This window comes from Magallana gigas, chromosome 7 (genome assembly GCF_963853765.1).
Source record: "Magallana gigas chromosome 7, xbMagGiga1.1, whole genome shotgun sequence".
NCBI lineage: Eukaryota > Metazoa > Mollusca > Bivalvia > Ostreida > Ostreidae > Magallana > Magallana gigas.
In genome coordinates this window covers 13,017,949-13,222,948 of record NC_088859.1, presented here as the reverse complement: position 1 = coordinate 13,222,948, position 205,000 = coordinate 13,017,949, and the positions used below count along the sequence as shown (strand labels likewise).

General features: G+C 32.7%; 7 protein-coding genes, 2 long non-coding RNA genes and 1 other non-coding gene across 44 annotated transcripts in view; 3 read left to right on the top strand and 7 right to left on the bottom strand.

Annotated features, from left to right (window-relative positions):
- LOC105335110 (uncharacterized) overlaps nt 1-11,363 on the top strand; it is a 16,135-nt gene extending 4,772 nt beyond the window's left edge. For 5 of the 12 annotated variants that reach the window (XR_004598306.2, XR_004598307.2, XR_004598308.2 and 2 more), the window contains 6 exons: nt 2,536-2,732; nt 3,443-3,581; nt 4,909-5,046; nt 6,043-6,712; nt 8,927-8,987; nt 11,223-11,363. This is a non-coding gene — a long non-coding RNA (uncharacterized lncRNA). Of the gene's footprint in view, nt 1-2,535; nt 2,733-3,442; nt 3,582-4,430; nt 4,497-4,908; nt 5,047-6,042; nt 6,713-8,926; nt 8,988-11,222 lie in introns of all 12 variants that reach the window. The other 7 variants (XR_004598314.2, XR_004598312.2, XR_004598309.2 and 4 more) reach the window with 7 other exon arrangements.
- Nucleotides 1-28,869, bottom strand: part of LOC105335111 (single-stranded DNA-binding protein 2) — a 45,951-nt gene extending 17,082 nt beyond the window's left edge. For 11 of the 16 annotated variants that reach the window (XM_011438844.4, XM_011438855.4, XM_011438847.4 and 8 more), the window contains exons 1-11: nt 28,724-28,869; nt 27,490-27,569; nt 26,890-26,962; nt 20,257-20,318; nt 19,377-19,461; nt 15,041-15,082; nt 11,221-11,304; nt 10,756-10,824; nt 2,618-2,698; nt 1,846-1,900; nt 1,372-1,383 (exon numbers count right to left, since the gene is read on the bottom strand). In XM_011438844.4, the coding sequence (XP_011437146.1) occupies nt 1,372-1,383; nt 1,846-1,900; nt 2,618-2,698; nt 10,756-10,824; nt 11,221-11,304; nt 15,041-15,082; nt 19,377-19,461; nt 20,257-20,318; nt 26,890-26,962; nt 27,490-27,569; nt 28,724-28,726 (646 nt within the window). In that variant the 5' untranslated portion in view covers nt 28,727-28,869. The remainder of the gene's footprint in view (nt 1-1,371; nt 1,384-1,845; nt 1,901-2,617; nt 2,699-10,755; nt 10,825-11,220; nt 11,305-15,040; nt 15,083-19,376; nt 19,462-20,256; nt 20,319-26,889; nt 26,963-27,489; nt 27,570-28,723) is intronic. The other 5 variants (XM_011438848.4, XM_066066257.1, XM_034457327.2 and 2 more) reach the window with 4 other exon arrangements.
- Nucleotides 28,541-32,836, top strand: LOC105335109 (ubiquitin-like-conjugating enzyme ATG10). 3 transcript variants are annotated; one of them, XM_011438842.4, is made up of 6 exons: nt 28,541-28,690; nt 28,929-29,024; nt 30,465-30,606; nt 31,886-31,983; nt 32,182-32,273; nt 32,639-32,836. In XM_011438842.4, the coding sequence occupies exons 1-6, from the start codon at nt 28,586-28,588 to the stop codon at nt 32,724-32,726; spliced, it is 621 nt and encodes a 206-aa protein (XP_011437144.3). In that variant the 5' UTR covers nt 28,541-28,585; the 3' UTR covers nt 32,727-32,836. The 3 variants fall into 3 exon arrangements, with proteins under 3 accessions (XP_011437144.3, XP_065922331.1, XP_065922330.1); XM_066066259.1 differs by having other exon boundaries at nt 28,678-28,816; XM_066066258.1 differs by lacking the exon at nt 28,541-28,690 and adding an exon at nt 28,740-28,787.
- A 6,064-nt stretch (nt 32,837-38,900) lies between these two features.
- LOC105335113 (uncharacterized) lies at nt 38,901-76,420 on the bottom strand. Of its 4 annotated transcripts, none has more exons than XM_066065061.1 (17): nt 76,303-76,420; nt 66,510-66,573; nt 65,090-66,015; nt 58,364-58,445; nt 56,867-56,902; nt 55,596-55,622; nt 54,163-55,073; nt 52,141-52,231; nt 50,816-50,869; nt 50,414-50,578; nt 49,048-49,236; nt 48,420-48,593; nt 46,332-46,520; nt 45,364-45,531; nt 43,352-43,510; nt 42,627-42,794; nt 38,901-39,959 (listed from the first exon to the last, which is right to left on the bottom strand). In XM_066065061.1, exons 1-17 carry the CDS (start codon nt 76,312-76,314, stop codon nt 39,658-39,660), a joined length of 3,717 nt encoding a protein of 1,238 aa, XP_065921133.1. In that variant the 5' UTR covers nt 76,315-76,420; the 3' UTR covers nt 38,901-39,657. The 4 variants fall into 4 exon arrangements, with proteins under 4 accessions (XP_065921133.1, XP_065921132.1, XP_065921135.1 ...); XM_066065060.1 differs by lacking the exon at nt 76,303-76,420 and adding an exon at nt 73,613-73,753; XM_066065063.1 differs by lacking the exons at nt 46,332-46,520; nt 76,303-76,420 and adding an exon at nt 73,613-73,753.
- LOC117692425 (uncharacterized) lies at nt 62,732-64,038 on the bottom strand. Its single transcript, XR_010707474.1, has 3 exons — nt 63,334-64,038; nt 63,055-63,187; nt 62,732-62,837 (listed from the first exon to the last, which is right to left on the bottom strand). It is a non-coding gene; the product is annotated as an uncharacterized protein (transcript).
- A 7,910-nt stretch (nt 76,421-84,330) lies between the features above and the next one.
- Nucleotides 84,331-118,601, bottom strand: LOC105336038 (uncharacterized). Of its 2 annotated transcripts, none has more exons than XM_066065058.1 (14): nt 118,501-118,601; nt 109,162-109,219; nt 107,987-109,032; nt 106,652-106,733; nt 102,935-102,964; nt 98,953-98,973; nt 96,366-97,363; nt 96,195-96,285; nt 95,074-95,127; nt 87,486-87,644; nt 87,136-87,324; nt 86,814-86,987; nt 86,104-86,271; nt 84,331-85,933 (listed from the first exon to the last, which is right to left on the bottom strand). In XM_066065058.1, exons 1-14 carry the CDS (start codon nt 118,531-118,533, stop codon nt 85,623-85,625), a joined length of 3,414 nt encoding a protein of 1,137 aa, XP_065921130.1. In that variant the 5' UTR covers nt 118,534-118,601; the 3' UTR covers nt 84,331-85,622. The 2 variants fall into 2 exon arrangements, with proteins under 2 accessions (XP_065921130.1, XP_065921131.1); XM_066065059.1 differs by having other exon boundaries at nt 107,987-108,816.
- LOC105336128 (uncharacterized) lies at nt 117,897-156,378 on the bottom strand. The gene is made up of 18 exons (XM_066065057.1): nt 156,179-156,378; nt 136,829-137,007; nt 135,489-136,534; nt 134,238-134,322; nt 133,744-133,767; nt 133,201-133,224; nt 131,094-132,136; nt 129,309-129,402; nt 128,881-128,949; nt 128,622-128,780; nt 127,603-127,791; nt 127,230-127,403; nt 125,797-125,985; nt 125,271-125,456; nt 124,705-124,878; nt 124,113-124,286; nt 123,578-123,745; nt 117,897-121,047 (listed from the first exon to the last, which is right to left on the bottom strand). The coding sequence occupies exons 2-18, from the start codon at nt 136,896-136,898 to the stop codon at nt 120,752-120,754; spliced, it is 4,164 nt and encodes a 1,387-aa protein (XP_065921129.1). The 5' UTR covers nt 136,899-137,007; nt 156,179-156,378; the 3' UTR covers nt 117,897-120,751.
- Nucleotides 156,379-177,543: 21,165 nt separating this feature from the next.
- LOC105336039 (uncharacterized) lies at nt 177,544-192,385 on the top strand. 2 transcript variants are annotated; one of them, XM_011440211.4, is made up of 10 exons: nt 177,544-177,687; nt 186,461-187,039; nt 188,397-188,462; nt 188,879-189,000; nt 189,400-189,574; nt 190,072-190,169; nt 190,283-190,390; nt 190,648-190,683; nt 191,695-191,796; nt 191,898-192,385. In XM_011440211.4, exons 1-10 carry the CDS (start codon nt 177,678-177,680, stop codon nt 192,198-192,200), a joined length of 1,599 nt encoding a protein of 532 aa, XP_011438513.3. In that variant the 5' UTR covers nt 177,544-177,677; the 3' UTR covers nt 192,201-192,385. The 2 variants fall into 2 exon arrangements, with proteins under 2 accessions (XP_011438513.3, XP_034313190.2); XM_034457299.2 differs by lacking the exons at nt 190,283-190,390; nt 190,648-190,683.
- LOC136269807 (uncharacterized) lies at nt 188,718-189,491 on the bottom strand. Its single transcript, XR_010707331.1, has 2 exons — nt 189,352-189,491; nt 188,718-189,028 (listed from the first exon to the last, which is right to left on the bottom strand). It is a non-coding gene; the product is annotated as an uncharacterized lncRNA (long non-coding RNA).
- A 7,991-nt stretch (nt 192,386-200,376) lies between the features above and the next one.
- Nucleotides 200,377-205,000, bottom strand: part of LOC105336040 (SERPINE1 mRNA-binding protein 1) — a 6,940-nt gene continuing 2,316 nt past the window's right edge. For both annotated transcript variants that reach the window (XM_011440212.4, XM_011440213.4), the window contains exons 5-7: nt 203,995-204,072; nt 202,296-202,521; nt 200,377-201,760 (exon numbers count right to left, since the gene is read on the bottom strand). In XM_011440212.4, coding sequence (XP_011438514.1) covers nt 201,536-201,760; nt 202,296-202,521; nt 203,995-204,072 — 529 coding nt within the window. In that variant the 3' untranslated portion in view covers nt 200,377-201,535. The remainder of the gene's footprint in view (nt 201,761-202,295; nt 202,522-203,994; nt 204,073-205,000) is intronic.

The window sequence follows — 205,000 nt, the reverse complement described above, 5'->3', positions numbered from 1 at the left end:
ATTCTATCTCTGAATACTGGACCAAAAGTACTGCCATAAGGGATGCTCAAAGATTCTATCAAAACTAACAGACTGATTTTAATGGTAGAAGGATATAGTAGGTGGTGGGAAAATGCATCAAACTTTTCCTATCCTGTCCAAGTCATTAACTAGCTATGAAGGAAACCAGCAGAATGCCCAAAAGGCTAGTACATAAATCTACACCCAGCAAAGATTGTATGCCAGGTAATCTTGCACCTTTCCATTGCCAATTATATTGGTGACTATAGATCAAACATTTGGATACATCTATATTGATTATAAGGCTTCCACTAGCTTCAGATTGTCATATAAAATTTGTAATAAGAATTTCACAAACATCATAATCATCAGGCCTTTATCTTTCTGGCTAATCTGCAGGCAGATTGCCATCCAAGAACGATTTTCATCCTCGTTGACAGGACTGCGGAGGTAATTTCCGTTTCACACTTCCCAGAATTTTTTCCCAAGTAATAACTTTTAACAGTAATTAGTGATGCAAACTTTCACTTTTTTGTCCAAGTTTTGATTGTTGTTTGCCAATGGAAAAAAACACCAATTTTCAATTCCAATTACCTGGATGAAACATTCAACAGATCAATTTCTCTTTGCTTTCCTTTCATTTTTGCCAAATTTAAATGAACTGCAGAGATCTATTTTCAAATGTCTTTACCACATATTGTTATATTTTGGTATGTAGCATTTGTAGCCATGCTTTGAAGATGGGTGGGGATTTGTACCTTTGGTTATGCTAATGGCATTGCAAACTGTTTGCCACTAATTAAATTCCTGGGATTAATGGCAAGGGAGTTGTAATTCTGTCCAATTTGTTATGCAATGGTGTAGCATGTTAGCTATACACTTTGTTATTCAAAGGTAAAAACATCCCCCCAAACAAGGGAAGTCCTGGTGGAAATCACATGGAACACTTCTTCATTAACAGTTCTCTTGCAATATCAGTAAAAAACTTTTTCAAGCCCCCATGATCAATAGGCCTGCAATTATTCTACTGACAGAGCCATTTCAAGCTTGAATTGTCCTGATGCCATGTCAAATAGGTGCACCACATTACAGAGAAACCAATTTTTGGTTTTGCAACTTCCAAAGAAAAAAATCCTGGGTGATCAATGCCATTTGGAATCATCTAGAGGGGTTGTGTGCATGGTTAGAGTGAAGATACTAATGTCTTTAAGGGAGAGGTTTAGTGAAATATTGGATACAAGATAATTCCATACACATCAATCTCTGGGTAAATTCACCAGAACACTTGGGAAAGAATATCGTGAAAATAAATAGGAAGGGAAAAATAATATCAAAAATTCTTTAAAACCTTACAGAATACAACGGACTTACCAGCAAAATCTGCTGCATTAAAAAAGAGAGAAAAAATATAACGTGTTATTGCCTTATTATTTAGTCAATACTTTTAACATTAAATGACATACACACACAAAAATATTGTACCACATTCATTACAGAAAGCAACACAAAAAACAAAATCTTGTTACGAGTCAATCAAATCCTGAGACTGTTGTTTGTGCACTACATACACTAAAATATTTCTTTTTTTCCTCTTTCTTTATTCCGCACTAAATTTTTATTGCAGTTTTCAAAGCACAACCTCACATGAATTTTTTATGATAAAAGTTCTTTGAACCACAGTGGGTATCATTATCATTTATTTAACCCTTAAGGTCATAAAAAAATCTCCTTATTTCAAACTACTAAGCTGAGTTACACAGGGCAGACTGTCTTTTGAAGGAACTGTTTATTTGTGAGAGACTTTTTGGGATGAATGTGGTAAGTGAATTTTTCTTTTGTACTGACCTGGTCTGGGTTCCATGCTGTTAGGCATTATGGGGCCTGAACCACTTCCTGGTGTCTGGAAAATCAAACACAAAGTTGTTACCCATTTTCATGAAAGTTGCTTCAATCAATTAAACAGGTTTTTTTTTAATTCCATCTCATAAGGTTAATTTAAATTCTAGTCTTTTCCCAATTACTTGAAAGAGACCAGCAAAAAGACCATCTATCTCAAAAATCAATTTGTGGTTTGCCAGGTATGAAACTGCCTATTTCGTACACTGGTTTTTTAAGAAAAATATTCCCCTCATAAAAAATAATCATAAATATTAAATTGTATTTACATCTTTATATTTTAAACATACAAGAGACATCTGTACCACAAAAAAGTGGTTGCCTCATCCTAAAGGCATGGCAAAAACTAGAGTGACACCGGTATCACACTTTTTTTGTTGAGCCTCCCTCCTACAGTTATTGGTACTGAACCTTGCTGCGTTATCGGTGATGGATTATTGCCGAGTATACGTGACATCATGACTGTTGAAAAACCCCAACCCATTTTCCCCAGGAAGTCTTCAGCAGGCATTTTGGAATTCAAAAATCATTTATCTTCCCAGATTTACTAATTTAAAGATTTGCCCTTACAATTTACATAACATCTCTCTTTGAAAACATAAACTGATAATATAAACATTCCATTTCTTGTTGAGATAGAGAGATGTGAAAGAGTTCTTTGTGGACGATAGGGAGATAGAAGGAAAAGCTCATCTGTCAGTGCCATTGACTAAAAACTTACATTGAAATCAACTTGATTGGGTGGCATTCGAACAGGCCCTGGGCCCCTTGGCCCACCCGGGTATCTTGGAGACATGAAAGCCTGAAAGGAAAAGAAATAGACAATGCAGACGGCTGTAAGTACACTATGAAATTCTTGATAATTTAAAAATAATCATGCAAATTTTTATTTTTCATTCAATTAAAATTGAACAATCAAGTAAACATGTAATTTATAAAAATAGATAAATTAAGCAATTAATGAAAAATGATAATGATTTCCTGTAAACTAAAAGACACTGTGGTTTCTCGTTTTTTAAATCTATGATGCAACATCTTTGATTGGTGAGCTTAATTATAAAATCTTCATTGTCATCATATTTAATACAAGTTAGACTTTTTAAGTATGCAAATACTATTTCCTTGTAATCATAATAAAATTGCTATTTCATTTTCAAAACCAGAACAAGTCTTCTCAGACTGGTTTTTCTGGCTTTCTCTGAATTCTTAATGCAAAAGTCAACCCGCAAAATCTTACTTTACATGAAAGACAGTTTACGACAATTAGACTGCATGTATTGAATAATTATTTTCTTGCCCGAGAGAATTTATGATAACGACTACCTTACATGAGTTTTAATTCATGTAAATAACCATTCATTTACATTTTAATATCAAAAAACAAAACCCTGCATTGTCTTATGAAGGCAGTTTAGGAGCAAATTCATCAAACCACCTTCAGAACACAGGAAGGTTAAGGAAGAAAAATGATCAAACCCGCTATAGTCTTCCCTTTGTATATTATTCTTGTGTGATCTCTGGAAAGCTTGTGTTGCTTTATCTATAGGGATTAGCTGGACCTCTTGGTGCATTGCAGATTAAAATCTTGCAGCATATGTGACTCTGGTGCAAGCCAAAGATGAAATTTTGCCATCTGTATGTTAGAGGAACACAAAACTGGCAAATCCATTAGCTGGATCTGGAAGGTGAGTTTTTTGTACTTCTCATTTTTTTTGTGCCATTTTGTCCTTTAGGCATTTTTTTTCATTTGCAGCAGAAAATGATACTTGTTCCCTGACAAAATTACCTTTTTCCCCTCTGCATCACAACTGGCTATTATGTAACACTTAAAAGCATCAGCTATCTCCACAACAAGGACAACCTGAGGATTGTTTTTGAATTCCCGGCTATAAAGTGGTGCAGAATTTCTTTTATCAAATGTGATTACGTTTCCATTCAGAAACTTGTCCGCCAGAAGCCCATCTATGCATGGCAGACAGGCGACAGTGTATTCAACCATGTTTCGACAGATGTCTTAAATTATTTCCTTGTTTACATAAAGGGATAGTTCTTAAATATTTTTTTTTAATTATAATATGAATATCATAGGGGAAGGACGGTGCTCTGCATGAGAACAAGTTACGCCTAATCTACAATCCAATGGAGAATTTTTACAATTTGGTGTGCTGGATTTTGCAGTTGAGAGACCAATAACTTTCTAAAGTCTCTTCTTATCCTCTGAAAATTATGACTGAATAATAGTCTTTGAAAACTCTCTAGTTTCCTCTTTTCCATTAAAACCTCACAGGAAAGATACTAAGCAAAGATAGAAAGGGGGTTCTTTTCATTGTGTTAAGACAAGCAGAAGATAACATTCATCAAATCTGAGCCAAAGCAATCAGTTCTCAAATTAGATTTTTAAAATGCAGACACATTACTGCAGAATCAAATCTTTGACTATATTCAAATCACATATTCTGTTGTCACACAGTGTTTATCAAATAATTCTCCCTTTAGGAGATAAACCCTCATTTTCAACAACACTTCAATTTTAGCACACACTGGGAAAGGAAATTGAAGAGAAGAATGAAAAAAGAGAGAATTTCCCATAATTATGACTGGTAAAAAAGCCTTGATATTGTTTGACAATGTAATTTAATAATCAAAGTGTTCATTCTATCTGCCCTTGGAAGTGTATAATGACATATGTTTGTATAGTTCTCTGTTGATAACATCTTTTAATAAAATCGACATTCAAGCTTCACTATTTAATCATGAAAAAACCCTTTAATATTCTGAATTACGCATTTACGAAAAGCTTAGAAATTTATGGATGTTCAGTAATGAAAATTTGATATGAATCTCTCAAGCTTACTCAAGTTAGACTAAGTTTCAATGCTAAATGTATCTTGTGTCGTAAACTATGCAATTACTGCCATTTACGAGAGAGGGGGTGAGAATGCTAGGGGAAACACAGCAGTTTAGTAGATATCTTCCTCCAGTTGGTTTCTATCACAAGTTTCTACCCAACAGTGTCCAATTTTCCAGCTGCACGAATGTTGTCCTTCAGAGGTCAGAGGTCGGATCTGTTTCCATGACAACCATGTTGCCTTCACCAATGATAGGAGACACAACTGCTGGAAACGATTTGGCTTCAATTTTGATTAAAAGGTAAGCATCTTTACTGTTTCAATTTATTTGCATTGAGTAACATGATAGAAAGGAAACCTTAAGAACTCTTAGTCAGATAAAAGGAGCAATTGCCCCTCTGTTTGTACTGCTGTGATAAATTGGTGTGTTTTGAGATCGCAGATGAGTTAGGGGGAATGGATTGGGGAGAGACTGTTCACAAATATATCATTTTCCATCCCTTTATTTGCTAATGCCTTCATGTCATAGGCATCAAGATAAGAGTAGACAACTTTTTAGTGACTTTCAAAACCCACTTCAGAGTGGCAAAGAGAGATAAACATTGTAGGACTCTTCCCATATATATATATATATACTGGAGCTGCAGGCAATAGTTATTGCAGCTGCTTCATTGAGACATAAATTTAATGGCAACCAAATCTTGAAAGCTAATAACTCCTTGCACAGCAGCCCATACTTTGTGTATTCATCTGGGTAAATTGATATTCTTGATGAGTTTGCTTCAAGATAGCAATAAGGATGCAAATCACTTCAAAAACCATTTGATTATAAGTTGCTACTTTGATAGTGGTCTAATAAAAAGAGGAGAATCTAAAGCCGAAACACAGACAATATAATCACAAGAATCATGCGAATCCGAAACTACTCCAAGAGGAAAAAACCTTTGGAAAATCCTTTGGGAATGGTCAATAATGTATATCTATATTGTATGGTTATATATTGGCTCTGGAATGGGGATATTTTGTGTATTTAGGCTTTAAATGGATTGTTAAAAAGGACTCACAATAACAAACAATAAGGAGCTTTTCTGTTTGCCAAAGTAGGCAACATCAAAGGACTGCACAGAAACTAATATATATTTAACAACAGGGCACCTTTGCTCTGCTACTTTGAGTCTTTTGATTCAGACCTATTTTGCAGTTAACTGCAGAACCTAGATGAAAACCCCCTTCTTTCTTTGATATCCTCTGTGCGAGTGTGTACAGTTTCATATCCTGTAGTCCTCTCGTTTTACAGGCTTGGAACAGAGAAGCCCCAGCGTGCCAAAGGATTAATTATGTTCTGCTTAGCTGACAAGGCTGACATGAATATTTCAGCAATTATCCACAAAACTGATCACAGAAGACAAAAGCCATTGAAGAGACAACCACGCATAGAGGACATATTTGGAGATGGGAAAACAACTCCTTTCTGTATTTTGGGGTGGGAAAGAGAGAGAGACACACAGATCAGACTAACTTCAACTGATCCCAATTCAGACCAGCGAGTGGCTCATCAACTTTATTGGCATGAAGGAGGCTCTGTTCCTATTCATCAGGACAACAGTGCTGGCCCCCTCATCAAATTCATCATGAAATTTAATGAAAAGTGCATTCCTTTGAGACAGCTAGCAGTGTGATCTCTCTACTTTTTGGAGTATGCGAACAAGAAATCAACTTCCTAATCATGCACCCTTTTCAAAGGAGAGAAACCACTCCTGGGTTTTATCTCTGAAGGCAGTTGGGGGAACACCTTGTCTTCTGAATTCAATTCTAGGAATATATATGTGCAATATGTCCTGCTACTTTTGGGGGGATTTTGTGATTATGCAATGGAAATCTAGCATGAAATTCAATGAGGAATTTAATTCAAGCCAGTACAAAGACTGATAATTTCAACAGCACTTCATCACTGAGGCTAAAAAGAGGTAAGATTTCCAATTAATATCCTGATATTTTGTGGTTTTTCTCAATTATAGCTATTGAAGGCCCTGCACCCTACTTGCAGACTAATAAATTATACCTAAATCCATTACATATATTGCTATGTAATGGATCAAAACAGAACCAGCATGAGAGAGGTAAATCTTCGTCAAAGCCATAAAGGAACCCATTCATCTAATGAAAAGGATCCAGCCATTATTAGTGATCATTCTTGGCTTGGCTGACAGTTATCTTTTTCATACCTAATATTTCATTGCTGCACCCCTGGATGTAGAATGATAATGTGATTTACTGAAGAAAAGCTTTTCTGTTGAAGCAAGAGATTTTCTACAGATGAGATTTTTGGTACATGCACATGTAAGAGAGATTCATTGTTCAGCTTTCCTCTACTTTTTTCATCATATCCAATATTCCTTCCCCATCTTCTTGATCTCAATATATTTTCAATCATTTTTTCCAGCTAACTGATTTCTTCAACTGACATTTCTAAGATAGGAAATTTTCTCTCCTCCCTCCTCAATCATGCAGCAATTCTAGAAATGCATCTCTCCTACCAATCAACTCTCCAAAGCTCTTATGTTTAAACCTCTTATAATTTCCTCTCCTTTTTCAATAAATGACAATAGGATATTCTTCATTGACAAATTGATTTTTGTTTGTCTTTTGAAGTTTGTTCAGCATTATCACCAACAATTGAGATTTCTTGCTAAAAAAAATTCATAACAAAATGCAGCATTTCATGAATGTCAGAAAACTTTGTGATAAAATCAAAAACCATCTAATCTGTTCATGTAATCCTTGCTGTATAAAACATGTGGAGATTTCCAATCAGGCCACTGTTAGCTCTAGTATCAAGTTCTCAATCCCTCTGAGAGATACAAACCATTTCTCCATACATTATGGCCCATAATTCACAAAACTGTCCACGTATCATAAAGCTCATTCTAAAAGCCACCCATACATGCCATATCCTGTACATAATTAATTTCCTAAAAGTCACAGGTATGTTAATGGTTTTAAGCTGGACTATAGACTATTACATTGCAAAAAACATTAAATATTACCCATCCTCTAATCAAAAGCATTTTTTTGTATCCAAGAAAATATGCAATAATTCATCTTTATTTCCTTAAAAAGAAATCAGAAACATCAAATATAAATCAAATACTTCTAAAGTTTAGCCATATTTCCTATTGCGTCGTAAATAATTCTCAATAAATAAATGACATTTCCCCCGCCAATCAATGTGATCCTTCGTTTTTCCCCCCCACTAAATATTCATGAGATTTTAATTGTAGTTACTGTTTTTCATCTCCCTAAAAGTAGTCAGTGTCAGTATGAAATGGGATAACTTTGAAAGCTACTGTCATTTTATATTCCATACATAAATTATATGGAGATAAAATTTTCATTCGCCTTTCTCTCCTCACAATCAGGCCTATGCTTTAACTCCTTGAGTTACTCCATGGCACTTTGAATAGAATATGGTCATTACAATTATGAAATTCAATCTGACTGTAATTTGGTAATCATGTATATCTTCCGGCCCAGTGCATACATATGAGCCAATTTTTGAAGATCTACCCAACACCATTCATCCATGTAAATGATATACCCTGACAAGCTAATTTCCTAGACTTAATACACCTCTATTTGATTGTCCAAGATAAACGTTCTGAATTTCAGGTAAACTCTTTTCGATGGGAGAGACATTGCCTTGTATGACCATTCCAGACTAGCCTTCAAGATCCCCTATGCATTATACCTTCCTTCCATACACAGGTTTACATGGTCTGTAAATTGTACCATTGATCACAAATCACTTAAGGGAAGAGGGTGCTGGAAATCTATCCATCTTTTATATTTACTGGCAGAGAATACTTCCCATGCAGTTCTTTTCTTGACATTGCCATTTCCAGAGAACAGAAGCAACTTTGCTTCAAAGAATGTATTTTCTGAAAAACGCAGTCCATCTTTCCCAATGGCTCGTGCTCTCACCATTATCCTTAGCTCTTTCTTTACCCAAGTGTTTTTCATTGAAGAAATCAACTTTAATTTTTACAAACACTACAACTTATTTTGTTAACCTCATCTCCAATCCTACATTTAATATTGTTTTTGATCCTCTTTTAATGGGTCATAAAACTACTAGTAATAATCCTGAAAAATGCATGATGACTTGTGTTCCTGTGTTTCAGGTAACAAAATTTGCCTTGGGACTTCAAATCAAAGAAAATCTGGGTCAGATCAAAGAACCTGGTAAGTCACCGCTTCAATTCATAACTGCAAGGTTCATAATCAAATCTCGCCTGTTATTTCAAAGGGATTAATATTCTCCCTCTTTTATTAGGGTGAGAAATAATTCCTCTTATCATATTGGAAATGATAGATTTTTTTTTCCATTTCACAAACCTAGTGAAAGAAGATATTACCAAGTCTCCTTTCCAAAGTGATTAGTAAGCTGTAGGGAAAATTGATTTGAAATTTCATTTTCTTCCCTATTAATCTTGTAACTTGCACTGCCTAATTATACATTCCTGGGAACCCTTGAAAATGCAATAGCACACATTGGTTTCCCATTCTTAATCTCTCACCAACCCAGAAAGTCTATCTTATTTCTCATGTTCAAAGCAATAATTTAAAGCAGCCTTCAATTGAGTTAGGCTAATGGACTTTCAAGACTAATTTCCTGCAATATATCCAACCCCCTTTTACATAGCTTTGTAGTCAAACCATACTACTCTCCAAATTCTATTTTCTACGAGTTTTACAAATTTCTGTCTTCAATTTGTCATTACCAAATACATCAGTGAAACACACTCTTGTGAAAATATTTACTCAAAACTTCTTCACCATTATTTTCAATTAATTGCTTTCGGTAAGGCCTGTGCAAACAAACTCAAATCCAATTATACTTTATTTTGAGTGTCTTTGAAGCCAAAACACCCACTGATAATTGGTATACATTTATTTTCTCAATGTCTCTCTTAGCCTAATCAACAAACAGTTCCAGAATTATGTCTGAACCAAAATGAAGGTTCTCTTTTCCCCTTCAGCACTTAACTTAAAAGGATGTTGCTAAACTAAATTTGATAGCTACAGCCTAGTCAAATTTACTTTCTATTCAATTCAATGTTAAATTACCCTTTTCTCTTCCAGATATTCAATTACTTTCCAAATCAATTTAGCAACTTCTCTAGTGTGCAGAAAAACAAGCTCATTATAAACACGATGACAGGTTATTTTTCTTTGTGACTTCGACAGGCAGCAGTTCCCAGTTACCTCATAAATATGTTCTCCTCTAACAAAACTGGTAATTTATAAACATCCTTCAAAGGATTTTTGCCAACCATGAAGAAACAAAACAAAGATTTGTTATAAGGTTCCTTTATTAAAAAAAAAAATCTCCTGCAAAAGAGAGACAACCCTTGTTTTTGTGAAGATGTAATTGAAGCCATATAGAGTTACTTCCCATTTGTTGTGATTAGTTTAGTAATGAGTATACAGACAACAAGGAGAATATCTTCAAACTGATTAGCAGAAGCCGGTAAGCAAAGTTATACAGTCAAACACAGGGTTAACACGACTAAATGAGATCAATTATCTAAAGGGTTAGAAGTCTCTCTTGGTTATTATGAAATCTATAGAAACAAAATTCTAGTTGAAAAACAGCTTTTCATTTTTTTGCCAACATGTAGATTAAGCTCACACATACAACAATTACTGAATCTGATTTGCTGGAAAAAGCATGATTTTTTTCTTTTTGATTTTAAAAGCATCTATTTTGAAAAAGAAATAAAAAAAGAAGAAGCAAGATTTCATTAATATTTTAAATCTTGAATGAAATAAATACACTCACACTAAAAATTATGAAATCAAATTAAAAAGTAAGAAATTATAAAACAAATTCAGTTGATCTAAACAAAATATCAAATCTTGATGGGAAATAAAAGAAAGGGAAAGCTACTGGACTAGATATAGATATAGAGAGCGGCACAACAACTGGTGTGGCGGTGAGTCTACTCACTTGATTCTGTCCCATCATGGGGTGGTTGGGAGGTGGCTGGGTATGGGGGGACTGTTGAGAAGCTCCAGGCTAGATAATATAAGGACTCCATCAGTTAGACACAACTTACACAGCCTCTGCCTCTTTCAAGGTGTGCTTAAAGTGCAGTTTCAGGTGCAATATGGTGCTCTTTTACATGTTCAGGTTTTCAAATCTTGATTTTTTTCCCCTTGCATGTTAGTATAAAACTCCAAATGCTGTTTTTCTATTCAACAGTCAATACTTGTTTAATACAGAAAATGAGAGGCGGTAATGTATGAACTGTTGGGTGTCTTATGGAAGGGAAGTAACTCTTACAGCCTTTGAAATGTACCGATAGGCCATGAGAGTTATCCTTCTTGTGACACAAGCTAAATATGACAATAATGCATGATATTGTGATGACAGTGATGCTTGATCCTGAACTGACAGTGTTTATGTACTTACAGGAAAAAACCCTGGTGGCATTGGCCCCCCAGACATTCCATCCTGAGGATTCATTTGACCTAATGGACTAGGTGCTGCTGCATTCTACAAAGACAAACAAAAAATATTCAACATTTTAGAATAACAATATTTAATACTTTTTATTTTGTATTTCAAAGTCATATGTAGTTCTTTTAGTGCATTTTACTATCTTAGATTGTGTGGGTGTGAGATATAAAACAATGAATTTCAAATGTTCCAGTGATCCTTCAATGGTACACTGTAAGGCAGTCTTATAATGCAATCACTTTGTGATTTATCATTATCAACCTTTTTACATAAATATATTTTTTCACCATTAAGACAACAGAAAACTTCCTACAGGTAATGACTGGTGCTATATTCTTATACAATGACTCAAGTACAAACAATAAAGTATTTCTATCTTAGAGAACTGTGTCTGTGTTTTCTGTGATTTAACAGGTCACTGATCCCCCTTCAGCAGTGTATAACTAATACATGTATTATGTAACTACCTAGATGTCTGGAGAGTCTTATCTACAAATAGATAGATCTCTCTCAGATTGTATTTCATTTCCGTTTTGGGAAGTCTTCTTTTGATTATAAATATCCTTTGATTATAAATAACCATTCTTAAATATTTCTCTTTTCTCCACTTTGTTCTCAATCTAAAGCTGATTTAGAAGGACAGATCTGGTAAGAAACCTGCAACTTTTGAACAGGTGATTGTTTAAAGTTCATCAAATATACATTGCTCCGCAGACTTCATATCTGTCGATACTATGACACTGTAACAGCCGTTGTTTAACCTTAACCAACTTCACTCCAAGACAAACCTCTGTCAATCATTTAATCAATAGATTTCACTTCCAAAAGAGGGGGAGGAAGTGTTCAGGAAACAACAGCCATGATTATTGATTGAGAGTGACCCGACCACAGCACATCGGGCACTCGCAGAATGTCAACATGTTTATGTGGTATCTTTCCTTATATCTCCATGGCAAAAAGATAGTTGTTTACAGCAGATAGAAAGAATCAATAGCAGATTTCAAACTGTCTTACATTAAAAAAAAAAAATTATGCTTCCAAATTTTTTTTTAATATTCACATATATTTTCCTTTTTAAGAAGATTATTGTAAATCCCTGCAAAAAGATTGGTAAATAGAGAATGATGGTTTACAGGATGGTGTGGCTTTCGAAAAAAAAAAAATGCTACATTGAATTCTGAGATTTGTCATTAAAAATCAATAGACTTCCCTAAACAAACAGACCAGGGTGGAATTTACACATAAGCGGCACACACATTGAATACAGTGGCTTGTCCCAGGACCCATCAACCAGTGTTTATCTATGTAAAGCTCAGTCGATGACTTTAAACTGACACTAAAATTATCATTGTGTACCTGTTCAAGGGCACTTTCTTTTCCCAAGACCCCTCTACCCTTTCCCTTTAAAAAAAAAATGAGCCTCAAAATGAGTTATCTCACTTTATACACACAAAATAACAAAAAAAGGCCACTTTGTGCAATCATTCTGTCAGGACTGATATGACATCTAGATGTAGCACATATCAAAAAATGACAAGAATAGATCTTTATATTTCTGTGACCTTTTCTCTTTAAAGATCAAGACCAAATAGACTGAAAAAGCAAGTAAGCACTCTGCTTGAAGACAGTCTTATAGTTCAATCTGTGCAGTTTGGTCCAAAAGACCCAAGAATAAAAAAACACTCTCTTATACTTCTCTATGTTGCAAAATCACTGGCAATGTTTACTTATTGACAATTCTGTTGTGTGGGGGCTTTGTGACAGGAATGCTCTGACCTACATAGGCAGACAGTAATGATTATGTAGCCTGACTTTAAAACCCTCCATTCCTCCTTTCAATAGGTGTTTGCCTATTGTAGCATCAATAGTGGGTAGTCACCCAACAACCCACGTAAAAATCACTGTCACCAACGCTTAGTTACATGGACAAGCTTTTTGGACCCACTAAATTTGAACTTGTCCCACTAAATAAGATAATTTCTTTTTTCAAAACGATCCTTTAGACCCTGTATGTACAAAAATCCATCTACATTTGTAACTGAATAAGACAAATTAAAAGATTTTTGGCACAGTTAAGGATACACTGCTTACTAAAGAGATTTCCTCCTCAACTTATCTACCTGATATAAGCACCTATCATTAAATAATGGACAACTGAAATACCCCCCCCCCCCTCAAAAAAAAATTTATTTTCAAACTGGAGCTTGTACAGTGAGACCTTGTTGTTTGTTTTTGCTGAGATTCTATTGACCTTGGCAATGAAGAACAACCATGTCATGAAATCTGATCTTACTACAAAGGAACTGAAAATGATAGGTGCCTAGCTTGTTTTCTTAACATATCCTTACTTGAAATATCAAGAAAAAGACACAGATAGAAAAAGACAGTGACCAAAGGTGACATTGACCTTTTATCCTTTTCAACAGAGTTTTCAATTTTGCAACAGGTTGACATTACATAAAATCAAGTCAAAGTTGAAAAGAAAGAACTTAGTTCATGCTGCAAGAGGCCCATGGGTCACATAGCTCACCTGGTCCATTAATGGTCACATTCAATGAATCTGAATCTGCATGTATAATATTAGGATACTTTTAAATTAGTATTAAAATAGTAGCAATGAATCCCCTGAAAAGATGAATTTTAAAGATTTTCCTCATATATATATTCCAAAGTAGAGGTTAGCATTCCTTAAGGACCCATCGGGGTCAGGGTTTAAGTAATTTAAAATCTACACTTTCAAAAGAATCATTCTTGTTAAAGGAATTTCTGATGCAATGGTTCTAAGGCAGACAGCAAACTTTCTCTATTTTCAGTTATATTTACCCTTTGAAGGGTGTGGCCCTTTATTAAACTATATTAATTCCCATTCACTGTAGGATGCTTTGTGCCTAATTAAGTTGAAATTGACCCAGTAGTTTTAAAGAAGTTGAAAAGTGGAATGTTTACAAATGGAAGGACAAAAATGCAACAGATAAACAGAAAAGCTTACTTAAACCTTCCGTCACTTTTTATTCTTAATACGATAAAAAATCTTAAAACAGAAGGAGAGGTACAAGTTATAATTGATAAACTGTGTCAGATTTGCAAAGGAAAAGGGCCAGTCTGTGGACCTCAATTAAACTGGATGAAGGAAAGTCATTAATTTAACTTCCAAAATCAAGGATTGCGGATGCAATCCCATTCACTTAACATACATTAAAATAGGTATTAACCTTTAGATTTTATACATATTTATCAAAAAGAATGTAATACTCAATGTCAGGACCTTCAATAAATGAAAAAGATTCCCTACATTCCCTACAGAAAACCTATACAAGATTGACACAATTAGAAGAAACATCCCACTGCAACACTGTCGGGAGAAAGCTGTCGGTAAGATGAGCATCCCACATTTCCTATGACCCCTGGACTGGTAATGTTGTCGAGAGATTTGCTTCATAAATCATTATTTTGATGATCTAGAACCTGTACACTGTATGTATAACAGCAATGGTTATCTTCCTGACCTTCAACCTTTCATGTCAAGGTCAAACTTACTCAAAGTAAAATTAGTGAATATGAAAATAATTATGTATGATTTGAACATTTTGAGAGGGGATTTTTAATCTGTTCTGCCTCAAAAACATTATGTGAAACACATGCCAGGGATCCTTGAAGTTTGTATGGGACTTAAAAGTGTGTGTGTGTGTGTGCGTCTGTGTGTAAGGGCATGCAAGTACTGACGAGGGTAGGGATCATAAATAAAGTTATTTTAATAAACATAGATACTTACGTGTGCTATACCATTCACTCCGTACCCTGAATTTACGAACCCCTGAAAAAAAGAAAAGAAAATAATCAGAAGACCTTCAAGGTAAAAATTAATTTAAGAATTTAGTTTAATACGACATCAAATTGTCAATAAATATATTGAAGAACCAGTGTATGCGAATAACTTATAAATTTTGGCTTAAATATCAGGCAAAATAATTTATTGTATATACATGGTAGCAAAAATAAACAAGGGCAACCAACTTAGTCATTTCATATAATTAAATTTCTAAGCATAAAGAATAAATGATTCATCACTCAGAGATGTTTTTTTAATGATGATGATGTCAGCTTTTTGTTGTGATTTAGCAATATTAGTACATGTAAATATTATAACCTTTGATACAACAAATCAAAATATCACAATAAGTTTCATTGTATAAATATGTACACATCTTCATTTGCTTTATTAACTTCTCATCAACAACATGTCAAGGCAGTTTATTCATATTCCAATTCCTAACCCCCTCCCCCCACAAAAGGATAAATTGGACAAAATTTTTAGACAATCATTGCACATGTACCAAAGTCTACACATACTTGTAAGCAATGTACTGGTATGGGTCAGTAAATATAATGTATGCAACAGTGCAGTGTTTTCAGGTTTTTCCCCCCAGACACCATTTTTTATTGCTTTTCTGCACAGTTACAGTTCATGAACTGCCCCCATCTCAAAATCACCACGCACTAGTAGGCACGCTACAACGTGACTTTACACATGCGTAGGCATCCCTCCAGCATTTAATTGTTGGTCTAAATTTCAACCTTCACATTTGTGAGGGGGGAAAATTACATATTCCTTCCAGTCTGAAAGTTCGGCAGCAAAAGCCTACGAGGGAAGGGTTTGGTTCTAAATATAAGACAATTCTTGCAAAGAAAACCAGGTATACAGTGTTGTGGATATAATTCATTGAGTTTAACATGAATACTGTAAACCCTCTGCAAAATCGTCTGCTTTCACCACCGCCAGAGAGAGAGAAGTCAACAATCCGTCTCAGGAAATCAATATTCCTCCCTTTAAACCTGACCTGAACTTACTGTCTGGTGATGAATATCTTGAATATTGTGAACAATTTCTTTAACTTTTAAAACTCTAATAAATTTTGCAGTGAATTTACTACCATAATATCAAGTTTTTTACCAAATGAACTAGAATCACCAAAGAACTCAATGTAGAAGAAAACATGCAGCATTGAAATGCATCGCTTCTCTCAAAGAGACTACCAATTCCATCATTTTTTTTTAATGATATAAACATTCAATTTAGACATATCTGACATATTTTCATGAAATTTGCTATATTAAAGAAAAAAATTAAGTAAATATTGATACCCCATATATAAAATAAACATAGTGCTCCGATGCAGGTGAAATAGAGAGCAATATTTATGTTCAAGAGAAGTCTAAACTGATTGATTGTTACGATTGTTAGAATTAGTTGATTTAAGTGACTCTTGACATTGGTTTCCACTTTTTTTTTTATAAAAACAATTCAAGGAAATTTTCCATAGATGATCAGGACATAAAATAAACACATGTACACGTATCATGTTGATTTCAGGATGATTCAATTTTCCTGCTTACAAAACCTGAAAATCAACAACACATGTGTGCTAGCTACCAATACAACTAAAACTGCTATCCATTAACTTTATATCACTCAAAACCTCCCCAAGATGGAACACAACCCAGTTACTGCCATACACACTTTCAGCAGGTTTACAGCTGTCTATTGATTTTTAGCCTTAGTCTCTGCTACCACTTTTTTCCTCAATCAAGAATACATCACCAACACTACAACCTGTAAATACTGCTACAAAGACAATATTGACGGTTTCAACATTTTTTTTTCCAAAGTCCACCTCAAAAATAAAATGTAATTTACGTCATTGTTCAGAAACCTAGGAGATTCCAATATAACTTTTTAACTTCTTCAGTTTCCAGAGCATCCCAAGTGAAACTTAAGAAAAGTAAACTATATCTTTTATCATATTCTAACTAGATTTCCTCTAGACTTGAAATCAAATGCATTTGAACAGAATTTGTATAATAGATGATGACTTGAGAAATAAGGTACCGGTACAAGAGAGATATATTTAAAGTAAGCTTATCAGTGTACACAGATTTAGTATGGGAGGTCAACCAATGCAAGTCTACACGTGCAACGAGATTTGAACCCAAACCAAACAATAGCAAACAAAACAAAATACTATCTTCATAAGGAATTTTTCATTGTGTTTTTCAGAGGGTTCTAAAGGAATTTTTTTTTCTTTGGGAGGGGTGGTAGGGGGGCAGAAGGAGTGATAAATGGTACTGGTCTCTTATTCCCATCAGCCTCCTCAGCTCATCAACTACTAACAACTGAAATCAAACAGCTATAACTCTCGTTCAGATGATGAGGAAGAATCTTGCCAGCCTCTCTTTCAGCAACTTTCCCCTTTGACCTTTCAGATCAGAAATTGACACAAATAAGATGGCAATTACTAGGTCACCAGAGAGGAAGTAGTTTCTTCTTCATGATGGTTGGCACTGATTCAACTTGTACTTATCTGCATGTGTAAAATGTTAAAATTCCTAATGCTGCTTCAAGCACATAGATGTCAAGGTCAAGACAAAGATGCTGCACAGCATCTAGTCAATAAGTTCTCGGCACTCGAAAATTGAAACTTTAGTTCATAATTCATTCCAACTACACAATCTAAACCTATCAACCATATATTCTGTATTATTGGAATCTTAAATATTTTTACTCAAATTGTGTCCATATTCACTTTTTCTATTCCTTTTCATTTGAAAAAAAAATCTCATGATTATTAAAACTAATTTGTCATATAATGCACATGACTTCTCCAATCAAAAGCTCTGAGCTTATCCGAACAATTACTCAACAAACCAACGCCTCCTTGACCCTGTACACTATTATGATCCAACTTTGAAAGTGAAATGTGGGGGAAAATGTTATGCAAAATTAGACCAATACTTAAGGTATCCACTTTAGTTTGATTTTTGCATAGTCCAAACATGTCCCTTCTGTAGATACTTATACCTTACACTAAGCTAGCTCACTTAAAAAGACTTCAATAAACTTGTTGAAGACACCAATTGCATTTTATGCTGCTATTTGACCTCAACAATTATGGTTGAAAAAGGCCTTTAACCTTATGCTATGAAAACCTAAAATAAAAACTAGGCAGATAGGCACATAATATTAAAATTGGAATCTGTGTCCAAAAATGGAAAACTTTTTACCCCAATTATGGTTAAATCACAAGTTACCTTGACATCAAACATAACTCGTTTCAAGGTCAGTCAATTTCATTACCAACCTTGACCTGCTCTATCAGGATACAGGAATTTGATATCTTCATATATACTTTTAATATATATATAAACTTGTATATCTATCATTATTACTATGACAATGCGACTAAACACTAATAGACAATTATCTTACACACATGCTGTTCCTTAAATTCTTTACATATTCATTAAAAAAAATCTTTATTTTTCTTTTGCACGATCTGCTGTGACCCTCGAGTCATCTTAACAAGCAATACCTCAGTATTAAAAACTCCTTTGACAGTATGTAAATGTCCCAAACCTCCCCTCCTTTTATTTCTATACATATGATGCAAAGCTTTGGTGTATACAACACTCATGCACACACTGAAAATTCTAGAATAATCAGGATCCTAACTTAATTTGCATGTGTTGGTGTTTACACCTTATTTGTGACATTAAAGTTCAGCTCTACTCTTTAGGTTCATCTAAAGTGAGGCAAAAGATTTTTCAAGTCAAAAGGTGATTTCAAGCTCAGAGAAACTTTCATTATCATAAAAAGGCCCGCACGATGTTTCCCTGTGAGGAATACTTAAAAACTGTCTGAAGTAAGCTGTGCAATACCTATTGTTGTGAATTCTCTTTATAAGCTACATAATACCTATTGTACTAGATTCTCTTCTTCTCAAATTTGTCTTTATAGACAGATTCAAATACAAACCATTTAACATCCACTGTTAATTGATATATGCAAATTTAACAGTGGTAACATTCCCTCAAGATACTGATGATGTAATGTTACATTCTTACATTATTATTGGTACATGTGCTTCTTTATTTTAGCATAAACAGATGTATAGGTTCAAGATGTATGAATATATATATATACAAGAGAATTTAACTGCCTTAACACTTTCTTTTTCCCCTCTATGAATCAATACTTATGAATATAAATATAAATGCTGTCGCATGCAAATTGCTGACGAGCCATTGGATGAATTTGGTACAATAATACTTGCATAATCATGAAATGCCTTGGCTTCACTAGAATGATCACAGTTTTCTCTCCGTTCTGGAGCCGCACAATATAAATCCCAAAATACACTGAAAAACAAAAGGCAGCCTCATTAGTATACATACTGTTTATAAAGTCTTACATTCTAAAAAAGTGGGAACTTGAAGTTCTCAAAGAAATTCAATTTCTAATATGATAATTCTTTGGCTTCACCATTATCAATTTAGTACTGATTTTATCCACAAAATAAAATATTTTATCAAAGTAAGAAATATGTCAACCATTTGTTTTAGTAAAGCCACTGTCCAAAAGTTTACATGCAGTAATTTTCTTGAAAATTGTTTTTACAAATTCCATGAAAATTGATGTCAACTCATATTGAAACCACAGTACAAGTTTTCAACTTATTCGATAGTATAAATGTAACTTTAGAAGGAAACTGAGAGGTGTGGAGCATCTTGTTATATTTCTTGGGGAACATTCCCCATGCCATCTTTCAAATATATAAAATATCTTTGTATGTCCCCACATGACTTGTTGTTTATAAACTTTATTTGGGTAGGTAGGAATGTTAATTTTTTTTTCAAAGGTTCAAACTATATCTCATAAAAGATGAACAAAAATTTGAGTACTCTTCTGTTAGGTGATTGGGAGAAGGCAAATGGTTGTTCAAGGAAAGTTCATTTTTTTTTCAAAAATACATAAATTTCAGTGTTCATTGAAATCCTAGATGGGTTTCCTTATATATCTATAATGGTCCATATTCACTGTATGCCTTGTTTATTTTTAGGGGTTTTTTTGGGGGGGGGGGGGGGGAGGGAAGTTTGGATGTGTGGGTTCTGGTATAATGTGTTTAGATACTTAGTGTAAGTTTGTAGACTTACCACCACCATGAATGTAAAAACCCAGGTGGTTCTCCTAATGTTATGTTCTTTTCCCATCGTATCTGAAAAAACAAAATTAATATTTTTAGTTTCAATTTCTAAAAATCATTCAAAACAGTTTCATAGAATCTTAATTGACTACGTACTTCTAAAATCCCAATATTCTCACAATATTTTACGTCATGTCTCATACCATTGGATAACTAACAGTCATCGTAATTCAAATTCCAAGCCTGGCTCTTGACATAGATATTTCCTCTTAACACCCAATTTATAGATGTACATGTAAAATTTTATATGTTTGAAATCCCGGATGTATCTCTAGCAAAGAGCAGCACACTGGCAGATAACAAATATCTACGACTACTTCCTGCTTACATGGACCCCGTTAAAAATGAACACTGATGGAGATGGTTTGCCCAGTCTAGGGCCAAAATCTCTGGACAATTTTCATTATTTAACCATTCTCATTTCTGTCTCTTGCATTTAAATCACACTTTAGAACTAGCCATGTCTTGTATCTTTTAATTTCTACGTTATTCCTATAAAAAAAAAATAATCACAGTTTATATGGGCCAACACATCTGTCTGTTGTGATTATGTTACTACCTTCCTCTGGCTCTTAAGTGTTGGTCACACTCTTGAAACATACAGCCATATCTTATATCTTTTAATTTCTACATCATTCTTATTAAAAAATCGCATGTAATTTATAAAATACATGCTAGTAGGACTTTTTATCATTTCTATAAGGCCTAAATATGGAGAACTCAGAGGAGTGGTTAAGGAAGGCTATTGCGTCTTGCACTCTTTGACGGACCTGTTTTACCGCTGGACTGTGACACGAGAGTCATCACCTGTACACAGAGGCTTGCACCGGATCAATAGCGAGGATACACTAGCGGGAACCTCGGTGTGTACAGACCCTAGTCAACATCCCGATCAATACATACCATCACAAAAGTTACCAGATTCAGCCACAATACTAAGATTGCTAGCATATATGCAGTCACATATTAAAAATTCATTTTTAAGAGTCCTAATAAGCCAATTTAAGGAAAGTACTATCTTCAGTATCTTGTGTTTTAAGAGAAATATTGATTTTTTCTCCATAAAGTGAGCCATGTACCTTATTACCTATCCTTTTCCTGTTTCTGCAACTTTCTTGCAATGAAATTGTTGCGGGCATTGATTTCAAAAGGATGTGCTGCAATATGTCTGGGAGTTTCCCCAGGCCAAATAAATGACAAAGTTTTCTGGGTCAAGGTCAAAAAGCATATTTTTCAAATTATTTGAAGAACTTTCTCAAGACAAAAACATCCTTTAACCATATTTTCAAACCAAAAATAAATTTTATATGAACCGATTCTTGAGGAATAAATTGCATAAGATGGACAATGAATAAGAAAGGAGATGAAGAATTAAGTTTTTCATAAATGTGTCCAATCCCATTGTAAAATATTGCAATAAAATATGTTCACACCACAAATGTAACCAATATTGTGAACTGAATTGTGAACAGAAATTCACAAAGACAAAGTGAGTAACTGCTTACTACCATAAGAACAATTATCTAACACATATCTTAAGCCTTTTTAATGCAGGAAATGAAATTATAGGTCAGACAATAATATCGATAAAAGAAGATCAGCATCCTGTGCCGTGACATTGGAGAGGGAAGAGGGAGAGTCACCCATAGAACATGGAAGGGGTGTGTAGTAAGCAGGTTTTTTATAATCACATTAAGACACACTTAATACAAGCATGTTACCTATAAAATTTCTTGATGTTGTTACACATGTGCATAGACTTGCAAACCAAGGTTTATAAGAGGTAATAAATAGAAAATAAAAATCTTAGATGCAAGAGCATCAACATGTTGCCTCATGATGGGGGAGTGACAAGAAAAATTCAACAGCATCCATATCAGACTGAATGTCCCAAGCTCTAGGAGTGGGGACACACTGAGGGTGTTGAGATTTATAATAGGGCCAGATGTTCCTACAGTGTACCTGCTACTGAAGTTGTAACTTTTATTGATTATTATCCACACGAAGAAATGACCTATTGGCATTCTTCCCCCTTAGTTCTAAAGTCCCAATCAATAACTAATGCTAGTCCAACAACAGCAAATGTTCATTAAAGAGTGTGTGCTAGAGTGAGTGTGCGAGCGTGTGCGTATGTGTATGTATTGTTAATGTTTTTTCAAGCAGACAAAGCACATGTAACCATGTGTGTCCCCTCCATATCTATGTTACACACACACACAATGTAGACATGTCCTTAGGCCTGTTCAGACAGCAATCCTAGCCAGTCAACCATGACACATTTTGCATGGGTGAAAGTGATGTGTTTGTTCAGTGTCATCAAACATGACGCACTTTTTTTTTTAACCAGCTCTAACTGATTTCCCTGTCTGATTGCCTCAGAATTTATTTTTTTTTATATTTAAAAATCATACATTCAGATAATAAAAATCAATCTGTTGTAAAATTTTCCTAAGTGAAGACCCACTACAACTTTCCCTATCAGGTGCTCCATACTAAGAATGGCATGAAACATGTATTCTTTTGACTGATAAGTCACTTTCTAATTTTCCCGAACTTTGGCTAGATAACAATGCAGAGGGGTATGCGGTTCCTGGAACTAGCTCACAGTTGAATCTGCGGCATTGAGGTGCATCAAGTGTGCCTGCGCTGAGGAGGCTTGGAAGTTTATACATATTATGTACACATACCTTTGTGACCTTTTTACCTTTCGGATCTTGTATGTATCGGTTAAAAAAAAAAATCCACATTTAGCTTGGGAAGAAACTTCCTCTCTCATTATTTCAAAAAATGTGTCTTTAATTCTACCTCATCTTAAAATCAATTCATACTAGTTCCTTTAAAAAAGTTTTTTTTATGACTATTGAATTCAAAAACATATATATTTTACTTTTCTATGGCCAACACATGTTTGTCTCGTATCTACATGTACCCCCTCCTCTAATACAGCAAACAATTAATTCTTCTCAAAACACACACATACTCAACAATCGCTAGAATCTTTATGATTACTAGAAAAACAGGATGTTGTGACCTTCTCCTGCTAAGAAAAGGAAGCAAGTCTACTACACTAAAAAGGAATTGGAATTTCCCTCAGTTTCATCCTCTTGCTAACAAACTATATATAAATATTTAAAAATCCCCCCCCCCCAAAAAAAAACTATCTTCAACTGGACATCTAAAGATCTAAAAATACTAAAGAAGATCTACTTGCATTTCCTGGTTCTGGGATTCGACTCTTCAAAAATGAGTGGAAAAAGGACTAGTTGGAGCTAATGGGTATTTCCATGTAACTACCAAAAAGGGAAACCCAATAATTTGCCGCAACTTTTGATTATAAACCATCCTGAATAAAAAAGAGGGTGATAGAAGCCTCCAAAAAGACTGTCCATGTCTGTCTTTTGGTGGTCATTATGGAGATGGAGGGTGTATGTTGTAAAGGAGGGTTGATGAATAAAACACGACCCAAAGGAAATTTCTTAAAATGTGAATAAAATAAAACAAAATTTAAATCCTCCCTAAGACCATCATGGTGGAAAATCCAAGAATGTTTACCAATAGCACTTTTGATGTCATTGCCTTAGATCCTGTACTTTAAAAAGTACTAACACAACATATGCAGCTCTACATGCTGTTTTAAGAATGGAATTGTAAATTACATACTTCATAACATCAATATTAAGAAATCTATTTAACATCTTTCAACTTCTGGACTTAAAAAAAAGAAGGAAAAAAAGGCCACTCCATATATGGGTCCAGCACAAAAATTGCAAGACTTCTTCAGATATATGCTTTCTCATTTCCTTCTTCAAAAGTCCCATTTACAATATACACTGCTAAATTATGAACTCATAATAAAAGACTAGACAGCTGAATGAATGAAAAGAACATTCCTGTCCCAAAACCACATCAAAGAGGGACCCAGGGAGCAATGAACACTGGGGGAGTTGGTGGTTGGCCAATGTTTCTTTGCAAAGTTCATTTATCCCATTCTGTCAGCTTAGAGTTTAGTTGATTAAAAATCATTTGAAACATTAAGCTTGCTCTCTCCTCTCTCTCTCTCTCTCTCTCTCTCTCTCTCTCTCTCTCTCTCTCTCTCTCTCTTAAAGCTAAGTTGCATCACACAGAACTGCACACAGAATTACCAAAATTAACTATTAACTTGCAATATATATTTTCTTAATGGACAAACAGTTCCAATAAGTAACAAGACCATTCCCAGGAATACTGTATGAATGACCTAGTGAAACCACAATATGTTGGAAACTGCAACATCATTATATATTATATATTATAACTAAAGCCCCACAACAGAAGTGAGACATATATAGTCTACTACCTGGAGAGAAGTATAAACAGGTACACAATATGTACAAACAGAACATGATAGAGTTGCATGTACATCTGTCCTCAAAGTTCTACAGAAGCAGAGCTTCGCCATCTGACAGGCATCTTGAGGGTAACAAAGCTGATGTAGATATATATTTAACAATGTAAGAATGAAAATATTTTGGAGGGGGTCTGATTTGCTCAAACTATTGGAACTTAGGATCCTCAACACCCCGTGCTTTCTACTTACTATGATAGTACATCACAACATGGCGATTTTAGCGCATTTTGAATCGGTTTATACTACCAAAATTTGTTGTTCATCTCTGTGGTGCAGTGGATGTTGCTTTGGTCTACCAACACACAGGTCCTGAGTTTGAATACTGCAGGGATTTTTATGTTCAGGAACAGTTGTAAAATTTAAAAAGTTGATTTTTCCCCAAAAAGTGAAATTTTTGGGTCATTTTCAAGTCAAACGCATGCTAAAAATCCATATCTTTAAGTATTTTAGAAGAATGGGCTTGTAGGCAGAACTTTTCCCAGGTGTATGGTGGACCCTTAATTCTACTACATTTATTAAACACTGGTATAAATCTTGCTGGGACAATGGTAGTATGGATCACTGGTAACTGATCTGGGGATCTCCTATTCTGAGGGGGTAGATATAGAATAGCAAGTCACAATCACACCTTTTTCTCCGTTTCTGATTTGTGTGATGATATTAATACAAAACTGTAAAAGTTTCAACAAATTTCTACATTCTATCACATGATAGAATCTTTGAGAGGGCACTGAGTAACTCATACAGACTTTCATGTATTTTGTAAAGCTATCAGATCCCTAACAAATTCAATAAATTGATAAAGAAAACTATCTTGTTAACCTTCATTTAACCAAGTTTGATGAAAGCAAGAACGAAATTGTATTAATTGGGCAATACATCAATATTAAATCATGAATATACTGGATACAGTGAAAATACTGAGAAAGTATGTAACACCTAGAAGTGAAATACCCAAACATTACTGATGTTTCCCTTGTAAAAAACATCTCTTTCTGAAGTTACCAAATCAAAGTTCATAAAGAAGTCTTTGTAATATCAAAATCATCCATCATTCCCAATAGGACTAACTTTAAAACAGATCAGTCATGGAATCAAGTAGCTAATTTAGAAAGACTGAGAATTTAGTTACTTAGTAAGGCTATCTCTTAGAAATTATTGATCATTCAATTTAATTACACCAGTCCTCAATTAACAACTATCACTGACATACTTTTCTTCAAATGTTCAATGCAACAACAATCCTTTTTGTACATCAAGCCCAAATAAACCAATCTTTAGGTATTTACCGATTGACAATCTGAAGCTTAGCGCTGAGCAAAATACAAAATTCAAATTATTATTCAACAATTTCAGCACACTATCTCATGAAATTTAAATCGTGATCCTCTAAATCTCTCCAAGTTTCAAGAACATTTAAATGTACTAAGCTTCAGCAGTTGAAACTATCAGGGATTCGTGTTGAATCTTATTTCATTATGAAGTCTCAAATCTTATTCCATAATTAACCGTAAGGCGCTGCCTGCCATTACTGCCCCATCTATATTTTAATCTTTGGATATATAATAATATTGGACAAGTATAATCAATGGTGCAACACTTGCATTATTTTATGAGTAAAGGAAATGAGTGGGTGGGTGGGTGGGGGGGGGGGGGGGGGGGGAATTTGTTATATTATGATCATAGGTCTTTGAATTCATCTTTGATATAAAATTATCCAACAACCCAACCGACACTTGTAAACTTTGCTATATAACGACTATGATGTCCGAATTACCAACATCTCTTTTCAATCTTAGGTGTATGTGACGACAACATCTTTCATTTTTATAATCTACCACGTTTCAGCATTTCATAATCCTTATTACATGTATTCCTAAGAAATAATCAATACTGACTGAATATAATTTATTTGATGTCCAAAACTTAACATTCTGTTATGGTGTTCAATTGTACTTTAAATCACATTTATTTTAATCAAAGTTTCTCTCTTGCACACATTTCCCCATACCTGTCAATTATTGATGTACAATTTGGAAAACTGTACACTACCGTAGAAACACCAACTTGATGCATTTAATCGCTTACTTCATCGAGTTGTTGAGTTAGGGACAAATCTCATTTCTACAGAGTTTAGTAACCTGTTTCAAAATTCACATTAATCTGACATGTGCTCTTGTAGATGTTGCCACTTACCTCCGATAGGAATGTCTGTGCACTTTTCTGTGCTCCGACGTGTAATAAATATTCATATACATAGAGGGCTAACCTGCAATATACACAGAAAAAAATGTAAACATCATCAGTATATTTCAGATTTGTGGATGGAAAATGTTCTATGAACAGTATTTCAAATCTGAATAGGTTAGAGAAAATATTAGTCGACAACAGAATCAACAGCTGATGGCTTAAGTTCATTTTAGGCCATGGTTTTAAAAAAGAAAGTACAAGTTGTTTTGGATGCAGAGCATGTTTCTCCTTTTATAACCATCTGTATTGATGAATAACGATGAACATGTTTACAATTATAGATAAACTGAAGGCTTGAACACATAAAGGAATTGGAAATTGGAGGTACATGACTATTGTTTTTAAGACCCACATGGTCTTCGATGCTAACACATGGGTATGTTTAATAACGGGAACAGCCATTTTGAATGGGGCATCACTTGTGCACAGGTGGAAAATACTCGCTTCGCGTCCTGTAAGCGCGAGGGAAAAACTGCAACGGCTAGAAATATTCTCTTAGATTGCACTTATATGGTCTAGAATGCTAAAAAAATAAAATCCACTTACTTTTCGCGAGCTTGGGCATCCGAGGGTACCGTGGATCCTTTCCCCTTCGAGTACATGCTGGGAGCTGAACTGTCACGCACCTGTCAACATATCAAGGACGACACTGACCCCGTCACTATAGCAACCACAAGTAGAACTGAAGAAAGGCGTTCTACGATTAGTTCGTTAATTATAGCAGAATCTGAGATCTAGAAACCAACTAACTGAGAAATGTGTGTGTTACAGCGACAAAGACCGGCTGGCAAGCGGCCAAATTTATCAAGTTATAGATATTTTCTCCAGCGAAGATGTAAACAAAAGAAAAAAACTTTGACCATTAAAGAGTTTCTATAGTAAAAAATTAAATTGGTTTATATTTTAAAGTATGTAAATCAATTTTGAAATCGTGGGAGGTTTTATAAACTAAAATGCATTTATTTCCCCATTATTAAAATATTTCCATGTTTATTGTCCCAGACTCAAGCAGAGCCGATGGATTCACGTTTCACTTTTAATTGTTGTTTAAATCAAAATTAGATTGAATGTAACTTTTTAATTAGGGCTATCAACAATAACATATTAAGTCAAATTTTTAGAAATTGCTTTTTATGAAATTTACTTTTTTTCAGGTAAAATTAATATCTTCAGATATGATCTTTATTAAATGAATAAAATATACTAATAAGTATTTTAATGTAAATTTATTTATAAAAATGAATATGAATGACACAAAATCATTTCACATGTTACAGCTTCAAATTCACTTTCCTGTCAACTTCGAAATATTTTCAAATAGTAGAGATATATCCTGACCTACTTTCCAGGCAGTTTTGCTCAATAAATATGGGGATCTAGAAACTGCGAATCTACACTTGAGGCACAAAAAGGAAACTCGATGTGTTTTATTGCCTACCACGTTAAGTACTGTTTTGCTTCTCTCTAGATGGTCAAAATAGCAAAACACATTACCAATAATGTTAATACAAAAAATTGATAGCGATATATTAAAACAAATCGAAAAATAAGTTAATAATAAACGATTACACATGTTTGACCCCGTGAACCGACATGTGTATTGGTAATTCTCTTTACCTCCCTCGGAAAAGAACCTGCCATCATGGCGGCAGGTTCAATTTCGGAAGACGAATATTGGGACAGCATTATATTCTTCCTGACACTTTCAAGTAAAATCGACAGTAAATGGACAATCGTAAACACCAAAGTACGTTATGTTGTTGTATTTCAATATACTCACCATACGTTGCCATCAAAAACAGGACGAAACAATGTCTTGGCACATCGCTGTATCCGACACAAAGGTTTTCGCTTTCCTCGGGGTTTATTATAGGCAGGTGTACTCCCCGAACAGACAAAGGGGGCGTAACCAGAAAAACTACGCAGTCATTGAATGTTTAAAAGAAAAAATTCACTGAATTTTAATTTCTTTATTTTGTTTACAGGATGGTAGAAGATTCGCAAAAAAGACAGAAGTGTTTATTTTGAGTACAGAAAATAAAGAATCCACTATGAATGACGATGTTATCAGAAACACAGAGGTTGATACATGTTGATTGTTCTTATCTATAGTCTTATAGAATAGATATTACTTTTTCTTGTGTTTAATGTTCGACAATCTGTTTGCTTTAGTTTTTGGAAGCTGGTTTGTTTGTCCGTAAAAAATGATAAGGAAAAATACGAATAAAACACATAGTTATTTATCAAAAGCACATCAAGAATATTTATAACTATTTGTATATGCATGTCTATTTAGAAAAAAAAAATGATTTACTATAAACATTGTATACATATATGTATTCAATGGTTATTATATTTTAACACAACACTATATGTTTAACATACATGTAAATCACTTTTTAAAAAAAAGGCATGCATGATTTTAGTTTGAGGGCTCTTGAGTAAAATTGTTATCACAATATATTTCTACAAGTAGATATATGTTCTAGTATGTACATGAAATACACTCTTTAGATTTACAATTTGAAAAAATTGATAGATAAGTAATACATGTATTAAAAAATAATGATTAAAAAATAAACTTTACATGAATATCATTGGAACAAGTTTAACTTCAAATGATCTACAAGTTGATTAAGTGTTTTTGGCATAAGTCTTGCTTTTAGTAAAAGCATTGTATTCCGTGATTAATCTAAGTCAGTTTTGAATAAATAACAAAATAAGACTATTTACTTGAATCTTTTATATAAGAAATTTTTTTCTGAGGAAATTCAAAATTTAGGCTTTCAAACAGTGTCCCAGTTCTAAACGTTTCTTCAAGTATATTATCAGGGTTGTCTCTAAAAATTGAAGTAGAAGGAGGAAATGGAGAAGTAGAAGGGGGTCTGGGGGTCTTGCATATAGCTACATTGTTTTGAGATGCAAAAATAGCCAGGTAATTAAGGCATTATAGGTGGGAGAATTCCCCGCCTCCCGGGTCTTGGAGACAACCCTGATATTATATAATACTTTTACTTACCAGTAGCTAGACTTCTAAAGAATTGTTGCATTTATCAGTAATTATTTCAAAAGATTGCAGTTAAAAACAAAACTTTTTCAGAAACCATTTCTGTGTTTAAAAACTTTGAAGAGGGATAACTCATTTTAGTATATACTCAAAATGAGAGCTGAGACCAAACCCAAAATAATGCTCTGTGCCTTTTGTGATTTGACACCTGTATTTCCTATTGCCTGTCTGTCTTGTTAGATTTGAATTTGGTAATTACAGCTGAATTTGTCAAATTCTGAAATAAACTTGTCATTAAATGAATTCCTTTTATTATAGCAATCTAAATAAGATTTTCAAATCAAAACATATGGTATATTATTGTTATCAAAGGACAATGGAAATAGAAATTTAATTTAGTGTTAATAAATGCAAGAATGTAGTCTTGTGAACATATTTTTCTGTTATGATGTTAATAAGTTTTTAAAGCTCTGATTGGAGAGGTTATTAAACAAGTGATAATGATATATTACAGTTAATGGAAGAGCAAGAGGAAGATGCTGCAGCTTTCCAGGTCAGAGGGAATTCTGACGTGGAAGTCGTGACTTATGAATATCACATCCTGTATAGCCCCAGCTATGGTGTGCCAGTTCTGTACTTCAATGCCCACACACAAGGTAGCTAATCCCGTGTACACTGGGCTAATCCTGTGTACACTGGGATTTCGACCAAAAGGATTTGATTTTCATACAACATATATCAAATTCCTTTTTTTTTTTTACTGTATTTGGAAGTAAATTTGATTTTTAAATAAAAAATAATTTAACAGAACAAATTTTATAAAAATCATATTTAAAGGGACTTTGACATTATTTTTTATCAGAATTTTTTTTTTCTTATTTTATGTATAAAATGGTTTACTTGCTCATTTTGAATGATTCACCAAAATTTGAATGTTAGAAGTCAAGTTTTAGAGCGATACAGAGGTAAAAAGTCATTGTTGTGTAAACAAAGCAGTAGTCTTATATTTGTTTACAAATAATTTAAAGTAAGGAATTACCATTTCTTTGACCAAATGACTTGTGGCAAACAAGGTAAACTGATTCAATGTGTTCATAAATAATATGATAAACAGAAAAAGCAACATTTGATTGAAACTCATACCAATAAAACACATATATAAGCCAATAACAAAGCTTGAGCTTTGTTTACAAAACAAAGATTTTCAAAGATTTTCAAAGATTACTCTGTATCTTGCTTATTACTCAAAATTTGTCTTTCAAATTTGATAAAGCATTAAAAGTACCCATTTTAACCATTCTAAACAAATAAAATTTTAAATTTTGATCTCAAATCGTGTCCAGGACCCTTTAAGAAAACCCAATTTGTTCATCTTCATCAATAAGAATAATGTAATTTTCACTTGATAACTCACCTGAGAGGAAGGCACAAAAGAGCTTTTCTTATCAAAATTTGAGCGTCTATCATCATAATTGTCGTCTCGAGTGTTGATTTACTTTTCACATTTTCATCTGGAAAACCACTGGGCCAATTTCCACCTAACTTGCAAAAAAAAAACCACCCACCTTGGGCTTGAATGAAGGGCTTTAATGTTTGTTAAAATGAATTGGCCTTGCCCTATCCAAGGGAATAAAAAATTGTTAATTATGATCATAAATTAATACCCAGTTAATAACAGTATGTATTTTTTTTTTTTTATTAAAAAACCTTATAAAGAATGGAGAAAAACCATACATACAAATTATATTTTAAAACATACATGTATGATTAGAGTTTACATTTATCTAGTTATATCATCTCCTCTATTATTTTAGGGAAAAACATATGGATATACGGTTATACCATAACAGTGAGGAAAATGTATCTGAAAATAATTTTACAGTTTAATCATAAATGTATAGTGAAGACATTTGTATCTGTAATTAACTTTGTAAGGTGGAAAACTTCTAGCCTTAGAGGAAATCTGGAAAAGGGTGCCAGATGTATATAAAGAGAGATTGTCAGAAGAAAGATGGACATTTATTACACAACAAGTGGGTAAACTTTTCATATGTATTCAAAGCACATTTATTTGATGTACACATTGTATATTCTCATTACAAATGAATACAAAATGTTTTGTTTCTGATACTGGTTTTAATATATTTGACTTTAAACAGAGTACCAATTCACAAAATTTGATAGGAAAAGTTAAGGCTTTCAATAATTTTGTTTTTTGATGATCAACTTAGGAACACCCTTTACTTGGCCGTCCATTCTATTACCTACATCCATGTCATACAGCTGACCTGATGAAAAACTCTCCAGTCCTAACAGATAAAAGGTCAGTATTAAAATATAAAAGGTGGAATGAAAACAAATTTTACACAAAAGGCCATTTTGTCAAATGATGCGGCATTAATTATTTTGCTATATAAAAAGGGAAATAACTCAATTTTTCTATTTTAAGTTAAAAATTAAGAAAATAAAATGGTAAAAACCCCTCTGTGACATTATACTTTATTTTTGCTAAAGAAACCTATCAGTTATGTTTATTTTTCTTGCCAAATGTTCCATAGTCTATTAAATTTTCCAATAAAAAGAGAAAGAATTTTGTTACTGATTTGGTACAGGTCTGATACAATGCATGTTCAACATTCCTCCAATAGGTGTGAAAGGTCAGAAAAACTGAACTTTCTAAATTTTCAGACATTACATTGTTTCCTGGCTGAGTGCTGTTGGTCCTGTGGTTGGGTTGAAACTTCCTCTGGAGTATGGAAAACTTTGTGTCAGCTGACAGCCATTTTTGGGGGTCCAATATTGGAGCCATTCCATTTACAGAAACAAAAATGTTGTTTGTATATGAAGTGTTACAAACCAAATGTGTATAAAAATGTGCAATATGAATACTTGTTTTTGTTGAAAAATAGTGTATGGTTATATAAAAATATCTTCATCTATTAAAACAAGATATTTTTATGACAAAAATATTTGAGTTGTTTCCCTTTACATTGCTATGAGTGTCTTGCTAATAAAAGTTTTTTTTTGTTTTTGTTTTGTTGAAAAATAGTGTATGGTTATATAAAAATTGTCTTCATCTAAACGAGACATTTTTATGACAAAAATATTTGAGTTTTTCCGCTTTACATTGCTGCGTGTGTCTTGCTAATGAAAGTTGCAGGTGGATAAGGATAAACAATCAGGGTTATAGTTCGAAATTATTGCAGTTGCATCAAACATCATTTTAAAATTCTGAATTTATTCATGTATATCTAACAATACCTTGCAAAATAATAACAATACAAATTGAAGGTACAGGGATACTGTTACATCAGAGAAACATAATCATATTAATCCTATTACCTATGAGAAATTGTACTGATTCCAAGATCCTCCCCAGGCTATATCTGTCCATATCTCTAAGGGTTGAAATTGTTAAGTGTTTAAGTTCTAGTAATATCACATCTCTCTCTCTATCTCTCTCTCTTCCAGTCAAGTCAACTGTAATTTATGTGGAATTTGTCCTACAAATAGGTATGAATAATTGTGAACAATATTTAACAGTACGAAAATGTTCTGCATTATAAAGCGGGTTGTGGATTGTGTCATGTATAGTTATGTACGAGTTAGTTATATATAAGAAAAAGTGATTGAAACCAAGGTATGTAATGCTTTCTTTAAAAAAAAAGATGCTAGTGTAAAGTGGTCACTTGTTTGTGAAACAGCATGGATACAAATATTGCGCCAGTTATAAAACATTGATAATATCAAATGTATCTGTATTCATATTTTTTAAAACGTAAATTAAATATACAAGTAGTTAACAGCATACATACCAAGGGACAGTACTCGTATATCATGACGATATCGCTCACTTTTTAGACAAAAGGACCAAGAATATTGAATGGCAGGCGTTGTGATTGAGGTAAAAGTACGACATTGTAATCGTGGGTGCTAGGTTTGGAGTAGAACATATCCTTTAATTTTCATGATCTTGTTTATTACATTGAATAAAAATTTTAAAGTACCATTGTTTTCAAAGTTTCGTACAGATCAGTTAATGAATTTCTCTAATACTGCTATGTGTAACTACATGTACATAAATATACAGGTTAGTAAGCTTACATGTATAGCAGACACATCTGGAATACTATAAACGGCATACTTTATTTAGCACTTTAATAAAATCAAACAATCATCAATATTTTACAACATTTTGTTAAATTACTTTTAAAAGCTCAAAATTTTCAAATCTAATTACTAATATTAATGTCTAGAATAGTTAACTTGGATATTGCTATTGTTTGACCAAAATTTGAATGTAAGAAGTCAAGTTGCAATCGAGATAGAGAATTCAGAAGTCCGTATTTTGTAAAAGTTGATCAAATACATGTATTTGGATTGACGTACTTTAATTAGATATTCTTTTATAGCACAACATATATTGAAAAGACAGTATCATACTTAGTGTATAACTGTTGTATAAATGGCCTGATAGTAGAGTGTAGATGTGCTTGTTAATTTATGGCGGGGTTGCAGGTTCGAATTGTAAGTAGGGTTTTTCCCCACAAGAAGTATCATTAATTATTTAAGTTTTTATACTTCCTCACCTCATGTATACATGTATACTGCGCACATGTACATTGTATGAACATACCCGGAACAATATACAGGTATATATATAGTACGACACTGTCTGTATAATTAACGCATTAGTGTGGAAGGGACTGAGTTTTTGGTGGGGGGGGGGGGGGTCTGACCACCCGACATCCTCTAGATCCGCGCATAATCATTATCTATAAACACTCTACACGGGGTTCAGACGAGTTATCGATGTCAATTTCCTGAATTTGTGGCTCAAGTTAAGGTATATACAGTGTATGTTCATATTAATATAGAAAAGTTGTACTTCCTGTTAAAACGATTGAGTAGGCGAACTATTCGGAAAGGGCGACCTACCTCTTTTCAGACATTTTACTATTAAACTTAACCCAGATAATGATTTTTTTTTCACATGTACATGTACTTAGTTGAGAGATCGTGGGCGTTTTATGATTTCACTGCAGCTATTTTGCTTGGATCTGTGGCGACACCTTGTTCAGATATTGCATGGCCAAGTGATATACCGTTACGCTAAGTAAGGCATGGATTGTTCTGGATCAGTTGGATGTATAACATTACATAAATTCAGAGCATCGGTAAGGTTTTATTGGAACAAATGAATGTACCCTGAAGCCAGGCTTTGGACGGCCTATATAACCGTGGCGACCAATGATGGTATCGACAAATGTAGGCCATCAAAAAGCTTGCCATGCGTCTGGAATCGTCCATGTGAGGGGTATATATAACAAAAATCAATATCCGACTGAATTAAATATTAAATACGAGTACAAAAAATGCATTAAAATTAAAATCATGAGCTTCAGCTTTTTTCATAAACAAAGTGGCTACCCACGAATACGTACAAAATTCTCCATTTTGTTTCATCGATAGAGAATTATCAAAGTCCGCCAAATCCAAGGAGAAGCGATTTTACAGCCAAGAGTACAAGGCATGATATACCAAACACCCCTCTCTCTCTCTCTCTCTCTCTCTCTCTCTCTCTCTCTCTCTCTCTCTCTCTCTCTCTCTCTCCACACACACACACACACACACCATAACCCACGCAATATCATGTGAAGAATAAATCTCCACCTTTTAAAAGACCAAAATAGGAACATATACGACTAAAAAATATCGATAATTGTATCAGACTTCTTTATTTCAATAAGTAGACTTTGGAGAGAAGTTTTAACTAAATACTACAATGGTATCAATAACAAAATATTGCACTATAATTTAATAAATGTATACAAATAAAAAATGGAATACAAAATATAATAAGTTTAGGTGTGCTGTAAACTGCTAGTTAATGCTTGTAAATTGATGCACATATCATTTACATTGGAAAGGAAACTTTACAAATACCGGAAAACTGGAGTTCTAAGTGTATAAATTATTTTTTTTCTTGAAATTGTAAAAAATAATGTTTCAATTCCAACTACTTCGCAGGAAAAATAAGAAACAAAGTCAATGTTTGACACTCTTCAAAAATACAGAGAGACTTGTTAACTTGAGTTGTAATTTTACATCCACAAACGTTTCAAAAATGCACAAAAGAGTTCTAAATGTATAAATAACGTGTAATACATAAATAAACAATTCATACACAACAAACATGGTTTTTTGTTTTGCAGATTTATATTATACCCTTCGTTAACAGTTTGATATCGTTTTCACTTATAATAAATGCATGACACATTGCATTGCAATGGTATGGAGGAGGTTGGGGTTACAATTGAATTCCAGCAACCATCTCTGGTGAAGATGCCAACATATATTTCAAACACCATTATGTGGCCACATGAACTTTTTACCTATATTAACTAAATGAGAAGGCGTTGTCACCATTCAGTATAACTCCGGGATTCAGTGGCAAAATAGTGGACGTTGCTAAGAGGTGAATATACTCAGCCAATGAAAGCGGAGATCTCCATCCTAGAACGGAGTTCACTTCCGAAAGTCCACACCTCTCCAATGCAGGAAAACTTTGGGTTGACAATAATATCAGCGAATGCAATAATAACAAAATCGTCACAGCGGTATGCAACGAAAAACTCCTTAGCCGTGCGGCCGACTATGGTGTTGGGGGTAGCATGAAAACACACGTACCTCTCTTCACTGAAGAATAACGCGAAAATGGGCTTGTTCAGCACTACATAGTTTTCATTCAAGCTTCGAACAATTGAGATAATTTCCTCCTGAGGAATGTTCGGATCCTCGCTTGCGGCTAGGCATTTCCCGTTCAAGTCATAAATGGCAGCGCGGCGTACGTGCCCCTTTCCGACGAAAATGTTCATCATTTCGGTCCAATCCATAGGTTTGTTCAATTCTGGTTGAAACTGCTCCATTGTCAAATCACCGCTCTATGGGATCTTGGCTTAATCTCCGATTGGATTGTCGATGTATATTTTTAAAGTTCACCAGTGACACACCTTGGTATTACGAATTCATCTGTATTACCTGTTAGCGACTAGGTCAGGTATGACAGCCTGTGTAATGGTTGACGAATTAAGTCCCCCTGTAGGTATATATCGCGATCAACTCATAAATTCCTGAGTGTGCACAAAAACACGGGCTCCTATCATCACGGTAAACGCAGGCTGCACGTGGAGTAAGCAGAAACTACGTGCCAGACAGTCAAGCCGCTAATTAGGATTTAAGTGATTAAGTTCAATGGAAATAGACTATGTCGGGAAACTACTCGTGTATTTACAAGCTACTCCCTTGGTGTGAATTAGGATCCTGCTTGTGTTGTATAATCAAAACTACTGCATTCATGCACATGCTTTTGATTATTTAAAGAAAGGAGACATACGGATCTATGGGCGCGGGGGGATTCTTGAAATATAACACTTCCACCCCCCCCCCCCGCCCCCACGGCAAACAAAATTATTCCTCGAACTCCTTACCCTGGGAAAGTTTTTCTGGATTCGCGCATGAGAGTGAGTCTAGAGTCGCCACCCCCTCCTCTTCTTTGAAAGAAAGAGAGAGGAGGGGACACAATGACGAAAGTTGCGTAAATTTATGCAATGAAATGCCCTTTTTATTGTAAGAAACGGGCTGTGTTAATTTTTTTTCTCTGCAAAGATCATCTCCGCTTAATTAATAGCCTATATGAATCGCCAAAGAAAACGTATTTTTTAAATCAACATTTCCCTATGTATCCATTTAATACGCAAATTATAGTTATCTTCAATCTGTTCGCTAGATCTGAGGAACAACAAATTCTTCCTTATAAGAATGTTGTTTACATATTAGGTACAACTATTCGTATATGGAAGTCTGTCTGCATGCAGTCCGTGCTTTCAATGTATCTACATGTAGGTTTTAACTGATCACGTAGTTATGCCACATTGATAGCACAGATATATATCACCCATAGGAATGTTTGGGGGAATTCTACAAAACTCTTTTTCTCGAAAACTACAACTTGCAGTATTATTACGAAGACTCCAGAGGCTAATTAATTTTAATTATTTGTTAAAAGTCGTTTAAGGTGGTATAACACATCATCATCGGATCGGAACGACATTTCGTTTTATTAAGAAAAAAATACCGACGGTATTTTGTAGCTTACTCCATAGGCGAGTGGAAAATGTTTGAGATCGTATACTTCCAAAGTTCGCATCCAGCAGGAGCTTTAGTTGTTACTTACTGAATTGAATTTTTTAGAGATTAATTTTTTTAATCTCCAAACTGCAAATTTTTCGCTTATTTGACATATGTACAGTTTATATATTTATTAATAATTCTTTCATAATCAAATCATTTACAGTTAATTTGAGTGACTTTTTCCAGGTGTGTTATTCCACCTTAACGTCACCTTTAAGGGGGATGCGCGGCCATCTTGTGCATTTGATGATTAAAATGTAAACATTTTTGAATATTGGCTTGTTTCCGACCGAAACCGACCAAAACTGCAGCTAAGAGACAAAAAAAAAACAAAAAACAAAAACAAAAACAAAAACACCTCCCCCCCCCAAAAAATATAAGGTTTTACATGTTGTTTTGTATGCAAGTAACGCATACAACACTGTACAAGAACAGACCAATACCGTTTCGATAACTTAAAACAGCTGCACAACTGCGCAGCCGTAGACTTATTTTGAAGATTTATTTTAAATAGAAAACTTATAACTATTATAGAGAGGACACTATAACCGATATTCTTTCATATTTTTTTCAGATTTGTAAATTTTGAATTTAATTCTGTAGCTGCGAAGTTCTAAGTGATTGAAAATTAACGCATTGCACTGTTCTTGTAAGCATAACTTGCTTACAAAACAACACGTAGAACCTCATATTTTTTTTTTTTTTATCTTCTGACAACAATTTTGGTCAGTTTTGGGCAATAACAAGCCAGTTCAAGAAATGTTTACATTTTTATTCTCAAATGTACAAGATGGTCGTATCGTACTTTCCCTTAACGATCTCCGATCATCAGCCATGTCCAATATAACTCCATATACATAAATTACACATGTAAACTGTAGGGAGGGCTATAAAATCAAAACAATTAAAACAAAATAAAAAATTTCAAACGAGTGATTCTCATTCATTTACAGTAATACAAATACAGTAAGTATTCAAGCTACATTTAGACTAGCTGTTAAAAGATCTTTTGATAGAATTAAGTTTGGACGGCTTGATAAAGTGCATAATTATTATCAAAATTGTAAATGGAGGGGTGCAAAGTTCAACATATATGTAAGTATACACAAGGAAACATCTTCTTCTTAAAGCTACGATTAAATAAGCAGGTAGCGCACTCTAATACACTAGTACAAATGAAGTGATGATTTAATGGTTCTACATCTGTTCCGATTTCGGAGTCTTATAAAAAAACTAAGAAACATCGTCGTAAAATCTACATGTGTATTCAATATTATCTCATTTCTTTATGGAGACCAAATATTTCCCACCATCCTGTCTTCTATTGCATGATAAAACGTTACAACGGAAAATCAGAATTCCACCATCTGAGGAAAACAATTTAAAGTAAAAAAAAACCCAGTTCAATGTAAACATTAAAAATAACCCCCAAGTATTCAAATTTAAACAGTTGCGATAAAAGAGAAAAAAACCCACTGAATCATATACAGTAAACATTTACCAAATACTCAAGTTCAATTCCTCAGAAAAAGATTTCTGATTTCTCTGAGGAGCCCAAGAATGTGCCTGGTTAACGTGACATAATCAAGGGCGATAAGCAAGCCAAAGCACACCGCGAGGATGACCACGCCCACCGACCCCACAGCCTTGGCCGAGGGGCGGTCATCCTTGACGCTGATCTTCTTCCGGATGCTTGATGATAGTTGTTCCTTGTTGACAGCAAGCTTTTTCTTCATCTCTTCTATATTTTTCGTTAATTCCTCGTCCGTGAAATTTTTGGGTGTATGTACCATATTACAAGGACACATGCAGCCGGCTGAAAATATTATTATATATGCTACAGAAAAGGTAACATCAGACAGAAGTGTGACATTTTTTTTTAAATATTTGCCTTGAATATACGAAATTGAAAGAAAATTGTGTTTGTTAAACGGATTGTATGAATTTTTTTTTGTGAATATTGGTCAACGACACCATCTATATACTAGGTATCTATTTAAACATGTATTTAATATATATATATATATATATTTACATTCCACGTATATTTTGCATGTAAAGCTACTGCAGATATAGCACCATAACACAGACATGGTACTAAAAGGTTAAATGACGAGTTTTAATTGTTACGTCACAAACGTTGAACGCTGATAAATACAGCGTCACAAGCGAAAATCAAAGTTCACGCTTGTGGCTGTTACAGTGGCTCTTCCATTAATTTGAACTTACCCATAGGATAGTACAGTAATTTTGAGGTATAATTCGCATTTGCGTACTAGGCAAGAAGATAAAAAAATGTAAATATAAGCATTAAATCCTTATTTTTCGAAAGATATAGTCTCATAACTGCAACGGTGTGTGCAAACAAATTTTCATAACGCGCTAACGCGCGTTATTCAATTTGTATGCACAAACCGTTGCAGTTATGAGACAAGGGGCGCTTTCCATAACGGTTGCCTCGCCGGCGACGTTATCAGAAAACGGTGACGTTAATGGAACGGTTGGCAACGTCACAATGATCAAACGATGACGATTGCAGCTTAAAACTGATACCTATCTTAAAATTTGATCCAAAAATTTTGGCTATTTGCAGTTTTAATGTATTTCAATGTAGTGAGACAAATTGTAGTTTTGGAAATTCTGGTTTTGTAGAATATGATAACCTCGACGTCATATTGTTTCCTAATCGGCAACGTTATATTGCGTTGCCACAATCGCTCGCCGGCGACGCGCGTTCCAACAATCGGCGACGAAGGCAACACCGGCAAATCCGGCGATTCCGGTTAAATGGAAAGCACCCCATATCTTTCAAAAAATAAGGATTCAATACTTAAATATATATATATATATATATATATATATATATATATATATATATATATATATATATATATATATATATATATATATATATATATATATAAACGAATAAGTCCTTGGTATAGGTAACGATATAGAAAAAGGTTTTCAGTAGACGATAACACAATAATCCATTTCTCTCAAATTTAATCCAGAGCGCTTTCGCCTGATCGGCTCTTCAGTGGATTTCAAATTGTAAAAGAAATAACAAACGTTGACGTCGTTATTATGACGTCATAAAGTAGACAACGTCACGAACAATGTAAACAATATTTGGAGATGGCGGCAAATATTTTTTACAAACACTATAGCATTGAATCATGATTTTTTGAAGTATACACTCTCATAACTGCCGCGGTGTGTGCATACAAATTGAGTAACGCGCGTTAGCGCGTTATAACGCGCGTTATGAAAATTTGTATGCACACACCGCGGCAGTTATGAGAGTGTATACTTCACAAAATCATGATTTAATGCTTATATTTACATTTTTTAACTTCTTGCCTTGTCTGCAAATATGAATTATACCTTAAAATTCCGATCTTATCCTAAGGGTAAGTTAATATTAATGGAAGAGCCACAGTAACAGCCACAAGCGTGAACTTTGATTTTCGCTTGTGACGTTGCAGTTTACAGTGTTCAACGTTTGTGACGTCATAATAAAACTCGTCAATTTGACCTTTGACTACTTGTTGCATTTAGAGGCATTTGAAGATCACAGAATTTAATGGGAAAACACAGTAGAATGTAAATATAATCATGTAAACGTAATAAAATATGTACAGATGATATTGTTTTAAAATAAGAGGTTATTAAAATGAAAGTCAATATGAATATGAATAAAGTCAATGCAGAATAACTAATGCAATTATCTATTAAGTTTAGGTTTAAATTTATTTATGAAATATTGTTCTTTTGTAAGTCGCAGCTGATCACTTTCCTCGCGTATTTTGTAAAATGGAAAAATTTCAAACCGGCCTCTCCCGCACACATCAAAATGTTCACTACACGGGGTGTTACGAACAGAAGGATCCCTTATCTGCTGCTTATGTACCCTCACACGGTCGGCTTATTTCATAATAACGACGTAAACGTTTGTTATTTCTGTTACAATTTGAAATCCACTGAAGAGCCGATCAGGCGAAAGCGCTCTGGATTAAATTTGAGAGAAATGGATTATTGTGTTATCGTCTACTGAAAACCTTTATATATATATATATATATATATATATATATATATATATATATATATATATATATATATATATATATATATATATATATGTGTGTGTGTGTGTGTGTGTGTGTGTGTGTGTGTGTGTGATTTTAAGATATTGATATCCCCCTTGGTAGGTGTACATTTGAGAATAAGTGAGTGGATGTTTGTGTTTTTGTCTAGTTTTAAAGTTTGTAATTTAAATCAAGACAAATCTTAGTTAAGTTTTTTCTTAGATCGTTTTGTGATCCACTTAAGTAAGCAATCTTAACTAAGTCTAAATCTTAGATTTAAGACAAAACTATAACTTAAATTTAAGACAGTTTCATCATCCCGGAGCCAGATTTGATAAAAACAAAGACCTTAAATGATTGGAACGTACACGTTTGAAATGAATTAAAGATATACCTGGTTTGCACTGTGTAATGTCGGTTGCTCCTAGCACCTTTGTCGTGTGGTTAACTGGGCATTGGTAGCAGTCAATATGGTTTCCACTGATATTCTTGAAGAACCCATGATTACAGGGAGCACATTGCCTAGTTGTTGAGTTGTATTCGTTTCCCTTTAAACAGTTCTCTATAACAGGAAATATATCGAATTTACATCCCAGTAAGTAAAGTTAAGTTTTAACGTATATATGAAATGTACAAAATTAACCCAATTCTTATAATTTTGAAATTGTATTATTAGAAAATATTGAATCTTAATTATTAAACTGTAGTTGACGGATTCTTGCAATTGGTTTGCTGTCTTGAATCAATCTACGACAAAACCATACTGGTTTTAGTAGTGCAGTATGTTAGCGTATGAACGATAAGAAGAAATTGAACTCAATATTGAGTCTATGGTTTTTCTTTAGAACACATTGCCTTGATTTACCCTTAAGACTTTTCGGGAGGCTTTTATTGATTCAACTTCGATTTCAAGTAATTATTTTCAGATAATTGAAAAAAATAATAAATACAAACTGAACTAGTATATATTCGTCAACTATTTAAAACCAGTAATATCAATACTAAGTACATGTAGGTAATCATTCAATTATAAAATTTGACTGCGAAAAAATAATCTACAGTAATACGTATGTAGAAGATTTGAATAATCTACCTATGAAAAACTTGGACTGTTTTTACCTATGCATTCATCAAGTGATACCGATCCATTTGTGAAAGTTGTCTTGTTTGGTGGACACTTCTGACATCGATCGTTTGATGGACCTTTGTAGAATCCAACTGGGCACGGTTCACAAGTTCCGGTTACATTGTTGGACTGCTTACCATCATCACAAAAGGCTTTAACGATATTGAGGACAATTTTTATATTTGAATGGATCGAAGTAACAATTCTTCTTTCGTACACGCTTTTATACATGTATGAATAGAACTAAATGAACTGGAGGAATGCTTTTTTGTTTAATGGTGGCTAGACAAACCAGTATATTATTTAGTCGATCATAAAAAATCTGTATTTAAATATGATTTTATAAAAAGGGACCAATATCGGCTTTCAAATATGACAACGTTACATATTTGTCTTACAATTTTTTTTTACGATAAAGCCCTAGAATTCGAAAAGCCAAAGGTTTTTGACACAATCTGTGCGAATTTTGATTTTGCAGAAGTTGTGTCATAACTCTGCGCGACAAACCACGGATGATTCTGTCGCCTTCATCAAATCAGAGGGTACGAATCGGCCGAGGTGTGCCGAGTGGCAATCCTGCATACCGATACCGGAAGCAGTTCATGATATGCAACATAATTTGAAATCAAAGGATTTCTTCCACGCTCATTTTCATTTTTATTTAAAAGGGACTTATTTCGATCCGATTTATGCTCAAAATAAAAAAAATTATTTCCCCATTTTTTAAGTTTTAGAATGGTTTAATATGGACACATGTATTTTAATGCTTCATCAAAAGTTTGAAAGTCAAATATTGAGTTACAAGCAAGAGTTTGATATTCCTTGTTGTGTAAACAAAGTCTTGTTATTGTTTACATATTTGTGTTATTGGTATGAGTTTCGATAAAATGTCGCTTCTTTTGTTGATAATATTTTTATGAACACATTGAATCAGTTTATCTTATTTGCCACGAGTCATTTTGTCAAAGAAATGGCAATTCCTTACTTTTCATTATTTGTAAACAGATAAAAGACTTAAGCTTTGTTTTCATAACAATGATTTCTTACCTATGTAATACATAAAAACAAAAATGAATTTTGATCTCAAATTGTGTCCAGGTCCCTTTAAAATTGTTAGGAAAAAATACATCTTACTGAATGGAAAAAGATTAAAACTGAAATATTTTAGAAAAAGTTAAAATTCTTTCGCATCAAATTCAACAGTCCCAGTATCTTACACTGCATTGATTACAATTTTAAAGAAGATGGGGGAATAATATGGCGCAATTGCCCTTTCGGTTTAGTAGTGAAATACAATTTAAAATTTATTTCTCCCCAATTAAATCTATTCAAATACATTAAAATACAACTTTGCAAAAGAAAATTCCTAACTATAGTCAGTTTTTAATAAATTTAACAAAAAATAAGAAAAAAAAATATTGTCGGAAATTTTGGTGGTATCGAACCCGTAACATAAAAACCCTAGATATATACGGTTAGCTTATGTCAGGTACTCTAACCACTGAGCCATTTCAGACACAACAAAGTGTGCTTTTTAAATATTATGTGTGACTTAGGTCACGAATTACCGGACTTGTATTATTTTTTCAATACGTTCAGTTGTTGGGATACAAATGGTATTTTTAATGTATAGTGGGTCTTCTCTCCACGTTTTTGTAGATTGAAATCGGTTTGTTTTCCATTAGACCTTAATTAGACTATGAGAAAAATATGGAGCACAGACCCACTCTATAAAAGAAAATGCCTTGAAGTTCTAAAAAATGACAATATTTGCAGGTTTTGATACGTATACGCCTGTTTGAGTCAACATATTCCAAGTATTGAACATACCTACAGGTTACAAATCAATGATTCGTTAAATATATATTGTTTTAAATGATTTAAAAAAACCCATCAGATTTGTTGATACTTTAATTTTTTAGTAGCCTGTCCGACCGCGTATGGGCATTTTACACGCCTTATCCACCCATCTTCAAATTTTATGAATTCAAAAAACCTGGTATACCTGGTTTACATTGTGTTTTTTCCGTTCCTCCAACATGCCACGTTGTAAAGTTGTCCGGACATTTATAACAATCAATATGGTTGCCGCTGACGTTCTTGAAGAATCCATAATTACATGGATCACACAACCCCGTTGTCTTGTTGAATTCTTTCCCCGCTATACACAACTCTTTAGTACAAATCAGAAGCATAATAATATTGCACCAACTGTCTGGTCTGGTTTTTTACAATACGCAAATTTGTACAGAAACTTTAACAAAGATGAAGCATTTTTGAAATAAAAAACAATGTGGTATTATTACTTTATGTTCTACCAAAAGTTTTTATAAACATTTTCGTACCAAATACCTTTCACAATAGTATATCAACATAAAATCAGAAATTTGTTTTCTAAGAATTTGAAATATTCATCCTCTAGTGTTTAGAAAAAAGACAACCGCGTCCATCGTCCCCTGAAAAATGGTAGTGTGCATGTTTTTATTCTTACAGTTTTTCCCAGAAAGGTGGTCAGAGGGATACTTTTGTTTGGCCGGGGGATGAGAGGTTCTACTAATGTTAAAGTATTAAACAAGAAAAACAACTACGAAGAACCCATTTTCTGACTCCTCATAATGTAAGTATTGCTTCAAAACGTTTAAGTTATTTTTTTTTCTAAATCTTTTACAGAAATCTTGAAGAACCCTACACCACACTGATGGCAGCCATTCCCCTCCAAGTACATCCCTATTTGTTTTTTTCTTTTGAATTCATGTTTTCCTAATAAAGTACACAAAGTACTACCTATTCATAAAGTTACTTTGCATCACATACTAATGGCACTATTTCATTATTAATTAATTCGATTTGAAAATCAGGAATTAGCCAGGTTGTTACTAATTAATAATGAAAGAAAGTTGATAAATTGTAAGAACCCATCCACATGTTTTCTCCAAAATTAAATTGTTACTTAATTTTTTTTTACTGTTTTACCAATGCACTGGCCACCATCTACTGTTCCGTTGGTATAAGTTGTCTTGTTTTCTGGACACTTTTTACACCAGAATCTCTCTGTGACGTTTTTTTCAGTGTCGTTTGCCGAGATATCCTTGTAGTAGCCGACTAGACACGGTCTACAGGTCCTAGTTACATTGTCAAGTTCCATCCCCTCTTCACAAATAGCTAGGATTAAAGTAAAAATCAAAGTACTGAAGTACTGACGGGAGTCGATTTTATCGATTATCATTTATTTTAAAATCAATTTATCTAGCATGGCATTTAGTTTCTAGTTTGTATTTGAATTACGCACTTTTTATAATATGAATTTTTAGACTTTTCCGACAAGAATTTCGAGAAACCCCGTATGAATCATGTTGTGTTATAATTAAAGATAGAGGTTCAACTATACAAGTATGTATTAGTTATCGAAACAATTCTAATCAAAGTACTGAAGACTGAAAGCCGGGCTCTTTTTGTGTGTCTTTATGCATATTGTGTAGTAAAGAATGAAAATCTCTCTCTCTCTCTCTCTCTCTCTCTCTCTCTCTCTCTCTCTCTCTCTCTCTCTCTCATGCTTTTAATGTCGGCAAAGCATCAGAGAGCGACCAAATTTTGTAAGCGGCTATAAACAAAAAATAAGTCTGTCTAGAAGAAGTTAAAAAGTTTAACAGTTGCTGCCTTGAATTTTGCAACAAGCATTATATATTCAATCCCCGTTTCTTCATCGTGCAGCAAAGTAGTTCTTGGAAATTCATGCGCATTGTATGTGTCCAAAATGCATAGTAATGTTTTAAAAACACGTTATTAATAAGAAAACTAAAAAAGAGAGACAATTCATTCGAAATTCAAAAAAAGAAACAAAATGCATACACTTTTGACAAAACGTGGCTCTTTGGGTAACTATTTGGTATAGCAGAAGCTTTACCTTGACGCTGTTTGGTTTTTTGTTTATTTGTGCTATTTATAGTAACATTGGCGATTGGCCTGCCTATAGCCAGGACTCTGCTTTCAGCAGAGCCCGGCTAAAAATTGTATGGATCCAAGCACTATTGATATCGAACTCTAGTCTCATTTAACTAGACGCTCGACTGTCTCCGTTAATATCCGACAAGAAAGAGAGCTCCCTCTCAGCTTGTTGCAGATTTACGGAGACAGCCGAGCGTCTGGTTGAACGAAACTATATTAACTCTGGCGTAGGAATACATGAGACTACAAAAATATCTAAATTGATCGTAGTATATAAAATTTGACTATTTTCAAAGTGTTTAAAGATAAGTTTCCTTGAAAAACAATGCTTCAGCATACATAACATAATTTTTTTTCTATTATTTTCAAGAACGTATATAGTCTTGTCAGCGGTGATGATTTGTGCTTAGGTCCAAACACTGTTTCACTTTCGGTTTTCCAGAGTAACTGCATAGGAGTACAAGAGGCCCGTAGGCCACATCACTCACCGTTGCACCAATGTTCACGCGTTAACCAAGCACCTAGTAACTATTTTTACTACATGTACATGACATCAAATACATTTTTTTCCCATACATTCATTACATGCATACACAAGCAAAAATAATAATGCCCATATCATTTTTCCTCTAAAAAAATCTTCATACGGCACGAAATTGTTTTTCTTAAATGCGCCCCAGGTTTAAGATAAATGAATAAACTAGAAACATTTTAATTGTAGCTACTTCATATCAGCTTTAATAAATTAAACATTAATGTCTTTAATATATTCTATTAACTTATTTATATTACCCCCTCTAAAAATGGTTCCTCTTTCTCAGAAATGCGCTAAATTAAATCCACGCTAACTTGGTGCAATAACGTATTATGCCAAAGTATCGTACACGCTAAATATAATACGTTTACAGTATGTCATTTTAATAAGTTTTTATTTGGGGGGGGGGGGGTCTTGACGACTCCGACTCCTCTCTTAAGAAAAACAACTACGAACGACCCATTTCCTGACTCCTCATAATGAAAGTATTGCCTCAAAACGTTGAAGTTAATTTTTTTTCTAAATCTTTTACAGAAATCTCGATAACTTTGTTTAAAAACATCAAATGTTCTCACTCGTACCGATACATTTGTCTGCCCCTGTTGAACTTGTCGTTTGTCCTTCCGGACACTTCGAACAATTCCACCTCAGTTCCTCCCTCAGCTCAGACATTTCGCTGGAGGTATTCTTGAAGAACCCTACACCACACTGATGACAGCCATTTCCCTCCAAGTACATCCCAACACCACAGTGATCTTTTAAAGATATGAAATATTTGTTTTTTTCTTTTGAATTCATGTTTTCCTTATAAAGTACATAAAGTACTTCCCGTTCATAAAGTTACTTTGCATCACATACTAGTGGCACTATTTCATTATTAATTAATTCGATTTGAAAATCAGGAATTCGCCTGCAGGTTGTTACTAATTAATAATGAAAGAAAGTTGATTAACAACTTGTTGTCAAATGTAAGAACCCATCCACATGTATTCTCCAAAATTAAATAGATCCAATATCTAGTGATTTGAACAACATACGTATAAACTAATTCGACACCGTAGTTCAACTTTTAAAATTCTTCTGGAATCTTTATTTTTACGACAACCTAAATTTGAATCTAAATAAGCTATGATGTTTAACCACGCATCTTTGTTCTGTAATATATAAGCATGCACGTATATTGTTACTTAACAATATTAACTGTTTTACCAATGCACTGGCCCCCAACTACTGTTCCGCTGGTATAAGTTGTCTTGTTTTCTGGACACTTTTTACACCAGAATCTCTCTGTGACGTTTTTTTCAGTGTCGTTTGCCGAGATATCCTTGTAGTAGCCGACTAGACACGGTCTACAGGTCCTAGTTACATTGTCAAGTTCCATCCCCTCTTCACAAATAGCTAGGATTAAAGTAGAAATGATGATTTAAAGAGGCCCGTAGGCCATATCGCTCACCGTTGCACTACTGTTCACGCGTTAACCAAGCACCTAGTAACTATTTTTACTACATGTACATGACATCAAATACATTTTTTTCATACATTCATTACATGCATACACAAGCAAAAATAATAATGCACATATCATTTTTCCTCTAAAAAATCTTCATACGGCACGAAATTGTTTTTCTTAAATGCGCCCCAGATTTAAGATAAATGAATAAACTTGAAACATTTTAATTGTAGCTTCTTCATATCAGCTTTAATAAATTAAACATTAAAGCCTCTAATCTATTCTATAAACTTATTTCTATTGCCCCCTCTAAAAATGGTGCCCCTTTCTCAGACCCCAAGCTTTAGGATCGCTGTATTGCTTATCTTTCATACTTCTTAATCAGAAAATTGTCCTCCCCCTTTTTTTTTGATTGTGTCGAATCGTTCCAATTTCTTATTGAAGTCTGCTTTTTAAAAAATACCTTTGTGTACATCTATGTATTTTGTCCCTCTTCCGTTGTGATAACTGTCTGACCTCTTGGGATAATGTAACATGCACAAACTTTATTCATTGTATAATTATCTTGCCTTTGCAGTGAGTTTATTTTCACACCTACTTCGTGTTCGTCATTAGACGTACAAAGGCACTATTTTATTTATATCATACCAACTTCATCGGGGTTATGGTTATAACAAAATCAAAAATCAATTTTTTGTTGATGCCATAATCATCAGAAATATACAAAAAAAATATTAAAAAAAAAATAATATATACAATATATCCGGGGTTCGTTTATCGCGTGCTGAAATTTTGCAAAATAAAAGGTAAATATAATTTTTTTTTTCAATTTTTATTTTCCGTAGGTAAGTTTTGGAATTTTTGTTAGCCTTTTTAACACACAAAAATCGTTGTGATTTCTACGTACGTTATTTATTTAATTTTTGATTTAACAATGATTGGAAAGTAGCAAATAATTCACAGGCGCTTGTTTTTTGTAATAAAAATCATTTTTTGTACCATCGGGGTAAACTGCATCGTAGAAACAAGTGACAATGAAATATTTGCAAAAAGACCCTGCATGGTATATATGGTATCAATAACGATAACTCATGATGAAACATTTTAAAATGTTTTAATACTTACGAAAACAGTCGGCTGAAGAAACGCTTTTGGTGTAAAAAGTTGTCATGTTTTTAGCACAAGCTTGGCACACCGGTATATCTAATAATGATGAATTTTCACGATAGGTTCCGATATTGCAATCCCTGCAAGTCATTACAGGTTCAAGCTCCTGTCCGTCGGGGCATCCTGAAATTACCCTTTGATTCTTTCATCATTGCAACTAAAGATTCGGAAAATTAATGCTATGTATCACTGTAATATGAAATAGAATTAAACAACCTTGAAACAATCGCAAATTCTCGGGCCTTTTCGGCAGAGCTTGATGTTAATTCCGCTTGTCGGAAATGCCCGAAAAGTTTCGATTGGATAAACAAATACACATGCATGTAGTTTAGAGAGAAATCTTAATTAACATGTACTCACCTTTACAGTCTTCGTTTAATGAGCCATCCAAATCAACATCCAAAACGTCGGTATCTGGAACAAAGTCCAACAAGTCAAAATTCAATCGCAAAAAAATAAGCAGATGCTCACTGTAGTTTCGTAAGTTTTCATAAATTTAATAAAAATTACGGTTAAAGGACAAGTAAGAGACCCTTTTGGTTTTATTACATCTTTCTAACAATTCTGTCAGAATTTTAGTAAAAGTTTGAAACTTAAGGGTGACGTTTACTCAGAATGAAAAAAAAATTCCACTGATGATAATGAAACCCCATCTATTGTATGTTATAGACCTTTGATTGTAGTGTTATTTTTCACTTTCAAAAAAGTAGGTCAATGACCTACTTTCTGAGTAAATGGCCATTGAATATTTTTTGAAAAATCAAGAAAAATCCCATCAAATTTTACACTACAATTGAAATTTTCTTAATTGTAAATATATTTCAAATAATAAGGCACTTTAAAAAGTGTAATACATTTTATGAATGGCAGTGACACTAAATAGGTACAAAACATTAAGATTTCAGCTACAATTTGAAAAATTATTCCAGTCCGAATTTCCTCTATCAGTTTTCAAATCCCTACCCATTTTTGATCTAAGTTTACAAAAAATTGAATTATGACAATACAGAAACATTTATAGCATTGAACTACTTATATTGACCTTATTCTGTTGGCATAAAATTTATATGAGGTCAATGATCAAAATTTTGAGATATGGTGTCTTTTATCGTTTTTAAGCATTTTTTAATATTTTCGTAATTCATGCCATACAATTATTTTAATGAATAAGTGAGATAAAACCAGCAGAAAATATGAAAAATTATATAGACTAAAATATAAAATCTTAACTTTCAATATTAGAGTACTGCCAAAAATGTTTTAGCGGAAAACAAAATCTGCAAAATTTAGTCCGAATTTCCTCTGTTTGGCTAAAAGTCTATTTTTGTTTGAGCCTAATTACGTAATACAGTAAAAATATCAAATGTTTTGTCAATAATAATTAATTTTATTAATACTTTTTTTGTTTAGAACAAATTTTACTCATTACATTGAACTTTATAACAATCCGAATTTGAGAACTCAAACCCTGAGTAAACAACACCCTTAAATTTTTTTATTGCAATGTTGATTTATAAAAGACTAAAAACAACGGTTTTTTTAATGCAAAAAGGTCAAAATATTTATTAGGTGATGAATTTGTGAACATTAATCGAAGAATAAAAGCACAAAAATATTTCTGGTAAATTGAATTATCATACATACTAAACAATAAATATAATATCTGAAATAATAAGTAATCTTACCACCCCATAGAAGTCCGCAGTATTCTTCATCAATTAATCCATCTTGGTCATTGTCTATCTGATCTCCGGGAATTTGATTGGATGTTGAACCCTGAATAAAGAAAAGTTCAAAGGTCATGTATATGTGTATCAACGTGAGGAATTAATCTATAAAACGCTGTTTTTCTTTTATAATTTCTTTATTATTTTCCATAATAAATCTTATACATGTTTAATATATGAACGAAATTCAGCTCTAGAAAATGGAGCCGAGATCTCCAAGTTTGAAGATCATTAAATATTAGTTAAAGAATATTAAAGTTTAATGGTTTCAATAAAAATAAACCAAATTGATATTGGGATTCTATATAATATATTAGAGTTTAATGGCTTCAATAAAAACTAGAGGTACTGTGAGCAAGCTCACAATTGATACCCCACGCTAAGAAAAAAACCATAACGCGTGTATTTTTGCTATTATAGAAAATGTTGGATGAATCTATTTCACTGTCCATTTTCTATAAATAACAACTGCTCTTTTTTTTTAAAACTGTTAATGCTCATAGGAGTAAACAAACCAATTTCTATCCTTTAATTCCATTTTATTTTAAGTTGACTGTTATTGCATGAGGGCATTTGCATCCTTCCGTTAACAACCATGACTCGAATCTAACGAAATCCACATGTCAAGCAGCCATTTAATATTTAAACATTTTGAATTACCGGTATACTGAGCCCGAATTTTTCCGAAATTTTTATCCACACATTTTTTTTTCCGAAAAAATTTCATCGGGGCAGGCCATTTTCAGAGAGACGGGGATGAGAATCTAAAAATAATTGTTACGTGGCCTGAGGCAAGCAAGCTTTGCGTCAAATTTTAGCTTCTAATATTTCCATTAATACAAGATATGACACAGACAGAATTCAGCATTTTTTGAACAATGACCTTGACCTTGCCCAAATGCCTTGGGTCAAGGTCATGACACATCCTTAGGTCATAAGCAATCTTTGTGTGAAGTAAGAACTTCCAATGTTTCTCCATAAGAAAGATATGGACCGGACACGAATTTTGCACATTTTCTGCCAGTGACCTTGACCTTGTCCGAATGACCTAAGGTCAAGGTCATGACCCACCCTTAGGTCATAAGCAATATATGTGTGAAGTAAGAACTTACAATGTTTCTCCATAAGAAAGATATGGACCGGACACAATTGCACAGACGGACGGACAGACAGACGGACGGACGGACAAGGTGATTCCTATATACCCCCCCCCCCCCAACTTTGTTTGCGGGGTGTATAATAAACCAATTTGTGGTTGGGATTCTATATAATTATTCTTGTAGATTATAAATATGATATCGAAAAAATGATGACAAATAAAAACGAAATAGGAAGCAAATGGATTCTTTTTTTTTATAAAAATGGAGGTTTTTATAGATAGCACCAAAATAATTATAATTTCCTATTTTCTCAAATTGAACATATACATAGGTTTTCGCATTATTTCAATTCCATTGCTACTCTATATGGCGATCATTATTTTTATTGATTAGGGCCCGTATATAAAATCTACAATTCCAGATGAACTTGAGGATCAAGTATTTGAAGTAAGAAAGGGGAGGAGTGTATGATTAGGAAGGTGTCTAGCTGGATTCATGTCGACACCCTCAGGCTGGTAGAACCAGGGGTTGGATTTAAGAGAACTCGTATAGCAAAGTTGAAGTCTTGTTGACAAAACAAACACTTATGTTAACTCTACTCCATGACGAGAATTGATTAAGTTTTAAACATCTCAATTTATTTAAGATAAGAGACTTGAATTCAAGCCATTTTAAGAATTCTATTTGATGCCTTTAATATTTAAGTATTTGATGTTTTAAATAAAAGTAGTGAAATAAAAATTGTTCACGTTTTATAAGTAGAAATCAAGCAATCGCTCGGCTAAAGTTGTAAACATATTAATCATCAAATACTAGTAAGCCACCCCCCCCCCCCCCCCCCAACAACAACATAAAGTTACATATTTAATTAAATACATACGTATCTCCTCTTAAAACTCTGATCAGACCATAAGTTGTAAGTACTCTGCAAGTTAGTTGGTGGAACATAATCAAATTGATACAAGTATGAAGACAAAGAACCATCTTTTTCATTTTTGTACAAAATCATTACAATCACAGGTTTATTGCACTTAATGTAGAAGACATCAAATTCCTCTTCCATCGGAAAACGTCTGATATCACCGCCTTTCTCTATCAGCAAATAATACTCATTTCTGGAACAGCTGCATTCTGATTGGTTCAAACTTACTACATGTATGAGGGTATTACTGTCTGTAGATATTACTGTCAGTTGTTCTTCTGAAGAGTTTATGGAAGTTTTGTTGATGGTGAATGAATTGCCAGACACAGGCATGAGATGATTTATGACATAATATTCATCATATTTGACGTAGCAGTGTACTGAAATGATGTGACTTGCTATTATAAACGCTTGGTTCATATTTATCTGGTTTACGCGTATGTTTTGTTTAATAAAACTATTTCCATGAAAAATGGTAGTTTTCCCATCAGAAGTGAAATTAGTTCTGTCAAATACATTTCCGACACCGCAAATTGCTTCACTGAGTTGACTTCCGATTGTTGTGGAGTTTGGCAAGACAGCAACATACTGGGTTTGTAAGTTATCCACCGAGGGGATCGAAAAGTCGTTCGAAATTTGCTGCATGTTATTACTTTCGTAATGACATTTTATCATGTTGATTTTGGTACTAAAATTCATTTTAAGAAGAAGTAAATGTCCACTTTTGATTTTCACGTTTCCGGTTGTTTCACTCCACTGCATTCCTTTATCGTAAGAGAACGAAGCCTCATTGTCGTTCATTATTGGACAATGCAAGGTTAGACTATCTACATCGGGGGTCGGGATCACAAAGAGAGTCTCAAAATTGTCTGATAAGTCAAAATAAAGCAGAAAATTTGATTTAAAAAAATCACAAACTTAAAAGTCTGAATATTTAAAAAACCAAATAAATCAAAATGCTGATAACCAGAAAATCGATTTTAATATCATTTACATTAATTTTCTTTGTTAGTCGTGTCTTGCCTATGTTGTTAACCAAGTAATTGACTTTGAAATTGTTTAATTCAGGTATAGAATCAATTTATTTCGCTTGAACAGTCTGTTGTACTGTTCGTTAAAAACAATTTAGAATCTTGATGATTAAAATTTGTTTAGTTTGATTATCACGATTCTTAATTTTTGACATCGCAAATCTATTTTTAATTGTCAATTTCCCCCCTTAAATTAAAGTTTAGACGCAGTGGTATTTTTAGATAGAATATTTCAAATAAAATACTGTACTATAGCTAGAACTAGGGAAAACATAATTTATTCGATTTATTTCCTTTCTTTTCAGAAAAAATGAATTCTAATTTCAATGGATGGAATTGATATCTTTATACAACTCATACCTGAACTGACTTTACAATCTGTTTTGTCTAAAAGGCAGAAAAAAGGTAACATTTCGTAAATGCATATACACAGTCATGTACAATATAGATTTCTTTAAAAGATTTGTATATACACCATAATTACATGTTTTAATATATGGCCAAATTAACTCAATATGTAAAATTGTCTTTTTATGAAACGTCCGAATAATTAACCAAAAAATCTAACTAAAAGTCTGAATAACAATAAATCAAATCTAAACTATGAATAACCAGAAAATTAATAAATCAAAATTTTGAATAAATAATAATTCGAGTTTAAAACCATTAATGTTTGATTAATTAACAAACAAACAAAAAATCAAATTAAAAGAAATAAAAACAAGAGATGTTTGTGAAACACTTATGCCCCCTCCCTTGGAAACATCCACGAAGAAAATGAACGTAAACTGCAAATATTTGGAATTTTTCTAAGTCCAAGGGGCATAAATCGGAAATTGCTCTATCACACCCAAAATCAAACTTGACCTAAATATTATTAAGATAAACCTGCATACCAAATTTCATATTAATATGTGCACCCTCTGCGAAGAAAATGAGCGGAAACTGCAAATAACTCAAATTTTTCTAAGTCCAAGGGCCATAACGCTGTCGAAAATTGCTCGATCGTACCCAATATCAAACTTGACCTAGATATTATCACGATAAACCTGTATACCAAATTTCATTTCAATATGTTCACCCTCTGCGAAAAAATTGAGCGGAAACTGCAAATAACTCAAATTTTTCTAAGTCCAAACGCCATAACTCTGTCGAAAATTGCTCGATCGTATCCAATATCGAACTCGACCTAGATATAATCATGATAAAGCTGTATGCCAAATTTCATTTCAATAAGTTAATCCTTTGCAAAGAAAATCAACGGAAACTGTTGGTGGACCGACCGACCGACAGACATACCGACAGACAGCAGCAACGCAATATGCCCTCCCTTCTTCGAAGGGAGGCATAAAAATAACAAGAATTCAAAATTAAACTATGAATTACCAGAGAATCTACTAAATCAACCCCTTCGTACATTAAATGCATATATACACATGTACAATACATGTATACCGGTATATTGCTTTTTAATAAAAATGTACACATCTGTAATTAGTTATTTAGAAATAAAGTTCAATGAATGTTTAAATTCACTAATGAAACATGTTTATTTAACCCAATTAAATTTTTTAAAAGTTGTTTTGGAACATTTGAAGTGGAATGAAAAATAACTTTACATAAATGCTTACTAATAGTTGTACTTTGGTTGTTCATAAAATCTGAAACTGATAAAAAGCATAATGTGTAAATGAATATTCACAATGATTACCAAGATGCTTAAAATAAATGTAATTTATACCAATAAGAGTATACGTGCAACAATTCCAATGCAAAAAGAAGCTCGCTTTTGTTGCTATTCCTTCATAAAGGGGAAATATGTCACAAGAACAAAATAAGGTGAAATGTAAAACACAGCTACCTTCAAGATAAAAATGTTAGAGTCATGCTTGGGATAAGCCGTGGCATGTTTGATTTTAAACGGTATACTTGTAGTTATTTAAACAATAATTAAAAATTCTTTCTTTGGTGATTCATGCAGGATATGAACGTAGCGATATTGCAGAAAAAAATAACCCGGGTTATGTAAATTTTTTCTTCAATTACTGCTATCTTCATAACTTTATTTTAACAGATTAATAAATTGGTTGTAAAAAGTAAGTAAAATTCACTACATGACTGTTAATGTACATCAGTACGTTAGCTTAAAGGAACAGCCAAATCGCCTAGATGCTTTTTTAAGGTTCCTCACTACACCGTGAAATAGTTTCTCAAATCAGCAGAAAATTACTTGATTATGATAGAAAGCGAGATGGATAAGAAGTATACATGTCAAATAGGCGAAAAAATGTGCAATTTTAGATAAAAAATGATGTTTTAAAAAATTTCATTCAGTAAACATAAACAAAAGCCCCAGGTGGATTCGAACTCATGACCTACGGTTCACAAGCCTGATACTTTAACCACTGAGCTATGACGATATACATCTGAATCGATTGATACAAACAGTTTAACAAAACATTTAAATCGCCATCTTGTTACGTACTGTCTTAAAAAGTATAAGTCTCGGTGTAGTGAAGTACCTTAACACTTTTTAGCAATTTGTTTGAAAAAAAAAAGCAAATAAAAGAAACTACCGTCAATAAAAAATAAAGGAGGAATACTCTTTGAAAGAATTGCCACTGTGTCTGCATAATCTTCTATAGATTGTGCTGCCTTACTTTGCGTGCACATCGAACACGTGTTTCTTTTTTACAGAATGCACACGTTTGTAGAGATAAGCGTACTAATAGGAATCGGAAACTAATATGGGGGTAGTTGGAGATGTATAAAAGGGAAATAATGCGTTTTTATGAATTCATGTCAGTTTTCAGGTGATAATGGACAGTTCTATATTGTGACGTACTTACTTATAGTTAGAGCGATAACTACGATCCTTTAACTCATGAAATCAAAACCCACTTGGCCTTAAACTATTAAAATATTTTTTTGGTTTAATATTGTAAACTTTGATAATTCTTTAACATTGAATATATTTTGACAATAATGTTCTTTTATCCACATCGATATCAACAGGTGTCCAATACCAACTTAAATCTAATTCACACGAGGCAAAAGAAAACGACATCTTGAAACAATATTTTTTTTTCATTATATGACAAGTTAAACGAAGACGTTTGTAAACTTACAGCAATCTTCTTCATCTACCTGGTCGTTATCATTGTTGTCTACTCCGTCCCCTGGTGTCATTGTAGGCCAGGGGTTGTCTGTCTGAAAGATTAAGTTTCAGTTACCATTGTAATTGACTATGTAAAAGATCGTTTAAGTTTATAAATATTCAAGATATTTTTTTCTTTACAGAGTTCTTGGTTTAATGTTTGTGACCATTTTATAGATTTTTATATATTTTCGGGCAAAGAGGAGTCATATTAGTATTAATTATCAGTAATTGTGATATGAACATTTAAAATTATTTTACATAATTGCAGGGGCTCGTAACATAAAGGGTACTTAAAGGGGCATGGTCACGATTTTAATCAAATTTTATTTTTCTGTTTTTATTATTTACAATTCTTTAGGAATGCATTTCTAATGATCAAATGAAATTTGGGTGCCAGTTAATGAATTTTTAACAAGATACAGGGTTCACAATTCTTCGTATTGTAAACAAGGCTCGTGCCCTGTTTTTGTTTACATAGGTTCAATATACCAGTAAAAATCTTTTTCAATCTGATTTGTCTATCTTCTTATTAATTTCATGCATAAGTAAACAGTTCCTAACGATTAGCATATTCATTTGAGGTCTTAAACTGGAATTTTCAAATCAACATTCAAAACGTAAACAAAAGTTTTGTTTACATAGCGAAGAATAATAAGCTCTGTAACTCGCTTATAACTCAACAAAGGACACACTTAAATTTTGGTTGCTTATTAAAAATGCCTTACTGAAGCATTGAAAACATTAAAATCAAAAAAAAAATTTTGACCAAAATCGTGACCATGCCCCTTTAAATCTAAGACAGTGCTTAAGTAGGACTGAAGTACATTCTTATACTTAAATCCGTAACTAGAAGAGTGCTTAGCTAGGACAATTTACCCAAAACTTAGGCGGCCGGTAATGTCTTAATTAAGTATTGTTTACATATAATTTGAGATTTTATTGTAATTCCCTCACAATTAAACGTGTATTTAATATGATATGAAGCACACAAGTAAATATCTAAATATTTACACGTGTATAAAAAATGGTTAATGGCATGAACGATCAATAGTAATGGTGGTGAACATTTTCTACATTTAAGTGGGCTACTAAATAGTTTGTAAACACTGCTCATCGTAACAGAAGTAATTGGTAGTCCAAGAATGGCAGCGATATATGTCCACTTGCGGAATTTAAGAAAGAAAAGGACATTTAAAGAGAGAGAAATTCTAAGTGATGAAATGGACGACGATTATATCATTTCAAGGTAAAGACTTGATAGAGATTTAATTCTCAGAGTATGTGAATTAGACGTTGAAAGGAAGACCAAGAGAAATCATGCATTATGTGTTTCCTCACAAGTTCTTACAGCATTGAGATATTACGCCACTGGTAGTTTTTTCAGCCTTTTAGGGGATTCTCAGGGCATGTCTAGAATGACTGCAGTCTCCCGAGTTATATTAGACATCTTAACAAGTATTGCCAATCATGCAGACGACTTCATCAAATTTCCAAATTTTCGAATGTTTTGGGTTGTATTGATGGAACTCACGTTCCTATTAGAACAACATGCAAGGATGAACATTTATTTATCAATAGGAAGAACTTTCATTAATGTACATGGTGTATGCGATTCCGGCCTCCGGTTCACAAATTTAGTTGCGAAGTGGCCAGGCAGTTCACATGATTCGTTGATATGGACAGACTCTGCACTTTCAACGAAGTTTGATTGTGGTATGTTTATTCTATTATTTGATTAATAAATAAAGTGTTGAAAGCTTATAGATTTTTAATTTATTACACGTTTGATAAAGTTCTTAAACACCTTCATAGCTATAATAAACTGCATAATCTAGTATCCTTATTGTGAAAAGCAGAGTGTAAATGTTAAATAAACTTATACACTATCAAATACATTATGTATGTATTTATTTAATAATATCGATAATATATATGTATATAAATGTAGGTGAAATAGGTGAAGGTTGGCTCCTAGGAGATTCTAGATCTGCATACCCACTTAGACCTTGGATGATGACCCCATACTTACAACCATCTACCCCAAGCGAAATTCGCTACAACGCATATCATGCAAAGGCTAGAAACCACTATAGAACGCTGCTTTGGTGTGTGGAAAGGTAGATTTAGGTGTTTGGATAAAGCTGGTGGGCCTCTATTATTCGATCCAACGAAAGCGTGCAAGGCATTGTATGCTGTAATCTAGTATTTGTTAACTTGTATAAAATAATACAGTACAAATAATATACTTTATAATATGTACTGCAATTTCAGGTTATTGTTGCAACAACTGTTTTGCACAATATGTGCATTAACAGAAGAATCCCTCTTCCCGAGAATGAGATAGCTGCTCATGTCAACGACAACACAGTTTACGATGGAAATACGAATGATGGAAGAGAGACAAGGCAAAATCGTGCACTAAGATTACGATGATTTTATTGAAAATTAGAAAATTCTGCTGGTAATACATAGTATTTCGGCACTCTGTTGACATCACAAATAATATAACCCCATTTGCCTCTTTCTTCCTCTAAATAATATCTTCTCTCGGTTTGTTCCCGTTTAGCACACATTTGAAAATTAGGTTTCGAAAAAATGTGTGCGAAACGGGAATTTGACCAGGTGAGATAATTGCTTAATTGCTATAGTCTATATCACAGTTCTTGTGAGGGCAATCGACAATAAGATAAATAAAATATCTACTTTAATTGATATTTACATTTATTTTATGTTACAATATAAATTGCGTAAAAGCACATTTACATAACAATTGACATTCATGTTTTTGAATCTTATTTCAAACATCAATTTGGTCATGAATAATTTCATTAAACAAAAAAGATTATTGCAAAAATGTTGGATATTTTAATTAAATGCATTTGTTTAACTTGCTGTCTATAGGAAGTATTGTTACAAGTTTGAAGAGAAAATATATTTTAATATTATTGATTGCTTCTGCCGACATAAATGAAGGAAATATGTCTAGTGAAAACGCTGCTAAAAAATTTTCATTTATGCTTTTGCTTGAATAATCATAGAAAATAGACAAATTGTATGATGATATATATGATGATAAATAGGCAATTTTATATGCTTTAAAAACTGTGATATATTTTCACAAAACCTATCAAAAGTGGACCTAATTCATGCATGTTCAACCTTCATCAGATTGAAGTACATGTATATCGAATCAATATGAAAATCATTATTTTTGTAGGAATTATTTTTGCTTCATGTATTTAGCCACTGATTTGAAAAACCAGAAAGTGACCCGCATTATATACTTGAGCAGTGACAGCAGAAAAACTTATCGAATCAATGTCAAAATAATCATTTTTGTCGGAAATGTTTGTGCTTCATGTAATTAGCTTAGTCAGAAAGTGACCCACAATATATACTAAAGCGGTGATGTCATAAGAACTACTGTCAAAGTCGCTACTTCAAAGATTGAAATATTTTGTGATAAAGATCTGTCTCCTTTCACAATATTCTTTCTGTTGATACCAATCAACCAATTATAAACATGCTTTTTACATATTCTGCAACCAAGTTGTAAAAAGAGACACGAAGTACCCCATCATCTTCACAACATCTTGACTTTGTAAAGATGGTCAGTGAGTGGAAATTTAAGGCTAAAAATATCATTATCTTTATTTTATCAAATGAAAAAAAAATGATGATATTTATTAGTTATTAGACCTAAAACACAACAAAATGTCTATATTCTTCTTGTTTCATCATATTGAATGAATGTTTTATTTCGCTCTTGCCATATCAATGGTACATGAGGTACAAAAAAAAAATATTTTCAAATGTACAAATACAGAGTCAAGTTAGGAAGAGTACAGAGTTAAATAAATCGAGCTAATATTTTTTAATAGTTTTTTTAATGAATCAATGTCACTGGTATTCATAAGGTTCCCAAATTTATAAGTGTTAACATTTGTTGTATATTTTTCTTCAATTAATTTGTTGCGGTATAAGGAAAATGCCTGACATTCCATAATATAGTGGTATTCGTCACCCAAAGTGTTTTTATTACATAACGAACAAATTCTATGGCATCTTTCTATGTTATTCCATCTTCCTGTTTCAATTGGTAATTTATGATTACAGGTTTTAAATTTTGTAAAAATGAATCTTAAGCCATTTGGAAGTTTTTTAAGATAAGTTTCCTGTCCAAAGCTTTTCTTAAATATTATGTAATTCAAACATTTGGGTGCAATTTCTACATTCCTGAACCAATAAAGGCCCTGATAAAACACACTCAGGTAAAAATCCAGGTAAAATCTTGGACTGATAGCAGACTATAATTGCTATCACAACACAATTCACACCTATTGTTCTATTCCCAATTATCAAATGTGTGCAAAACGGGAACACACCCTTCTCTCCTCTAACTCGAGTCTTCTTTTACCAATCTTCAGTCTCTTCCTTTCCCCCTGCATTCGATGTGAAATGTAATAAAATTATTATTATGTAATAAAACATTGTGCTGTTTTTAAAATTGCACTTGAATATAATTAAAATTATGTGTCGAAAAAAATTACTAGTAATTTTTACACTTTATATTAATTATCAACATGGAAAATACATTGAGTCATTTTGTTTCTTACAATATATATTAGGTAGTATAGGACAACAATATCTATGGTGTACCTCAAGTCTTTCTTTTTCTATCTGCAAGAGATTTTGCTCTTGCTCGGGGGTGGCAGATTTCTTCCGTTTCCTATTCCTGCATGGGGCATGGAATATTTGCGTGGATTCACTGGATTTATATTCCTCTACCTCACTGTACATAAGAAATTTGACTCATATTTAATGTTGTAATCGCTTAACATACTTACAACTGTTTCAAATTATGCTGAATATGGAAAATTAAACCTTATATGGAATAGAAAGGAATAGTGGCGTTAATTATAACAGGTTGCAATTTACCTATCCTCCCCGTGGACATGCTCAACAGGTTGTGTGATGGTACTTGTACAATCTGAGCTGTCGTATCCGCCGGGGATTCCCTGAATGGCTGTTTAGCCCATAGTTTCAGCTATTTTATGTTCAATGGGATTGAGTTCTTCTCCCGCCGAAACTCCTCCCCCGGTCTTTCTGGCTTCCTTACAGTCAGTTGATAACTTCTTCTTTGTGTCACTAAAAATGTTTCTACATTTCTTTTTCACATCTTCCGCTGACCTCTGGACACCGCTTAAGGCGCTGACTTTTCATAATAGAAATTATAATAATTAAGGTGATTTATTTTAGTATTTTTATGTAGTATAAAAGAAAGAACAAGAAAGAAATAATGCTCTAATTGTTGGGGGTTAATTCGTATACATGTATCTTAAGCAAATGAGTAATCATTAATCAATGAAGTTTTATTGCTTTGGGAAAAAAAGGTATATGAGTATGTTACCTTTGAAGCAATACTTGTCCATATTCTTTGCTTGCTGGAATTTGTGGCTATATTTGAGAAGGCGGAATTCAAAATATGTACTTCTTTGATAAGAGTTTCGATTTCGATATTGGTGTAGTTCGGTTTCCGTGCCATGTCTGCGACATTGACTATACTCTGTCCCGAGGTTTTTGCTTCCACCACTTTTTGCTTGATATTCCAATAATAGTAAATACCTTTGTGCTCAATCTAAGTTCATCCACTAATATAAAAATGTCCAGATTATCTGTTTTGAAACGCCCCCTCTACCACTTCAGGTTTCAATACACATCCCGAAATTGAAAGAGATTTTGCATTGCAACAGCCATTAATAAGCCCGGATGATAACGTTAAAAAATTGCGCGATGTATTCCGAGTGTATTCCGAATGGAGAAAAGATGTAAACATTCCCCATTATAAATCTCCTTAAAGAATCTGTTTTCGTTCCTGTGAATTTTTCTGAGTGGAAAGGGATAATTTTTCAATGAAGATATCTTGGATATATTTCCTTTTAACGATTTCAACTGTATTCCTTTCACAGGGATGTGTAATTTTATTAAAAATCATCAAAAAGCGATGGAAGCAATAACTTGGGACAGATTATAGTGACTATTTGTCTCAATATAAAGTGTCTACAACTATAGACTGAATACGTCGGTGTAAACAAATGATACGTACATCCACTGAACTCATATCACCTTGAGCTTGTGTTATATACATTTTAACATGATTATTGACATTGCTGAAGTTAACGACATTTTATAAAACAAAGTCTTTTACCGTCATATCAAAAATATCAACGAAACCTACTACTTGTATCAATGTTTAAACCACATACTAGTATCTACTTTAATTTATGATAATTCATCATAAATACACTCAAATTCTGTAAAAAAAAATGGACAATTCATAATGACTTTTAAACATACATGTACGCATGACTAGGTTTGCTTTATGTTACGGACTAAGACGGACTTAAATAGGACTTAGGCATGTCCTAAGATTCCGCCTAAGTCCTACTTATGTCCCTATTTAAGTCAAAATCTTAGCACGCTTTATGTTAGAGTCCCAGGTGATCTTAGGTGTCAACTGTATTAAATAAGTTTAAAAATGTTGATGATCGTACCGACTAATTTTTTAACAAAACGTTTCTAGAGATCGATTTAATTTATAGAATTTATCTAAAATTACAGTTAATCCTCTAGGCAAAAACCCCCCCAAAAACTTACTAGTATATACTATTTAAAAAAAATAGTTTTAGCCTACCTTGGAATCGTTCCAGTCACCACAGTTTGTTCTGGGATACAATGGTTCAGATGCACTTGTGTGCATCATTGTGCATCCATATACAGTATCTGGCAACGTGTCAAAGCTACCATTATTATATGTATATTGCGACAGAGGCACCTTAAGGCTCCCCTCCAAACCAGAATTTTTCAAATACCCATATTCAAACAAAGGGGAGTTTTGCAGAGTGCTTTTTTCGACGCTGTATTTTACAGGAACGATATTGATCATAACACTGTATGCTTCGTTGACGGAGAACAACACCTGAGACACAGATACAGGTTTGGATGACTTGATCGTCACCGGAAGTGTCCCCATGATGCGCCTCTGTATGCTGAGAAATCTATTTGGAACAGTGACGTAATCATAACCCAAAATGTGGACATCAGTATTGTTATGTGCAGTTTGAATGAGAATTATCTGCTTGTCGTCTGGATTCCTAGAAGGTAACACCACATAGTGCTGACCCCATAGTTTAATTGGAAGAACCTGTTCAGTCAGTGTTATTCTAGGAGTTGAAGAGACATAGTACAGAGCCACCTTTCTCGAAGCATTCACAAATATTCCAGCGACGTCACATTCAAACTGTAAAGCGTCTGTTTGGTGGGGTTGAAGTGTTAAAGTCAATGTACCATTACGACATGGTATAGACGTGTATCTATCATATTTTGGGTATTCAATCTCAATAGTAATACTTTGATCAGACGGATTGACAAATATCAGGAAATGATTTGATATCGATCCTTTTAAAGCTGTAACTATATACTCTTTCCCCAGGAGATCTTCTTTTAGGAAATGAAAAAAATCTTGTTTGATTTTCCCGAATATTTGCGACCGAGATGTATCCTGAGGTAGGAAGAATGTCCGTAAATGTTCAACAGATATCTCACTTTCTTGGTATATTGCTGTGTAGGGGGAAAGCAGAAAAGAGAAAATGAAAAATACAGAATTTGTCAATTTGATCAATATCTGACTGGAATTGATTTTTAAGATAATGAATCGATTTTAGAAGCGCTTTCGTAAGAAACCATATATATATATATATATATATATATATATATATATATATATATATATATATATATATATATATATATATATATATATATATATAATGATGTTGAAAGAGCATGCATAAAAGAAAAATAACTTTCACCACAAAAACCATACGATTTCTCATAAGAAAACCTAACGTTTTAATGTTACTTTTAACATTTTCAAAACTGAGCCTGCTTACTGCATTGCAATTCCATGTGAAAGGACCATTGATGTTTCTGTACATCAAGTTCCACTTACATAACACAGGAAATTTAAGCGAACAAAATTTTGAAATGGACTGTGAAATACTTAATTAAATGATATTAAAATAACAGCTACAATATGTCTAATTATTTCTTACCGGTTTGCCCAATAAAGGATTGCCCATTCAAACAGCTCGCCAGAAAGGTAGACACAGCAATAAACTAAATGGATAAACAAGAGAAAAAAATCTTTTTGTTTCAACAAATTTCGACATCTTACGAATGTCTATATCAATAGGGACGAAGTTACTCGGTTTTTATGATCTCGATTAAAAAGGGCAAATCCAAAAGTTCACTTTGGGTTCGAAAACAACGTAAAAATAATATTTGTGTGACTATACAGAAGTTAAGGACGTTAGATCCTGCAATCAAAAGTCTTAAAGTTTTTTTTCTAAAGTATTTCTTAAAAATCTACACACATAGCTTAACCATAATTCAAAAAAAATGTTCGGGTCTATAAGCTTAATTTGGCGCTACGGTGTATTTGATATGACCTTTCTGCACTGAAAGTGCAGATTGCACTGATGAACGCTATTTTTATTATTTACCAATTCATTAAAATTATTTTAAAGTCTCAAACTTTTTCTTAAATTATGATAAACTTGTCAGAGAAATCTTAAAATTTAAAACAAAATGTATTGGTCTATTATGTAAAATTTGAGATATGGCATGAAATAAGCTGATTTAGGCAAAAATTGGGATTCATTTTTTCTTGACTTTTAAGAAATATAAGTTAAATTTGCCAATATGTGTCAATAGAAATATTGAAAATTTGTAAAATTACGTTTTTCGTAACAAAATGAAGAAATCCTAATGCACAAACTATCTGGAAATTTTGTTTTCCCTGAAAATAAGGAAGCTAAAGTGACAGTACTCTAAAACAACTGAGTTATGAAACATGTTCATTTTCTCCTTTAAAACCCTCCGCCACAAAAAATAGCCCCATACTAAACTCTGTGAATATTAAATTTTCCTTTACTATTTTATTTAAGATAGTTTAGTTGGCATTATAAAATTTGAATTTATGAGTAGGATCAATATAAGATGCATAATTTCTAGAATAGAGGTGACCCAAAGTGGCTACCCAAAACGAACGAACCTCTTTGAATCAGAGCGGACAAGGGGATAACGGCCGAAATCCGAATAGAGGATAGATCAAGAAGAGAAAAGGTTTAACTAGATATACTACCAGGGGTTAAACGGTGGAAATAGGGGATATCGTTAGTAGAAATATAGAAAAAGCGATCCTATGAAATTGTTGCTTCTTCTAATGTACGATATCAGGCAATATCAAGTTCCAAACAGGAAATATTTAGTCAGATTACGTTAAACACGAACAGTGAATATTCAGTAGAAGTAAACTAGTCCCTTAAAAGGGGTACTGTATAGTTGTTAGAAAGAAATTGGGCACACAAGATTGTAAGTTTGCAGGAATCACCGACTTGAATCAAATGGGATTTAAATGTCTATTACTTCAAAATACTAGGTATACCAGTTTTGAATAAAAAATAATTATTCCAACTATATTATGTTGAGAGTTTCAAGTACACGTGGTTATAAAAAATCACAAGCTTTCTAAAAAGGGCAATGCTAGGTATACCGATATATAGTTACATTGCAAATGATAATGCATACAAAACACTACATGTTTGTACTCACAAATCCAGGACAAAACCATTGAGCCATACGAGAATTTACATTATGCAGTATAAAGTAGTGTTTGAAAAAACATTGTCTTATCTCTGGACTTTGTTTTTTATCCTTCAATTCTTTTTTTAAAAGTACATAATTGTTTTTCTCTGGATTACCTCTCCATCTTTTTTTTTCAATTGTACTGAACACATGATTGATTCAGTATTTTCTAAAGTTTGAACGAATGCATGAATAGAATAAATTGTCATTGGCAAATAATTGAGTGCTTCAAAGTCTATAAAATATATACAATCAGTGCGAACATAAACCATATTGAGTTAGGTTTGAATCACTGTTCAAAAGATTTAATAACATAATTCTAGAAAATGTTGCATATACATGAATGTATTAATATTTTTTCTCTCGTAGTCGTAGAAAGAATTAACAAAAAAGTTTTAAAATATCTATACTTAACTTAATTAAAATTAATGAAGTTTACAATAAATTACATGAACAATTCTTCAAAAGCAGCACAATACAAAACTTTTAAATAAATATTTTTTTATATCTATTCTTCCAAATATAAAAGATATTAGCATTCAAACAGCATATACACACTGCATGCAGATTGTTATTATTGCGAACACAATCATTGTTGAACGTGTCAGGGGGGTTAAAACCTTTAGCAATCAATAATATCTCCTGAAACAAAAACCCACGTATTCCTTTGAGATTTAAATCTGTTACTAAGGACTTGTGATTAAAAACAGGGGAACAATTGAAAATCAATGTGGCCACTGTGATTGAACGCTCGTGAAGGATGAATTATTTACAGCGAATTTTGATCGCTTGGTTATCGTAAAGATTTTACTTAAATGGTATATATATTCTCCAGATAAAGAGATCGATATGCTGTTTTTTATTATAACGTTGACATAATGTGAAATAGTTTCTCTAGTACAGGAAGAGTGTATCGAATGTAAAAAATATTAATAACTAGATACGATCTCGTTACGAGTAACGAGTAGGTCTTCCGTTCAAATTTTTAAAGCTGCTTGGTCCAATTTTATAACAAATTTTATGCACGCTTTTAAACGATGGTTATGCTAAGTATATGTATAATAATAGACATTGCATTAATTTTCCAAGTCACTTAAGCCAAATTTCAATGAAGAAAAATACGTACAATATTTGCTAACAAAACAAACGACATAAAAGGGTACCGCGTTATTTCGCCTCATCTTAAAATTCACCCCTGACGACGAGATGGGTATGGTTGTATTACGACTTTGACATCGCTTTAAATAAAGGTCGAAATGATCAGGCAAATTACAAATAAACATGTGTACGTTTTGTTCGCTAATATTTCTGAAGTTTGCTTTCTTTACAATCGATTCATAGCATGCGGATTAAATAACCCCAATTATTCGGGGGACGAAACCAAACGGTTTCCTTTTCTAAACATTCCCGTGATGCATTTTGGTTTGTTTTTTCGTTTGCCAAAAAAGAAATAATTTTATTTACTTTGAATATTTCTGACTTTAAAAGGAGACTGATTCTGCTGGTGTAAATAGGAGAAAGTCCATAACTTTTTAAGATAAATGGTTTGTTTAGAAAAAAAATTGATACTGTCATAACGAAGAAATCGGACCAAGCAGCTTTAAACAATGCAATTAAAATATCAATGAAATTTTATAATTCCCCGTCAAACCATCCCTTTCAAATAATGAATACGATTGACAATATCCTTTACAATGTTTAACAAAGTGTTTTGCTTTTTCAAATACAGCACATTAAAGATTTAAGATTTTTGTTCCTTAAAATCCATAATTACGTCATCTGGCAGTGTGGCAATGAATTTTACAAACTGATATTGTTACGATCAACAACTTTGTTTTTTATGAAGCATTACAAAATCTTGATTGTTTTTAAATTATGTGTAAGAGATTTTACGAGTGTCTTGGCGCCTAATTGAAGGGGCCAGCCCCTCTTTCTTGAGTGCATTCAAACAGTCTCAATTATGTGTAAGAGATTTTACGAGTGTCTTGGCGCCTAATTGAAGGGGCCAGCCCCTCTTTCTTGAGTGCATTCAAACAGTCTCAAGAATGCTAACATTTTTTGTTCTTACACCTATCTAAAATTGTTGTTCATTTTTTATATGCAAATGATTGAATTTTTTAGGGGCCTGACTTTTATATCCTTAATAGGGACATGCATTTGGGATTTGAATCGTGAATTCGATTAGTTTCATCAATACAGACATTTTCTCTTCTACAATGCTTTACAAAATATGCCACCTTCTCTAGATATATTGCGTCAACGTTTAAGTACTTTGGCTCCTAGAAAACCTTCTGTTCATTACGAAATAAATGGTCGTGGTTATGATTTTACCTGATAGATATAGTTTCGATTAACAACTTTGCTTCTGTAATATATTACAAAATCTTGATTGTTGTTAAGTTATTTGTAATAGAGTTTACGAGCCCCTTTTTCTTGATTTCCTTAAAGAGGTCTTAAGAATACTTAAATCTTTTGTTCTTACAACTATATAATTTTTTTTTCATTTTGAGATACAATTAATTGAATACTTTAGGGGTAAGCCCTGTAGAACCTTAGTTGGGGCAAAATGGTGTTTTGATTCGTGGAATTCATTAGAATCATTAGATATATTGCATTAAAGTTTAAGTACTTTGGCCCCTAAAAATCCCTTATTACGTAATAAATGGGCTTGGCAATGATATTTTCTGATAGATATTGTTACTATAAACAACTTTGCTTCTATAATGCATAACAAAATCTCTATCATTTTAAAGTTATTTGTAATAAAGTTTACGAGTGTTTTGGCCCCTAATTAAAGGGGCCATCCCCTTTTTCTTGATTTTGATGGAAAGAACTTTTGATTATTTACCACTTTTGTAATATATGTCTAAATAAAATATCTACTGATAAAAAGATACAGATCAAAACGTATGAAAATTTTGAATGAAAATTCGTACCCAATTTTCGTGCCTAGGCGAGCTCCAAGAAATGGCGCCACTGGCGTAAAACAACATAATAGTGCACAACTTCAAACAATAGAATACCTATCCTAAAATTACATAGTCATATCTCTAATAATTTCTGAGATCAGCTCTGCACAAAAAAAGGTCGTAAAATGTACAAAATGTCCGATAAATCGGTACTGGAAGTGACGACAGAAAAAATATCAAAATTGTATTAAGTTTTCATTAAGTCCAATCTGTTGTGAAAAAAATGGTCAAAATCGGTCAAATAGTTTTCGAGAATTCGCGTGCACAAAATTTGTGGAAAAAAATAATAATAACTAAATTTTCGTTACGAGTAACGAGTAGGTCTTCCGTCTGATTTGATTTATATGATACAATAAAATATCGATACTCTCTGCCAAATCTGAAAACTATTAAAACTATTTTTTTTGTCTCGGGACCGGACACGGACGAACAGAAGATAATAAAGAAAATAAAAGCTAGTATTTCTTGCACGTTAGCTTAGTGTACATTACTGTTTATCAGGTTAAATGAAACACCCAAGAAAGTCTGTTAAATCTGTTAAAAACATGAATTGTTTAAACCCTTCCGGTGAGTACCGGAAGTGAGGATTGACAAAATAAAACACATTAAACATATCTTCCATCAATTTTCTATCATTTGTCTCAACCACTTACAGTGACTTAAAGCTCGGGGTTACAAATTTGTAAAAAGGAAAGTCACCTACAATATTTGAGATATCTTACCGAAAGTAGAGTAACTTTGCCTGTTTACCAGTGTATAGTTAACAAATATAAGATTTATACTTCTATTTTCATTCCATGTAAGATAAATAAATAATAAAGAAATGATAATTTTTAAGAACTTTCGGTGAAGACCAGAGGTGACGACGAATAATGTAATAATAATAATGTAAACACAGATACATACATAGGACTATCATCCCACAGAGTTTGGTTGTTCAAGTCGTCACCATTTTTGAGATCTCATTGAGTCAATATTTTTTTGACAATCGACAGGAAACGGACAAACGGAAATGTTTAATGAAAATAAATGTTAGTATTTCTTGAACATTAGACAGCTGTTCTTTATTGTTTATTAAAATTTTCTAATTAAAAAAATAGTTAAACTTTCAAACAACTTCATTTGTTTGAACCCTTCCAGTGAGGATCGGAAGTGACGGTTGAGAAAATGAGACCAACCGAATGTAAAATACAAGTCACGATCCATCATCTGTCGAAAAATTGTTGAAATCGGTTGAATAGTGTTCGAGAAATCGCGTGCACAATATTTGGAAAAAAAATAATAAGAAGAAACAGTACGAAAACAATAAGGTCTTCCGTTTCCAACTCGATAGGATCTCGTTACGAGTAACAAGTAGGTCTTCCGGTCTATTTCTGTTTTAAATGATACCATGATTAATCGATACAATTTCAGAATTAGCCCCCCCCCCACTCTCAGATAATGTATAAAAATCTTTAATTACTTTATAAATTGATGTAGCAATGAAGTTTCCAGATAGATATAGCTATGATCAACAACTTTGCTTCTATAATGCATAACAAAATCTTAATCGTTTTTAAGTTATTTGTTATAGACTTTACGAGTCTATTGGCCCCTAAATAAAGGGCCAGCCCCTTTTTCTTGATTTTATAAGAAAGAACTTTTCATACTCTACCATTTTTGTTAAATATGTCTTAACAAAATACAAACTGATAAAAATATACCGACCGAAACGTCTAAAAAAAATTATTCAAAATTCGTACCCAATTCTCGTGGCTAGATGAACTGCAAGAATTGGCGCCACTGGCGTTAAACAAAATAATTGTGCACAACTTCGAACTATGGTCAAACTATCCTGAAAATTTCAAAGTCTTATCTCAAAAACAATTAAAATTCAGATAGTGTCCCATCATCTGTGAAAAAATTGTTGAGATCAGTCGAATAGTTTTTGAGAAATCGCGTGCACAAAATTATGAAAAAATAATAATAAACAGTGCGAAAACAATAAGGTCTTCCGCTGGAAACGAAAGACCTTAATAATAAGAAATCGTACGAAAACTATAAGGTCTTCCGTTGGATACGGAAAACCTTAATAATAATAAGAAATCGTACGAAAACTATAAGCTCTTCTGTTGGAAACGGAAGACCTTAATAAAGAATTGAATATGCTTCAACATCGTTAGACAAAAAAAATATGCACCTTTGAGGAACGTTGTAATATACTTAAATATTTGAAAGAAATAATAACAGGCCTAATGTTGTTTAAACCTTTTTCCGCGAAAGGCGAGCGGTGGCATTTAAGACTTTTTGCAGAGATGATGCTTTTCTTTAGTCTAAACGAAATTCTTAATTTTATTAAAAATATCTAGAATAATACTATATGTAAAAATACATCTTATACTTGAATGAAAACTGCAGAAACCTTTCTAGTGTCATACAAAAATGATATTGATTTCTAAGAGATGACTGTATCACTAAAAATCATTACTCCCCCCCCCCAAGCAAAAACAGAAGATCAAAAAACCAACCCCTTAAAAAAAGAACCAAATAAACAAACTTACCTCGTAAATCATAATTCAGACCTTCATATCTATTTAAAAAATATCTGACATGAATCCGGTTTTTAAAATACTTAAAATGAACAATGTTTCATATTTACGTCATAAATTCACGATGATTATACATGAACATATAAATAATTCAGCGGGACCCGGCATATCTGATATTGATAAAATAGCCATTTTCATGTACGATTATATAATTGGGTTTTTTTTATGGGAATTCAAATGGAAAACAAATGCATAATTTATCAAACCATTTAAAAAAATATTGATTTTAGAAAACGGGATTTAAATTTGTTTAATTAACAGACATCAGGAACGCATCTAAGCAGTTATCAGTGAAAACTCACGGCAAGTCTTACATTTAACTTCTGACAAAGGCCAGTTTGTCAACAAATTCTCGTTCTCGTGAATATTTAATGCCCTTCTCCGATTGGCTCTTTCACACTTTCGTGAATAGAATCTCCCCTATGATATTCACTGTAAATTATTTATATTGATGCACGTTTTGTTCTTATACATGTAACACTCTTTTCTTCCTTTAAAATTATGATACTTAATTTTGATAGCAGTTCAATAACTTTCATTTATATTCAGTGAATATTTGTATGGACAATCTGTGACGTTCATTTTGTAATAACACACATCAAACTTGATTATTGCGTATGTGCACAAATGAATGCTCTTAGTCGTTTTGCATGAATTAAACAGTTAAAGTTGATGAGACTTTTAAAACTTGTTAAACAACTGATATGCATATTCTTTGGTTAAAAGTTGGTAATCAATGATTATATATGTTATGCCCCCCCAAAACTATGATATGCACCCAAATTATTAACAGCTCAAACGCGCGATATTGACTTAATCTACTCAGCTTGGTGTGTTATAGGACGAACGATATTGAAAAATGAGCAATCAATGCTTAATTGCCTTGGACTCAATGCTATAAATAATATATGTCACATGGTTCTGCCTATGCTTTTTTGCATGGGTGAATCTTGTAACATCTGTTTTTCGTTAATATTATGGCATATTATCTCAAGGCTTTATTGCAAGGGGTGAGAAACAAAGGCTATTTCAAACACCGCATGAAAAATGGTAAAGTATAAGTACAATGTTGAAAAAAAAAGATTCATTGAAACTGCTGTAATTTAAATTTTGGGATTTAAGAAAACGTCAGTGGAGAAAGAAAGTGTATAATCCTTTATCTCATTGTTTCTAAGATTCTTACTTTGAGAGGCTCTTTTAGAACTGGGCGTCTCTTCAAGGACCACGTGTTGCAAGGTTTGCAAAAAAATGAAAAGGTGTGAGAGAGGAAGATACCAGAACCAGATACTGTGGAATCATTAAATTCGTGGCGCCTCAGTCTTCGTGGTATTTGTGGGTAGCCCTCCCCCACAAATTCAAATCCTCAATGAAACAAATTAATAAAGAGTTGTCTTTGTTACTGAAACAATAACCGACGCATCCACAAAATTACATCCCGCGAATGAACAAAATAGTCACAGTCCACGAAAATTGGCCCCCACGAAGTTAAATGATTCCACAGTATTAGTCCTACCTTACATTAAAGCTGACCAAAAAGTCATGAATATATCGTCGCCATATTATCTGCTACCAGTTCTCAATTGGTTTACACGGTTTATACATGTATACCGTTCAGGAGAGTAACGGTCGGTTTGTTTACGATTAAGGCGTTCAGATTGCAGGGACTATAATTTACTTTGAATTATACCGTATGTATAAAATTGACAAAGCCTGTAGCTTGTCGAAATTTACAGCTTCATTTCTTGACCGGAAGTGAGCCAGTTTATTATTTCGCTTGTCTTAAAATATCTTCAGTTTGTAATTTTTATACAGTTTTAGATGAACACTAGAACACTGTTTTCGATCAACTATAGATCAGCTTAGATCATCTTTATTTTGTAACGGAACAAAAAAATCTTAAAATTATAAACAGCAATTTCATTTTAGCATGTAAGCATTGAGTATTTATAAAATAAAGATTTATTGTATTTAAAATCGCAGTTGGTAATTGTACTGGATTATGTTATTTTGAAATAAGGCTGTACTGTGTGAAGGTACCTCACTATATCAAGACTTTTTTCAGACACTACACCACAAGGTTTTGTTCAATCGTATCAATCGATTTGGTTCAATGTATAAATCAGACCTCAGTTATTCAAGTATCGGGCTTATGAACCGCAGATAATAAGTCCGAATCCGCCTGGGGCTTTTGTTAATATTGAATAAATACAATTTTTGAAAATCCTATTTTTTAATTAATAAAATGCATAATTTTTGCATATTAGACTTATGTACTTCCTATGCATCATGTAATTTATCTTCTGCCGATTTCGAAAACAATATAAAGGTGTAGTGAGCCATCTTAACGTCAGCCTAAACAAACTATTTTCACGGTTTTAAATTCCAACAAATCTTTAGAAAATACGGACTTTTTAAATATTCAAATGTTAGACCTTTCAGTAAACAGCGTTTAGTCATATATGTCCATGGAAGGCTAGACTGACATTTCATTAAATAAAATATGGCAATATATACTGTTTTACAAGAATTGCATCTTATAGTTGAATGAAAACTCTATAGAAAAAATGTCTAGAATGAACCATAAAAATGGTACTAATTTCTTAGAGATGAACAGATTAATACAAATCTAAAAACAAACGTACCTCGTAAATCATGTTTCAGCCGTTTAGATATTTAAAAAAGTATCTGACACGACTCCAGCTGCGAAAATACTTAGAATGAGCTATGTTTTATTTCAACGTCAAAAAATCATTTGATGACAATTTATGAACATAAAAATAATTTAGCGTGACCATGCATATCTGATATTGAAAACTTGCCTTTTTAATGTACGAATATTGTGTTTCTTTCATCGAAATTCAAAGGCAAACAAATATATAAAAACAAAATAGTGTTTCTCTCATGGGAATTCAAATGACAAACAAATATATAATTTATATAAAACACTTTATTCAAATATTGATTTTAGATCTAGAATTTAGAATTAATAGACATTTCCAAAGCATCTCGCTCATTATAATTGAAAACTATGTTTTATATTTACGTCAAAAATTCATATAATGAATATTTATGATCATAAAAATGATGTAGCGTGACCAAGCATATCTGATATTGAAAACTCTCCCTTTTCATGTACGAACACAGTGTTCATCTATATGGGAATTAAAAGGACAAACAAATGTATAATTTATATAAAACCTTTTAGATTTAAAATGTAGAATTTAAAGTCAATAGACAGAGTGTCTAGAGAAATTTCATTGGAAACTCACGGCAAGTCTTACACTTTCTTATGCTTTCTGACCAAAGGTTATTTTGTCTCAAATGCCTTAATACAAGACTATAATTTTTTATAAGCTCATATACATTTCGGTCTTTTTTAATTAAAATTATGATACTTAGTTTTGATATCTACAACAGCAGTTCAACTTTTATTTATATTCAGTGTATAACTTCCTTGATGTTTGCATGGGAAATCTGTGACGTTTATTTTTTTCTCAATAACACACATTAAACTTGATTATGGCGTATGAGCACAAGTGAATGTCGTCTTGCGTAATTCATCAATCTTAAATAGTTAAATTTGATGAGCGTTTTCAACTTGCTAAAAAAACTGATACGCATATTTTTTGCTGTGTTGAAAAACTGCTCGAAATTCCTTGAATTTTATATCTGGAAACTTTTAATCAACCTGGCGTCCTCAGTCAACAAACCAGCCACAAACAACCCCCCGCTCCCCGCCCACTTGCGTTTTCGACGTCAGTTATGTCGCTTGAAACTCTCATTAAAGACCCTGATCGAGAACATTCACTGGAATCATAGTAGGGTTTTCAATTTGGTTTTACATTATGTTTTAAATTTCCTAGACAGCCTTATAATTAATTACCACAGATGCCATATAATTAGTCAACAAAGAAATAGATATATGCAGGGTTGCTGGCCCCTTTTTCTTACTATCGACTTAATAACCTTAGACTTTCCCTTTTAGGTATATTATCAACAAAGGTCGGTTCTTTTCGTCTTATTTGTCTCAAAAGCTAGTGATAGTGTGAATTATTATATTGATCACAAGTATTGTCTAGTTAGATATGCCCCTATCATTTTAAGGAGCCCTTAGAATGGTAAAAATGTTCGGTTCAGATGCTTTAATGGCTCATTTGTACATCAAGAATGGTTTTTCGCTTAATTTCTGTTCACCTATCTAATTATCAGATGCTGGGTTACAAGATTAATGATAATTTATACTGACAAGTGTATTCCATTTGGGTATTCATTAAGTTGTGCTAAATTTGAAAAGTTTGTTTCTTTTGTAGTAGTACCTACTTAAATTATTTTCAAATTCATCGAGTTCGTTAATCATTTTCTCTTTCATCTATTATAAAACGTAAATTCTGATTGGCCAATTCTGTTAAAAGTGTTCACTATTGTTTAACAAGTATATAAACCCGAGCACATTCGTGCGCGGGGCTTCTTCTCTGAACCTTGCATCAAGGTACGAAGTCGCCCTCCTTTTGGCAAATTTAAGTTGACTCAAATTCCATATTTATTTTGGGAAATTATTTTTTTTCTTTAAATTTTCGTTATTTATTTTGGTCACTAATTAAGGTACACTAGCTCCTCCTCGTAATTAATTATTGTTTAATTACGAATAAATTATATTTTCAACTTATCAAATTCTTCTGTTTTTCTTCTTGTTAATAGCCTTAACAGGCGGACTCAAAATTATCTGGGTTAAATATTATGTAAAAACAGTCAAAATATATTCATATACAGTAGTGTAAAAGACCAAACTACTACACTTTTTTGAAATAAGTATTAAGAAACATGAGTCTGATAACATAGTGCAGTACCTAAATGACTTTCTACTAGCAGGTTTCTCTGGGACCCAGCAATGCCATTATCTAGTGTAAAGATTTACCAGTCTTTGTGATGAGGTGCGGGTTCCAGAAGATCAACCTTGGGTCCTACAACAAAATTAGTATTATCAACTATTTTGAGGCATTGACAAAGTAGCAGATTAAGTAGCAGAGTTTGTTAGTATTCCTTTGGACATATATGGGTCAAATACGTCAACAACTCAACTGTTTTATAATCCGTAAAAATGGTGACCCTTTACGAAATCTAATCACAAACTGGTCTTGTTAATTTCTGCATTAGAGCATTCCAGAAGTTTGAGCATTTGTATGGCGCTTGTATGATGCCATTGCTGAGCTTAGCAAGCCTTATCACAAATGTAGAGTCTCCGTGGAAATGAAGTAAGATATAAAAATGTGGCTCGTATTCTTAGAGTCATTCAATGGTATAACTGCATATAAGTAGGTAGACTGGACCATGGACTTTCAATCAGAATGTTCTCGGACAGTGCTGGTTCCGAAAAGCGAAGGTGTGGGGCTTTTTGGGGGGAACTCACTGGGCCTTTTCAACATGGCTAAAATCCTGGAAAGGGTCAAGTATATTTAGGAACATTACATTCTTAGAATTGGTTCCCATAGCCATGGCATTTTCTATTTGGGGTATAGAGTTGGCGGTAAAGAGAGTAAACCTTCACACAAATAATGTAGCACTTGTCTTTATTTTAAATACTAAAACATCCAAAGCACCCAAAGTCATGACTCTCTTCAGAGTTTTAGTTCTTAAGGGACTTGTGCATGCTATTCATTTTTTTTTTGAAACATTTTATTGAAACTCTTTTACAATTTCATATGGTACAGGAAAAAAAATAATATAATCACATCATGTACATCAAACACAAAACAGCTATGTAAATTTTACTTATAGTAATAATTGTAATGGATATTGGGTTCTTAGGTACTGTGATATATTAATAGTGCCTGTTTGGGAGGGTAACAGTTGAAATTGACACCCCGAGAAAACCATTGTCAACCGACGCGAAGCGGAGGTTGACAATGGTTTTCGAGGGGTGTCAATTTCAACTGTTATCCTCCCAAACAGGTACTATTTATTTTGTTATACTGAATGTCTTAATTTTTAAGAAAACATCACTGCTTTTAGATAGGAATAACGTATAACGAATAATTATATTTTGTTAAGAATAGTTCTTCAATTTTATAACATATATCCTTAACTTCAGGGCATTCTGTGAATAAATGTTCTATTGTTTCAATGTTTAATTTACAGAAGTTACAAAGAGGAGAGTCTTAAAGCTTAATTTTATAGAGATAATTATTTGTAGGAACAATTCTATGCAATATTTGATATTGCATCCGTTGGAGTTTAGATTCAAGAGTAACTTTAAATGGAAGTTCAAAAATATTTCAGAAATATCAAATTCATTCATATCATTTCCTTTTTCTCTCCAATTTATTACAGAGGTAATTTGCTTTTTCTTTTCTCTAGTAAGTAAATTGTACATATCTTTACATCTTTTTTTGTAAAACGCTTTTAGGGGCATTGGTATATATGGCTGAATCTTTTGCTTTACTTGCGTCATAATACATGTCCCTATATATTAAAAAATTGCATTCCTCAATCCTACATATTCTACATAATTAGTTTTTACATTTAAGTTAGTAATCGATTCAAAAGTTACGAAATTACAATTTGGATCAAAAAGGTTAATAATACAAATCGTTGTTTTAGAAATACAGATGCCTTGTTTATTTTAATTTTTGGATTATACTTTATATGTTCAGATGGAATAAATTCTTTTATAGTTATCTGGCAATCAGTTGTTTTGGTCCAGTTGTGGAGTAATTCTTTCCAGAAACAATTTTGTATCCCTGACTGCAGTCTTGAATGATTGTATTTTTTAAAATTTTGTGTATATCTGACCCCCAGAGATAACTGAATAAAGCTTTATCAGACTTTTGTATTAATTCATGGTTAGGGTTTGGTAAGGTTAAAATCAAATGATTCATTTTGGGTAAAATTAGAGTTTTTATAACAACACTTCTTTCAATTGGAGTGAATTTTGTTGATTTCCATTGTTTAATTGTTTGTTAATTTCCAAAAATTTACTTTCATAGTTAAGTTCTGGCATTTGAAATAAGTTAACTGAAAATTTAATTCCTAGCAGATCAAAAGTTGTATTATTCCAGGTCAGTTTCCATCTCGAATTATAAAAAAACTTTTGAGAATTTTTTTCTGCCTATCCAGACCATTTTTGTTTTCGTAAAGTTAATTCTTAGACCTGAAATACAATACTCGCAAATATATCTAATTCTATAAGAATCCCATTTAAAGATTCTGGTTATCTAGTTGTGACTAGAGATGTATCATCTGCATATTGAGAGATTTTATATTTTTCTCCATCTATTGTTATTTCTATAATACACTGTATCTTTGTTATTTCATATTACAATTTCAAATATTTCAGCACATAATAAATTTAAATAGGGTGAAATTGTGTCACCCTGCCAACAGCCTCTTTGAGGTTTAAAATATTTTGAAGAGAATCTATTTTGTAAGACACATAAATTTATATCATTATAAAATGTTTAACCCCAATCTTTGATAGGTTGACCAAAATTGAATATGTCAAGTGTCTGATAAATAAAATCCCATGATATCAAATCAAAAGCTTGTTTAAAATCATCATTAGCAGACCAGGTATGGAATTTCGTTCTGTATAGTTCATAATGACATATATAATCTAATGTTTTCACATATAAATCTCCCTTTTATAAAACCTGTTTAATTTACTTATTAATATGTCTAGAATTTTTTTAATGCGTTCTGCAATACAACCTGAAGCTATTTCATATATGACATTAAGAGGACTAATAGGGCGCCAATTTTTCTTTTATGTTTTCCATTTTGTGGTATGCAAGTTATAATCCCTAATTGCATTAATTCCTTATAATTATTAACTGCTCTTGTAATAAGAGAGCTTATATATGTCCAGAAACTTGTTCAAAAACTTGAAAAATGCACATGTAAATCCATCAGGACCAGGAGTTTTGTCATTTTCATTTAAAAAAAAAGAATTTCAGACTTGGATAATAGGCCTTCAATACTTTTAAACTCTGTATCGCTCAACTTTGGAAATTCAATTTTCTTTAATTTTGTAATATTTTCCTTTTTGTATAAGTTTTCATAAAACTTGTTTCATCTAAGATTTTAACTGGTCAGATACTTGTTCATCATCCTTAACCACTTGAGATATTTGCATACTTATGTAATTTCTTGCTGCAAGTGAAGTGAAATATTTAGAGGGTTTCTCTCCATCTTTTATCCATTTAATCTTTGCCCTAATACATTGAGCCTGCATCTTTTTCTTTCTAAAAGCCTCAAGCTATGTTCGTTTATCTGTTAGCTCTTCTGTGGAATAATTTATTAAGTTTTGTTCTATATTTGATAATGTAGGGATTGAAAAAAGTTCAATGTCGTTGTCCGAGCAGTATGAGTTATGTACGCTTTTAAAAAATTCATTATCTTTTAAGTTTTTTTCAGTTTACTTTCTATAATACGATACATGTACTTTATATGCGTTTATTTACAAACACGGACATATTAGCAACTATCGAAAGACTCGCGTAACGCAATTTCAAAGGTCGTTTTATGCATCATTTTTTACATTGCATTTAAATCATTAACATAATATCCATTAGAAAATAAGGAATGTTATATTTTACTTCATTCCCGTATAGAATCAAGATTACGATGATTAAATTCTCACATGCCCTGTCGTTAAAATCGGGTATCTATTTTTATTATATCTCATTCAGTTTAGAACTTGGCGACAAACCAAATCTTCAAAGATCCGTAAGATTATAATTATCCTCGTCACTGTCTTTCGAAAATCAAGCTTCTTATGGAAACCTTGCAATATTCTTTTTCCTAGTGAAATCACTGAGTAAATGTGTGGTTTTCAGGTATTTCAGGTGCCAACCTTTTTAAACTTATCTCCTTTCAGTATTTACAGCTATATCCGTTGTAGGAGGGTACGCACCTGATGCCGGGATGGCAAGGGGACGGAAAACGCAACCCCATTTTTTTCTATTCTCTAAATCTTTCTCCGGCATTTTTGACATACAATTTGGTCAATGCACACGCTCTTTCCGAAGAATGTACTGCACTTACATTGCAAAACTTCTAGTACCATTTCTCAAAGTTGTTTTTGAAAGGCAAACGCAGCAGTTTGTGCTGGGCATTATTATTTTTGTCGGTTTTTATTTTGCAAAATTCGTCCCCAGGGCTGGGTTCTCCTGAAAGTTTCTATATAAATTTACTCCTTTGAAAAAAACCCCTATCAAATATTTAAAAATATTTAGGAGCAGGTCGGTGATGTCGTCCGGAAAATCCATCTTCCCTGAAGGCCAATTTTTTGTGTTATTTGCAATAGACCCTTTGCAGGCAATGCTTTTGCTTAAGATGCATGTCATGTATCAGTGATAATAAATTTGATATTTGGTAACTCATTACGGTTTTGCTGATTACCTTATTATTTTTATCTAAAGGCCATTTGTCTATGAGGGGTGGGGTATTCTTTTGCATATTACTGGTGGTGCAGATTATGCCACAGCATTTGACATTGCCTCATGGCGTCTTTTAGCTTTACCAGTTGTAAGACTGGACTTGGTTATAATGTACAAGTGCTTATTTTGACGGTATGTTGTTAATTGTGAACATATATTCCCAGGGTTCATATATTTGCATTTTTATGGATGCTTTACAAGGCTGTTTATTGATTACTCGACTCACTTATTAAGCGGCCATGGTCCGTTCAGCCATTTTAAAGAATATAGTCTGACAGCTTTCTTCTTACTTTAAATACAGGATATATTGGCACTCCCTAATTGTAGCTTTCATCTTTGTTAACATTTTCTACTCAGCCTGGTACTTAATATGTTAGAGGACTATTAATATCCAAAAAAGCAATCAATGATTAAAAGCCGTGGACTTCATGCTACAAGGAATATACATCACATGTTTAAGCCTATTCTTTCTTTTCAACACTAACTACAGCTAACAAGAAGTCATACAATATCGTCGCCATATTACATGTATTTGCGACCTGCTTGTTACATAAGTGTACACCAAAACTCGAATATAAAAAATACGAATATAGCAAACTTACTAAGGAACTTTTATGTATTTCCCGACAAAATTCTATTATAAACCTATAGAAAATTACTGTATATAACGAACACGGTAATAGCGAATTTACCACTATAACGAAGTAATTTTAAGACCCACGCTGCAAAAATTTTGAGGTATTTTATCATCAAATAATAAACATTTTCCATTACAAATTCATTGAAAATATATGAACTTTTCAGATGAATAACAATATAAAATACTGAAATTCATTTTTTTCACAGAAAATGAAAAGGGAAATTGAAAAGAAAGCCTATTTTGACATTTTTTGTAGGTTGTGGTGATATGCGTCAGCGGTTTATATATATTTATATATTCATATTCATATATATATGGTCGCTACCTTCATAACCCGCATAAATAATCAAATAAAGCATTTTATTGCTTATCTTCACATCTTATTTTTTTTTTTTTTTTACAAATTAATAAAATGTATTCAAAATTGCTATTGATAATTGTACTGTCAGATTTCTGCTGATTTATGAAACTATTTCAAGGTGTAATGAGCCACAATAAGCTTAAACTTGCTAAATATTTCCAAAGTATATATATCAAATGATTGTGCTTATTTTATCACTCACTAAGAGTTGACAAATGACAACCATAAAATTTTTTTAACTTCGATTTATTCAGAAATAAACTTTTTAATGATCGTATTTCAATTTTGACCAGAATTACAAAATAACTACAAAATCCGTACAAAGGTCTCTACCAGAAAAAGTTATATGTTAATTAAAAAAAAATGAAAAATGACAATAACAAACTGTTAAAAGTCTCAAAAATCCATATAAAAATTCAAAGCAAATCAAACACGAACCTCTTAAAAGATAGAGGTGGGATCAGGTGCCTTGGAGGAATAAGCATTCCCTGCTAATTAATTTGATTGGAAAATGTTCTTATAATACCGCTATGATTTTAAAAATCATGATTATCTAATTAAAGTTTATTTTGTTGCACAGTCAGTGGCGAAATACTAAGAAATACTAAGCATACAAGTCTTACTATTCACAATATATTAGGACATTTATCAAAACTGAGGGAAAAGTATCCCAATTAAAATGATACGTTTTGCCAACTTGCATTTAGAAATTGATGTTTATCATTTTTATTATTATTGATTTCTATATCAAATCACTCTATTGATATAGTACGCAATGACTCCACCAGCGTAAATATTCATTGTTTTCACGTACATGGGCAAATATGTATATCGCAAATGCAAAATATTTATGTGGCGAGCTACAAAACGTATCCGGTGCCTTCCACATAATTATGTAAGACAGGTGTGGCTGCCAAATATATCATAGGATAGCCATTTTGCTATTTTAAGACAGTGGCAAGATAATTGATTTGGAATTCGGCATTTGCCAGAAACTTTTTTCTCATATTACACCTATCAGGATTGTAGTTGTAATTTAACTTTTCGTGTTTTCAATGCATCTATATACAAAAAGCTTATTGAATAACAATAATTATTTATTTAAAGTATCTATAAAAACATTAATTTAGAAGAATAAGACACGGGACCTAACTTTCGATGACCTGATCGGCTTGGTTGCGGGATGGAAATGGGTTACCAGGGGCGTTATAATTCCTATATACATTTTACAATTTAAAAAAAATGTTAAGAAAATCTCAATAAAAAGCGCAATAATACAAAGCAAGAAAAAATCATCGGATTCAAAACTGCAAAAATGAAAAAAATATCAGATCAATACCGACATATGTGGTGTGGTTTCGTTTCTCACAAAAAATTCTATCTTTAGACCGCATTTACTTTGAAAATTCAAATGACATAGGTGTCAACATGTCTCACTGATTCACATCTTTGATGAAAATAACTATTAAGTATCTTAATTGTCGATGGTGAAATGTCCGTATTTGATATTAAGTGAACCATTCCTTTTCAATTCCGAGCAAATCGTTTTGCAAAATCCACTAATGTCCGTACGAGCATAGAAATGTGATTTTTCAAAATCATCACATCAGCTGCAAGCAAAAGCGAAAAAACAAAGACTATGATGACGACGCCAAACGACCCAATGGACTGAGAAGATGGCCGGTTGTCCTTGACACTTATCTTCTTTCTCAGAGTCGACGACAGCTGCTCCTTGTTGACGATCAGTTCTTTCTTCATCTTTTCGATGATTTTAGAGAGTTCCGAACTTGTGTAATTCTTCTGGACATGTACCATATTACATGGACACGTACAATCAGCTGTCAATAGAAAGTTAATTCAATTGGTAAAAAAAATCAGAAGCTAGAGTAACAAAGACGACCTAAAATCCAAGTCTAATCTTATCGACAAAAAGGTATTGTGGTTTTGAATCATTTCTGAAAAAATGTCTCCAGAAATACTCTTTGATAAAAAAACTCTTTAAACTGACCTATTTTGCAATCCTTCTGAGATTTTTTACCAGGGGCTCTAGTTGTGTAATTATCCGGGCACTGCGTACAATTGATGTGGATCCCCGTTATGTTTTTGTAAAACCCGACAGGACAGGATTCACATTTACGACTTGAAAAATTAAATTGAGACCCCTTTTTGCACTTCTCTGTAAACAAAGCATATAATTAAAGAAAGGAAAATAAAGGGTGTTTTAAAAATAAATAACAATTTTCTACACAATTGTATTAATTTGAACAACCGCATGATTTCTAATCAGAGGACAAATGAAAATACTTGACGTGAAATAATTCATTCCTGTTTCTTTTAAACTAACGATAGTTAGCTTATTTTCATGGTTATTATTCTGAAGTTTGTTTTAGTTTGTGTTCAGTTTACTTATTCATATAACTATTGCTTCAAGTTTTAGAAAAGTAAATGTTACATTGCAAGTTTATTATTGCTATGTTATGTTTACTTGTATTATTAACGTTAAAAATCGTAAAGCGTTCATAATAAATAATAACAAATCGTCTAATGCAAGCAGATTCTTCCATTATACTTAATAGAATTAAAACTTTAAAAACACGTTCTTCTTATCATCATTAAATTAGTTTATCAAATAGCTTTTTAAATTTCATCGTTTATCTTGATTACGACATATATGTAGGAGATTTTGAAAACAAAAATCAATAATGATATCAAGCTTACTAATACAGGTGGTAGAGTTCTTTGAGATTGTGGTATATATTCCTTCACACGCCGAACAATTCCACCTTAACATCTTGTCAAGAGTAACATCGTGGCTGGATGTATTTTTGTATGTTCCAATTTCACAAGGCAGACAGGTGTTATTGGAAAGATAATGTCCAGTCTCACAATGCTCTAACAACAATCATGAGTAAAATTTCACCGACAGAAAAAACGCTATTACATAGAATAGTTGTTTTTTCTCATATTTGTATAATAATCCATAAAAAACACATACTGAAAAAAAACCAGTATTTTATTATAAAAAAGATACAACCCGTACCTATACAGTCGCTGATTTCTGTGGATTTTGTGGAATATGTTGTCAAATTTCCTTGACATTTCTTGCATTCAAACCTGTCTGTTTTATTTAAACTTGTGTTATTGGCTGATACATTTTTATAAAATCCAATTGAGCAGGGCTCACAGGTTTCTTTCGCGGAATTCAGTTTCGTTCCCTCTCCACAGATTGCTTTTAAATTTAAATGAAGGTCACATATAATGATAGAATTAATTATTATGGTTAATAGAAATAAAAAATAATTTACATCTCATCCTAAAAACTATAGAGATACATGCTGAATGAAATTCATAAAATAATTAAGAACAAAATCAATCAATAAAAATACTTACGGATACAATCTTCTGAAGAATTGCTTCTTGTGTAAAATGTTGTTTGATTTTGGGGACAGGACTGACAAAAATCGATCTTTGATGCCTTTTCACGGAATTTGCCATAGTCACAATCTTTGCATACGAAAAGGGGAGATAATTCCTCACCCTCTTTACATCCTTAAATGCATACGATATACTGTTTACATTATTTTAAAATGTATATCTTTTTAAGCAAATATATTTTGAATATCATCAATTAGATTAAATAAAATAATGATGTTTGTGTTAACAAAAGCGTCTTAATATTAACGGACTGCTTGTACCAAAATAAAGATAAAGTTTCCAATCAAAATGTGTTCGGGACAATGAAATATCCTTATTATGAGTTTAAAATACGGTCAATCATATAATGTCACATATTCAGCCACCCAAATATTGATAATAAGAATTATTTCTAAATTTCACATAATATTCTTTTCACTTTAAAATTTATATATTCTTTCTTGTAAGAATTCGGAAGAGTGAACAGTTTATATCCCTATGGTAAAATTATACTTCCTCTTAGTGTATTACAGACAGCAAATTATCAACTAGATGCTGTCATTAGACAGTAATACCCGCACCAAGTGTTTGCCCCTAAATAACACTGTTTTGTAACAGTTTAATTAAAAATGAAGGCCATATGCAAGCTCCGGTAATACATTTTAAAATTATTAATTTTATAACTGAAGGATGAGATCCTTCCCATATGATACCACACATGAGAAGCACTTTATGTGCAATTTGGGGTTGAACTGTTTGCAGTGAATTTTCAGTTAATCAATAATCTTAACATTTCATGACATCAAAAGTATAATGGTCTATATAGTTATTACAAACAAAATTGAAAATTAAATTATGCCCCCTCCCCGTGGCGGTTGCCAGTTTTAGAGTTGCTTCTGTGTGCCTACATGTACACCATCGTGTGCACAGATTTATAGAAGGGGTGATTTTGGGGGTGTCTTCCCACTTAGCCAACATTTTGAAAAAATACAGGTAAAATACAGGTAGATCTGTGTTGGCTAAGTGGGAATGGGGTGCAGGTTGAGAACAAAAGAATTTAATTACAGGTAAGCTAAAGTCTGTTTTCACATTAACAGGGAGGAAAAAATATGTTCACCTTCAGAAGAATAAATATGATTTGAGCTTCTGTCCCAGTATATTTTTTTATTTAATTAACTCCAATGTAATTTTGAATTAAATTATATTAGTTGAGTTAACTAACACTAAGCCTTGAAATGTAATGTAAATATAAAAATCCCGTTTGAAATTATAGCTATGAATCAAATTGGTTTTATTTCATTTTTTTTCTTCTATATTCTATGGTTTCTAAAGTTATATTGAGTATTTTCAATCTACACAATATATGAAATTAACAAAACACAAAAGTGCTAGAAGAAAGAACTCACGTTTTTGATGTTGTATACTTCAAATTTAATAAGATCTGTTGTATGATGATGTATTCTTAATTAGTTGAAAAGATGAAATCCTCCTCTGCCGTTCTGTCTGAAGATAGGCCATTTTGATTTGATTTTATTTTTTAATATTTTTCAACTAACAGTCCATAAAACGGTGACCCATAAAACAGTTAAGAACTTATAATTTTGAGGCTTTTGATTTTGTTAACTAATAACCATAATTTTGCTTATCTTTCTAGTCTATTTTCTTTAAATACTACCGATCGATCTCATTTATAGAATTATACACCCAATTTAAACAGTTTATAATTATTTACTTAAATGTTTTAATCATGCATGTACGTGTATTGGTTAATTCATACAAAAGGTTTAATATAATCATCTTGCAGAGAATTGCTTATCTATATTTTTTTAAAAATATTTTATAGTTATTTTTATCTATTTTTGCTGATATGGGCAAAATAGTGCTTTTTTATATAAACAACATAACAAATTTAAAGAAGATTTCCTAATATTTCATTTGGTATTAAAAGTATATTTTATTAAGTATTACCAGTATTTCTCTAAATAATTTCATGCATCCTATTTTATTTTTTATAAAAATACTAACGTTAATTTGTTTTTTAAACTATTCTCCGGTAATTGATAACAAGTAAATTTACATGTGAAAACAAACTATAGCCCTCTTATCACTCAGGTGTGAAAATCAAAATGTTGGCCAAGTGGGAATTGAGAATTTCAGAATGTTGGCTAAGTGGGAATAAACCATTTTGGGGTAAATATTTAATAAATATCTATACTTTATTGGTTAATTGGAAGTATACATCACAATATGCAGGTGTCCTGCACCACCTTAAAGCTGTTGTTTACCTAATAAAATAGTGCAAGGGGTTTTAAAGAATAGGTCATAAAAATACATGCATGTTACAAATAACTGATCTTTGTCTGAAGTTACGCACACAACACAGGTCTGCAGGTCTCATTAGGAGGTACTAGTTTTACCCAGCTCTTCGATTAGATGGTGTCACATGTATACATACATGTATGTGTTAAAGGATAAGTTAAGATCAGCTAAAAGAATTCATTATTGTGCTTTAATTGGATTATCATTATGATGTTGACCAATATAGATAAGCATAATACATGTAGTAGCAGTAGCACAATATAATGAGATGCCAGCACACATAAGTTTTACTTTCACTTTCTAAATGTATCTTACTTTGACAGCATACTGTATCATCATCTTTTAATATTTAAATAAGCTTATCATTGTAACCTATCCTATCGCATTTGTAAAGTTTCTGTCATTTTAATTGCAAAAGTTTTTTTTTTTATTTGTCAGACTTACACTATTCAGTTGACCCCATATTGACCCTGTATAAACAATTTCGGAAAAAATTTGTGTATTACATGTAAGTAAGTGTAGACACTTATCATTTTTATATGAGTTATAATAGGAAGGAAGGAGTATTTCTTTCTTAATGTATTATAATGCATCAAATACAATGTAGGTCATGACCTTATGGGACTGTTCTGACCCCACGAAACAGGCAAATATGGTGTAAAGTACATTAATGACCCCCAGGTGTTGTCTTTAATCCCCCCTTTTATGAAATAGGAAATGATGATACATTGTATATTTTGTTAACTTCTGAGATCCCCATCCCTAAACCATATAATTTATTCTTGCTCTTTGTGTCATTGCGCGTCAAATTGTATATAGGTATTGCCCCCTTGGAGAAACTCTGACATTTTAGAACTAGAAATAATAACGTATTTTATCTTATTCATATGTAGTGTTTGATCCATATAGGCAATTCCTAGCCTAATGATGACACTGCTTTGTTTCGGAGACTTTACAATTGCCTAAAATAGGCGAATACACATGGTATAACATTTTGTTTATAAATCTTAAAAATTGAATTATGCAATTTCCAAAATGTTAATGTGCATCAGGAGAGAAAAAACAAACAAGAAATGATTTAAAATTTGCTACTGTACACATGTGAGAATGTATTAAAAAGACTGATTCTTTAGAACCAGGTTAGATGGGGGGTGGATGTGGAGTATTATAAACATTTATAATTTTAATTATTTATTGTTATTAATTTTAACTTGTCAATGAATATTAGTTATTGATCCCAAGGTAGAAATATGTCCTCTGATCATATCTCAATAGACCATCTGTCAAGTATGCAAGGTGTAATGTAATGTTTGTAAAGAATAACATTTTTTACCAGTTTATAAAAGTTTTAAGACACCCAAATTATATTTTGATTTTAATAAATCATTCGACAATTAAGGGGGGGGGACAGTTTATATTTGAGTTTGTTTAAGGGTGGGAGTTCCCAGTCATATATTTGACAATTTTTAATGTAATTTAAAATAAAACTAAGCCATACTACAGTCGTGAACATGAATAGTATAGAACAAAACACAAACTAATACATGTATATATACATAGGAAGTATTACAAAACATAGATGATTGATCTATATCTGGGTTCTTAAATTGAATCATATATCATGTAGTTTCTTTGCTCAAGGCATTTCAGATGGTATGTAGGTCATGATCCCAAGTGCCCTTCCTGAAATTATCAAATATCATAAAAACCATTGAGATCCCCACCTTAATCCAAAGACATTATTCCTCCTTAGGTCATGACCCGGCCTAAGGGGTCAGGATTATCCTGACCCCCTTGGAATCAGAAATTGTCAATTATCTTTAGATTATTGATGTTTGATAATCATATCTCTATTTAATCTTTATTATTAAGCCTCCCGAATGAAATTTGGAGACTTATTGTTTTGTACGGTTCTTAATACATGTATTATTATTCTTTGTCTTCTTCTTTCCCGCTCTGAACTTGTTTCTCAGAGATGTCTGAACAAAATTGTACAAAACTCTAGGATATGATAGGCCTGCACATCTAGTTGTGCATCCTGGTTTGGTTTTTTTCTCATTTTGGGTTAGACAACCACTTTTCGGGGGAGGGGGGGGGGTCAAAACGGTGTGGGGTCTAACATTGAACCTTGTAGGAAGAATTAATAAGTAGACTCTATTGTAAATGGTAACTTTCAAACGGACAAAGATGATAATATAGGGTTTTCATAATCATATATTGACTGTTACTGGCAATATATAGGGTTTATTTTATTTGACCCCTGGGGTCATCCCTACCCCTCAGGAATTTGAAATTACCATATATCTCAGAAACTGTTATAATCATGATCCCTAAATCATATATATTCATGATTCTGAGGTCAAGGAGCATCAAAGTTTTGTAGGTCATGGGCCCTGTGGGTGGTCCTGACCCCCTCGAACAGCAAGTCCCTTAATATCTTCAAAACGGTTGAGATCCCCACTCTTAAACCATATATATTCTTGTTCCTTGTGTCAAGGGGGATCAAACAGTATGTAGGTCATGGGCCCCGGGGGTGGTCGTGATCCTCCTCAAACAGGAAGTGCACGAATATCTCGAAAACGGTTGAGATCCCCACCCCTTAACCATATATTCTTGTTCCTTAATTAAAGGGCATCAAAAGGTATGTAGGTAATGGGCCTCAGGGTTAAATTTAATTTTTCAAAACCGTAATGCACATCTGTAGAAAAGTCCCTATCATATCCCAAGATATGATGTGTCTATCCATTAAAGCATAAGACGAGCTCTTGGATCTATGGTTTTTTTTTAGTGATAAACGTCAATTTTTTGCTACTAATTATTTGACTCCCTGGATGAAATTTAAATTTTTAAAACCTTACTGCACATCTCTAGGACAGTCCCTATCATATCCCAAGATATGACGTGTCTATCCATTAAATCATAAGAGGAGTTCTAGGATCTATGGGTTTTTTAAAGTGATAAACGTCAATTTTCTGCTACTATTTTACTCCCTGGACGAAATTTAAATTTTTAAAACCTTATTGCACATTGATAGGACAGCCTCAATTATATCCCAAGAGATGACGGAGCTACTTCATAAGTTGTAAGATGAGTTCTAGGAACCATACTTTTTTGGCAAAAAAACGTCATTTTTTGTTGCCCACTGATCCCCTTAATATATAAAAAAAAATTATTATTATTCTTTCCCGCTCTGAACTTGTTTCTCAGAGATTTCTGAACAAAATTGTACAAAACTCTAGGATATGATAGGCCTGCACATCTAGTTGTGCATCCTGGTTTGGTTTTTTCTCATTTTGTGTTAGACAACCACTTTTCGGGGGAGGGGGGGGGGTCAAAACGGTGTGGGGTCTAACATTGAACCTTGTAGGAAGAATTAATAAGTAGACTCTATTGTAAATGGTAACTTTCAAACGGACAAAGATGATAATATAGGGTTTTCATAATCATATATTGACTGTTACTGGCAATATATAGGGTTTATTTTATTTGATCCCTGGGGTCATCCCTACCCCTCAGGAATTTGAAATTACCATATATCTCAGAAACTGTTATAATCATGACCCATTTTCATATATATTCATGATTCTGAGGTCAAGGAGCATCAAAGTTTTGTAGGTCATGGGCCCTGTGGGTGGTCCTGACCCCCTCGAACAGCAAGTCCCTTAATATCTTCAAAACGGTTGAGATCCCCACTCTTAAACCATATATATTCTTGTTCCTTGTGTCAAGGGGCATCAAACAGTATGTAGGTCATGGGCCCCGGGGGTGGTCGTGATCCTCCTCAAACAGGAAGTGCACGAATATCTCGAAAACGGTTGAGATCCCCACCCCTTAACCATATATATTCTTGATCCTTAATTAAAGGGCATCAAAAGGTATGTAGGTAATGGGCCTCAGGGTTAAATTTAATTTTTCAAAACCGTAATGCACATCTGTAGAAAAGTCCCTATCATATCCCAAGATATGATGTGTCTATCCATTAAATCATAAGACGAGCTCTTGGAAAACGGTTGAGATCCCCACCCCTTAACCATATATTCTTGTTCCTTAATTAAAGGGCATCAAAAGGTATGTAGGTAATGGGCCTCAGGGTTAAATTTAATTTTTCAAAACCGTAATGCACATCTGTAGAAAAGTCCCTATCATATCCCAAGATATGATGTGTCTATCCATTAAAGCATAAGACGAGCTCTTGGATCTATGGGTTTTTTTTAGTGATAAACGTCAATTTTTTGCTACTAATTATTTGACTCCCTGGATGAAATTTAAATTTTTAAAACCTTACTGCACATCTCTAGGACAGTCCTTATCATATCCCAAGATATGACGTGTCTATCCATTAAATCATAAGAGGAGTTCTAGGATCTATGGGTTTTTTTTTTAGTGATAAACGTCAATTTTCTGCTACTATTTTACTCCCTGGACGAAATTTAAATTTTTAAAACCTTATTGCACATCGATAGGACAGCCTCAATTATATCCCAAGAGATGACGGAGCTACTTCATAAGTTGTAAGATGAGTTATAGGAACCATACTTTTTTGGCCAAAAAACGTCATTTTTTGTTGCCCACTGATCCCCTTAATATAAAAAAAAAAATTATGGAACCAGATCACACTTCAATATGACACCCCCAATCATATTCTAGAAGATCATTTGGCTACTGATAAAAAAAGAATGACGTTTTTGAATCCAGTTTTTTGTTTAAAAAAAAACCAAAAAAAAAAACCTCATTTTTCAGCCATTGAATGACCCCGCGGACAAAATTGAAAATTCCGAAACCTTATTGCGCATCTATAGGATACCCTTAAACATATTCCAAGAAATGATTTGTCTACTGTTTAAAATGTTGGAGGAGTTCGAGGTTTTTTTGTGAAAAAACGTCATTTTTTACCAATTATTTGACCCCAAGGACTAAAGAGAATTTTTGAAACCTTTTTACAAAACAACATGATACCCCAAATCAAACTCAAACTCCAAGCGTTCAGTTTGCTGGTTTATAAGATGTAATAGCAGTTTGAGAAAGTAAAACGTGACAGACGGACGGACGGACGGACGGACGGACGGAACAGGGTAACGACAATATACCCGAACTTTCTTTAGAAAGTGCGGGTATAACAATAAAAACTTAAAGTATATATTTTTTTACAATTCATCAAACAAAACTATCAAAAATATAAAAATTGTTAACAGCAGTAGATAAATTTGTTTTAAAACCTAATATGAAAAGATTAAATAATTTCAACCTTTGCAATCTTCATTTATGGACCCGTCTAGATCAATGTCACTGATATTGTAATCTGAAAAATAAAATTGTATGGTCAGAAACTCATATCCAGAACCGTTTAAATTTAACAATAATGAAAGTGTGATGTCGTGTATAGAGAGGATAAAATGGCAGCGTTGAGATTTGCTCCAACCTCTGAGGGAAGGGAGAAAACGTTTAAAATTAAACAGTAACAACACATTAGAAAAGAGCAATAGCGCAGCAAAGATTTTTAAAGACTATTTGAAAGTTAAGAATGAGATTTCTTTAAGAAATATACGTTGTTAAATAAAACGAGATGTAAGCCATTTTTATACATGAACCTTTAAAATCATCGCTTCTTGTAACATACAATGTAAATGTCCTCGGTAAAGCAAAGCACTTACTAGGTTTGTTACTGACTGACCATGAAAATTTGTTTTCATTGGATTAAACATGGCACGTGATTGCCTCATATATCTCTATGTAGGTTCTTTGAGGATTAATATTAGGCAATATGGCCGTAATTGGCCGCCGCCTCACCTACTCATCTCGATATTTCATATCATTTAACACAGAAATCGTGTTCAGTAAGTCATTAAAATATTTAGAGTAGTGGCCCTTTGGAATTATTTTTATATTAGAGTAGTTGCCCTTTGAATATTGAGGTCACATTGTTGTGTCTGGAGTAGAACAAAATGGCAGCGTATAAATTTGCTGAAATCTCTGCAGAGGTTTAAAATTGAATAGCAACAAAACATTGTAAGTAATATGGGTGAAGCAAAGATTTTTTAAGCGTATTTGAAAGGTGATATTGATAATTTTGAAGAGTTTAAATGAGTTTAATTGGACGAGATGTAAGGCATCTTGTACATGGCTTTGCGTAGATCACCGCTACGCGCTTTTTGTGAATGAATATGTCGCTTGATAGTCCTCGGGAAAACAATACACTTATTAGGTTAGTTACTGACTCACTACGGAAATATATTGGGTTGATCAATCTCATAGACGGCTCGGCTTCGCCTCGCCATCTATGAGATTGATCAACCCAATATATTTCCGTAGTGAGTCAGTAACTAACCAAATAAGTAATAATATCGTAATTCGAGCTATGCGTTTTACCTTGCCACAAAAACCCACAGTATTCTTCGTCCACCAGTCCATCTCCATCATTGTCTATACCGTCGCCGGGTATCTGTTCAGTCACTGTTGGCTATGGAAAATAAAAGGATACATATAAGTAGTGTATTTTAACTTCTGTGATTTTTATTGAAGAGATCAAATTAGACTTACTAATTCCCTCCTGTATAAACGGAAAGGTTGTGGCTGAGTGTAGTCGCTCAAAGAAAGGCATTCATCTTCAGAATGGTTGGATGACGTCATGTTGCTATTTAAAACAAGATTCGCAGCGGGAACATAAATGATATTGTGATTGCTTGGAGAGGAAGGTGTTTCAATCCAAGCTAATACAAGGATTGGTTTGTTTGCCTTTATAGACAGAAAAGAGCTCGAGTTGTTCATCTTGTATCTTTGAAAGCTACCTCCAGTTTCGAGTAATACATGTTCGGTGTAATTATCTGGATCGATTTCGGATATATTCAGACTTGTACTATAATCCAACGAAACCATTTCAATTTCTTTAGTCTGATTGTCGTTCTTGCAGATTTTATAATCGGTCCCGGAAGAAGGCAAAATATAATTTACCAGATAGTTATCATCAAAACCCTGAACACACACAACTGAAATCACATGACTGGCTACAATAGAGACGGGACTGTTCTGCATTGTCCAGTTGATCCTAGTTGTTGTGAGACGTGGTATGTTTTCATGGGAAATGTTTAGCATTGGTAATGCAAACGATGTGTTGTCAAAAATTGTAACTACATCACACTGGATGTGGTTTTCATTTTCGTTTTCGGATTTGACAGGCATGATCAAAACATACTGAGTCTGAAGAATATTAACTGGAGGAACAATGAAGCTGTTAGAGCATGTTTTGTTTAAGTTGTAACAGCTACATATTAACGATACATTATTACTCTCGATATTCGCAATTACGAGCCGTTCTAATTCTGTTGACAATGTCGAGTCGGTAATATTTCGATCAATTATAAAATCATTGTTGTTTATTTGTATAGTCGTCAAATTCCAGACAACAGTTCCAGCATTCATTAGTTTAGAATAAATTTCAACTTCTGTCGGCAACGTTCCAGAAAAAATTTCCGCCGAACATTTTACAGTCACTCTGTCTAATGGTAAAACAAACATTGATCCAAGTGTATCTGAGAAACCTAAAATACAAAATAACTATAACATAATAAATGACAGAAGGAAAAAATAAGAAATGCATGCATATCAAATGATCACTAAAATCCGCTTGGTATAGTTAATGTTGAAAATCATTTATCCCATAAGATTTTTAAATGATCATTTTTGAATTAAATTGTTAAAAATTGGCTTTTACATCGAAATGTTTTATTTTGTTTTAAAATTTAGGAGATTGTAAGCTCCCCACAGATGGCCATCTAAAAATGGGGGCTACAACATATATGTAGTTTTATTTCAGGATCAACACTGCTTTCAAGTACTTGCAACACTTTGATTAAAGGACAAGGCTTAATAAAATGACAATGGTTTTTAAATCAATGGTAACAGCACAGTACAGTCATGGCAAAACATATTCAAGTCAAAGCATAAATTGTATTGTATCAATTTTGGTCTAGGCGTCAACCTAGGGCAAGGGCAAAAAAGGGGCGTGGCAGGATACCATAAATTTACTACGGAATAATATATTTAGGTGTCCAGTGTGTTGGGAGATAATTATGTGGTGCGCAAATCTCACCAATAGCTGGTGGTGCCGGTAGCACTTGATAGGGAGGCTTGGGATAATGATTTGAATATTTGGCGCTCGTGAACTCGTCACAAATTATCTGCCATATAATGGCAAAGCACTCATATATATAACCTTCGGATCTGATCATGTCGTATCATTTTACCAATTAAATAAATGTACGGTGACGCTTGACCAATCAAAACGATGTACGGTACCGCACACACTGAGCTGTCAAACAGTGTCGTACAAAACTACCGTACACCGCGCAAAGTTAACCTTTAAAAGAAATACGACATGAAAATAAACATCGGAATAACTTAAAACATTTGTGGTGGATGTTTTCGTAACCTGTAAGTAACAATAACTTGTAAATCCTTTGCTTTATTCAACGAAGAAATGAGAGATCGTCTAGCAGACGCTGTCCTATATATTAACCTCGCCATAATAGAGGGAATACTTATAAAATAACGTATGATGTCTAGATCTTAGTAAACTAAGTATAAATTATGAAAACATGAATTTAAAGGTAGTTTATAAACTATAAAAACATCGCTAGTAACGAAATAATCTTAATAGTTCAAAATACGAAACGGCGGCTATTTCAATACACTCGAGGAAAAGCTTGCAGCGGGATGTAAACAATCTACCCAGCTCCAGGAATCCAGTACTCCTGCAGGTGTAGTAGACAATGAATTGCACAAAATAAAGAATATACAATCAACATGCATAGTTTCCTTGCATATATTATTAAATTCACTATGTTCAGAATAAATATGCAAACTGGGAAAAAGAAAAGTACACATGTGCTAAAAATAGATTTTAGCAGAGACGGTAAACATTCAAGAGAATTAAACCCTGAATAAACTGTATTAGGTATAAAGTGATGTACAATTTATAAAATCCACCCATTTAACCCCTTATTAATAAGACCAATAATCAATTAATGTAAAAATGATAAATTCATAATTATTCCTATCTCAGGTCATTACAAGATGTTTCAAGTAACAATAAATGCAAATCCATTTAACATCAACTGTAATATCTTACCTATCTTGCAATCTTTGTTTCCTGAAGAAAATAAAATTGAACTGTTTCATTAGTTAGGTTTTATATCCATAATGATCAATACAAATTGAGTTCAGTTTTGTTAATTTTTTTCCGATTGAAACAAAATATGCATGAAAAGTAAGTGGATGCAGGTTGATACCAAACACAATATCAACAGCAATATGACAAATCCATGTTGCAAAACAATCACTCATTTAGCTGTTTGTAACAATATTCTAATAAATATTCTGTTCATCGCTATGAATGAAGACAAAAGGAACTAGACACGATCTCGTTGCGAGCAACGAGGAGGTCTTCCGTCCGATTTTAGAATTTGAGATATATACGTTCGATCTTGATTTTGCAATTTAACAGCTAAACATGATTTAGAATAGAAAAACAGGGACTACATTCTAAGGGCCAGATACTATTTTGTTTCAGGGATAAGAGCTTTGTTCAACAAATGTTTTGAAATTCGTCACCGTTCAACAGATATCTGACAAAAAAAAGTTTTAGGGGCCAATCCCTTATCTCCTTATTGGAGCCGCTGAACCAAATTTTGAAGGTTGCATTTTGTAAAGTACATCATTTTGAGCATCTTTTCTTCTATATACTGCTTTAAAAATTTTTTACTTTTTGAGATATAGCTGGTTATAGTTTATGGACTCTTGACCCTAAAATATCATTATTACATAACATATGAATAAATCATTACATTCGTTGGATACAGAACTGTGAAATAAACATATTTGCTTTTATAGCCTTTCATTGAATTTCCCTCAGTAAAGAGCTACAGATGAAAGATTTTAGAGCCCTTAAGTTCCCTAATTTTAGGGGCCAGCCCCTTTTTGATATCAAATAAAAGGTCATTTAAATCTGAACACATTTTGTTCAACAACTGTTTAGAAATTCGTTACCTTTTTTGAGATAAATGGGAAAGAACATTTTAGGGGCTGATCCCTTAACTTCTTATAGGGACCGTTTAACGAAATTTTGAAAATTGTATATGATTTAATACATCATTTTGAGCATCTTTTCTTCTATACTGCATTTCAAAATATTTTTCCTTTCTGAGATATATGTGATCAAAATTCTGGACTTTTGGCCCCTAAAAACCCCTAATTACGTAACACATGATAAAATCATTACATTGCTTGGATACATAACTGTGAGATAAACATATTTGTTTCTATAACCGTTCACAAAATATCCCTCAGTAAAGGGCTACAAATAAAAGACTTTAGAGCCCTTTGGACCCCTAATTTTAGGGGCCAGCCCCTTTTTTCGATATCAAATGAAAGGTCTTGTAAATATAAACTTTTTTTGCATTACATGTGTTAACAAAATATTTTTTAGAAAAGAGATAAACCAAGAAAACCATGAAAAATTTGGACGTTTTTTTAGTCTCAATTTTCGGGACCAGGCGAGCTTTAACGCCTTTTGAGCATGACAAATTTGAATGCCAAATTGCACATCTACAATCTCTTGTCTACAATCTCTGGAAGTTTGAACTCAATATCTTTTACCGTTTAGGAGGAAATCCCTGGCCAAGCCGACCCTCTGAAAATCACTAAAACGTCATTTTCTCAAGAACGGAAATGACGTCATCAAAATAAAAAATTGTATATTAAGTTCGGACTAATACCAATTAGATCTGAGAGTTTCACGAAAATCGGTTCAGCCATTTCCGAGAAATCGCCTGCACAAATTTTGTAAGAAAAAAAAAATAATAATAATAGGGAAAAAGAAACCGAACGAAAACAATAAGGTCTTCCGTTGGAAAACGGAAGACCTTAATAAATCTAAAAAACATGTTATCTTTCACAAAGTCTGAAGTGGGCCGATAGTTTAATCTCAATAATTCGTTTTTTGCAATTATACAAACATTCTTAACGCATTTACATACGTTGAACTAATTATGAATTGAAATTATTTTTACCAACACTAAATTGCCAACCAATGATGTATAACAAGCTTCCCAAGAGTTTAATTGCATTCAGTGTCGAAAAACTTTGAACATGAGACCGTCAGACTCCAAATGAATAACTTTGGCAAATTACACATTTGTCAATATTATAGGGACTCTCTTATCCCAACATTAACGATACGGTCAATGTGCTTGTTCCTTTCAGATATAAGTAATGTTGATTTTTAATCAATTGAATAATTCCTTGCCACTATGGGTTCTTTTATGATATTTAAAGAAAATAGTTTTTTAGGAAAATGAAATGGAAAATTGTAAACGTTTATCAAGTGTGTCTATTGTTGAAATATTCATGCACAATAAAAATAAAAACTATGAAAAAAGGAATTTTTAAAAATTGTTTTGATTTTTTTCTGAATAGGTTGGACAACCGACCACTCTCTCATAAGAAGTTTGTAAATTTCAAATACACACATTCGTTATCAAATTTTTGTTATTGATAAAATTGGTTTTAGAAATTTTTTCAGTGATGAGGTTTTAGGGGCTGGGGAGTTAACTCTTTTCAGCGATGAGGTTTTAGGGGCTGGGGAGTTAACTCTATGAGTTCTTAACGGATAAACTATCATTCAATAGAATTAAGTATGTCTGTCTAGTATCTCTAAAAATATGATGAACATAGATATGGACCCCATCAATACATATTTATTTAACGAATCAAAAATACATTTTGACTTTAAATCATGACCCATAATGCTTATTAAAATCATTACTTTTATACCTTCTAAAAACTACATGTATGTGAGAAATTTAATATTGAAAATAGTTCAAGTCAAAAGCTACAATTAAACGCTAGTAAGATACAAGTGTCAAATAAGTGCCAATTTTCCGCGATATATATTGTTTGGGTGTCAAGTTCAGTCGTACATGGACCATCTCTAGCTCATTAGCTCATTCACATGTCATCTCGTATATAAAAAGTTTTCAAAAATTTTGCTCGCACACAAGGCATTTTAAAGGCTTGTGGGAATTTATTGTGGAATCCTCTGGGAAATTCACATGAAAACGGATAATATGTTTTTAAGCAAATGTCATTTGCAAAAATCTTTCACGATTTATGAAATCCTATAATTATCTGCTCGCGAAAGTCAAGAGTTACCCCCTGACATGGGGTGATATAACGATATAACCTTTGTTTTAGGTAACACGCAACTAATTATTTCCTCAAGAGTAGACAATTGGCATTAAATTAAGGTAGTACAAGACACCTGAATGTTTGTTGTCACAATGCATGTATTGTGCTAATAAATTTTGGATTAAGGTTTTACATGTATATATATTTACAAGATTCAAACGATTAAGATAATAATGATATTGTTGATATAATTAATCTATCATTGTTTTGATCTGTTTAATAAATATAATTCATTTAACGATATCTATAACATGTATGTCCTGTATTTAACTTAAATTAATATTCCTGTCAATAAAAGTTTTATAAAAGAAAAATTATAAATACATTAGGAAACTGTGCCATTGGTGTAAAACATGTTTAAATATATATATAAAAAAATACGTGTAATTTTTTGCATGCAACTTGACATATTCAAGGTTTGTATACGACTTTTTGAGTACCAGATGACATGTCTACGAAATGGTCTGCATACGACTTGACTATAAATCTGGTAGGGCACTATCCCAAGATGTAGTGGCTAAGCACTATTTTATCAGTCTACAGAACCATATTACAATTTGCCCAATGTACCTATCAATACATCAAAATGCAAAACAAATATACTCATAAGGGAAACAAACTGAAAACTGAAATAAATGATAAAAAAGTTTCATTGAAATTATTAATATATGAATTGATCTTTTGAGCGTTTAAAGCAATTTAGTCACATATTTTTCAAACCACCAAAAATAACAAATATAAAAATAAATTAAGAAAGTTAAAGGTATATTTTGCTTATAAGTCCGAAAAAATAAGCAACTAAAACAGTATAGCTTCATGCTGAGCAAAAGGAAATTTATTGATGCATCATAATATTGAAAACTTACCGGTTCCATTTAGATTTGTGAACGATGAAACTGTTTCAAAAGAAGAAGAAAATTAAAGATACAACGAAATGGATTATGTTGTTTTATAAACAAATATTCGCTTTATATGAATTATACATGTACATGTATTTATTTATTGATTTCATTTTTGAGGTGCGATTTAACATTACCATTTAATATAAAGATAATCACGTCTTCTATTTTGTAAGAGATATGATTTGTCAGATTGTTTAACCACTAACAAGATCAACTTTCATTTATATTGAATATCAGTCAATGTGTCAAATCTAAGTCTTAAATATACTGATAATATAAAATACATTAAAATTGGATAAGCATGCTCTAAGGTTCTTTACCCAGAGTTCCATATTCCAAATAAAATAATTGTCTACAGGATATAATTGAATTACTTTATTTCATTTAATAGTGTTTAAAGAAAAAATACATGTAAAAGGGTCTGATGAGTTGTCGTTATCGGCTACTTAAAGTGGCGTGCGTGAATGTTATATGAAATACAAATGACAATGCTTGCTTTTTGATCTTTTAAGTGCTTTAACCATATTCAAGAACAAATTGAACTGACCAGGACAATATAGTTCTAACTTTACAAATTTTTCAAATTTGTTTTAAGTTTTCTATCAATATTAATGAATGGACTTGGAAAAGAATTGGATAAATACTTTTTTTTGACCATAAGCAAAGAAATTCTATTTTGTTTGTTTCATTTGATCACATGTAAAACAAATAATCATCACTAACTAACTTTGTGTGTAATGACACTTTTTGAATAACAAAACATTGATTTGTAACACAGATGTTCATGTATGTATTGGTTCATATTAGAGATAAAGGGTGCTTTCCATTTAACTGGCATCGCCGGTTATGCCGGTGTTGCCTTCGTTGTCGATTGCTGGGACGCGCATCGCCGGCGAGCGATTGTGGCAACGCAATATACCGTTGCCGGTTAGGAAACAATATGGCGTCGAGGTTATTATGTTTTACAAAACCAGTATTTCAAAAACTACAATTTGTCCTACTACATTGAAATACATTAAAACTGCCAAATTTTCTGGATCAAATTTTAAGATTAGTATCAGTTTTAACGAGGCCGGGTCTAATTTGTTCTGCCCTAGATTTTTGGATGAAACTTTTTACATGAATTTCTACTGATATAATTATTATTTTAAGATTTAAAAATAAGACATTTACCACACCGTTTGTTTAGGGGGTCATCTCAAAGTTTGTTAATCTTTAACATAGGACCCTATGGGATTTTGCTTGAAATGTATCAATTTTGCATATCTTTTACATTTTTTCAAAACTTCTGCACTAGGGATTTCTTTTTCTGATCTACATATTAAAGTTATTGCTAAAAGGCATCAAATGGTCAAATAAAAAAAACCTTTTACCTCCTGGTTTGTTCCAGGGGTCTTATCAAAGTTGATTTTTGTATACCCAATTCCCCAGATTCGTCAGATAATGGCTATTTTTATTTGACAAAGGCGGAAAAGGTGATCTATATAGTATTATTAAAACATTCAGACATATTTAAGTAATAAAAAAATATATAACATCACATATTAAGGGTCATTATTATAAAATACATGGTTACTGTCTTGAAATATATGAATTCAGCTATATAAAGGCGGGTTAAGAAAACTTGACAGAGGGCTAGGCTTGCTGAGCCTTCTTCACATTTTCAACCCGAGCCCAAATATAGCTTATACTTCGAGACATTTATGTTTATTCCACAATATAACATTATTTTTACGCATCAAACGAGATATTTTCAACAATTTTCGCTGAATATCTGCAGTTGAAACTATCACGCCATGGCGTCAACCAAGCAAAAAGATGACGTCACAATACAATTAAACGCTGCGCGAAAGCGTGCGTACTCGTTCTGTACTCGGCCTCGTTAAGCTGCAGTCGTCCTATTTGGAGCATTGTGACGTTGCCAACCGTTCCATTAACGTCACCGTTTCCCGATAACGTCGCCGGCGAGGCAACGTTAATGGAAAGCGCCGATAGTAATATTATGCAAGTGCATGTATTCTTATATATTCGTTTGTTCTTACAGGACAGATTTAAGCATATCATACAGATATAGGTGCATTAATTACTTATACAAGGCAATATAAATTATAAAGGTCTAGTTATTTATACAGATATATATATGTTTTACATACTAGTATAAGTTTTTATACAGGTATATGTAATGTTTAAAATACAGGTTTTGGTATGATATACAGGTACATGCATTTTTACAAGTATCCGTACATTACACATGTATAGTTCATCATACAGATTTAGGTTTTTTATATAGGTAAAGTATATTATACAAATTCAGGTATATTATACTATATATACATATAATACAGGCATATTATATAGGCATATAAATTTAACATGTATTTGTAAATATACTTCAATAGGTACAGTAATTGTACAGGTAACGGTATATTGAGGAAATAAGGTATTATTTTTTGATATACATGGTATGTCGGAATATAAATGCGGGTTGTCACGTGATCAAATCTCATAACGCCCAATAGAAAATTTGATCCGTATTTTTATCCCCATAAACATCCAAAAATGATACCTGATTTCTGATATTTACGTTTTTTTCAATTTTATGATGAAAACAATGCTCCATACTCTCATTTTTGTGATGACCTAGAAAGCCCCTTCGATTAACATGACGTTATAAAAAAAGGTTAACAATGTTGCAAGTATTTGATTATCATAGATAAATAAATATGACACAACTTTTGACAAGAAACAGTAGAGAAATTTCACTTATACAATTGAGAAAAATAAGATTGAGTTTTCGCGGATTGGTACCACCTCCGTTGAACATACTTGCCAACCTCCAACATGTGAAAATCTGGTCATGACCAGATTTGGAAAGTAAAAAATTGAAGTAGCAGAGCATTTGGAAATTTGAAAACGAGGCGATTGAAAGCCGAGTTTGAGTCTACTTAAACATTTTTAGAGGAAATGCTAATGCTCGATCAGATTTAAGAGCACAATAATTTTCCTCGGATATTATATTTATAGGGACAAGCTAATCTAAGTTCTTTAATGGAAAAAAACGAACAGAGAAGCAGAAGTAGTTAAATTTGACCGTGAATGGACTAGCCTGAAAGGTCTGTGATATTGCGTTTGCGATTTTGATTTAGACTTGTTATAAAAGCTAGAAATAAACAATAACTGATTTTAACTACCTTGAAAAATTGTCATTGTAATTTTTACGAACGCTTTGTTACGATGTCGGCCCCAAAACACGATTTTACGTGAATCGTGATCATTTATCCCCGCAGTTGGGTCTAATATGTACGTTAACGGTTAGGCCTATTTGTTTTTTAAAAACAATTGAATGAATAAAACTTTGTATAACTAAATACATTTATTTTTTTCTTTACACTTAAATTATGTTTTCATTAGGATATCAGGTGTGTTTTAGCGTAAGTCGGTTATACTGGTATGTATACAGTTATAGATATATCATACACTATCAGGTATACATGTAGTAAATTATTAAAATTCATATATATTACATAAATAGGTGTAGGTATTTACATGTATACAATGTATGTATACATGTGTAGGTACATGTATATCATTCTGGTATATGTTTATTCTACAGGTATAGGTATATTACACAGGTATAAATATATATACAGTTACAGGTAGTTAGCAAATAGTTGTACTTACAGCAGTCGTCTTCATCGATCATTTCATTTTGATTATTATCTTTGCCATCGCCAGGTTCCATTATGGGCCATTCGGGCTCTGTCTGAAGGTTATTTATAGGAGATATAATCATGCTTTAATCATTGTCTGCCAAAAATAAAATTTGTAAATTAGCATGACCGATAAGTGCTACATGTAACTAAAGTCTGACCCAGGTTGCCGTTTCGATCATTTTTAGCTGGCTTTCCGATACCTCTCAGTGAAGTTATATGACAAACATTCCCAGATTTTATCTTTTTATACGTTCTCTTGTTATACCCAAAGATAATGACACAAGCGAAAATATATTTTTCAGGGGATCTTGAATGGAAAAACTGACATTTTTTGCAACATATCTTTATATATTTCCAAATTTTGTAATCTTTGGCTTTGAATGGAAACCCGGGATGATGGTGTGGGTGCTCCACAACAGAATGACCTGATATTTTTATTCAAGTGAATGAATGTGTATGTAATTTAGACACAAATGTTTTTATGAATCAGTATTTTACGCAAAAAAGACATGGCGACTTTAACTAATATAATTGTGACAACGATCGATGGAGTTATTAAAACTTAAAGGAATATGAGCTGTAACTTTCATGTTGATCTTATCGTATCTTCATATGATTTTATCTCAATAAAATTTATCCGTTGTATTTGTTTTAGCATTTACATTTACTCCATAATTACTTAAAAAGTAGGCCTATTTCTTGTGTAAGTGAATTTGTTTGTCAAATAAAGCACCATGTGCATGCTCTTCGTTACAATTCTTGTTTAAAAACGGCTGTAACGGAAATCCAAATATTCACAAAGTATGTCTACTGTATCCCAGGAAAATAGTTAACTTAAGAAATTTTAAGTTTAAAATTTTTATACACATAACTTGAGAATTTGTAGAAATCATGACCCCCAAATTTTTACAGTGGCAAAAAAATGTATAGAAAAAATTAGAATAGGATACAATAATTACTTTGGGAACATACCCCCGTTTGAGCAATTTGACCAATCGGTCTCTTTATAAAAGGAAGTTAATGATTTTATAAGTCTGTACGAAACGTTCGCATTATCTTATGTCAATTAATCAGAATAACAGAATTTCGACTATAAATTGTAGAATCCAGATAGATAGATAGATGGATGGATGGATGGATGGATGGATGGATGGATGGATGGATGGATGGATAGATAGATAGATAGATAGATAGATAGATAGATAGATAGATAGATAGATAGATAGATAGATAGATAGATAGATTAACCATTTTAACACATTAACTATAACAAAATCATGAATGCTACACGGTAAAAGGATACTAGATTTCGATCCATAAGACCACAGTTAGTGCCAGCTCTTATTTTGTCTCCAGGTATCTTTACACCAAAACAACCATATAAGATTGGAGGCAGTTTCTCCATTGAGATGTCAGTACTTGTGTAATAGTAAAACTTTGAAAACGTTAGCTTTTCCATTTGTTTCTCATTTCCATTTGATTCTTCAGCGTTTAAAGACGCAAAAGCATACCAAGGATTAGCCATAGGTAGAATATAAGTTTTGTTTAATTTATATTTCATAGGTAAAATATTAATTGAGGCCGACTCATTTCCTATTGTGATATACAGAATAACTGACACAGGCTTTGAAGATCTGATCGTTATAGGATATGAACCACTAATCCGTCTTTGAATGCTGTCATATTTATTCGGGATGATGACGTTATCGAAACCGAGGATATGGACAGTTGTATTGTCGTATGCAGTCAATACTATAATCAATGACATACTGTCGTGCAAAGTATTTCTAAAAGGAAAAACCATGTAAGAACTGCCCCAAAGTTCCACCGGAAGGAGTTGTTCTATCATAACACTTCTTTGTATTAGAGCTGCACTGTAGACTATGATTTTGTCAGTGGAGTTTATATATATTCCAGGACTCTGACAGCTGATTCCAAGTTCAATAGTTTCGTAAGCACTCAATAGTCGCATGTTTATGGATTCGTTTTGACAAATTTTGCCAGAAAAGTTGTTTCCTTTAGAGTATTCAATTTGAACAAATATTTCCTTGTTTGTCGGGTTTCCAACCCCCAAAAATTGTTGAATTGTTTGGGTCCTTATATCTTGCAGCACTGGAACTACATATTCTGTTCCTAAAAAAATGTCGTTGTATGCATTATGTCGATTACCCTCGTATCTCACATGCACATCTTTCTTTTTATTCGTCCTATAAATAGTACCATTTTGATATGCTTCGGTTGTTTTAGAGCATGTATTATTCTTACAAACACAAAATTCATTGGAATTGCCTCTCACAGAATATCTTCTCGATATACTCTTCATGAAGAAAAAAGAGTGAGAGTACTCATCTAAAAAAAATAATTAAAAAATGAAGATGTATATTACATATTAAAAAATAGTAGCTGAAGTTTGCAAATAAAATTTAAATGTTTAATATTTACACTACGACTTTATTCTATTTTTTTACACACACTTACCTTCAACACATGGGTCCCCTGAACAAATTGATATAATCAGGAAAAAGAGACTCAACATCTGAAAGATATGATATATATAATTATACAAACTAACTATTAACAGTTAACAACCTCAAGTTGTTTCAAAAACTATAGAAACTAGGTAAATAAGCAAAGTAAACAAATTAAAAAAAAAAAAAACTTAACATTACCAACGACCCAAAAAATTTCTAGATAGCCAGGCTATTTTAAAAGTCTTTTGATCTTTATTTTAAAAAAAATATGAAAATGCTCAATAAGATGTAGTTAGAATATCATATATAAAAGACTTCTTGATATTTGCGTTTGACAAATTATTGCAATAATACAGAGGGAGATTTCAAAATATGAAAATATTCAAAGAGATTTGTGAGAAACCAAATTTCAGTCTAACAAAAGAAGATTTTAGACATTGTTTGTGAAGTATTCAAGAGAACTACAAAATAAACATCCTTTAATCAACGATATATAGAGAGAGTCAGTCATTACAACATTTAATTTTCAGAAGAATACGTACCATAAAATCAGCAGTAAGGGAACAAGATAGCAACGACTAATCGAATAAGATATATGTTAAACTTATAACATTATCCGATTATTCATATCAATGATGGTGTTAAAGCAGATTAAAAAATATAGGCAGGCTTATTATTCCAACTCATAGATTAATAGGAAACACAGATATTGTCATTTGTAAGTACATGTACCTATAACCCCATAATCATATTATCCCTGCTGCCAAAAATTTCAACAAAATTAAAAAAAATGCCTCGTTCTCACTCAACTTTCCAGCTTTTGTAACAGCAAAGGGCAATCAAGGAGTCTATTCACATTCAAGAAATCAACAATAAACGGTGACAAATTGTTAGAGATATACAACGTGACACGTGCCAGTTTTAAGATAAGGCAGCTCAATTGACGATCGAGGAAAATAATCCGCAATAATTAAGGACACACGAGACGTTCCTTAATTTTATATAATTTTCCTTGATATATTATTCTTTATCCATTAACATATAAAAATGATTATTCCCAAAAATTCTGGGTATATTACCAGGCTATTTTCAGAGCTAAAATATTTAGATTTTTCCGTAAAACAGCATGCATAATGCATTTGAATGCTTATATATAAATAAAGTCGTGCTTATCAATTTTCAATTAAACACCTTATACCTAAATAAAAAAGTATCATATAACATGAAAATGTAATTATACAACTACTTAGTGGAAATCTTCACATTGTGGAGATAGGAAAAATAGAAAAAATGGAAGAAAGGACCCAGAGAATTTTATTGTTAGTTAAAACATTTGATTTACATTATCATGTGTGAGAGTTGCAACCGATTTTACATCGCGAGACGGGGACAACATTGAGAGCCAGAAGTCCACAGGTGCTTGAGGACAGGACCGACCCCCCTCCCCCCCCCCCCTCCATCCCCCCACCTTAAGTATCTAGACCTTCTAGACATAAACCATTTTTTTCCTTTTAATTATCCTTTTATGACATGAATTGGTTCAAATACTTGCAACTTGTTGGTGAAAATTGACCCAATTTACCCAATAAAAGTATTAACATTGACATGGCATGTAGATATTCAGTGAAGGGAATTATCGGGCTACGACATGAGATCACCGTTTTTACCGGTGGATGTAGTTTGATAGCATTTCAGCAAATATTAATCGGCAGGTTCTCTCGGCTGGTAGACGAAGTTAGCAACCTTGTTGATTTATATATACAGGGGATATGATTTTTTTTTTCAAAATATGTTTGTTTTAAGTAATTTTTTGCAATGAATGTTTACATTAAATTATGAATATATCATTAAAGGATAATTTAATGAAAGAAAATGATTTAAGTCCAGGGGGTCTAAATACTTGGAGTGGGGTGGGGGAAATGGGGGGGGGGGGGGAGGTCGGTCCTGTCCCCAAGCACCTATGCAGATTCCATGTGCATAAGTACATATATAAAAGCCGGAGTATCGCAAGACTAAGGTTAAAGAAAACATTAATATATGCAAACACCAAACTTTTAGTGTTTTCTTCTTACAAATTTTTCAGGAAGTATTATTAAGAATTGAGAAAAGAAATCATTTTACACGAACAGTAAAAATTATTAGTTTCATTGCGCATGCTTAGGCGCTTTCTGATATTACATGTATATCGTGTTTTTAATCTTTTTCAGAAATTGTTTTGATACCATTTAAGCTACTAAACACAATAATAAAGTTACAGATGAAAATGGATTTATCATAATAAATATTTTTAAACGATTTTCTCGTTGTCCCGTAGGTGAGCGTTGCAATTTTACTTTTTTTTGGCACTATGATGAAATAAAGATTTACAGGATATACTGTTTAGGTATTAAAATTGACATTAAGGGAAAAAAGTAAAAATCATACGCCAAAGCAAATTTTGCACACGATATACAAATATTGACTAAGGTTGAGAGCAATATTGATTATATTATCGACAGTATTATGCCCGACGCGAAGGGAAGAGCAATATATTCGTCCCAAAGGGGCTAGTATAATCAAAACACAGCCAATATCTGTTTTATTATACATGTATGTAGAATTCACTAGTGCAATTTTGCGGCAGTCCACTTCCTAAACATTCGGCATCAAACGCTCAGTGGTGATATTCCACCGCATTTGTTTTTCAATAGCCTCTTATCCAAAGCCATGTGTAATATGTGTGTGTAAAAACTCTTTACATCATTGGGTACATGACGAGTATCTGGATTTGAAATTTCAGCTATTTGAGTTTAAGAAAGTTAAAGCTATCTTAACTATAACGGGAAACTTTTTCATATATGCCCTTTTATATAATACACATGTATCTATAGTGTCACTAAGTCTATGTGTTATACATTCGGAGCCAGCAACAGCTGGTCGTAGATAAAGATGAACGAGATCACTTTGCTTGATTCTGTCTTAATGTTATTACTTAAATGTCTGTTGAATATTCAAGTTGCCTTTCTTTCAATACTTGTTATGCTTTTTATTTTCTGGGGTTTTTTTTTGGGGGGGGGGGGGTATTTGTCATGTTGAGCAAATTTTTCTCCTAACTTTCTTATCGTGATTTTATTCTAAATTTTACACATCAAAAATTATGACTCTGTAACTTATCAGGAAAGCTTCATCCTCAGGTAGTGTAAATTCAAAATTGTGAAAATCAAGACCGCTTGGTTAAGATGGGGCCACAATTGGGAGGTTGAAGTTTTACATAGGAGAATATAGAGTTACTCTTTAAAAATCTTCTTCTCAGAAACTAATCAGCCAGGAAAATTGAAACTTGTGTGAAAGCATCCTCAGGTAATGTTAATTCAAAGTTGTAAAAACTATGACTCACCAGGGTAAGGGTGAGGCCTCTATTTGGGGTCGAAGTTTTACATAGGAATATATAGAGTAAATCATTAAAAACCTTCTTCTCATAAACTAATCAGCCAGATGATTCTTTATAATTGTTTGGACTTTTGCCCCTGAGCAATTCTTCGGCCTTACAAGGGGTTTGATGTAGGTTAATATCCCATATATAAACAATTGTAAAGGATTTTTTTGAGAACTGCAATACTCAACATGTGAAAAGACTATATTATCACCCTGTTAGAAAAGGGACTAATGATTATAAACATAAGAATATCCGGGGGGGGGGGGGGATTTTATCTATAAAGGTTATCAGGTGAAGCATGTTGCCCATGGACCTCTTCTTTGTTGTAAAACTAGCATAATATTTGAAATGAAAATTTGGTTAAAAAGCAAATTATAATTTTGTTATCTATTTTTTTTACCTTTAACAAATCATGAAAGATAAAAAAAAACATCCGGCATCTGGCTCTATTTCATGCTCGTATAAGAATATTTAAGGCAATCATTAAAAATGATATTTTACAAGTCCCATGTATAACTGCACAATATTTAAAGAACAGCCTAAGTGAGTATAACCAGCCAATAAAAAATGAAAAATGCATCTTGCTTTGAAAAAATACTTTCAGGAATCAAGGTTTTGACATTAAATATTTAAATGCTGCAAATGTTCGTGTTGCATTTTGCATTAAAACTATATTGAGTCTGTAGAACTAATTTTATGAAATTTCATTGTTATCATTTTTGCAGTGATGAATGAGTATAATTGTGCGAAATAGAAATGTTTGATGTGTAGACATGAACAAAAACCTTAAGCCCCTTTCACAATTGCCGCACGAGCAGAAGCGACTGAATATTCGTGCGACCAATAAAATTAGATATAAATCGTAAAATGTTGCAGAAATAATCGCATTTTAAAAAAGTATTCGTACGAAATTCGCACGATCTAAGCGATCGTTGTGCGATGTAATCGCATTAAATCTTGCAATAAATCTTGCGTCTATATGTGACTGTTGTACAATAAAACAACTGTTGAAAGATAATGCGATAGAATCGCGCGAGAGACCATGTGATCGGACGATTGAACGTGCGCCAATGCGATTGGACATGCGATTATGGGTTCCATGGTACGAATGCTGGTGCGAGTCAGAGGGGGTATATATACCGCCCATTTCCGAAGCTATAGTAGACATAGTTGAAAGTGAGAGAACATGTCGCCCAAGAAGAAAAGGGGATGCAGCAGCATATATTATTATACCTCAATATGATTATTCTATGATATTTGATTGGTCTAGAAAGTCACGTGACAGGGCGATTTCATGGGAATAAAAGACCGATATGAGCACAGGATGTAGACAGGTATAATTGGATCAAAAATATTTAATCATTATTATTCTCTATATATCACAAAACCAACTTAACTATCTATGATTCGAAATTATGAAAGAAAAGAGAGACAGTAACAGAGGAAATCAAACAATCACGACGTTATTGCTTTTGAAAAGTCAAACAATTTTTAGAAATCAACGTATTTGGTAATCATATGTTGTTAGGTATAATAAAACGTTTATTGCATTAATGTTCAGGGGATATGAAAATCATTCCCCCAGAAAAACAAATTTACCTCGGGCGATACCCTTGGGAAACATGATTTTTCTTGAAGAAATAAATCTTCATATTTCCCTCACCATCATGCAATAAATGTATATTGTTGAATTGTGGTCTGAAACAAAGATGCTTACACAGGGTATATATACTAGTGGCAAAGCATGGCATATTACTGATTAGTCGTGCAATGATAGTAAAGCGTTGCAAGATAACATAAGACATGTTGAGCAACAGTCTTATGGCTGCACATACATACTGCGAGTACACAAAACGGATAAAACGTACGTACTAATGTTCGTTGCACTGCGATGATTGGATTGCATTCGGTCGCGTCTGAATAGTGTGCATGTCTACTATTTTTAGGAGACTTGATGCGAGCACTAAAACGCATGCAAAATGCGAGAGCTCTTGCATACGTTGCAACGTATGAGAGAGCTCGTGCGAATCTAAAAAAATTCCGATCGCAATTGTGAAAGGGGCTTTTAAGCTTTTAATGCTTTATCTAAAATGCATGCATGCTCATTTTCAAAATTGTAAAAGAAATCAAGTTGGGAGTTTTGTAAACATTGGATACTGAAACTTTTGTTCAAAATCATAAAAAAACACAAATGCCTTGTTGCAACCACAATTGAAATAAAACCACTATGAAATAACTTATTTCAATAGTGGTTGTATTTCAATAGTGACTGCAAGGTGATTTTTCTAATGAAATACATTCCCAACCACTATTGAAATAATTCATTTTAATAGTGGTTTTATTTCAATAGTGGTTGCAACAATGCCTCTTTGCGAAAAAAAGGTTATGGATAATTTTAGAACGGTTTTCTCAAAGGAAACACTCTTAAGAACAGTGAAGTGACTAAAATATACAGAAAAATTTCCAATTGATTTGGACCCATTACAGATATACAAGAACGAAAAATTTCAAAGGACGATCAAAAGAGTTTTCCTATACAACATCGAGGCTGAATGACGTATGCAAATGGTTCCTCCTTTGATTTTATCAGCTATTTTTTTCTTTTAATAAGACGGGTACATCATTGTCTTATTTCTACGACAAACATCTTTCGCAACATGTGTTTTGGTCGTTAAAAAGGCTATTTCTCGATTGGTTATATGGCACTATTCCAATTCCAGAATATCTCGAAATTTTTCATAGATAAGGTTAACCAAAGTGTACAGGCTCTGTACATTTTTATCACAGTCTTGGCAGACGCATATTGTTGATGTAAGGGCGATGACGAGATGTGTTCATTTATGTACAAGATCATGAGAAATCTTTAAACACTTGTTTTTACATTAGGTTGAGGTTGTGGATATAGTGTAACACTTTTGAGTTTTTCTTTTGATCAGCTGCTCAACTTGATCTATAAAGAACTTAAATTTTAATTCAAGTACACGAGAACTTGCTACTGTGCTCTGAAGAATGCCAGCACAAATGAAGCGCGTAAGCCTGATTTGTCTACAATAACACGGTATCAATTCCTAGAGCATTGTTCATGTACGGAAGACCTAACTTACCAAATAACCTTGGGTTGCCGACATCATTCCATAGATTGTTTCACATTTGTCTGTCGCCGCTTTATATACCTTTTTGTCAAATGACAAATGCCTTGGAAAACAGTATGTAGTATACTAGTAATACAGAAAGCCAGAATCACTCACTAAAGAACCAAAAGGGATACTTAGTAAATGATTTCAATAACTACTTTCGCTTTAATGGTAACAATGTTGTGGTGTGTTCAATTCCAAACGATCATTGATAATCCTTGAACCTTTTGTGGGCAAACTACGAATCATTGCCACCTACCAGTATGTCCATATTTGCTTAGAATCTAACAGGTTTTAGTCTTTCGACCCTTTCCAATTTTTCTACTTTAAAGTCGTGTCTGAAATATTTAACCTCAATATGACAATGGCAGTCGTCAACTTCAAATAGATATGTTCCAACTTTGCTCATTGGCAGTGAGGTAATGACGTAAATCATCATTTATTTAAGAGTTTTGTTCATTTGTTAAACATGCACTGCAGTTACCAATTATATCTTTGGTAGATCTGTTAGTTCAATCATTTCCAAATTATGATGTCTTTGCTGTTTGCGTTTAAGGATCACTTAATATGACCCGGGGATTGTCTTAAATATTGTATCTCGTAGTTTTGAAGAAAAGATACTGTACAATCATTCAACATACATTTGTAAATACTTAGTCGAATTCTTAAACTCACTCATTGATGTACTTTTGATGCAGGATACAACGTGTTCCATTTTTTGATTGAAAAATCTATTTTATTATTAGTTTTTACTAATAAATTTGATCACTATCGACCCGTAATTTTGACGACCAATAAATTCTAAGAAAAACTCCTAATCATAAATATTTATGTTTTCAGATAGTGTTACCATTATTGACGTTTTAACGGTATTTTAATGTAGTATCCATGCTTTTGGGTCCCAACATGATACATCTTTAATACATATCATATATTCATTAAGTGTCGACTGTATACTACGGTGCGGTGCAAAGCAATCACGTGATGTTGTTAAACAAGCAATATTTCAGGCAACATGCCAATTTTCGTTTTATCGGATCATATGTACAGACTTTGTTCTTATTCGAGCAAAGTGCAAATATCTATTATTATATACTCGTATTATATACTCTTTTGATTCAACGCAGTGCACAATCATTTTAACATGGACGTTTCAAAAGAAGGTCCAAATAATACAAAATCGCCGTAACTTGCATCTTCGCTAGCCAAGGTTTTCTGATCTGCACCGCTTCTCACTTGTGAGAAGCGGTGCAGATCCGAAAACCTTGGCTTGCGAATGCGTAACTTGTTTAATTTCCCTGACGGTCCAATAACAAAAACTCATTTAGAGTTTGTTTTGAAGTGTACATAAAGCTGTTGCCATTACTCTATTGTAAACAACGCATTTGACTGTTCGATTTCACAATTGAAAACAAAGTATAACGTTGCGGTGTAAAGGGTAGACTAAAATGCAATTTCACAAAACCCCAAACAATGAAGGTTTCAGTATTTATTAGGAACCAGCGTACATAAATCATCGGACACAGTTTTATGCGGTCGGTTATGGGCAGTTACACGGTGAACGAACGATATGGAAATTGTCAACTGTTAATTAACTATATATATCTTAAGAGAAGAACAAGGTTACTTTATAAAAGAAAAGAAAGTTAACCAGTAGAATTTTAATTTTGGGTCAAACGTGAATACATAAACTAAAAAAATACAAGATACATTGTTAAATAGTTTCCCGAACAGTAATAATATGCGGGTACACATTTAGTTTCAACCCTTAAATTTTTTTTGCCGAACATGCAGGTGGGGAGATAAGCGTGTAGTGTTGTACAAACAATGTATGACGGCAAACCTTCTTAATACTCAAAGTTGTGACTTTGCAAAGACAGCCCACTACCAATATATTTCCTTTTCTAATCTCACTAAGAGAGAAGTGGTGCGGATCAGAAAACCTTGGCTGGCGAAGATGTCTTCTAATACATCGATACGCAGTTTGGCCTAAAAACTGACCAGTTTCATAACATCTTAGCATTTGTCTATCATGGACTGTCTAATTCCTTTCCAGAACTCCAATCTACGCAAACGCAATTGAAGTTTCATCCCAATTTAGTCAGCCCGCGTGCTGGCTAAAGAGTGTAATTAATTGCTACTTTAACACTGACGCTTGCAAACGGATTTGAAGAAAAAAAACAACAATTTAAAAATCTTACAAGTTAATTTATATTAAAGTATCATAGGATATTTAATACAACTTTTGTATGATCCCGCAAACATTTTAATAGCATATAAAAAAAAATAATAAATCGAAAGAAAAAAATTCTTATACAAGTACAAATCAAAATCTGCTGATAATTCTTCTATTAAAAGGTTTTAGATTAGAATAATCAGATGAAACAGATGGACAGAAAGATAACTATTTATCGGTTTTGACTAAAGACTATAATTAAGCAGATATAATTATGCCTTTTATATGTATACTGTAAATTCCTTATGTTACGCCAGCACTTAATTCCGCGATCCCGCTGTTTTGTATCAAATCGCGAGAATATAAAATCGCGAACGCGAGGTTTTAAAATCCGCGAGAGGTGCTCCTCGCGATTTTACGCGGATATAAATTCCTCGCGTTTTATAAGGAATTCACAGTAATTGTTTGAATTATTTCATTTTGATAAATGCTTTTTAGTCCTTTTAGAAATAGTTCTGATACGACGCACAATACAAGGTGCTTTCTGAGCTGGAGAGAAAGAGAACAATATTATGCTTATTAATAAATGAAACAAAACTACATTACTAAACTGTGACATACCTTAAGTATTCGATCAACGTATATTACAATCATTTTCCAACCCTCATTTTGATAAACCTCTTTCTTCAATTTAGTAAAACTGGTATTTAACAGTCATGTAGATATCATTAAAAAAGACAGATGGCCATAATCAATATAATGTTTTATAACACAAAAGAACTTGACAGACGTAAAATAAAATATTAAAATTGATATCGATTTCAGCCATCCTTTTCCATCAAAGTTGCTTAGATTTCACGACTAAATAGCAATACAGTCAAATATTCATTGCTCATTCAAAAGCATCATGTATCGCCTGTAAAACAAATAGCAAATGATAAAGGTTTTGATTTATTATATGTATTAGGTGAATTTAAACATATAGAAAAAAGTATGCCCCTGCAGATTTTTTTTAATTACCCACATATACCATGCTTTTGAAGATATCTTAGATTAAGAAGAATTTTGAAATATTTTACTTAAAAACAAAATATTGAATGTAGAGACTGTCAGTATAATGATTCTGAATGGGCACTAAATTTACACAGCTATTTCCAATGAGGTGGTTGATTGGTTGATGTGAAAAGGATTTTTTAAACCACCTATCGTTTACAGGTTTTAATCATTGTCTGTTTCAAAAGGATGTGACTTTCCAATTTGAATAAGAATTAAGACTTAAGAACGACATGTTTCATGCATAATACAATATGAATACAATATGTCATGGTTTCACTCGTCATTAAACAACAACTATAAGTACACAACTCTTTAGATGTTTACAAACACCCTGTGTTGTTTCAAATGGTCATTATAAACAGTTTACAAAAGTCAACAATATAAACAAAACAGATTGATTTGACTCTTTTTGAACGATATCGATGGTACTCACAAGACTCTCTATAATAAAGAAAAACGTATTCAGTTCAACGGATGAATAATGGATACGGTTTATCAAAATAAAACTTTATGAGCTTTGGAACAACAGAGTGCATTCTGTTATCAATAAAAACTAGCTTTCGATGAAATTTTTCATCGATTATGTTTCGATGCGGGAAATGTTGGATCGATTGAAGCAATAGTTAACCAGTGCATGAATTTTGTACATGCAATATACTTTTTGCTCATATTACAATGATTTACTTTTGTATGCCAATTATGAAATTAATTGATTAAGGTCAATTCTGGTTTTTCATTTATTTGTCAGAGTGATCCACATTTTAAAATATATAATCGATAAGTGCATAACATAGACCATGCAATACATGCAAAATAAAACAGACATTAAAATACATAGGTTCCATAAATACGTAGTGATATTTTTAACAAATGATTAACAAATGAAATGCGACTATATAAGTTGACGCAGCTACTTAAGACATTAACAAATAGGACATAGTAATTTCACATTTCACTTTCTGTTTTCAATATTTGTGATACTCTAAAACAATTCGATTATCAAAATAAGCACTGTCACATCATTTAAAACCATTTTGGAATTAATGAATTGAGATACTAAGTATACACATCTCTGTTGATAATTTGTAAAGAGCTCAGATACCTCACTTTATCAAGGGATATTTTAAGACAAATGACTATTAAATTGTTTGTTTTAGTCAATGTGGTTGAATATCATTATAGCTCAGTGGTGGTTTAACTATCAGGCTTTTAAACTGCAGATCAGATTCGACAGATCGAATCTGTCTGGGGCTTTTAATTCTAGTTGCCGAATTAATTCTGTGAAAATCCCACCTATTGATTCCAAAATTGCACATCTGTGCACCTATTTGCGAAAATAAATATATTTCTTAAGCATCATGTTATCTATCATAAATAAATAATTTTCTACTAGTTTGAAAGACTATCTCAAGGTGTTATGAGCCACGTTAAGGAGCTGGAATACTCAACAAACTCCCATCTACGTTTTAGTGATATTTGTAATACATCAAATGATAAAGTATAAAATGATACGTTAACATTTACTTAAAATTTAATACATATTTTTGCCTTATAATTTTGATGTTCCCCTATACCGTATATCCGGTTATTTTTGCAAAATACCCAATACGCCAAACTTATATCCGTGATTATTTGCTATGAGAGAATTTTTAATTTGCAAAAATTGACTGATAAAGTTACACATTCTCCACATTTTCGAAAATTTTGTGACACGCTAAAACCTGGATTTACGGTATATTTATTATTTATACAGAACTGATCTTCTTACAGACATCGTTATTTTCAACATTACAAGCAGTATATACCCCCTATGTTTTTAACAAAACAAACTTCTTAGATTTCGAAAGAACATGGGTATATGTTGCCTTAAAATGACAATGTCAAATCCTAGAAGCAGACCGAAGACTAAAGCTATGAGTATCGCTCCAACATAGCCTATGGACTTGGCTGAGGGGCGCTGATCCATCACGCTTATTTTCTTCCGGAGAGTGGCAGAAAGATGAGCTTTGTTAACACTTAGCTGGTTTTTCATTTCTTCGATGATTTTGGACAGTTCCTCACTCGTATAATTCTTCACTTCATTTACTCTATCACATGGACATTGGCAATTAGCTAAAAATAATGTATATTTTTTATTTTTATGAACAAAATATAAAATGAACAATTAGTACCAGCTTGACTAGGATACTCTCTTGTTATTCAGATTTGTCATATTAATATAAATTAATAATTTTGATTGGTAATTTAAGGTATTCAATGTATAACGACCACATTTTGTACCTTATAAATGAATGGTCCGATATTCTAAATAAGGATATCATTGAGAAGGTGTTATCAAAGAAAAATACTCCACCAAAAGAATTTTCAAAATTTTTATCAAAGTCCAATTAATTTCACCTTGAACCTTGCATTGAAGTCTATGGGCAACATATGTTTTATTAAGATATTGTCAAAAGTAATTATAACTTAAAATTCGTAAATCTCTTTAGTACATGCATAAACTTTCTCTCCATTAAAATATGAAATAAAATGAATAATTTACTGCAGACATTTTGACGAAATTAAATTTGTCTTTTTCACCATCGAGGAGAGATAACTCTTGAAAACAATTTAAGGTGCAAATTGACCGGCTTCTAATATTCTGTCAGTCATTTGAATTTGGTTCATTTTACTTTCATTGTTATCTAGCAATACATATTTAACTGGTTTAAAATGATTCAAAATAATCCACACAACCCCTTCTCCGGAAAAAAGGAAATAGAATGCATTCTCTTACCCTAGTGATACATGTATAGTATAAAAAGATTTCAAACATGCTCATGCCGCCTCGATTTATGATAATTTTACACAGGAAGAGCTACTTATTGTTTCAAATAATATTATATATATATATATATATATATATATATATATATATATATATATATATATATAAAGGGCAATATGTTGTATTTAAGTTATTTAATTCAAAACTACTAATTAACCGTCACTAGAAATCAATTTACTCTGGCATCCGCTGGACAAATAAGTACATTCCTTCTACATTCGGTTCTTTTCATTACATCTTTTTGGCAATTAGGTTGACATCTAAAAATCATCATAGATAAACTTATTTATTATGTTTTGGCTGAATCTAATCTAATCAATTATTTCATAAAATAAATCGATACAAATTGCAGATCATGAAGGGAGTAAAATATTTATAACCGGTTTAAACTGGTTATCACATAGACTGTTGAGAAAAGCATGAAAATATACATGTAATCCATGAAGAATAACTCTTGAAGTTTTCTTTTTAACAATAAAATCAACTTTATTGTTGAATAATTGTAAAATATGTATTTTTGACAACATGTATGAAATTAACCGATAGTTAACCTATAACATAGAAATCAATGTTTGAAAATTACTTATGTAATTTACATGTAAATTCATTCGCAGTAATTAGATTGTGCATTTGAAATGCATTTAAAGATCACAATAATAATGGGGAAAATACAGTAGAGTGTAAAATTCAATAAACATCAATTCTAAATTTATCCTTAAGAACTTTTAATTTTTTTTCCAATCAAAGTCCCTGTAAAATGGAGTAGCTCAGCAGTCACAGAGCGTATTGCCCAGTTTCACGCATAGTGTAAAATTACACGGTTAAAAATACTTGTAATTTAGTATTATTGCATTCTGCAATCTATTTTTTATTTCTTCAACAGAATTATTTGAGCTTTTTTTTTCTTAACATTTCTCTATTATGAGTGTTGAGCTCAATTTAGGGCCGCTCTGAATTCCTATTTACCGTATGTCAGAAAGCAAATATCTAAATACAGACAATTTCGATCTTGGGAGATTTTTGAACCAAACTACCCTATATGCACTCTTTTTAATAATCTCCCCTTTGAGGAGGGGGTGACTATTCCTTTAAACTAATTTAAAAGTCCTGTGCCATGTTAGGTTGATACTAGCCCGTGAAGTGGTTCTAAAGAAGAAGATGACGAAGTAAAACTTTTACAAAGACAACGACAAACAACGGATACATTTTGATCAGAGAAGCTCTCTTGAGTCTTTGGCTCAAGTTACCCCCCCCCCCCCCCGTCGAAAAAAACCCCCAATACAAGTCAAATACTCTAAAAACACTTATTTCTAGAATACTGTTATCATTTAGTAATAAAGTATGTTTTGGGACAATTTAATGACCGGTAGAAATTATAAGTTTAATCAGCAATGAAAAGCAGATCGACAACAAAGTAATAAGCAGCATTATCTATTTAACATTCTGATCTTAAATGCAGTATTTTACAACTTTTATTGATAGAAAATAAACTAAATATTTCTGTTATATTTTTTATTTTATTCAATGCTTGATGTCTCCGTATCAATTATGAACCACCAATAAAGGGTTTTATCACTAAATTAAAAAGGCTCGATGGTTGTGGCCATTTTAAGACTAAATTGACCTCCTATATATATATATATATATATATATATATATATATATATATATATATATATATATATAGATTTTTTTTTCCTTTTCTGAATAAATAGTTTATAGCTAAACAAATCATACCTTAGGTAATAGATGTAATGGTTGATTTGTTGACAACCCATCCTATTTAAATAGAACATGTTTCTGAATTTATCTTACCTAGTTTACAATCCTGAAAACTAACAGCTCCTTCTTTTCTGGTTGTGAAATTTACAGGACATTGGAAGCACTCTATGTGGCTCCCACTTATATTCTTGTAAAATCCTACCCTACAGAGTTCGCATTTTCCGGATGAATACATATATTCCTTTCCCAGAGGACAAAGCGCTGTTTTCATAAATAAAAAAATCAATATGCCATTAAAAGACAAAAACATGTAATATATGTACATTACAACCCTCCAACTCCTCAAACATAATTTGAAACACTTAACGAATCTTCCACAAATATCTTAATCATTGATTCATTCATACTGTAAAAGTCTGTGCAAAAAAGAAGGTTATGTTTTTAGTATTTTGTTTAACAGAAAATATTTTTTTTTCTTTCAAACAACCATACTATTAATGAAATATAACCCCCTTGCTCTAACATCTCTACCAACAACATCTTAATATATTACTTGCAGAACTTTGTTATCAAATGATGTAAAAAAAATAAAGTTTATTTCAGTTTTAAAGTAATCTTTCATACGCACGGAGGCATGTATGGGCCCCTGTTGAATTTGTCGTAAGTCCAGTGGGACATTGTGAGCAGTTCCATCTCTGTATTTCTGTGAGCCAAACGTCTTCACTGGATGTATTTTTATAGAAGCCTATATCACATGGGACACATGCTACGTTCTTTAAATGTTGACCTATGCCACAGTGAGCTACAAAAAAGCAAAAAATTGCTACCACGTTACACTGAAATATATTGATTATTTAGTCTAAAAGACTGTCATTTATTTTGTTTTCAAGCCGATAAATATATTTATTGCGTGTCAATTGAAAATCTTGGCGAAAATCTGAAAGTAAATATCATTCAAGCTTTTATATGAAATTTAACTTTCCCTTTTCCAGGAAACCACAGCAGCTCTATCAGTAGAACATCCAAGACAATAGTGAGACAATAATGACCATTCCTTTTAAACACGATATAACATCCCCCGGCCCGGTGTATATTTTATTTTTAATGTTATTGTTAAAAACAAATTTAGAAGCCCATTGCCGTCTCCTCGTTATGTAAGTGACAGTAAATCACTTGAATGGATAGCAATCATTGCAAGTTTAATAAAATACGTGTCCTACCAATACATTGCACACTTCCCATGCCGTACGTTGTCATCCCAGGGTCACATTCTGTGCAATTCCACCTCAGATCATATGAAAGACTCTGGTTAACACTAGATGTCTCTTTAAAGAACCCTATAGGGCATTCCGTACACACTGTGCCATTCCAAAACATGCCTTCTATGCAGTGGTCTGAAAAAATAAAAGAAGCACTATTTTAATTCAAAGAAATACAATAATACGCACTTTTTATTTACATTTCATGTTATTGTTCCTTTTTTTGGGAGGGGGGGTCAATTTAATTTGCTTAACGGAACAAACACTATGTGTATGAGTAATCGTAGTTTGTTTACGTAAAAGAGCATTGCAAATATTTTCCAAATGTACTTAGTAATAGCGTTATATATTTTTTTAAACCAAAACACATTATAAAACGCTTTTTATCTATTTAAAAAAAACTATAGATAAAATTCTAGAGGATCTTTTTTATGATAGTACTATATTTCATTTTGTCAATAGGACATTACTTGATAAGACAGCAGATATTGCCTATATAAACGCTGTCAATATATCCGATTAAGTACCTCTACAGTCGGTTTCTTCCACAGTCCCAACACGCGTTGTTGTTTTATTCGAAGGGCACGGGGTACAATGCCAACGTTTCCTCAGTTTCGTCAGATCGGTACTAGCAACGTCTTTATAAAACCCAACAGAACAGGGGTAACACTGTCCATTAGAACTGTTCAACTCTTTCCCAACCGGACAGTCTTCTACAAGGGAAATATTGAATTTCTCTAATGGTCAAATTAATTTGGAAAATGTGATGATCAAACTAAAAAAAAGAATAGTCTCAATTAATCAGAGTATCTATCCAACTGTAACAATTAGTTGTAATATTCAAAGATTTTTATGCTTTAATTCAAATATGTACATATTAAAACAAAATTAGTTAATTAAGACTGGTTAACAGAAACCACTGTTCTTATTATTAGATGGAAGATTTTCAAAAAATTATACTAGCATTAGATTGAGTTTAAAGAACTTTTTTGAGATGAAAGCTGATGAGCTTAATCACAAGTTATGAGAGATGAGAACATGACAGATATATACCGATGCATCCTGCAATATCTTTAGTCCCTACAGCACGGGTGGTCCTATTAAAGGGACACTTCAAGCACCAAAACCTCTCACCCACACTGAACCTGGTGTCATTGGCAGGGACACCTTTGTAGTATCCAAGCTCACAAGGTTCACATACCATTGACACATTGTTTAGTTCCATACCTTCTGTGCAAAGCGCTATCAAAAGTAATTACTTGCAATTATTTGATTGTTTTCATTTTGTTTTGTTTTGTTTTTTCGTTTCCTATTGCCACGTATTAGGCAACATTTATTTATAATGTATAAAGCGCCAAAAAATACACATTTTATCAATAATTACAAATAATGATAATTTTAAGCCACAAAGTAAAGCGGGGAGACTAATGCTTTGCTTTCCGACAAGCAACTATGTGGTGGTCGATTTTATAGAATACCGCTTTGTCTGTCTTACAAAAGATTCCATAAAGATGCAAATTCAAATATCATACGTTAAAAACTGAATTTTGCCTGAAATTTATTTAGGAAGAATAGCTCTAATGGTCACCTTTTAATCTTTTTTTTATAATTAAGTGGTGTTTTTCCGTCAGATCGGAAGAACGGTGTTGTTATAAATAGATTATGCTTAATCTGTGATAACAGAAAACGAAAAATAAAATTTATCGAGTTAATCGTAATGAAATGATATGAAGTGAAGATGGAAGATAAAAAAAATAAATAGTGCCTAGATAACTGATCAACAAATTAACTTTCTGAAAGTAAATATCATTCAAGCCTTTATATGAAATTTAACTTTTCCTTTTGCAGGAAACCACAGCAGCTCAATCAGGAGAACATCCGAGACAATAGTGAGACATTAATGACCACTATAACATCCCCCGGCCCGGTGTATATTTTATTTTTGATGATACTGTTAAGGTAGTCCATCCATAACTATCATATTTCATATCTAATAGATTGCAAGTTTGATCAGTAAAATCTTAGTGTGAATTTTAGGAGTTTATTAAATAATAAAGATTTACCTTTGAAATTAAAAAATAAAAATTTTATATTGATAGATTTATCATATGTTGAAGTTAACATTGAAGTGAGAAATGCATTTTTAAGTATATTTCTTTAGTACAAGCAATTTTCCCACATTTTTCTTGGTAAAAAGTTGCAAAAAGCTTTTCATTTCTTCGAATATGCTAAAATAATTCATAGTTTACCATACATATTTTCAGGAAGGGATTTTCTAAAATTTTCCTAGAGGGCAGACAACTCTTTGAAAAAAATTTAAGTGATGTAGTATAGATGAATCAAAATTGTCAAATTCGCCTTAGTTATGGATGGACTACCTTAAACACAAATTTAGAAGCCCATTGCCGCCTCCTCGTTATGTAAGTGACAGTAAATCACTTGAATGGATAGCAAACGTTGCAAGTTTAATAAAATACGTGTCCTACCAATACATTGCACACTTCCCATGCCGTACGTTGTCATCCCAGGGTCACATTCTGTGCAATTCCACCTCAGATCATATGAAAGACTCTGGTTAACACTAGATGTCTCTTTATAGAACCCTATAGGGCATTCCGTGCACACTGTTCCATTCCAAAACATGCCTTCTAAGCAGTGGTCTGGGAAAAAAATTGAAGAATCACTATTTTGATTTCAAAGAAATACAATAATACGCACAATTTATTTACATTTGCCTTTTTTACACATTAAATTTGCTCATCCACAAAATCAAAATCAATTACAAATTCAGCATTATTATCAAATTTCAAAGGTTTTTTTTTAATTTGGTTTTGTTTTCATTGATCAAAATATTCATACCAATACATTCATAGTTGTGAATCGTTCCAAAATCGTAAGTTGTGAGACCATCCGGGCAGGGCAAGCACCAAAACCTCTCATTGATGTCAAACATGCTGTCGTTTGCCGAGACATTTTTATAGAATCCAATTTGACATGGCTCACACAACAGTGTATCGTTGTTAAGTTCCATGCCTTCTTCACATTGCGCTAGACAAAATCATAACCGGAAGGCATGACGATTACAACACAACTTTCTACACAACTTCGACCGTTTCCAAGCATATTCAAAGTTCTACATGATTTTAAAAGCACTTAAAGCTTTTGATTAAAAAAAGATAGTTTTATTAGCTTTCAAACAATTAACTTAAATGAGTTATGGTGCGTGGTAAAAAATTGATGGATCAATTAAACTCATTTGAATAATTGTTCCAAAATTTGAATGGCCTTGCTATAACATTTTACAATAAGGGCATAAAAAAAATAACATATTGTGTGATTCTTTTTTGTGAAACAGTAACTTATAAAAAGATTATATTATTACGATCTTTTTGAACTTGGATGAATTAATTCTGGAATAAATGTGCCCATTTTAACTACATTTGTTAAGCAGATAAATTAGAAAGACAAACGTATGCAACGATGGGCGGTGTTGAATTTCAGCTAGAAGTTTTGGCTTCATGTTGAAATTTTCCTTAGCATTTGTACAAACTACATTGATATTGAACAAAACAGTGAGCATTCATTAGTTATTTATATTTCATCGTCGACCTTAAAACTCGTTTATATCCTTATTGACTTCAGTTTAGTGAATTCTGCAGCGTCATGCACAACAATAATGTGTCTAGCTCAGAAGTGAATAAAAACTACGAACCTTCTTAAAATTGATAAGGATGATGATGATGATGATGATGATGATGATGATGATGCAATATGATCCTGTTGAATGTGTAAAACAAATGTTTATTCAATCAAAGAGTTGTCTATGTTAAACTACACTTTCATTTTCCTATATGAGTGGTAAAATACTTTAGACGTACCGACACACTGGTCTTGGGAGACGGATCCATTTTCAAATGTCGTCAAATTCTCTCCACAAGGTATGCATTTATCTATTTTTGATTGGTTTGTCCTGAATGTCCCTAGGTCACAAAGAGTACAGAACAGCATGGGTTCGAGCTTCTGACCACCTCCACATCCTGTACAAAAATATTTTTTTTCTTTACTTGTTTCACTTATTAATTGTAATTAATTGTAAATTTTCAATACTTCGCTGATAGCTGTGAATTCAAACATTACCCATGCAATCTTCATTGTAAGATCCGTCGAGGTCAATATCGTGTAAGGTGTTCCATTCTACGGGATTTTCTTGTTAAAAGATAACAAACGTAACTTATTTCAATAATCTAGTATAGAGTCATTCTCTGTTAGAAACAAAACGGTTTGAACATGATCTCAAATCTGGTAAAAACATCGCGTAGGCATATAACATTTGCCCTGTTATTCAGTTTGGTACAGGTTAACACGTCTGGTCTAAAGTAGGACACAGATGCAATGGAAATCCCTGCATTTTATATCCTTGCAAAAAAACGGCATACTGGTTTTTTTTAAAAAAATGACATCTGTTTCTGGCCTTTTATAAACTTACCATATAAGTATAAGAGAATAATCATGAATTTAAATCTTAAAATGAAGAGTAATATATTTAATATATTACTGTAATTCACCTTCTGACAGAAACCCACAGTACTCTTCATCAACTAGACCATCCTTGTCGTTATCTATGCCATCACCGGGTTCTTGGTTTGGGTTCAGAACAGGCTGGAAACAATTGCATCCAATATGTATATGCCTATAATAAGCTAATATATATATATATATATATATATATATATATATATATATATATATATATATATATATAATATATATATATATATATATATATATATATATATATATATATATATTCTTGTCTTGTACATTTTAATGGCAATTATGGCCAATTTTTTTTATCAGATATAGCTGTTATTAATCCTTATTTCAAATCTTCTTTTTTTTAATTACAAATGTTTGAATAAAATGTTTTGTTTGGACAAAAATTTAGAACATTATGTAATGTAAGCTTATATACATTTAGAACATTATGTAATGTAAGCAAATGTGCGTCTTCTCGAGTTCCAGGTTATTTCTCTAAGTTTCTAAGTTTCCTGTCATATTAATAAGGTATCTGATCCATAATAGCCCAAGATTCAATGAATTTGGAGGCAAACAGATATGTGGGGGATTAATACTCTGTATACTTGGACATAATTTTGATGTTTAAGTATCATTATGTAAGAGCAGAATGTGTCCTAATAAATTATCTTTTCCTGTCCTTGAAGATTTGCCCCCTTTGCTTTTAATCATAAAATTCAAAGGGTAAAAAATTCATTTTCGATAGTTTTTTGTAATTCTAATGATTAAATGCACCTTTTCACCGTCGCATTTATTGATATTCTTAGTGATTACTTTTTTATTTGAATAAAATGTGCTTGTCTCCATAAACCTTAATGCAATCTTCATTCATCTATTACTGCTTAGTTAATAATATTTTGAAAATTTCTCTCGGTAAATTTTTTTCTACCCTTCAATGCAGACTATTTAATAAATGATGGATATTTAAGGTTAGAAAAATTAGGTCCTAATATGGATCGCAACTGTCATGAATACATTGAACACGAAATTTGCGTCTCTCCGCACTTGATCAAGAAAAAATAAATGTAAACATTTACAGACGATACGATAAAAGAATTAAAAATCAAGGGCATTCGAGATGAAGGTTTTCATTCATCTTCGATCTACTACTTCTATGATTTCCGCTGCAGCGTGGTTAATTGAATGAAATTTTCAATGCCGGTCTGTCGACATTATATTCATTTTGTTCGTTATTTTCTTTGCATTTATTTAACCTAACACCACACAATGATTGTTTCATTCTGGGTCACTTCATGTTACTTGTGTATCAGTGGTTTTAACTATAAATGGTTTTAAAGAGTGGCAATTTTTTTCAGTGCAGCTAATTATTTTAAAAACCTGAAATTAATTTTTAAATAAAGTGCTCCAAAACAAGTCCCACACTTTACAGAGACCTTGAAGTCACAAGACCCGGAAATGAAGAAAATGATTCAAAAGTGGGGAGGCCATGCCTTGTATGAATACCTCTGTAAATATTGTTTACATGAATTTTTTTTAAATAAAGAAATGAATTCTTAATAGTTCGAAAATTATAATTTCAATATGTATATAATATGTATAAAATAAAAACTTAACAACTAAACAAAATATCAACGAAACAATCTACTGTGACCAGGAATTGGCGATTTCACTGTAATACATTGATCAGTAATTGTCATATTGCTCAAATAGAAGATACATGCACATTAAGACATTAGAGTTTATCACAATCATGTTTTATGACTTTTTTCAATTTAAGCTTTTCATTCAGAGGAAATTTTTTTGTCTTAAATTACCTTATTTCTTTCTTCTTTTATAAAATTCGAACGGTGGGGCCATCCATAGTTTGAAATATGATGGTAGGTGATCCCCGACACAATTTGATCTGTTACAGTCCCGTCTGTTGGAGGGTCAACATTGGACGAAGAGGGTACGGTAACAATGTTGTAGCCATGCCGATTGTACGGAGTACTCTGACCAAATTGATAAGATGAATTTCGCTTAACATGGGCGATAACATTAACGGGTTTGTCGGTTGTTATTGAGTAGAGAGCACCGTTTTCATCCGTAGATAAGTCGATCATGATGTTGTCGCCTGCATATTGGATCAACATATGCTGAGAGACATTCGTTATGGTTGATGCATCATATTCAATAAAGTTAACAAAAGTGTAGCTATCTGTTGCCCATACATACAGCTTTTCATCAACGAGATAGTCTGTCTTCAATAAATTGTAAGTGGTACCAGCTATGTCAAGAGGAAGTAAAAATTGTACTAGATAGCTGTTGTAGTTATAAATGGAAGCTATCTTCGAATGACACAGTACTGCTATAGGATATTCCGATTCAATGAAATTTCCATCTTTTATAGACTCGGTAATGATCTCGTTGTTCAAAAATCGGATATTACTAGGAGCAAGGTTCTTTGCATAGCCAAACAAAGTATTGTTGAATACTTGAGCGATAGAGCATTTGCTCTCGCAGGTTGAGGATCCGTCAGGACACGGGGGTACACTGGCTATGTATCTTGAACCCAACATATTAACAGGAGGAACATAAAACGAGTTCGAGCAGTCAACGTAATTCGATACACATACATAATTACACATCAAATGTGACGTGTTTGAAGAAGTACTTTTTATTGTCAAAGGAGTGTTTGTGTTTAAAGCTCCAAAACTGAAAACATTATTGGCATCTGCGTTTGCAGTTACCCAAGAGCCTGTGTTGTCTGACAGATATGAAATTGTAACTATCGACGCTGATGTATCTCGGCAACGTATTTCATTCACTTCCAATTTGACTGGTATGATGAAATACTCCTTTGTTAAAACAGCGCTGCCTAAAAAAATGAAATGATAGTGTTGTCATGACAAGCAAGTTCCGTAAAAAGGGTGATAAAAGCAACCATAGCTTTTTGATACATGTAGCTAAATAAACCAGTTTCATGTTTTTGAAATAAAAAGAACAATTTTATCATACCTTCTTTGTTGTGATTATTGTCAAGACACAACAGAGAACGTTGAACATCTTATTTTTGAATGTGACAATGTCAAAGAAATATGGTCAAAACTGTGTACGATTATGCAATTAGATATTATGTGGAAACATATAATCATAGGTTTCTATTATGAAAATAACCTCAAGGTATAATTTTTTTTATAATACTATATCTTATGTTTCTTATAGAATTTACAAAATAAAGATGTTATGTAGATTTGAAGAAAAGAAAAAACCTCTCAAAGTCTGAACGAATATGTGAAGAATTATTTAAAAAGAGATATGAATTACATTACAATGTACCTAAAATCATCGAAATATTCGTCAAAACATTAATAAATATATTGTGATTACTATTGTGTACCCTAGACACTAAGGGTCTGTCTATGTGTATATGTGCTTACACCCGGGGACCATTTGATGGACTGCATGTAGATGTGTTTGTCCTCCGGGTATTACATGTACATTTATTTAATTTATTTCTACCTTTTACTAAGCTTATTTTGTACCAGTTTTTTCCCCTAATTTAACACACAATTTTTTTTGTGTGTACACATGTACATTAGACGCATATATTGTGAGTCCTAGTTGTTCATCTCTATATATTATCGACGTACATGTATCTCTACATACATATTACATAAACAATAAGGGTTTATCTACCAAAATTAAACACGTTATTTTTATGTATATATTTCTTATATATTTCTATATATATAAACATGTATTAATATTTATGTTTTAAGACAGCCAGTTAGATACTTTTAAAGGTCTTCTTAATGAAAACATCTACATTTATATGTAGCATTAATATAAACATTAAGGAATTATACAATATGCCTGTACACTAATTACTGAATTTTTTGTATATTGGTTTGCTCTTGTAAATAATAATAAAAAAAATACCTTCTCTGCGGCAGTCCTGGGCGTCTGAAAGGTTAAAGTTACCGTAGGTTTACCACTTTTAATTTAAGACAGTTTAATGGTCGTGGACATTTATAGACTGTTGCCAGTGTAAATATTCAATTAAAATTTATAAGCTTAATGTTAGACTTTGATGATTAATATAATTAATTAAACATCATTAACGATCAAAAACACATTCATTACCGTTGTTGTTGGGTATTTTTTTTTTTTCATTTTGCGATGATTCATGACAAGCTATCAGATACAGAACAGTTACAGTCATTCACGATTAAAACCATGAAATCATACTCTAGGCAAGTTCAAAATACATCATAAAAAATATATGTTTTACAATATATCCTCAATTATCCTGTTTATTCATTTAGAATTCCATTTTTCGTCTTCAAATAAACAAAGTTTGGTCATATTATTTTTAAAATTGTGAATAAATAAAAATATCTATGATGTTATAGAATGATTATAATTAACATTCAAACTTATAATTATTTGCTTAGCGTGTGAGGAAATCTCAAAACTACTTACGTGCATTCGGTTCAAAATTGCTGTCTAAAACAAAAATATCAAACACAAGTTTAAGTTAACCAAACAAGAACTCTCTCTATTCTAAAGAGTAATGAAATATTGGAATTATAATAAATCAAATGATAGAGTATAAGCAATGCTCTGTGACTCCCCTAAAGAAATAACGTTTTATGTGCCTAATAGTTAACAAGATAATTCAGACAAAGATAATTTTATTTTTTAAAAATGTCCTATTTTTTGTCATGGAATGATTCTAAGAAATAAATAATTCGAATAAATCCGACCTGCCCATTGCCCCCCCCCCCTACACACACTTTCAAAAACAATTCTACGTGCCTCGAAAGAAAAAAAAGATTAGCATCTGTTTTAAATATGTTTAAACAACCTTGGTAGCATTATTGGTAAAAACAAGAACATATTCAGCTAATATCAAAATAAGACTGCTGTTTCTTTACAGATATGTTTTGAAATGTGAATATAACAGTTCAACATACAACAGTCGTCTTCGTCTATACTGCCATCTCCATCGTTATCTTTACCGTCTCCCGGATCCATCCTTGGCCAATCGCGGTTGCTGCTCTGTAAATTTGAATCAGTAGTTACCTTTTTTTTTAAAGGAGACAGACCCCGTTATTGGGTATACTTTATTTTAGTACTGTCGGTAGTTACTTAAAAGTGACTTTTGAAGTTATGTACCCATTGACAGTAAAACGTTCATGTATATATATAACTTAGATGTACCTGTCATTTCCATTGTCCTTGATATCGAATTATTTTCTAAACTAGTCTTTCACCCGTGCGTGTACGGGTTGACATATATGATATCGGACATTTATGAAATAGATACATCGACACACTGTATTGTTAACATTTACAGAACCAAGCTTTAAGCCTACAATTATGCTATTATTTTCAGTAGCAGTTTAGAATAATGTAACTGTCTCAAAACAGGCTTTCATCACAATTAAAACGCCTCCCTTACATCCATAATGTTGCAACAAATTGCAGAATCGTTCCGAAACGATTTTGGAGAAAAATAATGAAGCTGCATTTAAAATAACAGTCAAATTATTCATAACAAACCATTTTGAGGCTGTCAATACCTTAAATCTAAAAATTTAATTCATATTGATGAAGAATTCAAAACTTTTTTACCAACGTTTTTTACTCGCTTCAAATTTAAACACCATGTTGACACTCAGAACTCTCGGGATTTTTCATATCTAATGCACTGAGATAGAGTTATTTCCCGTATTTTCTTTAGTGAACAGAATATATAGCTTTCTAATGAAAATTTACACGTATTTCTATTATCGCTTTTGAGTTTATCCATGCAAATGTGATAATGTGGAAACATAAACTAAAGAGCTTCCCGTGATTTAGCAAGAATGTAATGCGCATGCGCAAGAATGTAAAATTCAAAAAAATCCAGATGATTTCCGGATTTTTAAAAGAAATTTTCGCTGATTATTAATAAGCAAAGCTTGATTGAGAAAAATAAAAACAAATTGGTAATCTTCAAGTACCGATAATGTTTAAAATATATTTAAAACATAAGACAGTACGATTTCTCGGTATTAAAGCCCAACAATTTTAGTCTGTTATTCAGTTTAATATAGTAATATAGATACTTTGTTTTTAAACCGATAAATTAGTTCTATTAAATTATATACGTTGTTTTATATCTTGAAAATTCTATATATTCATTTTGATAGCCAAAAAATGAACTTATAAAAAGGACATACGTTTGCAGTGTTCTGTAAATACCCACAAAAGGTTCCACCAAAATAGAGTGGTTCTTCTCTGAACACACTACAGCCAAATATATCAGATGTCGGAAAGTTATCCTGTCTGTTTGCGACGAATCGTGAAAGAGGAAGATTATCCTCTGTAACATTCTCGCTAAAGGCATATCTTAGATAATTATGAAAGAATGGTCCACCAGTAGTGAGAGCTTCGATGTTAGTGTCTGTGGTAACTGAAATGCAGATGCTCATCGCATTTTTGCCATTCATGTTTAATGAGAACTGTGTCACACCAACTGGTTTAGAAGACCTGACAGTTATCGGCCTTTTACCATCTATTCGTCTTCGAATGCTCTCATATTTGTTTGAGACAGTTATAAAGTCGTATCCCAGAATATGGACAAATGTATCTGGCTGTGATGTAACGACAGAGATTACATCTCCGTATGCGTTTTGGCCGCAAGGCACAACTGCATAAAACGTCCCCCACTGGTTGATTGGAATTAGTTGTTCAATCATAAATTGAAGATTTGAAGCAGAGTTTGGTGCAATTAATGAGAACGTTGCCACATAGACTATGATATTGTCAGATCCTGTGATATGAGCTCCGGTGATATCGCAATTAAAAATCAAAGTCCTGGCTTCTAACGGCTGGAGATTCAGTGTGACAGATTCGTTTTCGCATTTCACGAGAGAGTATTGGTTTACTTGTGGTAAAATAATGTCCACTGTGACCGCGTTAGAGTTAGGATTGCCTACCCCCAAAAAACTTTGACCCGACACATCTAGATACACCGAGGCAACGTATTCTCTTCCTAGGTAATCGTCTCTCAAAACGTTGAACATTTCTCCGAGCGTGCCATTACCGGTCATTCCATACACGTCTTCATTAGAGAAGATCCAGTACAATCTATCGGGCTCATATTGACAATTTGAGTTACAGTTTATCGTGCAGGTGGGATTGTCACAGATACATTTTCCATTTGGTAGGATAGTTCCATGTAATGAATTAATTGACATGAAAAACATGGAATGCCTTGTTTCACCTAGAAAAGAATATCAAACTTTTTTAAAGAAGTTTGTGCATATGATGAAACTATTCTCATTATATCTGATGTTTTGAAAACATATTTATAAAATTTGTGAATTGGATAAGGTAGACAATTGCAATTAAAAATTTTATGTTTGTTTTTCTTCCATTTTACAATCAATATCGTTACAAACTTGGTATCAGATGAATTTATGAAGTACTGATCTTAAAAATATGTATATACTTAATACATATGTAAAAATCGATGTTTATTACTGGACTAATTGAGAATTAATAGATTTGTTCTTACCAGTGGGACAACAATCGCAGGACTGCCAACTGCAGTGCATCAATAACAGTAGAATTATATAAGCAGCCATCTGTGGAAATAGCTTACGACTCTACATCAGTTTATATCAGTTGGTGATCAACATGAATACTTCTTTTTATACTGCGATAGTAATGGAGGGGTCCTTTTCCTAAGCTGTCCTATCAAAACAGACAAAAACCTAACCAACAAAAAAAAGATGTATGTGTACATTCTGCACATGTTATATTTATCTGTGGTGATAGTTGTAAAACTACCAAATAACTATCATCTCCAACTTGCTAGGTCACTTGATTTATTTTGAATCTTATTTTAACTAGTCTTTCTTCGACGTTGCCTTTTGTGCGTTTTACATGTACTGATATCATACCACTAAACCATTCTCGATAAAATGTTGTATTCATCATTTTGTATAAATGAAGGAAATAGTATACTGAAAATTACATTATACATCATTCCTCTCTTGGGACTTAAGATAACGGGAAAACAAAAATCAATGCACCTGCCAAATATCTATCATTGTACATCATACGGTTCATACCAAAAAGAAACCTGAGTATTAAGAATAAGTTACATTTCATAAGAGAAATAAAACGCAGGGGTGCTTTAACCATTCATATTAAAGCCCTAAATTTAGTAGTTTTGGCTATATGGAGGGACATATTTCAGGATAGAGAAATTCAATATTTCTTTTAAGGAACTTTATTTTCTGCCTGTGAGTAGATGAAATTAAATCTAAAGTAACACTGGGCAGTGGGCACTCTATGGCATTTTTTTAAATTTCAATAAGAGTGTCCGTTGGATCAACCTCCACCACTTTAAAGGAAGTGAACATGAAAAAATAATCCAGGACTCAAATTTGTCAGTTTGATGTATATTACGAAAAACAAATACGTCCACATCAAAAATATTTTTATCTCGATATTACGAGATAAGATCTCGTTATTACGAGTTAATTATCTCGTTATTACGAGAAAAGATCTCGTAATTACGAGAAAAGATATTGTTATTACGAGAAAAGATCTCGTTATTACGAGGAAAGATATATTTGAAATGGCGCGTATCATTGTTCTAAAGTAAAATATACTACTGTAATGTCTATTATCATACACATGCTTAGCATAATCATCGTTTTAAAGCGTACACATTATTTGATATAAAATTGGTATATCCCTGACTAATTAATATTTTTGTATTTTACGACCTGGACTATCTGGTATTTACTTTGGATTGGGAATGTAATATATAAGTTGAAAGTAAAATTACATGACGTATTTTCCACTAATTCATAAAAGAAAACATCTCAAACCCGATCATTTCATCTAGAAATTAATATACAATTATTGTTTTCAAAAATCAATCAAAATTAAATTAACGTTTCTGGAAAAAAAATGGAATTAAGGTGAACCAGTCGAACTAAAGAGTCTATTCAGAAACGTATGATTTTATATAGATCTTTTCTCGTAATAACGATATCCTTTCTCGTAATTACGAGATAATTAATTCGTAATAACGAGATCTCTTTTCGTAATTACGAGATATTAAGGACATAGAATCCCTTGAACATGTTGTCAAAATTATTGAAAACTTTGGATCTGTATCAGTAACAAAGTTCAATTTATCAAAGACGGAATGTATTCCTTTAGGGGCGCTTAAACATACTATGGAAGGCGAAACAACTCTTAAAGGTAAAAAATTAATTTTAAAACAATTAAATGTCTTGGTATAAATATGGGGCATAATAAAACCGAAAATAATGAAAGAAACTGGTTATGTAAACTTAAGGAATTTGAAAAAATATTTGACTCTTGGCGAAGTAAAAAATTAACTATTTTTGGAAAATGCCAGCTTATAATATCTCTTTTAATCTCCATGGTCTTGTACACGGCTACTATTTTAGAAAACCCTGAACAATCTTTCATAAAGAGGATTAATAAAAAAAGTTTCTCCTTTATTTTGGGAAATCGAGAGCGCATCAAGCGTAACACCTTAATTAGAAACATAAATGAAGGCGGCATTGGTATTACAGACTTTGAATCAAAACTCAAAGCTATAAAAGCTTCTTGGGTTTCGAAAATTATTCAAAATGGAAGTAGTCTATCTTAACTCTTAAACGCTTGTGTAGTTAAATATGTTACATTAAAAGTTTAAAATTTATCAATTTAAACTTTTAAACTTTTCTGAAACATTTGATGACCATCTCACTCATCTTGAACAAATCTTTTCTCGTTTACGCCAGGCAAACTTAAAGTTGAAACCAAGTAAATGTGACTTTGCTGCCAAACAGATTAAATATCTTGGTCACATAATATCTAAACATGGTATTAGAACAGACCCCAAGAAAACTCAAGCTGTCAGTACTTTTCCGGTGCCTAAAACTCAAAAAGATGTGAGATCATTTCTTGGTATGTGTAATTACTACCGCAAATTTGTTAAGGACTATGCTAAGCTCTCATCTCCTCTAAACAATCTCTTGAGAAAGGATACCAAATTTCATTGGACAGAAGAATGTCAGTCATCTTTTGAAACTCTCAAACAGTCTTTAATCTCTTCTCCAATTTTAGCCTATCCAGATCTTAGCAAAAGTTTCATTCTCACATGTGATGCCTCATCTTCAGCTATTGGGTTTGTGCTTGGTCAATTAGACAGTTCTGGTAAAGAACATGTGATTGCTTTTGGAGGTAGAAGTCTCTCTCCTTGCGAAAGAAAATGGTCTACTTCTGAACAAGAAATGCTTGCAATCTTAGAAGGAATACGTGCTTATAGAATCTATCTTTCTGATAAAAAGTTTACCATCTATACCGATCACAAAGCTTTGAAGTATGTAATGGATCAGAAACGTTCTACAGGTCGTTTAGCACGTTGGGCTATGGAAATACAAGGATACCAATTTGAAATTATTCACAAACCTGGTAAATCCAACCAAGTAGCTGATGCCTTGAGCAGACGACAATACGAAGACGAAATGCATGACCCCACAATTGCTTCAATCATAGCAAATCAGTCAGACAGTACTGACAATCAAAAGGACTCTTCTCTATCTACTTCTGAATCTGATTCTATTGAACCTGTTTCTGTTGAGTCTACTCTTGTTGAATCAAATCCAGAACCCACTCAGGTTACACTTTTCTATCACAAGGATGATCCAAATGAAGGTATCTTTGCTCTAGAACCAGAAATAGAAGTCAGTTTTCAAAATCCTGATCTTTCTAATCTATCCAACCTTTCAAAATTGCAGCGCGAGTGCCCAGACTTTAAAGATATCTTTGCTTATTTAGAAAATGGAACTTTACCAGATGATGAAAAATCACAAACCAAGGTCATTCAAACTTCTAAATACTTTGATCTTTGTAACGGTGTACTTTATCATTGGTTTCAAAGAAGAGTGAAGTCAAATCTACCAGTAGATGACAAATGGATCCAACAAATAGCCTTGCCTAGAGTCCTTAGATTAGATGCACTCAATGCATATCATGATAGCAGTGCTGGAGGTGCTCATCTAGGAATTGAGAAAGTCATGGCCGCCATGAAAACTAAATATCATTGGCCTCGGATGCACCAGGAAATATATGACTACATCCATTCCTGTGACACTTGTCAGCGCATCAAACGAGATACCCATGCACGAAGTCCTCCCCTTACTTCATTACCAATAGTTGGACGCTTTGAAAGATGGCATATGGATTTTCTCAAACTTCACAAAACTTCAAAAGGTTATCAGTATGTCCTACTCATTGTAGATTCTTTTACCAAATGGGTAGAAGCGTTTCCTATGAAAACACAAGAGAGCACTGAAGTTGCTGACTGTCTTTTTCAAAACGTTTTCACCCGCTTTGGCTGCCCAAAATATCTTGTTTCTGACAGAGGAAAATCTTTCATGAACTCTCTTGTTTCTTGCCTCTGTGATATATTTGAGATCAAACACTATCTCACATCTAGTTACCATCCACAGACCAATAGCCAAGTTGAAAGAACCAACAGCACTCTCATTCAATGTCTCCGAGCCTACACAGACAAACATAAGGAAAACTGGCCAAAGAAACTTCCAGGAATCCTCATGGCATTGAGAAACTCTCCATCAACTCAATCGACAAGCTTTTCTCCATTTTTCATGACTTTCGGTATGGAGATGAACTTGCCTTATGATGTGAATGCCATTCCTAAAGACAAAAAGCTAGGAAACAATGCTCAACAACACATGAATGAAATCATTGAGAACATCAACCTCGCGAAAGATATTGCTAAACAAAACATTGAAAAGCAACAGGAAAAATCCAAAGAAAGATTTGACCAGAAAACCAAAGTCCCAGATTTCAAACTTTTTGATAAGGTTCTTATAAAATCTCACAAAGTCCAAGTTGGATTATCCCCAAAACTTGTTGAAAAGTACCATGGTCCATACTATATCTCGGAAATTGGTCCCAACTTCACCTACAAGATCAGAGATTGCAAAGATCGCAAAGAAGTAAAATCATTCATGAATGCTGTACAGTTGAAACACTACAATGACCCAGAGGTTGACAGACAACACTTAAATGTAAAAACACTTGTACTGGCACCCAAAATGACAAACAACCACAGAATGATGTACAAGATGAAAACTTACAACAGATTCAAGATGACGAAAACCAAACTCAATCATCATCAACAGATGAGGAAACAGAAGATGAAGCTGACCATTTCCCGTTTGATATCAAAAGACTTGTGAAGTACAGACACAAAGACCAACATTTCTGCATAGAATGGACTGATGGGACCAAATCTTGGGAACCTCAAGAAAATGTGCGCCCAGATTTAGTTCAACAATACTTTGAAAAATATACAAAGAAAGGCCGCCTCAGGAAGAAGTAGTGATTATGACTTTGTTTAGTGGATTTTTGTTCGATAAACAGTGTTTATAGTTTTGTGATTACTGGTTATTGTTTACATTTGAGTTTATCGGTTATATGCTGTAGTTATTGATAGTATAGTGGAAATTTAAAAGGCTCCTTCAGAGAAAGCGTCATGTATCAGTCAGATAGTTGAATTGGTTACTATCGCTTCCATGGAATTGATTCAAAATCTATGATTCATTTAGAAAAGGAATAATTATGGTCTATAATAGTCATTTTGACAAGTTTAATTCTTGTTAGTTCTTAGTGCTATATATGTGTCTGATCAACACATCTCTTTCGACTATTTCCTTAATTTATTCTTCTTAATGTCTTTGTAGGTTTTGGTCAATGGCGTTGGTATCCTTTCTTCATCTGCACTCTGGTTTGCCTCTTTCATCCATCAAACGCCCTCTCGACACCAGCAAAACAAGTAATAACCGAGATAGACAATGCAATCCATCATCTTAATTATGGTACTATTTTTAAATCAATGGGGATTCTTCATACTTCTAGCGAATATTGTTTGCAGACCTACCACATATCTCTCCCAAATCAAATTACCAAACCAAAAGGTTTCATTGTAAACAAACAATCATTTTGGCCTTCTGTTAATGATATTGTTGATTTTGTTGCCCTTGGAATAGCCATTCTTTCTTTAGTAGGGTTAATTTTTATGTTTTTCAAAGTCCGAAAATTGCTTTTAATTGTTTCAATACTAACACAGGTTAAACAAGCAAAATCTGAATCAGAAATACCTTCTTTTGTTTACAAACCATTTCAACCTGCTACCTCCTCTCCAACAGAGTTTGAATACTTGTTACAAAATTTTTCATGGAATCATGCATCAGTTTTGTTATCTTCATTTGTTATTTCAATTTTGTTTTTCTTCACTGTATTTCTTTGGTATTCAAAAAGAAAACTGAAATGCACCCAGATTATTTTAGAACTTACAACTGGTGGTGAATGTATACTAGTTCCTGTTTTGACGTTACCATTGTGTCCTTCATTTTGGCAAATCAACCCACCTTCTCAAATTAATCATATTTCTGTCAAGTTTTCATTGTTTTCATCCAAAATGTTTATTAACTGGTCAGATTTTACTGTGACAAATATTAAAGGTACTCGAGCAATTACTGTTAAATCAAAGATTAACCTTGATTTTTGTACTGCATACAAAGCAAAGAGAATAACTGAACAACCCTTTGATATCCATATTTTGATTTCACATCATGGTTTATATCAACCACTGCCTCATTTTGGCACATTTATTGTCAATGCAATGAATCTTAAAGAACACTCCCCTTGATTTTTATACATTGTTGTATATCTCACTTGATTCATTTCTTTTTGTCAAGATTCATACAACACATGTCTGATAGATGGGTTAATGTGCATTAGTTGGAATATTGATTGATTTTACACCCGTTTAAATTGGCATAATTGAATATGTCTAATGATTATGATTTTTTTTTTATGATTGACTCTGTGGTACCAGTAATTAATATGCGCATTGTAAATATGTTTTCATAGATTTAGTTTTAACTCCTTTTTGTAATTTTGTTTTACCACATGCAATTTGATTGTGTTCATTTTATTCATACATTGTGTATATATGTATCACATATTTTTTTTGTACATGTACTAGCTTACATGTATAATTACCTTTTCCATTTCAATTGCCTTTGTTTACTTTTAAACATATGTATAATTTTTGTGTTTTTTACATGTATACAGTGTACATGTACTTGTACATACAACATTTGCTGATTTGTTCTTTTTATGGTACATGTAATGTGTTCAATACCTTGCATCTTTCATTTGGGTACGTGTGTATCTTATGTTTATTTTTCAGTCCCTTTTGTATAATATAAACAATATTTTTTTTTTTCTTTTGAAAATTTTTCATTGTATATACATAAAAAAATATATATATATATAACATTTGTGTATCATTGCTTTGGAGGACCAAAGCTTATTTTGGCAAAGGGGGAAAACTGTTATAGTTAAGTTTAAATTGATAAATTTTAAACTTTTAATGTAACAGTTATGATTAACATGAATTTATAATTCATGATATTTTTGATTTTATATTTTGGATTAATTCTAATATTCAGTTTGGATTTTCCTCATGTATGAGTAAATTTTATTTTATTTTAGTTTAATAATATCTACTATTTCGCACAATTTCCTTTTAGTATTTTGCGGAAATTCTCTTTGTTAGCGAATTCATTCGCACATCTTTTGTAAACTTAGGATGACATTCCCAGCTGTTAGATACTAAGAAAAACATTCTTATTTCGGTTTCTTTGGAGGTAAATTCCTTTGCGCTTTGGCTTGACACTTCGAAATTCCACATATAAACTTATTTATTTCATTTCGGCCTCAAATGAAAACTTATTTACTTTGTTTCGACTTCGAGTTAATCCTGTCTTTGTTACAGGCCTTCTCCGCGGAAATACGAGTAATTGTTGTAACACCTTCTTTGGCTTAGCTAATAGTGTCAAGCATCAAAGAAAATTTGCCGAAATTGGGCGTAAACCTTTTTAAAACAAGTTACCTGATTGGTCAAAACTAAAGTCCGTAGATTGACCGCAATGGTAAGTGACTTTTACAAAGTCATTTTCCATCTTGCGGCAATCAAATAAAGACAGTTTTAATTTAATTTACGGATTTTATTTTGATTCATTCAGGTAAGCTTGAAATTACTGTTTTATTCTTTTTATTATTTAAGCTGAATTTCATTTAAGGTTTTTATTACTTATTTTTAAATTAAGGATATTTTTGAAATAGTTTTTAATACCTTAATCCAATTAATTAGATAGTTTTTAAATTTCTTTCATGACTTCAATGTTAAATTGTTATTCGCTAAAAATTGCCCGCCTTAATTAAATAACTTTGTAATCTTTTTAATCTACACTTTAAATTATGCTTATTGCGTATTAATTTCTACTTTATAATTTATTCTCTTAAAGATTTAACTTTTCGGCCATTTAAACTTTACCGCGCCTTGCTAGATAGAACTCTTCTGCGCGAGGAGATAAATAAGTTATCGTAAACAAAAACGAAAATAGAAACTTTTTCCGCTAAATTTACAAAACAAGTTTAAGTCATTATTTTATCATATTTTTCGATATTTAATTATTTATCAACTATGTTCACACTTTGGAATCATGTTTTAGGTAAGCGCTATGCACGATATTGTTTTGATTTCTGTTTATGTCTATTGTTAATCTGTTTTAATTGTGTTTCGGAACTTTTGTTATCTCTTTGATTCTATAACGTGCGTTTATAATTTGTGTATTTCATTCATTTTCTTTATAAGTCACTTTCCATCTTGCGGCAATCAAATAAAGACAGTTTTAATTTAATTTACGGATTTTATTTTGATTCATTCAGGTGCTGTGGAAGCAAGTTTCTTGCAATTAGACACAGGTTGATCCTTGAGTTAATTTCCCCAAACAATTAGTCACGACGGTGAAAACCAGTGTGTGACAAATATAATATCGATATTCCATTTTTGACCAATTCAAGCATTACAAAATACGAAGAATTTAAATTAAACTCCCTCCCTGTGTTCTATAAAGAGGTCCTTGTGGCCTTTAATGAATGCAAAGATATTTCATTAACCAATTTTGCTAATCAAAACATCTGGTTCGATAAAAACATATGTTTTAAGGGTAAATCTCTATTTTTTTTCAAGTAGGACTAAAGGTGGTTTATTACTAGTCAAAGATCTAGACCTTTTTAATGAGAATGGCTTCAAAATAATAAACGACATAAAAGAATGCTTGGCATCAACAAGCAATTTTTTATGTGAGTACTTCATAGTTAAAAATGCAATAAAGGTACAACTTTCAAGAATAGATTTACAAACCATAAATTTCACGAATTCGCTCACTAAGTTACATTTCTATTTTGAAAGAAAGCTAGAAGATACTTCAAATAAAAAGTCTAAATTTTTCTACAGTATTCTTATAAACAAGAAATCCCAAAAACCTATTATGGAAAATATATGGTGTAAGGAATTCCAAATAGACAAGTACTACTTTAATGTAATCTACAAGAACAAGATTCGGTCATTATTTGATAAATCTGTATCAGAGTTTAATTATAATTTACTTCACAACTTGTTGTCCACGAATCTATCGGTTAGTAAATGGGATAAAAACATTAATGGGAACTCTAATAATTGCAATAAGCAAGAAATTATAAAACAATTAATCTACGAGTGTGACTTGATAATGCCACTTTGGCGGGAAATTTCTCTGGTACTAAAAATTGATGTTGCATGGAAATTGATTATCATTGGCTTTATTTTCACGAGCAACAAATATACGTTTATCTTAAACAACACTCTGTCATTCATTGCATGCAAAATTTACAAATGTAGAATCTTAAACGAACATGTGTCATCTGAGGATACTAGTATGCGCTGGGTTTTTTTTTTTTGAATGCGCAAATGCAATTGTATCTTACTGTAGAAAAAATCAAAATGTGTACATTTAAACTTTAGCATTCTTGAAAAATTATCAAAAAGTATATGATAAATGAAATATTATAAACTTTATTAATGTACTATTGTAATGTATAAGAGGGAGACCTGCCCCTCTTCACATATATGCGGTAGGCAATTTTGGACTGTGTGATGTTGTTAGTCCTGTCGCATTTTTGCTTTATGTTCCGATTGTATATTTATTGCTAAAAATATTTTATTGAACAGGTATGTTCTACAAATATATGTAGAATATTGATACGAATATTATATCAATTGACTGAATAATACCTCCCCGAATAGTACTCTTATTTTACTTTACTATTACTTGTATTACTTGTATTACAATGTGTTATTTCATATTAACGTCTAATTACGATAAAAAAAAAATACAATTATAAATATTGAAGAAAACAGATACTTTGTACAAAAAATACAATTATAAATACTGAAGAAAGCAGATACTTTGAACATTATATATAGATGCTCTACAAATATATGTACAATATTAATACGAATATTATATCAATTGACTGAATGATACCTCCCCGAATAGTACTCTTTTTTAACTTTAATAATATTTGTATAACAATGTGTTATTTCATATTTACGTCTATTTACGCTTGAAAAATACAAATATAAATACTGAAGAAAACAGATTGTTTGTACAGTATATATAGATGTATGATTCATTCATACCGCTGAATAGCACTACTGATCCAGGGGGCCCCTGGCACCTAGGTGATGTATATCTAGAGAGCCACTGCGGAGGTATTATCTCGCATCCAAATGTATTGTGTTTAATAAATACATACAAAAACAAAAACAAAACAAAAACCAAAAAAACCCTCGTAATAACGAGATCTGTTTTCGTAATTACCCGTAATAACGAGATAACGAGACTTTTTCGTAAGTACGAGTTAATTATCGTGTAATTACGAGAAAAGATCTCGTAATTACGAGATTTTTTCTCGTTATAATGAGATTTTTCTCGTAATGACGAGAAAATTAACTCGTAATACCGAGATCTTTTCTCGTAATTACGAGATAAAAAAAATATCATGTGGCCCAATTCATCTAGATTTCTCAAAAGCCATTTAGGGATAGCTTTCCTAAGTAAGAAGATATACTATAAAGAATAACTAATTATTGCAATCGAAGGGCGTTGCCATATTGTTAAAACCAATACCTCCCTGTTGGGATATCTCTAAGCATCTAAGAGAGGGCAGCACCAATGCTGACGTCAGTGAGACACATTGCATTTTTACACACGCTTAGTAACAGTGTTAAAATGTAATATCAAAATTAAGTTGAAACTTGAACTTGGTGTAAATAGTTGTCATTTTGAAACAAGGTTTATGGAGGAAAATTTTTGTATCTTAGAATGATGCATTCTTAAATCTGTTATCTTCTTCAGATCTAGTCTAAGAAAAAAACAAACCAGAGAGAAAGATTTTAGAGAGCATATAAATAAAAAGTAACGGTACATTAAGAAACCCCTTCGAGAAAATGAAATTACCCTTTCATATTTATTTGAAATCTACAAACAGCATTTTATTTATGTAAACACTAATAACTGACTGCAACATCTCCGTTCAAACATCTGGAAAGCGAGTGTTTCATATTTTACAAATTATCTATCCAACTTTTGCACAAATCATATATAGTTATCTTAAGGTCAGTAATAGAAATAATTTGAATCCTTGTCCTCTCATAAAAGACTTTAGTACAGTCATAATTTTGCTTCACATCCAGTCAGAATTTTCTTAACAAGTTTTATTAACTCTGTATAAACATTGACCTAGTTCTATCAACTCTGTATAAACATTGACCCAGTCACCAGCAGCAATGTGGCTTTTCTGCGTCAAAGAACAGAGGCATGCAGGGGGAAATGGATAACCTTCATATAAACCTTTTACTGAGAATATTTATTTGATAAAATCTCATGATCGAAATAAACAAAAAGGTTACTCATTATTAAGTTTCAGAAGGCTTTTAAAATTGATTAAGCAGCAAATTTTTTTTTCATTTTTTCACTTCCTGTAAACAATACTTAAAATTGGTGGAATTGTTTTTTGTAAAATTAATGAGATCTTCCAGATTGCCTACAAAGAAGATGGGTGGATAAGGCGTGTAAAATGCCTTTACACGGACTTATAAGATACTAGAGTAAATATACCAATAAATCTGATATTTTAGAAAAAAAATATTCAAAACAATATATATTTAACATATCATCGATTTTAACCTTTAAATATGTTCAATACGAATGCTAGTATGTTGACACTAAAAGGCGTTTACCTATCAAAACCTCCAAACAGTGTCATTTTTATAATTTCAAGGCCTTTTCTTTATATAATGAATCTGTGCTCCATATTTTTCGCACAGTCTAGATAAGGTCTAATTAAAAAAAAAAACCGATTTCAATTAGCAACAAGAGTCCCATGGGTCACATTGCTCACCTGAGCAAAATTGACATCATAAAATCAGCTTTGTGGAGTCATATACAAAATATCTAGACAATGTAGTATAACAGAACCTGTATTTTAAAAAATGATTTATTGAGCCCTTTTTGTCACATAATGATTTTATAGTCATTACACATATTGAGCAGTACAATTCTCAAGAAGATCTAAATCAAATGGGATATAAACCTATATCAAACTTGTGAAGCTCAACAATTATCCAGGGACCAAAGTCTAAACAATTTTACAGAATCAATAATATGTCAAAATGCTTCCTTATCAGTAAGACCATACATTATTACATTGGGGCTTTGTGAATCTAAAACGTTTTCCTTTGTAAAACTGGACCCCCCCCCTCCCCCCAATGTAGCCCGACCCAACTCCTAAAAAAATGATTTTGCCAAATTTTTAATCTACACTATCTATGGTTGCTTTCACTAAAGTTGCACCTTTTCTAAGACAATGTGTTTTTTAATATTTTTCTCCACATATTCCTCCCTTCAAAATTTAACCCATCCCCACTGTGCCCCAGCCCTAGCCCGGGAATCATAATTTGAACAAATTTGAATCTACTCTACCTGAGGATACTTCACACAAGTTTCAGCTTTTCTGACTAATGTGTTCTGAGTAGAAGATTTTTTTTAAAATGCTCTATATATTCCTCTGTAAAAATTTGACCCCCCCCCCCCCATTGTGGTCCCACCTTACCCCTGGAGACCATGAACTTGAATTTACACTGTCTGAAGATACTTCCAAACAAGATTCAGCTTTCTGGACCAAATGGTTTTAAGAAGAAGATTTCTAAAGATTGACTTTATATATTCTTATGTAAAACTTTGACCGCCCCCCCCCCCCCCACCATTGGGGCCTTATCTTACCCCGTGGACCATGATTTTAACAAACTTGAATGTGCATTATCTCAGGATGCTTCCAAACAAGTTTCAGCTTTCCTGACCCAATGGTTTTTGATAAGAAGATAAAAAAAAAATCAACAAATTTTCAATAAATCTTAATTATCTCCCATTGAAAGAGCCCTTCATTTTAACACACTTAAATTGCCTTTACCCAAAAATGCTTTGGGCCAAGTTTGGTGGAAATTTGCCCCGTGGTTCTGAAGAAGAAGTCGAAAATGTAAAAAGTTTACAGGCAGACAGACGGACAGACGAACGAACGGACGGACAGACAGAACCAGGACAAAAAGTGATCAGAAAAGCTCACTTGAGTTTCCAGCTCAGGTGAGCTAAAACGTAAAGAGATGACCCACATTATATTAAAAATATCATTTTGTGTCCGAACAATTGAAAGTTTTAAAATAAATAATACAAGTACGTAAATTCGTGGACAAAGTCACATATATAGTATTTAAACAACTTAATTTGTTGTGACTATGGCTTAGAGGTTACAGTACCAGACAGTCGCTAACCTTATATAACTATGTTTTTAGGTTGTGGGTTCGATAACACCAAAATTCAAAACAATATTTTTTTTTCTTATCGTTTGTTAAATATACCAAAAACTGAATATAGTTAGAAATTGTGCTTTTGCAAACTTGTATTATAATATATTTGAATATATTTAAGTGGGAAAAAAATTAATTCAAATTGGTATTTACGACTAAACCGAATGGCATTTGCGCTATCTTATCCACCCACCCTCTTTATATCTTTATATAAAGTCTTCCTAATATGTAAAAATGAAAAATATTTTGAAATTGGAACCATAAAAAAATAATCAAAATATCTTCAAAATTTAAGAAAAATAGAGGAAATGCGAGCAATATCAATTTAAGTTTTAATATTTATTCCAATTTAATAGTAGCAGATAAGAATTCTGATATTCTATTATTTCATTGAAGAATTACAACTTCATACCTTAAACATATTTCTACGTAACTGCAAATAACTACATTTGTTTTTATCATCATTTAAGTTGAGGAAAAAGGTAGTGACCTTGACCTGATCTTTATGCAAAAACAGAATGGAAAAAATTATTAAAACGATAGAATCTTTTGGTTAGAAAATCTGTTTGATTGCGTCAGAATTTCAAGAATATATGAAGTATGCTTGAAAACGAGAAGATTCCTACCTTAATGCGTTGTTTATTGAATGTATTAAAGTAAGGTTAATTGATTATAATCTGTTACTATCATTTGGTTGACTTATCGAGTTTTGGTGCCAATTTTTGATTCATATTTCCTTCGTTGGAAGTTGGACATTTGTATTTCGTGATTTGTATTTCAACATTTGTAAGGTTATGTACCATCACGATGCCAGGGACACGCGTTCACATCCTAAAGGGAAATCTACAGAACATGAGGTAATGGGAATATATAATACGTAAATAATTAATTTAAAGCTTTTAAATTCTTTCTTGAAAAGTTTGTGTATATTTATCCGTTTCTTGAATTGTGGTAACTATGACCCTTTACCCTCTATGCTTATTTATCATGGTGTCAATAAACAAGATATCAACTACCTTTTTTTATCTATTTCAAAAATTAAAAATTACAACAAGTGTTTTCTTTGCTTTAGACACTGCACCAGATATAACAAATATGTTGGAGCGTTTCTTGACTCGTGTAGATTCTGAAATGTTAAAATCGCTATCCCTGGACCAATAATAGAGAATTATATTAGAGAATTGTAAATAGTTCGTTTGGATTCGTTTGATTTTAATTTTTAATACATCAACACTCATCCAAGAGCACTGAGGAGGTTACATAATTTTTATTGTAGCTATTTCATCCATTGTAAACATAAAGCATATCTCTGCTTTTTGGATTCTTATAGTAATAAGAAAAATAAAAACCAGAATACAGTTTTAACAAAACAGAAATTGTTTATCGATTAGAAAACAAGTTCAATATTACTACGGTCTAATCATACATTATTCAAAGGCAGGATACAACTGGCATCAAAGACATGCATATGGTGTTTTGAACTGTCAATTTTGCTGAGTGTCTCATTATTCTATAACACCTTCCTTGTTTTACTGTTTATTTCAACAGTATTATTATAAACATTGCTAATGGGTGCATGTACCTATCTGATCCTCTACTACAGTCAATTAGCGTATTTCGAATTACATTATACAACTTACAGTTGAACTTCGGTATCTCGAACACCGATATCTCGAATACAATGGATATGCCAAAGTGATTTATAAGTCCCAAACACTTATACTTCGAGTATATTACCCTTGATATCTCGTATACTCAGATATCTCGAAAAAAAATTTACAAGTCCCATCTAGTTCGACTGACTCGACATAATGAGGTTCGACTGTAGTTGCAAAAAAAGGAAAATAACATGTTTATAATTGGTTGTGTGGCATCAACAGTACGAAGATTATATAAGGAAACGAGTAACAAACTGTCTCTGAAATAGCTACATTTACACCATCACTTTACATGTAGTTTATTGTGGGTCACTTAAAGACTTTTTCGAATCAGTAGCTTAACTGGCCAAAAAAGCAGTTTGCTAAAAGTAATATTATAAACATTTACGAAATAATTCATATTATTTTCTTTGCAGTACTGAAAAGTAAATAAATCATTAAATTAGTTCATAATATCAGTAGAACCACTGAGAGCGTATGCAGAAACCAGTATTAATCCCTTATTGTATGCTCAAAAGATAATATAAGTACATTTAAAATTAAACAAATTATTTATTAGTGTTTGATATTTCATTTGAATAAAAATTTGAATTGTTTATGATGAATATCGAAATGTTTCATTCTTTGGTGTTTTTAACATTGCAAAGCGATACCACAAACTTTAAAAAACACAAACCGCGGGGTAATTCGAATTGTTCGAAATGACTATATTCGATGAGAATACTATATAATAAAGTGTCAAACATCTTACTCTCAAAAGTAAGTTCAACTTAGGATATCAATGTTTAAGCTTATATACCGTCCATAAATTGTGGGTTATTGTCAAACTGATGAGGTTTTTTTTCTTGTTTGATTGTTGAATATCGAACTTTATATATCAATTATCACTGCTAAACTAAAGTGGGGGGGGGGGGTATAGTCCAATCCACACTTTGCAAAAGTTGTTCCCCTTTGGGGGTCAACCCAAAGGTCAAAAGGGAAAAAGCAACTTTTCCCTTCTTTAAGCAACCAAATATTTGGGCGTCCTCTGAAGAACTCTCTTGGGATATGATTTATTCCTTCGATGTGTGGGTTGCCCCAACTTGGGGCAATTAAAATTCACAGCGAAAACGGATTTTTAATGTCAAATGACGAAGTTACAACCCTCTAATCTACAAAGGCTACTGTGAGAAATATATGGGTTTTCCCCCAAAGATGGCGGCCAAGGGACATAACTTTTGTAAAGTGTGGATTGGTCTATTGATATCGTTTGATTCTTTATGGAATTATTCACTACGTTCAAATTGTACACAGCAAAATAAAAACGAAATAAAAATGAAACAAGAGCCTCATGTGTCAATATCGCTCACCTGAACAACAGTTCCTGCATCATTCTATTTGAAAACTTTTAAATATAAAAGTCTAAAAATATTGTGAAACTCTAAGTAATCATGACCTTGTCCAGATGACCTTAAGCTAAGGACATGACACACCCTAAAGTCATTAGCAATCTTTGCGTGAAGAAAAAACTTCCAATTCTTATCCATAGAAAAGATATAGACCGGGCAAGAATTTCGCCCAGACGGACGGACGAACAAGTTATTCCTATATACCCACTCCCCCAAACTTCGCTTGGAGGGGGCATAAAATGTAAGAAGTTAACAGACAGATGGACAGCAACGGACGGCGGACTACAAGTGATCAGAAAAGCTCACTTAAACACTTGGTTCAGCTTTTATAGCATACAAACATGAGAGTCAACGCAAAAGCGTTGTCGATATCAATAATGTGCATAGGAAAATATTCATATATTTTATATCAAATAATTTTAGAACTCGAGAAATATAATCTGTCGTATTTGTTACATCATATTGAAACTTTTTTGTATGACTTTCAACATAGCAAATAAACGTTGAAAATAGTTGAAATGTATAAAGCTATTTTGGTTTCCTATTAATAATTAATTTTGAATATTACATTTTGATTTGGCTATGATTGGCACTACAACTTCTAAGTAAAAAAAATCGATTTTACATGACAACGGAGATAAATTCAGAGAGACAACTTGCAGTTGTCTACTTTTGAATTTCAAAGGGCATAATTATGTTCCTTGTTCATAGACATAAGAAATGCACTACAACTAGTGCAAGACCTCACTAGAAGAAGTAGAGATAGAGTAAAGCTAATATTGCCTGTTTTATTTATCTAGTTCAAAATTAGTCTTCGGATGGTAAATCATAAGTAGAAAATTTAAATAAAACAAACAGCATAAACATCAAAACAATACTAGATAAGTATTGTTCAAACACTGTTAATGAACAAAAGTTTGCAAATTGCATTTTTGAAAGCATGTAGGAACTTGTATTATGACTTGTTTAATGTGTCATATTTATTGAACAAGCTTTGAACCTTCGGTACAACATTTATTTATCAAAGACATCGATTATAAGCAAAAATTCCGATTGACCTTTGATTTATTTTTCATTAGAGCATCGATGCGTTAGTATGTAAAATTTTTTTAAGCTATGGGATGAAGTTTAATTTCTGTTACCAGTATACAAACTACATTGTAAATCAATGATCTAAAATGTCACTGGAGGAAGTAGTATCTTCATATTCAGAGTTTCGACACATAATTATCTTTATAAAAAAAATATCCTGCTGCAAATTAAAATTGATTGCAAGAAAAAACCTTTTAAATTATGAATGTTAAAACATAAAAATGTTATTGTTACATCTATATAGCTACAAGATAACAAAGTATGGTTTTAGCGTCATTTGTATATTACTCTAAGCGCGTTTCATATTAAGATGCTTTTACCTACGACCAAAGGTTTTTTTTATGATAATCAAACTGTAGTCAGTTACTCAGGGATTCATTTTTTGGAGGAATTTTTTTTTGATAATCAGGGGCGTAGCTATATGTTATTTATTGTGGAAGCATATTAAGGCAGGGGGTTTGGGGGCCGCCCTGAGGCCCCCAGCGGGTCCAGGGCGAAACCTTGATGGGGGCCCATGGGCGAAGCCCCCGGAAGATGGCGAATTTTTAGCATTTTAGATACTTAATTTTGAGTATCCAGAGAAAGGAGTTTCGTCAAAATAACCCCAGTTTTTAATGTGTAAAATTCTTACTTCATTATCATCATCATCATCATCATCATCATCATCAAATAAAGGACAAAGAAGAAAAAGTAGTGCCTGATTTATGAAGAGATTAATTTAATTTAATATCTAATAAGTACCCCGTCCTTCTCTAAATTAAAAAAAAAAAAGATTTGCTCGCACCTCATATTTATATCCGCATATTTTCTGAAGGTGATTAAGGTAAAGATTTCACTAGCGCAGCAGGCTGACATTTAAAGGTGTTGTAGTTTATTTTATTTGGTTTATACTCATTAATTTCATTTAACAGTTCGTTATTGTCATTTTTCATTCAAAATGAAAAAAAATGATTGAAAATATCAATAGAAATTCAAATGATCAGAAATTGTGTTGAATAGTTATAATAGGTTAAGTAGTTGATTTTTTTTTGATTTTTTTTTTTTACAAAACAATATATGTGGAAGCACGTGCTTCCGTGCTTCAATGGAAGCTACGCCACTAATAATGAGCTGTTTAAGGACATTTGGAATTTGATAGTTTTGTAATGTATATCCAACTGAAGCAGGTATTTTGTTGCATAAATAAAATTATCTCAAATATCATTTGGGCATTATTGCCATATATTTTCTTCTAAAACACAATTTTATAAAATAAAAATAATTTTATCTAAATAGTTATGTCTTAAATATTGGAATGCGATTCAGTGTAGGTGGGATTTTTTTTTTTAGATTAATGTTAAAACTACCTGTAAGTTGTACAACAATACATACCCTGAGCTTATATTTCCCAGTAATTTTAATTTAACTAAATAACATTATATATGATACAAAATCTAAGAGCATTGCACATTCAATGTCCTTTTTCGGCACATCGATTGTGGCTTTATGTGCTAAATAGGTTCTAAGATGATTCAGTGAAGGAGTTTTTAGAGCCTACCATCGAGTCATTTAATGTTATTTTCTTCATCATCTATTAATCGATCTTAATGAAACTAAAATTTCATCTGTATTGTCTCGTTATAATGCTTCCTAGCAAGTTTTAAACAATAACGAAATTAGTTTCACCAGTAGATTAGTAAGGAACGATGAATGATGAAAAAGCACCATTTAATTATGAAAATGTTTTAAATGAATAACGAGCATGCAACAAATATAGAAAGATATCAATCTTACGCGTTAGAGAGCAAGAACCTTAAAGAAACACCAAGAAACAAAAACCAATTTGTTCTTTGCTTTTGGAAAATAGCCATCTTTCTCAATTATGAAAAACAATGATAAAGCAAACTGAAAATGTATATATCTACCTCTCGGAATCCTTTTAGTCCAACAAATTCAACGGTAGTCTTGTTAAAGTCAATACGGTTCCCTCAAATATGCTTTAATAGGTTCTGTTTGAAACGCCTCGCTGAACTCTTGTCTCCTGAGACAATTTGATGCTTACTGGATATTGCTTTTACCGTTGCACTGCTCAAAACATGATGTTGGAATGCTGCTAGTCATTTTGATAGAATTGGAAATGATGAATTCTGCATAACTTTCATACGAGCATCATCAACTTGAATCAATACTCCACAATGCATAAAAAAATAAGCAAACAATATTATTTCAACTTCCTTAAAACCCTGAATGTAATCAAGTACTTCGAAACCTAGAAAACTTCTTTCATTTCAAAATTTATTTTTTGTTTTTATTCACCATTTAAAGTTGATATTAAATAAAAGACAATATGTTTTCTGAATGCAAATAAATCTTCATAAAAAGATATTTATTTATAAATAAATATAGCATCTCTCATGATTTGGGATGGTATATGATTTTTATCCAACGAGTTGTGTTTTTATATATAGAAAACCCACAAGGAGTTGAATAAAAATCCTTTACCATCGCAAATCATAAAAGATTTTTCTTCATCACATGTTTTACTACTTCTTTTTTTTTGGGGGGGGGGGGGGTTCTTTTTCGTTTTGTTTTTTTTTTTTTTGTTAAACCTCAATCTTTTCTGTATAATATTATAATTGTTAGCCGCACAACACATTCACTACAAGACGTCAACAACTTTACGCATGAAAAAACGTTCCTTGAAGATTAAAAAACAATCATTTCATTATCTAATATATTTTTATCGAATCATGAAAACAATGAAACAGCATTAAATGCTTCAAATTTATATCTCTACTCCTTTCAAATGAATTATTTTGTTACTTTTTCATTCTACGTCAGTCATCTGATTAAAGCTACGTAATGGTTAACGTGGCGTGAGAACAAACAGTGGAATATCGAAAATTTACAACACGAGTGATATCCACTGCATCTTGAGCTAAACATGTGATAAAATGACAGTGTTAAATATCATTTTTACACTTTTGTCCTTCAATCAAATTATCAGTAACGCTATAGAATAATGATATAATCGGAATATTAAGAATGTATTCTGTTTCCTGCCCTAAATGCCCTTGATATGACAGGATGACTACGACACGAAATCGAATGAAACAGAGGTGGGGCTTTTTGAAAGCTGTAAAAATAATCAATATCAATACTTGTGGAACCTCTTTCATCTTAAAAAAAATTGCGAACCTGATAGAATTATTTATAAAGATTTATAATTTGTAAATACCGCGTTCTCTTTAAAAGAATCACCATCTCGGAGATCAATTGCGGTACGCTCTTTGTTTTATGATATCGATAACATATATTTTCTGTATCAGAAAGTTTATAAACTCAGAGGACATTTTTTCAAGATGGCAAAGCCATTCAAAACTCCAATCTATTTTTCTTCTGGATCTCTAAAAATGATATAGAATAAACCCTTGAAAATGAAAACTGTGTCTTTTTTAAAAAACAATTTATTACAAACTACTTTTTGAATCACGTGTGGTTCAATTTTCTGTTTAATCTTAAATGCTTTTTCAATCACGATTAAATTCAAAGGTTACTCAATGGGTTTTTTTTTCAATACAAAATACGTTTTTCCAACTCTGGTGCATAGAAACCAAAATGTTAATTTAAATTGATTTTTAATAATTTCAATATACATGCATGTATGATTGCGTCGAAAACGAGGATTTCAACAACAAAATGTTACATATTCATCTCATACTGTGCCATTCCGTCTTAAATCAAAAACCAATCTCAAATTATGTTTCTTTATGAAATAATAATTTCTTAATGCACCACTGTTCCATTCCATGTATATACAGGGAATTGTAATTAAAAAAACTCTCTTGATTTCAAGTAAAACTCAATATGTTTTCCTGCATAAATATTCATTTTATAATGTACCTTCAATCAATCAATATTGATGCAGCAAATTGCAATGGAAATATTCTCGAAAATTAAAGTCAAACAAAATTGTGTTTTCTGGATAAAATATTAATTTTAAATGTACCACAATCAGAAATGATGCAAATGACTGTAATGAAAGAATTCTAGGAATTTTACATATAAAAACAATCTTTCCTGTATATTGGAAGACTGCTATTTAGCTTAAAAAGATTTCCAGAAGTTTAACATTTTTCATGTTACCTTTCGATTTTGATTTCTTACATAATTATAAAGTTTACTATTAAAGCAATTAAAAAGTTGTGTTAGCTGCTGCATTTTAAGAGCATATGTTTAAAGCAATATAAGCTGCAATTTTCAATTTTTTTTAAAGAAAATGTTATTTTCTACTAAAATGACAAAAATATCATGCTTTTTAAATTTCTGTTAGCTCTGTTTTAAGGGAAAACCATTAAGAAGCCTTAATTGGAGCAAAATTGAATTTTGTCGTCCTGTACAAAAATTGATCTGCTCTATATTCCTTAATTCTTGGTTTTTACAAATCATTTTTTTTTATAAAAGTTTAAGTTACAGGCAAACTTATCATACTAGTAGGTTTTTGCAGCAAAATAAAATTCTAAAAAATACAGATCACATTGCTTTAACCATTTGGTTTAAATATTAGCACCCTTTTATGTTGTTCGATTGTTTAAGTGACTAAATACGGTAATGTTTTGTTTCGTTTAATGATACTTTTTAGTCAGTATATTTTGGTCTGGTTCAAAACTTCACGAACTAACACTATTAAGATGTTCTGACTACTGAACTTTTTTTATTATTTCCATATATATAAACCTTTAAACAAATGAACTGACGAACTTTTGAACCTTCGGATTACTGGACCATCAGGATAATCAACCTTCAGACTATTATAATAGCTGCTGGTCCATGACCGCTTCGACGACCATAAGGGCGCAAAAATATTGAAGCTAAGATTTATTACACCGTGTATTCACTAACAAAATAAGGGGATGGTTGTTACTTAACTTCATGATGAAAGCAAATTTTAAACATCGTATTTCTACACATAAAACGTTTAAAATTACACTTAGATTGTATTCAAGATTCTCTTTTATTTTCATTAGGGGGACATATGAGTGAAGATGTGCGTGCTTTGACCTCGCTCAAACAGATATTATAAAGTCTCTTGTATTGTTTTGTTATCAATTATATATTTTTTTTAAATATGTGATTGTATAGCGTGTGCAGTACACCTTTAAGTTTATACTTTGTACGTAGTTTAAAACAATTTAATAACACCAACAGTCATTTTTATAATGTTTAAATACAACTAAACATAAAGAATAAGGAATTTGAGTTTTATGAGGTGATAATATAGATCGAGGTGTGATCAATTCAAATCCAATAAAGTCGGAAGTATAAATATGTAAACCCCGCTTGAGCCTCACATTACGTCATCTGCATTATTAATGAATTGGATTGAAATATACGTTACACATGGTTCTTGGTAATAAACAATACAATACAAATTTTATTCGTAGTATTGTCACAGACAATAACACTGGAAAATGCAATAATAAAAATACTTTCATACACTTATAAGAACACGCCGTCACATTGAATTTTTTTAATGATGCGTTCACCATTCGAAGCTAATTTCCTAAAATATATTAAAAGAGAACACTATTAATAAAATATAACTTCAATAGAGTGTCGTTTGATTAATGTTCTACAAGAAAAATCAATTCAATTACAATGTTTACTCATCATTTATAATTGAGCCTAAAACAGAATATCATTTAAAGGGTTTGTTCCCGTTTTGCACACATTTGAAAATTAGGTATCGAAAAAATGTGTGCGAAACGGGAATTTGACCAGGTGAGATAATTGTTTAATTGCTATAGTCTATATCACAGTTCCTGTGTGGGCAATCGACAATAAAATAAATAAAACATCTACTCGCAATTGATATTTACATTTATTTTATGTTACAATATAAATTGCATAAACGCACATTCACATAACAATTGACATTCAATCATGTTCTTGAATTTAATTTCAAACATCAATTTGGTGATGAATAATTTTATTATTTTATTTTAACAAAAAAGATTATTGCAAAAATGTTGGATATGTAATGCATTTGTTTAACTTGCTGTCTATAGGAAGTACATGTTACAAGTTTGAAGATTTTAATATTCAATCATTGCTTTTGCTGACATAAATGGAGGAAATGTGTATAGTGAAAACGCTGCTAAATATTTTTCATTTATGCTTTGGCTTGAATAATCGAAGAAGATAGACAAATTGTATGATGATAAATAGGCAATTTAATATGCTTCAAAAACTGGTTGATATTTTCACAAAACATATCAAATGTGGACCTAATTCATGCATGTTCAACCTTCTTCAGATTGAAGTATATCGAATCAATATTAAAATCATTATTTTTGTAGGCATTTTTTTGCCTCATGTATTTAGCCACTGATTTGAAAAACCAGAAAGTGATTAGAAATATTTACTAAAGCGGTGATGTCATAAGAACTACTGTCAAAGTCGCTACCTCAAAGATTGAAATATTTTGTGATCAAGATCTGTCTCCTTTCACAATATTCTTTCTTTTGATACCAACCAACCAACAAACCAATTATAAACATGCATTTTACATATATTGCAACGAAGTTGTAAAAAGAGACACGAAGTACCCCCATCATCTTCACAACGTCTTGACTTTGTAAAGATGGTCAGTGAGTGGACATATAAGACTAAAAATATCATTCTCTTTATTTTATCAAATGAAAAAAATTGTGATATCTATTAGTTATTAGACCTAAAACACAACAAAATGTCTATATTCTTCTTGTTTCATCATAAAGGCGCTGATTAAACACAGGTAAAAACCAGGTAAAATATTTGACTGAAAGCAGACTATAACTGCTATCACAACACAACTCACACCTATTGTTCTAAACCCAATTATCAAATGTGTGCAAAACGGGAACACACCATTTAAAGCTGACAGGTTGACTGAAGAAAGGGGATATGAATGGATGTGATTCTGATGAATTCAGTCAAAGATTGTATTCATCTATGCAATAAAATATGGGCAATAATTGTAAATATTTGAAAAAGAGCAGATTATACAGCGCATACAGCGGCATCACAGAAATGCCATCAGTATGTTATCAGATCAGAACACATGCTAACCCCAAACTAATATACACGTATGTTCTAGTAAATCTTAAGACCAAATTCTTGTTTAAAACTGGCAGATAAAACTTCTTTATACCAGTCACAACGCTGTGCATTTTCCCCACTGTTTATTTCTAAGAGTTCAATATTGCTGTTGCAAGGACCTTAACAGAGCACGTTAACTGCGCTGTCTTACAAACTGTAATTTAAAAAATGTTGATAATTGTATTTAAGGATGGTGTTTATACTTAGGGTTTGAGTTGTCAAATTCGGATTGTTATAAAGTGCAATGTCAAGGGTAAACTAATAAACGTAAATTTCGTATAATACAGTTTTAAAGGGATATCTTTCAAGGGGCTGCCTAACACCCTGTATCCCATTTTGGGCCTTCATATTTGGTCAGGATGGGGCCCCGGGAAAGTCAAGTCGACCCTAAAAAGAATTGGATTTACATGCTTTACAGGCTTAGTTTTTTTTTTTTTTACTTTGTTATGGAATTAGGCTCAACCATAAATGAATGGCTATTTGTTTACTCAGGGTTTTAGTTGTCGATTCGATTTGTTACTAACTCCAACGTCGTGATGAAATGTTTTCTAATATAAAATGAATTATTATTGACTTTAAATTCGACTATTTTACTAGATTATGGAAAATAATTATCAAAGTTAAGATTTTATTTGTATGTCTATATAGTTTTGCATATTTTCGGTTGGTTTTATCTCACTTACTCTTTACGATTATTGTATGGCACGTTATGCAAATTGAAAACTGTTAAATAAAATTAAAGACAGCATATCTCAAAATTTTGATCATTGACCTCACAAAGGTTTTATGCCAGCAGAATAAGGTATGTATTTAAGTGATATCATCATTCAGATTTTTGTTAAATTGAATAAAAAATGGGTAGGAATTTGAAAACTGAAAGGAAAATCGAGCTGGAATAATTTTAAATATACGTGTATATATAAGTTCATTCTCTCAAACAGTCGTTAAACTGTATTTTACTTGTATCTGAAACGACCGTGTAGTGCGCGGCCGGTGTAACGACGAAAAGTGACCCCCGTAGAATATTGACCCGGGTGTCAAATATCTTTGGAGAAAACTGACCAAGATCAATATTCTATGACAAGCAGGGTCATTTTTCTACAAACCATTTCAGACGTTGAAAGCTGACCCCTTTAGAATTTTGACCTCACTTATAAACTACATAGAAATTATAGAAATTAAAGGCGAAACGTTTCTAAGCATTCATGTTTGGTGAGTATCGGGGCTGGGGGGGGGGGGGGGGCTGGGGGGGGGGGGCAGCGAAAGCATATGAAAGATTAGACAGAACTAAGTATGCGCCTCCCGTTTTACCCTTTTACATACATGTATTTAACATCACATTGAACAAAGCGATGTCTTTGTTTATCTTGAAGTACTTGTCATCTTGTCTTGTGGAGCCCCTTCGCTAAGCCATTTTAGGGTAGTGCCCCACTCCCCCCCCCCCCACCCCCCGAGGTATATGCATTATGATGTGCTCGCATGCGCTCCCGTTTTGCGTTTTTCTCGCTTTGCTAAATAGGCCCCATTATTATAGTCGATGATTTAAGGTATCACACCGGTAATTGTTTTCACTATATAGCACTATAGAGGGGAAAAAATTCTTAAAAATCAGTTTGTATTTCTCATGACAAAATATTCGGAGGAAATGTTATTTGTTACCTATCTCATCAGCTAACACTATAAAAATGGCAAGCGATACGGCATTTTCTCAAAATATCTAGCTCCAAACAGGTCTACCCTCAAAACCACGTGTTTTCCATTTGTATGTAAACAGACTGCACACTTCCCAGGAAGCTGCTGCATGTGCCCTGAAAGAAGTAGTCCCTGTGAAAAAAGATCATCACCTAACAAAATGCAAAAAGATCATCACCTAACAAAATGCATGAAATATCCTACTCAGTGGTACAAAAAATTTTAAAACTGAGGAAAGGAAAATGTAAAAATGCAGTCAAGGAAAAAAATAATTCTGAAGTATATATGGAACTACAATTGAGTTCATTTTGATTGGTCGATTACCGGTGTGATACCTTGAATAGACAAACCTAAACCTAATGACTAGACTACGTATTGCATATTTTTAGATGAAAAAACCCAGAAGACAGGTGTGATATCTTAAAAGATGGGAGGGGGGTCCTTATAAATTCTATTTTTTTACTTGTAAACTTTAAAATGTTACCATGGGAGGAGAGGTTTGAAATTCGACTGCGTTGTTTTAACCATAAACAAAGTGGCCAGCTCTTGATATATTAAAAGCTGGAAAACAAAGAAACAATAACAAACACTTTTTTGAATGAGGACTTTTGGTCTCAAATTTGGGTTTGCCCTAAATTTTGGCCTGGTCTCAAATTTGGCCTGTTCAAAAAAATTTTATTTACAGTATTTGATGATTTTATTGAATTTTACTGATTTAAGTGCAATACACATGAATCATCACACTTGATGGCTTTTAGTGTCTTATAGTGATAGTTGTATTGAAACAATTTTTATTTATGACTACAGGTACATGTATGAGTGATTGATTCTAGTTGATTTTGAATAAGTCTGCTTTTAAATTAAGTAATTTAAGAATGTAATACTGCCATTGTAATAGCATGGCATGGGGTTTGTTTTCCAATGTACATTGTAATTTAACTCAGAATGCTCTCAGTATCGGCCAATACCTACATCAAATACTTTTTTGAGAAAATGATAATTGCAGAGACCAATAAATGTTTATTCTAACCAACAGTAAAGGTCACGAAACGTTTTGTGTTTTTCAATGTTCTGATATTGAAGTTTCTTAATTGTTTCCAAAATATACACATGCATGAAACTCTAATCAAAAGGTAATGATTAATGGCATCGCTAAATCAAGTTATTGGTGGATCAATGTTGCAGTCGTTCACATATGACATTATATTAGACAGGATGCTGTTTACCTGACAGATGCATTTTCCTAAGATAAACTTTATAACTAATCAAATCTATAACGAATTGTCAAGTACATGTACACTGCAATACTGTAAAGCCACCCCCCCCCCCTTTCCCGACTTTCTGTATGCAATATGCAACACGTTGATGATGACTTCGTTTTTTACTCTTTTTCTAATTGAATTATCCACTTTCACAACATATACATGTACATACGTGACATATCTCGTACATTAATTGATGCAATCATGTTGGAACTTTTGACTATTTGAATATTTTATACTGTACAGTCCTTGTGTAGTAAAAGTAAATTTTGAGAGAGAGAGAGAGAGAGAGAGAGAGAGAGAGAGAGAGAGAGGGGGGGGCATTGTTAACATATGTATATGATATATTCACGTGATAGGACCCTGTTCTACACGGGTACTTGAAAGAGGATATAGACATTTTTAAACAACATTGCAGTTCTAAACAAAAAGAGAAAAAAAAATACAATAAAGAAACAATTTAACCATATATACTACAGTACTACAGCTTATCACATATGTTTGCGATAGCTTTCATGCTCCTTATATTACAATTTTTTATTAGCATAATATATCGTTTGGTCAAAAGCTTTTCTACTATAGCAGTTTTTAATTAATTCATGTATATTTGGATTTGCGTTACTTTTATATTTACAAGGAAAAATATATTGCTTCACAATAAGAACTACCAAGTTAAAAAAGTAATGAATTTCTCTATTTTTTTATTTTCAAAAAAGAACTGATTGTTTGTCAAATGTTATTAACAAATCAAAGTGTCTCAACATCTATCTTCAACATCAGTCCAGAATTCTTTTACTACAGTACATTCATAAAATAAATGTTAAATACACTCTTCATCTCTTTTGCAGAAAGTGTACACAGGGGACTCTGCTTTTTTGAAAAGATATTTATTGTCGGAAAATTTCTATGTAGAATTTGGAACTGTAATCAATGTAATTTTGATTCTTGTGTAGATTTACAATGGAGTTCAAAAATGTTGTTCCATGTTTCTTGTGCATAGTTATGACCCGTTTCTTTCCATTTTGATTTAGATGTACATGTTTCTCTCTTTTTATCTAATAATAAGTTGTACATCAAATTTGGCCTGTTCAAAAAAATTTTATTTACAGTATTTGATGATTTTATTGAATTTTACTGATTTAAGTGCAATACACATGAATCATCACACTAGATGGCTTTTAGTGTCTTATAGTGATAGTTGTATTGAAACATATTTATGACTACAGGTACATGTATGAGGGATTGATTCTAGTTGATTTTGATCAAGTCTGCTTTAAAATTAAGTAATTTAAGAATGTAATACTGCCATTGTAATAGCATGGCATGGGGTTTGTTTTCCAATGTACATTGTAATTTAACTCAGAATGCTCTCAGTATCGGCCAATACCTACATCAAATACTTTTTTGAGAAAATAATAATTGCAGAGACCAATAAATGTTTATTCCAACCAACAGTAAAGGTCACGAAACGTTTTGTGTTTTTCAATGTTCTGATATTGAAGTTCCTAAATTGTTTCCAAAATATACACATGCATGAAACTCTAATCAAAAGGTAATGATTAATGGCATCGCTAAATCAAGTTATTGGTGGATCAATGTTGCAGTCGTTCACATATGACATTATATTAGACAGGATGCTGTTTACCTGACAGATGCATTTTCCTAAGATAAACTTTATAACTAATCAAATCTATAACGAATTGTCAAGTACATGTACACTGCAATACTGTAAAGCCACCCCCCCCCCCCTTTCCCGACTTTCTGTATGCAATATGCAACACGTTGATGATGACTTCGTTTTTTACTCTTTTTCTAATTGAATTATCCACTTTCACAACATATACATGTACATACGTGACATATCTCGTACATTAATTGATGCAATCATATTGGAACTTTTGACTATTTGAATATTTTATACTGTACAGTCCTTGTGTAGTAAAAGTAAATTTTGAGAGAGAGAGAGAGAGAGAGAGAGAGAGAGAGAGGGGGGGGGGGCATTGTTAACATATGTATATGATATATTCACGTGATAGGACCCTGTTCTACACGGGTACTTGAAAGAGGATATAGACATTTTTAAACAACATTGCAGTTCTAAACAAAAAGAGAAAAAAAAACACAATAAAGAAACAATTTAACCATATATACTACAGTACTACAGCTTATCACATATGTTTGCGATAGCTTTCATGCTCCTTATATTACAATTTTTTATTAGCATAATATATTGTTTGGTCAAAAGCTTTTCTACTATAGCAGTTTTTAATTAATTCATGTATATTTGGATTTGCGTTACTTTTATATTTACAAGGAAAAATATATTGCTTCACAATAAGAACTACCAAGTTAAAAAAGTAATGAATTTCTCTATTTTTTATTTTCAAAAAAGAACTGATTGTTTGTCAAATGTTATTAACAAATCAAAGTGTCTCAACATCTATCTTCAACATCAGTCCAGAATTCTTTTACTACAGTATATTCATAAAATAAATGTTAAATACACTCTTCATCTCTTTTGCAGAAAGTGTACACAGGAGACTCTGCTTTTTTGTTTTGAAAAGATATTTATTGTCGGAAAAATTCTATGTAGAATTTGGAACAGTAATCAATTGTAATTTTGATTCTTGTGTAGATTTACAATGGAGTTCAAAAATGTTGTTCCATGTTTCTTGTGCATAGTTATGACCCGTTTCTTTCCATTTTGATTTAGATGTACATGTTTCTCTCTTTTTATCTAATAATAAGTTGTGCATAAGTTTGCAACCTTTACAATTACTATAAACAGTAGGATATGATTAGGGATTACAGATCATATTCTTTTATGATTTGTAAGTTTGGTATGTATAAATCTTTGTGTATACAATCTGGTCCCTACAGCAGTTCTTTATTCACTTATCAACAAATATATCTCAATAGATGTTTTACTTTATTGACAATCAGTTAAGAGGTCACTTTTTTGAGAAAGGTAACAAAAAGCAGCTGTTGTTTCTACTTTTATAAACTGCTAAAAATGAGTATGATTGACAGGGGCACTTATATGGGAAATCCAAGTAAAGTTTAAAATTAGGTAAGAATATGCCCGTATTATTTACTAGATTCAAATATTGTTTTTAAATACCAGAGTTATATTCAAATGGAGTCAAAGTCAATGCCAAAGCCCTTTTTAGTGTCATTGTTTCTTTGAAATTTGCTCTAAATGTTTTATACCGAAGTTTGCAAGTACATTCTTAATATCAATTTGATTACAATAGATATCGATTTTAAATTCATGCAGAATCATGTGTAAAGTATTCTGTTTCTTGTGTTTAATTCGAAGTGTTGGGATCGGTGATGTTTATATGGTTTTAAAATCAAGCATTGTATTTTTTTAAATACAAACTCCCCCCCCCCCCCCCCCCCCCTCCGGATAAAACTTTCTGAATTCATGCTTGTGATTAGATGACCATGTACCTATTTCAAACCAATGGTTAATAATTAATTTCTCATTGTGATAGAGACTATGATGAATAATTATCTCTTCCCCTGTAAATTTGCTGGTATTAGCTCCTGTTTACAATTTGTACGAGGTTTTTTTTTCATTTAGATTGATATCGTTCCTACTCAGTCATGGTTGAACAATGTACTTTTATTAATAAAAAAAAATATCTTTTTTTTTTTTTATTTGCAAAAATTATAAAACAGACTGAAATAATGATGATAAGCAATGACAAGTTCCTGTTTACAATTTGTATGAGTTTTTTTTCATTTAGATTGATATCATTCCTATTCAGTCCTGGTTGAACAATAATTATGATAAGCAAAGACAAGTTATCAGGAAAGCGAACTCAAGCTGGTTATTCGTTCAAGGTCATACGATAAAAAAAATCTAAGAACCAAGCAGGCAATGTAATCCCCCCATCACCGCCATCCCTGTATCCACCCTAAGAAAAAGAATGGACCCAAAACAAGCAAACATAGAATATGTAATAAAATTTAGTCAATATTCTACGGGGTCATTTTCTATGGAGGGTAATCGTGTTCAAAAATCCAGACATGTAAACTTGTAAATCCGAATATGCAATCGTATTGATGTGTGAGCCTGAGCATGAATATGTGTAATTCTGATCGTGCAACCTATAAAACTCGGGCATAAACACGTGTAAGATTTGACTCAGTTCCTTCGCATGATGCACATTTCGCAACTTTATTGTTTACATTACTTAATTAAACCTTCAACTTTGCACACTTTCAATCCGTAGTTTCTGCGTTTGTAACTTCAGGCTCGGCAATAGCACATCTGACATGATACAAATTGACAAATGTAAAGTCTACAAGTTTGTCGAATTTTGACATGACCTTATATGGCAACTGCCTTGCTGCGGGAAAAGGCATGCCGTAACGGCCGGACCGGAATGAACGAAAAATAAACATAATATTCAGCTTAACTGTTGCAATAAGCTTTTAATGAACGACACCTTTTCTATCGAAAACACCGGTATTATTTTTAGAAAAAAAATTTGAGGTATGATTAAAACTGGACCAAACAGGAAGAGGTTCAGGTAGAAAAAAAATCGTTGCTGATGTGACGAATGTGCTAATTTCCGTAATATAATTCTCATGGAATTATAAAAGGAAATGCCTAATATCTTATATCTCTAAAAAAAATTTGACATGTAATTTAAACTGGAATATAAGTAAATGCTTACTCTTTTCTAGAAATGAGACGGATCAAGAAATTTCCTAAGGGGGTAAATATATTTTGAGCGGCATGGGGTTCGAAGACCGCCGTGAGGTCCCATGTAACTCCATTGCTTCTGAATTCTAAGAATTTTGAGAGTGAATTTTTAACCGGGTTTCCGATTATTGAAATAGTAAAAATTGCAGACGGGTGAGTGGCTGTCAAAAAGGTACCCTTATTGTACCGATAACTCCTCGAACAGTTTTCAAGATAGGAAGTTGTTCTTTTGCAGATCATTTATACGTATATATCAGAAGTATGCAAATTGCTAGGATTTTGATTTCTGATCGATAATTTATAAGAATATCAGCTGTTGAACTTAGTCATTTTGGGGCAAAAACATTGCATATAGAGTACCCCATTTTTACTCTTGTTATTTTTCTGAATTAGTTAGAATAAACGACCTGCAAGGATTTGGTAATTTTTCGCGGAAAAATTTATGTTACTTTACATGTATTTATACTTTTTGTTGTTGTGTAAGTGAATGATAAATAATAACACAATCTTCAATAATAATAAATAAAACTAGCGCATATTTTTTGTGCCCCGTAAATTGAAGTTTTACTATGGGAGGCACTGTAGCTCAAAGATCGTCCATCTGTATTTTTGGACAGGGAGCTACAGACCTGCAGCTAGTTCACAAGTAGCTGTAAAGCTGTACTATACTAGCTCTCCAGAAAATTTTTATCAGCCAACTTCACAAAATGAGTCTGTATTGAACCGACATTCAGGACGTCATGCTCAATCCCGTAATAATTGCTTAAAATAATTTTTAAAACATGTCAATTTTTACCTGCATGATAGGCTTGTTTTCCTATATATTGCCGACAATGCAAAGAAACATTTCTTAAAATAATTTATACACATTTTAATTTCACGACAGTTAACCTTATCTTTGGAATTTTTATTCATTTTCTTATGTCTCATATTACCGGGTAATCACAATCTCAAATACAATGTCTTTAAATAGTTTGTTTTTCTTATCGATAACTTTGCAACTCAGCTGACGGACCCCGTGTAATTTTTCGCGTGGGGGGGGGTCTTGTCACAACTTTTTGGTAGCGATAAGGATGCATTTGGAGATTTTTTCTTAATTCAGCCGAGGCCTATACTTTAACAATTTGTTGCATGTACTCTAATAACAGTGACTTCGGAAGCAAATTGAAGGGGGGGGGGGCTACACTAATCATGAAAAATATTGACAAAAATTCCCATAATCATGAAAATTCTAATCCGGGTATACCAATAACTCCAATCTTACCTGCCCAATCCCCCCCCCCCCCCAAATCATGAAATTCCTAATCCGTGGTGGTGGTGGGGGGGGGGGGGGGGGGTGCTAGTATACCTACTATGACTCTAATTTTCAATATCACTATTAATATTTCATTCTCTTTAAGGTCTTTTAAGGAACAATTTTGTTTGTTGCGAGGAAAAAGTAGGGGGGGGGGTTGAATCTTTCCTGTTCCTATGTTTCTAATGGTTAGGTCTAACTTGGCAAAAAAGTGGGGGGGGGGGGGGCTAAAGTCCCCCCCCCTAGCCCCCCCCCCTCCCAGCTCAGACGCCTATGAATAAAAATGCGTACATATCTTTATACACGTGTATTCAAACAAAGTCATTAAATGTAAAAAATTTTCAGTTCTAAGAGGATATCTGAAGCCGATCGAATTCCTTACTCGCATCTTTTATACATTCTCTTGATAAAATGTACACCAATCTCCGAAAAATGCTACTCTATGAAATGTTGTTATCCAGAGATGATATGATTATAGGCTTACCTAATATTTTTTTTTATCTATTCCGTCCCTATTCCGGCGATTACGGCATGCCTTTACCTGCAGCTAGCCTTTTTTTTTTTATCAGTGACGTCACTGTTTCCATATAAGGTCATGTCAAAATTCGACAAACTTGTAGACTTTACATTTGTCAATTTGTATCATGTCAGATGTGCTTTTGCCGAGCCTGAAGTTACAAATGCAGAAACTACGGATTGAAAGTGTGCAAAGTTGAAGGTTTAATTAACTAATGTAAACAATAAAGTTGCAAAATGTGCATCTTGCGAAGGAACTGAGTCAAATCTTACACGTGTTTATGCCCGGGTTTTATAGGTTGCACGATCAGAACTACACATATTCATGCTCAGGCTCACACATCAACACGATTGCATATTCGGATTTACAAGTTTACAAGTCTGGATTTTTGAACACGATTACCCTCCATAATTTTCCTCCAACACACATGGAGAAATGTGACCTAAGGCCATAATTTCTACGATGTAATCCAAGTATTCTACAACTGAGTGGGTCATTTTTCTATGTAGAAAAATGACCGTCGGTCAATATTCCACGGGGTTACCTTTCGTCGTTACACCGGCGCTCTAGGGTCCGTCATCGAAAGAAAGATTTTTTTTTGTCTTGCGGTGGCCGCTCACTGGTAGGCGAGTGCATGGGTTTCAAAGGTTTCCATAGGTCGTGAGTTCAAGCCCCGGTCGTGCTAAAAAATTGTAAAAATTAAATTCATCAACAGAATTGAACCAAATGAAAATAAGAATAACTTTGAAGTTCTGTTATGGTACAAGTTTGTTCTCGATATGATTAAAAGATTCCCGAATGAAACATTTAAAAGCATTTATCAGTCTTATTAAAAAAAAATTTTTAACCTTTTTTACTCTTTTTTATTACACAATGCATAAATTTGTTTGCATGGCTGCACATTTTCTTAGTAAAGATTACATTTTTCCGGATGACGAATGACGATTTGACAAGAGACATGTCTTTATATTCAGAGAACTATCGTGTATATAGAACGTTACAGAAGCTGTAAATAAAGATTATTGAACATTAATGGACATCGTGTGAACGGAAAATCCCAAAATACCAATCATAGCAAACCGTAATCATTTGCATGATTTTTTTTTTCGCAATTGTACCTATACCTGATGTTATTTTGGTTTTAGTGTCTTTTTTATATTTTTTTACATAGACATTCATAAAAATCTTCTTCTTTTTTTGTTTATTCTAATCTTGAAAAAAACCCACCGATTACTTAACTTGCTGTAATAGATGTATTTTCATAGATGCAAAGCGACGCGCAAGTTTCAACGTCATCGTCTTTTTAATTTATTTATATGAAACATTATTCTAATGACTGTCTTTCTTAAAGGGGAGACATCGTCTTTTTTCTGACATTTGATTGTAATTTTGATAAACAGCTAGAAATACAGAGATATCACTTCACAAATCACCACAATTAAGTGAACAAAATGCCTTTTTCTGAATAATCTCATTTTAGCACATTGCGGATGGTTTCTTTTACATCGTTAATTAGTAAATTGCTGAAATGTAAACATTCCGGATATTAACAATCATCAAATTGTCATCAACTCGACAACTTGATAAGAAAAAAGAATAACATTTATTCTCATAACAGAATGATAATATTATTTCCTCGTTCTCTCTTTACGTTGTCCGATCCTTAGCAATGCGCGATAACTTTTATGAAGTCCGGGAATAATTTTCTTCGTATCATACATTTTAGCTTTTACAATTTCTTTGGAACTTTTGATATTCTTTTAAATTACAATGTATATTAATGTTTTATATTTAATCAGCTCTTAACAAGTCATTAAAGTAATAATTTATAAAAATGAGATTTTTGGACCTGAGAAGCGGACAGGCTTATATGAATGATATGAAATATTAACCAAATACTTTGTAAAAAGGAATTGTTATGGAACTTTCAATTTTCAGAGCGAATGAATGTGATGATTTTTTTTATGTAAATGCAATCAATTGTGTATTCCGATACTATATATTTTTTTTTAAAATGAATAATAAAAACTATCTAAATAGGGCCTATATAAATGTGACAAGAGATCTTTTCTCAAGATTGTGTGCTGATACATTAGATCTTAAAGGTCATACATACATCCATCTATGTATACGACATCTAGTTAAACTCGTATTTCAAATCTTCGATCACAAATTCAACGACAAGCTACACTATTTTTTTTATTCTAGTTTTAACATCTATTGATGGTCGATGTAAATTTAATGGCACTTGTTTCTTTTCGTAAAGATTTTCCACAGTGAAAAAATCATAGATATTAAGTTTGGCTGAATTTTCAAAAAGCTTTCATGCTAAAGCTTTGTAAGGTTATTTCAATGAACATGTTATGCAGTGCATTTTGTGAAATTCAATCTGCTGTTTGTTGTCGTAGAATTGCGGCAATATATTGCGAGCAGTTGAATACATCAACCATCAATATCGATTCTGACGCAATGCTAAACGCTTAGGTTTCATTTGCCTAAAGAGCCTTAATTTGATTATCACTCCTGATGCTTGGTGATAGATTGTTATTGGAATCTGTATGAATTCTTTCTGGAGATGTGTACCATAGCGTTTCACAGTAAACAACACAGAAGTGTTACAATCTTCACTGCATGTGACAGTTTAATACATCTCAGAGGAATTACTAGTAGTACGCCTTTTCATGAATATCAGAGTAGAGTTATTGAAAACAGATAAGTAATTAATTAACATTACATGTACACGTAAAGGATGTTAAGGAATGGTGATAATATCAAACAACTTATAAATGATTGTCAAGTAATCAGATCTGTCCTTCAAAACAAGTGCATATTATGTTTTAAGTTGAAGATGATGCATTTCATACTTTCATATATTTACCCCTCATGTTCCATAATGGTTTGGTTGGTTTGTCTTGTTAGAATATCTGTTTTTTCATAATGCAGAAAGATAAATCAAAGTGGCATGGGACGCTTGAGTATGTTTACAGAAATGAAATAGTAATACCTAGCTCACAGAAATGAATTTCATTGAACATTATTCCTATACTTTAAAAATAACTGTTTGGTTACAAAAATGGGTTGCTGTCAGACATGTGTATTCTAAACACTTATTTTTTTAAAAATGAAATTATTGTGATGTAAAATGTTGAGTCTCATTATTTGATGAACAAAGAGAAAGGTGTTTTCCCTTTGGTACTGGTTAAATATTTGATTTACTAAAACCAGTTTGTTTCAAAAATAGCGATGATGCTGTCAATGAAAATAATTTGCAAGGAAAGGTGTAGCAATGAAAAGAGCAAGTTAATATTGTTTGTATCCCATCTCTATCGTATACTATACAACTTGATAATTTGTTATTTATGTAAGTGTGTGTGGCATTCCAGATTAATTGGATATGGGAGTAGTGACAAGCTTATAGCTTACCCCAGAGATCGGTACTTCCAACGAAAACTGATAACATATCGCAAATCGAAGAAAAGCAGGGGTACGGGGAAGAGGTGTCAGTAGCAAGCAATCATCCTCAACCCACATAATGATTATTCAATCATTAAGTTGACTTCTTCTTCACCAGTATTTTTTTTTGGGGGGGGGGGGGGGGGATTCCTCTTTTGAACTTATGATTAACATCAAATGTATATATGTCATTTGGAAGTCAAATTTGAAAACCATTAGTGAGAAACCCAGTAGTCAGTATGTCAAAGCAATATTTACTCGATGAAACTTGGTTTTTACCAGGGTTTTTCAAAAGAAATATCCTGTTATTAAAATGATGAAAATGGCGGGCGGGTGGCTGTCAAAAATGTACCCCTGTTGTATGGATAACTCCTCCGGCAGTTTTCAAGATAGGGAAATGATCTTTTGCAGATCAGTTGTACATATATCAGAGATGTGCACATTACTTGGATTTTGATTTTTGATAGTTTATGAAAAAATGCCACCTGTTGAACTTAGTTATTTTTTTCTTCTAAATATTGCATATAGGGTACACCATTTCTCTGGATAGGTAGTGTTTATCAATTCAGACCTGTCTATGATTAGAATTCAAAATATTGTATATAACGTTTTAAAATTCTATATAGAACACACACTAAAAAACCAAAATTACACCAACACTTCATAAACAATAACGTTTTGACTAACTCTGTGAAAGACCTATTATATATGTATATGATACCTTTTTTGGTCTAATGGACTATGAACAACATTGGAGATAAACAGAAAATGACTTGCTAGAAAGCTGCAAAAGAATGTACAGTTAAAAGGCATACCGAAAATTGGCCTTGTTTCTTTCTTCCGGGCGATTCAATAAACACGAGCTCACATAATACTTGTTCAAATGGTTGACTACCACAATATGGAATAATCTGAGAATGATCCGAGTCAATGCTCAATGGACTGTTTTATTCGTACAAAAATGGTTCTAAACTCTTAAAAATTCACAGCGTTTGTTTTGCTCTGATAGGTCTTATACCCCTTTTATGGTCTATGTGAGCAAACAAATAGTTTTATTTTTCTATTACTTTACAAGTGTATATAAGAAATACATTCCAAAAGAAAATGTCCAAACCATTGGATGGTACTGGGTCCCTTTGGTATTTGATTTTTTGTTAAATGTCGTTTCTATACATTCAATGAAATAAATTTTAAAAAAAAACCATTCACGATATCATTTTGGAGGAATTTTGAGAGATTATTTAAATGTAATCGGATTATTTTCCAGTCATTATTAAATTAATGAACGTGTTGTAGGTGATGAGACATAAAACGTTTAAATGTACATGTACTTATTTCACTAATTTCAATTCAATGACTATGTGAATGACTAAAATTGATTTTTTTTTCATTTCATTCAGGCAATCAATCATTGACTGGTTTCATCTCATTTTTAAAAATTATAAACATGTCTCAGGAGATGAACTTTTTGTGAACTACTAGCAATGTCTTCAGAATATTGATGCTATGTCCCCCAGAATGAAGCGTATGATCTTGCAGAAACCTTATACTTGTTTTTTTTATTTCATCCAACTCAGACTATAAAAAAACCTAATCAGTGCCATTCTGCTAAACTTGTCGGGAACTGTTTAATTTAATCCAAAATGTACAATACGTAACGTGGTTTATAGGTTGCAACCATGATACTAAATGAAGTTTATCTCCCTTTTTATTTTATCATAAGAAAAAGAAAACCAATCATTGTAAATCAAAGTCTATAAAGTTCAAATCATTAACCCGCGACTAAGAATTGGTCCAATAAGGATGTGTGTGTATAATTCTAGATAATGACAGATATGGAATATTTTATCTTCAAAAAATAAACCCCTTCTATAAGTAATGCATGTATATCTATTAGTAACAGGTTCTGTACACTCATCCTGGATTGGTCTACATTCAATTGTATACTATGACTCCATAGAACCAGTGATTTGGACATTGCATGAATATAATATCCTGGATATGAATATAATTATCATAATTATGTAATCATTTTAAGCACCACCTTTCTATAACTTATGATGGCATCACTGTACATAACTCGTGTTCAAACCATCAGTTCTACATCATAAATAGGGCCAATGGAAAGTCTTCATAAGAACAGAGGGGGTAAATCCAGCATAAGCGTTGATATCAAAAATTTATTTTGATTAAAACTATTAAATACACTAGATTGGATACGTATATGATAAAGATTTTAAATCGAATTATTAAATACATTCAACACTTGTCAGCATTCTGCTACAATAGTCGTTTGTGTTTTGAATAATAAAACATCAAATAAAATACCAATAATTACTAAGAAGGACTAACATTGGGGTCCATGTGATCCACAGCGTTGTAAAATTGCGGTTAACTGTACCCTTCTTTAAAACGAAGTACTTCGGGTAGAATATTTATTCACAACAACAGAAAAAATTACATGCAAGAAAATCTGAGACGGGGTTATAATCTTGTTTCATTGCGATTGCTGTTTCAATACATCCATATTATGTGACAAACTGACAATAGGCATTATGAAGCCTATCAACACAATACCTCCAATCAAAGGATTTTTTCAGATGCTCTTTTACAATCTCGTTATCTACCTAAAAATACCAAAGCCCTGAAACCATGTTCATTACTGTGTTCAGAGGCAATATATATGTTATCAGAATTATCAGGGTAGTGAAATCACGGGAAGAAAAATCAATCATATCTCCTCTCTCTGTCAGTTGATGCTCATTCTGCTGGTAATAAAGCAGAATTTGTGTTTAAAGTGAGATAAACTTAACTCTCTACTAGACAAACTTTATCGGAATGTGGTTACATTGTATGACCTAATTTGTAACTGTATTAATGTGCAAAAATAAACCAAAGTTGATGTTTAATGATGCAAATAAGGCTTTTCCAGATACTACACATGTCATATTACTTTTCCGTTTTATTAGTTAAATGGCTGACAATGTAAAGAGTCCAAGTTATACAGAACCAAAGAATTAATACACAGTATAAACTACAAACAAAACTGGACGTCTCTCAGAAGCTTTTCCTTTTTTTTTTTAATTGGTGTTAAGCATGTGGTAATCAAGAACTGAATTACTTTTGAGCACCTATATACGAGTATGATTTTTTATATGTTTGTCATATACTAATCAGCAATTGACATCTATATATTCCAGACCTGCTAGTCGTGAAAGTAGTTCTACTTTCAACAGATCTCAGTAGCAGGCGTATAGGATACAGATCAATACGCCTGCCTGAACGGTTGTTCGTTTTTTCTTCTGGAATCAATAGCACGAAATGGAGATTTGTTAATACTAGTTTTAGGATGGAAGAAGGTAAGACAAATATTCCGATGCTTCATTAATCTTCGATGATTCTTATCTGAATTCTGCAAATCTTCTAGTTCATCGAAAATGATTGTCTGCATTCACTTTTTACACACAGTTGGTACTTGTATTTTCAATATAGGCTCAACTTATTTCGATAGATTTCTTTTTCTTTTTTTGACAACTGATTCAAAGATTACTTAATGTTTTAGTGGCAATGTTTACTTAAAGAATAGTATCAACATCTGTTATGATATAATAACTCAAAATGTTTGTCTTTGGTTCACAAATTATATAAATCTTTTTATTGTTTCTCTTCAAATTGTCATTTTTAAGACTACGTAATTTTGTAATTTGAGTTAATAAGGTAAAAAATCATCATCTTGTAGTTTCATTATTCCATTAGACGTTTCATTTTTATTTTTATTTACCTTATTTTAATTTTTTATTTTTTTTTGTAATTTTGGGATTTTTTTAACCATTATTTATTAATATGACGTCAACCTTTTAGATCAATGGAAGACAATAGGGGGGGGGGGGGGGAATTCAAATAAGACCGTTTATTTCATATCATCTAAAAATATACGATGATAGAACATTTCTTAACGATTTATTCTCACAAAACTTTAGGTGTTCCATCGCTGTAATAAAGTAGAAAAAAAATAATCCTAATCTTCTGATCTGTATTGATTTCGTCTATAGCAAAGGGGATAGACCATTACCTGAATTTTTCTTGTAGTGATTATTTTTTAAATGTTCAATATTCTTTTTTATCTTTATATTAATCAAACTTCGTTCAAGAATCATTTCACTGAACGATATTTTCTCTCGTTGCCTGTATAGGAATCAAAGGATTCTTATTCGATTGAATTAACTGTGTCTATCATGTGTATATATAGCAAACACAGTACTTGGCACATATATGAAGCTGATGATAAGAAACGAAGAGAACGAATTGCTTCTATGATATTCAAGAAGTACATTTCGTTTAAACATCTAAAACTTGAATGCCGAAAAAAAAAACACTGTAAAGAAACTTTATTTTAATAATATATATTTTTTAATAACGATACGTCTGAATTCAGGAAAAGAAACTTATTACGTCCAAAACAAGATTACACTTCATCATATAAAGAATCTCTAGGGGGAAAATGATATTCTGCACAACTATAAGACAAATACGAATAAGTTGAACCCCTGAAACTCAGTTACCGTCAGGAAATGCCTGCTGCTGATTGCAAATCTAAACAGAATCCCAGTGGAAAACCTTTCTTCAATGATTACGATGGACTTTTTTAATATTCTGGGAACAAAGACGCCTGTATGCGAAGTTTACTGATTTACTATTCTTTTCTCTCTTCATATTTTTCTTTTCGCATCCTGCACGGATGGATAATCAATATTAATCAAATTTCGTTCAAGAATCTTTGATAAAAGATCCCTCAATATTGGGAGGCTTACAATATTAAATTCTTTTGTGGTGGAAAAATCGTATCATATTTTATCTTTGATTAAAATATGATTTTTTTTTTAAATAAAAATTTGATTGCGTATAAACTTTGTACATTTAGGAACTTTCCAGTCACTGTAATACGAAATTGAAAATCTTTAATGTTGCTAATTAAACGTCACTTCTCACAATCGGTCAAAATTAGTAAAAAAAAATGTTTCAAGTTGGGTTTCACTTAACCTTGAAATTTCGCTGGACTTTAAGAGGGCTCGTGGCCACTTTTAAACATATAAGAAGAGTTCTTTACAAAGACATGAGGAAAACACTCATATTTTAAAGTTAAATCATATGGAATTTTTCTTTACTATATAATAATTTAGAGGTAAGCAAATCATTTTTTTAAAAATCCAAGCTAAATCTAATGGTTAATTTGTTGACAATACGGATTCATTAAAAGTAAAACAATATAAAAAAATCATTTTTTTTTTTTATATCGCATTGTTCTATGATGCTATGATATCTTTATAAAATTGAGTCCGTATGTAGTCGATTTTTTTTCAATCCGTTTAAAAACTCGTTTCTAGTATAGTTTATATATACATGTACCTTCGTCTTTCGATTGATGTCTCTAGCCGTGGCTGTGTCTATCGAATGTTGTGAGAAGTGAGTTGGGACTGCACGGGACATGTCTCTAGGTTACATGACACCGACATTCTGCATCTGAAGTCTTTACTGTCAAGTTGTACAAGATACGTGTCTGTTTATCGACTCTAATTGAAGTTATATGAAATTGTTTTGAAGCCCCTGGGTATTCTTTATGGAATATTATGCAAAACGTTGCATCTTGCTATTGATTTGTAATTTTGAAACGATTTCTCTTCATCCCAGAGTATCTCGATTAATTACCTATTAACCTATTAACCTTTTTTCCTGTTATTTCTCATGTTCAAAACATTTGGTTTATCTGTTATGCAAGCTTTTCCTGGGATAGGGTATAAAACATATACTGGTATCTTTTCACGCTGTATTATAAGATATGATTTAATTGACTATCAGTTGAAAAAATTAATTAGCATATAACTGGTAATAGTCTTTTATGTTACATGTACATCTTTTAAATTCACCCATATATCTGATCCCTTACGTGAAAATTGTGACATAAATGATGGTAATTTTGCAAACATAAGTGCTATTTTTTTATGCTAAATTCTTTATATCCTGTTGAACCAGTCTTTCTTCAGACCTATTTTTTAAAAGATTTATTCCCATTACTATTTTTAAAAAATATTGTCTTGCGGTGTGGTTTCCTGAAAAAGTATTGAAAGAACTTTCTTTTGCATTATCCTTTATTATGACTAGGCTGATTTGTACGCGCCAACCTAAGCCACTGATAATCGGTCCCTTTATACAGAGGGAAAGGACGAGTGCAATAATATTTTCTCTTTTTATCATTAATAATCGTTCCCTTTATACAGAGGGAAAGGACGAGTGCAATAATATTTTATCTCTTTATATTATTACTGCCACATCTCGAAAATTGTGCCTATTTTTATATTTTTAACATTATTTTATCAGCAACGCTATTATTTCGACTTTTTTTATACAGCACCATTAACAGATATGAATCCAGTACGCAATTTATTAATCTAAAATTGCTCGTTTTTTATGAATGGAAAATAATTTGAAATAGTGCTGTTGTGTGATAATCTTATATTGCTTCAATTGTTAGCTTCTCCAATTTAGTCAATGAGAAGTAAAAGCTTTTCATTACGCAACGACAATTAATGCTCTTTGTAATGATAAGAAACTTGATGCTGTATGCAATGTTATTTCGCCACCTTGTAACTCATGCCCTTCTACACTTGCATTTGAACAGTTTTGAACGCTGACAATGAGGGCGCAAGGGGCGAAAAAAAAACGGGGTCGAATATTTCCCTGAATACAGTATTGTGCGGGCACAAAAATTTTATCTTGGTTTAACTGTACAAACACAAACATTTTCAGTTTGTCTTATCCTGTAAACATTGATGGTATTTGTATAGTATGTCATACTGTCAATTACAATGCCAAAACAGAATCTACCTCTTTAAGCGCAATGATATATAATTTAAATAATTGTTAATTAAAATAGTCATTTCATTTGATAATAATATAAATTTGTTTGTATATTTGCACCAGAGATATTAATGGTGGGGTGTAAAATTTAGATCCATGTGTGGAAAACTTTTATTTGGAGTTGAACTAATGTTCAATCTCTTAAGGCCGTAACGCAAATACAGCTCATTGCTTTAGTATGAATAATTATAGATAAGGTTCTGTGTTAGTTTACTCATTCGTGTATAATGGCAATCGTATGGGTAAATAGGCACCCGCTCATAAATTAAACACTGTGGAAATCATTTGTTTTCATTCTACAGATCGAAGAAAATGAATTATTACATTATGTATTCTGCGGCAATGGTATTTTACCTTTCATTTTTATATGCAGCGTGATTAAGCAATCCTTTTTAAGCACAAAAAATGAAACACCAGGGGTTATGAAGACTAGTTTATTGCTAATTAGAGGATGAAACAAACAAAAAATGTGTTCAGAACATTTACAATCAATGTAGACGGAAAATGCTATAATGCAATAATCAGATATTTTAGAACAGCTGATATGATACGACTGTCACAATAAAATATTTTTTCATTAAATTTGTTTGAAAGTTTAACCGTTTAACTCTTTATTTAGTGTGTATTAGATATTTTGATTTATAATCATTTATGATATATAACGATTCCGAATTGCTGTGAATGGTATCATCAACACATACCTTTTATGCATGTTATGATTATAACTACACGGGATGGATAAGTGATGTATTTTTTTTTACCAGTTTCCTAATTCTACTCACTTAATGAAAGGAATTTTACCCCTTTTCACTGGTCAGCTAATGTTTTGGCTGTCAAATCATTAACGTCAGCAATTAAAGTCCCTTATACTAATTTATTGCGCTGGTTGGAAGTTTTCCTAACAAAAAATGTGTCGAACATTCCGAAACGGTTTACCAATACGAGCTCTAAAAATTTCGATTGCCCTTTTACAGCGTACGTCTTATTCCTTTTGAAATTTTCAATGATTTATCCTTCAGTTCAGAAGATAAAATATGAAATTAAAGAAACTAACAAAAACGTGTTTTGGGTTGAGTATAAGACGACATAAACGTGTTGCAAGAATCTTTCTGTTCATGTCCGTTTTTATATAAAGAAATAATTTTTCAGAAAGAAAAAAAACTCTGAATGTTTTATCGAATGAGAATTTATATGATTCCTTTTAAAATGTTCACCGGTCTATTGTTTGCTTCTGTTGAGATCACATAAAACTAGTTTCTTATCTGAAAACTAAGAGATGTGAAGCGATAATTACAACAACAAAAAACGCATTTTCATTTTTTAGGTCCATCGCAGTTTGACAGGCTCAGACCTACAAATCTATAGTTTTCTCAAGCAGAGTATTTTGTCTCTGTCAATTATTTTGGTTTTATTTGCGTTTGTTTAGTGGTGGCAATTATCCTGGAAGGTTTCATTTTACTGGCAGGTCCAGGGGGAGCTCTAAATCGCGTGTCGGTTCTGTTCCTGTGCTAAAAGTACTCCACCTTCCCACGTCCTCGAGTTGGTCTGACCAAAACTAAGTTCCTCAATACTTTAAATTTGGCTGAATATTGATATACGATTCCTTGAAAAATTGTTCCATTTTTTACTCTTACCATTTCGGTTTGCCCTTTTCAAGCACGAAATTGGATTTTTGCAGATTCCAATTTAACAAATCGTTGTGTTGGTAACTTACGACTAGTCGATAAAAAGAAAACATAATATAATTTGGTTTTACATCAGTGTTCTTATTTTAAAAAATTTAAAAATCATACTGTACGTTACATAATAAAAAGGTGATAAATAATTTTAATCTGTCAGTGTATTACTAGTATATTCAGTATGGCTAAATTTTTGCAGAAAACTGACTACAAAGCCATTATGATTGACAAGATTTTTTCTGTTTTATTAAAATGTCTTATTGAACATTCATGTTCGAAAGTAAGCATGCATTATATCGTTCATCTTAAATATCAACATATCAAAGAAATTGTCGGGTTAATTCATTGGATTTATGTATATCGTCAAAAAAAAAAAACGTGATAACACCCAAGTAAAAAAATCTTCGTAAAAGAAGTTGGCACCGTCGCAAATGTGAAATTATCAGCTGAGGAATACAATATTTTAAAAGCTTGATATTATCTTTGTATCGCTGTGACTGCTTATTATTTTCTTAGACACAACAATGTTGATGGATGGTGTTAGATGATTTTCTTATGTGTCCCCGGTTGAGCAGTTTGACAGAGTCCTGATTTAGGACCAATTATTGAGACACGCTAAAACGGACCAGAATATAAATCGCCCATCAGCATGGAAGGAGATGAAGTAAAAACAACGAAGTTTAGGTGTTTATTATGAATGCCTCCAATATAGGCGACCATTACTACCAATTAAGTTCTTTGCCAATTGCAAGGAAAGAGTGATTTTCTAAATACAAGAATATTATACAACAGGCACATAGAGAAAATGGCAAGATTGTTTTGTCAAGAATCGTATCTAATTATCAGAGTAGTTTACGTCTGACGGATGTTAAGGTCTGTGAACAACATATAACTAAATCAACTTAATTAAAATCGGTCATGCCTGACTGTACATCAAGCTAAAAGGGATTCTGTACAAATTGGTCCACAAAAATTCCGTGATTCATTTGTGAATTGTGTTTGTTCAATTTAAAAAAAAGGGAGGGGTCTTCATTTGAAAAAAAAATCAACAGTAATCATGACGAAACGTTTTAAGTTTTTATTTATTCATTTTTTTTTGTGTGTCCTCTTTTTCAACGAATGGCCACTTGGCTTCATCTTTGTAGCTACACATATTTTACATAGAGCCATGATGACATGAAAGGTCAACAACTATCAAAACGTTCTGATGATCTTTGACTTTTTCTTTACCCAACCAATCAAACTGGCAACCTTATAAAACTTGTTCATTTTAAAACAACTGACCAGACCAACGTCTAATGAAGAAGGCGGAGTCATACCGTAAATGACGCTCTGTCTGATGTACATGTAGCAAACGATACAACGTCTGTCCTGGCAAAAAAAAAAACCTGCTCAAAGCATTTCCAGTATCTCAGCCTAAAACTTGGAAATATCTCGTTTGAAATGTACATTTAGGAGAACATGTTATAGAAGGGATATTGTGCAAATTTAGAGGTCTGTCTCCATTTAAGCATTCTATCAACTCCGAGGCTTTTTTATGATCATGAATCCCTCGCTGTACATGATTAATACATCTGATCGGACTATATTTTACTTCTTTAAGAGTTATTGTGGCTTTCATGGTTCTTCTAATGAAAGCCTATTCAGTGTAATGAAACTTGCACAAGTTCATTACCCAAAGACTATAAGACTTGATAAATATAATTACTGGAGGTGAAGTCAGACACCAGCAATAGTATCTCAGAAATGGCCGGAAACCACGACAGCGGAGCCCTCTTACGTACACATCCATTAAACCGTGTTATTAATTAACAAAGGAAATGTTATATTCATGCGGGATTACAATTTCGCCGATATTTGAAATAAGCTTGGAATAAAAACGGCGGGAGATGAGTGGGGCTCTAGTTAATTGCTGGGGATGACCAGGCTTAATCGTCTTATACAGACTTTGATATTCCATCCTTGTTCGGAATCAATAACGCCTTGTGCTCCTGTCCATTGCATGACATTGTTTGTCAGTTCATAACAAAAGCAGTGTTAGTCTGACCATGGGGTTATAGTTTGTATCACGTGGTGATTCGTAAATGATCTCGCGAGATTTACCATCATCGTCACATCAGAAACCTATTATATGTCACTATTTTCTATTTCGTACAAAATGTAATAAAACATTATTAAATACACAGACCTTAAAAAATGTCATACAACTCATTTGCACAATATAGATATAACATTAAACAGTTAAAGAAAAAGTTGCTCGAGATTTTACGAAAAAAAAATTCATGTTCGATGTTCTGATTTTTGCATTAGAAATTGATGTTGTAGCATATTTTTGTTCTTGCTATCTTGAGTTTTATGATTGCCATCGAAAATTTTCATGAAGCAATATTCTCGAACGTTGTTTCGGTAGTTCGGTTTATCATACTTTCGTACTCTCTCAACTTCGATAATTCCATATAAATCGCTTGTGCATTTGAAGATTCGAACTATAATTCTCAATTTACATTCTGATTCAACTAATCGGGCAATGAATAAATATATATGCAAATAGAAGTTGGGAACCAATTTACAAATTTTGTTCTAACCTTGAGAACAAGAAAAAACCAACTGGAATAGAATTCATAAGAAAACCAGGAATAGCTTCAAGTTATAATTGCAGACGATTGGCCTGTGTACTTTTCCCATCAACAGGGTCATTTTATCATTCTAGAAGAAACCGTTGCTTATTTCTAATTTTCCGTTTTCCTGAGCACAATCTTTTTGCTTCATGGCGTTACACAGTCAGATACGATTTAATGAATCCCTCCTCAGATTCTCATTTTCCTGTCAACTTAACTTATATCTCTTTATAATAGCAATATCGATTCTAGTATTCTTGTTATATTTTAATATGTTTCGCTTTTGAGTCTTGCAATGATTTTCAACTGCAATAAATTTCCTCAAGATATCATATTTTATACCCACAGTCTTTTCAATGATATCGAAAGCGATATTTCTTATTACAATTGATAAAAATATAGTCTTCAATGCTTTGGTCGTTACGGTTCCTTTCAGCATCGTGCTATTGGTTTTCCCGAGTATTGCAATTAGAAAAGAGTTCAATAAAAACAATGAAAAATTTAGCGAATAGAGTTTTTTGTAAAAAGGTTGCGCTCATTATTAAAATTAAAGTTGCGTGTTTTGTGCGGATTTTCAATATATCGACCAAGAGGAGATAAGCTGTTATATGTACATCTAGAAATGGTTTCAAATTGTATCTTAATCCTTCGCCATCGGCGTTTGCAGTTGTCTTATTCAGAGCTATATTGACTTCTATTCATCTCGGCAGAATAATCATTCAGTATTATAGCATGTTGCTCTTCTTACCGCAAATGTTTTGTAAGCGTTCAATCCAATATAAAATACCGGTTGAAGCTTTAAACCCTTGAAGTACATGTTTAGCAATTAATGAGTAATACAACTCACAGATGTATAACTATTGTCTGAGCTAATTTCTATACTATTCATGCATTGACTGACATAAATATTTATTTTATAGATCACGAATCATTGGTTAAGTCCGATTTTACGGGAGTGTGTGAAGAGAACTCTTGTATTAGCCATTATGATTCGGACGATGCGTCTTTCGTTGACTGTATCCACTTCGATCCTCCTGAAGACTCGTTAACGCCGACTGAGAGTGTTGAAGTGGACATTTTTTACACGGCTCCGCCATTAAAGGATCTTTATCGATATCACATCTTTTTCTCCCATTCTCTAGAGGACTCAAAGTGGATTTCCGGTCTCGTTCATCGCCTAGAGTCTGAACCGTACAGTTACAAATGCCATTACAATGACAGTGTAACCCAGACCAAGCAAAACGTCCACCAGACCCTGATGAGTGCAGTGATTTTAAGTGAGAGGGTCGTAATTGTACTTTCACCCAGCTATGTCAAATCAAACTGGAACGAGTTTCAAGAATTACTTCAGAACCTGACCACGTGTAGCCTTTATCAACAGCGCATGCTCGTGGTGCTCTTGAAAGACTGCAATATACCAGACCACCTCCAGCCTTTGGGGTTTCTCGATGCAAGAGAATGCGATTTCTTCGATTGTCTGGTCCGCCATCTGAGGAGCGGTAATTTGATTTACATTCCGATTTGATTTACATTTAACATGCTAATAAATATATCGTAGTTTTTTCCCATCGCTTCATATTGGCTATTTTTTCAATCCACCATACAATAAAAGTAACTTAAAGCTTACAGATAAGCTTCCTCTCAAATCTGCATTGGGGCGTTTTCTTTCTGTTAAATACCATTTTCTGAAAGCTATCTTTAGCATTGATTTTCTTAAATTTTGCGACTGTAAGAATTTCCAGTTAGACGGATCAAATCCGAGAATCAATGCGAATTCTGATCTGTTCTCTGCAATTCAGACGCACTGTCAAATGAGTGTACTTGTAGTACGGTATATTGTTAAAATTTTATAGACCTGCATTCGGAAGTGCAAAAGTGCATATCGGAATTAATCGGAATTAATCAATACCTTGTTATTGTGGTTACTGAGTGTAATATACAAACATTAATCATTTCTTGTGTCCATCGTCGGTGTGTCGAAATGAGTTCTATTTTTTCTTAGAAATGTACTTTGAAGTATATATTGCCAATAATTTTGCACCGGTAAATAAGATATATTCGCTCAAATTTTATTATAATGGTAAGTGTGCATGAATATCATCGTCTTGCGTGCTAACTTTCATTGCTTGTCATTTGGTCATTTGATCATCAGGGAAATTCAATTTTCCTATTCTATATTCCATGCACGGAATTCATCAGTCTTAGCAATCACCTACAAAATTATATCCTATAATATGTATTCGCTGCTGTTGCTGCTAATAATCTTTAGTAATATGAATATTCTCTTGATAGTTTAGTAAGTCTGTAGTACATATTTATGAGCAAGGAGGCTGTTGGTCAACAGATAATCCATTAGTTTATATCTTATATTTTAGGATATAATGTTGAAAGCAATAAACTATCCTATAGTTATAAATCAATCAAAATATTTTAGCATTAAAATTTGAATATTATACTAATGTATATTTTTACACAGTCTGGCCCCGCCGTCACAAAAATTTTCAAATAACTCAACTCAGTCCTCAACTTAAATCCTTTAAAAAAAGTGCATAAATTTGAGGTCAAAAATCAGATTTGCGCCTGAATGAGTATTGACTTGAGGAAAGTTGGTGACGGTGAGGTCTGAGAGCTGTTCTTCTTAGGAAGATTAATATAGACTGAAACTGGCCACGACCATCAAGTCCTCTTTAGCATCAGAAACGTACTGTCTCTCCACAAATGTTTACTTTAAAATAGAATTTGGTAGAAGTGATAACACCAGATTTTATTTCTTAATAGTAAGTACACGTTTTATTTATGGAAAGACAAAACACACAACTTTCTAAGCCCTTAATCCAGGTGTACCTCTTCTTTCAGAGAGATTACCAAGAAGCAGCGAGTCCTTCTCCAGCGAGATGTCCAGTTTACTGTATCGGCCGGCATGTTTGTATCCCATTCAATTTGTACCGATTGTTAGATAAACGATCTTTTTTTAAGAATCAAGCTGTCGCTCACTCAATTAGTGTCCAGAGAGACACTTCGCACTATTAGCATCACTGTTCTCGTGATTAAACTGAATAATCAAATCAAATATTAATCGAAAGCAAGGTCGCTGCGGTGCGATGACAAATTTGATAATAAATTGTTGTAAAAGGGTTCAACAAAAACATCTTATTAAAAAATATAAGCATTGTAGAGTTCTTGTAAGTTAGTTGTTCACCATCAAAATATATTTGTACGTAACGAACTAGCTACAAGTATCTCTTAATTACCAAACTCATCCTCAAAACAGTATTTTTACAAAATTCATTAATTTCTACTTATTATGACACGCCTTGTTATCTATGATCTTTCTGCAGCTGTGGGCAACGGGCAGGTATTGAGTACGGCCCACATCTCGTTCTGTGGGGCCTGGAACGCCCATCTACGGTACACCGAGGACGACGACGTGCCCACCTCACTCTGTTGCCATGGCATCGGGGTAATCTTACTCGTGTGATCATTTTAATCTACAAGTATCCATTTCAAACTGGCTTTCAAATGCAATGAAAGGTTTTCATAGAATTTCAAAACCAATTAGCTGGAGCCAGTACTGTGAAAACGCGAATGTGCAAAAAGGAAATGCTTTGAAAGTTTTAATACATCGCGACAGTCCTCCTAAAATCTCTTATCATACACATTTACTTTAAAATATTTATGTAATTTTGTCACTAATAAAAAGCAAAATTGCTAATGTTGGTAAATGAAAAAGCCAATGCTTGTACCTGCAAAATATGTTGTAGGCCTACGTGTATTTTCAAATACAAAATTGTTAACATTAGTCAATATTTACCGAGGAAAGCTGGTAAAAGTATAATTTTTTCAGTTGTTTATGCTTCAGATGAATTATGCTCGCTACATGGAGATCTTGAAGAGTATGACGTCAGTGGGCGGAAGTGACGACTATCGTCTGCTCTTCTCCCTCCGTCCCGTGATCCTCCTAGCGGCCTCTCTGTTCGTCTGGCTGCTCGTCTTCGTGTTTGTACTTCTCTACATGATGGAGGACTCCAATAAGAGTGAGTGGTATTCTGCTAAATTGAAATAGTATTATTGATCATAGAAATTTCCTATCCGTCGCCTTAATAAGGACCCAGTCAAGTTTTTTTTTCATTCATATTGAAAATAAGAGGTGGCAAAGAGCTCCAACTTGTTATCATAAAAATTACATGTAAATAAGGAGTCACTATCAAGAATGAATATTGATTGTAAGATATACGTAAACAGAAGTGTATCATATAAAATCATTTTGGTAACCTATATTTAATATTTAAATTAAAATGCTATAAGTAAATCCTTGTGGCAGGTAAATATGTAACTTCTATTGAGAAAAAAAACCCAGAAAGCGACAATGAAGTTATATATCTATTGATTTTCGCATAATGAATGAATTTACCATAATTGCAATTAATCTCGACGTTTTATGACAAATTTCATCAATATATATGTTCCTTGCATTTGTTCCGAATTAACAAAGATTTGCCAAGAGTGCTTAACTAGTCGGAACTATTTGTAGGCATATTGTGCTTTCGTCTGGCTGTGTTCGCCATGCCGATGCTCTTTGTCTTCGTGGGCTACTTTCTAAGATGGCGGCGACAGAGAGTTCGGCAAAGGGTAAGACCCTCTCATCAGACATCCTATCAATCATCTCCAGCAATTAGCACGAAGACGTTCTTTTATATATTTCTTCATAATTCTGCATCAATAAAATACAAATAGTATTATAGATTGCCAGGAAAATGGTGTTGAAATGCGTCCCAATAAACGAGGAACTCTTCCAGCTGGAGATGCCTCTTCTGCTCACCGCCACATTGACGCAGACCGGAGTCTTCATTGTATCTTTTCGCCAAAAATAATCCCCAAAACGAAATTGATTTCTGTTTTTATATTTCTTTCAAGAAGAGCCTAACTAGCACAAATTAGTTTCTCTCCTTTTTAATTAGATTTCTTAGCAATGCCTCAAGATATCTCGTTTACTTAGCGTAGCAAGATTAGAGATTAGTTTTTGTCTAGGAAAGCCCCGTTTGAAGACAAATAGGATACAATGACAAGTTCAGGGTTCTCGATTACTTTTTCCTTATCGTTTTGTCAGATTCATTTCGTATATTATTCATTATCTGACTGCATGGTAAGTTAAAAACTTTAATGCAATATTTAGTAGAACAAGTGCATATCTCAAAAACAGGTAGATATTTATTGATTTTGATTTAATTGATTGACAATAGGAACAGCATGACAACAGCAGTATTGCAACAAGTCGAGACACAATCGCACTAATTTTTAAAATCTTACATTAAACGCACGCTACTTACATACAAAGAGTATTCAAGGAATTTTATCGGAATTTAAGGATGTAAGTAGCGTGCGTTTGATGTGAGATTTTAAACGATTAGTGCGATTGTTTCTCGACTTGTTGCAATACTGCTGTTGTCATAGACAAAATCCCATCGTGTGCCCTGGACCGGTAAATGTCCGAGTAAAAATAAACTGGCGACTTCGAGAGAATAATGACCTAAATCTCCGCTATTTTTAAGACCCATCAACTTGAAATTCGGCATGAGTGTATCTCAGACATTACTTTTCTGAAAAATACATGCAAGTTGCGAGTGTTTTAAAAATTAATTTATTTATTAGGCTTTTGAAGCGAACTGGTAGTTTTTTATCTGGGTCAGAGTTCGACCCCTTTCTTTATTTATGGTTACATTGAAATTAATGCTAAAACGGGCTTGGCCCCTGTGGGTAAAACTAATATCAGAAAACCGAATGATGCTGAATGCAGTTGTATTAACTTTGATTTAATTACAATGACTAAGACCCCTGTTTACATACTGTAGTCAATCTCAACTAATAAGCACGTTGTAAACAATTTTCATTTCTAAGCACGCACGCTTAAAAGGCACATATTTGAAAAAAAAGTTCGACACACCATAGCATACATGTAAAAGAAGGCGACATTTATATAAAAAAGATTTAAATTTTCTTTGATAACTTATTGCTGTTTAGAGTTTGCTTTAAAGGCGGTAAGCTTTTTTTAAAAGCTAAACTTGTTATATAGTGCTCAGTTTCCTATATAAATACTTTTAGTGCAAACATTTTTGCTCTTTTGGAAAATAATATTTTAATGTTCTGTATATTTTAGGGGATCTCGGAACTATTGCTTCAAGCTTGTACAGATGACGAAGAAAAGAAAATTTCCAAGTTCATTAGCATATACACGTCACGTGAAAACTTTCTATCGCATGTACGTTATTCAAATAATACATAGTAAAATATATTTAATAATAGTATATATAATATATTATAATACAACATTGACTAAAATCGTTACTTTCCTTTTTTCAGGGAACTTTAACGGAGCGTCTCTGTGTGATGCTATCGTCAATCTATCTACACCGGTTTATCATGCACGAACTTCCCATATCGCCACAGCAACGACATACCGACTTCCGGTTGTGTCTCTGTCAATACATCGAACACGTTCTAGACGATTTCTTCAAATGCACCAAGTCCGGAATGGAGATAGCGTATATTGTTAAAACATTTCAGGAAAAGTTCAGCTTCCGCGTCCCGGTTGTGAATTCCAAACAAGACACGTGTGTTGATACCGAAAATACTCAAGGAGTCGTCAACTCAATATCAGTTTAGATGGATATTATACTAAAATATGTCATTCCCATTATGCATCGTTTATTCTTGTCAATTAACGATTATATTTTTGAGTCTTGTGTAAGGTACTCCATACACCTGGAAAAAGTTCTCCATACAAGCCCATTCTTCTTAATTACCTAAAGATATGATTTTTGGCATGTATTCGACTTGAAAATGACCCCCCCCCCCAAAAAAAAAAAATCATTTATGGGGGGTGGGGGGTCAACGTATCAAATTTTACCGATGTTCATGAAAATAAAAAGGCGCTGTAGTATTCGAACAGGGGACGTTTGGATTGGTAGACCGAAGCAACTCCCATTGCGCCACAGAGATAGACAACAAACTGGCGATACAAATTGGTTCACAATGCACTAAAATCGCCATGTTTTGACCTACTGTCATAAAAAGTAGAAGTCACGGGGTGTCGAGTATCCTTAATAAAATGAAACGCATCCAAAGATCAAGCTCAACGTAATGTTATGATCATACGATTTGTGGAATCGTTCTGGATATATATTGCGATATTTCGACATATGTGCTTCGTATCAATTTGTTCTACATTAAGAAGTTTTTCACAATAAAATTGCTGACCTCACTTTTTTTTCCATTTACAAAATCTTGCGCGATCCACTCAATCGAAAACACGGGGTTGCAAGTATCAAGTCAAGCATCAACCCAATCTTTATTCATTTTTTATCTATTAAAGTACAGTGATGAAGTTATTTTTTTTTATTTCGCAATGGAACTTGGTACATGTAGATGCCTGCAAAGTTCAAATATCTAAATACACATGCTTTTAAGGTCGGTTGACGAAAAATAATCACATTTTTCTTAATATTAAAGAGAAGACTAGTAAAATGTGCATGCAGTACAATACTATAAATGGACGACAGTCGCCATATTGAATTTATCAAGGGGTGGGGGTGGGCTTTGATTAAAGCAATTAATGTTTTTAACAATTTATCCACTTTGTTCACTAACATATGACAAATTCAAGTCAAAAAATTATCAACCGACATCACATTTTCTGGATATGTGTATATGCCATATAGTAATCACCAACTATGAATTGTTACCATACAGTCAACCTAACCGAAGTCTTAACAGAAAACTAATTGGGTCTATGGATTACTCGCGAGCAATACCTATAAATTGCAGCCTACATAACACCCTTGCGAATGTGTTCAGAATGTTTTCTTTATTGTTGCTAAGTATGTAATAAATCCAGAGAATGAAAGTTCACGAGACTTTGTTCAGTTCCTCTGAAATTTCGAGCGGAAGTATAAGTGTTCGGATAATATTTTCAAAATACGTAAGTACTGGTCGTTTTTATATCATATCCTACTTGGATTTATGTTAAAACATGAAAACCTTTTAAGATGTATGTCTTATTTCACCATCTAGCGGTTATTTACATTAAACGATAATATTCAGAACAGAGTTATCGTTCGTGTTCAACCACGTGTAGAGTGGTTGAAAATATAAACATTGGGTTGCTTAATAAAATCATGTTTGATGCATGTGGTGTGCAATACCATGTTTTCAGAAAAATAATGGGTGTCTGTTTTGCATAAAAACTTAGTATATCGAGCCATTTTCAAGGAACATCCTGCATGAAATAGTATAGTCTGTTTCACTATTGATGCTATTACTAGGTTAGGCGCGGATCGAAAATTAATCCTCAGGGGGGATCTCTACTAAGCATGTTAATTGTTGCAACAGCAGACAAAAACTATTTTTTGTATTGTCACATTTATTTCTAGAACACACTCTATCCACCAATTAATGAAGATAAAGTTTAAAATCAATAAACCTCTAGATTTTATATTTGACTACAAGTACCTAGATTCTATGAAGTAGACTATAAACACGAGGCATGATTTTTACGCGAAACTAAAAGGGTCAAATAAAATCACGTGGTCTAAAATTTAAATGACAATAACATTTGCAGGGGTGATATGTTGAACACGTACAAACAATTTTTACGATACAAATGGCCCAGTTCCCGGGGGGGGGGGGGGTGGCGAGTATAATTTCTGAGAAGTACTAAACTAATTAGTCTATGAAGCCGACTGCAGGTAGAAACATATCTCCTACATATCGTCAAACGTCGACCAACAGTTTTGTTTTTATTCTTATATTCCGCTTGTTTGAAACTTGATTCTAACAATCTGATGCAACAGATTTGTTAAGATTATAAAGTTTGGAAAGACAAAATACAATAAAATAGATTTATAGACAAATTATTTTTTGATGAATGAATATATAAACACACGCTAAAAATGAAGAGAAAAAAATAATCTATCTTTAAATAATCGAAATGAGGAAAGCAAAAAAAAAAATTGAAGAAAAATATTAATCCATGTAATATGGATTAACTCACGTGTAATTTGTGAATTTCAACTTGCACATAAAAGTTCCTAGATACTATTGATCTTCGTTTCTTTAAACATGTTTTAAAATTACTTTCATTAACACAATTATATACACCAGTTACACTACTCCGCGTGTATAACCACAAAATGCAATGCATATATATATGAATTACATGTAAAACTGAAAAGCATTTTTAGTTCACTATCCTTACATTGAATTCATATATTTCTACCAAGTTGCTTATTTTATTTATTTATGTATAATTTGACACAAAAACACTTGACACTGGTGCAAACTTAATTGATTAGGTAATAATATTAAAGTGACTTACATGTCCGTTTGGTCTGGTGTAATAATGAAATATTAGACAAAGGATCTGGTATTCTGTAACATGTCACTGTAATAAACTTTTTACTTATGTAATACTGCCCGAGCTCCAGCATAGTCTAGAGGTTACTACACTGTACAAGTGAGAACTCCAAGCTGGAATCCCCCCTTTAAAAGAAATGGTCAAAATAAAGTTAAATATTGCTTCTTCTGGCGAAGAGAATTAACAATGATCAGTTTTGTGGAAACTCGAGCGATTCCTCTACATTAAACTGATTCAAAGGTGTGGTTTGAAGAAAACACGTGGAGTCAAAGGTGTAACAAACGTAAAGAAAACCCATTTCAGATGAGAACAAGCGGCCACCTTTGAGCAATTGTTTTTACTTAAACAATAAAATGCTTTCTTTGGTGATTCACGTACGGGAATGAAGGTGGTGACGTTGCAGAAAAAATACCAAACCCGCGTTAGCGGGTTATGTAATTTTTTACTTTTAACAAATTAATAAATTTATTGTAAAAATTGAGTAAGAATAACTAAATAATGTTACTATATATCAGTACGTTAGCTAAAAGGAACAGCTAACTCGTCTCTTATGGGAATTTGAGTCCGACATCACCATGATTATATCGTGCAGTCCATGATTTTTCTTAAATAGGTCGCTGTAGGTTTCGACCAATCGATAAACGGATTGTGTAGATTTCAGTCCTATCAGTTTCTAAAGAGCTATGAATGACAGTTAATTTCCGTAAGATACTCGGTAGATGTAGATATTATTATCGTTTTACTAACAGCGTGACAGTTTGCTTGTCGGGCCGTGCTAAAATTTTGTACGCTGATTATCATATTACTCATCGATTGGTTGTTCGGATTCATTGAAGTTAATACTAATTTGCATGTCAAACACAGAACCCAGAAACGCAGTGACCAATGACATTACATGATTTTTTGGTAGTGAATATCAACACGTGGAAAGTCCAAAGCTTGTTATTTGTTAAATGTATTAAATATATATGCTTAGAAATAAGTGATTAATAGTAGTATGCCTACACCATTTTACTCGGACCTCCTCGATGAGTCTTTTGCATATGGTACTAACAGTTACATACTGTTTCATCCCTTTTCATATCGGTAACAAAACGCTAGAAAGGGGAAGATAGACAATGTATTCAAATGAAATAAATGCTCCTCCACCGTTTTTACGTGTTGAACGAACGTCGCATAAATCGAATACTCCCCGGTAAATCTACATGTTTTTATACTGGGAGTGGAAGCGCTCTTGCATGAAATAACCAGTCTTGAAGTAAACCAAATATTACGGAAACTATCGGATATTAACGAAGTTAAAGCTGACATGAATTCATAAAAGCATTTGGTCGCCATATTAGTTTCGATCGCTCCTTTTCTGCAACTGGGGTATATATACCGGTTGAGAAAGTTACGGTCGGTTGCTTTCCGATCGAGGCATTCAGGTTGCACGGACTTATAAATGCATGAACTACACATTGTAGTATAATGTTGTAATAAAGAATAAAGAAAACAACAATCAATGTTATGAAATACAAAATATATTTATTCTTTGAAAAGATGTCCAATGTGCCCGTATCATTTTGCACAGACTGTGCTGCCTTACTTCGAATGCACATCAAACACGTGTGTCGTTCATACAGAGTGCATACCGTCTGCATCTTCTTGAAAACCCCGGCGGCACTACATCCAACACAGTTACTGTAGCTAAATGATAGTAAATCCAAGAAAGTAACAACGTCTCCATCCCTTTCTACAAAATCGCTCCATTTCTAAAATCCATGCGATAATCGACATTGCTCGATCTGCCACAGTGTGTGGTTTGCACATGTGCAATGTTATAACATAAACAGGAAAACTGTCTACAATTATCGAGGAATTTTTGAAGTATCTGCGCCTGAATTTCAGTCCGTCTTGTTTCGTCGTTTATTGGATATATCTTACCAGTGCAGTGGTTGTCATATTATTTTTGTTCGAAACGCGTTTCTACACGTCTTTTTGTCCAAGGTAACGTGTTCGGGTGTATGAAATGAATGCGGTGAAGCATGAATAACGCTCTCGACTTTACATAGGGGGTGTGTAGCATTGAGCAGGAGAACTAATATGGTGGTAGTCGGAGATAAAAGGATAATAATGCGTATTTATGTATCCATGTCAGCTTTAAAAACGTAAAGAAATAAATTTAACAAACAACAGGCTTGGGACTGGCCATGTGTTGATATTCACTACCAAAACATAATGTAATGTCATTGGTCACTGCGTTTCTGGGTTCTGTGTTTGACATGCAAATAAGCATTCACATCAATGAAATCGAACAACCAATCAGCGAGTAATATAATAATCGGCATACAAAATTTTAGCACGTCCCGACAGGCAGACTGGCACGCTGTTAGTAAAACCACCCCTGCGAATGTGTTCGGAATGTTTTCTTTATCGTTGTTAAGTATATATAATAAATCCAGAGGTTCTTGAATGAAAGTTCACGAGACTTCACCGATATTTGTTCAGTTCCTGTGAAATTTCGAGCGGAAGTATATGTGTTCGGATAATATTCTCAAAATACGTAAGTTCTGGTCGTTTTTCATATCATATCCTACTTTGATTTATGTTAAAACATGAAAATCTTTCAAGAGATGTTTTTTTTTTCATCATCTGTCGGTTATTTAAATTAAACGATGATATTCAGAATAGAGTTATCGTTCGTGATGAACCACGTGTAGAGTGGTTGAAAATATAAACATTTGGTTGCTTTAAAAAATCATAGCCATGTTTGATGCTTGCTGTGTGCAATACCATGTTTTAAAAAAAAAAAATAACGGGTGTCTGTTTTGCATAAGAACTAAGTATATCAAGACATTTTCAAGAAACATTCTGCATAAAATAGTATATTCTGTTTCACTATTGATGATATTACTATGTCAGCCGCGGGTCGAAAAAAAAAACCCTTAGGGGGGATCTCTACTAAGCATGTTAAATGTTGCGACAGCAGAAAAAACTATTGCTTTTTATTGTCACATTTATTTCTAGAACACATTTTATCCACCAATTAATGGAGATAAAGTTTAAAATCAATAAAACTCTAGATTATATATTTGATTACAAGTCCCTACTGTAGATTCTATGAAATAAGCTATAAACACGAGGCACGATTTTTACTGCGAAACTGAAAGGGTCAAATAAAAACACGTGGTCTAAAATTTAAATGACAATAACATTCGCAGGGGTGAAAACGATAATAGTATTTTTAACTCTCTTCCATGTTTATTCATAACACAAGCTTTCATGATTTTCATTTACTTAGTCCCATTGAACTTTTTTTAAACCGTGCAATATACACCCAGACCTTATATTCTCTGCAATGCAGCAATGCAGAAGCTTTTAATTGGTTTACTGCACTATACAAACCTTTTTAAATTTTATTATTTCTTAATTAAAATAAAGAAACATCACAAACGTCACAGAAGACTTCATTTTTATTTTTCTCTATCAAATCTCAAGAATCCAGGAGCTTCGTCCCCCGAGCCTTGAACCCAAAGACGATCCCCCGACCCCAGCATACAACTGGCGTTTCCTGCGACTTCAAATTATTGATCCGCCCCTGATGTATATTGTTTAGAAACTTTACAAAGTTTTGTTTGCGGAAAATACTTTGTAAATATACAAGTATACCGAGAATTCATGCGGGTTTTTTTTTAAGAGGATCCAGGGCATAATATCCCTTGCATGCGGGTCCTGTTAAAGGACCCATTCCCAGTGGAATATTGACTGTTTTTCCCAAAAATCTGATTGAAACTGTGTCGTATTGTGCTATATAAGACATACAAGTTGCTGTCCTTTAAAAAAGGACTACAATACGTGGACCATTTGCATGTGTTTCCAACGAAAACGTGAAAGCCTTAAGATTGTCAGAGATTCCATCGACTCTAGCTCTCTGCTTTTAACCACTAAATTTGTACGTTGTATTACGTATACATGTATGTATAGCCCTGACTTTTTATCTCAGAATTTAAAGGATTCGTACTTCTAAAATAATTATGATCTATCTATGAATGAAGTTTGCATGTTTAATATCAGACATTCGGTGAATTCTACTATTTGCGCATACATGACGATTCACACTTCTTTGTTAACTATGCAGTGACAGCTTTGTGTAAATTAAAAATTTCATCTTTTGATGCATTTTTTTTTCAGATTTAAACTTTTATACAGTGGCATAATTATTCAATCATACTTAAATGCTTAAAAATTTAATCGGGAAGTTCTCTAGTCTCGCCTACTATAAAAGTAAAGTTAAGTTACATGTGTATTCGGAAAACAACAAAACATTGCAAATTATGCTATTTGATGCATGTTGTAGTTTCGGCAAAACATTACTTATTTCACAAAACTGATAGTTCATATCACATGCCGATTATTTCTTTTAAAGGAATACTTTGTTTCTGTACTGTTTACCGACAACTTTACAATTACAGTAACGTGCCTTTGAACTTATGTGTGCATATGGCACGGAATCCCCATCCCGATTCAGATAAACGTGTGCTAGCCTAGTTCCCTGAGCTACCCATTACGCACAGGAACCAGGCTAGCTCATGCGCAGACTGAATTTTCCCCATAGCATCCGGTTTAACCTCGCTTATATATTTTCTGCGTGGACCTCAGGGTCCACGCAATTAGGACTGCTAAGTGAGACATCCTGATGTGTCAATTAAAATATCTGAATGTTCTGTTGTGTTTTATCATGATGCAAACATAAATTTAATGATTATATGTGTAATATGCAGCTAAAAACTAAGAAATCTATATAAAATTTTTGCTCTTTTGCCTGCGGGGGGGGGGGGGGTAGACTCAACTATACTTCAAAAAAAAAGTTCTTCCCTACCAAAAGTTTTTTTTTCCTCCAAATCATGAAATTCCTAATCCGTGGGGGGGGGGGGGGGGGGGGGGGGGGCGGTAACTTCAATTTCACTACTCATTTCCTTATTTTCATATCAATTTTTTTCTAACTTCCAAAAAAGTGGGGGGGCCAACTCCATTATAATTCATTTTTTTATATGTAAATTTTAAAAAAGTTGTTGCTGCGAGAAAAAGTGGGGGGGGGGGGGGCAGGCTTCCCCTGGCCCCCCTGATGCTACGTGCCTGTAATGGAAGAGAATGACACTTGATCCGATGCGATGTAGAACGCTGTTCATCGTGAGTACATGTCTTAAACATTCGACGTTATGGAATGAGCAAGAGACAGTTTTTTTTTTATAACAGAATGCCATAGGCACTCCCCAGCTAATTTTGTAAATGACGAACGATATCTATTTATAAATTTCTACCCTCTATACTATAAAAATCAACGTTGATTTTATAGTATAGAGGGTAGAAATTTATAAAAGGATGTCGTTCGTCAATTACAAAATTAGCTGGGGAGCGCCTACGAGAGAATGCATGAACACAAAATCGCCACATTATCGTTTATACATGAAAATACAAAAATGCATCTAAATTTACAACAGATTTATACCACATACTGTAGAAACTCACAATTTCACGTCAACGTTTTTTGCAGCCTTGACACAATTGAACACGTGTCTTATTAAAATGTGTACGATCTCCATCCCAACACTTGCGTGTTCTGTGGTTCCAATTTTTTCATAAAGGTATTCAAGAACCGCTCCGTTTTAATATAAAACGGTGTTATCATAAGCAGTTTTAATACTGTAATGAGGTATGCTGAAAAAAGAGACAACTACTGTTGCTTCTTCAAATCCAAAAATTTCGACCAAAAGGGGAGTTGGATTCGGTGATTTATAGATCACACATGGTTGGACAAAAGATTTGTGGTTTACTTTTGAAGCTTTCAGATCGTAGTGTGGAAGAAGGAATGCCGTCTTGTTCTCTTATAAAAAGTTTAATCTCACCTTTCAATCAAACACACAATGAATATTAGACATCAGGAATAGACAGGAAAGCGTACAGTTATATAAAGAGGTATATATACCAAAGTTTATTTCTCTTCATAAAAAGTGAAATAAACAATTACAAATATTTTTCACCAAATATCAATTTGTTAATTAATGTCTTTATAACAAACTGAATTATAACAGTTTCATGATCAATATTAAATGAATCGTCTCTAAATGGAAAAAAAAAAGTTAACATGCACATGGCATATATAAATTGTCAAATAGTCTCAACTGTCAAACGAATAAATATCTAGACCAAGCACTTGATTAGCACATTAGTGGGTCATCCCTACAACCAATCACTTTCTTCATTCACAGGCTTTCAATCAAAATTATCCAAGTCTCTCCTTCAGGCAGTTTTCTGTAGTTCCGACAATTCACAAGTTTATGAACCATTGATGTTTATTTTTCTTTCTTTTTTTTAATTTGTTGAGATCTCAGCTGGTTTGCCAAACGAACAAACATCCACAAAGAAGTGGTCAAAAAACAAATATACAAGAAACTATATAATGAAAAGATGGATTCACATTGAGTTGTGTCTTGCAAGAAACTTCACTCCCATGTGTGGCTTCTTAAAGCAAGTTCCTAACACGCAGTATGAAACTGTATAGTACTTGGGGGAAAATATTGTAAGCAGCATAGCTGGCTGGGCATTACGCCTCAGTCTTCACAAGACTGGGAAAGTCATTTTCGTCATCAAACTTGGGAGCAGATTCCCGGGGCCCCCGTCTGTCGCCCCTTCCCCCTCTGCCTCCACGACCACCTCCACCACCCCTTCTTTCTCTCGGACCTCTGCCACGCCCTCCTCTTCTGGTGTCGGTATTAAATACGAACTTGAAACTATTCACCAAGTTCTTCTGTCTTGAGGCCTCTTCATCCTACAATACAAAGAGTTACTGAATATCAACAAGTCTTCAACTTTACAATCACAGTACCATAGATTCTAGAGCTGTGGATTGAAAAAATGAAATTAATTCACTATTTTAAAAGACAATATCAAACATATTGGTTTAGGGTTCCTGTTCTGTCTGGTTTCCTTCACATCTGAACTATATTTTACTTTGGTTATAAGCTAGAGAACTTTTTATTCACCTTATGATCAAAATGGATGTATTTTACATCCTTTGACTAATATGACCTCAGATTAAAAAGCTTGAGTGCTACTTTATAACTGTAATCATACATACTACAAGTAATTTTAGGGAAACAATTTGAAAGTCACTATGAAAGTCAGCAGTTGGCTGTATCATTTCTTTTTGTTTTTTTTGCAAATCACTTTTTAAACAAAATTCTTCATAAAAAAATTAAACGAAACCAAAGGACCAATATGTATAGGAATTTCAGGGGATGATGCTTTGAATTATTGACAACTACCGACAAATTAATTCCCCCTTTTTATATTTCCAAAAATACCTCTTCATATTCCTCCTCGTCATCAGATTCTTCATTTTCCTCCTCGAGTTTTTTCCTGTAGGCCGTTCCTTTTTTCCATTGGCTGGTAGCAGTGTCGCCTTCTCCTGGTTTCCTGATGTTGAACTGGTTTCTGGGTCGGCTCTTTTCCTGTTGGGCCTTCCATTCATCAAGGGTCATTTGTTTCGGGGCTTCTTCAGTGGGTTGTTCAGTTGATTCCGTGCTTTCACTAATCAAATAGAAAATCAATATCAGTTTTAAAAATTTACAAGTTCATTATTGATATCTATTTATAGCAAAAACAAAACACAACTCCTTGATGAAAGCACCCAAACTTTTATGTGCAAATCAGAGAAATACTGGCTAAATTTTCATAATCATATGCTTCAAAGACTACCAGGTTTCTCCAAATTACTGTAGAATCATCAATATTCATGGCTGCTTAATTTCTGTGGACTCATTGTTCCTCATCTCCCATGAATATTAATCTTAACGAGGCCGAGTACAGAACAAGTACGCAATCTTTCATGCAGCGTTTCATTTATATTGTGACGTCATCTTTTTGCTCGGTTGACGCCATGGCGTGATGGTTTCAACTGCAGATATTCAGCGAAATTTGTAAAATTAATGTTATATTGTGGAATAAACATATATGTCTCGAAGTATAAGCTATATTTGGGCTCAGGTTGAAAACGTGAAGAGGGTTCAGCAAGCCTAGCACTCTGTCACGTATTCTTAACCTGCCTACATATAGCTTATTTCATATATTTCAAGACAGTAACCATGTATTTCATATTAAGGACCCTTAATATGTGATGTTATATATTTATTACTTAAATATGTCTGAATGTTTTAATAATACTATAAATATCACCATTTCTGCCTTTGTCAAATAAAAAAAAGCCATTATCTGACAAATCTGGGAAATTGGGCATACAAAAATCAACTTTGATAAGACCCCTGGATCAAACCAGGAGGTAAAATTTTTTTTTTTATTTGACCATTTGATGCCTTTTAGCAATAACTTTAATATGTAGAACAGAAAAAGAAATCCCTAGGGCAGAATTTAAAAAAAAAAAATGTAAAAAATGTGCAAAATTGATATATTTCAAGCAAAATCCCATAGGGTCCTATGTTAAAAATTAAAAATTTGAGATGACCCCCTGAACAAACAGTGTGGTAAATGTCTTATTTTTTATCTTAAAAAATTATTATATTAGTAGAAATTCATGTAAAAAATTTGATTAAAAAATCTAGGGCAGAACAAATTAGACCCGGCCTCGTTAAATCAAATACAGAACTAGTTTTTCGTTATAATAGATCCACAAAATTACATGTTCACAAGTTCGCTTAAAATAAACACCGAAAATCAACAAAAATTGACTCCTATGAATTTGAATAATATCACACAAAAGGAAGGCATGGGCTTGATATCCATTTTAAAACATTTAATGTCTTCCCTTTGCATTGCTTAATCACTTCCGCAAGACGACTTGACAGTAGACACGGGCGATTCTAAGTTACTGCAGATCGAATTGTGTTTGTTGTTCGTATCTTGAAATAATTAAAGACAATTTTTCATATTGGCCAAAAATAAGGAATTCAACTTGCTGTCAAAATGAATCTCATATTTCATTCATGGGAAGTGCTTTTGATGTAGAAAGCAAAATCTGCAACCTTTATGAAATTAGACCTGGCTTACTTTGGGTCCTGGTTCTCTGCATCCTCTGAAGGATTCCATTCCTTGGGTTCAGCATCGACAGCCTTCTCAATTTCCTCCCTACAAAACAGTACAGAGAACCATTTGTTGACTGCATCTCATTAAACCGATTGTTTTCTACTTCTGATCATATTTCTAATACATGATGTAACGGCAATTTAAATTCATCAAAATTAGTCCACAACTAATTTAATCAATGTGTTTAAAAAGAGTTCATAAGTCAAAGTAAATTACAGAATCATAATAATTTGATCATGTTCACTTCTCCTTAAACAATGGTGAACATCTGAATTCAAAATGCTTTGAACTCTAAATAAAACTCTTTTTTCACTCAACAATGCCAATATCTACCACTTAATTATTCATTGCGTTCAAGACACAAATATACAATAACTTTTCCACGCTATCACAAAAAGATGCAAGTTTTAAAATGAATATGACATCAACTTAATATTTTGTGATAGTTTTTTCCCCTAGTACAATATTTATCATTTTGCATCAAGTTTTCATCAAAATGCATATCAAAAACTATGAGCATGCACATCAGTCAATATCTCCATTTGGATATAGAAATTGTGAAGCATTTAAACAATTCATCATTCAAATAAATTCAAATTCTAATTAATGTAAAATGAAATAAAAATGCATTTAACTCTTATTTTTGTTGTACATTGCAATAAATTACATAATTAACATTTTAAAAGCTGACTAAATTGGTATAATTTTGAAAATCGAATTGAGACTTTCCTTTAAAGCAGACAGTGCGACATTTCTAATGAGCCTGACTTTAAGATAGCAACTTTTGTCATTGGTTATTGGGAAGAACATTATGTTCAATAACCCTGGACGCTGTTAAGATTGATAGTTTCAACATCTACTGAAAATAACTTAATGAAACAAAATTTACACCTTAATTTTTTTCCGGAGATCTTGTAGCATTAAAAGTATTTAATACCATCTTCGTTGGCCAAAAATTTCTGTCCACTTC

What these genes read in the sequence shown, in the direction of transcription:
- LOC105335109 (XM_011438842.4), top strand. Translation starts at nt 28,586, where the DNA reads ATGGCGGCAGGTTCAATTTCGGAAGACGAATATTGGGACAGCATTATA. An exon ending in ATGTTATCAGAAACACAGAG is followed by an intron (nt 29,025 to 30,464) that starts GTTGATACATGT and finishes GATATATTACAG; the next exon opens with TTAATGGAAGAGCAAGAGGA. An exon ending in CCAGTCCTAACAGATAAAAG is followed by an intron (nt 32,274 to 32,638) that starts GTCAGTATTAAA and finishes CTAAATTTTCAG; the next exon opens with ACATTACATTGTTTCCTGGC.
- LOC105336038 (XM_066065058.1), bottom strand. Translation starts at nt 118,533, where the DNA reads ATGATTGTAATATACGTTGATCGAATACTTAAG. An exon ending in CACAAATCTAAATGGAACCG is followed by an intron (nt 98,974 to 102,934) that starts GTAAGTTTTCAA and finishes TATTTTCTTCAG; the next exon opens with GAAACAAAGATTGCAAGATA. An exon ending in CTGTGGGTTTTTGTGGCAAG is followed by an intron (nt 95,128 to 96,194) that starts GTAAAACGCATA and finishes TTTATTTTTCAG; the next exon opens with ATTACAATATCAGTGACATT.
- LOC105336039 (XM_011440211.4), top strand. An exon ending in GATGGAGGACTCCAATAAGA is followed by an intron (nt 189,575 to 190,071) that starts GTGAGTGGTATT and finishes AACTATTTGTAG; the next exon opens with GCATATTGTGCTTTCGTCTG. An exon ending in GTGAAAACTTTCTATCGCAT is followed by an intron (nt 191,797 to 191,897) that starts GTACGTTATTCA and finishes TCCTTTTTTCAG; the next exon opens with GGAACTTTAACGGAGCGTCT.
- LOC105335113 (XM_066065061.1), bottom strand. An exon ending in ATCCTTTATTGGGCAAACCG is followed by an intron (nt 66,016 to 66,509) that starts GTAAGAAATAAT and finishes CCCCCTACACAG; the next exon opens with CAATATACCAAGAAAGTGAG. An exon ending in CATTACACAGTGCAAACCAG is followed by an intron (nt 39,960 to 42,626) that starts GTATATCTTTAA and finishes TAATATTTTCAG; the next exon opens with CCGGCTGCATGTGTCCTTGT.
- LOC105336128 (XM_066065057.1), bottom strand. Translation starts at nt 136,898, where the DNA reads ATGGCTGCTTATATAATTCTACTGTTATTGATGCACTGCAGTTGGCAG. An exon ending in TATAGACGAAGACGACTGTT is followed by an intron (nt 133,768 to 134,237) that starts GTATGTTGAACT and finishes TTTTTGTTTTAG; the next exon opens with ACAGCAATTTTGAACCGAAT. An exon ending in TTACAATGAAGATTGCATGG is followed by an intron (nt 128,781 to 128,880) that starts GTAATGTTTGAA and finishes ATTTTTGTACAG; the next exon opens with GATGTGGAGGTGGTCAGAAG.